The 258658-nt window shown below is 55.2% G+C and overlaps 2 protein-coding genes across 2 annotated transcripts; one reads left to right on the plus strand and one right to left on the minus strand.

Moving 5' to 3' along the window:
* Nucleotides 1–16578: 16578 nt before the first annotated feature.
* SND1 (staphylococcal nuclease and tudor domain containing 1) lies at nucleotides 16579–236651 on the minus strand. Its single transcript, XM_081926896.1, has 24 exons — nucleotides 236491–236651; nucleotides 230376–230525; nucleotides 228851–228971; nucleotides 225351–225429; nucleotides 222566–222726; nucleotides 221131–221222; nucleotides 219688–219846; nucleotides 218513–218619; nucleotides 217420–217510; nucleotides 204729–204842; nucleotides 154446–154535; nucleotides 131067–131167; nucleotides 122533–122643; nucleotides 117417–117489; nucleotides 109798–109939; nucleotides 77696–77805; nucleotides 24096–24284; nucleotides 21408–21549; nucleotides 20852–20975; nucleotides 20417–20486; nucleotides 18877–18990; nucleotides 17201–17404; nucleotides 17046–17090; nucleotides 16579–16927 (listed from the first exon to the last, which is right to left on the minus strand). The coding sequence occupies exons 1-24, from the start codon at nucleotides 236578–236580 to the stop codon at nucleotides 16862–16864; spliced, it is 2745 nt and encodes a 914-aa protein (XP_081783022.1). The 5' UTR covers nucleotides 236581–236651; the 3' UTR covers nucleotides 16579–16861.
* On the plus strand, nucleotides 41373–44040 carry LRRC4 (leucine rich repeat containing 4). Its single transcript, XM_081928801.1, has one exon. The coding sequence runs from the start codon at nucleotides 41531–41533 to the stop codon at nucleotides 43487–43489; it is 1959 nt and encodes a 652-aa protein (XP_081784927.1). The 5' UTR covers nucleotides 41373–41530; the 3' UTR covers nucleotides 43490–44040.
* Nucleotides 236652–258658: the final 22007 nt, after the last annotated feature.

Below are 258658 nucleotides of genomic sequence, written 5' to 3' on the forward strand. Positions count from 1 at the left end.
TATACCCCTTCCTTTTCACCAGGAGCTCAACGCCTGCTTCTCCCTCCCCAGTTTATCCTCACAACAACCCTGTGAGGTAGATTAGGCTGAGATGAAATGATTGGCCGCCAAGGTCTTCCAAGGAGCTTCATGGCCACCAAGGGGGGATTTGAACTCGGGTCCAAAATTCTGGCCATTACACCACATTGATGCGGAGAGCCAGCAGCAGCAGCAGCAGCGACCATTTAAGAGAAGCAGAAGTCTTTGCCGCCTCTGGGCGCCACCCTGCTGAGCGCTCGGCTCACTTGACACCGTGACACAAGCGCGGGGAAGGTTGACTTCATGCTGTTTCTGAGATTTGTCCTCCGTCTGCAGCAGCGGTCCCTTCCCACATCCAGCTGTGCTGCAGAGGGTCACACACACAAATGCACACCTGCAATGGCCTTCTGCCTGGGCCTCGATTGCCCAAGTGAGATCCCCTCCTTGCGAGCGCACAGCTCCCCAACCCACTGGAGGGTCTGGTGCAGCCGGCTAATGCAGCCAATGGCAGGCGGGCGCAGCAGCCCCCAGGTAAGATCACCGGCAGCGAGGAAAGAAATTGCTCACCAAAATGTGATTTCCAAGTTGCCCGGGGCCTGATTGCCCAGACCTCTGCGCTTTGCTGCTGCCTCTCGTAAATCCACATATTTATTTTTGAGCATAAATCTCCTGCTCTGGGCTTGTTTGGGAAACCGGTGCACTTTTGTGCTGAAGCGCCATGCAGATGCCAGCCAAAGGAGAAGACGCGGCCGGGGTCTCTCTCTCTCACTCCTTCCTCGAGTTTCTCTCTGGGTTTCAAGACCCCTGCAAGGGTGAGTGAGGAGGGAGCAGCAGCCAGGAAGAAAGGTGAGAGAGGCGGGAGAAAGGAGAGTCTTTTCCCAACCCTGTGACTCACAAGGAGAGCGGACAGCTTCCCTGCCAGGAGAAATCTGGGCTCGTCGTTCAGAGCTTGTGGGCCTGGTCAGTGGGGCAGGAGGCTGGGCTGGGTGAATCCATGAGGGTGGCTAGCTGCCCAGGCTTCCTGATTCCTGGGGGTTGGGCAGCCTCCAAAGAACAGGCAGAGAACAAAAACTTCATGGAGGAGGGGGCTACGGAAGGCCACAGGGGGCCCCTGAAATGCTTCTCAAGTCCAAAAACGTGCAGGGGTAAGCAAGGAAATAATAAACGAATCAACTGAATAATTATTAAAATACCATATGTTTTGCTCTATAAGACTCACGTTTTCCCTCCTAAAAAGTAAGGGGAAATGTGTGCGCGCCTTATTGAGTGAATGCAGGCTGCACAGCTATCCCAGAAGCCAGAACAGCAAGAGGGATTGCTGTTTTCACTGCGCAGCGATTCCTCTTGTTGTTCTGGCTTCTGAGATTCAGAATATTTTTTTTTCTTGTTTTCCTCCTCCAAAAACTAGGTGCGTCTTGTGGTCTGGTGCGTCTTATAGAGTGAACAATATGGTACAACAACACAAGATGGAAGAGGTTTTTTCAAAAATTGAGATCACAAATGGGTGGAGGGGAGTGGGGGGTATAGGGGAATTTATAAAAATTTCTAATATAACATTTCTAATTGCATTGCATTTATATATAGCAGAGGGAAGTCTATAGCAATTAGGTATCTTTTAATCTAGTCAACTATGTAATAGGCTTATGGTACAAAACGAATATGAATTTTGAATTTGATGTTTGCAATTCTTTTTCGGTTTTGGAATAAAGGTTTTTTTTGGGGGGGGGGAATAAATGCTTCTTAAATCCAGCTGCCGGCTCCTCTGTTGCCAGGGATTCTTGAGCTGAGATTCTGACATTGGAGTGTTTCTTTCCCTCCCTCCCTGCACCTGACAAACTCAACCCACCAGTGAGAGTGGGGGCACCTCATGGGGGAAGGCCGCCCCACCCACTTGGGCTGCTTCCTTGCTGCTCTGAGCTGGGGAGGGGGGGGCAAAGGGAAAAGGAGCTCTGCCTCTGCAGTGCCTGTGGAGAAGAGGGGCATCCCTCTAGGGCTACACCTGCCCCCTCCAGGGATGAGCGAGGGGGGCCTGGCTGCTGCCCCCCTTCCTCCAACATGGCCAGTCCTGTGGCCTACCTTCTCCAGCCCCCCCTCCCCTCGCCTCTCCATGCAATGCCTGACATCACCAGGTAAGGTTTGTGGGGATGTTTAGAAAGGCAGGAGATATTAATTAAATATGATCCCTCCTCACTCCCGCTAGTGAGCAAACAGCAGGGTGCATTCCCTTGCAGCTTCTAGTCAAGCCATTGATGACTCGTTAAGAGCCTTTTAATTAAGCAATCCAGTCTGCCTTGTGCAAGGGGTAAATTCCCCCCTTTATTTCCCTCTTAAAGTAAGAATATAACACAACGCAGTCCTCTTGAAAATAAGAATGAAGTTTGACTCACGTTCAGTTCACAGCAGTAAACTGAAGGCAGGCTTTATCTTGTGGTTACCGGTACATTGGCAGAGAGAAGGAAATCTGGGCTAAATCTCAGACTTGCTACTTGTAGCCCCAATCCTCCGCAAAGGATGAGCCGTGTGCTGCCAAGAGTCAGGAGCAGTAGAGTGTCTCAGAAGAGAGGATCCAAAAGAGGAAGATGTTTGTGTGGCCTTTGGTCAGCTAGGGTCACGCCCATCTACCTGGCCACACTCAGGGGGAGGGGGCTCCCAACAGGTGAGACAGGAAGTCCTCCCTGTCTGGAGCCACTTCCCCCTGCGTGTCCATTCTAGGAAACTGTTGTACTTGACTGCTCTAGCAAAACATCCCACAAGGTTGGGAGAGACACCTGTCCTGAAACAGTGGAGGGCTGCTGCTGCCAACCAGTGCAGACAACGTTGAGCTACATGGACCAAAGGCTGGCTCTGCATCAGGCAGGAATTTCCTATTGATATAAGAATGTTAAGGTGATATATATATATATATATATATATATATATAGAGAGAGAGAGAGAGAGAGAGAGAGAGAGAGAGAGAGAGAGAGAGAGAATAATATAAATGTATAAACCACATGCCTGAAACCCCACAGAAAAAAGTGCCGAAACCATTTTGTCTCTCCCAAATGACCTCAAATATTTCTCTGCAAGGTCGAAGGAAATGGGGAGGCTCCCCATTGCCTCTTTGCTCACAAATCCTGCCTCGAGGGCACATTTAAGATATGAATAGAGTGAGCCTGTGACCTGGATTCAAGAACTGAGTAGTTATCATAACAAAAGAGTAGCCAGGATGCCCAGGTAATCCAATCAGGTAACCTGGCAGGAGAAAAACAACACTCAGGTTTCTGTTGTAGTCTGCCTCTTCTCTGATGTAGGTATGTATTGGGGCGTGGTCTTAGGCTCCAGGGTGGGTGTTCAAAAGTCTATATAAGGGCTTGCACACCTTTGTCCTGGGTCCTCTTCCTGCCTCCTGGGGGGGGGGGAGAGCACCCTGTTGCAACAGTTAATAAAGATCAGGCTTACTAGATGCTTTGCTTCTCAATATTCTCTGATTTGTCTCTGTTATTTTCTCCTACCAATAGGGAACTTACAAAAGGACTCTATATGGGCTCTTGGGTACCCCATAAGGGAAAAGTTTTTTTTCTCCTTATAACACTATGTAAGTTCCTCTTTCATGCAACTATCACACTTGCAAGATCCCAGGATTCCCGCCCCCTCCACTTGATCTCTGGCATCCAGCCACTGATGATAAGAGTGAAAGGAGCCAAAAGGTCACTGAGTCCAACTCCCTTTTGAACCTTTCCAATTCTGAGATTCCATGAATGCAGCAATCACAGCTAAAGAGTCTCTGGCGGATGCCCAGCCAGCCTTGACCCTTGCAAGTGTGTCCAGAGCAGCCTTTCTCAACCTTGGGTCCCCAGATGTTTTTGGCCTACAACTCCCATCATCCCTGACCACTGGTCCTGTGAGCTAGGGATCATGGGAGTTGTAGGCCAAAAACATCTGGGGACCCAAGGTTGAGAAAGGCTGGTCTAGAGCATGGGTCAGCAAACTAAGGCCCGGGGGCAGGATCCGGCCCAATTGCCTTCTGGATCTGGCCTGCAGATAGTCTGGGAATCGCCGTGGGGATTCTGATCATTTGGGCTGCACCATTCCCCCCTCCCTCTCACACACAGCGCCGCCTCCTCCCTCCCTCCCTCCTCCTGGCTTCTCCCTGCCCTGCCTAGAGGAGGAAGGGGGCTGGGCTTTGTTGAGCCACTGTTGGCCATTTTGCGCCGCTCACCGTCCCTCTGCCGCCAGCCCCTGCCGCTCGCAAGGCACAGGTAAGCAGCCACCGGGGCTCGTCCAGTGCTGTGAAGGGAGGGGAGAGTCATGGGGGGGTTGCTCCCCAAAAAACCATAGTCTGGCCCCCCAGGAGGTCTGAGGGGCAGTGGACCGGCCCCCTGCAGAAAAAGTTTGCTGTCCCCTGGTCTAGAGGGAGCCTGTGGCTAAAGGCACTCTGCACATCCTCAGAAGCTTTTGCTGGAATTGCTACTGCAAGCATTAAAACGAAGGTTCCCTGGCTCAGCTCTTGCAAATACCAAGCCCTGGGGAAAGGGGAGGCCAGGCTCTCAGAGCGAGGGGAGGGGGTCCTTCGCACCCGAGGCCTGGGCAGCTGATGAGGAGGGTTGCTTGCTTCCCTTCATCCTCCAATTCTGGTCTTCTGAGCGCTGTGTTGGGGGGCGGAGGCCTCTCACATCTGTTCTGCAGGCATCAGGTTTGATGCTCCGTCTCCCCATTTGCATTTTGAAGGAGTCGCTGACCCTTTCCGAGTCTCAGTCCTTTTGTCTTTTCAATTTCTGCCGCTTTCTCCCAGATGATTATTGAAATCCCTTTTAATTGTGATTAGAGCTGCTGGAGGGCGTTCACCCCCCTCCTTCACCCGCGACACCATTCGCTCCTTGTTACCAAAGAGATCAGAAGCAGGTTCCCCTCCCCGAATCTGTAAAAGGTTATCGTCTGAGACAATGGAAAAGTGAGCTGCGGGGGGGGGGGGGATCTTGCCACACCCTCAGTGCATGCTCCCCAACCCTCCCCAAGGGAGGCAGGATGAGCTCCATCCTGCAGCCTCCTCTTAAGTGTCAAATCCCAAGGTCAGCACCCTCTCTCTCTCTCTCTCTCTCTCTCTCTCTCTCACACACACACACACACACATACACACCAACCTCAGAGCTGGCCCTAATGTGAGACTGAGGGAGGCGTCCGCCTCAGGTGGCAAATGTGCTGAGCAGTACTGTGTGAGCCACATGGACTGACCTGTGCCCAGCTCCTCTGAGGCAGCAGAGGGCAGTGCCAATGTCGGAGAGTCAACTGCTAAGCCGGTTGGCTTTTCTGCATGAAGGGAGGGGGGGCACCTTGCCCAAGCCAGCCCTGCCCCCCACCTGCCCTGGCACCTTTTGTGGCACTTGGTTGGGCTCTGCGCCTGTAGAAGCCCCCCCTGGACAGGAGAGGGAGCAGAGAAGAGGCCGGAGCTCAGGGGGAGGGAAGCAGGCAGAAGGTCCCCAGGCTGATCGCAGGGCAGATGGTCTCAGGCGGCAGCAGCTGAGTGGGAGAGACTCTGCTGTGGCTGCCGGTCAGAGCTGAACCTGACCGCTGCCAAAAGGCAGCTTCTTGCAGAGACCCTGAGCAGGGAGTGTTTCTCTCTCCCTCCCTTTCTTGACCAAGGATTCCTCAGAAGGCTTGCGAAAGCTGTGCAATGGATCAAGGAGTGGCCAAAAGGAGACCCCAGAGCTGCCTGGAACGCAGTTCCCTAAACCCGCCCCTCAGTCTCCTTCTCCTTCCGTGGAGGTCTTTAAGCAGAGGTTGGATGGCCCTCTGTCACGGATGCTTTAGCTGAGATTCCTGCATTGCAGGAGGTTGGAAACCAATGTCCCCACCGTGGAAGGACGTGTGGATCAAGAATTGGCCTCCACAGTCACCTGTGTTCATGGAAGACAATCTTACTTGGCTTCGAGGAATCGCCCAAAAAAGAAGGGGGTTGGACTAGAGGACCTTTGGGGGTCTCTTCCAACTCTAAGATTCTGTAAGCAGGAGGCGTCTGTGCCTTTTCTCCAGCCCAGGACCCACCTGGCAGGCCCTAACCTGCAGCTACAGCTCTCTCTTCTCAGAAAACAGCTGAGAGAGACCCAGTTTCCTTTCAGGGAGTGGAGGAGAAAAGTCAGGAGGCGGAGGAGGTGCCTGGAGGAGCAGCGCAATCCATCCAAGTCTCTCCTCACGCGGCCGCTCTTTTCCCAAGGGAGAAGTTCCGCAGGAGGGAAGGCGAGAGCCGGAGTGGATTAGCCAGGCTTAAGATGCCAGAAATGAGTTCTGGAGCTTCCTTAGGCAGGAGGAGACTTGATGGCTCTGCTCTGCCTCCACAGTCCATTCTGAAGGCCACGTGCCAGAAACCGCAGGAGGGGCGGGGAGGGGGCTCGGATCCAGCTTGCAGGTTCCCCACCAAGACCGGGATGCTGGACCAGGTGGGTCCCCTCTGGCCTGATGCAGTCTCTCCTGAGGTTCTTCTGTTGAGCATCAGCAATGACCCTGGGATGCAGAGGGCCTCAGGTCTTGCTTGGCTTCCGGCCTTTGGGCCCAGCCAATGGGAGGCAGGGGGGGATGGGATCTCCAGAAAGAGCTCTTCTACCCCCTTCCCTCTCATTGGGAGTCAGCAAGGAGTGAGGGGAGCTTTGCTCCTTCCTTGGAGGGTCTTGAGTGGCACAAGTCTTCTGCCCCCATCAACGCATTTCTCAGGCATCTATGGCTCATCCCCAACGTCCTTTGCCAGGTGAACCAGAGACAAGCTGGTCCTTGCAGGATGCCAGCCCAAGGAGAGGGCAAGGACTGCCCACCCTGTTGTGCCCCAGTCCCTGAGGGCAGGAGAGTTTTAACCCACCTTCATGACCCCACGAGGCTTCAGCCCTTCACTCAGGAGGCACAGCCAACTTTTTCGGAAGGGGGGCAAAGAGACAATGATGTGCAGTGGTTAAGGTATCAGAAAAGGACTAGGGGTCAAATGCCCCACTGGGCCATTAAGCTCACTGGGCCGGTCACTTTTTCACAACTTAACCTGCCTCACAGCATTCTTGCGGGATTAAACTGAGGAGGGGGGATAACCTTGTATGCTACCTTCAGGAGAAAAAGGCAATATGTAAATGCAATCAATCAATCAATCGCAGCAACTGACCCAAAGGCCTCATTGAGATTATTGCATTCCAGGCTGGGCTGATATGTGTCAGGTGGGAGTTCAAGGGCACCTTAAATGTTGGCAAACTCTTTACCTGGCCGTCCAAAGGACACTGGCCCCATTGTTGCGTTGCAAAGCGGTCGGACTAGATGAGCCTTGAGGTTCCTTTCAACTCCACGATTCCATGCTGCAGTGCGCCTCCTTAGCTAGGCCCGAATCTCTGCATAGAAGGCTCCGCAATTATTGGCAATCTATTGATCAAATATGGGACATGCTGTATTTGGTGTCTCCTGAGTTTTGGTCTGACCATGACATGCAGTGATGGATGAGGCCATCGAACCCTTTTCATGTCTGAACATTGGTAAAACACTCAGGGACTCTCCATACGGCTACCTCTCCCCCCCCCCACTTCTTTCAAAATTCAGTGTTGAAATTTCACATTCAAAAGGGGAAGGGGAGACGGTTGAATATTGGCGACTTTCCATTTCGGCTCAAGGCCAAACCAGTGTGTGTGTGTGTGTGTGTGTAAGGATCCGGGTTCTAGGACAATTGCCGGTGTGGGAACATGTGGGGTTTTGAGAAAGGGGCGTGTGGGCACCAGTAACAAAATGGCTGCGGTGCGCACGTGTATTTTGTGACAAGACGCAAAATGACTGCCACATCTAACTGAGAGAGGAAAAGGCAGGACCACCCAATGGGGCAGGCCTCCCCACCCCCCAATCAATTGGAAGAAACACTTACATCAGCCGTGCCCACTCACAGAGAGACGCTCTTGGCATCTTTCCTGGCTTCGGAAAGGGAGGGAGTGTGTGTGTCCAGTCTTGGCATCCGAAGAAATGTGTTCAGTGTAGCGGAGGCTGAGTCAGCTCAAACAGAAAGAGCAAGCAGCCTCTCCATGCTTTGCGGAGAGATTTACAGAGACCTTTTGTGGGCACCATGCGAGGTGGGGGTGGGCACAGCGGTGCCCCTGGGCGCAACCTGGTCATCCCTGATCCAGCCTATACTTCCGCCTCCAGAATTGTAGCTGGACAGATCTATGCTTCTGGGAACCTCAAAGGGAAGCCCTCCTCCCTTTCCCTAATTCTCAGCAGCCTGGAGGCCACAATCCTGGATAGACTTTCCTCCTTCTCCCACCTTTTGCACTGTCCACCTTTGAAGGCCCTCTTGCTGTCCCACCTGGGTCTCACTGATGCCCACAGAGGTATTGGATGGAAGCCGAAATACAAGGCAGTGCAGGATAGGTGGGGGAAGGCGGCAAAGGTTGGGGCTGGCTGCCCTGTCACCGCTGCCCCATTGCAGTGGTGGGGAGATGCCCCTCTCAGGCAAAAGAGAACTAGGTTTGGCAAAACCCAGAGGCAGGCCAAGGAGGAAGGGGCAGGGGAGGAACAGGGCCTGGTCCTCTGCAAGGAAACACAGAGGGGAAAGAAAGCAGTCAGGTGCCCATCAAGGGGGAAGCAGGAGAGGAGCTGTGATGGCTTTATATCCCACAGGCCACCTCTGCGGGGAGGAAGGCGCAACGGATGCTCTCCTGAAGCAGATTGCGAGAAGAGAAATCACAGAGAGTCAGAGCAGGAATGGGGGATTTCAATTATCCTGGCATCTGCTGGAAGTCGAACCCCGCATAAAAGAGGAAGTCCAATAAATCCCCAGCTTGCCTTGGAGACAACTTCATCTCTCAGGAGGCGGAGGGAGGAACCAGGTGTGTGTGGGGGGGGGTCCTGCTCTCCTTGGCCTGACCCTGACACACGGGGCGAGAAAGAAAGGGGGCAGGGAGGGGAGGGGCCATCTCCTCTTGGAACTGGTGACAGAGAGGGATGCAAACCCCGAAGGGAGTCAGATGTGCACCTTGCATTTCAGGAAAGACGATTTAAACTGCAAGTGTAAAAGCTGGGTAGGGCCCCCCAGGGGGAGAAATCCTTCTCCAAGAGTCTGAAGAGTGGGATGTTGAAGATGCAACTGCAGACTGTTCCAAGGAGAAGGGAAAACGGGGGGGGGGCTGCAGGAGGAGCATGCCCAGGACACGGGAGGAGGGCGACATCGCTGAGGATCAGGACCACAGAGGAGTCTCATCTTGTAAGGTTGATGCCAGAAAGGCTGAAGGCCAGAATGGGGTGGAACTTGGAGGGGATGCGAAAGAGAGGGGCAACTTCGGCTGTGACTGACGCAAGGAGGACAAGGAAGGGCCTGATAACGGGGTGGAGGCTGAACCGTGAGCTGGAGACCATGAGAAGGGGAAAACCACTCACAATCCAGCCTCTTGCGATGCTCCCTGATCTGCCCCCCCCCACCTTCTCCGGCAAGGGGAATTGTTTTCCGCAAGGGAAAAGGCAAACGAACGATTTAAGGACAGGTAAGGAAATGGTGGGAGAACATCTTGGCTCCTTTGAATCAGCCGAGCTCTCTGGGGCCAGCTGAATCGCATCCAGGTGTGTTAAAGGAGCTTCTGGGCGTTTAGTTCAGAGCCACTGGCCTGCAACCTTGTGAGCTGCCAGGTGACTGGAGGCCTTCCAAAAGGTTGGAGGGAAATGTATCCAGAAACGACCGACCGGTGAACGCAAGACGGATTCTGCAACAGTTGATTAAGCTGTCCGTCTGTGGTTGTCAAGAAAAGGACAACCTTTTCTTGTCCTTTCTTGTCCAGGATGGGCTCGTGCAAGAAGAATCTTATCTCACTCTTCGAAAGAGTTAATGTTGGGCAGATCATGAGAATGCTGCGGACACAGGACCCCTTTTGAGAGGGGGGGGTATTCAAGTAAGTTTTACTCAGACTAGACCCACTGAAATTACTGGATTGAACTTGGTCATGTTCATTAAAATGAATGGGTCTACTGGGAGTAAAACTGAAGGTCTCCCGTGACATCCTTGTTGACAAGCTGATCCAGTGTGGGCTGGGCAATGCTGTTCTCCAGCAACGTTGCAGTTGGTTGACCAACCCCAGCCAGCGGGCAAGGGCTGAGTCACGGCTCTGCCTCGAGGTCCCCAGAAGAATGGCAAAGGAAGCCCTGAGCTGCTCGGCATTTTCATAAATGACTTGGGTGGAGCAGAGGACGCTTCATCACAGTTGCTGACGACACCAAGCTGGGAGGGAGAGCGATTGGCTGGAGCCAGATGCAAAAGGACAGTGATAGGCTGGAACGCTGGACTGAAACCAAGAAGATGCAATTCCGCAGAGATCAGTGGACAGTCCTGCATTTAGACTCAGAGAACCAGAGGCACAGAAATAGGCTAGGGGAGACCTGGCTTGGCAACCGAACGCGTAAGAAAGATCTAGGCAATTTAATTTATCATAAACTGGACATGAACCAGCAGTGTGATGCAGTTGCTAAAAAGCTGGGGTCATGGTGGACGGCTTGATGAAGACGTCAGCCGAGTGTGCGGCAGCTGTGGAAAAGAGGCAGATTCCACGCTAGGCGTCCTTAGGAAAGGAAGCGAAACTAAAACTGCTGACATCAGAATGTCATAATACAAATCTATGGAGCGACCGCATTTGGAATATTGTAGAGTTGGAGAAAGTTCAGGAAAGGGGAACCAAAATCATCAAGGGGATAGAGCGGTTCCACAGGAATCCACAGGGGACTTGTTAGTTTAGAGAAAAGGTGGGGAAGAGGCGAGATGATAGCAGCTCATAAGATCATGGAAAACGTGGATGCAGAGAAGTTTTTCTCTTCTCCGAACACTAGAATTTGTGGACACCCAAGGAAGCTGAACGGCGGAAGATTCAGGACAGAGAAAAGGAAGTCCTTTGCCACAGAGCCCAGAGTGGAACAATGGAAGTGGCTCCCGCAAGGGCCACCAACTTGGATTAAATTCATGGTGGAGAAGAGAGCTATTGAAGGCCACTATAGGACTTGCCGATCAGAAGGTTGGCGGTTCAAATCCCCATGACGGGGTGAGCTCCTGTTGCTCAGTCCCTGCTCCTGCCAACCTAGCAGTTCAAAAGCACCTCAAAGTGCAAGTAGATAAATAGGTACCGCTCCGGCGGGAAGGTAAACGGCGTTTCCGTCTGCTGCTCTGGTTCTCCAGAAGCAGCTTAGTCATGCTGGCCACATGACCCGGAAGCTGTACGCTGGCTCCCTTGGCCAATAAAGCGAGATCAGCACTGCAACCCCAGAGTCATCCGTGACTGGACCTAATGGTCAGGGGTCCTTTTACCTTTACCTTATCCAAAGCAGTTAGGCTCTGCCTCTGCAGTTGAAGGAAGCAATGCTTCTGAATCCATTACTGGAAACCAGAGGGGGAGGGGGCCGCTTTTGGGGTTCCCGTGGGGGCATCTGAGAGAACAGGATGTTCGACTAGATGGGCCACTGGCCTCATCCAGAAGGCTCTGCTTATGTTCCTAAGCGAATGCTCCATTCACAGGAACAAAGTGTCCAAACCACAAATCGCATCCCACTCTCTTCTGCCCTGGGCAGGCGGCATCTGGCGTCCTGTGTAAAGCTCTGGGCATGTTTTAAAGGAGGGCGTTGACGGAATGGCGCACGTCCAGAAGAGGGTGCCCATGATGTGGGTGGGGGGCTTTGGAAACAGAACCCCGAGAGGAATGGTTGAACAAGCTGAGCACGTGTAGCCTGGAGAAGAGAAGCGTCCGCAGGAACAGGAGAGGGGTCTTCCAACGTCCGAAGGGGGCACCATACATGAAGAAGACGGACCAGGCCTGCTCTCTCTTGCTGGACTAGTCTGGCCAGCAAGTGGAAGCTGAAAGCTCCTCTTAAATCTTGCCACAATTCAGCTGCTTTTGCAGAAACTCCCCTTGAAACAATTCCCCCTCCCTTGCTTTCAATGCCTCATGTTCTCACTGAGGGAGCAATTAATGCGAGGAAGGATCAGGAAGGCCAGCGCCTCCGGAGAAACAGCGCACCGTGCTAATCCGGGGCCTTTTGCCCACGCCAGTTTCCAGGTCGGGGCCAGCTCCTTCTGAGCCTCTGACCTTCACAAATCCAGCCTGGAGAAAGCAGAGCAGAGCAGGACTTGAGGACGTGCTGGTCACCTTCCTGGGGGTGGCAAGCAGGTGCCAGCAGCGTCAGCGCCGGACTAGGACCTGGGAGACCGGGGTTCGAATTCCCCACGCAACCGTGAAACTCACTTGACCTTGGGAGCCAGCCACTGCCACTCTCAGCCTGGCCTACCTCCCAGGGTTGTTGTGGGGATTAAATGAGGAGCGGGAGAAAACCATGTATGCAACCTTGAGCACCTTTGGAGAAAAAGTTAGGATATAAACGCAATAAACAAGCGATGAGAAGCATCACACTGAGGGACACCCGCTTACCCCTCAGATGCATCTCACGTGTGGCCACGGTGCAAGACGTGGGGCTTTGCTGGACCAGGGGGCTCTCAAGCTCCCCATTCCCTCTCAGCCCCACCTGCTTGGAGCACAGGAGGGGGCAGCTGGCCGCCCAGACCCTTCCCCAGCCCCTGCTTCACTGGGGGCGATGGCTCCGGTCACGGGCAAGACTGGGGAGAGAGGGAGCCAACTTCTGGTGGCAACTCCCTCCATGTGTCCAATCTCAGGTCCCAGCACAGGAGAGGCTACTGCTGGCACGGCCTGCCGTTATTGATGTGCTAATTATAGGGCTGTGCTAATTCAATTTGCACATAATTACAGGATAGTGCACTGGGTGGCATGTTTCAATAATTAATGTGATAAAATAAATGTAATTGGAATAATATTTACAAAACCCTCTGAAGAGTCGCCGGCAAGGTGGATGCGGAGCTGTGGGGTGGGGAGACCGAGCCTAGCGAGCGCAGGAAGAGCCTGCCGGATCAGGCCCATGGAGCCCCATCCAGCCCCACAACCTCTTCTGGCCGCCCAGGAGCCGCAATGGGAAGAGGCCCACAAGCAGCACCTGAGGGCAACAGCCCAGCTCTGCCCACCTGGGCGAAAGCAAGCCCACTTCCCCATAGTTTTGGTGATGCAGGCTCCTCCCCAGATGGCTGTGGGGAGCAGGGCACTTTGGTGTTGCAGACTCCTGTCCCTTCTGCCCCTTTAAACGGGCAAGCAGCAAGGAGATGGCTGGCAGGCATTTTTAGACACAGGCGCCTTCTTCCACGGAAGCAGCAAAGATGGACCAAAGGGCACACGATCTTCACAGCTGCTAGGTCAGGCAGTGCCCCCCCAAAAAAAACCCGTAAGGGAGGTTGGAGCATTAGGGCCACCAGGGTCAGGCAAGACCGGGAGCCTCCATTCCTGGTGCACTGTGACCTGGGCTGGAATAAGGAAGGCACTTCCGGGAGGAGGGAAGGAGCTGAAGGGGCTTTTGCAGTCCCAGGCTGCCACGCCCTCATCCCAGGAAAAGGAAAGAGCCTTCCCCTCAGCAAGGCTGCCCGGCATGTCTGCCCCCCTTGCACTCTCCAAAGGAGGCTCAAAAGGGCTGGCCCGGTAAGGAGGGATCCATCAGATCAGCACCAAGGACAGCAGCCCAGAGGAAAACTCAGCTCCCCCAACTCCCACCTGGCCCTTAAATAGTAGCTGCAGGGACAGGCTGGATCACATTCCAGCTGCACTGGCTCCCGGTGGAGTACAGGATCAGGTTTAAGGTGCTGGTTTTAACCTTTAAAGCCCTATACGGCCTAGGACCCTCGTACCTACGGGACCCCTTAGGGTCTTCAAACTAAAACATCTTGGAGATCCCGGGCCACAGGGAGGTTAGGCTGGCCTCAACCAAAGCCAGGGCTTTTTCAGCTGTGGCGCTGATCTGGTGGAGCGCTCTGTCACAAGAGACTAGGGCCCTGCGGGATTTGACATCTGTCCGCAGGGCCTGCAAGACAGAGCTGTTCCACCAGGCCTTTGGCCAAGGCACAGTCTGACCCCCTCTCTCCTTCTGTAATCCTCATAGAACTCTAGCCCGATGGTTGCCATTAATTTGATTCTGAATTGATTTTAGAATGAATTGATTTTAGAATCAGATAGGTAGCCGTGTTGGTCTGCCATAGTCAAAAAAAAAAAATGTGTATCTGAAGAAGTGTGCATGCACACGAAAGCTCATACCAAGAACTAACTTAGTTGGTCTTTTAGGTGCTACTGGAAGGAATTTTTTTTGTTTTGATTTTAGAATGCATTTCAATTCACTGATTGTGATTTTATGTAAACTGTGTTACTTTTATTGTTGTTAGCTGCTCTGATCCCAGCTTCGGCTGGGGAAGGCGGGATAGAAATAAATTATTATTATTATTATTATTATTATTATTATTATTATTATTATTATTATTATTATTATTCACCCTTCCTGCCCCCTTCAACTTGTGAGCTGCTTGGACGCCCTCTGCCCACCTGCTCCCTGTCCTTCACCCCAAGGTCCCAGAGCAGGTTACAACATGAAAACAGTTGGAAACAATTAGCTGCTGTTCTTTTCCAGGCGAGGCAGGGCCCCCCCCTCCCCATTTTAATGACTTCCCATGGAATAATGCTTCACATCTGCCCAGACTGAATTTGCCAAGTACCGAAGGCAACCTGGAACTTCATCTCATCCTCCGAAGGGGCCGCGACTCCCCCCCCCACCGGTTTCGCGCCAGCTGTGAGTCTGATGAGCCGCCTTCCCACGTCATCGACACGACGCCACGCTAAGGGACAGGAGCCCATTGCGCGTCACCCAACCTCACGCCCATTGATCCACGGAGGATCGTTTTGGGAGTACAATTTCCGCCGAGCTCTGCTTCTGCCTGCCTGCGCTCCTGCAGCTCAGGGCAAAGGCTGCAGCGACGTTGGAGTAAGCGAGGAGCCCCCCCACCGCCCAGGGGCTAAAGGCACCTGCCCTCCCGCTGTTGTAACACGACTGCTTCCATCATCAAAAAGGCTGGGGGGTTGTGGCCTCGCAAGGTGCAACATAAACAGGATTTAAATCACTGCTTTTCTTCCAGGGCGGTTTGGGGCCTTTGCTCTCCGCACCGGCTCCCGCGGAGCACGCCTGCCGCCTCCACCCACTCAGCCATTCCTGAGCAAACCCTGACCGCTTAGCCGAGTCTACATGGGTCCTTGGGGACCACGGAGCGCCGGCAGGAAGAGGCTCAAGCTTTGCAGAGGGCTGAGGCGCATCCCGGCCTCTGATAAATAATCCGAAGGCTGCCGGGGCAAGAGGGGGCGGCAGGAGGAGTCCCAGATGAGAGAGCTTTGCTCCAGCTCAGAGAGCAGGGAGACAATGCATGACAGATTGACCCACGGCGAGACACTGCAAGCAGTCAATTAAAGGCAAGGGCTGCATTGTGTAACGAGAGCCGGACGGATTCTGCTTTGTAGCCAGTATTGGATTTCTCCCTCCTTCGCTCGCCACCAGAGCAGCCTCCTTCCTTTTCGCTTCAGCCACTATTTGCTTTGAAAGGGAGGGCCGGGCACAGAGGATTATCGCATCAGAAGGAGGAGGGCAGGGCAGCCGTCCGCTGCGGGACCAGAGATCAGGGGCAGAGCACCCCCTTGGCCTCACCCTGATAACAGCGTGCACTTCTGGCGGCCTCAAAAAGGACGGTGTAGAGTCGGCTGCCCAAGTGATCAAGGGGGAAGAGCAAGGAAGAAAGGCAGCAGCGTTTGGAACCAGAAAAGAGAGGTGATATGATAGAAGTTTTTCAAACTCTGCACGGCATCAGAAGACACGGAGCTTCCATGAAGCTGAATGTTGGGAGATTCAGGACGGGTAAAAGAACGCAGCACAGTGTTAACCTGTGGAACTCCCTGCTGCAGGAGGCAGCGAAGGCCAGTGACCCAGATGGTTTTACAAGAGGCAAACCCACAGAGGAGGAAGAGGGGGGGTATCAGTGGCTTCCAGGCAGGATGGCCAAGCTCTGCCTCCCGTCATGGGGGAACAGGACGCTGGACTAGGTGGGCCACGGGCCTGATCCACGACGCACTTCTCATGCTCTCAGGAAGGAAAGGAGGACAAGGGCAGGAGAGGGCCTTGTCCAGGCCAAGGGAGAGCCAGCCCCTCTGCCCCCCCGGTGGCTCTTTCCTCTGCCCCCCAACCTGTGGCTCTTCCAAACTTCCATCCATCTGGTCTGCGGAGTCAAAGCAGGCTTGGCCTTCTGGTAAAATTTGTTAATGTCTGCATTCTGAATCCCTAACCATTGGACAAGCTGATCACTAACAAGGAATGGATGCCAAGCCCATACACAACATTGGGCAAACCTGACAGTCTCAAAGCTGTAATTTGTGTGTTCTTTGGATTTTTGTGTTGTGAAATGGCCCGAGATCTAGGGATGGTGTACAAATTTAAATAACGGCAGCAGCAACAGTAACTCTTAACCCCACCCCCACCCCATGGAGCAAAAAGAAAGCAGCCCCCCCCCATGACCCCCCGTGTCCTTGAGCAGAGGTGCCCCCCTGCCCTAGTGTACTTGCTTGACATGCCTCCCCCCCTCCAGAAACAAGAGCAGAATTCAGTGTGAGCGTCTGGGGGGGGGGGTGAAGGGTGTTCCCCTCCCCTCCGTCTCTCCCACCCCCAAAAAGACACGGCCTCGGCCAGCTTCTCACTACTTTTATTGGCTTCCAAAGCGTCACGCAGACACCCCCCCTGCTGCTGCTGGAGGAGGAGGGGGAGGGGCAGGCTTGGCTGGGGGGGGGGAGACCCCAGGACTCCCTCCCTCCGCAGGCCGGCACTGCCAAGTCTGTCTGCTCCTGGAGTCGGATGAAGCCCTCCCCCTCTCGCCCGCCGGGTGGGCACTGGGCTCCAGAGGCAGGGCGGCGCTTGGGGTTCAGGAAGGGGGGGCATGGCGGGGGCCGCGAGGGGCCAGCAGGATTGTCGCTTAGCGGCTGTAGCCAAACTCGTCGGCGTCGTCGGCGCGGAAGTCTCCGTAGCGCCACAAGTTCAGCTGCGGAGAGGGCAGAGAGGGGAGGGTGAGATCTGAGTGGCAGCCAGGGACCCCTCCCAGGACCCCCTCCGTGGGGACTGCTTGCCCCCCGGCTCTCCAGCCCCCTTTGTTGACTTACCCGGGCACTTTTGGCTGCCTCCTGGGCATTCAGGTACTCTGTGATCTGGAGGGAAGAGGCGGAATCAGAGCAGGCCCTCTCTGCCCTTTCCCCTGCCCCCGTGCTCAGCCCCCCACCTGCCCCACTTCCCAGGCAGACCTGTCGCCACCGCTCACCACTTTCTGGAACTGCTTCTCCTTGCGCGGCTCCACCATCACCAGCCCCTCCTTCACCAGCCCCAGCCCCACGTCCCCCTTGGAGTCGGCAAACTGCAGGGTGACGTGGGGGCAGCTGGGCCCGGCGTGCTCCACGTTCAGCAGGCACTGCGTGTTCTGGATGTCGCGCACCACGCTGTCCACGGCGTCTGCCCTGGCCTCCTCCTGCGGGGAGAGGAAGGGGGGACACACTCAGTCCCTCCAGAGCGGGACAGAACCAACTGGCGGCGGCAGCTCCTGAGCACCCCCATCGCTCAGCCCAGACACCGGGGTCCAGCTCCGAGGGTCTTCTGGTGGTTCCCTCCCTGAGAGAAGTGAGGTTACAGGGAACCAGGCAGAGGGCCTTCTCGGTGGTGGCACCCGCCCTGTGGAACGCTCTACCTTCAGATGTCAAGGAGATAAACAACTACAGTCATATCTCGGGTTACAGCCACTTCAGGTTGCATTTTTTTGGGTTGCGGGCTGCTGAAATCCAGAAGTACCAGAACGGGTTACTTCCGGGTTTCGGCGGTCGTGCATGCGCAGCAGCACCGAATTGCAACCCGCATGTGCGCAGACGTGGGTTGCGCATGTGCATCCCACACGGATCACGTTCACAACCCGAGCATCCACTGTATCTGACTTTTAGGAGACATCTGAAGGCAGCCCTGTTTAGGGAAGCTTTTAATGTTTGATCTTTTATTGTGTTTTTAATGTTCTGTTGGGAAACCCAGCCAGATGGGTGGGGTATAAATAATAAAAGGAGAAGGAGGAGGGCAGCCTCTCAACATGGGGGAGAGGCTAACAGGCGTCCACCGGGCCCCTCTTCTCCGCGTAAATGAGCCCATTCCTTCTCCAAAGCCCCCAGTGCTGGCTGCCACCACCATATTCTGAATCACTTCCTTTCTGGGGGAAGACAGAACACATTTCGTCTCTCCTGCGCTTACAGCCCAAGCACCGCGCTGGGGGCACCTGCATTTCCTGTTTGAGGAGTTTGAGAAGCAAGCAGAGAACCAGCCTTTCTGCAGCACTGAGCAGCCACCGCCCTTGGGCTTCCTCCCCCAGACCCTCCAGCTGCCCCTTCCGGTCCGCCTCTTCCAGGTGGCAAACGAGGGGCAGCTTGTTAGAATTCCTGCTCCCTGGTTGCAGTCGTGGGATTGTTGTCTTTCACATGACGGTGTATGTTTTGACTCCATGGAGTGGGAAGTGACAGAGACAGGATGTTGGTGTTCCTGTGTTCCATGAAGTGGGACTATTGTCCTTTGTTCTCTTTCTCTTTGCTGTCTGATGCTAGAGAGAGAGGGAGCCATGTTGCAGTGCTCCGTGTGTGTTTATATGTAAATAAAGCCGATTAGCCAAAATGCTGAGTTGCTGAAGTCAGTTACACAACTGCGCAAACTCTGTGGATCCCTCAGTGTGCTGATGTCTGTTGGCATCGGTCGCTGTGATGTTCGGGCAGAAGGAAGATTGTGAAGCTCCCGAACGATTGACCAGGAGGGAGGGAACATGCCAGTCGGGCATGCGTCTCTGCCAGGATCCTACTCGAGTGTAGGCTGAGCTTCTGACACAGCTCAGGGGCAGGAGGGTACAACTCAACCCACAACCTCCCCCTAACATGCCTTCTGCCCCCCAGGCCCCCACCCCCGGCCGGGACTCACATCTTGGGGCACTTGGATGAAAGCAAACTTGTACTCGGCGGCCTGAGCAGGGAGGATGCGGGTGCTGAAGGCGGCTGGCAGGGTGGCCAGGCGGGTGGAGGGAAGAGTCTCCTTCTGCAGAGGGGGGAGAAAAGGCAGCTCGGTCACCCCCTGGCGCGGTTCCTATCCCGCCCAGGGTCCGAAGATCTCGGGACAGCGGGGAAAGGAAGTTTGTTTTTCACAGCAGACACACAAAATGCAGCAATGGAATATGAAAACCAGTCAAAACCATCAGTTCCCTTTGCCCTGCGGACCAGGCACACCGCCCACCAAAGGTCTGGCAAAGGACACTCCTTGTCTCTTGGCGACGGGAAGTCAGGGAAGCTGGCGCCTGCCACATTTCCAGGCGGGAGGGCTGGGAAGGGAACCCCATCACCAGCACATGCTATCCCTGAAAAGGTCCCCCCAGCAGCCTCCTCCGTACATCTCATGCAGGCAGGCCTCCTAAGTCCTCCCTCCGTTACCTGTCCTAAGTCCTCTCCCCCCCAAGTTTTTATTTATACTTTTCATGGTTATACATTTCATTAGTTTTACAGTCATTTCAACATTTCAAAGTTGGACTTTCTTCCTCCTCTTTCCGCAGTTCCTTAAATTTATTTTTAAATATCTTTTGCGTATCCAAATCCATTTACCGTAGTTTTCTGTCTATAGGACGCCCCCATGTATAGGACGAACCCTATTTCTGGGGACTCTGATTTAAGAAAATGGGGGGGAGATGGCACAGAGTTGCTGAGCTTTTTAGGGGCTGGAATTGCCCAAAAATCCCTCACCCGCCACTGATGATCACGTGCGTCGCCGAAGACACCAACCAACTGCACTATTGCCACAGAGGCAGCCAATCGCAAACAGCCCTTCACCCGGCCACCAATCACCCGCCCTGTCGCCACAGAAAATCTCCTGCTCACGGCTGCAACCAATCGCCCACTCTGCACTACCCATGTGTAAGATGGGGGCATATTTTAAAGATATTTAAAAAATAAAAAACCCTAGTCTTATACACAGAAAAACGTGGTGATTTGCTAACTCAATTATCAACTTTAAATATATACTTGCAAACAGATAAAAACATTGGCAGGGTTATGGTAAAAACCTGCCATTTCATAAGAGGTCCTGTTCTAAGTCCTATAGGGCTGAACATGTTGAACCCTTGAACTCGGGCGCAATGCAAATGCTTCAGAATTGAAGCCACCCAGCCCCTGGGGGCACCTCCCAGTCTCCAAGGGCAGCCCCACGTACAGCGCATTGTAGCAGTCCGGATGGGAAGTGGCTGCAGTGGGGCCAAGCTGCCCAGGAACAGCCGCAGGGAAGTCCTTGCCGCAGAAGACACTTAGGGCTCCCACAACAAGGTGGGGATCAGAAGCCCCCACAGATTACGGACCAGGCCTTTCGGTGGGAGGGCCCCCCAGTCTAGGGTAGGTCTTGTCCACCCCAAAGCAGCTCTGGGGCTGCTGAGGCCCCCAGGGCCCCCAGGGAATCTTCCCCCAAAGACCCCCCCACTCACATTTCCATAGTCGATGTAGAAGACATGCACTTTGGCTGAAGATTCCACCTTTTCCACCCGGGCGCGGTACCTGTAAGGGAGGGGGAGGGGGGAATAAGCTTGAGACCCCACACTTTTCAGCCAGTGCCACCCCCCGCCACTTGTTGCAAGGCGGGTGGGGCGGGCTGCCCCTGAAAATGAGAAATTTGCTATGAGGTTCTCCCTTGCCAAAATCTCCATCTTTACAGGCAGCCTCCCTGCCTGCTTGCACCTCCTGGAATGGCCAAGGGTCATGGCCAAGCACCCCCCTGCCCCAGCTGGCACCCCGGGAGGCTGCCTTGCAAATCTTAGGGGCTAAGCTGGAGGGACCCTGAGTCCCGAGGGTGGCATCCCACACAAGGCAGCTCCCGAGGGTCCCCCGCCCGTGCCCCTCCCTCAACACAGCTCCCCCCTCACCACTCTCCGTCGACAAACTTGGCGATGCAGTAGTCTCCGCGGCGGGGGGTGTAGGAGCCCTCCACGGGGGGGTGGGCAGCAATCTCGCTCCGCATGGTCTCCATCAGCTTCTCTAGCTGGGTCCCTAAAACAAAGAGGCGGGGGTGTAAATGAGAGACCCAGGGCCTGCAGGAAGATATCAGCAGCTGCTCTAGGGCGCCCCTTCTCCCCAAACGCCATGGGGCAGAATAGGGCAGGCATAGCTTTGCTTGGCTCAGCTGCACTGAGCTCATCTTTGGTGAACGCGCAACCAAGGCAGGCCTCCACCCTGAGAGCTTAGGGGCACCCAAGGACCCCACCTCCCCCAGCTCTGTATCCCCCATTCAGGGAGGGGGGAGGGTATGGGGGCTGCCGAGGTGAGGCCTGAACATCAGAAGGAGCAGCAGGAGAACAGCCCCTCTTTCTTGCTTAGCGCATACAAGCCCTCTGGATCAGGTCCCTGGGTCTGTCCTGCAAACATTCTGGCAGAGCGTCAATCAAACCGAATAGCTCCACCCCCCCGGCCTTGCCCCCTTACCTGTCTCCACATCCTGCACGTAGAAGTGGAGGTCATCTGTGATCTCCGTGACAAAGACGGGCTTGTAGTTGGCCGTGCGCTCCTTCTCCTCGGGGACCAGGACCACGTCCTCCACGGGGGCCTCTTCGTAGTGCGACCACACCTGGGGGGCGGGGGGGGGGGTGACGAGGAGGATGGAGCCAGAGGTCACAGGAGCCAGAGAGGTCCGGTGCGCAAGGAGGAGGACCGGGGAAAACCTCAGCCTAGTAATGATCTCACTGGCCGGGAAGGGGAGTGGGCGACTGCAGAGGACCAGGAGGGGCACCGGGCAGAAAAGGCTCTGCAGGCGCTACTTTGGAGGCAGGGAAGCAGCCACAGCCCCTCTAGTAAGGCCACGCTCCATTTCCTGGGAGCGCAAAAACCCGCATCTCTTAGGGTGAGGGGAGGCAGACAGCGGAGAAGGAGCCCCTGGCCCCCCGACCAGCACCCTGTGCCAAGGAGAGCCCCACACAGAAAGCTTTCTGGGCAGGCTCAGAGCTCCCAGCCCTGGCTGCCTGAAGAGGAGGAGGAGGAGACAGGCAGGCACACCCCACCGGCCCCCCTGTGCCAGGTGGCAGCCTCACCCGGGCCCCTGCGCAACAGGAGCACAGCACGGCTGCGCTGATGCAAAGAGACAGGCTGTCAAGTCCGATCGAGTCGCCGGGTGGGCGGCCGAGCAGGGGGAGCTGTGACAGGCAAGGCAGCCGGGCTGCGTCTCCCTCCCTCTCTGCCGCTCAATTTACACCTCCACACACCAGAGAGAGGAGCAGGAGGAGGTCAGCAGCAGGAGACAGCTTGGCTCTGGGGCTGACACCACGGGAATCCTCTCTCTCGGCCCCAAATGCAGATCTCAGCCTCCTGCCAAAGGCACAGACGCCCAGCCTGACCCACTCAAGCACCCTGGCAGAGAAGGTGGCGCAGGGATGGTGCTGGGAGTGCAGAAGGACTGCTCTTCGAACCCAAGGAGCTCAAGCACCACGGCCACAAAACGCTGACCAGCCAGGGATGCCACGGAAAGAGAAATGGAACCAGCCAAAAATGGGCACCCAGGCCAGGGAGGAAGGAAGCAGGACCCCTAGCCAGAGCAGCCCAAGCCAGGTCCCCTCGGCCCAAGGTGGGCTGAGGATGGAGAGAGCCCTGGGACTGGAATGCCAATGTCAGGGGCTCCAGAACAGCCTGTCCAGGAGGGACTATGGTGTCCGGCCCTGGCCGATGACACAGCGCTGAGCCCCTGCATGCTCTCTAGCTGCAAGGGAAGGACCAGGGCGCGGGCACAAGGGAGCTGAGATCTACCTGGGGGGGGCGAGAAGAGTCCAGTCGACAGCTGGGTGTGAAGAAGCGCAGGCAAGGGCCAGGCTGATTGGAGGGGAGGGGCCGTGGAAGGAGGGGGCGGGCAAAGGCAGCCGCCTCTTCCAATCCCGCGGCTCAGTCTGGCCATGCTGTGTGGGCCCCCCCTCGCAAGGAGCAGGCCCACACCTTCGCACACGATTTCCGTGCCAGCGACACAAATCACGCAGGACGTGGCTGCTTCCCTGGAGGCGTCCAAACAGCCTCTGATTTAATTAATGGAAGAGTGAAGTCAAACGGTGCTGGGAGCCCTCCGGGGGTCGGTGCTTCTGGGGCGACACTCTCCCGCCGGAACGGGCTCCATTAAGGCAGGGGGAGCAAGTGCCTGCCCCCCCGGCTCCCAGGAGGCTTGCGTGCCTGATTAGGTTCTCCCCAAACTGCTTGGCAGTTCACGAGGCAGGACTTAGAAGAGACAAGCAGTGACAGGATGGGCCCGTCCTCCCCCCAGAAGCTCCTTTGCTGAGCCTCCTCCTGCCCTTGGGGCAGAAGAGAGCAAGCCCGTCCTGGAAGTGGGGCTGCCCCAGAGGAGTGCGGACGCTTCACATCCTCTGCTCCCGAGGACTGACAAGGGGCCTTTGCAGGCATTTGTCAGTGCCAGGCTGGAGCCATTTGCATACGCGGAAGGCCCCCAAAGGCTGCTCGGCCGTCCAGCACGCTGGCAGAGTCCCGGGGAGGCTGGTGGGAAGCAGCCCCTCCTCACAGGCTCAGGCACGGCTCCCCAAGGGGCAAGGAAATCTGCCGCAGACATTCTGGATTGGCGGCTGACGAACCAAAGTGGGGAGGAGGGAGTAGAGACGGAGGAAGCTCAAGAGGTCTCCTCTCCTAAGTCGTCAGGATGCCATCCCTGCAGGTGAATCAGGGATGGAGAGGACCACCTTCTCCCCCCTTCCCTCCAGCTCCTCGGATCGGGAAAAGGCCTTGTGCCCCCAGGAGGGGAGGGCAGGGGCTCCCATTCTCCCCCCTTCTGGGGCGGCGGCAAGACAGGAGAAAGAGCAAGGCAAGTTGTTAATTGGCAATTAAAAACTGAGGGCAGACAGCCCTGGCTCAGGTGGGGATTCCTCCGCGCTGGCTGGCGGGGCTGAGGCTGGCAGGAGTGGGCCTGGCAACGGGGCAAAGGGCACCTGGCCTGCATCTGGCCAACGGCAACCCAAACCTGGTCAGCTGGCAGGGAGAGGGGAAGGGGCCCGGCTGAGAGGGGAGCGATGCACCAAGCGATGTTGGGGAGCCACCGAACCTTGGGAGCACACCCAGGCGTGCCCCTTCGGGAACCAGAAAGAGGACCCCCCCCCCCGCCTCCCGCCCTCCTTCCCAGCTGGCGGGTACCTTCTCCTTCTTCTGCTTGGCGGCCTCCTCTGCGGCCACCAGGGGCTTGTAGTAGTTGCTGCGTTCCGCCGTGAAGTGCACCTTGGACAGCGCTTGCTCCACCAAGGCCACCGACAGGTTGACGCCGTCAATGTGCAGCCAGCCGATGAAGTTCCCGGCTTTGTCCATGCTCTCCACCTCCACCTCCACCTGCAGGAGACACAAAGTGGGCAGAAAACCGTCAGGGGGCACGTGGAAGGGCGTCCGGCGGGTGAGAGGGGACTGCAAACTCAGACCTTTCCAGTCTGGGGTCACCCCAAGATTCGGCCATCTGCACCCCCAGAGATTGAGGTGCCGCAAAGTGCCATCCTGCTAAACACACTTTGCTAGGCGGCTCGCTCCGACACCGAAAACCACCTCCCCAGCGATATCCTCCACCCTGCGTGGGACCCAGGGGCGTGGGGAGACTTGGGTGGTGAAAATAAAGCTCTCTCTCACACACTCACAGTCTCTCTCTCACAAGCTGCCTGGGGCAACGGCACTTGAACAAATTCAAAATCAATCTGCTCTCCGATCCCGGGGATCAAGCAGCACATGACTTTGCTCCAGGGACTGCCCTTGTCAGGCGCACAGCACAGAAATCAATCCTCGCTCAGGACACAATGAGCGACAGTCAAACGCCAGGGACGCGGGGCCTCAACGTCACCGCAGCGTCACCCACCCCTGCCCCCCTCCAGCGCACGGCTTGTTGGCAAGAGGGCCACAAACCCCGGTGGTGGCAGCAGCAGAGCCACAGAGCTCAGACCGCCCAGGGACAGCTCCGGGGGGCTTCTCCCAGCAGCCCACACCTCCAAATCTCCCTGGCATCCGGGCTGCCGTGATACTCCTGGGCTCAGTTTGGGAACGGAGCTTACATGACCTCCTGCCATTCGAGTGAGGTGGGAGCTGGACCATAACCTTCTGGGGTGACCTTTGGCCAACCGTGCCTCTTGGCCCAGCCTGCCCCACAGGAGAAAGCCGGTGGGGGGGAGATACAGCCCCCCAAATCAGCCTGGAGGGGAGGTGCGGTAAAAATGAAATGATTGTACACATTTCTTGGCTAAACTGTAGGTCTGCAGACCTCTCCCATTCAAAAAGCATGCCAAGATATAGACGCATTTTCCCAAAGCGGATGGGGCTCTTCCGGCACCAGTCGAGGGCAGCTCCGTGGCGCCTGAGGAAGGAGCCCAGGGTGGCAGTGCCCAGCTTCCCCTGCTCCCTCCCCAATCCCTCTGGCCGTGCTGCCTTTCCATGCCAGCCCCCCCCCCAGCCGCAGAGCCAAGGGGGCCTTTGCCTTGGAGGCGGCTGCCCTAGGATGAAGCTGGCCCCTGCTCCAAAGCCATAAAACTCCGCCCTCACGACTACAAACACTTGTATTCATTTAAGCTGCTTCAAGCTCGATTAAGCAATAAAATGGATGTCTAAATATCCAGGAATTTGATGAGGTTTGCAGACAAGGGCGCAAGTGCAGCGCCGGCCAGGGGAGAAGGCAAGCCGGCTCCTCTGCCCCACTGGGAGCCGGGGGCAAGGGGGAAGCTCCAGGACCCTCCCCAAGGCGCACCGGGCAGGCCCCGCAGGAAGCCACGGGGGCGCAATGGCGCAGGGGCCCCCATCTCTCTCTGCACCTGCCGGGGCAGTACCTCTCTCCAGGTATGCAGGGGCCACTGCAGAAGGGCAGGTTGGAGATGGCATGGAAGGGGTCAGGTGGCGCTGTCACCCCCTGGCCAGCACACCAGGAAGGGGGTCTCCTAGGCCTCCCACATCAGGGTGTGGGTGAGAGGGAAGGAGCCAGCAAGAGACACTTGGAAATGTTGGCTGCTGGCTTCTCTCTCGCTCTCTCTGCACCCCCCCAACCCCACCAGCAATTGCTTTCCTTGCAAACATTCTGCAGCCCCGCTGGGGAGTAGGAGAAGAGCCAAGCCATTACATTAGTTCCTTGCTTTTTCCACAGGAAAGGTCTCAAAGTGACTTTGCAAGAGAAAATACTACCAGTCACAGCGGCTGTCTATTGCTGCCGTCTCCTGAACCAGAGGCAGAAGACCGGTCGCTGCTGAAGATGAGTGGCCTGCGATGGAGACTCTCCTGTGATGCTTCCACCTGGATGAGACCAAGGTCTCTAGTCTGATCCAGCAGCAGCAGCAGCAGGGTTCTGGGCAAGTTTCTTGAGCCCCAGCCTTTCCTGGCCCTCATGCAGGAAGAGGGTCTCCCCAGGAGCTTCCTTCTCCCCAGAGCTGAACAGGTAGCCTGCTCTGAACTGGGTCCCCCCCCATTAAGTCCTGCCTAGGAGATTCAGCAAGTGCTTCTGCAATACGGGGAGACAAAGCACATGAATGAAACATGCACAGGAAAACCTCAGACACTTTCCGAGCAGATTAGCATTTGCCCGCCATTCATAATGGATCTGTCCATAATTAGCAAGAAGCAAATGGTGCGAGAGGAACAGGCAGCTCTGCGCGATGGGAGAAGGAGAGGCAGAGGCAGCCTGCCCAGCCCCAATGCCCCCACATGCAGCCTGGGCAGAGGGGCACCTCTGGAAGCCTCCTGGGCACCTGGGAGGCTGGCGCTGCCAGGTTGAGCAGGGAGAGGGGGAGGCTGGGGGGGGGGCCTCCCAGGCGACCGTCTTCTCATCCAGGTGGCAAAAGAGTGGATGATTCTGCTCGCCTGCAGTCAGGGGGCAGCCCCAGCATCCTCACCTCTGTTGGGCCGGCAGCACTTGCCCAGGAGGCATGTGCCCTGCAGGGCTGGCCTGGCCATTTGCCAAGATCCAATCTGGGGGAGGCAACTACAGTAGAAGGATTCCTCACCCCACCCCAAGACAAGAGGCAGAACAGATCACTCCAGGTGAGCCCTGCCAGCGAGCCATCATGCCTGGCACCGCCAAAGGGGCAAGCCAAGAGGAAACCAAAGCCAAATAAATATCAGGGTGAAAAATTCCCTCTCTTCCTTTTGGCAGGAGGAGAAGAGGTGTCTGTTTGGGGGGAGCCCAGCTGCTGAGCAGAGAGAACCCAGCAAGCAAAACCTGGGCCTGCTTCCCCTGTCAGCCTGAATAAAAGCAGCTCAGTACTGGAACCCTGCCCTGGGTGTCTGGCCAAGGGCGGCCAGGGCCAAGGGAAGGTGCCCCCCGGGGGTGAGGCGAAGACAAGGAGCTGCCTGGTCAGCTGGCCTGGAGAGGAAAGCAGCAGACCAAGTCCTGGGGCTCCAAACCATGAGCGCAACCTGCCTAAAGGCTGGGCAGGATGCTCTCATGTCCTCTGCGGGAAACACCCAGAGGCAACCGGCCCAAGTCAGCTGGGCCTTCTGGGAGGCCTGGAGGAGTCCCACAGAAGGTTGCCCCAAGCCCCCAGTGAACAGGCTCCAAGCCCAGGAGGTGCTGCTGGGGATAAGAGGATCTCAGGCCCTTCTCTTCCCCCCCCCAGCTGCTACACACAGAGGAGGACGAAGGCCAATGGGCAAGGAAGCCTGTGGCTCGCCCTGGCCTGTGGGCACTTTCCACCCAGCCCCACGGATCCTGGATGCCCACGGCTGCAGCTGCCTCCCCGCCTTCCAGCTCCTCTCGCCGTTTAGGCTTTACTCAGTTGTGAAAAGGCTTTTGATGCATAAAGCAAAGCACTTAGCAGAGAAGCAGGTTTTTAAACTGCTGCACGGGGAGGAGGCGGGAGGGGGAAAGAGCGGCAACGGCAGGAGGCAGCCTGGAGGGGCTTCAAAGCCCACCCTCTCCAAGGAACACCCCCCACCGGGATCTCCTGCCTCTCTCTTTGCACCCAGAGGGGAAGCTGCCCACTGGGTGGCCTCCCCTTGCCATGAGTGGGGAGGGAATAGGGGCTGGATGCTCCAGAGGCTTTGAGTGGCCTCTTGAAAAATTCAAGTGTTCTCCGCTTCCCGAAGGCAAGCCGGGGGAGATCCACTGTGGCGCAGTGCAAGCAGATCATCGTTTTGCAACATGAACCACTCAAGTCCGGGCTCACCCAAAGGAATCTCTTGAGTTCATGAGAAGTTCTGCCTCGGCAACAACAAACAAATGTTCAAAGCACGAGGCTCCAAAGAGAAATCAGGACCACACACAAGTCATACAGTAAGATCTCTGGCAGGGAGACTGTCGACAGGTGACTTTGCCCATAACTGAACTTCCATGCTAGAAAAGGTTTACTCTGTTTCCTTTGCACCGGCCGTAATCTGGAGGCCGGCTCTGCTCTCCTGCCGCCTGGGGCAAGGCGGGGGCCCCTGCAGGTGGCTCTGGGCTCCCCCCTTGTTCTGAAAATGCTTCTGCTGGTCCTCCGCAGGCCCTGAGGGACCATGCCTCTCCCATCAAGCCCTCTCTGGCTCTCCTCCTCTTTTTCCGTCAGTCGCTGCAGCTTTGGGCTTCTTAAAAAACAGCCGTAACCCACCTCGGATGTCCATGAGACATGCAAGGCAGGAATGCTTAGGAACAGAATAAGCTCCCTGGGTAGCCTCGGCGCCTGCCCCCTTGCCGTGGGTCCAAGGGCTTCCTTGGAGCCAAGGGACACCCTGAAAGCTCTGCGTGCAAAAACAGGTTGAGGGAGAGCTAGGAGGGTCGCCTGGGGCGGTCATCCGGTAATTTTGGGGGCCACCCCAACCCTTCTCCCGCAGACTTTGATTCCAAACTTTGCAACTGAAAAGACATGATTTGTCACCGTAAGGTTGCGGAAATTTAAAAGCCATAACCATCACACAGGCCAATAGATTAGGAGGCGGAACAGCATGATTAGAATAACTATGTGCTCCAGATATCCATCTTATTAAACTTAACGGTTAAAAAAGCACTCTCCCCTTGCCCCCACCCCCCCGGAGACTCGGCTTATGGCTTCCGCTCTCCTCCCAAGGCCCATCCATCACCCTCTTTCCCCCCCCCCCCAGGAACCAGGCCTGGAATTACGAACCGCTGAGCAAGAGGTAGAAGTTTTAAATTAAGTATTCAAAGGCGGAGGTGAGCCGTGAAAATGATAACAGGGGTTGTAAGGCAGAGAGGAGAGATTTACAATCCCCTGCGTGGGGGGAAGCCGTGACGGATCAGCACGGGGGTGGGGTGGGGAGCCAAATGAGGAGGGGGCAATGAATTTTAAAAGGCAGATAGGTCAGAAGTCCTGCCAGTTGGAGTGATAAAAGCGAAGTCGCCGAGAATCCGGTGCTGCCATTAACGTCAGCCGTCTTGTATATCTTATATTTACAGTATACACACGCAGAGCGCGACAGGCTCGCCTTTCAGTCTGGATCCTGCAGCCTCACCAAAGAAGTTGCAGAAGAAGTCCAGCGGCAGGCGGAGGAGGTGCGGCTGAGATGGTCCCCTTTCCGAAACCTCTGGCGACCCCCAGCTGCCCATCAGTGTCCGCAGTGCTGAGCTAGGTCAGCCAAGGGTCTGACTCTGCAGAAGGCAGCTGCTGAACCCACCTCTTCCCCAGCCTCTCAAGCCCCTGGCAGATGGAGAGAAGCTTCTATGGGACCCCTTTGGGAGGGAACTCCCACCTTCCTCTCCACAGAAAGCCAGGACCCCTTGTCTTTTGCCCCAGGCAGTTCCCCTTGGGGAAAGCGCTCAGCCCAAGAGGGACCTTCAGCCAGCACATGGCACCCCAGAGCTCGAAACCTCCCAGACCCTCGGGCAGGGGGACCTACTGTTGCAAATCCTCACTGCTGACCCCGCCAAGAACAGGGCTGGAATGGCAAGTTCCAACCAGAGAGAGGTGGTGGGTGAATATGATGGATTACGCCGAAATGGCGAAATTACCTGGGGAAATCAGAGACCAGGAAGAGAAGAAATTGAAGGGGGAATGGGAAAAATTATAATGTATTTAAGAGAACATTGTAACCAACTAAAAAAACCACACCTTGGCAGGATTAGAGTAATGCTTGTAAAATACAATGGGAAAATGGTTAATAATATTTCTCACAAATTAGAGAAAATAGGATAAGCTGAAGGAAAAAGGGATGGACCACGGAAGGAAAAAGGGATGGACCACAGAAACCAGGGGAGGGCGGTGGGAAGTCAAGGGATTCTGATAATCCTAAGGTGAATGATATGTTTAAATTGAAATTTGTTATGTAAAATCTAATAAAATATATATATATATATATATATATATATATATATAAAAGAATGGTAAGTCCAGCAGCCCTGAAGAGAAAGGGACGACGATGAAGCAGGGAGGGGAAGGAGCCGGCCTCTGCAGCCTTCTCTGGGGCAGGCATGGGCTGCCATGGGGCTCTCAGCCCAGGGATCCAGCCCGCCCACGCACCTCCGTCGCCCACCCAGAGGGAGGCTCGCCTCCAGCCGTGGGGCTGGCTGTCAAGGCGGCCGAGCGGAGGAGCCTTCAAGCCCACCGAGTGATTGACAGGGCTCGCTAGGTAAAGGCGCCAGCACTTGCCTGTCACGCTCAAGCCTCATCCTCTGACAAGTATCTATTAGTACCAGAGTTTATACACATCTCATGTCAACCCCCCCTGCTGGCGAGACGGCCCCGGACGCAGCATGGGCACGGCGGGAGGAGGAACGACTGGGGAGCCAGGACTTGTCTAAACCTCTCCCTCCGCTTCCCAGAAACTGCCTGCTTGGGGGGCTCCTCCCGCAGCATCAGATTCATGGGGGGGTGTGTGTGGAGCTTTTGATGCCTTGCAGCCCAAGAACCTGGCAGGGTGTGTGGCAGATGAAGGACCAGGATGGAGAAGAGTCGAATCTGACAGCTGGCCTGGCTCCTGCGCTCGGTCCGGGGTCGGAGAGCGACAGGGCACAGCCGGGAGCCGGTGAATTCTGCAACCCGAAATGCCGCATGCAAGGAGAGAGAGACCCCCCCCCCGCCACATGTGCAGCTTATCATTCTGCCTGCGCACCTGGCCTCCCTTTGTGTCTGTTTTGGGGAATGCTTGTAGCTGCGTGGATTCAAAGGCTGCCCCTCTCCCAGGAGAATTCTGCTGGCGTTTGTAAAGTGATAAGCATTGCAGATTCTTCCCAACACAATCTGGTTTCTCCTTCCCGGCCCCCAGCTGGGGAGCAACTCCACATGCCTACTACCTGCCCAGGGGGATTGTCGCAGATCCAAGGCAGAGATCGAGAGGGGCAGGCGCAGCCTGCTGAGGAATCCTGGGGGCTGTGTGTGTGTGGCATGACCCCCCTGCCCAATTTGCAGGGACAGAACGGCTCCTGGAACCCAAGCCTCAGGCCCAGAAAGGTTGGCGACAGCCCCACAAACCAGCCACTGGTCCACAGGCTCTCTTTGCCCAGGTCATCTCTTTCCTTCCTTCCTCTGAAGCACCAATCCTTTGCTTAACGAAGTTGCCCCTGTAGATCTACCCCGTTCCTAGAAGGAAGACCTTGTCTCTTGTGTGAAATGAAGGAACAACAAAGAAGGAGGAAAGAGAGTCCCCAGATGTTGTTTGACTACAACTCCCATCATTCCTAGCCAGCATGACCAGTGGTCAGGGGTGATGGGAGTTGTAGTCCAACAACGTCTGGGGACCCACAGGTTGAGAACCACACAAGTCTCTCAAGGGATGGGGAACCCTGACTCCCTCAAGGAAGGCCAGAGTCAGCATCGGGAGTGCCAAGAACACCCACCTGGGCTGCCCTGGACCAGGAGAGGAGCAGGTGACCAGGGAGCACCTTGAGAGCCCTGCAGAGCCTGTGGGGCCAAGGGCAGGAGAGGGCAGGCAAGGGAGGAAGGAGCTCAAGAAGCAGGGCTCCCCCCCAAAAAAGTCCAGAGGCCTTGGAGGTCACCTGAGGAACGTGGGCTGACTGGGCTGCACCATACTCAGGAACGCAGGGAGCAACCTGGCTGCACCTGCACAACCAACTGGCCGGCCTCAGCATCCCAACGGTCCAAAGTAAAACCCTGTGATGCTCACAGATCCACCCCTCCAGTGGAAGGGAAGCAGCACTTGGGAGTGAGGCAACAGCCCCTCCTCAGCAACCCATAAAGCCCTGCTTCCAAACTGGGTGCCTAAATTATGTCCCACGTCTGCACACGAGGAAAGCCCATTGTCCTCCTCCTCCTCCTCCATGCAACAATGGGGGGATGCCCAAGAGCAGGCTGGCTTCCCAGACAGAAGTTGAGGGCTTCAGGAAAAACCCCAAGACCCCCAACCCCACTCCTGTCTCTCTTGACTACCTGCTATGGGAAGGGGGGTCCTGCCTTAGTGGTTGGGTCCAGGCCAAGGCCCACCTCTGATCACTCACACCAGCAGATTCCATGTGTGATGGAGCCACAGCAGAAGCAGGCTAGTGGTTTGGCCAAGCTCTGGCTCCCAAGGGCCCCAGCTCCTCGAGAAGCTCCAGCAGGGCGTCCCACCCCCCAGCCAGCCCCAACCGAGAGGGAGGGACAGAGAAACGGAGCCAGCAGCAGCAGCAGACCTGGGCAGCCCCGAACATCTGAGGGATCTTGCTCATGGAAAGCCCATAAACAGTCACAGGGAAGCTTCAAAAACACTGTCCACCACCATCTCCCAGGACCATCATAAACTCACTTCCTAAAGAGAAGCCCCACCCCCAATAATCTCCACTAACCCAAATGCCACTGGCTGCAGCAGCACATTTCCACTTGCTGAGTGGGGTGTGTGGGGTGTGTGTGTGGCATCTCCCCCCCCCCCCGGAGGTTCTCAAATCCAACCCCAAACGCAGCAGAAAGCCCTTGCAGGGAGAAGTGCTGCATCGGCAGCAGGTAAGCAGCGTTCAAGGAGACACACAAAGCGCCTTTCGTTAAGCAAACTAAGCAAGCCTGCGAGATCCTGGAGGGGCTCAGGGCAAGGCTGCTTAATGCAGCAAGTTCGAATGCACTGGAGAGAGACGGAGCAGAGAGGCGAGGGAAGGGGGAGAGAGAGAGCTCAGGGAGAGCCAGCCCACCCAGCCAGCCAGCCATGGACCGCTGCAGCGCACAAGGCGAGCCCCATCACAGCTGGGGGGTGGGGTGGGGGGAGGACAGAAAGGGTCTTGTCTTTGGGTTGCCGTTTGGCTACTAAGAAGGAAGAGCCAGGCAAGCCGTCATCACGAGGCATCAAACCACAGGCTTGAGATAAACACACAAGCGCCAGCCTGCAGGAGACAGCAAAGGGGGGGGGCCTGTGCCCCTCCCTCCTGAGGCTCAGAGAGCACCTCCCTGAGGTCCCAGGCGTGGAAAGAGCGAGCCAGAGGCCTCCCAGGGCCGCGATTCGGCTGCCCTTGGCAAATGGAGGAGCACAACACAACATGGCCCAGCGCGACCTCGGAGTGTGCGAGAGCAGCAGGCATCAATTATAAATAAAGAGCCGGCATAGATCCCAGACCAGCGGGGAAAGGAGCCGTCCTTGCGGGGCCCACAGAACCAGCCGCCTCCAGGGGGCTGCTCTGGGAGCCCCTGCCTTCCCGAGGCCACAGACCAGCACACCCAGAACCCCCGCCTACGTCTTGAGGCAGCCCCCCAGTGCCAGGAGGCCACCCCCCCACTGCTGATCGGTACCGATTCCCTACACATCGCATTGATCCGCTCTGTCCTCAGCTTTAAATAAAACATTCCGGCTCTGATTGTCAAGGGATCAACAATCCTTTTCCGCTGGGGGCTCCTAAGGCATCGCTTCCAAATGGGATACACCAAGGGCTGGGGGGGGGAGGAGGGCACAGAGAGCCCTAGCAGGGCAGGAGCCACAGGGCTGGGCTTTGGGCTCCTTCTCCAGACCCCCACATGGCAGCTGCCACACTGACCCACCTCGCAGGGTTGCTGTGAGAACGGACTTCGTGAAGCACACGCAGTGCTCTCCAGGGACTCTGCAAGTGCCAAGGACTCGTCTAAATTAAAGGGAAATGCAAACCCTGTTGGAAGGGCTGGGGTGAAACTCAGCTTGCGCTGAAGGCTGGCGCATTTGCATGGGGAGAAGGCTGTTTCCTCGACTGCCTTCCTGACCTGACCTGCCTCTCTCTCTCTCCTCAGACACGGAGCAGTGAGCACGGCTCTTGGGAGCTCCACTTTAGTTAGCTGGAACTAGGATCTTTCCTGTCCAACCGTTTATTTCCTACAGTAATCTCGGCTTTCTCGTTTTACATACTCCGAGTCTCAGTGCGGTTACATCAAGGGTGAAACATGCTCCTCCAGGCAAGCGTTTCAGTGCGCTGTTCAGACTTCTGCTGATGCATTTAAACTCCAAATGCCATCAGGTGATGCGGCTCAGCTGGGCGTGCAGAGACAAGAAACACAAAACCCACCTGAAGACATTGTGGGCTGGACTGGACTAAGGCAGCCGCCAAAGGGCTCCAGCCAGCGCAATGGGGCTTCCTTCCCTCCTGCCCCAAATCCACTGGGGGGGGGGAGAGCAGGAGAATCCCCAGAGCAGCAGACAAGGAGCGGGGGTGTCTTTATGGCAAGCAGAACTGCTTGTGCTGATGGACAGTCATATTAGCACAAGGCTCTCTCTCTCCCACCCCCCTAGTTCCCCTGCCCCATCTTCGAGCGACAGCCAGATCCATCAAGGGGCCTGAGCCCTTCTGCTTAGAGGTCCAAGGACACCTGAGGTGGGAGGTGTAGCAGAGCTTGAAGGATGCTGCCCATGGCCACACCTGAAGGGATGCTGGTGGCCTGACGCTACCTGGGGCTCCCAAAGGCTGCCAGAGAAAGATGCTTTAGGCCGGTGTGCTCTCGCCTCCCCCCACCTGCCTCCTTTACAAAAAGGAAAAGACACAGGCCTGAGGTCAGAGCTTGAGAGGGGGACACACCAAGAAAAGCCTCTGGGGGCAGCTAGGTCAGCACAGGCTGAGAACGGGGAGCCAGTTCTGGAAAACGGCACCTGAAGACCAGCCCCCACATTTCCCAACACAGCTAGATCTGTGTGTCAGCTTGCACTTCCGGCCGTGCAAAGACGCCTCTGTGTTCTCCCCCCAAATCTACCTGCTCTGCAACCAAGGAGAGAAAGCAGCTTAATCCCTGGTCCATTTCCACAACTGCTCCCCCCCCCCCCCCGGCCAGGACACAAGACTAGGGCATCTCTTTCTGCTCACGCATGCAAGCACACCATGGCCATTCCCCCCTTCTCCTCAGGAGCAAAAAGGGAGGCAGGTGAGGCGCATGGAACGGCATGCTCAGCCTATCACGTTAGCTGGTGGGAAGCCAAAAGCTCCTCCACACGCAAGATGTGCATGGCATGTCAGAGGCAAAGCACAGAGTCGCCCCCAAAAAGGCTGGCAACTGCAGGGCGAAGCAGGGAGCTCTTCTCCGCAAGAGGACAACCCTCGTGGGAGGCGGGCGAGAGTGTGCCTGTGCCAGGGACGAGTGATTGATTATTCCTGCCACTTTCTGCACTCGACCCTCGCCTATCACACCCTTATCTTATCAGGACAGGCCTGATAGCCTGCCTGGAAGCTGGAGAGACCTTCAAGGTTGCTGATCAGGATCAAACAAGCGAGCAAGCAAGGAGACAGTGACAGAGCAGAAAACTTATGGGCGGGGGGGGAGAGAGAGGCAGGCTCCAGCTCCCCCTGGGAGGGCAAGAGAATCCCCTGGGGGAACAACACCCACCCAGGGGAGGGGGGGCCTTGGACAGTCCCCTGGGGGCAGGATTGCCAATCGCAAGCCACGGATGGGGAGGTGGCATCCCTCGTCCCCCTAGAAGCAAATGAAAAGTAAATGTTAAGCTGAAGGCAACATGCCACGAGGAGGTGGGTCAAATCCTGCTGGCCTCCTTGTGCTGGGCCTCCAGCCCAGCGGCAGGAAAAGGTCAGAGGTGGTCTCTCGGGATGGGGGTCCCAACCCACTCCCAGATAAAAAAACATGGCCGCGAGGTGCGTTGTGGGTGGGGAGGAGGGAGAGATTCAATATGAAACTGTGACGGAGGGAGACAGAGGAGCGTCTCACCTGGACAGAGGCAGGGCCCTTTGCGGTGGACATTTCGGCTGGGCTTACGAAGTGCAGGGATGCTGCCTTCCGTGTGAACAACATATTTGTGGGGAAAGCCAGCCAGGAGCCATCCGGCCACGCCTCTCGCCCCCAGGAGAGGCAGCCGTGAGTTTTCCTGCCTTGGGACCCTCGGTGGCTCGGCTGCTCTCGCCCATCACTGCTTTGCTAAATGGCGGAGGAACTGAGGCCTGCCAGGAGGCGGGAACTGTGCCCCCCCACCCGGAAAGCAGCCGCCTTCCCCCCATGGCTCGCACAAAGGCCCCTTTGAAAGCCGTCCCCAGAGCGGCAGTGGCAGCCGTCCAAGCGCACAGGCACGCAGGTGGCATGCAAACCAGCTCCAGCTGACCAGCCCTGGCCCAGGAGAGGAGGAAGCCAGCTGGCGAGGGCAAGGTGCCTGGGCAGAGGTGGTGGGTGACTCCTCCCTCCGCCTCACCCACCAGGAGGGCTTGGCTCTGCCAGGCTGGTGGAAAATCACAGGAGGGAGGGAGGGAGAGAGAGAGAGAGAGAGAGAGAGAGAGAGAGAGAGAGAGAGAGAGAGAGGGAGAGAGAGAGAGAGAGAGAAGGCTTTGGTCCAGTCCACTCCCCCCTCCAAAACAAAAAAACCCAGAAGGAAGCACAGGGACTCAGTTGTCCAAGAACAGAGCCGGCAGGGGGAGGGGGAAGAGGAGTGAGTTCACTGCTAGGAACCCCCCCCCATTTGCATCTTGCCCTCCCCAAGGTCTGTCTGGGGGTGGGGAGAGAGAGAAGGGCAGCCGTTTTGACTTCTCTTCTCCACTGAGCGCATCCAGGCCACAAAGCAGCCAGAGACAAGCATCCTTGTCAAGCCTTCAAGCGCTAGCTGGGTTGCAGCAGAGTCCTTCCCGCCCCATCAATGCCTCTGTTGTCCTGGAAAAACCCAATTCTTCCGCTGCTCTTGGGCCTCCCTTTGGGAAGACGGATGCTGGATCCCAGAGGGCTCCAACTGCTGCTGCGGTTTCCCAGGAGAAAGGGCACCTCTGGGCACGCGCAGAGTATGGCCCCACCGTGATCCCCGAGTCTCCCCCCTCCCCACCAAGGACAGCGGCAGGACAAGAGGAATGGCATTGAACTGGCTTGAAACCTGACACCACATCGCAGGGACCAGTGGGAGAAGAGGCGGCAGCAGCGCAGGCTCCCTTGGAAGAAGCGTCTTCCCATCCCAAGAGGAGAGCCGGCTTTCTGGGACGTCCCCCCTCGGCTGCTGCCTCCCTCCCTCTCAACTGCTGGCTGGGGATGATTTACTTGCATCTTCAGGAACAAGTCACCTGCCCACCGAAGGGCTGCTCACCGTCGCCACATGCCGGGGAGGCGCTGGGCCAGCTGAGTTACGGCACCCAGGCGGGGAGCGGTATTTATAGCAGACCATAAATTTCCTTGACTCCTAATAAGTTGAGGTAATGGCTCATACTTTAGTGCTTTTTGCTGTGATTTCCGAAATGCCTTTTAATTAGGAGGAAATGGCAGGCTGGGCTCTGCAGAGACGCTTGATCTGCCACACCCACCCTGCACCCAGTCCCTCACCACTGATCTCCACATACACCCCCCGAACGACAACCAGGCCAGGAGGGACACATGGTGCTCGGAAGGCACTTGCTGAGCACTCCCAGCCCAGGCAGGCAGCAGCAGGGACAGCCAACTGGCTTCTCCTAAGTGCCTCAATGGGTTTGTGTGTGTGTGTGTTTGCTTGCTGCTGCCTCCAGGGAGGAGCTTGCTCTCCACGCCTCTCCTTGGCTCACAAAACATCTGGACCAACATCCCTGCCCACTTTCTGCAGGACAAAGGGAAGGGCCCATACTTGACAAGCAGGAAGCCCCAGACTCAGCCCCCGGGCAGCTCCAGGCAAAAGGGACCTTGGAAGTCCAGGGCTGGGAAAGACCCTGGAGATCGCTGTCAGTCAGAGGAGACCAAGCGGGGCTCAATGGAGCATAAGGCAGATTCCTGAGACAACCGCTGCTCAGCTGGAAGGTGGCACTGGGCAGGTGCGCAGCAAACGACAGCTAAGCTGAACTGCCAGAGAACTTCAGGAGGAGCAGGTGAAACACCCCTGGGAAGGGACTCAGAGCCTTGAGCCCAGGTGGCAGCAGCCAACACCCATTCAGGTGAGGGTCACCCTCCTGCCAACGCCAGCCCTTAGGAGGAGCATCAAAGAAGCGCTGCTGGAAGAGGCCAAAAGGGGACCAGCATCCTGCCTTTCAAGGGACCACTCACAGGCTCTAATGCCAAGCCCACAAGCAACTCATCTCAAGGCAACGGGTCTCTCCTACAAATGGTATTCAGTGGTTACTAGGAGCACAGAGCCTTGGTGACTGGGAGCCACGGATGCCTCATGCCCTAGCAGGGCTGCTCTTAAGGTGCCCTGAGATTCCCACACAGTGGTTTGACAGGCTCAGTTCTCCATCTGAAAAATGGGAATAAAACAGCAGGCTTCCTGGCAACAGGTTTGTTGCAAAAGACTAGCAAACACACTGCAGAGATGCGCTTTGTAAATGCAGACTGAAAGTGAGCATTTCAAGGGTAGCTGGGCTGTAGCTGACCTGCCAGGAACCGGATGGGACCCCCCAGGAAAGCCACTGCAAGCTCAGGAAGGACCCAAGAGCAGAACCCCCTCCCTCCGTTTGGGAGGGCAGCTGAGCCCCTCAACTTTGCAAGAGGGGAGGCCTTGCAAGGAAGCCCTGGAGCCCCCGGCCAGGGTCTGCCTGGAGAAGCAGCCGATACAATGCAATAATAACCAGGCAGAGAGCCAGCGGAGGAAGAGGAAATTTTAATTTCAGAAATCAGTTTGGATTAGCCACACTCTGGTGCAGCTGTGGCACGAGAGGCATCCAAGAGACCTTGTCAGGGAGAAGGCGGCAGCATCAAGGGCAGCAGAGAGGGGCCCAGGCTCTGGTGATCACAGCAAAGTCTGGCCTAATTGAGACAGATGAAATGTTGGGCTGCCTCTGGGCTCTGGCCCACTTCCTCTCCCCACCTGACTCCCCTAAGTGGGAAGGGCCACTGTAGATTAATAGCAGAGCACCTGCCTTGCGTGCAGAAGGCCCATGGCTTCCCAGCTGGGACTGAGAAGGTCCCCTGACCTTTGCCCCAAACCCCGCAACCCTACAGACGTCTCTTTGGTGTGATCCAGCAGAGATCTTTTGCGTTTAGTTTTGCTGTCAAAACAGGACTAAGACCAAGGTTTTGTCTGTATCTTCCACTTGGCTGCAAGAGAAGACAGACTTCTCTTGCTCACACAACAGAACTTTGCTCATGTTCAGAGGGGGCATGCTCTTCTCTGCCCGCTGATGCCCCAGGGCTTTGCTCTGCCTGGGGTACCTGCCTGCCCAGCCCCCAAGCAAAGCCAGGGACCCGTCAATATTTCCTGGAGAATCCAGACGCAAGGCAGACAGCCCTGTCCACAAAACTGTGTGTGGCTGAAGGTTCAGTGATGGAAGGCGGGTGCCTGCCTAGAGGGGAGCAGGCACGGGGGGGGGGGGGGGGATTTAATGCCAGACAACGTTGGTCAGTTCTCCGAACCTTCACTCACCTGCAAGCACTGTGCTAAGGCCATGGGGTGGGGGAAGACCAGAAGAAGGCAAACCCACCCACTCAGCCTCAGTTCACTGGAGAAACCCCCCTCTCCTTGCCCACCCCCTTTGCCTTTCCCCCTCCCTCCCCCACCCCACCAAGGCAGAGGGGAATATAGGCCACTGGGCACCAAAGGCAGGGGGCAGCCCCAGGAGCAGAAGTTGTGCCCTGAAGAGATGAGGGGGCTCCCAGCTTCAAGTCCTCCCCCCCTCCAGGGCCAGCTCCACCCAACCACCCTCCCCAGGGAGGAGCCCGCAAGGGATTCAGCCCCAGAGGCCCATGGGCCACCAGTACCCCCAGATGGGGCAAAGGGGCGCCTCAAGGTCATGGCACAAACTCCAGGGCCACCCCAGCCCAGCTGTGCCCCAGCTGCGGCTGGATGATGAGGACTCAGTGCCACTTGAAACAGACAGGGGAAAGGGTGCAGCCCACCCAAAGGAGCAGATCCGATAGGAGCCCCCTCCCCCTCAGCCTCACTTCCCAGGAGGGTTAGAGGAGGGCACTGAACAAGCCTGGGCACAGCAGAGCCCCAAGGGGACCCTTCCCCAGCACAAAACTCTGATTTTCTCCCCGCCACCTGGTCCTGCGCAGCCACCTCCTGGGATGTGCCCCCCACCCGAATCCTGCGTGCCCCACCGGGCGAGCGAGACCCCCAGCAGCCTCTCCCAGCCCCCTTCTCCCCCAGTCCCGGGGCGGGGGCTCCTGCCTGCTCCCTTGCCCGCCCCGGCCTCGAGCGGCAGCTGAGCTCAGCAAAGCGCTGCTCCGCTGGCCGCGTTCCCCGTTAACCCCTGGAGGGAAGCGGCGCAGGAGGGAAGCGGGGCGGCGGCGGCGTTAAGACCAGCGAGCGAAGCCTCCTGCATCACGCTAATGCTCTGCCCGAGAACACGATGCGTCAGCAGCAGCGGCGGCGGCGGCGGCGGCCCATTCCCGAGCTGACTGAAGGACAAAAGGATGCGCGAGCAGCCCCGGCTGCTGCTGCCGCTGCTTCCTCCGCCGCTGCCTCCGCCGGCCCCGGGAGGCGAGAGGGGCGCCGCCGCCGCCGCCGCTAGAAGATGGTCCCGGGCTGCTCGGCTCCTGCCGCCGCCGCCGCCCCCGCGCGCCCTCCCCCGCCTCCGCCTCCTCCCGCCGCCGCCGCCGCAGTCGACGGGCGAGCGAGGCGCTGAAGGCAGCAGCAGCAGCAGCAGCAGCAGCAGCCGGCGCGGCGGCGAGCGGGTGCCGCAGCTCTCGTCGACCTCGCCGCGCCGCCGGGGGGGCGCCCGCCTGGCCGCCAGCCCCACCGAGCCCCGCTAGGGCCAGCGCCCCGCCCGCGCACCGGGCTCCCCGCAGGGCGGGCGGACGGACGGACGGAGGGGCCGGGGCCGGCGGCGGAGGCGCAGCAGGAGGACGGCCGGCCGGCGCGGGAGCAGCTCGCTCGGGAGCCCATGGAGCAGCCGCCCCCCGGGCAGCCCGCCGCGGCCAGCGCTGCTCCGCCTCGTCCCGCTGCCGCTGCGCCCGGCGCCCAAGGACGAGGCGCCTGCCCGCGCCTGGCCAGGCTCTCCCGGGCACCGGGCATCTGCCATGGACCTGCATAGCTGGCCGGGCCGCTCCGGCGGGCGCGCGCCCCTCTAGGAGGAACCATTTTGCCTGCCTGCCGCCCCCCCCCCTTCGCTGAATCGCCCGGTCCGGCCGAGACGGGATGGCGCACCCGGGCTGAGCGCCTCGAGGGGACGCACGGACGGACGGAGCCTGCCAGCGCGGAAGGAGCCCCCTCGCCGGATCGCACCCCGCGGCCCTCTCCCTCCCTCCCTCCCCCTCCTCTTCCCCTCTTCTTCCTCCTTCTCCCCCCTCCCTCTCTCTCTCTCCCCCCCCCATCTCCCCTTCCGATGGAGAGCGGCGCGGGCAGCCGCGCGCTCCAGCCGGGCTAAGCGGGTGGGGGGGCACTTCTCCGTTCGATGCCGAATCCCCCACGATGGTGAAGTATGAACGTGCCACACCATGAAGCTCTTGTGGCAGGCAACTGCGCACCACGCCTGGAATGCCGCCCCGCTTGCCGTAGTCTACCTCGTGGCGCAAACGTGGCTGGCGTGCGCAGTGGCGGCCGTGGCCGGGCCGCAGAGCTGCCCCTCGGTGTGCTCCTGCAGTAACCAGTTCAGCAAGGTGGTGTGCACGCGGCGAGGCCTCTCCGAGGTGCCCCAGGGCATCCCCTCCAACACGCGCTACCTGAACCTCATGGAGAACAACATCAAGATGATCCAGGCCGACACCTTCCGCCACCTGCACCACCTGGAGGTGCTGCAGCTGGGCAGGAACGCCATCCGCCAGGTGGAGGTGGGGGCCTTCAACGGCCTGGCCAGCCTCAACACCCTGGAGCTCTTCGACAACTGGCTGACGGTGGTGCCCAGCGGGGCCTTCGAGTACCTCTCCAAGCTGCGAGAGCTCTGGCTGCGCAACAACCCCATCGAGAGCATCTCCTCCTACGCCTTCAACCGCGTCCCCTCCCTCATGCGCCTGGACCTGGGCGAGCTCAAGAAGCTCAAGTACATCTCGGAGGGGGCGTTCGAGGGATTGTACAACTTGAAGTACCTGAACCTGGGGATGTGCAACATTAAGGATATGCCCAACCTCACCCCGCTGGTGGGCCTGGAGGAGCTGGAGATGTCGGGCAACAACTTCCCCGCCATCCAGCCGGGCTCCTTCTATGGCTTGAAGTCGCTCAAAAAGCTGTGGATTATGAGCTCCCAGATCAGCCTGATTGAGCGGAACGCCTTCGACGACCTGACGGCGCTGGTGGAGCTCAACCTGGCCCACAACAACCTCTCCTCTCTGCCCCACGACCTTTTTGCCCCCCTGAGGTACCTGGTGGAGCTGCACTTGCACCACAACCCCTGGAGTTGCAACTGCGACATCCTGTGGCTCTCCTGGTGGCTGCGGGAGTACATCCCCACCAACTCCACCTGCTGCGGGCGCTGCCATGCGCCCATGCACATGCGCGGGAAGTTCCTGGTGGAGGTGGACCAGACGGCTTTCCAGTGCTCGGCCCCCTTCATCATGGATGCCCCCCGGGATCTAAACATCTCCGAAGGGAGGGTGGCCGAGCTCAAGTGCCGCACGCCTTCCATGTCCTCCGTCAGGTGGTTGCTGCCCAACGGGACCGTGCTGAGCCACGCGTCCAACCACCCCAGGATCTCCGTCCTCAACGACGGCACCTTGAACTTCTCCCAGGTTTTCCTGACGGACACGGGGGTCTACACTTGCATGGTCACCAACGTGGCGGGGAACTCCAACGCCTCGGCCTACCTCAATGTGAGCACGGCCGAGCTCAACACTTCCAACTACAGCTTCTTCACCACCGTGACGGTGGAGACCACAGAGACTTCGCCCGAGAACATCTTCCCCAAGTTCACCAAGCCGGTGCCGACCACGTCCACGGGCTACCAGCCGGCGTACACCACCACCACCACTGTGCTCATCCAGACCACCAAGGCGCCCAAGACGGACCCCGCCTCGGACAACCACAACGACAAGATGCAGACCAGCCTGGACGAGGTGATGAGAACCACCAAGATCATCATTGGCTGCTTTGTGGCCGTGACGCTGCTGGCGGCGGCCATGTTGATTGTCTTTTACAAACTTCGCAAAAGGCACCAGCAGCGCAGCACCGTGGCAGCCGCCAGGACTGTGGAAATAATACAGGTGGACGAGGACATGCCGGCCTCCTCGGCCTCGGCGGCGGCGGCTGCCCCCACTGCTACGTCGGGGGTTTCAGGTGAGGGGGCAGTTGTACTGCCGGCTATTCATGACCACATTAACTACAACACTTACAAACCTTCACACGGGGCCCACTGGACAGAAAACTGCTTGGGGAACTCTCTCCACCCCACGGTCACTACTATTGCCGAACCTTATATAATTCAGACCCACCCCAAGGAGAAAGTGCAGGAAACGCAAATCTGACTCCTCCCCCCTCCTCAAGAAATTATTATTAAAAAAAATGCAATAGAATGCACAAACAGAAACAGACATCAACTTTTGTACAGAGAGGTGGGGGCGGGGGGACAGTTTTTTTTTCTCCTCTTGTATATGCTTATATATTAAGTCTATGGGCTGAGATAAGAGAAGCAGATTATATTAAAAAAAAATGTAAAGACCCCCCCCTATTTTCTAACTTGTAAGTTCTATTTAAAGGGAAGCAGCAACTACAACCCCCCCCCCCGCCCCGTGCGCCCAATCCCCCAAACAGCAGCAACAAAAAGGAGAGTCAGAAATTGCCATTGTGACATCCTGGAATAAGATCTATTTAAAGCGAAAGAAAGAAGGAAAAGGCAACAGTGAAGATAAAAAAGAAAACCACAGAACCAGGGACTGGCAGGGGGTGGGATTTGCCCTTTTTAGAAGATGTTACTTAGAATGCAGTAAAAACAAACCCGTTTCTATAGAGACACTCTTTTCTTAAAGCCCTGGAAAAAGAAAACTCCCCGTATTTACAGAGCTATCTTACTTACGGGGGGGGGGAAAGGGGGGGGCGCACCAAGAGTTTGTACTGTGCCAAAATGTTACAAATGCAATAAAAAAGGTCATTTTTTAAAAAGAAAAAAACAGCAGCAGCAACAGAAGGACAATTATCATAAGGGAACGAAATACTTGTATTATCAAACTGCAAAAAAATCTAAACCAGCGAGAGCCTGCCCCTCCTCCTCCCAGCGAGGGTGTGGTGGACGTGGGGCCGACCACGCGGGGGGTGGGGGGCGACCCCCGAGGAAGTGATGGGCCGAGGGTGGGGGGGGTCCCCTTGGCGTGCCGCCCCCTCCTCACCCGCGGCTGGGAGGAGGAAGAGCTGCTTTGCGCCCAAGCAGGCCGCTTGGTGCCTTGCCACTGCACCACATTCCTGCGGTGGTTCTGTTTAACCCTCTGTGCGCAGGGTCCAGTGCGCAAAAACAGCTTTTTCGGGGGTGGGGGCGGGCGGGGGGGGGGCGGCGAGGGGAAGAGAAGAGCAGGAGGACGTCTTGTGCGGCCGCCTGGAGGACAACCTCGCATCAGCCTCGTGCGCCGCGATGGGTGCTTGCGCGTCGGCTACCCTGTGGGCAATTTGACATATGATTGTAGAACCATGAACCAATTTTGTGCTTTTCGTTCCTTTCCCCCCTTAAGGTGGAAGTGAGGGGCGGGCGGGGGGGGGGCGAGGGCTGCTCCTCCCTCCTCCGTGTGGGGCTGGGCTCTGGCTGCGAGGGAGCGAGTGAAGGGCACATTCCTCAGCCCTCGTCCTCCTCGCCCGCTTCTCAAAAGGCAAGCAGAATAATGCCACAGGAGGGAACTGGCAAAACTGGCACCCTCCGGGCAAGGAGTGCGGTTTGGAGAATGGTGCTGCCCCCCACGTCCCCCCACCCTGCCTGCCCTCCGCCAAAAAATAATAATCCCCCTCTCCTTTAGGAGGGGAGAGGAATGTGCAAAGGGGTCCGGGCACCATCGGATTCTTCTCTGTGCCCAGGATCCCACCAGGGGCTTCCCATGACTTTGGTTGCTCATTTCTGCTGGAGATTTGATCAAAGAGGTTGCAATCTACGGGGGGGGGTGTTGGGGGGGCAGCAGAGAGGGCAACAACAACCCAAAAGCCAGAATTATCTGACTGTAACTCTGAGACAAGTGTATTTTTGTATTTTAATAAATATTGTTAACGTTTTTAATAATGCAATGTCCCTAAAGGGTTATGCTGAATGCCAAGACCAGGGGAGGGGGGGAGGGGAGGGGGGAGAGGGAGAATTAAAACCACAACCGTATTTCCAAAGGTTTTGGGGACCCAAAAACTGGCCTGCAAAGCTGGAATCAAGGTGGGCAATTTGGGGATGGGGCAAAATGGGAAGCCTAAAAGGTTCATTTCAAAAAGGAAAAAAAAAAGTATTTAATATTTTTTAAACTGTCAAGTAACCTTTCCTGGAATTAAATAAAACCACTTCAAGTGCTAGAACCAGCCACTCGCGTCCCGTCTATTACTAGAGCAGCGGCTGGGAGGGGGGGCACAGGGCCCCCTGCAGGTGTTATTGTGTCCCCTTTTGAGGGGAGATGGGGCAGGACCCCAAATTAAGGACATCAGCCCCTCCCCTGGCAACTGAAGCCCCTCTGTGTTACTGTGGGGGTGGGGGGGGGTGTATTGTGCAGCAGCAGCACGGACTGCCTTGGTTCAGCTAGGAGCTTGTGGGGAGTCTAGACGGGAGATGGGGAGAGGGGCTCTTGCTGAGGTCAGGAGAAGCCATGGCTGCCCAGGCCCCCCAATTCTATGAAGGGGGTTCAGTGGCCCAGCAGTGAGGACCCAAACCCAACCAGCAGCCCATTGTGAAGGCATCCCTGCTCGCCTCTTAGGCCAAAGCCTGCTCTCCAGCCACCTCCACAACAAAAGGGATGGGGGGCTGCACTGGAGCACCCCCCCATCCCTGCTAATGCAGGGCGCCATCATGGCAGGGACTGGGAAGGGGGCTTTGCAGAGCTGGCAAAGAGCAGCAATGGCAGGAGGAGGAGGAAGGAGGGGTGGCTTTGGCCCGGGGTGTGAGGCAAGGACAGGGTGCCCTAGAAGGTGACCCAGGGACAGGTGTGGAAGGGGGGCTGGGCGCTCTGCTCTTCAGAGAGCCCTGGGGGCAGAGGCCCCTCTGAAAGGGCACTGCAAATGTCTCCCTTTTCTGAACGACGCCCATTCAAAGATTCTGCTCCTTCCGCTGGGACTCCATAGAAACCCTCCCCGTTTAAGAGCGGGGAGCAAGCAACCCCGAAAACGAAGAGGTTCTGTCATGAGGCCACCTGATTTACAGGCTTCCCGGTTTAAAATCTCAGTCTGCCATTCAGCAGGAAAGTGGGTGGGCAGGGCAGCCTCCGGAGAAGAAAGCAGTGCCAGGAAAAATGCCCTTCAGAGAAGAAAAGGCTTTGCTAGCGGAAGGGGCACAGCTCCCCTCGCCTGGCTCTGCTGGCCGGGCCACAGCTGAAGGCCACCCCAGGCTCCATCAGGGACAGCGGCAGCCCTGTGCCTCGGGGTCTGCTTTCGTGATGCAGCTGGAGGGGGTGGGGGTTATATATATACTCAACCCAGCAGCTCTCCCCCTGCTCAGACCCCTCTGGAGGTGGCACACAGGCAGGGTCCGCTGCCGCCCCTGCCCTTCTCTTTGCAGTGCCATGGAATAATTAAGCGCTGCGCCAGTTGTTTGCCCCCCCTCCCCGCCTGCCAAACGGGGTCACTCGTGGGAGCACCAGGCGCAGCTGCCGGGGCCTCCACCCCTTCCACCCCCAGGAGCTGAACCGAGCTCCTTTGTGGGGCTTGCTCTCTGGCGCACCCCCTTTCCTGCCAGCCAAGGTGCGAGGCAACTCAACCGGACTCCGGAGAGCTGGGAGCCTTTCTATGAAAACATATGTCTGATTTTATCTGTAGTGCCGGCTTTTATCGCTGGCAACCATCGGCTAATGAAACCCGGCTCGGTGCTTGCTGTGATCCGGCTGCAGCTCAGCCACAAACCTCGGGGCTCCGTGCTCCCCATCCATCCCTCCCCCTCCGCCACGTGCCACCCCCTCCCCTTAATCTCCTGGAACCATTTAATATGCATGGCAAGAGAAAAAGGACAAGGCCACAATGGTAGCAGCGGCGGCAGCAGCAGCAGCAATTGGACTGCAGTGCTTAGATTTTAATTTTGCCTTCATATTAAAAGCAAATAACGCAGCCAATTGTAGGACTAAAAGGGGGGGGGGAGGTGGTGAAACACACAAAGCCAAGGTCTTTTTTTCTGCCTTTTCAAAGTTGACTCTGCGGCTGACAAGCAGTGCTTGAGTTAGGAAGGGGGGGGGGAGAGCCCGTTGGCTGCCCAGAAAGTGTTGCTCCCTGGCCGGCTGGCACTCCGGCCGGAAGGGGAGGGAGAAGGAGACCAAGGAGGCCTGACCCCTGCCAGCTGGGAGCAGGAAGGCAAGATATGGGGCAGGGGGAAGCAAGGGGAGCCCTTGGCAGGGGGCATCTTGAGACGTGGGCTCACAGAGCTTCCTGCCCACAGCGGAGAGGCAAGTCAGGTGGGTCATAGGCCTTTGCCCAGGAGGGGTCACGTGAGCCATGCTGGGCCCCAAAGGCCTTCTGTCTGACCCAGAGGAGGACTGTGAGGGTAAGGGCGAGAGGAAGCCCAGTGGAGATGGGTGGCAGAGGTGGGAAGATGGATGCAGGAATGTGGGCAACCTTACAGGTACCACTCCTTTTGCTGGAGGGCCGCCTTCCTAGGGGAGCCCCTTCCTCGCCTATCCCAACTGACCACGACCAAGCCGAGTGGTTCGCGATTTCCAAAGCAAAACACACCGATAAAAATCGCAAAAACCGCACACCGAAATCGCTAGTAATTATTATAATCCGCATTCCTAAAGCAGTAAAACAAACGAGGCCAGGGCAAAACTAGCTGCGCTCCGGATTAACACCTGAAACGTTCAAACAGGCAATTAGTTCAGAGCAGAAACGGCAGGAGCACCGTTCATCCAGGGTAGGGGGTGTCCCTCCTACGCAATCTGCTCCCCATCCCTGGCAAAGCCTGATCCACAGCCCCCCAAGGGAATCCCTCCAGACCCAGCTCTAGATTGGGGGAGACAGGGTGGGCACAAGCGCCCCAACCCCTAAGGGCTGCTCAGGGCGGCCACACAAAGTGTGGGGACAAGGAGAAGGCAGCATTTTACCCCCTTGCCCCCTTCTCTGTGAAGTGCTCGACCGCAGAACATGCTTCCCCTTCTTTCCCCCTTGAAATCATCATTCTCCGCCCAAGAGGGAGGCCTCCCCTCTACATCTTCCCATCTCTCTCTATACCTCTGCTGGGTACCTGCATCTTTTAGGCACCGGGCAAACTCCCTTCTATCCACACGTGTAATGTACCTAGAAGCTTATACCTGATGTTTCATGGCACTGTTTGGGTTGGGTTTCATATGGAAATTTAAAATGCCCAAACGCCCACCTGTCCTCCTGCCAAAAGAGTCAAGTGCCTGTTTTGGAACAGAGTGAGTGGATTGGAGAAAAGGACTATAGCGGGCCTGGCTCCCCCTCCCTCCTTTTAAAATAATGTGAGTTTCAGGGCACCCATGCGCTGAGTGGTCCCCCCCCCCATACCACATTGCTTCCCAGCAACTGAGCAGCTATGCCAATCTCCAAGCACTCACAAACTACAAGATCCCCAGGGACTGCCAGCCTACCTATCAGGGATGCTTGAGCTGAGATTCCCGCATTTCAGGGGGTTGGACTAGATGACCCTCAGGGTCCCTTCCACCTGCAAAATTCTGTGATTCCATCTGGTAGGCTTCTAGGTTGCCCAGTCTCTGAAGCGAGCATCTCTTGTCAAGGGGTGGGGATGGCAGAGGGAGGGAGCCTCCTGCGACCATTTCTGACAAAGGTTGTAACAGGCACAGCTTACAGCCCCCACTGCCGACCCCCATCCACATTGGCAGATGCAGCAATCAGGCGACTTTATCATGGCCAAGCCATTTGCAGCCTCTCCCCCTGGGCTTCTGGTCCCCGTGGAAAGAAAGGTCATGCGAGGTCAAGGCCAATGTTCCCAGCAGTTGTTGGTCAGTCAGATGGCCTGGCCATCCCTTGCTGGCCTACCTGGAGCGTCTCCATCCCCATCGTTCAGCCCGGACACTGAGGTCCAGCGCCGAGGGCCTTCTGGCGGTTCCCTCCTTGTGAGAAGTGAGGTTACAGGGAAACAGCCAGAGGGCCTTCTCGGTAGTGGCGCCCGCCCTGTGGAATGCCTTCCTGTCAGATGTCAAAGAGAACAGCAACTACCAGACTTTTAGAAGACATCTGAAGGCAGCCCTGTTTAGGGAAGCTTTTAATGTTTAATAGAATATTTTATTTTAATATTTTGTTGGAAGCCGCCCAGAGTGGCTGGGGAAGCCCAGCCAGATGGAAGGGGTACAAATATTAATAATTAATAATAATAATAATAATAAAAGCCCTGATAGATCTGGCCCATCGCCCAGGTAGTCCACTATCCCAAATGGCCATGGGAAGGCCACAAGCAGAACTTGAGAACAAGAACCATCTCCCCTCTTGAAGTTTCCAGCAGCTGGTATTGAAAAGTGTACTACTACTGCTACTAATTTTATTATCTATACCAGGGGTCAGCAAACTTTCAGCCATGGGCTGGTCCACCATCCCTCTGAGTATGTAGTGGGCCGGACTATATTTTAGAAAAAAATATATGAACGAATTCCTATACCCCCACAAATAACCCAGAGATGCATTTTAAATAAAAAAGGACACATTCTACTCCTGTAAAAAGACGCTGATTCCCGGACCGTCCGCGGGCCAGATTGAGAAGGCGATTGGGCCGCATCCGGCCCCCGGGCCTTAGTTTGCCTATCCATGTTCTATACACTGCCCATCGGGGTATACTTCTGACTACGGAGGCAGAGCAGAGCCCTCCTGGCTAGTAGCCACTGATAGCCCTCCATGAATTTGTCCCATCATCTCTCAGAGCCACTCAAGTTGGTGACCCCCCTGCCTCCTCAGGGAGTGAGTTCCCTAGTTCAACTCTGCGCTGTGCGAAGGGGTCCTTCCTCCTGCCTTTCCTGCGTCTTCCAACATTCAGCTTCACGCCCAAACGTTCTAGTGCATTGAGAAAGGAAGGGCAGCTTCTCTGTCCCCTTTCGCCACACTGGGGCAACGTCGGCATCAAGCGACCGGCTGCAACCCCAAGTTCTCGCTCCTGGTCTGTCCCTGCCAGCTCAGATGCCAGGGAAGGACATGGGAAGTTCAGATTCACTCGGTTTGGAGAGGTCCTCAGGCTCTCTTGTTGTATTAACAGCTCTGCGCACTCCTAACCCTGGATCAGGTGTGAGCAAGTTTAAAAGCCCAGGTTCCCCACACTCCTCCCTTTGGAGAAATGTCCTTTTATTCCTCCTCGTGGGGCTCTGTTCCTTTTCCCTTATTGAAGGCGGCTGGGCTCTTGGCCAGCAGGCCACCTTGCTGCAAAAGATTTTCTGGGTTTGCTTGCTGTTATTCAGGGAGCAACATCAATAGGCCTTCAGAGCACAGGAAAAGAGGCAAAGAGAGAGAGGCAGATTTATCAGCCACCTCAGGAGCTGATAGAAAGGATGTGGAAGCAAAACGGGGAGGAGGAACGGGCGCGGTGAGCAGCCGAGAGCAGAAATGGGCTTGAAGCGAAGGCAGGGTAATGAGAATGGTGGGTCTGGAGAGGGATCTAAAGGGAGCAGGAGAGGCAGAAAGATCCCGAGAAGATCAGTTACGGATGGAGAGAAGGAAGGAAGGGGGGAGCAGTGGTGGCATTGCTGTGGAGAGCCCTGGAAGTCCGTGTGCTTCACATGCAGAGACATTTCTCTGCACCTGACCCAGCAGCCTGGCTGTGCCTTTTGTGCAGAGAACAGGAGCCTCTTCTCCTGGTGCTCTTCACATGGTTCTACCCTCTCCTCTCCCCACTACACTTCCTTCTTCTCAACTAATGCTTTGGGAGACAGACAGCGAGAGAGTCGATGGGCTGGGAGGTGAAGGCATGGGCCCTGGCAGATGAAGGAGAGGGCGACCCGTAAGGCTGGACTCAGACAAAATGACTAGCGGAGGGGAAGGAGGTTCAGCAAGGCAGGACAGCCACCTGCAACTATCTGAAGAGTTTAATAAGATGGAGCCAAGGTGTTTTCTCTTCCTGCAGACTGCAGGAGGACCTGAACCCAATTTCGGGGAAAAGGGATTTAGAATAAACAATGGTAAGGGTGCCTTGGTGGTAGAAGCCCTCTCCTCTCAACTCGTCTAAAAGAAATATGGCAAGGGGAGGCCAGAGAGCGAGGGAGTGGGTAAGGGAGTTGGCGGAGGGAGGGAGGGAAGGAATGTACCTTTTTGCACACAGTTAAGTAATTTATTTATGCGCCATTCTGCTGCCCATAGGGCACTTGGAGCAGTTTCACAACATAAAGAAAGAAAATGTACACGCTGGAAACCCTCCCATAAATAAACTAAAAAGCAGCAACTTAAAATGTTACACAAACGCTGGTGGTGGCGAAGCTTTAAATGTTAGAGGACGGTTGGAAGATAAAAGTGGTCAGCTGAGAGTGGGGAAAGGCCAGAGAGGGAACCTAAAGGATCTCTACAGAGAAGGGCATAGGGAGACACCACTAAAAAGGCCCTGTCCTTCACACTGATGCGCCTGCCCGCCTGAGAGGATGGCACAGAGAGCAAGACCTCTGGAGCTGATCTGAAGGCACAGGCAAGTCCATATGGGGAGAGATCCGTCTTTAAAGGACGCAGGCCCTGGGCCACTGAAGGCAGGGGTCCCCACTTGGTCCCCAGTGCCGTTCCGCACAAGCCCTACCCGCCCACACGGCTACTAAGGAACCATCAAGAGATTAGAGAGCACTAAATAGCTTCATTGAGCAGTGGCTTCAGCGCAAAGCCTTTCATGCTCCTGGAGCAAGGTGCACTGCCACTGGCCACCAGCTCTTAGGAAAGCTGTTTTCGCAGCCCACCTCTTAGCCATCAGGTGCCAGGTTTTCCCACCCACCTGTCAGAGGTGGCCTGAGGGCGCAGGGAAGAGATCAAGACCTGTCCCTCTGGGGCAAAGTGGCTTTCCACCCATGGCTTGGGGCTTTGAAGCAGGAGGCCAGCCGTTTAAACTGAGCCGGGGGGGGGGGGGGAGAGGCAGCCAGAGCCAGAACTACATGCTCTGATTGAGGGGTGCAGATAAAAGTCTGGCTGCTGCATTGGGGGGGATTCCAAACTGTTTTTAAAGCCCCACCTAGAGAGCATGGCAATAGCCTAGCCCAGAAGGACTGAAAACAGAGATGAATTTAGGCAGAGGCCTTGACTGTCTTCTCTGGCGTAGGGTCTCTTGACCACCTCCTAGGCACCTAGGGGGACAGCGATGAGTTGATGAGGAGGCCCCCTACCTCCTTCTTCAGGGAGAAGGAAACCCCACCTCCTTCAGGCTGCCAGGGTTCCTGACCCACACCACCTCCACCCCCTCTGAGGTTCTCCAGCCCCATCTGCTCTTGCACTGACCCAGACGAAACGTTTATGCTGCTCCCCTGGGATCAGAAGGGCTGAGGTGAGGATGTCCACATGCAGACGACCCCTTAGTGCAGACTCCCGAGGGGTCTCACGCAGGGCTTTCAAAAGCACAGGAGGCAACATGGAGGCTTGTGGCCCTCGCCTGGCCTTGGAGCGGAGCTCCAGCCTCTCAGCAAAACCGCCGGGCAAGTTGCACGGAGGCAGCGAGCCTGATGGGCAAGGGAGACCCAGGGGAACCTGGGCAGGAGCAGGAGCTGTGGGCTTGCCAAAGCACCAGGAGGCGGGCTGGGGCAGCGCCATGACTAGAAGATGACGTCCCTGCTGGGGCTTGCCATTTGTCCACCTGTGCATCACCTGCAGCCTCCTTTGCAGGCTAGGCTTTTGGGGGAGATGGAGGTGGGCTCTCTGCTCCTTCACTCACAGTGGGGTTTCTTTTTTGGGGGGGGAAGTGTAGCCCGCTGTTCTTACGACTGCCCGCCCTTTGCCAGAAAGTCCCAGGGCGGGTTCTGCTGATGTAAAAGACAGCATGGAAAACAGTTTAAAGCAGCTTGCAATTAAAGTGGGTCATCTATATGCTGGCTGGCAGGGGTGGGGTGGGAAGAGAGGGGGCTCACCTTCCCTCAAAACTCCCCCCACGATGGCAGTGAGAGAAGGGGCCTTGTCAAAGCAGGAGTCAATGCCTGAAGCCGGGACCCAAGGAGAGCAGCTTTGTTGCTCCTTCTCCAGTCCAGGCTTTCTGATGCAGGGACAAAAACCAGCCAGGCCTCTGTGCTTCCGGATCTGCCTGAGCCACAGAGGGCTGGATTCTTCCTCCAACGAGAGAGAAGAGCTAGAGGAGGCCTAGGGAGGTGATGGACTCTCCATCCTTGGAGGCTTTTAAGCAGATGTTGGAGGGCCCTCTGTCGTGGATGCCTGAGCTGAGAGTCCTGTGTTGCAGAGGGTTGGAGTAGAGGACCCTTGGAGCCCCTCCTCTGCTTCGATGGCAGGGGGCTCAGAAGGGCTGGTGGGGAAAGAGAGACTTCTCAGCTTCCCCAAGGTGGTCTTCAGCCTGAGCCATTCCTGCCTGGCCTGGGGACATGGCTAGGAGGCAGCTGTTTTGGGGGGGCAGAGGACCCTGGGGCAGGTGCTGCCCTCCCCTTGTATGGCTAAGGAGAAACGGACAGGCTCTGCTTGCCTGGGGCTTCCAGCCCTCAAGGGAGCCCAAAGCAGGGCCCTCTCTTTCCCCTGCGGCAAGACTCACTCCGAGCCAAAAACCGGACCTTCTCAGATTTTGACTTGGAAGCAAAGAATGGCGCTGCAGCCTGAGTGAGACCAAGGGGCCTGGAGAACAAGCGTTCCCCCCTTCTAACAACTCTCTTTTTGAACTTCTTAATTTTGTTGCCATGGTACCAACCCAGAGAGCAGCCTTTGGAAACAAAAGCTTCTCAGTTCAAGGGGTCCAAGTGACACGAGTCGCACTGGATGGAGCCATTCACACAACTGCGCCGCAGGCCACAAAAACCGCCGGCCTCTGCCTCCTCTTCCTCCTCCTCCTGGAGGCCGCAGCTTCTTGGGCACAAGGTGGAGGAAAGTAGAAAGGCCTCCGAAACAGCCTGGCATCATGGCAAGTGGGGTCTCCCAGGGATCGGGGCCTGTGCCTTTTAACTCCTTCCTAAACCCTCTGGAGTTCAGGGTGAGCACTGAGGCAGCCAAGAGAGCGGATTATATCAAATTGTTCAGGGTAGTTAAAACAAAAAGGGATTTCCAGGAGCTCCGAAAGGATCCCTCCAGACTGGAACAAATGCACTGCCTGGACAGAGAAGGCCAAAGGCAGCCGAGGTCCAACGAGGAAGATGTGTTGGTGGGATCTGGTAAATCCTGCAGAGACAGGCGTATGCAAAGTAAGGGCTATTGGGGCCAAATTCAATTGTTCTCCTGCAGGGACACAAAATGGCAACCCCCGGTCTACTCAAACGAAGGGGATGCGCCAAGCTCAGGGTCCAACCACAGGCTCCCTTGCGCCCACCTGGGCGGATCTGAACATTTCTCCCTCCCCAAGCAGCAACTAGAAAGGGCGAGGATGAAGGAGCATGCAGGGAGGCAAAAGAGGACTCTCCTTCCTTGGAGGTTCTTAGGCCACCTGTCAGGGATGGTTCAGCTGAGAGTCCAGCATTGCACCGGGCTGGACTAGAAGAGGACCTTTGGGGTCCCTTCCAAGGGAGAAACTCCATGAAAGAGGAGAAAAATGGAGGGGAAAGGCTAGACCAAGGAAGCTGAACGTTGGGAGGCTCAACTATGAAATCCAGGAGGCAGGGATGGTCACCAACTTGGGTGGCTTCAAAAGAGGATTGGACCAATTCATGGAGGAGGAGAGGGCTCTGGAGGGCTTCCTGGCTGGAGGTCGCCTGCTTCTGCAGGGAACGAGCAGAGGGGAGAGGGCTGCTTGGGGGCTCCCCGGGGGCCTCTGGGTGACTACTGACCAGATGAGCCATTGGGCTGATCCAGCTGGAGGGCTTTTCTGATAGTCATGGTCTCAGGCTAGCAATTCCCTGTATCTGCAAAATCCCAAACAATTCCTGGGTGCTCATTTGCAGCCAGGAGAAGACCCGTGTGTGACCCGGAACGCCACCCACTCCCACGGTATCGTTCCAAGAGGGCGAGCAATAAACCCACCCTATTCATTACTTCCATAGCCCTGTCGACGTAACACGGCACTTTAATTAGTAGCAATATAAATATTAATACGCGGATGCTAACCAACTCACTGTTTCACATGCTAGCTGCTAAAAGACCAAGCCTCTAAGTAATGAGCTTGCACATTTCTCTTTCAAAACAGAGTACAGTGCTAATGAGTTACTAATTAGCGCCAGGCCCCCTTCGCTCCCCAGAACGCTGCAAGGGCTCCTTTGCCCGACTCCTTTGCCACAGAGCTGGCCCAGGACGGGAGGGAGCCAGGGCCCCTGGAAATGGGGTCCACAGACTCACAGAACGGTCACGTTAGAAGGGACCCAAGCGGTCATTTAGTCCAGCCCCTGCAATGCAGGAATTGCAGCTGAGTGGGAGGAGTCCTGCCCATAGGAGTGCCAGCAGGTTGGCAAAGGCGGGCAGGATGCAGGAGCGCAGCAGAACTAGGACAGCAGAGACGGACAAGAGAGGCCAGACTCCCCCCCACCTAATTTAAAACAAAAACCAGGCCCGTTTGTTTTCAAGCCAGCCTTCCTTCAGGTTTTGCAGGCGGTGTGGGAGAGGCAGAGGAAGCTGGCAAGAGCTTCCCCCCCGCAGCTGGTATACCTGCCGTTTGCCATCCTGGCCTCTCCCTGGATCCCACTCTCTGCCACAGAACATCTGCTGCAAAACAGGCTCGACTCAGTCCTGGGTCTAAGAACATCCTCAAACCTCGGCTTCCGAGAATGTGTGGGGTGGCAAATGAATGGCAGCTGCTGGGCCATCTTGCTGAAGCCACAGCAGGGCTGGGGGGGGGGCAGGGAAATGCCAGGGCCGGACGGTGGTGGTTCAGCGGCTTCCGCCCCCCCACCAGCTGAAGGATGCCAAGTCAGCATCTACCGGCATTTGCATAATAGACACCAGAGGCAGAGCCTGACATTTCTTGGCATGGGATGAAAATTGGGAGGGGAGGCTCTGAACAGATCTCCAGAGATCCCGGTGGAGCCAGAGGTGGGCTCCCTCCCAGGGACTCCCAGCCGCGTCTCCCCCTGGCTCAGACCAACGAGTGCAGCAGGACCCAAGCAGGACCGGGCAGGTGGGGAGCTGCCACCCCCAATATCCTAGCAGACCAGCAGCAGCCGCTCTCCAGGGAAGAGATGGAGAGAGAGAGAGAGAGAGAGAGAGAGAGAGAGAGAGAGAGAGAGAGAGAGGGGCTGTAACTCCGGAGATGTAAGGATCTCTTCTCCAGCAATGCAGGTTTCTTCTTAGCTCACAGTCACCCTCTGAGCTTTTTTAAGGGGTCGCATAGCCCTTGTGTAGCCCCAATATCTATCCAGTGACCGCTCCGGCTCACAAGAGCTCCAAAGCGCACCCGTCTCTGCCTGTGATAAAACTGGAAGTCAGGACCCTTTGCATTCCAAGGAAGGGCTCAGCCCCAGAGTTACAGCCTCTGTGGGGCAGGGAGGGCTGGCCACCGCTGCTCGGCTTCAGCGGAGCGCAGAGGAAAGGCATTCTGGCAGTCCAGGGGGCGCATGTGTGCATGGGCAAAGGCTGCTCCTTTCTGCAAGCAGCTTCCTGGAAAGGCGCATGTGCCGGCCCCGAGGCAGGGCCCTGCTCCAGCTGCCTTCCCTGCTGCGGCAGACCCCCCTGCCGTGCCCCCTTCCTGGGCTTGGGCCCTCTGGAAAGAAAGGAACGACAAGCTGTGTCTCCATTCCTCTTGTCTGCAGCTGGAAGACCCTTCAGGCCCCAGGAGCTTCTTTGTGGGGCCACACGGCAGGACAGCGGCCCCCAGTGCCATGCACGGTGCCCATCTCAGTTCCCTCCAGGCTGCCAAGGGGGGCTTCTGAGAGCAGGCGGGGGGCGGGGCGGGGTGCTGAGGGATCCCGGTGGGCAGAGAGGCTTCAGGAAAAGGCTGAGCAGTTCTCTCCGTGACTGGCAGAAGCAGAGGACATTATGCAAAATAAGCAATATGTGAAAATCTGCCCCATTTGCATAAACTATACAGGTCAAAAATTCCAGCTTGAGTTAGCAGAGAAACTGGGCTATTGCTTGAGGAGGCACTTTTCAGAGGCCGAAGGCAGAGCCAAATTGGCCTTGTCCTTTTTTACCTTTTCAAATGGACAATGGGGGTGGGGCGGGGGGCAGAGGTGCAGCCCCACAAGACACGTTAAGGGGGCACTCGGCAAACAAGCGCCGGACGGAGGAAAGCAGGCCCCAAATTTGCAGGGTCTGCGCAGCCATGGAGCCTGTACAGCTGTGGTCTCACAGCTGCCTTTATGAGGAGCCAGGGCTCAGGAGGGAGAGCAACACCCATCTCCCCTCGGTTCCTGATCCGATTTCGGCAGAGGGTGCTGAGCCTGTCCCCCCCCTTCCTGCCCCCCCCCACCAGCGCTTGTGCTGAGTTAGTCACAGGCATGCCTGTCGTTTTACCTGCTGAGTGAGTCAGCTGCCAGAGCCGGGAGAAAATGTTTTCAAAGTAAAATTCCAGCGCCTCCCCCCAGGCTAAGGAAATGAGAAGAAGCTCTGGGGCTCCAAGCGAGCTCCCCATCTCCTCTCAGCACCCATTGCCTGTCCGGAGGGGTGGGCGGACGAACGGGCGGCTCAGCAGCATAAACCAGGTGGCACCAGAAAATGTGGGTGAGGAATCCAAGTATGAGGCAGGGGAGCTCCCCACACCTTAAGCCCACCAGAAATTGGCCCCTCTTGCTTCTGCAGGCAGGACTTGGTTTTAGCCTTCATCCTGCTGTGCCAGTTTTGGTGGCCAGAGTCTCCTTGCGCATGGCAAGACTTGCCACGCTGTGGTCTCACTTCAGCCCGGGTGGCAGAGAGAGGAGGGGAGGAGGAACCAGAAGGAAGGCAGTTTTTTTGGGGGGGGGGGACATTGCCTCTGCATCCCCTACCGGATGCCCACTGCCCCACTGCTCTCCCCCCCCCCAAAGGTGCTGCACAGCCGCCCTTGGAGGTTTTGACTGGGTGGTGGAGAGGCAAGAGGAGAGGGGAGCCTTCTGGGCTCCCCAGGGCGAAAGCGCAGCATGTGGGGCCCTTGGCTAGCTGGGCTCAGAGAAGCACAAGGAAAACTTCATTAGTGCTCGCTGCTTGCATTCCCTCTCCCCACAACGGCAGCAGCAGCTGGACTCAAACGTGTGTGTGTGTTGTTATATATATTTATATATATATATAATCTCACCACCACCACCTCCTAAGGCACAGAGCTGCCACAGATGCTGATGAAAGGGGAAGGGTCAGGAGGCAGGAAACGCTCAGAGGGCACACACACCCCCAGTGCTCGGGGCGTGGGGAGGGCTCTCCTTTGCTCTTGAAAAGTCCAACCAGAGAGAGAGAACTCACCCCCCAGTGGAGAACGGGGGAGGCATAGGGCCTTGGGGGCGGCAGGGGGCAGAGCAACGAAAACAACGCGAAATGAAGCAAGCCCCCCCCCCCCCCCGCAGCTGAACTGACTGCTGCTTTTTGCTGATGAGGACTTAGCTGAGCTCCGGCTCCATTGATGGGTGAAACGTCAGGAGATGTTGGGATCAAAACAAGGCAGAGATTCCCTGGGAGGAAAGAGGCAGCCGGGAGATGGGAGAGTGGCAGCCGGGAGCTGCTCTGGCAGCGGGTCCCAGCGCTGACCTTCAGGGCTCAGGCACAACGCCCTCCCCACCCCCCACAGATACTGGGGTCCGGGTCGCGCCCCACTGCGGTCCTGCTTCCCCAAGGCTGAGTGGCCAGCCGGGCGCCCCACGCGAGGAAAGGGGGCCGCTCCCTGGAGGCGCGCAGGGAAGAGAGAACAGGAAGGGCAAATAACAGAGTGGGCCGAAGGCTTCCAGGCCAGCAAGAGACCTCCTAGGCCACTGAAGCAGAAGATCCTGGCGATCTGGGCCCTCCTGCTCTAGTGGATCACAAGTGGAACATCAGCTGGCCGTGCAATTCAGAGGCAAAAAGGAGCCAAGACGGCCTGCAGCTGCTTTAGTGGGAGCCCAGTGCCCAGGGCAGCAATGGTGCCACTCTCCTCTGCGCAGGCCATGGCATTTTAGGAAGGGTCATGTGGTGCGTTATCCAGAGCAGGTGGGCCAGGAGGGTGGCGAGGGGTCCTATGAGGCCTGGCTGAAAGAGGTGGGCAAGTTTAGAGAAGGGTCAGGAGGAACGCGAGAGGCCTCTTCAAACATCTCCAGGGCTGGCAGTCGGTCTGTCTGTTTTGCAGGGGGTGGACCAGGCTGGTGGCCAGGGAGCAGGGCTGCAGCTAAACAGGAGGGGGGAGTTTCCAGGGCCCAGAGCTGCCAGAAAGTGGGTCAGACTGAGTTGGGGACAGCAGAAGAGGCCTCCTCTTCTTCCCTGGGGCTGGACAGACACCTGACAGAGACCCAGCAGTCACATCCTGCACTGCAGATTCTGCCTGGAGACGGGGGGACTGGGTGAGCTCCCAGATCCCTTCCAATTCCATGGATATCTGTCAGGCCCTGCAACCTGGACAAAGAGGGACCCTGTCCCTCGACCCTGCCTTCCCCTGCATCAGGTTTGGTCCAGCTGAATTACAGGTGGAGCACAATGGAATGGCACTCACATCGCCAAAATTGAACGTGAAAAAGTTCTTGGCCTCCCCTTTCTCATTCAATACACCCGGGCAGCGTGTGTGTGTGCAAGCTGTGCTTTCCTGCCCATGACTAGAACAGTGACTATATGCTGCCCCCACTGACAGAGGCAGGGTGCCCCCCGGCGCCAGTTGCAGAGTGGGCAGAGCACTGCTGGGCCCCTGGATATCTGAGGTCTCCCCCTGCCCTCAACCTTCTCAACAGAGGCCAAGTTCTGCCTGGAGAATTGCTCCTGCCGAGACCACAGAAAGCCCCCCTAGGTCCATTTCAGGACCCCCTCCACTTCCCAAATGTTGCCACTGGCACCCCAATTGGGGAAACCGGAGAAAATGCAGAAAGCCAAGGCTTGGGACTGGGAGTCGCAGGGTCAGAAGGCAGTGTTGGGACCCTTCAACCAGGGCTTGTAGTTTCAAAATGTAAGGGCATGAGAAGAGCCTGGCTGGATCAGGCCCACCCAGTCCAGCATCCTGTTCTCATAGGGGCCAACCGGATGCCCCAAATGGGAAACTGGCAAGCAAGACCTGAGCACGATAACAACTCTCCCCTCCTTTTAGAAGACGTCTGAAGGCAGCCCTCCTTAGGGACGCTTTTAATGTTTGACAGACTACTGTATTTTAATACTTTGTTGGAAGCCGCCGAGTGGCTGGGGAAACCCAGCCAGATGGGTGGGGTATAAATTATTATTATTATTATTATTATTATTATTATTATTATTATTATTATTCCTGCGGTTTCCAGCAACTGGGATTCAGAAACCTCTCCGCTTCCGGCTGCAGAGACAGAGCCTTTCCAACATGGTTAGTAGCCATAGCAGAGTCCTCTCCACTCCTTCAGTTATGCTCCTTGCACTGCTACAGTGAGGAGCCGCGATTCTGCCCCAAGCCCCCCTCTGCCAGCGCAGGGAGATTTGCGGGGAGAGGCCGGCCCCCGCGAGCACAGGCGAGGCACTGGTCCCGGCTGCAGAGGGAGCACCCTGAGAAGCGCTCAAGGGTGGCCCAAGAGCCACGCAAGGAGTCTCCTCCTGCTCCTCCTCCTTCTCAGCACCACCTCTGCTCGCCCACGCGGATGAATCATCCCCTGCGATGCCAGCACCACAAACAGCAAGGAGGCTGGAAACAAAGGCTGCTGCTGCTGCTGCTGCCTCCTCCTCCTGCTGCTGCTGCGGCAGGACCCCAGCGGAAGGCAGGCAGGACGGCTGGGCCTGGGCCGAGAGTTGGTCAGCTGTGGATAAGTGATTATGTAAGAGGGAGAATGAATATCCCAAGTGCCAAAGCGCCCGCCTTCCTCCTCCTCCTCCTCCTGTTCCCCCCAGCGCTGATCCGCGAGTGGCAGCTCCGCCAGCGAGGGAACAGAGAGAGGGGAGGAGGTCTCCCTGGCTTCCCGAGGAAAGAGCCGGAGGGAACTTTCCTTCCTGGGACACAGGCCTGGGGGGGGGGCGAGAAGGGGACACCCTCCTCTGAAATCTACCAGGCTCAATGGCAGCAACCAACAAAAAAGGAGCAATGCAGGCCAGGTAAGGCAGTGAGTCCATCACCGCCATGGTCCAGGGAACTTGGGGCCTGGCAGGCTCAGCAAGGAAGCTGCCAGGTGGGCAGCAGGTGGAGCGGAAAGCCTGGGTCCAGCTCCGTCAGGTGTGACTTCTAGTCCAGCATCCTATTATCACACAGGCAGCAGGCATTAAAATCTGGCCACCCAGGTGTGAAGTCACCTGCCTGGGAATGGCACAAGCAGGGTGGGCCAGAAGGTTTTGGGTCCTTCGTGGGGATTTGCAGTGGCTGCTGAGTGATGGAGCCCAACTCCACAAGCTGAAACTGTGTGTGTGTGTGTGTGTGTGAGAGAGAGAGTGAATAAGCTACCCAGATGACATTTACACACACAAACACACACTTTTCGTATTAATCCTTCTCTGCGTGCGCACACACGCAGCCAGCGAGAGAGAGAAGGAAGAGAGACAGACAGACAGGAATGCTGAGCTCCAGCCACTAGGAGTCATTCTCAGCAAGCTGCTCTCGAAATGGCTCACACGGTAAAGATGCACTGGTGGGTGGCAGGTACTAGGAACACGCCCTGCTTGTGGGCTTCTGGTTGGCCTTGTGAGAACAGGATACTGGACTAGATGGGCTGCTTGAGGCCTGATCCAGAAGCCAGGCTCTTCTTGCGCTCTAAACGTATGGCTCTTATGGACTGCGATGGAACATGGCTGGGTGTCACCAACTCCTCCTGTTCCCCACCACCACCCTGCAAACCCCTCTGGACAGGCAGCAACAGACCCTAGGAAAACTCCATGCCAAGTACTTCTGCCCACCCGGCATGCCCCTCCTGCCAATCAGTGGACCAAAGAGCCTACCTTCTACCCCAAATCAGTAGCAGGAAAAGCCGCCTAGTTTCCCCCTCAAGCCCCCCACCCCCAAACTCAGCGAAGCCCCCCCAAAATACTAGGAGGTGAGGTTAGCTGAAAGAGTGCTTTGCGCAATGCAGAGCCAAGCGGTGCCCAATCCACCCTGGTTTGGGGAGGGAGCTCCTCCGCTTCCCCCTCTTCAATTAACACAGAGCATCCCTTAAACTGCGCCTCAGCCAATCGCAATATCGCAAGCGGAAAATCGACATTCCATGGACACTCAGCTGGAGGAAATTGAGGGTGGTTCCGTCTCTGCACGGTCTCCACGTGTGGGGCAGGGCCTCACTGAAGAAACGGGGAGGTTGGGGGGGGGCTGGCATTCAGCCTGGAGAAAAGGAGCCAGGTAGACTTGGAAGGGCAGGGCAGAGAAGAGCAGCTGGGCATCTCGAAGGCTGCCCCCCCACGGAAGATGGGGCAAGCCAGTTTCCAAATCAACGGCTTCAAGTTACAAGGAAGGAGAGTTTGACTAAACATCTGGAGCAGGCTCCCTCGGAAGGCGGTGAGCTCTCGTTCATTGGAGGTTCTCAAGCAGAGGCTGGATGGCCATCTGTCAGGGATGCTTGAGCTGAGATTCCTGCATTGCAGGGGGCTGGACTAGAGGACCCTCGGGTGAACCACCCAACGCTACAGCTCTACGATTCGATGACCTAGTTCCACGACAACGAGAAAGCGAAGTTGCCTCCGTGCTGAAGAGCCTGGTGTGGAAAGGCTCCTTCCTTTCTTCTCTCTGCATGGGGCACAAGTTTGGGGCCAGGAGGGAGGACAGCAGCCTCTGCTCAGCTGCTAAGGGCTCCTGCTGGCTGTGTGGAAAGAATTTCAGAGACAGGAACCTTTTATCCTATGTGGTGCAAGGTGGTAAAAGAATTCTGGGAAATGATATATAATGCTTTTCTAAAATGTTCAAAATAACCTTTGTTAAAAAAACAACCAGAAGCTTTTCTATTAGGAATTCTAGGTGCAAAAATACCAAGAGCTGCAGGGATGCTTTTAGCCCAAAGATGAAGGAAGACAAGGTCCTGACCAGAGAAGAATGGCAGACGAAGCTGATGGATTATGCCGAAATGGCAAAAATGACTGGAAAGGTCAGAAAGCAGGAAGATCAAAATTTCCATAAGGAATGGGAGAAATTTATAGTTTACCTTGGAGAGCACTGTAAGCAGCTCAAATCGTTAGCGGGGCTTAAATAACACTTGTAACAAGAACTATGGATACAACGGAGAACTAAATAATAATAATGGATTATTATAAAAGATGCAGCAGAAAAGGACCAACAATCAAAGTCCAAAGATTGGTGGGAATCTACTGTTTTTGTGATTAGGATGTGTGGCAGAGTGTAAATTTTAATCTGTAAAATCAAATAAGCACTTTAAAAAAAAAAGGTATTTCAGAGACAACCCCAAAGCTGATGATGTTGAAGCAGCAGAAGCAGCTGAACTGAAGAAAGAAGAGGCCCCTCACCTCACCTTCCCAAATCCAGCTGTTCTACTGAAGAGGAAGGGACCTTTCTTAAGGGTAAGGAAAGGGCACAGAGCCAACGCAGAGAAGGGCAAATTACGGAGACCCGGATGCTGCTGCTGTTACTTTCTGGCCTCGCAGAGATCCCCTCCTCTTCACCCAAGCCTTGAGCAAACTCAGGGTGAAGGATGCTGCGCTTGGGGCTTTCCTCCTCAAGGATACGGAGCCCCTCCCTCGCTGCCCAGGAGTGGGGCTGGGGAGGGTGCTTGGTCTCTGCCCAGCTGACCACGTCATCTCAGCCCAGCCAGGCCACCTCGCCTGCCTTTTTGCTGGGTGGCAAAAGGATCTAATTCAGATGGCCGCTTGGATAATCCCCTTAGCAACTGGGTTTTATTTGGGGCGGGGGGAGTTGGCAGGTTATGATACGGCAGCGGAGCCAGCACACTCTCAAGGAGATGACAAACCTATTAATGCACCGTGATAGCTGGCGAGTGTCACGCCCCCCCCCCCCCCCGTTCAAGGGAGAGAGAAGAGAGCTGATGGGAGTGATCCATGCCAGATCTCCTGTGCAATTTCTCACCTGAGGGATGCCCGGGACACGGAAGCCCCATGGCATTGGGGCAGCCCCCGCTGAGGGCTTCCTCTGTGCTCTCTAGTGGAAGGAGAAAGGAGGGCCTCTATCGCATCTCTGTGAGCTGACTCAGACTAGACCAGGGGTCAGCAGGGGGCTGGTCCACTGTCCCTCAGACCTTCTGGGGGGCTGGACTATATTTTGGGGAAAAAATGAACAAATTCCTACGCCCCACAAATAACCCAGAGATGCATTTTAAACAAAAGCACACATTCTGCTCACGTAAAAACAAACTGATTCCTGGACCGTCCGCAGGCCGGATTGAGAAGGCGATTGGGCCACATTCGGCCCCCCGGGCCTTAGGTTGCCTACTCATGGTCTAGAGCAGCGTTTCTCAACTTTGGGCCTCCAGCTGTTTTGGGACTACAACTCCCATCATCCTTAGCTAGCAAGACCAGTGGCCGGGGATGATGGGAGTTGTAGTACAAAAACACCGGGGGGGGGGCGCAAGGTTGAGAAACACTGGTCTAGAGGCTCCTACCCAGCAGGGAAGCTTTGGGAGACGATGGCCACCAACGGAGAAGGCTATAAACAAACTCACAAAGGCTGTTGATGGATACAAGCCCTGAGAGCTGTCCTCTGCCTCCATGGCTGGAGGAAGCAAGGAGGGGAGGGGGCTCAGGTCTTGCATCCCGGCTTCCCGCTGGGGCATCCGGTTGGTCCCTGTGAGAACAGGATGCTGGACCAGGTGGGCCGCAGGGGCCTGATCCAGCTGAAGGCTCTTCTCATGTTCCTACGAAAGGTGGACCGTCCACAGCCCGACAATTCTTGGAGACTGCTTGCGGGGGCCGGGCGGTGGAGGAGGAAGAAGGAGCCCGACTTGCAGGCTTTCCATGAAAGTGTCAGCCATCACACAACAGCCTGCCTGCGCCAGACGGATCTGTGCCTCCTCCACACCAGCCACCACCATCAACGTGTCTCTAAGGCAGAGGGGGGGAGGGGGGAGAAAGGCCAAGCCAGCATCTGTCTGCCCCCCTCCCGCTTGTCCGGACTGTCCTAACGCACTTCCCAGGGAAGTTGGCCACCCCCTCCTTGCATATCGCCCCCCCCCCCAGCAGCTGCCTCCCCAAGAACAGCTCCTGGGTTTGGCTGGAGCCAGAGGACCTTGCCTTCCCCAGTTACCTGAGCCAAGCAATTGGTGCAAGAAGCCAAACCAATTCTGGGGTGTGTGTGGGGGGGGTGTTATCCAGGCCTATGCCCTACAAAGCATCAGTTCCAAAAGCCACCCCCCCACCCTGGGGTAGCGCCAGCCCTCGTTGTTCCCAAGCGACATCTAGGATGGAAGCCTCCTGCGAGTCCCTAAGAGAGGCAATTAATTTATGGAAAATACGAATGGCGTTTTTGCTAAAAGCTCTTAACTTCCACGGCCCTGAGTGCCTCCATGCTTTTGAATTCTGGTGCTGGAGGAGACTCTTGAGAGTCCCATGGACTGCAACAAGATCAAACCTCTCCATTCTGAAGGAAATCAGCCCTGAGTGCTCACTGGAAGGACAGATCCTGAAGCTGAGGCTCCAAGACTTTGGCCACCTCATGAGAAGAGAAGACTCCCTGGAAAAGACCCTGATGTTGGGAAAGATGGAGGGCCCAAGGAGAAGGGGACGACAGAGGATGAGATGGTTGGACAGTGTTCTTGAAGCTACTAACTTGAGTTTGACCAAACTGTGGGAGGCAGTGGAAGACAGGAGTGCCTGGCGTGCTCTGGTCCAGGGGTCACGAAGAGTCAGACACGACTAAACGACTAAACAACAACAAAGTGTCTCCAGTATCTCTGCTGCTTGAGACCTCCGGGTATAGGGCAGTTTATAAATTCAATAAAATAATAATAATAATAATAATAATAATAATAATAATAATAATAATAATAATGCTCTGGTTATCTCCCGCTCGGACTACTGCAATGCACTCTACGTGGGGCTACCTTTGAAGGTGACTCGGAAACTACAACTAATCCAGAATGCAGCAGCTAGACTGGTGACTGGGAGCGGCCGCAGAGACCACATAACACCGGTCTTGAAAGACCTACATTGGCTCCCAGTACGTTTCCGAGCACAATTCAAAGTGTTGGTGCTGACCTTTAAAGCCCTAAATGGCCTCGGTCCAGTATACCTGAAGGAGCGTCTCCACTCCCATCGTTCTGCCCGGACACTGAGGTCCAGCTCTGAGGGCCTTCTGGCGGTTCCCTCATTGCGAGAAGCAAAGCTACAGGGAACCAGGCAGACGGCCTTCTCGGTAGTGGCGCCCGCCCTGTGGAACGCCCTTCCAGCAGATGTCAAAGCGATAAACAACTACCTGACATTCAGAAGACATCTTAAGGCAGCCCTGTTCAGGGAAGTTTTTAACGTGTGATATTTTACTGTATTTTTGGTTTCTATGGAAGCCGCCCAGAGTGGCTGGGGAGGCCCAGCCAGATGGGCGGGGTATAAATAATAATAATAATAATAATAATAATAATAATAATAATAATGATGATGATGATGATGATGATGACCAGGACAGGGGCCTAATAGGCTTCCCACAATGCCAAGACTTCGGGGGGGGTTGCCCTGACTGGACACTTGACCACTTGCAAAGAAGCACCTGATCCATTGGTCCCTTGCAATTGACTATCGCCTTTTGGGCTTTGTAGCTGGCAAATAGCATGGCATCCAAGGCTGCCTCTGGAAGAGTAGGGGGTACTGCAGAGGCCCCCCCCCCCGCCTTTGTGCTGCTCCTTTCTAGCCAAACTGTTGCCAAATTGGCTGGAGCTCTCATTACAGCCGTCAGCCGAAGCCCAGACTGCTGGTTTCTGTCAAAGAGACATGCAAGGCGGTACTTTTTCCCCTCGCCCACCTCATTAGCAGCTTGCCTTCCCAATCCTAAATCTTCCCTGAGGTTTCTCCCCAACACCCTTATCCGCTGGCCCTTTCTACATGGGGCAGGACAAAAACGGGGGCCCCACCCAGGACTTAGCCTAGTGCCGCATTCCCCATAGCAGCCCCACGAAGCTCTCCCCGGGGCAAAAGCCGCAAGAGGGCAGCTTATTACCATGCCATCTGCTTGACACTTTCACAGATTTTATTTTTCATTTGGGCACTCAGCACTTTGGTGCAAAAACAAAATGCAATTAAAGTTTTACTTTAGAAAGGTTTGCTGTTGGAAAGTCATGGGAGAAAAGTTCCACACTCAGCGATGGTGGTCCATTGGCCCTTGCAGGACAACGGGAGGCAGGGAGGTCAACAGCAGGTGGCGCCAGAGGCAATTAGCTGACTAATGCTGGTTTCTCCCTGCTGAGTTTCACTGAGGCTAAGGCGTAGGGATGCGGGTGGCGCTGTGGGTTAAACCACAGAGCCTAGGACTTGCCGATCAGAAGATCGACGGTTCGAATCCCTGTGATGGGGTGAGCTCCCGTTGCTCGGTCCCTGCTCCTGCCAACCTAGTAGTTCGAAAGCACATCAAAGTGCAAGTAGATCAATAGGTACTGCTCCGGCGGGAAGGTAAACGGCGTTTCCGTGCGCTGCTCTGGTTCGCCAGAAGCGGCTTAGTCCTGCTGGCCACATGACCCGGAAGCTGTACGCCGGCTCCCTCGGCCAATAAAGCCAAATGAGCGCCGCAACCCCAGAGTCGGCCACGACTGGACCTAATGGTCAGGGGTCCCTTTACCTTTGCCATTAAGGCGCAGGCAGGCAGGGTTGCCAATCCCTGAGCATGAGAGAAGGCAGGGAGCTGGCTGGAAGGAAACTGAGGTTGGCAGGGCAGTGCCCGCTCTGCCCGCAAAAGTCAGCCCCCCACGCACACACCGCAGGGTGCTAAGGGCACAAGATGTGCCTACTCAATCCTGGCAATGTCATCCCTTTGGAAACAGGGTCCAGGAAGGGGGTGGTGCAGCCAGCCAAGGAGACCAGGCTGCCCGCAACCGACTCCCAAAACTGCCCACCAGCCGCATGGCAGAAGAGATCAAAGACCAGGAAGCCACCGTCGGGGGACAACACCCTTTGGCTCCTCACCCCGTGGACCGGGGAGGACCTTTCCAGTGTCTAATATGGAAGTTCCCTTTGGGGCAAACGGGGGCCTCACCCGGCCCCCAGTCCCAGGGAAGGGCCCGCTCCCCTTCTCAAGCACAAGAACCGCCCAATATTTTATGACAAACGACCAGGCACTGCCCATTATTTTTCTCCCAGTCACTTTGATCGATAAAGGGAAAAGGGTGAATTGCTATTGATCGGCCCGACACCTCCCAACGCCGCTTTACAAATTGCAGGCAAGCAAGGGGGGGCAACGTGGGGGAGCCTTTTGCCCTACGGGAGGGGGGAGATGCTGCTGGGGGGGCAGACATGCCCCTAACGGGGAAGCAGGATTTCTGGCCTGGCTCTCCGGGGCCTGGAAGGCCTGCGTTCCTGGCCAGACCTTGGCCTCTCTAGTCCAGCAGAAGCTGGCCAGGGAGGAGACCGACTTGTGGTCCCTGCCCCCTCGCCCCCACATGGGCAACAGTCCAGCAGGGCTCCAAAAGATACCAGGCATGAACTCGCCAAAAGAATGGCTCCTCAAAACAGCTCAGGAGCGCAATTCCTCAAGGACCGCCTCTCTCCCTATGAACCTACCCGGACCCAGAGATCATCCTCTGAGGCCCTTCTTTATGTACCTCCTCCTTGAGAGGTCCAGAGGGTGGCAGCCCAAGAACGGGGCCTTCTCTGCAGTGGCTCCTCGTCTGTGGAATGCTCTCCCCAGGGAGGCTCACCTGGCGCCTTCATTATGCACTTTTAGCTGCCAGGCAAAAACATCCCCCTTTAGCCAGGCCTTTGAATGTCCTTTTTGAAATGTGTTTGAGGGGGGTGTTATTGGGTTGTTTTTATTTCGTATTTTGTGTTTTTTATATCGTGAGTTTATACTGTGAACCGCCCTGAGACCTGTGGGTATAGGTAATAAATTAATAATAATAAATAATAATACATTAATAATAATAATAATAATAATAATAATAATAATAATAATAATGGGAAAACTTCTTCAGGCAGCACCTAGTTAAACTATGGAACTCACTGCCACAGGAGGCAGAGTTGGCCACCAACTTGGATGGCTCTAAAAGAGGGTTGGACAAATTCATGGAGGAGGAAATGGCTATTGATAGCTCCTAGCCAGGATAGCAAAGCTTTGCCTCCACAGTTGGGAGCAGGGGTGATTCTGAGTCCCAGTTGCTGGAAACTGCAGGAGAGGTGAGTGGCTCTTGTGTCCGGATCCTGCTTGCTGATTTCACAGATGCATCTCATTGGCCACAGGGAGAACAAGACGCTGGACCAGATGAGCCATCGGCCAGATCCAGCAGACCCTTTTAACATTCTTTTCTCCAGCCAACTCAAAGCTCACAAGCTCCCTCTTTCTGCCTGGCATCCCATAGTCCCTCTAACTGCAGAGAGACAGAACCTTGTCCTTGGAACACGAAAGGAACCCCATCTCACTCCTCTCCTGCAAGGCATCTCATCCGCTAAGCCCATCCCAAGATGGTCTAGAAGCCGATTCAGGTCCCCAAAACTATGAAAAACACCTTTTGCCCCACACCCCTCGTCTGGAGCATCAGCGACTGGAGCACAGGGAACAGGCCCGGCAGGAGGCCACCCAAAGGCCACGCGCCTGGGTGGCTCTCCACGTACGAGAGGGGGTCCCTTTGGGGTCCACTGCAGTCTTCTCTGCCCCCCTCCCTGGTTGGCACCAGGAAGCAAGCCGTAATGCCTCCTTGGCGCCCCCACTGCTTCTCCCGGCCTGTCTCTTTCGTGGGCTCTTGACCGCGGGGCTCCAGGGCCGGGCAGGACTCCGCGGCTGCCGCAAAGCGTTCGAATTCTCTCCCCGGGGGAACCCGGTGCTGGAAACTAATTCTGGTGGATTTCTGCTGTTTTTACAAACCGCCTTCATTCTGGCTTTAGTGATTCACCTGCTATATTTCCAAGACGCATATTCTTTTATGTACGCGTAAGCCATTCTCCCTGCCTTGGTAAACGCATTACGGCGATAGGGGAAGAATGGAGAGCCAGCCGAACGTCACGTGGGGCAGCCTGGCCCTAAATTTAACTCCGACAATAAATAATCAAAAGGAAAAACAGCCCTTCTCCCCGATTCCTGGAGGACCCAGCAGTTAGCAAAAGAGTTGCAAAGCTGCTGACCTGGCAGGGGCTGAAGTGCTGAGATTATTACAAGAAAACGTTTAAATGTGCCCTGGGCGCCGGAGGAAAAGAGGCAGGGGTGAACTCTGCAGTGCTTTAAGCTGCTGAAGGATTAAAGCCCCGGCCTTGGAGCTCCGTCGCCTTGGCCCCCGGGCGGGTGGGAGGGGGGCGCGGAGAGGGAGGAGGGAAGCAGGAAAAGTGTGCACTAAGCACTTGGCCCCCGCCTCCAGCTCAGACTAAAAATACAGAGATGACCCTGTTCTAAAAATTACCATTTAGCACCAGGAGCTGGCGTGGCCGCCAAGCCAAAAATCCATATCCCATCAGCTGTAATGGACTGCTAGTCACATTTCCTTCTTGGAAGCGGCTGCCCTGCTCCGGAGGCAGCGCTCTGAAGACTTGCGCAGCAAGGTGGCAGCTGCGGATGGAAATTCATTAGGGACAGCTCCTGGGAAGCCAGTGCATTCATCACAATTAAAGGCGCAGCCAGGAGGCTTTGCTGGCAGGGATGGAGAGCAGGAACGGACTGCAGCGGGCATCGCTGCCCTGCCCTGCCCTGCCCTGCCCAGGGGGCGAGTTGAGCCTCTGGCCAGGTGTCCCAAGCAAGGTACCAGGCTGCTGCCGAAGGAGCTGGGCAGGCGCTACCCACGGGCGGCTGTGGCACAAGCACAGGCAATGAGCCACCTGCAAAAGTGGCCTTGGTGGGGAAGAGAGCTGGAGCAAGGTTCCCCCAGGAAGGAGCTGCCGCATGGATTCCCAAGAGAGCCTTTCAAGACCCCCCAGGTGCTGCTGGTGAGGAGAGGCGACCTGACAGGTAAGGAGGGGCAGAGGATCGGCAGGTGGGGCTCGTTCTCATCACGTCACAGCTCTGCCTGGGTGGGACTCAATCACCCCCTTCTGACAAATGGGCAGGACCTCCCAACCTCCATTGAGTGCCTGGAGGCGGTGGGAGGATGGATGGCGGCTAATGGATTGAGGTTGAATCCTGACAAGATAGAAGTACTGTTCTGTTTTGGGGGGACAGGGGGCAGGATGGTGTGGAGGACTCCCTGGTCCTGAATGGGGTAACTGTGCCCCTAAAGGACCAGGTGCGCAGCCTGGGAGTCATTTTGGACTCACAGCTGTCCATGGAGGCGCAGGTCAGTTCTGTGTCCAGGGCGGCTTTCTGCCAGCTTCATCTGGGATGCAGGATGAGACCCTCCCTGCCCACAGACTGTCTCTCCAGCGTGGTGCATGCTCTAGTTATCTCTTGCTTGGACTACTGCAATGTGCTCTACATGGGGCTACCTTTGAAGGTGACCTGGAAACTGAAATTAATCCAGAATGCGGCAGCCAGACAGGTGACTGGGAGCGGCCGCCAAGACCACATAACACTGATCCTGAGATATCTGCATTGGCTCCCAGTACATTTCTGAACACAATTCAAAGTGTTGGTGCTGACCTTGAAAGCTCTAAACGGCCTCAGCCCAGTATACCTGAAGGAGCGTCTCCACCCCCATCGTTCACCCGGACACTGAGGTCCAGCTCCGAGGGCCTTCTGCCGGTTCCCTCATTGCGAGAAGTGAGGTTACAGGGAACCAGGCAGAAGGCCTTCTTGGTGGTGGCGCCCGCCCTGTGGAATGCCCTCCCACCAGATGTCAAAGAGAAGAACAACTATCCTACTTTTAAAAGACATCTCAAGGCAGCCCTGTTTAGGGAAGTTTTTTTATATATTTTATGCTGTATTGTTTTTAGCACTCAATTGGGAGCTGTCCACAGTGGCTGGGGAAACTCAGCCAGATGGGCAGGGTATAAATATTATTATTATTATTATTATTATTATTATTGAAGGCAGGCTCCCCTTCCCTTTCCCTCCAGGCCTGACAGAGCTTTTTCTGCATCTGCCGCTACCCTGAGTGGGTCACGGAAGCCTTAGCACAGAGCTGGATCCAGAGGGAAAAGAGGCCATTAATTAAGGGAGCCACCCGAGAGAGGCTGTGTTTGGCAGGCAGGCTGGCAGCAGAGAGGGAGGAACCGGCAGGCTCTGCTGAGCTCAGGAGAAGAGCGGAGATGGGGCCTGCGAGATGGACAGACAGAAGCGGGGGAAGGAGGACGGGGAAGGGCATTTCGCACAGCAGGCGCGGAGGAGAGAACGGCACCACCCCTGTGCTGCCACCACGGGACCCTCCTGCCAAGCATCTAGACCAGGGGTGGCCAAACTTGGCCCTCCAGCTCTTTTGGGATCACAATTCCCAGTTGTAGTCCAAAAACAGCCGGAGGGCCAAATGTGGCCACCCCTGATCTGGACGCTTGGATCGCTTCGGCTGTTCTCTCCCCCAACCCCAAACCCCAGCAGATCTCTCAGCTGCACTCAGCCCAGGAGGCATTCCTGAGCATGCCAAGGGGCAGACAAGAGGCTCCAATATGGGGCGCAAGGTCAGCCCACAAAGGGAGCTCCCATAAGAATGGCAGCGGCCTGCCGCCCTCAGCCAAGGCAGGAGGAGTCCTGGTGCAAAGCTGGCTTTCTGGGCAAACGCCCCTGCCGCGCTGGCATCCCTCCAGTGCCCTCTCTGGAAATCCCTTGACCCCAAACCTCCCCTGAGAGGCTGCAGACCTGGCTCCCTCTCCTGCCCCCTTACACTGCGTGGCCCAAAGATGCCCCCCTTCCCTGTAGGGCACAGGCTGAGTTCGCACCCACACAACACCCACAAGTAAATAAGTGTGTCTGTGTGTATTGGAGTGGGGAGGGAGGGAGGTCCCTCTCCAGCCCCACAGGGAGCATCTTGGTCCATCATTCATGTTGGTAGTTTTCAGCAGCATAGGCTGGGCCTGGGAAAAGGCCTCCAGCCAGCTGCTCCTCCGCCTGTGGAGGAGAAGAGCCTCCCTGGGCTAAGAACAGGCCTTGCTCTTGCTCCTCTCCTGTCACCCCAATCCCCACGTGTGGGTCTACAGTGCTTGGATTCCATCAGTGGGGTGGCCCATAGAGGCTGTGCACAAGCAGGCGATGTTAGAATTCCTGCTCCGTGCTTGCAGTCATGGGATTGTTGTTTATCACATGACGGTGTATGTTTCGACTCCAGAGTGGGAAGTGACGGAGACAGGATATTTGTGTTCCTGTGTTCCCTGAAGTGGGTCTATTGTCCTTTGTTCTTTCTCTTTGCTGTCTGATGCTAGAGAGAGAGAGGGAGCCATGTTGCAGTGCTCCGGGTGTGTTTATATGTAAATAAAGTAGATTAGCCAAAATGCTGAGTTGCTGAGGTCTGTTACGCAAGCTGCGCAGACTCTGCGGATCCCTAAGTGTGCCGATGTCTGTTGGCATCGGTCGCTGTGATGTTCGGGCAGAAGAAAACTTTTGAAGCTCCTGAACGAATGACCAGGAGGGAGGGAACATGCCAGTCGGGCAGGTGTCTCTGCCAGGGTCCTACTTGAGTGTAGGCTGAACTCCTGTCAGACGGCCCCCGGCCCCGTGGCAGCAGATGGTCCCAGGAGCCTCTCTCCCCCCGGAGTGGATCCAGGCTGCGCTTGCTTTTCTCTGGTTGGCAGAAGGTGTCCAGGAGTCTCCCAAGATGCTTGGAAGCCCCAGAGGACCTCTCGCTGGCCACGAATTCGAGAGAGGCACCTCCTTGGCCAGGACCCCTCTCCTCAGACACTCTGGAGAGCAGCCCTTGCTGCTGTTGCTGCTGCTGCCACCATCTAAGCTGCCACCGCCACCACCGAGCCAGCAGGGTGAGATCTCTCCAAGCAGGACCTCTGCACCCACCTCCTCCGCTTTCTCACCCAGGACAGGCCTCGCCAGTCTCGGGCGCCTGCACACACCTCTCCTGAGGGTGTTCACAATCCCATTTCATGCCCCATCGCGCTCCAGAGTAAGCCGCCGCCTGTTTCATCCATCAAAGGCGATGGAGGAGCCACCGGATCTGCAAGCACGCTCTTTGTGGCAAGGCTGGGCAGCCCCCTGGAGCCCCAAAGCGGGGGGTGGGGGTGGGGGGGCACTCCATCTGCGTCTGCAGAGAAGGGCCTGCTTCTGCGCCTACTCCTGCCTTCCTTCTGCGAGGAGTCTCTGCCCGCTTTCTAGGCTGGGGTGACACCTCCCAATGGCCCTCCACGAGCTGCTATTGCTTTTATTTATTATTTATTTTTCTACAAATATTTTTTATAGGTTTTTACAAAATAATAATAATAATCCAAAATAATAAAAAAGGGGGGGACGACTTCTACCATATCCATATATGAGATTCTCTGCATCTCGTGACACCCCACCCCCGTCCCCTGCACGGGTCCCTAAAACAATTCTTCTGAAGCTACATCTCATTACATTCTCCACATTTTCCATTTCTCTAAGCTGTCCATGTTTTCCGTTTCTTTATAGCGCATTTTCACAGTCCTGCTAAACTGTATTTTTATTTGTGTACAATGGTCCCCTAAGTAAATTATAATCCCTCCCCCAATTCTTTTAAAAAGTTGCTATTGCTTTTAGAGCTCCAGGCCGTGAGTAAACCAGCACACCGGGGAGCTCGGGTTCTTCTCCCATCTCCCATTCCCACAGTCTGAAGTGACAAACTCTGGGCAGGTCTTACAACAGAGGAGGAATATTGGCAGGCAGGAGGGCGAGCCCCTCCCATCTCCAAATCTCCACACTGACAGATTAGTCTGGCGGCCGAAGGAGGGCTTTGTTGGGGGCTATCGGCCGGGAACTTCCGGGCCAAGACCAAGGGGGAATCTGGGGGCAGCTGCTGGATCAGTGCAAACAGGGCAGGGACACTGAATCCTGCTTTCCCTGACTGGTTGCTCCAAGAGGAAGCCCAGGGAGACGGACCTGAGCGCAGCAGCAGCAGCAGCAGCGATCTCCTCACTTGCGATTCCCAGCCAGTGCCGTTTAGAGGAGAGCAGTGCAATCTTTGCCGGAGCCTGGAAACGGTGCACGCCGTAATCAGAGCCCTTTTCAATCAGGCAACTGCCTCCCCTTCCGAAGGTTATTTGCTACATCAGCCTCCCCACAAGCTGACACCCCCTCCAGGGGGGGGCCTTGTGAACACCTGGAGACGGAGAGCAACACCCGCCGACTCCTCAAGCAGGCGCAGGCACCACCCACAGTCTGCTCAGGGCCCCCGCAGCCGCCAGAACCCCCCACCCCACGGTGCTTCTGTCTTCTTGCCAAACTTGGGACACAAATGGCCAAAGGCCTGAAAGGATGTTGAGCGCCGCTTGCACCTCTCTGTGCCCACACACGAGAAGGTTCCTGTGGCTGCCTTTGTCCCAGCGGCCGGGAGAAATGTCTTCCCTTACCCACAAGCTGCCCATGGGGGCCGACTATCTGCCAACTACAGCTGGGCCTTCCTTCCACTTTGCTGGGCCAGAGGAAGAGGCAGCCTGCAAAGTGCGCTGCGTCCTTCCGACAAGCAAAGTGCACGAGATTCGTGCCACGCCAGCTCAGAAGCCGCCGTGTCCTTGCCAAGGTAAGGACGCCTTGCGGGAAGAGATTAGCAGCGACCCAAGAAGCAGGAAAGTGGCTGGGGAGGGGGCGAAAGGAGATGCATTTCTGCAGCGGGCCTGCGTCTGAATTTGCGGACCAAGACCCCAACTCACTCACACCCCCAACATTTACCTAGACCCTCCACTTGAGAAGAACCTTCCCCAAGTCGCCTGCCCTCAACACTGCCAGCCCCTTCCCATTACTACAAGAAGGCGCAGCAGGAGACGTCTGGAGTCTTCCCAAAATCTGAGAGGCGCTTACAGACTTGCTTCACTCATTTTTTAAAAGCATGCTCAGGTGTCCTAACCAGGGAGAAGCCTCTGTCATCACAAGTGGCATCTGAAGCCCTGGCATGACGGGAGAGGGGTGCAAAGAAGAGTGCCTCTAAGCACGTACAGACTACTTGTCGTGCACACCTTGAGAACCGAGTCCTTCAGCCACGGTCACAACCATCTCTGAAGGTCCGTCCAGTGGAGCAACTGCTAAAAGACAGGGACTGGGGCTTGAACCCGCCTGCTGGGAGCCCCCGTCTGGTGTAAGGGGGGGGGCAGTGGCAGCCCAGCCCAACTCCTGGCGGAGCAGAACCACCCTCTGGGGCTGTGCCAGTCCAGAGCACCCAGGCCCCGGCACAAGCAGAGCGAGGTGAGCGTGGGAAGGCCCTGGGAGAGACCTTTCCGCTGGCAAGGCAAAGCTGTCGGAGTGACTGACGGCTGAGAAAGGTCAGCCTGTCCGAGGCTGGCAGCTTTGGGTGGCACAGAGTTTCGACAAGGCGCTCCAGTGGTTCCAACTAGCCCTTGTCCAAAGCCAATTTCAGGCTAATCGTTAAGAGGGGCAACGAAGGTCAACAACGCAAAAACGATCCATAAATATTCTCCTGCTTGGAGCCGGGAGAAGAACGTTCCAGGGTCATGAAACCAAGGCGGGCATTTTGTCGGGAAGGGTGGCATGTGGCTATGGTGTTTGGTGGGGTGGGGGGCAGAAGGGGCAGGCATCAGGGAGGGAGGGAGGGAGGGACCCTGGCCTTCCTCTGCCCAAGGACAACCACACACAAATCCATCCACTCTCATCCAGGCTCAATTCCTCGGCTTCCCCCTGCCTGGAAGAGGCCACCTCTTCTGAGTCCAGGCCCCCCACCCTGAAAGAATACCTTGGCCGATTTGGGGAGGGGGCCTCTGGCAACCTCAAATACTCATTTCAGCACATGAAGATGAAGGCGGCTCACACCACAAAGGACAATAATTTTCTGGTGCGGAAGAAGCACACACAAAACCACATTTTGCGCAGTCCTGGGAAGGGAGGAGGCTTTGGGGTCCCTGGGACCACCAGCCCCCCTCCAAAGTGACCCAGAGGCAGCCTCATGGGCTCAAATGTGAGGAGGCTTCCTCCCCCCCCCCCAAATGAAGCCCAAGGCCCAGCAAAACCCGGCTGGGCCAAGTCGTGGGGCTGCTCCTGTGCCGCCTCCCCCTGGCACCCGAGTTCGTGGCCCTGTAAGCCCCATAAGCCCAAGTCCCTCTGCCCACGAAGCCAGCTGGACCCCCGCGGAGCCACATCCTTAAGCTGAGCCCAGTCTGCGCAGCCGCAACTCGCCGTTTGCCAAGCCCGAGCCAGAAAAGACAATTCTCCGCGCCATCCCACCTGGCAGCCTCTCTCTCTCGAGCAAACCTTTGCCCGCCTGCACAGATCCTGGCCCAGAAGGAGGGCAAGAGCTCTTTGCAAGGGACCAGCCAGACTCCTCCCAGCCTGGGCAGCCAGAGCCTCTGGCCAAGCCGGCCGCTGCTCCACAGAAAGACCGGAGGAAGGAGACGACCGGAAGACAACGCCCCCCCCCCCTGCAGCCCTGGCCCCCTACCTCTCGCTGCAGCACCAGCTCCTTTGTGAAGAGAGTGGCCTCCTCGCTGAAGGGCTCCCCCTCCTGGACCAGGCCGGGCAGGTTTCGTGCACCTCGGGGACATTCGATACCTGAGGAAGGAAGCAGAGGGGCAGGGAGAGAGAGATTTTCAGTGAGCTTCCTTTTCCTTCCTGACTTTATCAAGTTCCTTCCATGCTAGGATGGATGGCCGCCCATCAAGGATTCTCTCACCGCAACCTGGGTGGAACAGATGACTCTTTGGGTTCCTTCCAACAAGACCTTTGGAACAAGGATGTTTGCTCAGCATCACCCAACCTGGTCTGCCCCGCGGAGGACCTCAAGGTCCACAAATGACAACACTCTGGAGGTCCCAAGTCGCAAGGTGGTCAGACTGGTCTCAACTAGGGCCAGGGCCTTTTCAGTACTGGCCCCGACTTGGTAGAGCGCTCTGTCCCAAGAGACTAGGGCCTTGCAAGACTTGACATCTTTCCGCAGGGCCTGTAAGACAGAGCTGTTCCGCCAGGCCTTTGGGTGTTATCCGCCCTGAGCCCGGCTCTGCCTGGGGAATATATATATTTTTTAAATTATCATCATCATCACCATTGAGAGCGGGAAAAGGAGCTCCCCACAAAAGGAGCAGACCCCCAACAGGACCTGCCTTGGAGGGGAGGCTTGCCTGGACCGCCTAGCCAGGCCTGGGGTCCCCTTGCGACCGCCCCCCCTCAAGAACTGCCCTCCTCATCCTCCCAGGGCAGAAGGCTCTCCTCTGCAAGGGGCCCTGGACAGACCTTGCTGCACCCATCCCTGAGCCGGGGGGGAGGAGGACTCCAAGTGCCAGAGGCTCCTGGGGAAGATCTGGGCCAGCCGACAGGCCCCCCAGGAGACAGAGCAGCTGGAAAGGCCAGCACCCAAGGGCCTTTCTGTGGGTGCAGATTGTAAGAATAATTTATTATGTCTACCCCAACCATCTGGCTGGGTTTTCCCAGCCACTCTGGGCAACTCCCAACAGAGTATTAAAAACACAATAAAACATCAAACATTAAAAACTTCCCTAAGCAGGGCTGCCTTCAGATGTCTTCTAAAAGTCAGATAGTGGTTTATTTCCTTGGCATCTGATGGGAGGGCGTTCCACAGGGCGGGCGCCACCACTGAGAAGGCCCTCTGCCTGGTTCTCTGTAACTTGGCTTCTTGCAGGGAGGGAACCGCCAGAAGGCCCTCTGAGCTGGACCTCAGTGTCCGGGCAGAATGATGGGGGTGGAGACGCCCCTTCAGGTATACTAGACCAAGGCAGTTTAGGGCTTTCAAGGTCAGCACCAACACTTTGAATTGTGCTCGGAAACGTACTGAGAGCCAATGTAGGTCTTTCAGGACCGGTGTTATGTGGCCCGGCGGCCGCTCCCAGTCCCCAGTCTAGCTGCCGTATTCTGGATTAATTGCAGTTGCTGAGTCAGCTTCAATGGTAGCCCCACATAGAGCGCATTGCAGTAGTCCAAGCGGGAGATAATCAGAGCATGCACCACTCTGGCGAGACAGTCTGCGGGCAGGGAGGGTCTCAGCCTGTGTACTAGATGGAGCTGGTAGACAGCTGCCCTGGACACAGAATTGACCTGTGCCTCCATGGACAGCTGTGAGTCCAAAATGCCCCCAGGCTGCGGACTTGTCCTTCAGGGGCACAGTTACCCCATTCAGAACCAGGGAGTACCCCCCCACTCCTGCCCCCTGTCCCCCCCAAAACAGTACTTCTGTCTTATCAGGATTAAACCTCAATCTATTAGCCGCCATCCATCCTCCCACTGCCCAAAGGTGCTGGCACTGCTTATCTCAGTTCACACATGCCCTTATCAGTGCTCTCCAGGACAGAGCTTGCAATGGGAGGCAGAGGGGGCAGGGGGTACTGGGAACCCCCACAATTGCCGGAAGTGGCGCCAGTGGGGAGGGGAGGAAAGTCGCACGACAAGGATGCAAGGCTTCAGGTGAGACAAGTCTCCAGTGCCAGCTTCTGCCTGTCAGGGGCTGCCCCCTCCACCCCCAGCCTCACAAGAGCAGCCACCGCCGCAGCCGCCCTCCTGCCCCACAGTGGCGGAAGCGCAGCCCCAATCCACTTCCATGCTCCGGTGCCTTGTCAGGAGGAGGAAGGCTGGAAGGGAGCCAACGCCAGCCACTTTGGGCGGCTCCTTGGCGCAAGGCAAAGGCGCCCGGCCAGCCTTCCCCTGCCAGGCTGCTCAAAATAGCCCTGCGATTCCCTCCAAGGCAGCGAGAGATGCATTTCGCCTGTGGCTCCGCAGGCTCAGCCCTGCGCATGATGATCAGCCGAGGCTGAAGCTGGCTGCCGAGCCGAGGCTTCCGGACGGGAAGCCATTTTTTCCTGGAATAATTTAAGGAGCAATAAAGCCGGGAAAGCAACCGCTGGGACATAACCTGAAATAAAGGTTTAGTGAGGCGGATGCGCCGCTGCCACAGAGAACAAGGAGGACGGGGGTCCATAAAGGAGCTTTATAGCAGCTGCGGCAGCATCTGTCAAGAGCATCAACCACTTGATGCGCAAAATGTCCCCGCTGGGGAGTTTGGCTTCCTCCCGGGGGGAGCGAGGTGGGGCGGTTCGAGGCAGGAGAAAGATGTGGCCCCAGAGACACTACGGGCGCAAAGGGCCGAGGGAGGGAATAAGCAGTAGGGGGGGAGGAGGGGGTGGCCCTGCAATACCCCCAGAGCCTAAATTCAGGCTGGGGTGGCACAGAGTCCAGGGCAGAAGAGAACCCGACTGGGAGCAGAGAAGGAAGCTCCCTTCCTCTCCTCCACAGCCTGGACATCCTCCTTTCACATCATGGCTTGGAGGCACCCAGTCGACAAAGGTTCAAAAGGGAGCTTCTGGCTGCGCTTGCAGGGCCTGCATTGTGGAGGCCGGACTCAATGGCCCCTTCCCACTCCACAGTTTGAGGATTCCTGCCCCAGGAGGCAAGACTCGCCTGCTTTGCTAGATCTCTTGGGGCTCAGGGCTCTTCCCTACATGGGGTTCCTTAGGGGAAGACCCAACACCTGTGGATCAGCAAAGTCTTGGGGCTCCAAACCTCCCCCTTCCAAGAGCCCAAACCAGGTTTCCCGGAGGGATCCCCCAAGGCGCAAGGTGCTGCCTGCGCTTCTCCACAGGCTGCGGGCAGCAACTCTTCGTGACCCCCTGGACCAGAGCACGCCAGGCACTCCTGTCTTCCACTGCCTCCCTCATGCTGGTAGCTTCAAGAACACTGTCCCACCATCTCATCCTCTGCTGTCCCCTTCTCCTTGTGCCCTCCATCTTTCCCAACATCAGGGTCTTTTCCAGGGAGTCTTCTCTTCTCATGAGGTGGCCAAAGTCTTGGAGCCTCAGCTTCAGGATCTGTCCTTCCAGGGAGCACTCAGGGCTGATTTCCTTCAGAATGGAGAGGTTGGATCTTCTTGCAGTCCATGGGACTCTCAAGAGTCTCCTCCAGCACCAGAATTCAAAAGCATCCATTCTTCGGCGATCAGCCTTCTTTATGGTCCAGCCCTCACTTCCATACATCACTACTGGGAAAACCAGAGCTTTGACTATACGGACCTTTCCTGGCAAGGTGATCTCTCTGCTTAGAAACCTCCAATCTGGCTGTTTATGTGAAAGCGTTCTGCTTTTGCATCAGGCTCCCCACCTGGCAGGAGGGCTCATGAGATGGAGAAGGCGAAGGCGCAGAGGCCCAAGCGATGCCAGCTTATTACCTGTAATAGCTGTCTCTGCCAAGTGCTGGCCGGGCGCAGCCTGAGAAGCAGGGATTGTTTCTGCTACATGATTAGAGCCGCAGAGGCAGGTCAAGTGCCGATCCTGGGGAAGATTTGCGGGGAAGGAGGCGGAACCCCAAGAGGGAGCCCAGGCAGGGGAGCCTCTCTCGTTTCAGCTTCGCCAACGCCGGGTCCCAGCCAGATTCCTAGCAACTGGGAGGAACGACTTGTCCCCCCGCCTGCACCATCCACCTTGCCTCTTCCAGGCCCCCAGGTTCAGCACCGGCCCCCCGGAAAGATGGAGGGCGGAAGAAAGGGCCACGGGCTCCGGTGGCTCACAGCCCAGCCATGGCCAGGGGCCCCATCACCAGCAGGTAACATACTCCTGCCTGGCCCCACACACCTGGGGCAGCCAAACTGCCCTGCCTGGCCAGTGGGGGAGACCCACAGGAGACCCCTGCCTTGGGGGCACGCTCTCTCCTTCCGCTCACACCCAGTGGCTCTGCACTCCTCCTTGCAAAAAGGGGGACCAAGGAGTTTGCTAAGAGGAGCCCAGGACCCCGGCTCAGGCTGTCTGTCTTGTTTGCTGGTTTGCCGCCCCAAGGTCCAAGGCCGGAACGGAGCATCAAAACACAATATTAAGAACGCTTTAAAACAACTCCCAGCCGTAAAAGGAGATGGGTCCTGAGAACGTGCGCCTCCAAAGGAAGTCGGGGGGCAAAGAGACAGGCCTTTTGCATCCTCCGGAAGCTGTGCAATGAAGGCACCGGCTGCACCTCTGTGGGGAAGGCGCCCCAGAGTTCTGGGGCTGCCACGGAGAAGGCCCCTTCCCCCTGGGCCGCCACACAAACCCCTGAGCCTCTGAGGGGGGATGGACCCCCAAGAGGGCCCTCGGGGAAGGAGGCGGCCATTCAGGTATGTGGGGCAGGAGTCGTCTAGGGCTTTCAGCACCAATGGAAGCGCCTGGAAAGGAACCAGTGCAGAGGATTTAATGCAGAATTTTCCTGCGAGTCCGTAGTGCAGGGGCCCCCCAGATCCAGGCCGGCTCCTGCCAGCCCAGGCGGCCATCAGCCCAAACCTCACTCCGTGCTCAGAAGACGGGGCTCTGGTTTCTCCCTCTGCCGCACGTCCGGAAGAATGACAGTGGCGGAAGTGGCAAGGTTAAGAATCTCTCTGCACAGGTGACAAAAGGATTTAGAAGCAGGCTCCTGCCAGAGACGCACGCCGGGCAAAGCCAGGGAACAGCTAGGCGACGCCACTGCCGCCAGCCAGAGAACCTCCCAGGTGGGCAGCAGGGCAAGGAGGGTGGAAAGGTGCTCTCCAGGGGCACGGCAAAAGCTCCTGAAAGAGAAGGGAGGCGCTGCCATGGCAGGTCGGGGCAGCCACCCCCCCAAGTGCGGGCACAGGGATGCACCTTTGTGCGAGCGAGTATTTTGCAGGTGCCCCTTGGGGGAAACCCACAAGCTGAGCCCTAGAGCCCTCTTCTTCCCTCCTACGATTCCTCTGACTACAGAGGCAGAGCCTAGTCCTCGTGGCCGGTAGCATCCACCAGCCGCCTCCTCCTCCTCCAGGAACTGCTCCCTGTGGCAGGGAGTTCCGCAGTTCAGCTGTACGTTGACTGACGAAGGGCTTTCTTCGCCAGCCTGACCTTGCAGACTCTGCTGGCCTCGCAGGCCCTGTGCCAGGGACGGCTGCGGCACCTGCCGAAACCAGCACAGCCTTGGGCACCAACCGCCTGGCGGACCTCCCGGCTCCCCACTCCCGGCTCAGGCAAGGCGGCTCAGCACCCTTGGCTCCTCAGCAGCCCCTCTCTCCCAAAGCACCACCTTGCAAACTGGAAGCCGGGCCGGGCCTGGCGGAGGGGTCAGGGGGAGCTGGGTGCTCTCTCCCCAGCACCCACCACAAAGCCCCCAGTCCAGACAGCCGCAGGCCTTGCTCCTGCCAGAGAGAGAGAGAGGCTGCTTTGCTGCTCCTGAGAGAGATAAATATAGCACAGGAGTTTTCTTGGACTGGATCGAGGGAGAGAAAAGCATTGGAAAGAAATAGGTGAATAAATCAGAGGGAAAAGTGCTTTGTGCAGCAAAATCACTGCACCCAGAGTTGCCACATATTAATGACCCCGGGGAAAGCTGGCTCAGGCTGCCTTTCACATGCAATGTTCCCCAGCATACTGACAAGCAAGTGCTGGGGCCGGGGAAGGACGCCGCTGGCGGTGAGGGGAGCCCTGCCTGACCCCTGCCAGGACCCAGCAAGGAAGAGCGTGGCAGAGGCAGGGAGGGGGGTCTGCCTGCATTCTACAGGGTGGGGGCAGAAAAGTCCTGGGGAGCAGCCTCAAAGCAAACCAAGCACAGCTGTAGGAGCACAGAGAACAAGTGGCCTGGCCTCATTGACTGCCTGCCTCCCCCCCAAAAAAACCACAGACAGCCCAGAGTGGAGACAAAATGACAGGATTCTAGAGCTGGAAGGGACCCAAAGGCTCATCTAGTCCAACTCCCTGCAATGCAGAAATCACAGCTTTCAGGGAACAAGTTCCCTTATGGCCAAGGTGGCTGATTCGGGGAAGGGGAGAGGCAGGCGAGGCCTCAAGGCACATGACAGAGCTCCAGAGGTCTCTCCCGGGAAGAGGCTCCCTGGGCAAGAGAGAGGTGGAGCCAGTCTTTCAAAGAGAACAACCATTCCTCAGGTGAGGAACCGCTCCTTCTCCTGCATTTCAGGCTCCAGGAAGCTGGACATTTGCCAACTGGGGACACAGAAAGATGGGCTTGCAATGGGGGCGACACGGCGACTCGCCTGCCAGGTGCAAAGGCTGTGGGCAGGACATCGGAACAGCCTCCTGGATCAGGCCAAAGCAGGCAGTCCATCTGGGTCCAGCCTCCTGTTCTCACAGTCGCCTGTGGGAAACCAGCAAGCAGGATTGGGGCCCAAGAGCAGCTCTCCCCTCCTGTGAATTATTGTATCTTAATATTATTACTGTATTTTAATATTTTGCTGGAAGCCGCCCAGAGTGGCTGGGGAAACCCAGCCAGATGTGCTGGGTACAAATAATGATAATAATGATAATAATGATAATTCCAGCCACTGGCATTCAGGAGCATTGCGGAGCTACCGGTCCTCTTTTAAAGCCACCCAGGTGTGTGGCCCTTCCCGTCTCCTCCTGAGGAAGCAAGTTCCACTGTTTGCCTCTGCGCTGCGTGAAGGACTTTCTTGTTTCTCTCCTAAATCTTCACCTTCCATTTCATCGGACGTTGATGAGTTCCAGCGTCATGAGGGAGGGAGGAAAACTTCCCTCTGCCCCCAAACCGCCTAGAGAGGACAGCCGTTAGATCGGTGAAGGTGGTGCATGCCAGTGCGCTTGGAAACATACTTGCATAAAGTGCCGGCGGGGGCCGAATACCGGAGCACCTTCTCTGCCATGACACCTGCTCCTTGCGCAGGGCCTGCTGGGCAGGGAGAGCTCAGGAGCCTGGAAGGGCCGGGGTGGCCAGGAGAGGGCTCCAGAGTGGCGAGGCACTGGGGGGCAGCTGAGCCCCCGCGCAAGGGCTGGCGCCACTTGAAGACGCGCCATGGAGCGCAATGGAGATGGCAAGGGACGCCGGGCCGTTCTTCAACAGACTTCTGGGGAGCGTGGGACTTGTGACAACTCCATTCCTAAAGGATGCTGCTGCTGCAAACGGCTCCAGATAAAGGGGGATTGGGAAGATTTGAAAGCTCCAGCCTTGGAGAACATGACAGCAATTTAAAAGAGATGAAGGGGCCGCAGAGGAGGAGGAGGCGGCGCTTGGGGAGAGACACAACGCCTAGGTGTTTATATGCTAATTCCGGGAGCCTCTCAGCCCAAAGAGGGAGCAGAAGGCCCTTCGCTAAACGCGGAGAGAGATGTGGGGAGCATATCAGACACAAGGGGGGGCAGGGAGAGAGGCTTGGCTGCTGGCAGATAACTCAATGAAAGAATCAACTCAGCATGCCGCAACAGTGGGGGGAAAGGTAAATTCCGTGGCGGAGATTGGGGGGGGGCACAGAATTGAAAATAAAACTGCCTGCCAGCCTTCTCAGGCCTTTTATACAGACCTAGGAAGCAGCCACATTTGGAATCCCCAACCAGGTTCCGGTGGCTGCAGAGCACAAAGGATTCCGCAGAGCTAAAGAAAGGGGCTCGGGAAAGAGCCATCAAAACCATCGAGGGGCTGGAGGAACTCCCTTGTGATGGAAGGATATCATGATTTGGGGAGGGGGGTATTTAGAAAATAAAATAGAAGGGTGGGAGAAACAATACAAGCATGGAGAAAGGGGATGGAGACATATTCTTCTCCCTCCTAAGGCCAGAAGGTGGGGACGACCCAATTAAACGGGCAGGCGATTCAGAATAATAATAATAACCTATTTTTTTTATATCCCACCCATCTGCCTGGGCTGCCCAGCGAGAAGGCAAAGGCCGGAGGTTAGCCTGGAAGGGAAGACTCTCTCAGGTTGCCCCACAGCCTGCCATAAGAGGGGTCTGAGTCCAGGCGGGCAACCGGCTGGACACCACACTCAGCCTGCAGGTGGCAAGGAACATGCCGGCCAGCAGACGGGTGAGAGATGGACAGAGATGAGCAATTTTGTTCCCTGCAGAAATCTGAGCAACGAGGAAATGTCTCACAGACCCTTTCCAAGGCCAGCCTATGCCTGCGCCATGCGGAGAGAGGGAGATCTCCAGGACGCGAAGAGCATGAGGCTGCCTGGGAAACCTCGAGGGGGTGGGAGGGTGGGGGGGTCTGGTGCCCTGCAAAGCCCAGAACTTGCAAAATCTGCAAGTGGGGAAAGTCCTCCGAGCCTCATCAAAACCCAGAGCAGAGCTCCCGTTGTTTGGCCACTCGTGGCACCTTTGGCTTATTTACCCAGAAATTGCAAAGCCCCCAGAGCGGCGCAGCGCACAAAAGGGGGAGACCGTTCCGCCAAGACCCACGTTAACTTCCTGCGCTCCCTCCTGCAGCAACGGTGAAATTGTTCTGCTCTTAAGTGGTTCTCACAATGGAGAGCCTGCAGAAGGAAGGAAAAGAAAAAATCATCTCCAGAAGCTGCTGCAAGCAAGTCCTTCCGGAGGGGGAAATAAAATTAAAAGGCAAGGCATTTCTCCATCCCGCTCGTGCCTCCTGGGCCCTGGGCAGTCTGGCCGGGGGTGGGCAGGGAGGGGGGGAGGGAGTCTCCACAAGAGGCTTCTACAAGCATCTTCTGCTGCCTGCGGGGCTGTGCAAAACAGCCTGCATTGCAATCGGGGAAATGGCTCCACAGCCGCCCCCCTCCAGCTCAGATGTCTGCTAAAATTGCAAAAATGCTCTTTGCTTTAAGGTCGGGGGGGGGGGTGGAGATGCCAGAGCGAAAGATTTGATATAAAAGCATGAACTGAACATGATCTCCAACTCAGGAATATGCCGGTTGATGTACGGGGAGGGGGGGGGGCGCCTCAGCAGCCATCAAAACCCACATGCGTCCCATCAGCGTTGCACTGCAAATTGAGAAGAGTTGGGGGGGGGCATCTCTGCTCCCTTTTCCTCCCTGCTCTGCCCAGGAATCAGCAAATGTATTAATCTGAGCCGCGAGATGAGAGATGCAGTTTAAAAGACTGCAGCACTTGGCTGCCACCGCTCCTCTCCCTGGGGTCTCAAAATAACTCCGCCACAAATCAGTTTTCCTAAACCCTCCCAGCCTGGCTGCCAGGAATACGACAATAAAGGCAAGACAGCGGGACTTATGTAACCAGGAAGGCCCAGGATCTATGTGCAGGGAGGGGGCAGGCTGAAGCCCAGTCCCCTCTCACTGGGGGGGGGGGCAAGTCCTGGCCACAGCACCTGGGCTGCCCCAAACGGGGGTCCTGTGCCCTCGCTGCCACCCCAGAGGAGGACGCAAGCATGCGGGGACTTCATTGCACACCTCCCATCGCTGGGCTGCCTTGGAGAGCCATGGGCAAGGGCCAACTGACTTTGCCTCGAATGCATCTGCAGCCATATTCGATGCTGGGGGGGGGGCGCCCTGGGGAGCCCCCAGGCAGGAGGGGAGCAACTGCGCAGGGAGAGGCCAGGGCAGGTCCAGCTGGCCAGAGGGAAGGAGGTTTGGGGAATGTCAGCTTCTCTAAGTGGGACAAGAAGCTACAGTTGGAACTGGATATGGAACAACGGATTGGTTCAAAATTGGGAAAGGAGTACGGCAAGGCTGCATATTGTCTCCCTGCTTATTTAACTTATATGCAGAATTCATCATGGGAAAGGCTGGGCTGGATGAATCCCTAGCCAGAATTAAGATTGCCGGAAGAAATATCAACAACCTCAGATATGCAGATGACACAACCTTGATGGCAGAAAGTGAGGAGGAATTAAAGAACCTTTTAATGCGGGTGAAAGAGGTGAGCGCAAAATATGGTCTGAAGCTCAACATCAAAAAAACGAAGATCATGGCCACTGGGCCCATCACCTCCTGGCAAATAGAAGGGGAAGAAATGGAGGTAGTGAGAGATTTTACTTTCTTGGGCTCCATGATCACTGCAGATGGTGACAGCAGTCACGAAATTAAAAGACGCCTGCTTCTTGGGAGAAGGACAATGACAGGCCTAGACAGCATCTTGAGAAGTAGAGACATCACCTTGCCAACAAAGGTTCGTATAGTTAAAGCTATGGTGTTCCCAGTAGTGATGTATGGAAGTGAGAGTTGGACCATAAAGAAGGCTGATCGCCGAAGAATTGATGCTTTTGAATTATGGTGCTGGAGGAGACTCTTGAGAGTCCCATGGACTGCAAGAAGATCAAACCTCTCCATTCTGAAGGAAATCAACCCTGAGTGCACACTGGAAGGACAGATTGTGAAGCTGAGACTCCAATACTTTGGCCACCTCATGAGAAGAGAAGACTCCCTGGAAAAGACCCTGATGTTGGGAAAGATGGAGGGCCCAAGGAGAAGGGGACGACAGAGGACAAGATGGTTGGATAGTGTTTTTGAGGTTACCAGCATGAGTTTGACCAAACTGTGGGAGGCAGTGGAAGACAGGAGTGCCTGGCGTGCTCTGGTCCAGGGGGTCAAGAAGAGTCGGACACAACTAAACGACTAAACAACAACAACAACAACAACAGCTTCTCAGGCAAAGGGCACACTCTGCACAGAAAGAGGCCAGTTGTTTGGGGAGGGGGTTAGAGGGAATTCCTGGTGGGCTCCTCCTACCCCCTCCAACCACCCTGCTTACAGATGGACAACACACAGGCACCTTTCCTGGGCAAATTCTTTAGCAGTGATTCCCACATCGAAGGGGTTGGACTAGATGCCTCTGGGGCTCCCTACAAATCCTTTGATTCTGGGGGGCTCAGGGTGGTCACACCCCAAGCCCAGTTCTCTCTGGGCCAGCTCAAAGCATGGTGGGGCCTGAAACTGGGAAAACCAAACAGCCTCTGCCCAAAACTAGGTCAGCTGACCCTCTGCCAGCCTTTCATGGTGCCCCGACCTCAGGACCTTCAGCCACAGAGGCCGACTAGGTGCCCATCGTGGGAATCCCACAGGCAAGATTCCCACGCTCTCTTCTAAGGTTCTTGTAGGAAGGGAGGAGGGGGCTCTGGACCCCCTTTCCCGGGCATCTCCATGGAAAACTGGGGGAAGTTTAGGTCTGCCAGCAAACCACTGGCGTACTGAGCCTGTCCAGAGCGTTGAATCCAGGCCGTTTTCTGCCCCCCCCAGCATCTCCTGGCACTGCTGCCTGGCAGATCCCTGGCACTGGCAACCCCCCAGGCAGAAATTCGCATGCAGCCCATGCCCTGACTGGCGGGACAGAAAGGAGTTTGCAGCCTGACAAGCCAGCAGGCTTTCCTCCCCCTGACTCCTGAGAAGCCCCATCAACCGCTTTGCATCGACTTCCTTTCAGAGTAATATTTTTTTTGGTGGGGGGTGCCCGCTTCAGAGAAAGGCCAGGTGCCAAACAATGACAGCCATGGGGGGGGGGGAGGAGAATACATTGCTGCGCCGTAACCTTCAGAGGCTGGTGCTGCTGCTTGGTGGTCAGTTGCAAAAAAAACCCAACAACCCATCTTTATGAACGGCCTTCAGGAGGACTCCCAAGCGGAAATAAATATGGACAGTAATGTTTGCCAGCTGTCCCTCCCCAAAGGGTCAGGGCAAGGTGTGGGGCAGGGGGCGAGAGCAGCAGAGGCAGGGTGCAGCTTACCCAGAGGGGAAGGAGGCAGAGGCCCCCCAAAAAGAAGGCTGGCCAGCGACGCTGGGGGCTGCGCAAGGGCCACTTAGTGGCACAGAGGCCTGGAAGAACTGGACGCTGTTTTATTAGCGCCCACAAACCAGCTGCACACAAATTACCGTAGATGCCGGCATATTAGGCAACTGGGCATATTAGACAACCCCCCAAATTGGCAGCTGCAATTTGGGGGTTCGTCTTATAAGCCCAGTCGCCTAATACGCTGGGCAGCTCTGCGCCGGGAGAAACCCTGGCGGGCTCCTCCGCTCTCTCCCGGCGCAGAGCGGAGCCTGCCGCTACCGCTGCTGCTTCGGAGCCGCCACAGCAGCAGCAGCAGGGGGCAGGCTCTGCTCCATGCCACGCCGCCCATACCCGGCGTATAAGACGACCCCTGACTTTTTAACCTCTTTTCCAGGGTTAAAAAGTCGTCTTATATGCTGGAATCTATGGTATACGTCCCCATAAAAACACCTGCCATTTTTACTGGGTGAAGCCTGCAAAATTTTGAAAATGGAAGCCATTGTTCACCCAAGGAGGAGGAGAAGGGGAAGGGGAAGAAGGAAGATGATGATTCCACCCAGGAACTCTTTCACTCCCTCAGCCCAATTGGGTATAAAGGCCCCCGAGGCAGCTAAATGCAAGAACTGACTTCAAGAGCTGGGTGGTGGGCCTGGATGGGGACAGAGGCTCCCCCAGGCAGGCCATACAAGACCCCCCCTCCTGCTCTGCCTCCTGCTAAGGACCAGTCAGGCCATGGGAGAGGACTGTGCATCTGCTGCCCCTCTCTCTCTCTCCGTCGCTCACCCCCACCCCCAGGAGGACCCCACATGACAGGCAGATCTTGCAGAGGCCCCACTGGACTCCGGAGATAGGGAGTCCCACCCCCTGAGCGTCTGGCACGGCCAGCAGGGGAGTCCAGGAAGGAGCAGAGCCAGGTGACAAGAGCCCTGTCCCAAGGCAGGGTACCAGGGAGGGGGCACCCCACGTGACTCCTGGGGAGCTGGCCAGACCCTGCCTCCAAGCTTGGGCTTGTTTGGTGAGCCATTGCGGGGAAAGGGCTTCCACAATGAAGCAGCAGCAGCAGTTCCTGGCAGCCCCACACCAGGGCGGGGGGGGGGGGGGAGAGCAGGGTCAGGCCGCAGGGCCCCCACGGGCTGCGCTCCAGCGCCACGAGAGCCAGCAGAGGGGGCCGGGCGGCGGCAGCTGCCAGCCCTCCGAGATGACGCGAAGCGGCAACGTGGCTCAGAGCATCCGGGGCTCATCGACTTTGACAATTGCCAATTAGCTTTAACGAGGAGCCGTAATGTACCAATAAACAGAATATGGTGCGCGAGAAATAAAGCAACGGTAACGCGAGGCCCTGCTGCGCCTGGTGAGCACGGCTTCCAAGACGCCCTGGAAAGGAACAGGGCTGGCAGAGAGAGGAGGAAACAAAAGCCGCCAGCCCCCCCCCCCCGGTGCATAGAGAGGGGGCCACCTGCAGCCTCCATGTGCCCCCTCTGCCCTCTGCACACAGCTGCCAGCATCTTCCCAGGTGGAGGCCATGACTGGGTCAACCTGGCAAAACCTGATAGTCCAGGAGGCGGGGGCCCAAGGTGTGAAAGCAGCCTGGTGGGCCTCCTCCGCCCCCAAGGATCTGGACCCACAAGGAATGGGTGTGGGGAGCAGCCCTGCTCAGAGGAAGGTCACTGCGTTTGTCATAAACATCTGGCTCAGCCTCCTAGACCCCTCCTCACCCGTCGCTGGTCAAGTGAAGGATCCGATTCCCCGTCCCCACGCTTGAGGAGGCAGCCGGCCGAAAGAGCAGCATAAATATTGCCGGCAAGCAGGTTGATGAGTGGGCAGAGGGAGCCCAGGAAAGGCAGGGCGGACATTGCTGCCACCTCCTCCTCCGCCTTCTGCGAAGACCGACTTCACCTGGCTGCACAGCAAGAGCCTCTCATTACAGAGGCCATTATTTCGGAGCAGCAGGATGGAGCCGCAGCCAGAAAGGAGGGGGGAAGCTCCCCCCAGCCCTCTGCCCCACAGGAACTTCTCTCCTCGCATCTCCGTCTTCTCTCGCTCACATGCACACAGGGAGAGAGAAATTGGGGGCACCCCACAGCTACAACAGGGACCATCATGGCTGGGAGTTCCTCACCTGGCCTGGGAGGGCGGAGCCGGGACTGACTCCAGCTGCAAAAGCCGAAGCTGCTGAACAAACTCTGGGGCTGGAATAGGGGGGCTGCTGTGGGGTTTTTGTATCCTTATTTTAGATCTTGTGATTTACATAGAAATTGTTTGGTTTGGTTGTGTATTTTAAAATGCTTTAGCTATTCTTTATGGCCACATTTGTCATGTTGTAGCTATGTATTTTTGCAAGCGGCCTTGAGCGTGATTTGAACCGTGGAATGGTGGCAGGAAAATAGAATTACGTACAGTGGTGCCATGCTTTTCGAACGTCCCTGCTGACAAACGTTTCGGTTTTCAAACGCCGTGAACCCGGAAGTAAACACTTCGGTTTTTGGACACACCTCAGAAGTCCAACATGAAATGTGGCTTCCGTATTGAGTTTTCTGTATTGAGTTTTTGGTTTTCAAATGTTTTGGAACTCAAATGGTCTTCAGAAACAGATTACGTTCGAAAACCGAGGTACCACTGTACATTGGTACCTCTGGACATGCACACCTCTGGTTGCGTATCCTTCAGGACGTGAACGCAGCAAACCCGGAAAAGGCACCTCCGGTTGCAAATTCTGCATGATCCGACCGGAGCTCCGGAATGGATCCTGAGTAGAACCGGAGGTACCACTGTATTTGTACAAGAGAGCTGGGGCTGCTCCTGCCCCCCAGATCTCAGCAGCCCCACTGCTGCCTCCCTTGCAGCCGGGCGACTCTTCTGTCAGGAGCAGGAAACAAGCGAAGTCCCGGCCAGGAGTGGCAGGCACTTAACGCAGGGAGAGCTCCACTTGTGCCAAGGTGCCCTGGGCACCCACAGCAATCCGACTGTGCCCCATCTTTGGAGATAAGTATCTGTTCACACTCACACAAAGCCCGATGAGCATTGGTGCCTGTGTGTCTGCAACCAGACAGACCCGCTGTTCCGAAATGCCCTTCTCCTCCAAAATGCCACTGCCAAACCAAAGAGCCCCCCCCGGGGGTGGGCAGACGAGGAGAGGGGCCCCATGCTCCACTTGCAACCGCAGCCCCGGACACAGAAGGTGTGACTCTGGCACTCTGTGTATGGACAGTCGCACTGCGCTGGGTCTGCTTGCCCCCCCCCGCCTATCTACAACAAAACCACCAGGCCAGGCAAACACCTTCCAGTTGTGCAAAGACTGGAGCAGCGAAGGACCAGGCACAGGCAGCTGCCTCTCTTGCATCAGTGCAGCACATGGCCACCCTAAAGCCGGCCAGGCCAGCGCCTCCGGAAGCTGCCCGGAAAACACCACACCAGAGCATGGCGAGCGAGGAGGCCTGGCAAGCTGCCCCACGAATGCCTGCTGTCGCCTCTCCCTCAGCTGGGGGGCAGGAGAACTCAGCCCAACCCCAGCCACGCCTCAGGCAGCATCTGGGGCACGACAGATCCAGAAGCCAGGCTGCACAGGGAGCGGCAGCCATGCCATGCTCCTGGATTGCGGGGGTCAGACTAGATGGCCCTTAGGGGTCCCTTCCCACTCTACAATTGTACTCTGCTGGCACTTCAGAGCCTGGAGGGGCCCCGATCCCCTGCCTGGGCCAAGACGCAGGGCTGGCTCGAACCTCCTTCCACAGAGAGCCTGGCTGGCTTGAATAATGGCTTTCCCTGTCGCTCCGCAGATAAGTTACAGACCCAGGCAAGATATACGTGCGCAGAGATACATCAGCTTCTCAGAGCGCAGATGAATGCTGCAACGACGGCGGGGCAGCAGTGAAGCCCCCTGTCCAGCCCAGGAGCTGCTGGATCTCCGGGAGCCCTTTTGGGAGGAGGAGGAGGAGGAGGACGACAAGGCCTCTGTCTCCTCACACCAAACTGGGACCCGCGCAAGCAAAACCAGATGCAAACAGACCCATAGAGGCTGCACACAGGGAAATCTCCCAGCAGAAGCAGGGAGGAGAGTCTTTCTAAGGACAAAGGAGATAAGGAGGCTCTTAAAGGAGCATCTCCACCCCCATCGTCCATCCCGGACAGGGAGGTCCAGCTCCGAGGGCCTTCTGGCAGTTCCCTCCCTGCGAGAAGCCAAGTTTCAGGGAACCAGGCAGAGGGCCTTCTCGGTGGTGGTGCCCGCCCTGTGGAACGCCCTCCTGTCAAGGAAATAAACAACTACCAGACTTTTAGAAGACATCTGAAGACAGCCCTGTTTAGAGAAGCTTTTAATGTTTGATGCATTACCGTATTTTAATATTTTGTTGGAAGCCGCCCAGAGTGGCTCAGCCAGCCAGATGGGTGGGGTATAAATAATATATTATTATTATTATTATTATTATTATTATTATTATTATTATTATTCAGAGGCAAGATAGCCATCGCTCAGAGATGCTTAAGCTGCAATCCCTGCTAGGGGACCTCTGGGGTCCCTTCAAACTCTGCCATTCCACGATTCTCTAGGCTTCTGTGCAAGGTGGGCCTCACCTGTGGCCAGCAATGGGGCAAGAAGGGGCAGAGAGTGGCACTCTGGCCTCGGGGAGCTCCAGGCCACTGCCGGCACACAGACACCCCCGGTCAGGCAGAGATTCTCCCCATCACTCTGGCTGGCCTCCCCCAATCAATGCAGCCCCAGAAGCTCCCACAGGACCGTTTAATAGCACAAAAAACCCACAAATCCACACATTACTTTCTGTGATGAAATGATTGGAGTGATTCATCAATTGGCCAATTACCAGCGACTGCTGGCCAGACAAAAATCGTCTTCAGGCGGAGCAGCACAGGAGCCACGCGGGGTCCTCGCATGGCCACCTAGGAGACCTGCAACAGGGGGGGCACCTTGCAGGTGTCCCAGAAGAGGCACCTGGTTGGCCGCCGAACCAGGTGGGTCCCTTTGTCCGGATCCAGCCTCTGGCTCTTCTCCTGCTCCTCCTTGGGCAGCATCCGTCACGCGAGTCCCAGCCGCCTTCCTGCCCTCTCCAAACTGCTCCTGCTATTCCTGCCGGCTGGCACTCTGCCAGGCAGACGCTGCGGCTGCTTCTATTTGGGGTGCATGTGGGCTGCAAAGAGGGCGCCCGGAGGGAGGGAGACTCTCACCTCAAGCACCTGGGAAATGAGGAGGAGGAGGCGAGTCTGTCAGGGAGAAAGGAGGACCCACGTGGCCAGCAGGAATCCCCACAGAGGCCAAAGGAAGGAGTCAGGGGCCGCTCAGCCAGCTCTGGGCACGGCAGAGTCGCCCAACCCAGCAGGCAGCATCGCCCTCCAGCAGCCCCTCCTTCTCCCTGCCACCCCATTCCTCCTCCTCCGGGGCAACCCTGAGCCTCCAGCACCATCGCTGCCTCCACTTCCCCTCCGGCTCTGGGCAACAACCGCGGGTGAGGAGTCACAGGGCCCCCAAGAGTAGAAATTCACGGCATTCTCCTCCATCCCATCCTCTTTTGAAGCCCTCCAAGTTGTGCATCTTCCTTTCAGATGCCTGCTAAATACAGGAAAGAGTCGCCTGGCAGCTCTCGGCTGGGGAGGGAGCAACTGCACCCCCCAGGAGACTTCCGAGCCCAGTCCAGCCCCTGGTCCCTCTGGCCGGAAGCTGGTTCTACTGTTCCCCAGGGGGGCGCCCTGCTGAAGTTGGACACATCCATACCCCAAGAACGTGAGAAAAGGCTCCTGGATCCGGCCCACGGCCATCGAGCCCAGGGTCCAAGCAGGTGCCCCAAAGGGAAACCCGCAAGCAGGATCCGAGCCCCAGAGCTCTCTCCCCTCTTGGGGTGTCCAGCAACTGGGATTTGGAGCCACACCATGAGTTTGTCTGTTGTTGTTGTTGTTGAGTCATTTAGTCACGTCCGCCTCTTTGTGACCCCCTGGACCAGAGCACGCCAGGCACTCCTGTCTTCCACTGCCTCCTGCAGTTTGGTCAAACTCATGCTGGTAGCTTCGAGAACACTGTCCCACCATCTCATCCTCTGTCGTCCCCTTCTCCTTGTGCCCTCCATCTTTCCCCACATCAGGGTCTTCTCCAGTGAGTCTTCTCTTCTCATGAGGTGGCCAAAGTCTTGGAGCCTCAGCTTCAGGATCTGTCCTTCCAGTGAGCACTCAGGGTTGATTTCCTTCAGAATGGAGAGGTTTGATCTTCTTGCAGTCCATGGGACTCTCAAGAGTCTCCTCCAGCACCAGAATTCAAAAGCATCCATTCTTTGGCGATCAGCCTTCTTTATGGTCCAGCTCTCACTTCCAAACATCACTACTGGGAAAACCAGAGCTTGAACTATACAGACCTTTGTTGGCAAGGTGATGTATCTGCTTTTTAAGATGCTGATGAGTTTGTCTAACCCCCCTTTAAACCATCCAAGTTGGATGGCCTCCAGTGGGAGGGAGTTCCGCAGATTAACCACATGCTTTGTGAAGAAGGCCTCTCTTTCATCACTCCTTTTGCCGCCTCTCCCATAGGCACCTCACCGGACCCTCTTCTCTTCCTACTAGGCGGGGGCCACCAGCACCCCACGCTCCCACTCCGGGGAGGGGGCCACCACCCAAAGCCCCTGACGAAGAAGCAGCCCCACACCCTGTTCCCTTCTGCCGTGGCCCAGAGGGGGGAAAGACACCCCTTTTTGGCCCAGCCAGGCTAGCATCGCCCCCCCCCCCCACTCCATGCACCGGCTGCCATTCACAGGCGGCACAAATATAGCTGCAGCGGTGAGTGGCAATTTAAAATGCAAATGCTAACGAGGGAGCGGGGAACAAGACGCGTTCTGGTTGCAAAGGGGCTGCACCTCCGGCAAGGGGAGCCCACAGGCACCCTGCTCCAATTTAGGAATTACAAGGAGGGGGGCGAGGGTCAAATTGCCTCCAGGAAGAAAAAAGCCAGAAGAGGCAGCCTGGAGGGGGGGGGAGTGCCATCTTCCCTTCTCATCCCCCACCACCACCTGCCCAGACTAACTGGCACGCTACCTGCTCGATACATGCTAATTAACATGCACAGCTTGATTAGGAAGCCTCAAGTGGAGGGAGGCAGAGAAGGAACTGCAGGGCGCTGGCGGTGCTGGGGCTGGTTTCTCCTGAGGCGGCTGGATAGGATCAGGGAAGCGCAGAATCATTAGAAGAGGCACCCGTGTGCCATCTAGTCTGACCCTCTTGCAAGGCAGGGATCATGGCCAAAGCTTCTCTGACACCCAACCTCTGCTCCAACCAAGGCGAGCGCCCCCCCCAGCTCTTGTGGGAGTCTGTTCCGCTGTCAGACGGCTCTCCCCGTCACAAAGTCCTTCCTGATGTCGAGTGGGAATCTCCCAAGTCGAGACGGCTGTGGGCATCTTTGCTAAAGTGGCACGTTCAGTTTGTGATTCTTCCCTAAGCGCACCTGGTCTCTTTCTCCCTAGGCGGGTGGGATTTGAGGGCCGGGGAGGGGGGCTCCCTCCTGCAGGCCCAGCTGAACTCGAGAAAAAGGCACAAAAACACAAAAAAGGTCAAAGGGAAGGAACTGCCCCAAGAGTCTTTCTCCCACGTAGGAGAGGGAGGCGTTCTCAAAAAAAATGCCCCCATATTTCCCATCCCATCTGTCGGCGGGGTGCTTTGCAATTCTACGATTCACTGCAGGGTTTTGAACGGAGGCTGCGTGGCCATCTGACAGGAAATTCTTTCGCTGTGACTCCTGCACTGCGGGGGGCTGGACTGGATGGCCTCGGGGGACCCCTTCCACCTCTAGATGATTCCTTGGAGTCAGCTGGGTGCTACCCACAGAGCCTTGGTCCAGTATACCTGAAGGAGCATCTCCACCCCCATCGTTCTGCCCGGACACTGAGGTCCAGCTCCGAGGGCCTTCTGGCGGTTCCCTCCCTGCGAGAAGCAAAGCTACAGGGAACCAGGCAGAGGGCCTTCTCGGTGGTGGCGCCCGCCCTGTGGAACGCCCTCCTGTCAGATGTCAAAGAGAAGAACAACTACCTGACTTTTAGAAGACATCTGAAGGCAGCCCTGATTAGGGAAGCTTTTAATGTTTGTTTATACCCCAGATGACGGTTGGACAGTGTTCTCGAAGCGACCAGCATGAGTTTGACCAAACTGTGGGAGGCAGTGGAAGACAGGAGTGCCTGGCATTCTCTGGTCCAGGGGGTCACGAAGAGGCGGACGCAACTAAATGACTAAACAACAACAACAAATACCCCAGATGGGTGGGGTATAAATAAATTATTATTATTATTATTATTATTATTATTATTATTAAGGACAGGCCGTGCAGCAGGGGCACTCTGGAGGTTTCCAAAGGCCACGCCAGCAAGGAGACCAGCTAGCCCCTTGCCCAGTGGAGCCATGCCCTGGACTCCCCCGCAGCCTGGACAAAATTCCCTCTGAGCGCTGCTGCCAGGCTCAGTGGCCCGCCCAGTGCCCCCGAGAGGAAGGGAGGGCATACTGGCCGCCCAGCTGCCCACGCCGTGCCCCTGCCCACCCCTCCCAGCCACCGCCAAGGTGCAGAGGGGAGCGCCTGGGAAGCAGGCGGCAAGGTGAAGGCAGCCCCGCGCCAGAGTCGGTTCCCATAGCAACAGAACTTAAAATACAACTCCCGGCAAGGCCTGCTCACCCCGGCGCTGCCTTCTCCCGGGGGCTCGGTGCATCCCCCTTCATCATTCCTCCGCGTCCAAAATTAGCTCCGCGGCGCAAAAGGCGACAACTGCAACCCCTCGGCCCCCACACCGCCTGCTGCATGACACAGAGCTGGGGGGGGGGGGAGAAAGGGAAGGGAAATATTTAGCAGCAGCAGCGGCGGCGGCGGCTGCTCCTCACCTCCCCAAACAGCAACACAGCCAGCAGAAACTCCATTAACCTTGGGGAGGGACAGATTCAGGAAACGCGTTCGCCATGAGCGGGCGGGGGGGGGGGAGAGGGACTCCCCTGCTGGGAAGAGATTCTCCTGAGCAGAAGGGTGGGGGCCATGGGACTGGCCCCAGAGCAGAGCCAGACTGGCCTCCCATCGCCAGCAGGGATTGGGGCCAAAGGGAGCAGGGTCCTGCTGAAAGGGGGCTGAGGAGAGAGGCCTGGGAGCCCCCCTCAAGTTCCCCCCCTTGCCCTGAGCAGGCGAGAGGGTCCTCTAGAGGCTCACAGCCTGGCACCGCTCACAGGTGTCCCTCTGCGAACCCCCCAAGCCAAAGGGAAGGAGGAGAAGGAAGGGCGGAGAGAGGCAGAGTTGGAAGGGACCCGGAGGGTCATCTAGTCCAACCCCCCGAAACGGAGGAATCTTTTGCCCAAGGTGGGGCTCGGATCCAGGACCCTGAGAGTCAGAGCCCCGTGTTCTCCCGACTGAGCTCTGAAAGAGGACCGGGCAAAGTCAAGTTGCTGCAAAAAGCAGCCTGGAGAGTTGCTCTTGTGTTCGGATCCTGCTTGCAGAATTCCCTGGGCAAAAATGTTCCTCTTCCACATTGGTGTGCTTCACATGCAATGTTCTTTTAAACCTAGGACCCTCGTACCTACGGGACCGCCTCTCCTGGTATGCCCCGTGGAGGACCTTAAGGTCCACAAATAACAACACTCTGGAGGTCCCAGGTCGCAAGGAAGTTAGATTGGTCTCAACTAGGGCCAGGGCCTTTTCAGTACTGGCCCCGACTTGGTGGAACGCTCTGTCCCAAGAGACCAGGGCCCTGCGGGACTTGACATCTTTCTGCAGGGCCTGCAAGACACAGCTGTTCCGCCTGGCCTTTGGTTTGGACTCAGTCTGACCCTTCTGTTTCCCTCCCCTTATGGTCTTGATTTATCGGCTACTTTAAAATGAGGCTGCATTTTAAATTGCATTTTAACTTGGGGTTTTTCTCTCTCCTATTACGTTTTACTGTGATTTTATTGGTGTTAGCCACCCTGAGCCCAGCTCTGGCCAGGGAGTGTGGAGTATAAATAATAATAATAATAATAATAATAATAATAATAATAATAATAATAATAATTATTATTATTATTATTATTATTATTATTATTAAACCTGGGGAGGCAGTTCTGCGTTTCCTCTGTTTTTGCTCCAGTTTCCATTATGTATTTTGTGTTTTGCCTTTTGTATTTTTATGCTGTGAACCGACCTGAGATCTCTGGACAAAGGGCAGAATACAAATTTAATTAATAAGCACAAATAAATGACCACAAAAACGAAGCACCTCTGGCTGGCCCTGTGACAACAGAAGGCTGGACTTGATGCCCCCCCCCTTGGGCAAGATCCAGCAGGCTCTTCTCCTGTTCTTGGCCCTTGTAAGTCAGAAAACGGAAAGGGGCCCCGCTGGGCCTTGGCCCCGATCCTCACCCAGAGCCCTGGACCTTGGGAGCCCAGCCCTTTCTCCACCAAGCCAGGGCAGCTGCCGACACCACCGTGGGGTGACGAGAGCAGGGGCACCCAAGGTCCCAGCTGCGGCCCCCTCTCCCCGCCTGGCCCGCCCCCTTCTGGGCTCCCCAAAGGACGATCCGCGGAGGGAGCAGGAAGGGGGACCCCTCCCCGGATTTCCATAAAACTGCAATTCAATTACAGGAGCCGGGCGAATTCATAAGTCTCTACAGCCCCGCTAATTGCATAATTAAGGACTGGGACGCCAGGAACGCAATTACACTTGCAGGCTGAGTCATTAAGGCCCCTGCGATCCGGCAGTGGGATTTCCACTTGGGGACTGGGGGGCCTTAATTGTATCGCTTTGCTTCGCGCGGGGGGGGGGGGGAGAGACGCATTCGGCAGAGGCTCCCGGTTCCTCTCGCCTTTGTGGTTCAGAGGAACCAAGGAACCTCCTGCAAACCCCACAGCTCCCGCCTTGAGCAAGGGGCCCAGGCAGCAGCTGAGCCAAACCTCTGCCTGTGCCCCCCCCGCTCTCTCGCACACCCTTCTGCAGCTGCCTTGCCCTGCAGGGGAGCTGCAAAATGTGCAGAACCGAACGAAGGGCGGCGAGGGAGAACAAACACACCAAACCCCTCCAGAAACCAGAGAGAGAAGCAGCAGCAGAGCTCCCTCTCCCAGGCAAGGCATGAGCGCACAAAAGCCCCCGTGCGCAGCAGCAGCAGTAGCGTCCCCACGCCTGCCTGCACACCGGCCGCATGCTCACGCGCACGCAGGGAGGCAGCGGCAGCCCTCCCATGTCAGGCGCTTGCCCTTCTGCGGTGGCATCCCTTATTTATTTCCCCGCGTAAGTGGGTGTTTTAGCACTTATTAAAATTTTAAAATATCAGAGGCTCCGGAACGAGCCGTCTCATTTTCTTGTCTTGCGCAGCTGACTTTAGGACTGGTTAATTATAAATAAGATTCCGGGATGATTTCTCCGCATTACACGCTCGCCTTGCCAGAGCCCGTGGGCACGCAAGATGCCTGCCCACAGACGCCCGGCGGGGAAATCTCAGCAGCGCCACAGGTCTCTGCCCGCCCGGCCTCCTCGCAAGACTCTTTTTTGGGGGGACGGGACAGACGGACGGACACCAGGAATCAGGGCCAGAAGCGCAGAGGTCTCCATGCACCGGGTCCCAGGTCCCAGCCCCACAACCATCTCCAAAGAAGCTTCTGAATCCCAGTTGCTGGAAGCAGCAGGAAGGGTCTTGAGTTCAGGTCCTGCTTGTGCCTTGCCACAGGACACCCGCTTGGCATGCAGAAGGACCCAGCACCCCCCCCCTTGGGGGCATCAGATTGGAGCAGAGAGCTCTTCTCTTTGCCGGCTCCACTAGTTTGAATTACATCCCTTCTCTGTGGCTCCATTTTTGCTAATCCTGCCTCTCACTCCCTGCTGGGGTTTTTTCCACTCGCAGTCAGCTAAAAAAACAAAGACGAAAGGTCTCTCTATCTTTCCCCTCAGCCGCAGCTTTCTGGCTTCCTCCTGCCCCACATGCCCCTTGGAAGAGGCAACACCTTCTGGCCCCGGAGGCACGGGGGGGGGCACCTGCATTGAAGCAAAAATGCCACTACACTAAGGGGCAGCGCTTAGGGGCGGCCATGGTTGTGCCCCCAGAGGAAGGGGAAACAGCTGCACTTGGCATTCTGCTGCTTGGGCAGAAGCTCCTGAGCCAAGCCAGGGAGAAGGAAGAAAAGAGTGATCGTAGAATCATAAGGGTTGCAGAGTCAGAAGGGACACCCGAGGGTCATCTAGTCCAACCCCCTGCAATGCAGGAATCTCAACTGAAGCATCCGTGACAGATGGCCACCCAACGGCTCCTTAAAAGTCCACCACTTCCCGGAGGAGCAAGTTCTAACTATTGAACGGCTCTTACTGCCAGAAAGGTCTTCCTGGTATTTAGTCGGAATCTCCTTTCTTGTAACTTGAAGCCATGGGTTCGAGTCCTACCATCCAGAGCAGGAGAAAACAAGCTTGTTCCCTCTTCCATGTGAAAACCCTTGAAGATGGCTCTCATATCTCCTCTCGGTCTCCTCTTTCCCAGGCTAAACATACCCAGCTCCTTCAACCATTCCTCATCAGGCTTGGTTTCCAGGCCCTTCATCCTCTTGGCTGCCCTCCTCTGCACACCTTCCAGCTTGTCAACATCCTTCTTAAATTGTGGTGCCCAGAACTGGACACAGTATTCCAGGCGGGATCTGACCAAGGCAGAATAGGGCAGTACTATGACTTCCCTGTTTTAAGACAGCATCTTAAAAAGCAGAGACATCACCTTGCCAACAAAGGTCCGTATAGTTAAAGACATGGTTTTCCCAGTAGTGATGTATGGAAGTGAGAGCTGGACCATAAAGAAGGCTGATCGCCGAAGAATGGATGCTTTTGAATTCTGGTGCTGGAGGAGACTCTTGAGAGTCCCACGGACTGCAAGAAGATCAAACCTCTCCATTCCGAAGGAAATCAGCCCTGAGTGCTCCCTGGAAGGACAGATCCTGAAGCTGAGGCTCCAAGACTTTGGCCACCTCATGAGAAGAGAAGACTCCCTGGAGAAGACCCTGATGTTGGGAAAAATGGAGGGCGCAAGGAGCAGGGGACGGCAGAGGACGAGATGGTGGGACAGTGTTCTCGAAGCTACAAACATGAGTTTGACCAAACTGCGGGAGGCAGTGGAAGACAGGAGTGCCTGGCGTGCTCTGGTCCAGGGGGTCACCAAGAGGTGGACACAACTAAACAACAACAAATGACTTCCCTTGATCCGGACACTAGACTTCTGGGGATGCAGCCTAGAATAGCATTGGCCTTTTTCGCTGCTGCATCACACAGTTGACTCATGTTCAGCTTGTGGTCCACCAAGACCCCCAGATCTTTTTCACATGTCCAGCTAGTAAACCAGGCGTCCCCCATCCTATATTTGCACATCTGGTTCTTCCTGCCTAAGTGCAGATCCTGACGTTGCTCCCTACATTTGCCCTCTTCTCCCAGCTACGCTGACGTAGTGCCCTCCCCAACCTCCTTTGCAGGAGGAAAGAGCCAGCCCCCTTGCTGCCCCTCTCCTCCTCTAAGCGCTGCCCTGGTCCCAGAGGCAGGAGGCCCCACAGACAGGCTGCTCGGTGGTGAGGATGCAGCTGGAACGGGAAGTGTGCTGTTCCTGGAGACATGAGCGGCCAGGAAATGAGGGGGAAGGCAGAGCCCTGGAACACCAGAAGGACGTGGGCACCAGGGGGATCGCCAAGACGTCGGTATCCTTCCTTGTGTACAGGAAAGCAAAGGGTGCAATTGGGATATCGAAAGCAAGTGAAACCCCAAAGAGCAGGAACTCCAGCCCTAGAAGACCACCCAAAGGGGGTCCTCTGCTCCAGCCTCCTGTTCTCACGGTGGTCAAGAGGTGCCCACTAGGGGAACCCCACAAGCAGCACCTGAGCACCAGAAGCCCCTCCCTTCCATTTCTGCCTCTCGCCGTGAAGGGCAGAGCAGAGCCGGTCATCACCCTCTCCTCCTCCTCCATGAATTTGCCCAGTCCAAAGCCACCCAAGTTGGTGGCCATGACTGCCTCCTGTGGGAGGGAGTTCCGCAGGTTAACATTGATCTTTCTTTCTTTGTTGTGGGGGAGGAAGGGAAAGGAGATTGTGAGCCACTTTGAGACTCCTTACTGTAGTGATAAAGTGGGATATCAAATCCAAACTACTACTCCTCCTCTTCTTCTTCTTCTTCTTCTTCTTCTTCTTCTTCGATCTGTCTGGAATCCTCCAACACTCACTGAATAGCCACAAGTTCCAGCGTTATAACGGAGGGAGCAAAAGTTTTCTCTAGCCTGTTTCTTAGGCCACTTTACGGACTTTGATCATGCTGTTCCTTACTCGGCTTTTCTCTGCATTGAGAATTTACAAATTGCCGGAAGCTTTCCTCAAACAGAGAAAAGATATGATAGCCGTCTTCAAGAATCTGAGTGTTGGTCTGACCTTTAAAGCCCTAAATGGCTCCTTATGCCTCGGTCCAGTATCCCTGAAGAAGCATCTCCACCCCCATCGTTCTTCCCGGACACTGAGGTCCAGCTCCAAGGGCCTTCTGGCGGTTCCCTCCCTGTGGGAAGTGAGGTTACAGAGAACCAGGCAGAGGACCTTCTCAGTGGCAGCGCCCGCCCTGTGGAACGCCCTCCTGTCAGATGCCAAGGAAATAAACAACTACCTGACTTTTAGAAGACATCTGAAAGCAGCCCTGCTTAGGGAAGTTTTTAATGACTGATGTTTTAATGTATTTTTAATCTTTTGTTGGAAGCTGCCCAGAGTGGCTGGGGAAACCCAGCGAGATGGGCGGGCTATAAATAATAAATTATTATTATTTATTATTATTATTATTATTATTATTATTATTATTATTATTATTATTACAACACGTTGGATGAAGCAGGCTTGTTTTCTCCTGCTCTGGGGGGCAGGACTCGAACCCATGGCTTCAAGCTACAAGAAAGGAGATACTGACTAAACATCAGGAAGAACTTTCTGAGCCGTTTTGACAGTGGAAAGGTCCTCCTCCGGAGGTTGTGGGCTCTTCTTCCTTGGAGGTTTTTAAGCAGAGGTTGGAGGGCCACCTGCCAGGAATGCATTAGCTGAGATACCCGCCGTGCGGGGGCTTGACCGTTAATGCCCCCCCCAACCCTACCATTCTCAGATTCTATGAAACAGGGATGTCTTGGACAGACCTCTGAGGTGGCAGGCCAGGAGCAGCCAGGCAGGGCCTCCCCTAGAGTGTCACAGAATCATACCATTGCAGGGTCGGAAGGGGCCCCAGGGTCATCTAGTCCAACCCCCCAGGAATGGAGGAATCAGAGCTGAGAATCAGAGTGCAAGTTGCTGGTGAGTGTCACACCAAGCGTGGCAAACAAGGGGGGAACTCTTTCGCCGCCAGGAGCACAGAGTTCAAGGAGAGAGATGCAGATATGGGAAATCAGCTGGAGGGAGAAGAGACCTCGGTGCCCTTCCTCCTCCTCCTCCTCCTCCTCCTCCTCCTCCTCCTCCTCTTCCGCTGCCCTTGTTTTGGGGAGCAGCCGCAGGCCGAAGGAACTCAGCGTTCCCCCAACAATTAACTGGAACCCGATCGATGTTCAGGGCCGTCTTTTCTCCCACGGAGATTGCCATGGCAACAGAGGCAGGAGTGGGCTGGCGGCCCCAAACCGGGAGGCACCTGAGAACGGGGCTCGGGGCAGGGAGACGCCCGGGGCACACGGAATAGGGGAGGAGGAGGAGGAAGAGGAGGCCAGCCGCGGCCAGATCAGGTCCCAGGAGGCCCACGGAGCCCCGATACCGGTTCTCACTGCGGGCAGCCAGGTGCCCCCAAGAGAAGCCCCCCAGGAGGACCCAAAAGCAAGAGCAACAGAGCACCCCCCCCCCCGTTTCCAGCCGGTGGCATTCAGAGCGCAGGGAGCCAGTTGGCCAGGAGCCCCAGAAATCCTTGTTCTTCTCCATCTAAGTCTCATTAAGTGTGCTGGACCCTGGGGGTAACCCGAGCAATGCGGTCCAGGTCTGGTCCCAAATCCAAGGGCCACGAGGAGTCAGTCCGACAGGGCCAAGGCAGGAAACCAGGCAAGGAGAGGTACAGGATCTGAGGCAGGTTCTGGCAAACAGCAATGTTGCTCCCACAACCTGGGGCAGGATCCAGCAGACTTTTATCTTTGTCGGGGTAACGGCCGGTCCTGATCCCTCGGCGACTCACCTCCCTGTCTCGCCCGAAGACGAGCACTCCTCCTGTGAGTACTCAGGTCTCTCCTTCTCTCAGACCTGAGTCTCTGCAGCTCGGGAGATGTCCGTGGGTTACTAGACCCAGAGGCTGCCTCAACCTCTCCTGACCCAACTGGTAGTGGAGCAGCTGTAAGTGATGGCCCAGCTGGAGGCAACGAGGTCATCCCCGCATCTGGAGCCAGGGCAGGCTCAGGCCCTGGACTCGGCCCAGCTGGTGCTTGTTGCAGGGGAACCTGTGCAAACTGGGGCTCTTCAGGATCAGGCCCCAGATTTGGTTCAGATGCCGCCTGAGGCAAAGGATCCGGTGCAGACTGAGACTCCTCTGGTTCCGAGTCCGAGCCCAAGTCCCAGGCCATCACATTAAAGGTGTTCAATGTCTCTGGGCAGCAAATTCCATGGGGTTATGTTCTCCCCCCCCCAGGGGGGGTCACAAAGAGCAGCCCCAAAAGCGCCCAGGCCAGAGAGGAGGAGGAGGAGGACAGTTTCAGGTGCTCCATCTAACGCAAACAAGCCCCCTTCGCCCGCCCACCTGGCAGCATCTCAGCTCGGGGGCCCCCACTCTCTCTGGACTGGTCCCTGCAGAGTCTCCCCTGCGCCACAACCTGGCCACTCGCTCCCCTTCCTAACCTGCCTCGTCCCGTCCCAAGAGAGACAGATCCTGCACGGAAGAAGGAGCAAGACTAGTTTCAAGAGCAGGCAGGTACCGAGGGAAGGTGGCAGCAGCGGCAGCAAGCGCAGAGGGGCAAAAAAGAGGTGTTAATCAAACAGAGAGGAAGCTGCTGTGTCGCCAGATGTTTCTCTCCATGCAGCATCGTGACTCAAGCACTCGGCTCCCTATGCCAGGTGGGGCATCCCTGGAGAGGAGCCTCAGCCGCCCGGCGGGTCCGTTGCCGGAGAGGAGTGTCCGCAGCTGGGCACGACTGTGGCTGGGAGGGTGGCAGAGCCACTCCTCGGACCCTGCCTGGCTGCAAGGGGCCCCTGCCCGGCACACCCACATCCGTGGGCATTGGCCAGGGTGAAGACCTGGGAGAGGGGGTGGCGCCAGACCCCTTCCTAAGAGTGCCTGACACACAGACACTAGCGCAAGCCTTTGCCCTTATCAGACGGGAGCCCTGCCAGGGAGTGGGTGAGAGAGGGGCCGCTTTTGCCCTGGCCGTGCTCCACACCACAGGACGTGCCCTTGCCAAGGAGCGCAGGAAGACCCAGAAGGGATTGTGCCTCAGCCAGGAGCAAGGGCACTGGACCCACAGACCTGGGGGCCAGAGGCAAGGCTGGCAAGGGGGTGGCAGCTGCTCTCGGGCACTCAATTCCACTTTGCACGCCACACGACACCAACTTACAACTTTCAGACAGCAAGGGAGAGAGAAAAGAACTACAGCCGCACCTTGGAAGTCAGATGGAATCCGTTCCAGAGGTCCGTTCAACTTCCAAAACATTCAGAAACCAAAGCGCAGCTTCTGAATGGCTGCAGGAAGCTCCTGCAGCCAATTGGAAGCCACACCGGATACAGTGGTGCCTCGCAAGACGAAATTAATTCGTTCCGCAAGTCTCTTCGTCTTGCGGTTTTTTCGTCTTGCGATGCACGGTTTCCCATAGGAATGCATTGAAAATCAATTAATGCGTTCCTAGGGAAACCGCCTTCAGACCAGGTCCGGGGACAGTCTGTCCCCCGACCTCTTCTGAAGGCTGGGGGGGGGGGACAAGGGCTTTTCTTCCCACTGCCAGCCTTCAGAAGGCTGTTCTGAAGGCTGGCGGTGGGAAGAAAAGCCCTTCTTCCCACCTCCCGCCCCGCAAGCTCCGGGGACAGGAGGGCTTTGCTGCCGACCGCCAGCATTTTAAAAGCCCCTGCTGTCCCGGGGCGATTTTAAAATGCTGGCGGGCGGGAGCGAAGTCTCCGCTGCCCCGAGGAGATTTTAAAATGCTGGGGGTCGGCAGCGAACGCTTCGCTCCCGCCCGCCAGCATTTTAAGATCGCCTGGGGCAGCGGAGAAGTCTCCGCTGTCCCGGGAAGGCAGGCGGGGGGAGCAAAGACTTTTGCCCCCGCCTGCCTTCAGAAGAGGTCCAGGACCTCGTTCCGATGCCCGGCGGCAGGGTGCGAGGTTCCCGCCCCACCGCCCGGCATCGGGGCATCGTTCCGATGCCGGGCGGCGGGGGGAGAGGTTCCCGCCCCACCGCCCGGCATCGGGGCATCGTTCCGATGCCCGGCGGCGGGGGGAGAGGTTCCCGCCCCACCGCCCGGCATCGGGGCATCGTTCCGATGCCCGGCGGCGGGGGGAGAGGTTCCCGCCCCACCGCCCGGCATCGGGGCATCGTTCCGATGCCGGGCGGCGGGGGGAGAGGTTCCCGCCCCACCGCCCGGCATCGGGGCATCGTTCCGATGCCGGGCGGCGGGGGGAGAGTTCCCGCCCCACCGCCCGGCATCGGGGCATCGTTCCGATGCCCGGCGGCGGGGGGAGAGGTTCCCGCCCCACCGCCCGGCATCGGGGCATCGTTCCGATGCCCGGCGGCGGGGGGAGAGGTTCCCGCCCCACCGCCCGGCATCGGGGCATCGTTCCGATGCCCGGCGGCGGGGGGAGAGGTTCCCGCCCCACCGCCCGGCATCGGGGCATCGTTCCGATGCCCGGCGGCGGGGGGAGAGGTTCCCGCCCCACCGCCCGGCATCGGGGCATCGTTCCGATGCCCGGCGGCGGGGGGAGAGGTTCCCGCCCCACCGCCCGGCATCGGGGCATCGTTCCGATGCCTGGCGGCGGGGGGAGAGGTTCCCGCCCCACCGCCCGGCATCGGGGCATCGTTCCGATGCCCGGCGGCGGGGTGCGAGGTTCCCGCCCCCCCCGCCCCGCTTCGGAGCAGCGTTCCGAAGCGGGGCGGCTGGGGCAGGTGTTCCCGCCCCCCCGCCCCGCTTCGGAGCAGCGTTCCGAAGCCGGGCGGTGGGGGCAGGTGTTCCCTCCCCCCCGCCCGGCTTCGGAGCACCGGGAGAAGCGATCTCCCCGCAGCCCCTTGCTTCAAAAGAGGTCCGGGGGCAGCGGGGAAGAATCACGGAACAGTGGAGTCGGAAGAAGACCCCAAAGTGCAACGGCAGCCCCCTCAACATACCCCAGACCCCAAGAGCAAAAGGAGCTTTCCACAAGGAGAATGAAGAGCGCAGATCTGCAAAAGGCCTCCCGTTTTACACAATTGCTTTATTTATTTGCAGGGTTTATTCTGCAAATCTGAAGGCAGCTCTCTTTAGGGAAGCTTCTAACGAATTATTGTATTTTAACTTATTGCACTGACCGTGGCAAAGTTTCTTTTGGAGATCGCAAGGAACAAAGACCATCACGCTCTAGACATAGCAAAATGACTACCTCGGTCTCTTTTATCTGTTGTTTGGTTGCTTTAACTGTTCTGTCATACCTCATGTTACATCCACTTCATGCTACGTTATTTCAGGTTACGTCCCACAGTGACCTGGAAGTACCGGAAAGGGTTACTTCCGGTTTCGCCACTCACGCATGCGCAGAAGCACAAAACGACGTCGCGCGCATGCACAAAAGCCGCAAATCGCAACCCGCACGTGTGCAGATGCGCCGCTGTGGGTTGTGTTCTTTTCATGTTGCAAACGGGCCTCCGGAACGGATCCCGTTCACAACCAGGGGTACCACTGTATCTTGTTTTGAAACTGTTTTGCGGGTCTATGGACCGCAATAAAGATATCTGATTTGCATTTGCATTTTAATATTTTGCTGGAAGCTGCCCAGAGTGGCTGGGGAAACCCAGCCAGATGGGCGGGGTATACATCATCATCATCATCTGCTCTGGCCTGGTGCACGAAGGACGCTGAACCCCTAGGACCAAACCCACGACACCCACCCATCCCGGCTGAGTCTGACACTGCAACCTGACACTGACAAACGCACCGAACACACATTCCTGCACCAACACCCCCCCCTTGCCCCCAGAGTAATTTGCCGAGAGCAGGCCTGCAGGAGAGAGAGGGACGCCCCCCCAACACACACCCCAGCGACGAGGGTCTCACCTGCGAGCAGAAAGGTGATAAGGCAAGTTTCCTTGGGCATGTAGAGCTTGAGGCGGGAGCCGCTGAACACGTACTCCACCACGGCCTCCGAGCGGCCGGCCCGCTGCAGGAAGGGCAGAAACTGCTTGGCCTTCTGGGTGTCCTGCAGGGAGAGAGAAGAAGAGGGGGGCTCTCAGTGGACGTCCGGCACAGGCCCCCCACAGGGCCAAGACCCCCAGCCCTGTGCCCCTGCTCTGCCAGAAGCATGGCAGATGACAGGCTCTGGCGTGCCCAGTCGCCCGGGGGCACTGGATCCCTGGGTACTGGCTCAGCACCAGACGGGATCCCTTTGGAGCATACCAGGGGCAGCAGACCAAGGGGGTCTCCCGGCTCTGCCGACCCCCCACAGGAGAGCCCAGCCAACCGGGCTGTTTAGATCAGCTTGGCCTGCGCCAGTGGCTCTCCAGGGCTTCCAGAGACGCTTCTGCATGCAAAGCAGCTGTTCCCCCGCTGTTTGGAAGCCACGGCTCTTCCTGAGCAAGGCTCAGCTTTCTTGGGGGGCACGGGGATCCATGGAAACCTCTACCCCCTCCCCACACAAATAGGCATGCCTCCTTGCAGTCAGAGGGCCAGGTTTTAACTGCTTCCGCAGCTTCTAGCAACAAGTTCCCAAGGCTGTAAGGAGCTGCCCTCAAGGGAGGGAACAGAGAGTTTGACGAAGGAACGTAGAAGCAGAGAATCGTAGGGCTAGGGGGGACCCCAGGGGTTCTCTAGTCCAACCCTTCAAGGCAGGAAGCACAGCTGAATCACAGCGCACCAGCCCCCCGCTCCAGGGCCTGGCGAGGCCTGATTGGCTGTGGCACCGAGGGAGGCTGCCTTTGCTAGTCCCACCCAGGCGCCCAAGCAGGAGAAGAGGGGCAAAGAGGCAGAGGGAACGTTCTATCCTATGTGGCGGACTTGTAAAAGGGTAAAAGAGTACTGGGAAATAATCCATAACGAAATGAAAAAAGTGTTTAAAAGTGAGATATTGGATTTGTATAGCCCGATCCGAGATGGAGGGAAGTCAATTAGTGTTTTAAAGTAGACCTGTTTGTTTAATTGCTATGTGTGTTGTTTTTGGTTTTTTCTTTTTGTCTGTATTTTGTTATGTTTTGTTTCTTAATGTTTTTATGTTTTCTGTAGTGAATAACTTAATAAAAAGATAATTTTTTAAAAAAAGTGTTTAAAAGTACTTTCCCAAACAAACAAGAGTCCCTTTTGGTGGGGATAATTCAGACAGAAATTCCCAGGTGTCAGAAAAGGTTATTTATGTATGCCACTACTGCGGCCCGTGTTTTGTTAGCCCCCCAAATGGAAGAAGAATGGCAACTTAAACTGATGGAATAGGCGCAGTTTGCAGACTTAACATATAGAATAAGAGAACAAGAACATATGTTTAAAGAAGATTGGAAAACTTTTATTGAAATATATGGGAAATAATTGCCTACACCTGAAAACGTTGGCAGCCTAAAGATAAATTCAACAGTGCAAGTAAGTTTTGATGGATATAATAATGGAATACTGAATGGTATAGTTTGTGTAAAATATGCAGGGATTTATGATACGTAAAATGAACCATGGAAAGAGAAGAAGTCATTGATATTTTAAGGATGTTTAAACGAGTATTTTAAATTGTAAAACAAAAAATTCTATAATAAACGCACACACACACACACAGTATGAGTAGGAAAACAAGAGCACCCCAAAATCGGGGCCACTGCGTCTGGGTCTGGGCTGGGACTTGGAAAGGCCTCATCCAGCCTGGCTCTGCGCACTGGCTGGCTTAGGGACTTAAGGATGAACTGGACCTCAAACTCTGCAGCCTGGACTGTTTCCCCACAAAGATGGAGAGTCACCAGCGGCTGATTTATCCCCCCCCCCAATGTGTGTGTATGTGTGAGAGAGAGAGCGATGGGGGGGGGGGGCAGAGCGCCTCAGCTCCACAGCCAGCCAGGTGGCCTTTTCTTTTGCTCTCGCCGTAATTGAGAAAAATGAACTGCACAGGGGAAGCCAAGGAGGAGAAACTTGCTGCAGCCAAAGAAACTTTGCTGAGCGCCTGCCTCCCGCTCACCCCAGAGCTGCCTGACTAGACTAGCAAAGCACATGGGGGGGGGCAGGCGGCAAAGCCATCGATTGCCCGCCTCTCTCCAGCAGCTGAGGCCGGGCACTGAAGAGGAGCAGCAAAAGGAGGAGGAGGCGGCAGCCGCTGGGCTGGCCGGCAGGGAGGCCAGGATTAGATGGGGAGGGAGGAGGAGGAGGAACCATGGGGGAGCCTGCAGGATCAGGCCCATGGCCCATCTAGTCCAGCATTCTGGCAGCAGCCAGCCAGATGCCCCCAAGGGAAAGCTGCAAGCAGGATCTGAGTGCCAGAGCAAAGGTCCCCTCCTGTGGTTTCCAGCAACTGGCCTCCAACTGGGGAGGCAGGGCAGAGCCCTCCTGGAAAGGAAGAGGAGGAGGAGGAGGAAGAAGGCAAGACTGGAGGGTGGGATGATCTTTCTTAAGGGGACATTTCTTGAGATCCAGGGAGGGGCCGGACTATTTTGGGGGGGGGGGTTATTTGCCCCACAAATAACCCAGAGATGCATTTTTCGCTCCATTTTCCTCTCAAAATCTAAGGGGAAATGTCCTTGCATCTTATGGAGCGAATGTGTGGTCCCTGGGGCTGGGGGGGGGGGAACCCGGGCTTCCCCCGCCAGCCCCGACCTGCTCTTTGGGGCTATGGCTGGGGGGTGGAGGAAAGCCAGGCTTCCCCCCACTGCCAGCCCCACAAGCTCGGGGAGCAGCGGGAAGGCTGCTCCTTTCGCTGAAGCCTTTCCTTACGCCTCTCCTTTCGCTGAAGCCAGGAGAGTCCTGCGGGAACTCCCACCGCGCTCTGGAGGCTTCGGGTTGCCTTCACTGAAGGCGAAGGCAATGTGGGAGAGGGAGAGCTCCGCAGCCCCCCTTCAGCGAAGCGGGAGGAGAAATGGAAGGGGCTCCGTTTCTCCTGCTGCTTCGCGGAAGGGGCGTTACGCAGAGAGGGGGAGAATTATTTTTTTCTTGTTCTCCCCCTCTAAAACAAGGTGCGTCCTAAGATTGGGTGTGTACTATAGAGCGAACAATACGGTAAATAAAAACACACATTCTACTCATGTCAAAACACGCTGATTCCCAGACTACCTGCAGGCTGGATTTAGAAGGCGATTGGGCCGGATCCAGCCCCCGGGCCTTAGGTTGCCTACCCATGGACTATATTAAGGGTCACCAATCTAAGGCCCATGGCTTGCGGAGGTCATTTGACCGGCCCAAGAGCCCCTCCTGAACCGAGCTGCCTGCACACACTAAACCGGCGCAGTGCGGTGCAGGGACTCACTTCTGAGGTGCCAAAAATCGTGTCTGCGCATACACAGGCACCGAAAATCATGGGCACACATGCACAGAAGCTGAAAATTGTGGGGGTGGGCGCGATTCGGCCCATGGAGGGATCTCCGCGGGACTGATACGGCCCAGGCAAGATAAACCTTGCCAACCCCTGGGCTATATGGAGAAGCTGGGAGGTGGGCAGAGGAGGGCAAACCAGAGGATGCAAGGTCAGGAAACCAGGCCTGATGAGGAACGGTTGAAGGAGCTGGGCTTGTTTAGCCTGGATAAGGAGAGGCTAATAAGAGCTCTGATACCATCACCAGATAGCTCAAGGGCTGCCACGTGGAAAATGGAGCACATTTATTTTTTCCTGCTCTGGAGGGCAGGGCCTGAACCTGTGGATTCAAATGGCAAGGAAGGAGATTCAGACTAAACATCAGGAAGAACTTTCTGACGGTTTATATCTGATTGACAGTAGAATGGAGCTGGCAGACTCTCCTTTTTTGCAGGTTTTCAAGCAGAGGTTGGGTGGCCGTCCGCCATGGATGCTGTAGGTGAGATTCCTGCATTGTGGGGGTTGGACTCGATGACCCCTGGGGTACCAGCCCTATGATTCTTCGATTCAGATTCCCGGCCGAGAAAGAGAGAGCAAGACGGAGAAAAGCCGGGGACAGCTGCTATTATTTCAAAACCTCCCCAGCGTTAATTATCTCTGAATGGAAAGGAAATTATGCATAAATAGAATGGAGAAAAATAGAATCATAACTCTACTTTTATGTGAAGCGTTGCCAATTATGCAAAATTATGCAAGGACTTTGTGGAAGGACAGCCAGGCGGGTGCGGAGAACGAGCTCCCCCCCCCCCAACCCCGTCACTCCGCGATTGTGGCTCTCGCAAGCTCCATAATGGGACGCAGCGCTGGAAGCGGGAAGGGAAGCGGACGCAGATTTGTCTTACATGACTTAAATTATTTAGTAAATTACTCCCAAGCAGGATTACATGCCTTGGAGGGGAGAGGGATCAGCCAAGACAGGCAGCGGAAGGAGAAGGCAAAGGATAGCAGTCCAGAGTTTCTCTTGCAAGCCTCGGGGGCTCGACCCCTGATTTGGGGGGGGCAGCGGCATTGATAGGGCTCAGAGGCCCCCCCTCTCTTTCTCTCTTCCTGGCAGGCGGCGCAAACGTGCTCAGCTGCAAGTCGGCGTCAGGTGACAACGCGGCGCATTTAATCAGATGCCTCCAGGCACCGGCCGGAATTAGATCACTTGCCCGCCGCGCAGGTTTCGAACCGCTTAGCCGCAGCCGCCTCATCTGCACAGCCAAGCTGCTCAAATGCAATCAAGGTGCCTTAATGAGGAGGCGCAGGAGACCAGGAGGGGGGTGGGGGGGCCAGAGGCAGCTTCCGCAGCTCCATCGCCAGCTCTGCGGCCTGGCAGGCTCCGCTCAGAGAATGCTATTGGCAGAGGGCACGGGGCCCAGAGAGGGAGGTCGCTCCAGTCACCTGCCCGCCGGTCACCTTCCCCAAGGGTCTGGGAGGAAGTGGGGATGCCAGGGCTGAGCCAGGACTGCCAGGGATCCTGCCTGGCAAAGGCTCAGAGCCACTGAGGGAACCAGCGGCAGAGGCAGGAGCGTCTTGGCCCGGGCGGCACCATCTGCGGCTGCAAGCGAGGGCACAGAAAGCGAAAGGCGAAACGAATCCAGCTCTGCATGCCGCTGAGAAGGAGATAAGGCAGGGCTGCTGAATCAGGCTCAGGGCCCGACTCGTCCACCATCCTGTTCTCACAGTCGCCAGCCAGGTGCCCGTTCTGCCCACCTGAGATTCTCAGCCGCTGGGATTGAGAGGAATAATCTCTCTAGCAACCCTGGCTGGCAGCCTTCGATGGCCCTCTCCTTCTCCATGAAATTGTCTGATTCTCTTTTAGAGCCATCCAAGCTGGTCGCCGTCCCTGCCTCTTGTGGGAAGGAGTTCCACAGGTTAACTCTGCACTGCACAAAGAAGTTCTTTCTTTTCTCTGTCTTGAATTCAGCTTTGCTGGACGTCTATGAGTCCCAGGGTTATGAGAGAGGACGGAAACCCTTTTTCTCTCCACTTTCTCCAGGCCAGGCAGTTTCTATCACGTTGCCCCTTCCTTGCCTCTTCTCTAAACTACAAAGTCCCAAACTCTGGGACCTTTCTTCACAGGGCAGTCCCACCCCCACCCCGATCAATTTGGATGTCCTTTCGTGAATCTTTTCCAACTCAGCAATAGTCCTTTCAAGGCGAGTCAACCGGCATGGGATTCCAGAGCCTTTTCTAACGGTGCCATGATATTGGCGGTTTTATTTTCAATTCTCTTCCTGATGCTCCCCAGCGTGGAATTTGCCTTTTCCCAACTGCAGCACCTTCACGGAGCTATCTGCTGCAATCGCCAGGTGTCGTCCCTGGTGTGTCAGTGCCACCGAGCGTATATGTGAAATTAAGATATATATTTTTGCTCCAACACGCATCACTTCGCAAGGATTTACTGGCCATCCACTCTGTTTGGAAAGGTCCTCTTGGCAGCTCTTGGCAATCTCTTTTTGTTCCAACCACCTGGAACGATCCGCTGTCATCAGCAAACCTGGTCACCTCCCTGCTCCTCACTCTAGATCCTGCAGGAACAAAGCTCAGGGCCCAGCAGCTGTCCTTGGGGGACCCCACTTCCTACTCCTCTCCCTTTGGAGAACCGTCCAGTTATTCCCGCCGTCTCCTCCCGGAAGCTTTGCCCATTCCTTTTCCTTTCTAAAATGATTTTAATTTGATTTTAGAAAATATAAACTTACAACAAAGTCAATTAAAAATCTGTATGAAGAGACTGCTCTGAATCACAAGACTCCCCCCCCATCCAGGGTTCCTCATGTCAATAATTACAACTGCATCTCAATCCTTTATCCCCATTTCTTATCCATCTAAATTGTCCATAGTTTTTGTCACTTTACAAGTGTGATTAAAATCCTATTGACAATTGTCTCCTAATTATATTTTCCCCCCATTCTCTTTTTAATGTTCTTGTCTTCTTGAGCTTCCTGGTGGATTTGGCCATTTCGGCAGAGTCCATCAACTTGGTTTGCCATTCTTCCCTGGTCGGGAGTGTTTCTTCCAAGAACGCTGTGGCAACCAGACTCCCCTATCGCCAGGGCGTCCAGCTCCCCCCAAGGATGCTGATATCTGCTGCCCAAGTCCAGAAGCAGCACAAATGTCCCCACGGAGCCCTGGCTGGATATGGAAGGGCAGTTTTACTCCTGAGGGCCTGAATTTGCAGCTGCCTGGAGAACGTCTCCTGTCCTCTCAGACGGGGGGGGGGGGGGAGACAATGGCTGCTGAGAAGGCTTCCCTCTTGGCGGCGTCAGGTCGATGGCTGATGAAAAGCCTATCGCTTTCCCAGCATGCATCTCTCTCCACCACGGGTAGGCAACCTAAAGCCCGGGGGCCGGATGCGGCCCAATCGCCTTCTAAATCTGGCCTGTGGATAGTCCTGGAATCAGCGTGTTTTTACACGAGTAGAATGTGTCCTTTTATTTAAAATGCATCTCTGGGTTATTTGTGTGACATAGGAATTCTTCCCGCCCTCCTCCAAAATATAGTCCAGCCCCCCACAAGGTCTGAGGGACGGTGGACTGGCCCCCGGCTGAAAAAGTTTGCTGACCCCTGCTCTACACACACACACACACACCACCCTTTCCATTTCTCTTTCAGAACCAAGCAGGGCTGCAGAGTTTCACTTTGGGGGGGGTCTTTGTTTGGAGGGGGGAATGGGCCTGGGAAACGGCCTGACCCCTCGGGAGATTCTGGAGACAGGCGCTCCAGGAGACAGGTGGGGAGAAGGGGAGAGAGAGAACGAAAACAAACACCTCCCAGTGGCGACCGTCAGCCTTGCCTTTGGCCAAGCTGGATCCATGAAGCTCCGTGGAAGCTGCCGGCCTGGGAAGGAAGGGAGGGAGGGAGGGGGGCAGACCCCCACTTCCAGGTCAAGCGCCTTTCCAAAGCTTTCACTTGGAGGGCTGAGAACGGGACTCTGGAGATCCCAGAGGAAAACCTAGGCCTCTCCCTCCTCCCCACTCAGGCCGAGTTTCTGAGAGAGAGCTCAGTCAGGAGAGCAGGAGACTCTGACTCTCAGGGTCATGGGCAAAAAGATTCCTGCATTGCAGCGGGATGGACTAGATGGCCTCTGTGGTCCCTTCCAACTCTACAATTCTACACAAGCACGCAAGGACACTGATGGGCTCTGCTTCTCTGCCTTCCTTACCCCAGAGATGTCGGCCACCCGGTGGATCGGGACCTCCTTCTTGCTGTGCAGTCCTTTCCCGTTCTTTATCGCCCTGTTTTTTGGGGGGAAGCAATCAGACGGTCAAAGGAGCCTGCGGGGCAGGCCAGGAGGAGCCCCGTCTGCTTCTGAGGGGCTTGTCGACCCCGAGAAGCAGCCCTGGGCTCAGAAGCCTGGATCTTTCCCTCCGTCCCCGGAGCAGGGAGACTCACAAGCAGCCAGAAATTCCGCCTGGCCTTAAGGCACCAAAGACTGAAATGCAAAACGTGCCACGAGCAGCTCAGTTCTCAGGGAAACCAGGTTTCTCCCCAGCTCTGGGCAGCAGAGCCCAACCTCTTGCCCCCAGCCAGGAGGGTTTTGAAAAGCCTTCCTTGGAGGTTTTTAAGCAGCGGTCGGATGGCCACCTGGAAGCGATGCTTTGCCTGCGATTCCTGCATTCAGAGGCCCAGCTAGTCCACCATCCTGCTCTCAAGAATTGCCTCTGCAAGACCAGCGAGGAGGATCTGAGCCCAAGAGCAGCCCCCTCCCCTCCTGTGGTTTCCAGAAAATGACTGGGGGGGGGCGCAGAGCTCAGCAACCCTGACTATAATAAATAATAATAATAATTTTTTATTTATACCCCACCATTCCCGGTTCAGGAAGCCGGGCTCAGGGCAGCTTACAACAAATTTAAAACACTTAATTGATGCTACAATAAAATTCAAAAATCATTTTAGGGGAAATAAGCATTAGATAATCCCCAGGGCTAGCTGGCTGAATTGGTCCTACTTGGGCCAGCGAGGAGGCCAGGGGAGAATTAGCTGTGGGATCCCAGAGTGGGGAATCTTCATAAAAAGGGGAGGGGGAGGAAGGGGAATAAAAGATCAGGCTAAGTTCAAATTGAAAGCCAGGTGGAATAGCTCTGTCTTACGGGCCCTGTGGAAAGAGGTTAAATCCTGAAGGGCCCTGGTCTCCTGGGACAGAGCATTCCACCAGGTCGGAGCCATCACTGAGAAGGCCCTGGCCCTGGGGGAGGATAGTCTGACTTCCTTAGGGCCCGGAACCTCTAGTGGCCCCCAAGAGCCCTCTCCTCCTCTCTGAATTTGCCTCCTCCTCTTTCAAAGCCACCCAAGTCCGTGGCCATCCCTGCCTCTGCGGTTTAACTCTGCGCCTCCTTTGACCTGCCCCAAACGGTCCCACGTTCGGCTTCCTCAGACGTCCACAAGTCCTGGTGTGACGAGGCAGGCAGAAAAACTTTGCGCCCCCTCCCTGCCTTGATGCACCTTCCTCCTGTAGCTCCCCTGCCCCACAGGGACTCCCCACTTCTCCTATAAGAGGCTCGCCAAGAGCTCTCCCCTCTCTTGCAGGAACACCATCTCAGGAATCTTGAGGTGGGGGAGAGAGCAGAGGGATTTCCAATTTGCAGGCAGGCTGTTCCTCCCACAGCTTCTCCACAATCACGGCCAGCTGCTAACCTTTTCCTTTTAATTGCATTTCCCTCTTCCTATCAAGCCTCCCTGAAGCAGAGGAGCTGCTGCCGCCACTGCCGCCTTCTTGCAATCTGAAAGGCGCCATCAGGCTCTGAGACAAGCAGGGCCCCCCTCTTCCCACCCCCGAAACAGACACACACACAATCCCCTCTGTCCTCCTTGCTTCCTGCTGCACCTTGGGGTCCTCCAAAAGGAAGACCGTTCCGGTGGGAAGAGCTGTTTGGACAAAAGGACTCCCTTGCAGGGCGAACGACTCTCCATCCTTGGAGGGCTTTAAGCAGAGGACAGGGGGCCCTCTCTTGCAAATTCTTCTGCTGCGATTCCTGCATTGCGGAGGTCGGAATGGATGACCTTTGGGGGTCCCTTCGAAGCATACAATTCTATGCTGCTATGGCCTCAGAAGGTGCTGGGCTCTCCTTCACTGGCCGTTCTTCAGCAAAGGTCAAGCGGCCCTCTGCCAAGGGATTCTTCCGCTCCGATTCCCGCCTTGCAGGGGGCTGGACTAGATGACCCCTGTGTCCCCTTCCAGCTCTGCAATTCTCCGAGCCCGGCTCTCCCTCGGCTCCCGCTGGGCCCGCTCAATGGCTGCTCCCGTGCCGGGGCCTGCCGTTTGTTCAGCCGAGCCGAGGCGCACAAAACACTCCGGCGGGAGTGCCAGGGATCCCGCCGGGCCTTTGTGGAGAAGTCATTGAGCAGGCTGCTCTGTTGCGAAGGGCTGGCCGGCCGGCCTGCTGAATCCGGCCGCGGTTCAATGGGGCACCGGCAGCCGGCTGCTCGCAGGAAGCCGGCCGGCACAATGCTGGGTTTGGGGAGGGAGGGCACTCGTGCTGGCCGGCCTTCCCGTCTTTAGGAATATTGGACAAGAAAACGCACTTAAGAAGGGGCAGCAGAGGACATTATCTCAGTTGAAGGGGGAGAGAGAGGAAAGGTGACAGTTAAGGGCATCCAGCTGCAGCAGGATGAGGCCCGAGGGGCCCTCTTCTCACAGCGGCCAGCCAGGAGCCCCGATGGAAGAAGCCTGCATGCAGGATCCAAGCACAGGAGCAGCTCCCTCCCTCCTCTGCCCAGAAGTCCAGCAGAGGTCGGCCTCATCCAATGCTGTGCTCATTTGGGCAGCTTTCGTGCCAATCGCATTGCTCGCATCCTGGGCTGCTTTGCTCTGTGGTCGTCTTCCTCTGCTAGGAGGAAGGGACGGCGCACGAGGTCTGTGGGGGCAGCAGGACAGAGCCCTGGGGTGGGGCGCAGAGAGCAGGCGGCTGAGCGACCAGTGCAAACCTTCCACCAACCTTCCCGGTTGCCCAAGACCCCTGCACTCTTCGCACTGGCTGGGGTCCAAAAACTTGCTCATCTGCTATGCTCATGTGCAAAGCGAGGCTCTCAGGATTCGGTGCTGAAAACGGCAGGAGGGGAGAGCTGCTCTTGTGTTCGGATCCTGCTTGTAGGTTTCCCATAATGTAGGCATGTCCAAAGTCCATTTCAGGGGCCTAATCCGGTCTGCCGGTGGATTCAATCCGGCCCCCGTGGCAGTAAATGTCCTTGGTCAGCCCTCGTGCATGTTCACTTCATCAAATTTGGCCCTCTTTTGAAAAAGTTTGGGCACCCCTGCCATAATGGGAAGATGGTTGCACACTGGGAGAACAGGAGGCTGGACTAGACGGGCATCATGTTGGCACCAGGAGACCCTGACGCCGCTCTGGCCACGGGAAGGCCATGCTCCAAAATGCTGAGCAAGTGCTTTTGCCTTCCTGCATCAGGCCAAGGGGGCCTGATCCTGCACCTCACCTGGCTGCTCAGCAGCTGGGTTCCTCCTCCCACCCCTCGCGGCTGGCTGGCTGGCAAGGGGGCTCCGCTCTCTCCTGCTCCCCTTCCCTCCCCCTGCCGGAGGAACATCCGTCAGGGCTGGGCCCACGCTGCGTGGTGCCGGCCTGGTAATTGGCTTCGCTGTCCCACCCGCTCCCCGGCGCCAGCCGTGCCGCTTTGCCGCCTTTGCTCTTTTCCGCTTCTCTGCTGCAGGCTTGCAAGTTTTCAGCCCAGCTGTCAACGAAAAGGCTCGGCTAATTGGTGGCCGACAGACTCTTAATAAGGGCTGGGGGGGGGAGAGGCGGGGAGAGATTCACGCCCCCCCCCCCCCGCATCACTTGACAAGGACTTGCCCTGCTGCTGGCTGCAAGAAGGGGCTCTCCGGAAGAGGCGGGCAAGGGGCTACGGAGGGTCCGATTTCTCTCTGCTCCCCCCTAAAGAGCAAAAGACAAGACACAGCAGCCACACCTGAGAGAGACCTTGCCAGGCTGGTCTGAGGGGCCCCAGAGAACCCTGACGCCCACCCCACTCGCCCCTAGTCCAGTCTGCGATGCCACCCACCCACCCAGCCCTCTCCCAGGAGAAGCCAAGGGGTCCTTCTCCTGCTGCCCCACAGGAGAGGGCTCTGCTCTGCCCTCCACAGTTGCAGCCAGTCAATCCTCCTGCCCCATGGGACAGGAGAGGGCTCTTGAGTTCAAGTCCTGCTTGTGGGTTTCTTCCATAATGAGCTGCTGGCCTGATCCTGCAGCCTCTCTCCTTCTGTGTCCATGTGCCGTGAGCGGCCAGCAAGGAGTGCTTGGTTCAAGGAGGCCCCCTCTACGGACACCCGCCATTCTGGGCGGACAACTCCCAGGAGCCGGCAGGCAGAGGGGGGGCTCAGCATGGCAGCAGGGGCCCCCGGCAGAGGATTCCCATTGCCTTGTATTAGAGAATCATAGAATCCAAGGATTGTAGTGCTGGAAGGGACCCTGGGGGTCATCCAGCCTGACCCCTTGCAATTCAGGAATCTCAGCTGAAGCGTCCAGGACAGACGGCCATCCAGGCTTCGCTTAAAAACCTCCAAGGCAGGGCAGTCGACCCCCTTCTGAGGGAGACGGCTAGAATCTCCTTTCCCATGAAGCCATGGGAACAAGCTTGTTCCCTCTTTCACGGGGCAGCCTTTGAAATATTGGAAGATAGCTATCCTGTCTCCTCTTCGCCAGGCTAAGAAGAGACTGAGTGACCAACAGGTGGCATAAAAATAAATGCTCATGCAGCGGAACAGGTTTCCTGGCGCTGGGCTGCACCACACTCCCACACCCACAGCTCGGGGCCTCCTCTGGCACAGCCGCTGGCCTCCCCAGCTGGCCTGCCCCAAGGAGCAAAGTGGGGAGCCTCTGCAAAGGGGACCATTGCTCCTCGGCTTCCCAAGAGTGGCAGAATTCGCCCTCGGCTCTCCGAGGGACCTGCAGCACAGCTGGTGGCCGGAACAGCCTGCCTCTGGGCAGCAGGGAGGTGTGGCCCCTCACCAGCAGCTGGCAGTCACCTGGGCATGGATCAGAGCCCAAAGAGGCTCCCTGCCACCTCCGCTGCCTCCCTGGGAAGCGGGTGGAAGACCCCCTGACTCCCGGGCCAGGCGGGGCTGCCCCTCCCTCCACATTCCTTGTCCCATCTTCCCCCCACCCCCTGCCACGGAAGAGGTCCGGTGAGCATAGCTCCATTGCCCAGCAGTCCTGAAAGGGCAGCGAAAGATGATTCGCCCTCTCTTTCGTGCCCCCCCAGCCCTTTCCAGGCACTGCTTTGCCCCCCCATCACTCCTCAGCCCCCTTCTCTCCTGCCCCCCCACTCACCGAGCCTCAGCCGCCAGCAGCTCGTCGTAGTGCGAGGACCGCTGGTCATCGTCCTGTCGGTAGCGGATGACGGAGGCCAGGCCCTTGCTGACCAAGGCTTCGGCGATGTTGCTGCAAGAGAGAAATAGGAGGAAAAGGTGTGAGTGGCGGGAGCTGGAATCACAGAATTGGAGGGGACACCCAGCAGCCAACTAGCCCAACCCGTTGCAACGCAGGAATGATAGATCAAGAATCCATGACAGATGGACACCCCACCTCTGATTAAAAACCTCCGACAAAACAGAGTCCCCCTTCTTTGAAGGACAGCCATTTCACTGTTCTTCCTAATGTTTAGTCCTTACAATTTGGACCCACTGGTACAGGATCTCCCCTCTGGAGCGGTTGAAAACCCCTCGGCCCGAACCCAATCTCTACCATGCCAGCTGATTCACCCTGCAGAGACCAGGCCTGGCCACCCCTCCCTCCCTCCCTGTGAGGTGGGCCTTGGGGTGCTGAGCTTATGGAGGGGCTCTGGGCTCTGTAGCCATTCTTGAGCTCCTATACCAATGATTTAGGAACTTTCACCACATTGAAATCATCATCATCATCTTTTATTTGTATCCCGCCCTCCCCGGCCAAGACTGGGCTCAGGGCGGCTGACACCAAATATATAACATTGGTATAAAATCAAACAATAATTAAATTACCTCCTAAAAACAAGCCAGGATCAAACTAAGTCAAGTCTTACTGCCCCTGCAATTTTTTTTCTAAATGCTGAATGGAATAACACATGAATCTGACCTTTGGTGAATTTGTAAGTAAACCCTTTTTTAAAAAACAAAAACAAAAAACAACTTGCTAAATGCATAATCTTTTTCTATCCAAGGGAAGAGGGGAACTTTCGAAGGAACTCAAATTATGTATTTTAAAGGTCTAACAGCCTCTGCTTCCATCCCTGCCTGCTGTGGGAAGGAGTTCCGTAGTTTAACTATGAGCTGCATGAAGGAGGACTTCCTTTCATCCATGTCACTATTCCCCTAGAAGCAGGGGGACCCCAAAGAGGGGGGAGACCTGTGGCTGAAAGACCCCAGGATTTCTGTTCATTCTGCAGAGCCCCCCCCCTCCGGCATTCCCTGCATGCAGGACAGGGAGGGGGGAAGCAGAGGGTCCTGGGGCTTCCCTCTTTTTTTGCTGCTGTTTCCCCCCTGGGAGGTGGGGCACAGAAAAAGCCCCACCTGCTCATTTTAATTTATGTATTCCCCCCCATAAAATTTATACATGGTGTGATTATTATTTTAAAAACAAACTCAAAGCAGTTTACAAAATGAAAAAGCAATAAAATTACTAAGAAAAAAATAACAACAAAGCACGGGGAAAGTCACAAGACTGAAACAGGTTTAAACTCCCGTCAACTTTGCATGCATCTGGGTCAGGAATGCTTTGCAGAGGACAGGAAAGGCGTTTGCCTCACGTCAAGAGGCAGGGAGTTCCACAGGGCAGGCACTTGCCAGGCTGAAAGGTAGATTTCCTTTGAACTATTTGAAAAGCGATTGTATCCAACAAATTACGCAAGTAGGACTCCAAGAAGTTTTGTAAGGAGGAATATATGAAGTGCTACAAAGCAGATAAAGAATAGAGATACTGGTTATGAGTTTTAAATGTAACAGGGAAAATAAGAAATGTATACTAAGAGATTAGATTGGAAAATTTTCAGACAGGACTGATGGAAGTCAAAAAAATTGAATAAGATATAAAAATATGTTGAATTACTGTTGAAAATGGTATATTAATATATATATATGAGAGAGAAAGAAAAAAAGGAAGATGGATTTCCTACACTGAACGGGGATTAGCTGGCAGTGCCAGTCCTGCCAAGCGCAGCGGCCAAACAGGCGTATGTGGAGCAAGGCGATTTATTTCCCTCCACGTGGGGATGGCTTCAAAGCGAAGAATGCCAAGTGCTCCAGTGCGTTTGAAGCCAGCGGCCAGGCATCAGGCTTGGGGGGCTCCCAGAGATGTGGGCGCCCCTCCTGGGAGGCGCAGGAAGGGCTTGGCACTGTGGGCTCAGCTGCCAAACTCCCACAGCCCCGGAAAGGGCCTCAACCCTCCGGCTCCTCTGCCGGGAGCCTCTCTGCCTCTGCTGCGATTGGCACGAGTCCAGCGCCAGCCACATCCCAGCGCATGAAGGAGCCCCTCACGGCCGGCCTGGAGCTGCTGCTGCTGCTGCCGCCGCCTGAAGGGGGTGGGCGGGCAAGAGAAGAGCCAGAAATAGGCCGGGCAGAGATGGGGGAGACGAGCGGGGAAGATCTGCAAAGGAGGAATCGGCTGCCAAGCGAAGCGGCAGCTGCAGAGGCACCGCGCGAAATGCCAGGCAGCCAGGAATAAGCCACTGCTGCCGCACCTCCTATTTCAGGCAGGCAGTTGCTGGGCACCCGCGGCACGCGCAGCCCACCTTCCCTGGCAGCTGCCTCCCACCCGGCGCGGAAGAATCACGAGCGGCTCCAAGGACGTGAACGGGGTGCCCTCCCCCCACATGGCAGCTGCAAGCAGCAGCCCCCCAGAGAGGAAAGGAAGCACCCCCAAGGCTGCTCTGCTTTGGGAAGCTGTGCCCCCCTCTCTCCTTGCCTCCTGCCGCCCCACCCAAAGCCACCCACTGAAGTTTGGCACCTCTCGCCTTCGCCAGGCAAGGTTGTCGGTTGGTGTTTGTGCTGATGCTCAGAGCCAAAGCTTGGAGGGGAAGAGGGGGAGAAGGGCAGCCGTGGGGGGGGGCGCGAGGCAGCGCAGGCTGGCAAGGTTTCCCCATTCAGCATCTGAGCCCCGCAGGCAGCATCCGGAAGCAGCGAGGCACATCCCTGGCAGGCAGCCAGCTCTCCACGGAAGCCATGCCAGCCAGGGGAGCCACCAGGGGCTCTGCGCCCACGAAAGGGGCTACGCCGCGCCAAGGCCAGCCGGGCACAAGCGCCAGGGAGGCAGAGGAGCCTTCCGCGTCCAATTCCCAGGTGCGGGGCAGCCTGCCTGCCCAGGAAGGGAGGGCCCAGCGCCCTCGGGGTGGGCGCACCTCCAAGCAAGCCTATCTCAGCTGCAGACCAGGAGCAGAGGCGCAGTTTGGGGGCTGCAAAGAGCACTGCCTGGGGGTCCCAGGGCACGGAGGAGGGTGAGGAGAGGAGAAAGCGCTTCTCACTGCTTTCTAATCTCACAGGGAGGAATGCCACCCAGTTTTACTCAAGAGAAGACCTATTCCTGGAATCACAGAATGGTGGAGCTGGGAGGGACCCCTGAGGATCACCGAGCCCAGACACCCCCAAACTCAGACCTCCAGATGTTTTGGGACTATGATTCCCATCAGCCCTGACCACTGGTCCTGTTAGCTAGGGATGATGGGAGTTGTAGTCCCAAAACAGCTGGAGGGTCAAGTTTGGGGGGGCGATCTAGCCCAGCCCCCTAAGCTAGCCATGTCCATTAATTTCAGTGGGTCTGCTCTGTGCAAAACTGAGCTCAAATGCCACCGGGGGGGGTCCTACCCCCTGGTGGGCTCTGCTTGGCCCTCAGAACTCTCCCCTCGCACCCCCCCACCCCGCCCTGCATCCCTTCCTCATATGACCTCTTGCTTTCGGGCAGAGAGGCTTACATGACGCTCTGCAGAAACGCTCCTGCTGCATAGAGGGGGAAATGGATGCTCCTGGCCCCGCCCCTTTCTGCCTCTGGCCCCGCCTCCCCCTGCCCCGCTGCTCCAAGGGGGCTCTGTCCCTGGGTGCTGCCATTCAGCATCTGGCAGGCTCTTCCCCAGAGGCAGCCGCATCTTTGCCAGATGCCAGCCAAGCGAGGCATCTAATAGGAAGAGATTTGCAGAAGAGGAGCAGCAAGGGGGCGGCTGCCTGGATGGGGTGGGGGGGGGGGGAGGAGCCCAGCCAAGGCAACACCCAGGCGCTTCCAGGCTTGCCTTCCTGCCTTCTTCATGCAGCAGTTAACCTATGGAACTCCCTCCCACAGGAGGCAATGATGGCCGCCAACTGGGATGGCTTTAAAAGAGGACTGGACAGAGTCCTGGAAGAGGCTAGTAGCCAGGGCGGCTCTGCTCTGCCCTCCACAAACAGCAGAAATTAGACTTCTGCTGGTTTTTATTTATTCCATAAAATTTACACACTGCTTGATTGTTTTAGAAAACCCTCAAAGGGTTTTACAAAAAGATAAAACCGTAAAACTGAGGGGGGTGGAATCGCAACCCTACTTTAAAACAGACCAACATTAAAATACTAAAAGAGACTTACAATACTTTCTAAGCAATTGGGTAAAGGTAAAGGGACCCCTGACCATTAGGTCCAGTCGTGGACGACTCTGGGGTTGTGGCACTCATCTCGCTTTACTGGCCGAGGGAGCCGGCGTACAGCTTCCGGGTCATGTGACCAGCAGGACTAAGCCACTTCTGGCGAACCAGAGCAGCACACGGAAACACCGTTTACCTTTTATCTACTTGCACTTTGACGTGCTTTCCAACTGCTAGGTTGGCAGGAGCAGGGACCGAGCAACGGGAGCTCACCCCGTGGTGGGGATTCGAACCGCGGACCTTCTGATCGGCAAGTCCTAGGCTCTGTGATTTAACTCACAGCGCCACCCGCGTCCCCCAAGCAACTGGGTAGGCTAGTCTAAATGTTTTCATCAGCTGCTGGAAAGAGTGCAGGAAAGGCTCCTGCTTGATCTCAACCGATTCCTCAGTTTCCGGAAGCGCCAGGAGGGATCCTATGCTCAAACGCAGCAGACTTTGGATGTTCCCATCTTCCTTCCTCCCACAGATGCGCCTGACTCCTCCCCGCATCTCAGCAAAAAAAGGACAGCGCTTGGAGGGGGGGTCTGCCCAAAGAGCAGCTGGGGCTCCAAATCCCTTGGCAGAGACTGGCACCTTCCCTCTGCACCCCTCTGCCCAGGAAGCGGCCAGCTCCCTCTGGCACCAAGAGAGAGCAAAGGCAGAGCTGCCCCTTCAAGACGCAGAGGGCAAGGGGACCCTGGTCTCTGCCCACCTCCATTCCCATGACGATCACTCTGCCCCAATTTGCCACTGCCAGACCGGCATGGGAGGAGCTGCGACCACATTGCATGGCTCCCACGCCCCGGGAACTGCAGGTATCAGTGTGGCGAGGGACCCAGAAAGGCCTTCCACTCTCAGCACCGTAGAGGCGTCCTGCCACTCCCATCTTGAGGAGTGGCTGGGGGCTCTTGGGGGTCCCTTGCAGATCTGCGATGCCCTGACTTTCTGATCTGACATCAACCTTGAGGGGCACACAGGGGCAGGGCACTGCCAGGACTCTCAGGCCCCCTCTGCTCTCTGCAAACAGCTGTGCCCACCCCTCCCTCGGAAGCCCCCCTTGCACCACCTACCCATCGGCCGATCTGACCTTTTGCGGCTGAGGTTGGGGGTGGCAGTCGGAGGGAGAGCAGAGCGGGGGGAAGGAGACACAAATGCAACACCCCCCCCCCGAGGGACTCTTGCCACAACCAGCATGTCGAATGTACATGCAATGGTTGGCTCCATCATTTGTCGTTGTCAGGGGGCAGCAAGCGCCTGGCCCCACGCTGCCAAGATTAATGGCAGAATCATCACGCATGGCGTATCCAAGGCCTCTGCGGCCCCACAAGCTGCCAGGGGGCTGGGGAGGGGGAGGCGGGTCCTAGTGGAGGGAAGCAGAGAGGCTACAGCCACAGATGCCGCCCAGAACGGCCTGCTTGGGGGTCTCTGGGGGTCTCCAAGCCTTCCTTGCCATCCCATGAAGGGAAGAGCATGCAGTCAGGGGATCCGAGAACCGTAGAATTGGAAATGACCCCAAAGGGGAAATCTAGTCCCATCCCCTGCAATGCAGGAATGTCCACAAAAGCCCCCGAGCTCTGCTGAAAAAGCTCCCAGGAAGGACTCGGAGGGAGTCCGCTCCTCTGCCAAACAGCTCTCACTGTCCTTCATCATGTTTAGTCAGCAGCCACTTTCTTCCCGTTTTAACCCAATCCAAAGTGTTGGTACTGACAGCCTCACCCTGCATCCCTGAAGGAGCGTCTCCACCCCCATCGTCCTGCCCGGACACGGAGGTCCAGCTCCGAGGGCCTTCTGACGGTTCCCTCCCTGCGAGAAGCGAGGCCGCAGGGAACCAGGCAGAGGGCCTTCTTGGAGTTGGCACCCGCCCTGTGGAACACCCTCCCATCAGATGTTAAGGAGATGAGCAATTACAGCGGTACCTTGGTTCCCGAAAGGTTTAGTTGTCGGACAAATAGGCCCCCGAACGCCACAAACCCGGAAGTAAGGGTTCCAGTTTACAAAGGTTTTCCGGAAGCCGAACATCTGACGTGGCTTCCACGGCTTCCGATTGAGTGCTGGAAGCTCCTGCAGCCAATCGGAAGCCTTGTCTTGGTCTTCAAACAGTTTTGGGAGTCAAACAGACTCCCAGAACTGATTAAATTCAAGAACCAAGGTACCGCTGTATATATCATCTGAAGGCAGCCCTGTGCCAGGAAGCTTTTTAATGTTTTATTGTGTTTTTATATATGTTGGAACACAATTTCACACCCATTTCCAGGGGCATTTGCATACGCCACCCAGCTGTTTCCCCCTGGCCTTTGCAAAGCCAAAGCCTCCGCCGGGGTCCAGGGCAGGCTAGCTGAAGATCAAGGATGGGAGCTTGGGGCAAAGGTTGCGATCCGCAATTCCCTCCTCGCGGGATCCCAAGGCGAGCCCACCCTCACCCACCCACCCAGCCACCTTCGGGGCTCATAAGGCCCGGCAGCAGCTCTGGCATTTGGGGGGGGCGCGCGCGAAGGGGCCGGCACAGGAGACTCTCTCACGAAAGACCCACATGAAAGAATGGGGCTGGGTGAGTGTGGATGAAAGCTGGAGAGGGAATCGTGTTAAGCTGTGAAAGAGCAGCGTTGCCCCTCAAAGGGAAGCTGAGCGAGAATCAGCCGCAGAGAGCTCTCTGCTCTCCCACAGACGCGGAACGCAGACCCCAATTTCCTCTGGAAAATCGAGCCGGGAGGCTTTCAAAGGCAGCCTCTCTCCTCGGCTGCGCAGAATCCTCTGCCTTAAACGCGCTTTTGACAGATCAGACGCCGGGCAAATGCCCCGCAGGCAGCAAGAGGCAGGCACGTCATGGGGCATCCTGGCACAGAAAGCTCTGGGGCAGGGATGGAGAGGCCCAAACCCCACAGGGCAGGAAGGCAGGCCCAGCCCCCATCTCCAAAGCTCAGCAGGGCTTGGCCACAGGGAAGTTGCCTTACACATTGCTCCACCTGGCTCTGTGCTGCCTACACTGGCTGGCAGCAGCAGCAGCAGCTCTGCTGGGTTTCAGGCAAAGTCTCTCTCGCACTCAGACCCGGAGAAGCCGCTGGGGACTGAAGCAGGCGCCCTCAAAGGCAGGGCTCGGCCCCTGAGCTCTGGTCTTGGGCACAGATGAGGTCTTCTGCCTCTTCCCCGTGAGTCCTGAGCTACAGCGCCAGCCGAGAAAGGGAGGAGATGGGCTCCACTTGCCCAGGGAAGAAGCCATGAGGGCAGGGGAGGAGAAGCAGGGGAACCTGGCTGGCCAGGAAAAGGCCTCGGGGGGGGGGGAGGGCAGAGAAAGCGCTCAATGGATGAGTCAACAGGAGTCACAGAATCCCGGAACTGCAGAGCTGGAAGGGACCCTGAAGGGCATCTTCAGGACTCTTCTGCCCAAGGCGAGGATCAAACCCACGACCCCGAGAGGAAGAATCTCCTGCTTGACCAACTGAGCTGTCCCAGAAGGTGAAGTTGCAAGAAGGGAGATTCCAGCGAAGCATTCGGACAAACATTCTGACGGTAAGAGCCGTTTGGCAGTGGAAGAGACAGTGGACTCTCCTTCCTTGGGGGCTTTTAAGCAGAAGCTGGATGGCCATCGGTCATGGATTCGTGAGCAGTGATTCCTGCATTGCGGAGGAGTGGGATGGATGTCCCTCGGGGTCCCTTCTAATTCTATGACGCCTCAGCATCCACCACCAGCTGCTGGGCACCACAAGTGGCCTTCTTCCCCCCTGGAGCCCCTGAGTGGCCCCCTGAGAAGACCTTGTGGGGCTGGGTGGGCCACCCGGGGCTCTTCTAGCGTTCTTCACAGGCCCTCCCCCCTCTGTACCCAGTGCCGGATTTACGTATAAGCTAGACCAAGTTATAACTTAGGGCCCCACTCTCATGGGCCCCCCCAAATATACTCCTTCTTAATTGTATTTCACTATTAATATACTTCTTAATTATATTTCAGTTCAACAATTACTTTGATAAAATTCGTATTTTGTGACGTGCAAATGGATTGAGATACCTATTAGGTTCATAAATAGGTATCTCAATCCATTTGCACATATTCAACACAAAAAACAGTGACCATTTGTTGTTGACAAAGGACAGTTGGACATAGAAAGGGCCCCATTACCTTCAGTAGCTTAAAGAAGAAGTGTTTGGATTTGATATTCCGCTTTATCACTACCTGAAGGAGTCTCAAAGCGGCTAACATTCTCCTTTCCCTTCCTCCACATCAAACCTAAATCCAGCCCTGCCCATACCCCATACTCACATGCCGCCAATGGTGACGGTGGCACAGGTGCGCTCCGAGAAGGCGGGGGCTGTGTCCGTGGCGCTGCTGGCTGGCCGGATGTAGTCCACCGTGACGTTGACCTGGAAGGAGAGGCAGGGCAGAGGCTCAAGGAGGGGAGGAGACCTCATGGCAGAGAGAAGGAGGCGCCTGTTGCCATGGACAGGCAGAAAGGCGCCCGTCTGCCCGGAGGAAGCCATCCCAGCTCAGTACCAGCTGGGCAGTTCCGCTGCTTCTGGGGCAACTGTGGACTTGGATGGGCAAGGCCAGGGAGCTGGGCAGGAGGTGGGCACCGCAGGGCTGACTCCACTTGCCAAGCCAAAGAAACAAGAAAGAAAGGGCCAGGGAGCCTGGCAGGAAGCAAACTGTGAGAACAGGTCCCAAAAATATGAGCTTAGTTATTTCGCAAATAAAGTTGAGAAAAGACGGTATAGATGAAGTATAATATGTAGCGGCAAAAAATAGCTATGGGAAAACCATGGACAGGTGGAAGGGAAGTCAATTATCTTAGCAGAATGCACACTGGAAAATGTTTAATTCAACTTTTTTCTGAAAATTGATAAATAGAATCTTAAAAAAATGTGTGAAGTTTGTTTGGGGTGAGGCCGCAGGAGGGATCTGAAAACCTCCCCACCAGAATGGCACATCAAGTTGATGGACTACACCGAAGTGGCAAAACTAACTGGGCAGCTCAGGAATCAAGAAGAGAAGAATTTTTTTAAAAGAACGGGAAATGTTTATAATGTATATACAAAATAATTGTAAACAGGTTAAAGCAATAGCAGGATTTTAAACACACTTGTAATGTAGCAGAAAGTATAGATAATCTGGGGAAATGAAAAAAGGGAGAAGTATTGATATGCCGTTGAAATAGAATCAATAGGACGGGAGGAAGTCAGGAGATTCAGAGTAATCTTGGTAATTAGATTTGGACATGGTTTTGTTGTATGTTTATATTTTGGACAATCAAATAAAGAATTGTTTCACACACACACACACAGAAAAACCTCCCCACCTTTTTAGTCTGCAATCCATCGCATGGAAGTGCATGCAGGGACTCCCTCGCCCTGCAAGCATCCATACCATCTCCTCCCCCCGCTGCCTCCCTGCTCACTCCTCTGCCTTCAGGCTGGGGGTGGGAAGCAGAGGCCCCTTGGGCCCCCAGGCAGGCAGGCAGAGCAAGAGCAGAGGGCAGCCGGGAGGAGCCTTGCCCCTGGCGGACACTTCCCTGCCTGCCGCCAGCAAGGAGGGCTTTGCTGCTGCGAAGGGAGCATCTGATGCGCCAGCAGGAGGCCCATCAAGGCAGCACATGCTGCAGCAGCGAGAGCCTGCCAGGTTGTGCACAGACAAGGCGCTCGGAGGCTCAGGCAGGCAGGCAGGCAGGAGAAGGTGGGCGCTGGCCCAGGAAGGGGCAAGAAGCACCAGCACCCAGGAGGAGGAGGAGCGGCAGGCCTAGAGGCAGAAGCGCCCGAGGCTTCCAGCTTCCGCTTGATGGATTGCAAGAGCATCTGAATGCAAGAAAAGCTTGCTGGATCGGGCCCAAGGCCTGATCAGGTGCCTCAATGGCCACGGAGGCAGGGCAGAGCTCGGTGGTGCCATTTGTGTTCAGAAGCATCTGCAGGAGTGTGAAATATTCACCGAAATGAGGTTTTGCTGGGTTACCCGACCCCTTTCACCACCACCACCACCACTCATGGTCAATGTGAGCAGGGAGGGTGCGGGCAGCAGCTCTCCCCCAGGAACACCCTGCCTGAGCCTTTCACAACTATCAGAACCTGCAAGAGCTGTGTGGTTCTCCCCCCCTTTCCAGAAAGACACATCTGGAGGATTAGTCAAACAAAGAGCTCGACACACACATGCGCTAACTCTTTGGGAAATGGTGCGATGCAGCCAAGTGCAGGCGCTCGGCTTCTCTGTGCAGATCAGGAACAGTTCTTGGCGCATTTCATGCAAATGATCTGCATCTCGCCTCTTGATAGAAGCATTTGAAACAGCTACATGCACAAGTTAAAGGCAAGGCAACAGATACCAGCCCTGAAAGCGTCAGAGACGAACTCAATCACTGACCCATTCATGGAAAGGCCACTAAAACGCCCAGAATAAACTGACGGAGCTTCAGAAGGACGAACGGCCCCGAGAATTAAGAGCTGGTTGAATAGGCAGAGGGGTCAAGCCTGGCAAATGAGGTGCAAGGAGGGCAGGAGGCCTCCTTCCCTGGGACGCAGGACCTCCGCAGCCAGCGAGCTGCTCAGAGGGGTGGGACCCAGGCTGCGAGAGCCCCCCTTGATGCCTCCTGAAAGCACCCCATTCTCCCACCTTATTGGAAATCCCTCCTTCCCGTTTGTTTATAGCAGGCTTCCTCAATCTCAGCCCTCCAGATGTTTTTGATCCCTAGCTAGCAGGACCAGTGGCCGGGGATGATGCGACTTGCAGTCTCAAAACATCTGGAGGGCCGAGGTTGAGGAAGCCTGGCTCATAGAATCAGAGAGCTAGGAGGGACTCCCAAGGTTCATCTAGCCCACCCCCCACCCCCCGGCAATGCAGGAATCTCTGCTGAAGCATCCATGACAGATGGCCACCCAAGCTCTGATTAAAAACCAACAAGGAATGAGAACCCACCACCTCCCGAGGAAGCCCATTCCGCTGCCAAACAGCTCTAGCTATCGGAAGGTTCTTCCCGAAGTCTCCAGGAAAGGGGGGGGGGTTCTCTTCTGAAGCCCTGCCCGGTCAATGTAGACAGTACTGAGTTTGATTGACCAACTCGCTGTATCACAGGTTCTGAGGTTTCTCTTATTGCTCCTAGTTTTCAAAAGTGCTCCTCGCCACCACTACCCTTTCCATATAGTTTCAGAAGAACTGGAAGGGGCAGAATTTACACCTCCCCAGGTAGATTGAGGGTACAGCATGGGTGATTCTTCTTCCAAAGGGACGCGGGTAGCACTGTCCAAACCACTGAGCCTCTTGGGCTTGCTGATCGGAAGGTCGGCAGTTCAAATCCCCATGACGGGATGAGCTCCCATTGCTCTGTCCCAGCTCCTGCCAACCTAGCAGTTCAAAAGCACACCAGTGCAAGTAGATAAATAGGTACCACTATGGAGGGAAGGTAAACAGCATTTCTGTGCGCTCTGGCTTCCATCACAGTGTCCCGTTGCACCAGAAGCGGTTTAGTCCTGCTGGCCACACTGTCTGCCGACAAACGCTGGCTCCCTCGGCCTGAAAGCGAGATGAACGCCGCAACCCCAGAGTCGCCTTTGACTGGACTTTACCGTCCAGGGGTCCTTTACCTTTTAAACATCTTCTTCTAAACTCTTTTCCCTGGTTGCATGGCTTGGGGGGGGGCTGTATCCCACAGCTGCCAGAGAACAAACTGGCAGTCTTAGCTGAACTGCAGTAAGAAAGGGAGCGAGGAGCCAGGAGGTCTTTGTTCAAGACACTTTCTCCAGGAAAGACCCCCAACGGGGAGACCGGCCATAGCAGTTTCAAGGCTGTCATGTGCAGGGTGATATCTCAAAGAGGGGTCACCCATGTGAGCCCCCATCGCATGCCGTGTCTGCAGGCACCTTTGTAATGCGGAGCTGGTCTGCCAAAGGGCCTGGTGCCCGAAGCCAGCTCCCCACAGATCACCCGTTCTTCTGGTAGAATTCAACTAACGTCTAATGAAATTGCTGGGACGCGTCGTGTGCAAACGGACTTTCCGTGTTGGGGGGCAGAGAAGCCAGCCCACAAGGTGGTCCCACGGGAAGGAAAGAACTTGGCCCTGCGAAGAAAGCGCCCACAAGCTGCTATGGCCTCGGGCCTCAAGGAGCTTGGAAGCCGCCACTCCAGGCAGGTGGGTCACAGGTGTTTACAAGCAAACAAGGACTCTTCAAGCGAATGCTGGGAGGTGGAGGGTTTCAAGAGCAACTCATGCGCTGCCAAGAGGAACACCGGCTACTGATGCATCATCACATGCATACATGCATGCACACACACAGTGCCTCCCTCTCTCTCTCTCTCAGCGCCTTCCGGGTTCATCCCTCCAGCTCCACAGGCTCCCTGCCACCGCCGAGGGGAGGCAGAGACTGGCAGCCTGCAAGCCCATCAAGGCCACAAGAGCGCCTTTAAAGCCTTTTCAAAGTGTCTGGTCTCTTACAAGCCCCGCTTTGCGATGAGCATAACAATGCAAAAAGGTGATGCCGACTCAAGCAGATCACACTCTCACTCTCACTCTCTCTCTCATGCGCGCGGCAACCTCATCATATTCTGCTAGCTGCGCAGAAAGGAGCTTCTGCCAGGAGAAAGCCAATTAAGGGTAAGGGGTTAAAGCAATTCCTGGCATGACAAACGGGCAGGGGAAAGAGGCGGCCCTGATTCCACAAGGCGGGTTTGGGAATCAAAATGGCCATGGGGCCATCCAGCTCCTCAGCAAGGACAGAGATGGTCAGGGCAGCCGCCCAGGGGAGCCGCCCCCTTTCTTCACCTCCCCGAAAGAGAAGGAAGTCTGGTGGCATCTCCACTGAACTCCCCGGCTGAGGCTCACCTTCCAGGAGCAAGCACCAGCTAAGAGGGGCCAGCTCACCAAACCCATCAGAAGATCTAGATGGATGAGGCATGTGGCCTCTCCAGTCCAGCATTCTGTACTAACACTGGCCAGCCAGATTCCCCAAAGGGAAACAAGCAGGATTCGAACACAAGAACAACACTCTTCCCTCCTGCAGTTTCCAGAAACTGGGGTGCAGAAACGTTGCTGCCTAAGGTAAGGTAAAGGACCCCTGGATGGTTAAATCCAGTCAAAGGCGACTATGGGGTTGTGATGCTCATCTCGCTTTCAGGCCAAGGGAGCCGGCGTTTGTCCACAGACAGCTTTCCGGGTCATGTGGCCAGCAGAACTAAACTGCTTCTGGAGCAACGGGACACTCTGATGGAAGCCAGAGCGCACAGAAATGCTGTTTTCCTTTCCGCCACAGCGGTACCTATTTATCTACTTGCGCTGGTGTGCTTTTGAACTGCTAAGTTGGCAGGAGCAGAGACAGAGCAACGGGAGCTCACCCCTTCGTGGGTATTCAAACAGCCGGCCTTTTCATTGGCAAGCCCAAGAAGCTCAGTGGTTTAGACCACTGCATCCCTGTTGCTGCCAAAGCGCTCCTCTCACTGGGCACCTTCTTCCACATGTGGTGGAAGTGGCCATTAGGCATGGGGTTCCCAAGACGTCTCAGCACCAGCCCGGCTTGCCCAGTTCCTTCCCAAAGACATGCTTGAGGGAGGAGGCAAGGCCAGGGAAACACAGACCTCCACACCTGCCCCCCACCCCCACTGCTGGAGGCCCCCTGCAGCAGGACAGCCGTACCCTATCCTTTATCAAAAACTTTCAATTAGAGGTTGCACCAAGCACATTACGAAAGAAATCAATAAAACACTAAAATCCTGTGACAAGAGTAACTGAATAAGAGAATAAGACCCGCAGGTTCCTTGATAAGACGCTTGATCCCTGAGGAAGGAACTGAGGCTAAAAGCAAGACAAGCCACGGGACCCCACCCAAAGCGATTTGAAATCTAGGGGGGGTGCAGGGCTGGGTTCTCGGCTCAATGCTCACTCCCCTAACCACCATGCAAAACCAGCGCACAGTCTCCACTCCCTCCGGCCCGTGCCCAAATGACTGTGATTGAGGAAAAGGATGTGAATAATTGCATGTATTGCGCTGGGGGGGGGGAATAACCTTTTTTGCACAGAGAATGTCCTCTTTCCTTCCCTGAGAGGAGAAGGCTTCCCTCAGCTCTGTCTGTGAAATGGCATTTCCATTTTGGATGGTCTTCCTCGCCAAGCCCAAGCGTTCCCTCCCACCCCAATAACACATTGGCAAATTCTCTTAACTTCCACTCCTTTGAAAGAGCTGAGCGACGTTCAGGAAACAGAGGGAAAACAGCATGAAATTTGCATAATTTTGCCTTAATTTCCATTGCGAGACTCATTATCCATCTTTCTCGGTGCAGAACGTAGCCAGCTTCCTCCAAGGAGCTCCAGAAGAAGAAGAAGAGGCAGGCAGGCAGCTCTCCCCGCAGACCCAACATTTCAGAAACTGCAAACAATCACTGATTGGGGTCTCTGACTCTCTCACACCCCCGTTTGCAGGCTGGTTCAGTCACTGGGCTCTCCCCTGCACCCTCCGCTGAGAGAAGAGGTGCAAAGGACTCATTCTGCTTCTCCACAATCTCCTTATCTCCCTTTACAACTCCTTTGACTCTTGTGTCATCCAAGGAGTCAACCGTTTCCCTAGACGGTTTCCTGAGACAAATGTATTTCAAGAACGTCTCGCTGGTGGTCCTCATACTCGCAGCAATGTGTTTCTCAAGATGTTTCTTTTAAGCATCCTTTACCGTCTTCTTAGGACGCAGGTGGCGCTGTGGGTTAAAGCCTCAGCGCCTAGGACTTGCCAATTGAAAGGTCGGCGGTTCGAATCCCTGCGGCGGGGTGCGCTCCCGTTGCTCGGTCCCAGCGCCTGCCAACCTAGCAGTTCGAAAGAACCTCCGGGTGCAAGTAGATAAATAGGGACCGCTTACTAGCGGGAAGGTAAATGGTGTTTCCGTGTGCGGCTCTGGCTCGCCAGAGCAGCGATGTCACGCTGGCCACGTGACCCGGAAGTGTCTCCGGACAGCGCTGGCCCCTGGCCTCTTAAGTGAGATGGGCGCACAACCCCAGAGTCTGTCAAGACTGGCCCGTACGGGCAGGGGTACCTTTACCTTTACTTTACCGTCTTCTTGCCTTCTCTCCCCACCTGTGTTTGTGATCCCTTTGTTCTCTTTCTTTGGCAAAGACCTCCTCCCCCCCCCCAGGAAACCTTCTTGCCTCTAATTCCTTCCTTGACTGTTCGCATTAACGCACGGGCATCCCCTGGGCCTCCATGGTTACTTTCCAGATCTGTGCTCTACACTCCAGCGGAGTCTCTAATACTGTCTTTTTAAAGAACTCCCAAGCATTTGGGACCAATTTCCCCCTCTCGACTTTGCCTTTCGGCTTCCTCTTCACCAGCCTCCTCATTTGGGGAAGTTGCCTCCTCCAAAATCAAGTGTGACGATGTCAATTGGCCATTGAAACATTTATTTAATTTAATGGCACGATGGTCATGGCTCCCAATAGGCTTGACAACACTGACATCTCGCACCAGGCCACCCATTCAAATTGATTCAGGGTCGCTGTCTATCTGGTCGGTCCCACGACTAACTGCTACGCAGCACAGTCATTGAGGGAATCCAGAAATTTTAGCTCTTTGACCCCATAATCTCACCCATACACCGAGACGCCCCAAGCTGTGCCTGTCTATTATTAAAAATAAATTTATTTATTTAGTTTTTCATATTAAAAATTTACAGTCACATATCCAACATAAAAGGGACGCGGGTGGCGCTGTGGGTTAAACCACAGGGCCTACGACTTGCCGATCAGAAGGTCGGCGGTTCGAATCCCCGTGATGGGGTGAACTCCTTTTACTCGGTCCCTGCTCTTCCCAACCTAGCAGTTTGAAAGCATGTCAAAGTGCATAGAATCATAGAATCATAGAGTTGGAAGAGACCACCAGGGCCATCAAGTCCAACCCCCTGCCAAGCAGGAAACACCATCAGAGCACTCCTGACATATGGTTGTCAAGCCTCTGCTTAAAGACCTCCAAAGAAGGAGACTCCACCACACTCCTTGGCAGCAAATTCCACTGTCGAACAGCTCTTACTGTCAGGAAGTTCTTCCTAATGTTTAGGTGGAATCTTCTTTCTTGTAGTTAGGATCCATTGCTCCGTGTCCGCTTCTCTGGAGCAGCAGAAAACAACCTTTCTCCCTCCTCTATGGGACATCCTTTTATATATTTGAACACGGCTATCATATCACCCCTTAACCTCCTCTTCTCCAGGCTAAACATGCCCAGCTCCCTTAGCCGTTCCTCATAAGGCATCGTTTCCAGGCCTTTGACCATTTTGGTTGCCCTCCTCTGGACACGTTCCAGTTTGTCAGTGTCCTTCTTGAACTGTGGTGCCCAGAACTGGACACAGTACTCCAGGTGAGGTCTGACCAGAGCAGAATACAGTGGCACTATTACTTCCCTTGATCTAGATGCAATACTCCTATTGATGCAGCCCAGAATTGCATTGGCTTTTTTAGCTGCCGCGTCACACTGTTGGCTCATGTCAAGTTTGTGGTCAACCAAGACTCCTAGATCCTTTTCACATGTACTGCTCTCAAGCCAGGTGTCACCCATCTTGTATTTGTGCCTCTCATTTTTTTTGCGTAAGTGCAATACTTTACATTTCTCCCTGTTAAAATTCATCTTGTTTGTTTTGGCCCAGTTCTCTAATCTGTCAAGGTCGTTTTGAAGTGTGATCCTGTCCTCTGGGGTGTTAGCCACCCCTCCCAGTTTGGTGTCATCTGCAAATTTGATCAGGATGCCCTTGAGTCCATCATCCAAGTCGTTGATAAAGATGTTGAATAAGACCGGGCCCAAGACAGAACCCTGTAGCACCCCACTAGTCACTCTTCTCCAGGATGAAGAGGAACCATTGATGAGCACCCTTTGGGTTCGGTCAGTTAGCCAGTTACAAATCCACTGAGTGGTAGCATAGTCAAGACCGCATTTTACCAGCTTCTTTACAAGAATATCAAGTAGATAAATAGGTGCCGCTCTGGCGGGAAGGTAAATGGCATTTCCATGCACTGCTCTGGTTCACCAGAAGCAGCTTAGTCCTGCTGGCCACATGACCCGGAAGCTGTATACTGGCCCCCTTGGCCAGTAAAGTGAGATGAGCGCCACAACCCCACAGTCGGCCATGACTAGACCTAACGGACACGAGTCCCTTTACCTTTACCTTTACCTTTACCTTATCCAACATACAACATAGACACAAGATTCCAAAGAATCTCCTGGACTTTCCTCCCCGCCCCCCTTTTGTGGGTCCTACTGTTAATCATTTCCTCCTGCATCTTTTAATCCAAATCCTTTACCTCTCTGTTGTGTCCAAAATTCACCACTAAACTACCGGTGTTATTCCAAGCTGTGCCCGTCTAGCTGGCCTTGGAATTGGCAGCATTTTGGAGTATGCCACCTTGCAACTCCTGGCTTTCTGTCTCCTTCCGCAGCAACCCAAATCTGGCCCCCAGGACTAAATTTGTAGAGCCACGAAAGCAGCTGCTCTCCAAAGCCGGCAGGAGAAAACATCCGAGGGACAGATGGGCCCATCGAGAGGCAGCTCACCCGACTGTGTACCTGCTCAGACCCCAGGCGTCAAATACATCCTGAGTGTTCACAGAATGCCCCCCCCCCGAACATCCCTGGGCACAGAGCCCAGAAACTGGGAGAGGTTTTCTCCTGAGCAAAAGTTTCCTGGAAGGGCACGTTCTGGGGAGGTGGGAAGAGCAGGGCGGGCACAGAGCTCAGGCGCCCAGAAGCAGCAGCTCCTGCCCCGGGACCCCCAAGAGGCAAAGTGATTGCAGCCCCCATCCCCTTTCCTTCTCTTTAAAAAAAATTGATTTACCGTATTTTTCGCCCTATAGGACGCACTTTTTCCCCTCCAAAAATGAAGGGGAAATGTGTGTGCGTCCTATGGGGCGAATGCAGGCTTTTGCTGAAGCCTGGAGAGCGAGAGGGGGCAGTGCGCACCCCTCTTCAGGAAGCTCTGCGCAGCCCTCGGGAGCACGGCGCAAAGTCGCGCTGGGCTCCCGGCGGCTGCGTGGAGCTGCCTGCATTCCGAAGCCTGGGACGTGCTGAAGAGCGCGCCCGGGCTTCGCGCACCTCTCCGCAAGCCTGGGGAGACCAGCGCGACTTCGGCCGGGCTTCCTAGGCTTGCAGATAGCAAGCTGTTCTGGGGGCTGGGGTTGGGGGAAGCTCGGACTTCCCCCACGCCTGGGGGGGGATTTTTTTCTTTATTTCGCCCCCCCCCCAAAAAAAACCCCTAGGTGTGTCCTATGGGGCGGTGCGCCCTATGGGGCGAAAAATACGGTAATCATTTTTTCGATACAAACAACAACCGCAAAAGACAGAAACCTTTCTTCCGAGATCCGGTGCTTCCTTACGATTCCAGGGAGCTGCCATTTCCCACTGCCATAAAAAATGGAATGCATTCATAAAAATTATAACGACCTGTTAAGAACCGCATACTTCTTGGATTAATAGCATCACTTCTACACCTATAGGTCCGATTGTATTACGGTTTCAAGCACCTTTCCCAAGGGCCCGTGGAACGGCTTTCTGGGGGTTATTGTCCTAGAAGGCAGCTCCTAAATAACAAATGAAGGCCTGGCCTGGGAGCTGGTGCTGGTCTGGTCGTATTGCATTTATACCTCACCTTTTCCTCTCAAGGAGTTCAAGGCAGGGTCCATGGTTCTTGCCCCCCTCCTTGTTTAATCCCCACAGCAACCCTGTGAGGTAGGTCAGACTGAGAAAGGGCCTGGCCCCCAAAGCCCTGCCCGGGGAGCTTCATCACTGAGTGGGAATTCGAACCCGGGTCTCTGCCAGGTCCTAGTCTGGCACGCTAACCACTACACCATACGACCCATACCCCCCGCCCCAAGGGGAGGGACCCAGCACTGCCTCCCCGATCCGAACGGACTGGCAGGAATCCACAGCGTCCACACAGATAGAGAGGGGCGGATTTTCCCAAACGGGGGAGAGCGGAATCAGAGGAAGAAGGCGCTCTCATTATTAAGTTACGAGAGCAACGGCGCATCGCCTTGCCGACTGTCAGTAAGTTTGCAGACTGTCAGTAACAAACAGAAAATTGCCTGTCAGTAAAAACAAAAGCTGTGGGCGCACAGACACACACAAAGCGGAAACTGTGCCCAGCCAGGAGAGCTATTCTAGGGAGATGGCAGAAGGTGCTTGCTTCACAGAACCAGAGGATGGTGGAGCGGGAAGGGACACCCGGGGTCATCTAGTCCAACCCCCTGCAAGGCAGGAATCTCAGCTGCAGCAGACATGGCAGGTGGCCGCCCAACCTCTGCTCAGAAACCTCCAGGGAAGGAGAGGCCACCACCTCCCCAGGGAGACCAGCCCACCCTGAAACGGCTCTTAGCGCCAGAAAGTTCTTCCGGGTGTTCAGCTGGAATCTCCTTTCTTATAACTTGAAGCCATGGGTTTGAGTCCTGCCCTCCAGAGCAGGAGAAAGCAAGATGGAGCAAGAATGTTTTCTGCTGTAGGATTCCAACAGATGCAATGGATTCAAAAGACAAGGGAGGAGATTCTGATGAAACATTTCATGACTGTCTCGCCAGAGTGGTGCATGCTCTGGTTATCTCCTGCTTGGACCACTGCAATGCGCTCTACTTGGGGCTACCTTGGAAGGTGACCCGGAAACTACAACTAATCCAGAATGCGGCAGCTAGACTGGTGACTGGGAGCGGCCGCCGAGACCATATAACACCAGTCTTGAAAGACCTATGTTGGTTCCCAGCACGTTTCCGAGCACAATTCAAAGTGTTGGTGCTGACCTTGAAAGCCCTAAACGGCCTCGGCCCAGTATACCTGAAGGAGCGTCTCCACCCCCATCGTTCTGCCCGGACATTGAGATCCAGTGTCGAGGGCCTTCTGGCAATTCCCTCTCTGCGAGAGGCCAAGTTACAGGGAACCAGGCAGAGGGCCTTCTCGGTAGTGGCACCTGCTCTGTGGAACGCTCTCCCAGCAGAGGTCAAGGAAATAAACAACTATATGACATTTGGAAGACATCTGATGACAGCCCTGAATTTAATGTTTGATGTTTAATTGTGTTTTTAATATTTTGTGGGAAGCTGCCCAGAGTGGCTGGAGAAACCCAGCAAGATGGGCGGAGTATTATTATTATTATTGAAGGACCTTCTGCTGGTGAGAACCGTTTTAACAGTGGAACGGACCCCCTTGGGTGGACTCTCAGTCACTGGAGGTTTTTGAGCAGGGGCTGGGTGGCCAATTGCCAGGAATTCCGTACCTGACATCCCTGCCTTGCTGGGGGTTGGGATGAATGACCTTTGGGGAGCCATTCAGATTATATACTACCATAAATTCTGTAATTCTATAAGGGCTTGCAACTCGGATTCCCGATTGTCTGCATCCCAGCAGAGCCTGGCAGGGTCACACAGCCTACTGGCCAGGGGCACGTCCTTATCCTTGACCCGGCCACGGGGCCAATCATTGGGAGAGAAAGCCAGGCATGAAAGGACCCCCCTCCCTTTCCTCCCTCCTGTGCTGAATGGTTTTCCTGGAGGAATGTCGTGCAGAGACCCAACACAGACACCAGTTTGGGGTCCTGGCTAAGCAGGCTCCCTTTATGAAGCAGCCGCCAAAGACCTCCAGGGGAGGGGGCCGTGCCAGGCTGCAGGAGGGGCTGCTGAGGGGTGGGCACTGCCCAGGCTGCTTGTTCCTAGGCAGCCCCATCCCAGCCCCCTCACCCTGCGCTGCCAACGTGCAGAAAACGTGCCACGCAGGCCCCAGATCCTCTCCTGACCCCGGGAGTTGCAGGTGCTCATTAGTCGGCAAGTCACGTCCCCGGCAAGCGGCAGAAGGACGGCTCTCTGCCCCACGCCGGGCCGCCGCTCGCCTGCCCACCCCCAGCCCGGCCCTTGGGCTCCCCTCCTTGCCACGGCCTGGAGGGTCCCAGAGGCTGTGCTTTATGGACCAGCAGCAACGGCGGCCAAGACCGTCGGAGGAAACAAATGAGGCCTGTTTAGAGGCCGCCCGGCGCGCTATAAAACCGGCGCTCCATAAAACTCCACGCTGCTGTGACGGAAGGGCAGGGGGAGCATCCATCACGCTCCCCCTGCCTCCGTGGCCTGGTGGGGGCTTCCGATCTGTTTGACGGCAGCAGAGGCAGATAACCAAGTTGCCTCCCCGTGATGGCTTTCCTTTGGGGGTGCGCCCGGGGGCCGGCCAAGAATGCCTCCCCAAGGCCCTGCAGAGCCAACGGGGAAGGGCTGCTTCCCTCTTCTCCCTGCACCCAGCGAGGAAGGAGAAGCTCCCCAAAGAGGCAGGCAAGAGGGGGCAAGGCCCCTCTTTTGGGGCAGCCTGGAAATCCCCAGTCTGGGTGGGAAACTCATGAGAGCAGGAAGGGAAGACCTTTGGGCGAAGATCCCAAGGGGCAAGTCCTGGGCTGCAGGGGATGGAGTCCCTTCTGACTCTGCCATTATATGGTGCCCCCCTAACATGAAACGGGAGGCTGGAGGGGGTGCCTGCTCCCCCACCCGCTTGCAGCTGCTGTCACAGGACAGCGGAAGCTTGAGGCCAGTCCCTTCTGCTCCAACGGCCTCAAGAACCTCCATTTCCCTCTGCAGGAAAGCCAACTCTCTCCATCGGAGCTGCGCTTGGCAGGGCTGCTTGTGGCATCAGAAGGCACTCGATCGACTGGGAAGGCAGCAATTGGGCACTAAGGTGGGAGATCTCAGCCTTCCCTGGACCCAACGTGCTGGAGCCGCTTGGGAGGCCCAGGAATAATAATATAATAATAGTAATTTATTATTTATACCCCGCCCATCTAGCGGGGTTTCCCCAGCCTCTCTCTGGGAACGGACAGGGCGGTGCCTGGGCTGCCAAGGGAGGCCATTCATGAATGGCTGTGGGGAGGTCTGTGATTCTCACCCACCCACCTCCCCTGGACACAGGAGGAGGAGGATGCTCTCCCTGCACCGAGAAAGGCAGGTGAGCCAACACCGAGGGAGGGCAAGCTCTGCCGGAAGGCGGCCAGCCAACCCCTCCCTGCTGGGGCTGAGGGATGTTGCAGAACATCGGGCAGGGACAGGAGCATGGCCTCTGACCCCCAGAAACACAAGTCCTCCTGGCTCAGGACTTGGAAAAGGCAGCGAGGCCTCCTGAAGCTTGGGCGTCCCAGCTGAGCCTACAAGGAATGCACGCACACACCCTCCTGTTTAGGAGCATTGCTGAGTTGCAAGGGCCCCTTCCAGGTCATCTAGTCCAACCCCTGCTCTGTAAAGGATCCCTGCCCTCCTGTGATGTCTTCTGCAGGAGAGCACACACCCACACCCCGTGTGCCCTGGCATCGCTTCTGGGGCGCTCCTGGGCTTGGAAAGCCACCAGGCAAGGCAGCTGGCTCAGCGGAGGGGAGGCACATTCTTGAAGGCCTGCCAAGCGCATGGCTCAGATGAGAAGCCCCCCCCCCACTCCCATCAGCTGAGACATTCATCAAGCTGCTGAGTGATTATCCAATGGCTGGCTCCCTGTTCCCCTTGGAGGGAGGGGAAATGGCTGGCTGCGCAGGGAGATCTGTCTTCCCTTGTGTGACAGGAGAGTCTTGGGGGGGGGATCACCCCACATGTGCCAGCCTGCCAGTGCTGCCACCCCAACACACACACACACACAGAAGAGCAGAGCAGGCTGCAGAGCAACCGTGCTCAAGCCCCAGCAGCAATGGAGTTGGGGGAACTTATCAGCCACACCAACAGATCACAACTGTGCAAACCGACCATAGGAAGCTAACAAGAACCTGCTGGATCAGGCCCCGGGGGGCCCACCTAGCCCTGCACCCTGTCCTCACAGGGGCTGAACTCTGGGAAACCCAAAATCAGGATCCGAGCACAAGAGCCTTCTCCCCTCTTGTGGGTCCGAGCAACTGGGACTCAGGCACATAACTGCCTCCGACCACAGAGACTGAGCACATCCGCCCTGGCTGGCCACCCCTGCCTCCTGCAGCAGGGAGTTCCACAGTTTAAATCTGCACCGCGATGTTCAGCCATCATCAGAACCGGCGGGGGAGAGCCGCTCTGAAGACAGGAGACCGTTCTGCGTAAAGCAAAGGCAGGTGCGGACGAAAGAGCATCGAATCACAGAGCTGGGAGGTGTGGGAATGTTCAGGGATGCAGGAGAGGATACTTTGTCTGATTATAGCCTTTCCAACTTGTATAAACAAGTTCACAATTTAGCAGAGTAACATTCCCCTTTTTAAACTTGGCAGATGCGTTTGCTCAGGCTCGCTAAAGCCTCTATAATAACTCTTCTGGTATTTCCCCCTTATTCCCTCATAAAAGATAAGACACAACAGTGTCTTCTATAAAAGTATAAAAAGGTTTACTCACACATCATTCTGTTCACAATAGGATCCCAGAAGGCAGACTTAGCTTAGAAAAGTAACATACACCTGGAAACTATCTCATAAGGAGACAGTCCCTTTGGAAGCCAAGAGAGCATCTTTGGCTAAGCAGATGTTGCTTCTTCGACGAAAATAGTCACAGAGAGAGAGATGGCTGCCCTGCCCTGTGCTTTTGTAATTACCTGCACAGGTGAGGCCACGCCCACCTCTAGTCACATGCAGAGGAAGTCTGTCCCAGCCCAGAAGGAAACAGGAAGTTGACCTGCTGGCTGGACAAACATTCCTCCCCATGTGTAAGCATGTTCACTCTAGGAATGTTGTCCTTGACTGCTCTTGTGTTTCACATCCCACAGAAGGGACCCCAAGGGTCATCCGTTCCAACCCCCTGCAATGCAGCTCTGTTCCAAGGCGGGGCATGCGGGGGGGGTGTCTGAAGGTGCCTCCAAGTGTAAAGGTGTAAGGCAAGGAAGCCACTCCTCATGGCAGGCAGGGAGGCTGCACCTCCAAGTTCTCCCCATTTCAACCAACCTTTTGCATCCCAAGACTCTGCCCAGTTTCTGGCATCTGTTTTTAGATCAGGGGTGGGAGGGGGGCAGAAGGGGGAAATGAAAACTGGAAGATGGGTCTACAGGCACAGACACACAGAGACACACAGACACACACCCCGCCCTGCAAGCTGCAGCCCCAAGAGACCCTCTGCTCCACCTCTGCAACTGCTTCACTGCCTCCTTCGCCCACAAAGGCACCAGCAGGAGAACCAAAGCAGGGCACCTTTGGGTGCCAGAGAAGATGGCAGACGCCCCCCCCATGAGCACACAGGCCAGTTCCGCAGCAACCTTGCAGGGCAGACCCAGCACCCTGTCTTTGCAGCAGCAGCAGCGACTGTTGAAAGCCTCTTTCCTTTCCTGCAGCAGTAAAAAAAAAAACTATTCTAGGCTGCATCAGTGGAAGAATTGTGTCCCAATAAAGGGAGGTCAGAGTACTGCTCTATTCTGCCTTAGGCCTGGAGAATTGGGTCCAATTCTGGGCACCACAATTTAAGACGGATGTTGCCAAGCTGGGAGGTGGGCAGAGGACAAAGACCAAAGTGATCAAGGGTTTGGAAACCAAGCCTGATGAGGAACAGTTGAAGGAGCTGGGTATGTTTCGCCTGGGAAAGGGGAGACCGAGAGGAGACAGGAAAGACATCTTCAAGGGCTGTCACAAGCTGGTTTTCTCCTGCTCTGGAGGGTAGGACTCGAACCCATGGCTTCAAGGGACAAGAAAGGAGATTCCGACTAAACATCAGGAAGAACTTTCTGGCAGTAAGAGCTGTTTGGCAGTAGAACGGTCTCCCTCGGGAAGCTGTGGGCTCTCCTCCCTTGGAGGTTTTTAAGCAGAGGGGGGATGGTCATCTGTCAGAGATGCTTTAGCTGAAATTCCTGCATTTCCGGGGGCTGGGCTGGATGACCCTTGGGATCCCTTCCAGCTCCGCATGGGTCTCTGATTCGAAGAATCCTCCTGGCAGAGAGAGCCACGATGGCACTCTCTCCTGGGGCCGGTGTGGCAGCTGCCTCTGGCCTGGGCCAGGTTCGGCAGCCTTGCCCAAGCGTGCCACGGGGCGCACGGCAGCAGGGAGCGCTCCCCTGCCAACTGGAACAAGGAGGCCGGAACAATTACCCCACTGGGAGCCGGGCCAGGAGGCCAGAATTAGCAGCCGGGCCACCATGCTGTCAATCAAGCCTACGGGTCCCGCCTCTGGCCTCTGGCTCCCTCCTGCAGCAGAGCAGCGCCCCCTAGTGCCAAACGGCAGAAGGGCCCCCAGCTGGCACCCTGCCTAGGCAGCAGGACTGGAGGGGGGGCTGTGCTGGGGGGACATCTTCCTCAGCCACCCACCAGGATCCCAGGGGCCGCCTCTCTGCACCCCCTTGGCCTGGCCAGGAGGGAAGCTCAGCCACTAGGGCCCAAGAAGCTCAGAAGACCCACGGAGCCCATCCTGCCTGGCCGACCGGGAGGCCTGGAAGCAGGAGCCGGGGACAAGGGCATTTCCTCTGCTGCTCTTTCCAGCAGCAGACATCCAGAGAAACCTTCTGCCCATGAATGTGGAGGCAGAGCAGAGCCATCCTGGCTAGGAGCCCTCAATAGCCCTTCTCCTTTCCTTCCCCTCCTTCTCTTTTTCCTTCTTCTCCTCCTTCTCCCCCTTCTCCTTCCTTTCCTCCTCCTCCTCCTCCTTTTCCTCCTCCATGAACTTGTCCAATCCATTTTTAAAGCCACCCAAATGCCTGCCTCCAGTGGGAGGGAGTTCCACTGTTTAACTCTGCACTGCTTGAAGGAGGACTTTTTTTATTCAATTTTCTGTTTTGCAATTTAAAACACTCCTTTTTACATCCTTAAAATATCAATGGCTTCCCTTCTCCTCTTCCCATGCTTTATTTTACGTACCACAAATCCCTGCATATTTTACAAAAACTATACGATTCAGTCTTCCATTATTGCATCCATCAAAGCTTATTTACACTGCTGAATTTCTCTTAATGCTGCCAGCGTTTTCAGCCGTGCACAATTATTTCCCAGGTATTCAATAAACGTTTTCCAATCTTCTCTAAAGGTATGTTCTTCCAGTTCTCTTATTCTATATGTTAAGTCTATGAGTTGTGAATGTTCTGTCAACTTACGTTGCCATTCTCCTTTGGTTGGGACCTCACTCGTTTTCTATTTTTGGGCTAACAAAACACGAGTCGCACTGGTGGCCAGACATAAATAACCTTTTTGACACCTGGGAATTTCAGTCTGAATTATCCCCAACAGAAAGGACTCGGGGGCGGGGGGTTGGGGGGGGAGAGACTTTTTACATCTGTCCTGAATCTTCCTTCACTAGCAGCAACAACCACCAATGCTAACAAAGGGAACCCCTCCGGGTGCGGGACGTGTAGTTCCATGGCAGAGCCCCCCCCCCCCCCCGTGCAAAAGATCCCAGCTGCCATTTCCCACTGAAATGTTCTCTGAGCTGAGAGAGACCCCGGCGAGGCAAACCCACCCCTCAGTCAGCAGACACACACAAACACAAATTCCTGTGCTCCTCTTCCTTCCACACTCCCCCCATGTCATTTCTACAAAGCCATCCAAATGCACAGGGAAACAAAACCCACAAATAGGTCTCTGCCCTGGCGAGCATACAGTCAGCCTGAGAGGCAAGCGAGGGAGGGAGGCAATGGAGAGCACAGGTCCAGAGGTGGAGGAGGGGGGGCTAAGAGGTTTAACCAAAAACTTTGCAGATGCGGAGGGGAGAGGAAAGGGGTCGCAGTGGGAGGGGGGACCTAAGGGGGTGGGAAAGAGAGCAAAGTCAAGGCAGAGGCTGGGGGACGCTTAGAGATATTTTAATATACAGTCATACCTTGTGTTGCGTTTGCTTCAGCTTGAGCATTTTCAGGTAGCGTCCCACAGTGATCCGGAAGTATCGGAAAGAGTTACCTCCGGGTTTCGCCGCTTGTGCATGCGCAGGTGCTGAAAATGACATCACACGCATGCGCAGAAGCGGCAAATCGCGACCCACGCACGCACAGACGTGGGTTGCGTTCTGCTCAGGTTGTGAACGGGGCTCCGGAATGGATCCCGTTTGCAACCAGAGGTACCACTGTATTAAGAAATGAAATAATACAGAAACAATGCATTGAAATGAACTCACTTGCAGGATTTGAGTAATACACTTACAATGGACAAATATAAACACAAATATGAGGTGAAAATGTTAAGAACAGATTAAGAACACAAGTTTAATTTTAGTAGATAAGGTTTATAAAATTATACCCAGAACAGACAAATATGTAATAAATAGGAAAGGGAAGTAGCTGGGGGGGTTAATTCAAATTGTAAAATGCAATTTGAATTTTTGAATATGTTAAAATTTGTTGGAAAATCTTAATAAAAATAATTTCAAAAAGAAAAGAAATGAAATAATCAGGGGAGAGGGTCTCACGCAGACCACTCTGCGCATGTCAAGGAGGAGACTTTGCTCTGCTTTCTCTCCCACGGACTCAGGCTTGAGAGACGCACCTATCGACCGCCAGACTCTGCATGAGCCATCAGGGTTGCTCCAGGCAAGCTGCATGCCCTCATTTATTTATTGTGCTGCTTGCAGGTTTCTCCGACTGCTTGACACCTTATTTAAGCCATGCGGAGACACGCAAATGCTCTTCAGAGAGTTGAGGGAGGCAGATTTGTGGTCCCCTGCCCCAGCCGCCCGGCTTCTGCCCCACACGGAAGAGCCCCTTCCCCCCAGCTCCGTCCTGGGGAGGGGCGGGCGGGCGATGCGTCTGCCACATGCCAGCCAAGCGCATAAGGGGCTCCCCTGCTCACAGGAGAAGCATTTGGGCACAAGCTCAGCAAAATGGGGCAACCTTCCTCAGATCTGCCTCGGGAGCCTGGCTGGTGCTGGCAGAGGAGGCTCCTCATCTGAAAAGGGGGGGCGCTTATTTGGGAACCATCAGTGAAGGAGTTTGGTCCATGGTGGGAATTCTAAGGAATGGGGATGAACAGGATTGGGGAATTCCCCTCTGCAAACCGATGACGCAGCCGCGTTTGGGGTGCTGCCCCTTGAAAAGGATATTGTGGGGATAGGAAAGGAGATTGAGGGGGCAGAGGGGCTCTCCGAGGAAGAAAGGGGGAGGAATTTGGTTCGTTTCAGGTCAGAGAAAAGGAGGCTAAGGGGCAAAAGGATTCAGGATGGATAAAAGCAAGCATATTTAGAAGAGATCTGAAGGGAAGTTTTCAACAATTCAACAGTTGATGTTTTATGGAGTTTTTAATGTTTTGTGGGAGCCACCCAGTTAGATGGGCGGCATATAAATAAACAAATTTCTTATTCTTATTAAGCACATGTTCACCTGTGGAACTCACTCCCACAGGAGACAGTGAGGGCCACCAACCTGTTTGGCTTTGAAGGGGGATGAGAGTTTTAGTCACAAGGACCAGGTGGATCTTCCAGGTTCTGGGGCAAACCCCCCCCCCCCGATCTCCAGTCACGGCAGAGCAGCCCTTCCCTTCTTGCTTGCGGGCTTCTGAGGCCAGTGTGGGAAAGAGGAGGCTGGTCTAGATGGGCCCAGAAGGGCCCCCAAGGGAAGGATGGCAGTTTTGGCGGGTCTCTGGGGTACCGGCAGAAAGGTGAGATTTGCCACAAAGGAACCCCCCTCCCGAGTTTCCATCTAAATGGAGGCACATAGTGTGTGTTTGCAGGCAAGGTGAGCACAGGTGTGCAGGTGCGCCAGCAAGCCCAGACACACACCTGCACATACAGAGACGGGGATTTGGAGGGGGGAGGAGGCTGCAAGGACCAAGAAGGAGCCACCCCCCCCCCCACTGCACACAAGCACACACTGGTTCCAGCGGCAAGTCCAGGGAGCCCTCAGCACCCCCCAAAAGTGCTCTCTGGCCGAAAGCGCTGATCCCGTGCCGCCTGCCCTTGCCAGCAGGGTGAGAGCAGGTCGCTCAGCTGCCCGGCCTCAGAATGCCAGGGCCGCGCTCATAAAGCCTACCTCGCAGGCAGAGCGGAGGAGCGGGGGGGGGTGCCTGCCCCTCGGGAGACGAACGGCCTTCAGAGGCCCCTGGACCCGCTCAACCGAACCCCGTGGGAGCCGAATTTGCATCCTTTTGGGGAGCGGGAAAGGGGGGGGAAGCCGGCAGCCCCAGCCGATCGATCCCAGCAGGCGGCCGGCGGGGCAGAGGCAAAGACGGGCAGCCTTGGCTGGGCCTGTCGCTTCCAATCAGGCGGCAGCGCCAACCTCGGGGGACTGTTTTGATCATTAGCGCAGAGGACTTTTTCATCGCTTAGCTCCATCAAATTAATCCGAAGTGAAAAACGAGGTGCTGACAAAGGAACTGCGCATAAAGGCAGCCCTGCAACAGCAGAGGAGAGCAGAATGGGGGCTCCCAAAGCAGCCCCCCTCGCAGCCAGCGCCAAGCGGATGCCAGCCCAAGAGCCAGAGCCACCAAGGTCATGGGGAAGAGGAGAGAGGAGGGGGCCCTTGCCCACCCCCTCCAGCCCCCAGAAGAAGCCATGCTCAGAGCCCTGCGCATGGAAGGAAGCACTCTCAAGCAGCCCTGAACACCATCAAATCTATGCTTCCAGGTGCCATAAGCTGAAGAGATAGCGTAGGATATTGCGCACCCCAGAAATGATCTCTTTCAGCTTCTGCCTTCTGGAAGAAGGTCCATGGTTATAAAGACCAGGACTAGCACCTGAGAAACAGTTTCTATCCGAATGTGATTTTGGTTTTAAACACAGTGTAAGGTAGTCTTTATGTGAGTATATTGTATTTAAAAATGGGGTATCAGAGTTTTTAGGGGCTAACCAGGTTGGGATAGCTGGGATAGCAGGCTTGTTAGTTTTTGAATGTCTTATGTAGATTTTTCAATTTCATTGTTCTGTATGGGACAATGACAATAACGACTATTTTATTGTATCGTGCACGTGCAAAGTCACCGGCAGAAAATGCAACAAAGGAGCCGCAAGAGGCTTTATTTGGGGAGAGCTGGCAGGCCGCCACAGCCCCCTGGAATGTGAGAAGGAAGGGAAAAAGGAAGATCATAGTGGAGAGAAAACGGACCTCTGGGTGGTTGCTCAGGCTACCGTCGCCCCCTCCTTGCCCCGGTGTAATAGCAGATCTGGATATGGGTCAAGAAGTCCTCCGTGGGTGTCCAGGGTGCCCACCCACAAGAGCAGGAGGGGATGAGGCAGAGGAAACACACCAGGAGCTGGGCACAACCCAAAGCTCCCCCCCCCAAATTCCCCACCAGAGGGTCTGTCGTCATGCCTGGGATGACGCCTGGGAGGTGCAGCCCAGCTGTCAAGGGGCGGCCAGAGGTCCCCTCCCACAAAGGAGGCTGGGAACACCCCACGCCAAACCCCACAGAGCCTGCTGCCCAGGCAACCCTGATTCTGTGATCCAAAACAACAATCCCCATTCATCCCCTGCGTGTGATTCATGCTGCTAGTTCTGTGTGAGGAGGCGCAATTCTCCAAGCCACCTTCCAGCTGCCCCTCCTCCAGATTGGAGCCCCTGGCACCCACCAGGGTGAGGGCTGAGCCAAGGAGAGTGGGCCGGGACCCTCCCCACAATACAACTTCCTCACTGCTGCCGCCAGCCTTCTGCTGGGGCCAGGCTCATTCAGGCCCCGCTGAGCAAGCCAGGAAAGGCCCGCTTTGCCCCTGCCTCAGACCAAAAGGGATGCGGGCCCAGCAGGGGCTGCCAGAGAAGATTAGGGGCGCAGCCGCCCGTCAAGGGCAGACCAGGCAAAGCCAGGAGGAAGAGGCCGGTTTGCGGTTTGCGAGCGGCACACTCAACTGCGCCAGGGAGCCCCTGGCACCCGGATCTTTATCCCTAACAGTCTTCTCACAGGTTGTTGATGAGGGGAGACAGGAGTGGGTCCAAGGAAGACCCCAGGAGCCACAAAAAACCTTCCCTCCCTCCCCACTCGCGTGCAAAGGTCCCCTTGCCACCCCCAAACTGCCTCTTGACGCAAACATGGCTGCAGGGAGACACCCTCCAGTTGCCCCCCATGGGGGGCTGAAAACAAGAGCAGCTCAGCCTGAACCTCCGGCCTCAAGTCAGGCCAAATCGCCACCTTCAAAGCCTTCCTCCATCATCATCACCATCATTTTATTTATAAGATTTATCTACTGCCCTTCATTTAAAGATCTCAGGGCATTCATACATTTATACATTTATTAAGAAACCAGAAGCATTTTTACTTGGCATCGTAGGAGATGATATAAACACAAAGGATTGTAAGTTGTTTTTATATGCAAGAATATTATTGGCACAAAAATGGAAGCAAGAAGAATTACTGACAAAAGAAGAATGGAGGATGAAATTCGTGGACTATGCAGAATTGGATAAACTAATCGGAAGAATTCGAAACCTGCGGGACCAGAGATTCACAGAAGACTGGTGTAAATTTACGGACTATTCGAAAAGTAATTGTGACGACCAGATTACGTTTGTAGGTTTGCAAGAAGTTTTGTGAGGTAAGTTATTTGAATTATTGCAAAAATGGTTAAAGGGATGGATTGTGAGTTAAGATAAAGGCAATAGGAATTTAAGAAATGCAGAAGAAATGATAAAAATGGTGGATCATCAGAGGTGCTGATGGAAGTCCAAAAAGATTGTATAAAATGTGAAGTTCTGTGGAATGTATAATAATTGGTATGTTGAAATTAATAAAAATTATATATTAAAAAAAATATAAAGATCTCAGGGCGGTTCACAAAATAAAAAGAGGGTCCCTGGCGCCCAGCCGTTCTTTGCAGGCTCTGCCCCGGCCCCCGCCAGCCCATCTGCCTCGGCCCCCTTCCGGGCTTACCTTCTTCCCAATCAGCTTCTTGCGCAGAAACTCCCGGGCCTCAAACATGTAGGGGATGTCGTAGAGGGGGCGCAGCTTCCGGTTCTTGTCCTGCGGAGGGAAAGCAACAGCAGTCAGGGCAGTGATTAAGGAGATGAAGATAAAATATCAAAAGTTATTCATGTATGCCACAGCTGTGGAAAGGACTTTGCTGGCGCCAAATTGGAAATCACAAGATGTTCCTACTATTGCGGAGGGGCAGTCGAAAATGACAGACTATGCCAAACTGACTGGAAGGATTCAGGATCAGGACGACTAGAGATTCAAGGACAATTGGAGTGAATTTGCTGAATATTTGAAGGCCAGTTGTAAAAACTTAAAAACAGTAGCAGGACTGAAGTAGCTCCTACAATGCAAAATAGATAGGGTGGGAAATGATAAAATATGCAATGGACTTGATAAAGGATACCAACTGAAGGGAGGGAGGGAAGCCACGAGCTCGGCAGAGCCAGAAAGTTATGTGTTGAAGAATGTATGGTAAGAAATAATATGTAAAGAAAATAATAAAAATTTATGGGGGGGGGGACAGAAGTCAGGGCAGTGGCAGAGTCCCCAGGAGGGGCGGCGATGGGAGCAGCAGCTCTTCACGGCTCAAACGGGACATGTCTCCCTTTTTTTTGAAATCCTTTTTTATTTGATTTTACAGATGTAAGTTAGTTACAATACCAAATACATATCCCCCCCCCCATCCCCTCCATGGGCTCTATTGCCAACTTTTCCAAATGCATATTCTTTCATAATCTGTATTTCAATATTGTCCATAGCATTTGGTGAGATTAAAAGCCTGCTAATGTTTTCATCTGCTTACAGTGGTCTCCTAAATAAATTATAAACTTTCCCCATTCTTTCTTGAATTTATTGTCTTCAGGTCACTTCAAGAAGAGAACCAGCCCAGTCCCCTGGTCATTTCATTTATTTATTTTTAAAAAAATAATTGAGGACCGTGAAATCATTAAAAAGAAAAATCAAAGCAGTATACAACTGTATATTAAACAACTACTGAAAAGTTAAAAACAGACATCAGTTAGCCATTGCGGAAAGATGAGTTACCCACTGCCTGCGTAGGGTTCTGGCAGAATAGGAGTTTTCATATGGCACCTACTGGATTTCCAGTGGCAGGGAGTTCCACAGGACTAGGCCAATGACATTAAAGGCTCAGCTCCTTGTCCTTGTCAAGGGAGCCTCACCAACTTGGGAAACGACCAGCGCCGTTCCTGCAGGTGATCTGAGTGACTCAGCCGGGATATAAGGGGGGGGGCAAGCTGTCAGGGCTTTGTAAATTAAGGCAAGGCCCTTAAACCTGGCTGGGGAACTGATGGGCACCCAGTGCAGGGGCTTTAACACGGAGGTCTCCACCTGTTTCGCCACTGCCTGCCCCCCTCCCCGGCCCCTGCCTCCAAGGCAAGCTGCTTTGCTGCGACACCCCCCCCCCAACTTCTCCTGGCACATGCCAGCACAGAGGCCGAGCGAGTCATCCCTGGAAAAGCAGGTCGCTTCTCCCACTCGGAGCCCATTGGCGCCGCCAGCCAGCCCATCACAGCTGAACGTCTCTGACAGCTGCCGAGGGGAAGCCCCAGGGCACAGCCAGGGCTCAAAGGCCGGAGTCGGGGGCAGCCGCTGGCCGTGGCAACGTCTGGCACAGAGCCAGGCTGGACGGAGCCGGCTGGAGGAAGCCTGTTTCAATCTGGGCACAGGCCTGGGTATGGCGCCAAAGCAGCAGGGCACCATCTTGCCCCAAATGCCGCTTGGCATCTCTATGAAGCCCCTGGGAGAGGCTATGGGGAGATTGGGGGCAAGGGATCATCCAGACAGGGATTATATGTTTCTGGACCAGCCTCCCCCCCCCCCCCGGTCATCCATGCGCAGGCAACTTCTGGGCTTGAACACCGCAATGTGCTCTAGGCAGGGCTGCCCTGGTGCAAACCACCCAACTGCTCGCTAGGGCAGGATCTCGCCAACATTTTAACTTGCTGCTGGAAAAACTGCACTGGCTGCCCGCTGGAGAGCAGGGAAAGTTGAAGCTGCTCGTTTTTGGTGTGCAAAAAGCCCAGGCAGCTTGGGACCAGGAGACCCGAAAGATGCTTGATCACCCCTTCTCTCTGTCCAATTGAACACAGAGCTCTGCAAGGGAGGTTATCCTGCAGAGACTCTCTTACTGGGAGGCCTGTGCCACCCAACTCAGCTCCTGGGCTGGCGTGTGGCGGCTCCTCTGCCCTTTTAGGATTGCCCCCTCGAATATGAGGCAGGTGCAGACTCTGCTCCTTTTGGCGGCCGCTAAAGACCTTCCCCTCCCAAGGAGGCGTTTAAGAGGAGACCTTTCCCAGGCTGTGTCTGTTTTGGAATTGTTTCTAAGCCGCTTCCTCGGCGCTTGTTTGCTGCCCTGGGCTCCTTGGGGAGGCAGGGCCAGATATAAACGGAATGAGTAAATAAGAAAGCAAATAAAGCCTTTGGAGCAGAAGCTACTCAAATCCAACAGCAACAGTCAGCTGAGCCAGGAAACTCCCTCAAGCTCTGGGCCGGCAACCTTTTGCTCAAACACTCAGCCAGGGAGGGGGAAGAAAGCCCTCCCTTCTGGGGGCCACAGGCGAGATCTGGAGGGGCCACATATCCAGCCTGCAGATCAAGATCTCTACCCACAAATGCCCCACACAAAGCTGGCACCAAGAGCTGCCAGCTGATTGGAACAGGTGCCCACAAGCAGCCCCAGGGAGGGCACACACCTGGGAGAAAACCTCCTTCTGGGCTGGTGGCGCTATCAGTCATAGAATCGGGACCACGGGGGTCATCTAGGCCAACCCCCTGCAATGCAGGAATCTTTTGCCCAACGCAAGGCTCGAAAACACAACCCTGAAGAATCTCACGCTCTACCAACTGAGATCTCCGTCCCTGCAAAAGAATCCACGGAAAAACCTCCTCGGGCGACAAAGACCTTTGCCGAACATGCCCTCAGGGGGGGGGGGTGTTGGAGCATGAGGGAAAGAACCAGGCCACAATCTGCGCCCAGCATTTGGGAAACGCCACCCCCTCCCCCTGTGGATACTTGGGAGTTTGCTCAGCTCTCCTCCGCAGCCTCACGGCATTGCCTAACCTTTATTTATTATAAATGCCTCTGTCCTCCTCCAAGTATTGCAAAGGTCTGCAGAGTTGCCAGCGCAGGACCCTCCTCCCTGCATCCTCCACGGGGGAAGAGGCTGCAGGCAAACAGGCCAATAAATTATTACATATCTGCGTGTGTGCGACAGAGCAGCTTCCCAGGTAGGAGGAGCGCAGAGCTCAAGGTGCTGCAAATTAACCCTCACTTAAATCCAAGCTTAGCAAGTCCATTAGCTATGCAAACACCGCTCAGCCTGGCACCTACGCAACCCCCACGGTGCCCGCTCGCCCAGGGGCATACACCAGCCAGCTCCTATACTCAGCCTCCCAGAAAGCGGGTCAGCAGCAGATCAGAGAGAAGGACGGCCTGGACAACTCAGCTGGCTAGAGCGTGATTCCGCTAACACGAAGGTTGCAGGTCCATTCCCCTTACGGGACAGCAGCATATTCTTGCATTTCAGGCGGCTGGACTAGGACACAGGTAGGCAAACTAAGCCCCGGGGGCTGGATCCGGCCCAGTTGCCTTCTAAATCCGGCTCACAGACAGTCCAGGAATCAGCGTGTTTTTACATGAGTAGAATGTGTCCTTTTATTTAAAGTGCATCTCTGAGTTATTTATGGGGCATAGGAATTCGTTCATCCCCCCACCCCCCCAAAAAATAGTCCGGCCCCCTGCAAGGTCTGAGGGACAGTGGACCGGCCCCCTGCTGAAAAAGGTTGCTGACCCCTAGACTAGGATGATCCTCGCGTTCCTTTCAGACTCTACAATTCTCTGGATGCTCCAGGCCAGGCCTAGGCAAACTCGGCCCTCCAGATGTTTGGGGACTACAACTCCAATCATCCCTGACCACTGGTCCTATTAGCTAGGGATGATGGGAGTGGCAGTCCCAAAACATCTGGAGGGCCGAGTTTGCCTGAGCCTGCTCCAAGCAGCTGGTTGGGGAGCTCCAACCCAAAGGTCCCCCCCCCCAGCCACCCCCTCTCCGGGTCTCGCTCAGATGGCCAACGTTTGGGGCAGGAGACACCAGACTGCAGGGGCCAAAGCCCCCCAAGCTAACAAGCGCCCCCAGTTTTGAGCACAGTCCCCTTTTCCCTCCGCAGGACAAAGAGTCCTTAGACAAGGCCCCCCTGGGAGAGAGGAAGGGCTCCAGACGCCACCGGCTGATTGTGGGGCAGCAAATCAGTGGGGACGTGGAGGCCAGGAGGGCTCCATGGACTTGTTGTCTTATCATTATTGTCCCGACCTGGAGGCAGCGCCGACGCGAGACTCGTTTCGCCACGGAGATGATTCCGATATTTGTGTTAATTGAGTTGTTGGCCATTTGCCACTTTGGGCCTCCCTCGGGATGGAGGAGGGGCGGAGGCAATAAATGAAATGTCACAATTAAAGGAGGCTTTGCCTTGGAAGCAAACCACCACCCCCCCCCCAGACAGCAGCCTCCTTCTGCTCCCCCCAAGCACAGCAGCTGATGCAGCACCCAAAGGTCTCTCCCCAAGGGCCCCCAGACTCCCAGAAGGGAGGGGGCAGCACTGGGCACCGTCTTCACTCCTCTGAAGGTGCCATCAAGGGACGGAGGGGGGGTTGGCTAGAGAAGGAGGCCGGTGCAGGGGGGGGGCGCATCTCTCTTTGCCTTCTTCTCTCCCACCCCACAGAAGACAGGCCGGAAGTCCTGAGCTGGCCAAGAAGACCCCACAACCCCATCCCAGACCAGCCAAACCAAAGGACATATGCGTGTGTCTGCTTGTGTGTGCGTGAAACTCGACCGGAGGGAGGGGCAGGCAAGGAGGATGCACAGGATCTGTCCTTGAGACCCAGGCTGCATTGCGGGGGGTTGGACTAGATCAGGGGTAGGCAATCTAAGGCCCATGGGTCACAAGCGGCCCATGGGGGTCGTTCATCCGGCCCATGAGCCACCCCCAAACTGAGTCACCCGCTTGGCAAGTCCCCCACACGCTGCGCTAAACCAGAGTGGTGAAGCAAGGGGACTTGTTTCTGCGGCGCCGGATATCGGATCTGCGCAGATGCCAGAAATCGTGGGTGTGCCCATGGAGGGGTCTCCGCTGGAGTGAACTGGCCCAGGCGAGGTAAGCCTTGCCGACCCCTGGACAAGATCCCTTCCACCTCCACGGTTCTCTTCCAGGATTCTCAAACCTCCCCTCCCATGCCATGCCTGTCTGCCTCTGCCTCTCCCTCCTGAGCGCTCAGGGCCAAGGATGCTCTACCCCAGAGTTCCTGAAGCCTCCCACCCCAAGGGGGGCAGCCATGCACCCCCCCCCCCCCGCATTCAGAGCATGAAAGTCAAAGCGAGGCTTCCCCTCCTGCTCTGTTCCTTGCTGGCCAGCAGCCTAGGAAGTCCTGCCATCTCTAGCCTAAATGAGCAGCCTAGACTGCAGCTTGCCTCCCGACCTCCCCTAGTGGCATGTGGGGTGGAAGGGAGGAAAGCAGGAGCCCCACAGAGGCCCCCAGGATGGGGAGGGGGCGCAGAGGCTGCTGTGGAAAGCTGCCTGCCGAGTGAGACCTTGAGGCTGCCTCCTGGACGCCCCATGGGGAGGGGAGGGGGGGCTGCAGAGGCCTTTGCTGTGGAGAGGCTTGGCTCTGCAGATACGGAGCCCGTGCCCCATTTGCTTCGAGGCAGACACTTAATGTGCAGCTCCAACGAACAAACGAACCCGAGGAGGAGAAAAATAATTAGCATTACTGCAGAGAAGGCTCCTTTCATCCCTCCTGGCCTCTTCCAGACCTCTGCAAGTAGGCAGGCAGAAAGGCAGGGAGGGCCTTCATTTGGAGAGGCTCTGGCATCCCAAAGTATTGGGGGGGGGGCAATGGCAGCAGCAGCCAAGGAGGCCAGCGGCCGTGCAGCATTCCCTCTCTGGGTGCCCGCCGGTGCCTTCTGAAACTGGATCCAGGTCAGCTGGGCAGAAGACGCTGCCAAGCCAGAGCCAAGCTTTCTAGCAACGATCTAAGAAACCTCCCCTCGCGCATTCAAGTGGATGTGGATCCCCAGCCGGGTCAGGGGGAAAGTCTTGCACCTCAGAAAGGGCTGCTCAGGGAGTGGGGGGTGCATTTGGAAAAGGGGGCTTCTCCCCTCCTCCTCCTCTGCCGTCAGGACAGGCTGGCAGGGGAAAGGGGCCTGGAGGATGGAAGCGCTTCTATTATTTAGCTGGTGCCAGAATAATTTACAGCCGGACATCAGAGCTTGCGCTGAAGAAAGCCAGCCATAAATACAACGCGGATCTGAGTTATGTCGTCGCAAGGCAACCCGGCTTCGCCCCTGGAAGCGTCTCCTGGGCTCGCGAGTCAGAGAGCCCAAGGCTTAAATCTCAGCAAACAGCACATATCTCATCCCCCCAACACAGGAGATGTTGCAGGACACACTTAAGAACCAACTAAATTCCCCCTTCCCTGGAGGCGGCAGCACAGATCTGGCTTTTGCCCTGAGGAGAGGAAAGGGCTCCTTTCCCCCAAAGCTAGCGCCTGACTCAGAAGCAGCAGCAGCAGCAACCTCCACACCCCAGGCAGACTCTGGGCAAGAAGCAGAGCGCCAGCGAACCTGGCCAGGCCACCCCAGCAGGTTTCCAACATTGCGCTATATCACCCAGCTAAACATCACAATATATTGATATATCTCAATGTCTGAAATAAGGATGGAGCTATGGAGCACCGGCTGGCTTCACGGTTTCCCCCACATTGTGATTTTTGCATAGCACACACACAAACACAATTTGCAGTATGTTGCCAGGTCAAAAAATTATGAAACTGATATCACGATATGGACTTCAAACCAGTTTCGGAGGATGTATCGCCCAGCCCCTAACACACATCATGATTCACAATATATTGCTAGCTAAAGAATTATGAAAGTGATAACACAATACTGATATACTGCCCAGCCCTATCAAAACAAAATAAAAAAATTCCTTCCAGTAGCACCTTTGAGACCAGCTAAGTTTGTTATTGGTATGAGCTTTAGTGTGCATGCACACTTCTTCAGATACCTGAAGAAGAAGTGTGCATGTACACGTATCTGGAAGCTCATACCAAGAACAAACTTAGTTGGTCTCAAAGGTGCTACTGGAAGGAATTTTTTTATTTTGTTTCGACTACGCAGACCAACACAGCTCCCTACCATGTAACTAGCCCTGGTGGAGACATCCCTATAGAATCACAGAATTGTAGAGCTGGACAGGACCCCCAGAGGTTCTCTAATCCACCCCCTGAATTGAAGGAATCTCAACTAAAGCATCCAGGACAGATGGGCATCCAGCCTCTGCTGAAAAACTTCCAGGGAAGGAGAGTCCACCACCTTCCACCCCACAGGAGGACAGTTCTTCCTGCCAGTACATTTCTCCTAAGGTTCAGTCGGAATCTCCTTTCTGGTCCTCTAAATCCACTGGTTGGGGTTCTCCCCTCTGGAGCGGCAGGAGACAAGCCTGCTCCACCTTCGATAGGAAGACCCTTCAAGTATTGGAATGGGGCTGTGTGACTGCCTGTTCTGCTCAGCATCCCCAGGCTCCGTCTCAGCCCAGGCCTGCAGGAGTCAGCAGCACCACGGACAGCTCCGCGCTGAGCCCAGGCTGTTGCTTCAGCACCAGCCGCCCTTGAAGAGCTCGCTCTGCCTTGGGGAGAGAAGCCAAGGGTCCGGCTTGCTTGGAGGGATCTGGGGGAAGACTGGGGCTCCGCAAACTGTGACCTGGACCCCTGGAAGTCAGAGGACGGCCACACTATCTGGGGATGGAGCGACTCCCCTTTGAGGAAAGGTGGCAATCCAAGGGAGACGGGAATGCACAAGGGGTGGAAAAGGGCCGCCTTGCCTGGCACTTCCAGGGTCCCTCCTCCTAACCCTCCTCGGTTTTGGCTCCTAAGAGTCCTGCCGAGTGAGCTTGCAAAGGCCAATTAACGGGTCGCTGCCTGAAAGGCAGGCAAAGGGCAATAAAGAGTCAGGTCCAGGGACGCCAGAGCCTTTCCGGAGGCTTCTCAAAAGCCAGCCTTTTGTAGCCCCGAGAACACGGCAAAATTCAATGATCTGCGCCAGGAGAGACATAATAGAAACGTTTAAGTGCCCGATACAGATTGCCCTTAAACATGTCCCTGTCAGCCGCCATTAAATGCTGCGCGGCCGGCCGGTAAAAATGGTATTTCATATTGGGGGACAGCACACTGCGAGGCGGCTTTCTGGGAAGCTGTTCAAGAACCTGGACATGTGTTTGGAGGTTTTGCAAATAAACATTAAAAATCAATATAACAGCACGGAGGCTAACTAAACTCAGCCGCGATCCAACGCTGGGCTATTATGTCACGCTGCCTATAAGCTGCTTTCGGCACCAAAAGTTGCTACGGCAACTTTTACCCAGAAGGGGAGGGGAAGGGCGGCACTCCCTCTTCCTCTCCCTCCCCCCAAAAGCCATTCCAACAGCGCCAACTCTCCCCCAAGTAGCTAGCCCTCAGCGAGGAATCAACAAAGAAATGGCTGCGGCAGCTGGTGCCCTGCACTGGCCAAGGAGCGCCAACTCGATGGTGAAGTTGGCGAATGCACGCACACACACACACACACACCGCATTTATTAATATTACTAATATGCCGCCAATCTGACCGGGTTGCCCCAGTCACTCTGGGCGGCTCCCAACAAAATACAGTAAAAGCACAATACGACATCACACACTTTAAAAGTCCCTGAAGGGGGCTGCCGTGATGGGCCCAAAGCAAGGAGGGCAGGAGCCCCAGCTCTGAGCAAGGCGCCTGGAAGCTGAGCTGGCTGGAGAAGCCCTCTGCCCAGGAAGATGCCAGCCAGAGAGGGAGGCAGCCATGCTCCTGAATGCCAGTTGCTGGGAACGGCAGGACGGGAGAGTTGCTCTTGGGCTCAGATCCTGTTTGCAGCAAGCTCTTCTGAGGTTCTTAAGCAGTGCTAGAAACTCAGGTATATAAGTGAATCGCCAAATGGCACCTTGAACGTAGGTTTCGGCTGTTGTCTCATCGGAATGTCTAGGCACCTTTTTTGCAATGGGAATTATCATCAGCACCATCCATTTCATTTCTAAAGGTAAAAGTAAAGGGACCCCTGACCATTAGGTCCAGTTGTGGCCGACTCTGGGGTTGAGGCGCTCATCTCGCTTTATTGGCCGAGGGAGCCGGTGTTTGTCCACAGACAGCTTCCGGGTCATGTGGCCAGCATGACTAAGCCACTTCTGGCGAACCAGAGCAGCGCACGGAAACGCCGTTTACCTTCCCGCCAAAGCGGTACCTATTTATCTACTTGCACTTTGACATGCTTTTGAACTGCTAGGTTGGCAGGAGCAGGGACCGAGCAACAGGAGCTCACCCTGTCCTGGGATTCGAACCGCCAACCTTCTGATCGGCAAGTCCTAGGCTCTGTGGTATAACCCACAGCGCCAACCACGTCCCTATTTCATTTCTAGACTGCTTTATATTTTAAAGAAAAAGCTCATCACAGTTTACAACACATGAAAACATCAAACAAATTCAAGCTTCCAGGAAAACCTTTCAGAACCTGTGAGCCAGTGGGGTGGGGTGGTGAGAGTGTTGGACTAGGACCTGGGAGATCAGGGTTCAAATCCCCCTGAGTCGTGACGCTCACAGGGTGACCTTGGAGCCAGTCGCAGCATCTGAACCTTCCTCACAGGGTCGTTGTGCGGATTAAGCAAGGAGCGAGTGAACCATGGACTCCTTGGAGAAAAAGCTGGGAGGCAGATGCAACAAATATGCTCTTCCGCTTCCCGGCTCAAGGAAACCAGAGGAGCTAGCCTGGGGGAGATGTCAGGCGCCAACCTGGTACCCAGAGATCTCCGTGTGGGAGCAACTGGACCCGTCCCAGTCGCAAAATGCACTTGGGGATTTCAAGCACTGTGCTGAAGAGCGCGAGTGGGCATGGGGGCGCCTTACTGGGTTGTTTTGAATAACTTGCTGGAAGGTGTCAGAAGCAGCCTTGGTACAAAGACCTGCCAAGCAGTAGAGGGGGGAGGCAGACCCCCCCAAAGCCCCCTTAGGCCGCAGGCAGCCGTGACCTGCACAGCGTGCCAGTTGACCTCCCTAAGTGATGACACCGCATGAAAAGGTGGGGAAATCTGGTTGAGTGCCTGAATATAAGAGGATCTTCAAAGTCACTCTCAGGGACGGGCGACAGGCTCTTTTCATCCCTTCTTAAGCACATGCGGCTCACATGCCTTCGTGTGTTCTCACTCGACAAGCTCCCAGCCCACAGCACTGGCTGGGAAAAGACGGCCGTGGCTGGGAAATTCAGGGTGCTCCTTTGAAAACGAGGTGGGCTGGAGGAAGCTGGGAGGGGGGGAAACTCTAGAACAGCAAGGCAGGCAAACGCCCTCCCTGAAATGCAGCCGATTGCTTTGTCAACACAATTAGACTGCTATTCTCACAGCCCATTCATAATCCGCATTATCTCCTAAGTAGCACTGCCTTTCGTTGCACTTTTCCTGAATGCCTCTTCCCCCCTTTAAATTTATACGCACACATCCAGGCACATAATTATGCACCCATTCCAATTATACATGTAATCAAGGAGAACAATAATTCAGTTAATCCATACATCATATTACAAAAAAGGACAGAGCCTAATTATACAATCAGCTCCAGTCAATTATTTTTCCATACGGAGATAATATTGTGCCGCAACTGTGAACCCACAAACCAACTTATTACTTTCAACACTGGCTATGCTTCATACACGCCCCCCCCCCGGAGGGAGGGGGTCAGGGGCAAGAAGCAGACTGAACCCAGATTAGACTGCAAAACGCACAGCTGCCCGGCGGCCACAGAGGCATTTTGCAGCTTCTGACGGGTCTCCTGGAACATGTGCCTGATGCCTCCCCACATTCAAGGACAGCCCCCTCCCCAAAAAAAGGATTGAAAACAGGCTCCAGGACAGAGTCTGGTTTGCCCCAGCCTCAACTCCGCTGGGCAAAGGCAGGAGGCCCCAGCGGGGCAAGAAGGGGGAGATCGCAAATACCCCACTTGCCCACCCAGCCTTCTGAGGAGCGGTTCAAGGAGCTGGGTACGTTTAGCCTGGAAAATAGGAGACTGAGAGGAGATAGGAGAGCCCTCTTTGAATATCTCAAGTGCAGTCACACGGAAGAAGGGACAAACCTGTTTTCTCCTGCTCTGGAGGGCAGGACTCGAACCCAGGGCTTCAAGTCGTAGGTTCCTGACTAAATATCAGGAAGAACTTTCTGGCAGTAAGAGCTGTTGGGCAGTGGAATGGTCTCCCTTGGAAGGTGGTCAACTGCCCTTCCTTGGAGGTTTTCAAGCGGAGGTTGGATGGCCATCTGTCATGGAGGCTTCAGCTGAGATCCCTGCATTGCAAGGGGTCAGGCTGGATGACCCTGGGGGTCCCTTACAACTCTACAATCTCGTGATTCTATGGACGCAAATGAGAAGGGAGACAGTGTTCTGGGTTTGGGGAGGCTGAGGAGCACAGACGCTGCAGAGCAGCCCAGAGAAAAAGAGGCATCTCCTAAGGGGGCTTCCTTCTCCCATATGAAAAGGAGTTCTTGGCCACTTCATCTCTTTGTCTACATGAGAATAGCCGTGCTTCCAGAGGCAAGGAAGGCGCTGCCCATTTCCTGGGAGTGCAAAGGTGGGACCCCGCCTTGCAAAGGAACTCCCAGCTGGGGAGAACAGAGGACTCCAGAGATCTGCCTGGTTTGGTGGGGGGAGAGACTGGAGAGGGCCAGAGAGGTTGGAGACCCCCACAGCACAAAGCAGGAAGAAAATATAATAATAATAATAATAATAATAATAATAATAATAATAATAATAATAATAATAATAATTTATTATTTATACCCCGCCCATCTGGCTGAGTTTCCCCAGCCACTCTGGGCGGCTCCCAATCAGTGTTAAAAACAGTACAGCATTACATATTAAAAACTTCCCTGAACAGGGCTGCCTTAAGATGTTTTCTGAATGTCAGGTAATTCTTTATCTCTTTGACATCTGATGGGAGGGCGTTCCACAGGGCGGGCGCCACTACCGAGAAGGCCCTCTGTCTGGTTCCCTGTAGCCTCACTTCTCGCAATGGCGGAACCGCCAGAAGGCCCTCGGCGCTGGATCTCAGTGTCCGGGCTGAACAATGGGGGTGGAGACGCTCCTTCAGGTATACAGGACCGAGGCCGAAAAGACCCCAAAGCTCCTTGTTCCCTTTTTATCCCTCTTTTTCTGAGTGCTGCAGATAATAATAGAAGAACAGCACCTCTCCTCTTCATCTTTAATCAAACCGATAAAAGGATGAAAAGCTCCATCCATGGAGAAGGTGACTTCTACCCACCTAGACAGCCAACGGAAGGAGGGCGAGCCGGGAGAGATTTTGTGTTTGATATTTAAGTGGAAGGAATCGCTTCCCCGCCAGCCAGTCCCCTCCAAGGGGTCCTGTGCCCGAGGCATTAAGGGAGGGGTGGAAGAGGCTACGCCAAGGAGGGGAAGCGGGTCTCGCCTGAAGGCCTTGCAAATGTGCCCCAAAGCTTTGAGGCAGTTTGTGTGCCATTTCTGAGCCTTTGCAGTTGACATTTGGGCCTCCCCAAATAAAATCCGGTTCTGGGGTTCCTGCAGTTGGCAGCAAGGGAGCCAAGCATCCCCTTGAAACAAAGTAGGAACCCCCCCCCCATCTTCTCTCCTTTTGGAAACCAGCATTTAATGCCAACAATGTTGATCATTTCATATTGGGACCCTCCCCTCATAATAAGAAAGCATTGCTATTTTTGTGTTGCAAGCCACATGATTTGGGGGGGCAAAAGAAAATTCCAGCGACTGAGGAAAGCTGGCTGATGGGGCCAGGATGCCTGTGCTGTGATTCTCCGACAGGAAAAGATCCTTCTCAGCTGGAAGAAACCCCCAGGGCCTCCTCCCCAGCTTGGCTGCCCCCCCCCCGACTTTGCAGGAAGGTGAGCTTCCATCAAATCTTGGAAAATTAAGACACCTCAAGTTCACTGGCCAGCAAGGAAGAAGATGTCAGTGAGGGGGCACATGTTCTACGTGTAGAAAACATCTGCCACTGCCAAAGCATCCCAGTTTGAAGAACAAACATGTCTCTGGCCTGGTGCAGAACATGGGTGCCTTTGAACAATGGCTTCAAGTTCCAAGAAAGGAGATTCTAGCTAAACATCCGGAAACACCTTCTCACAGGAAGAGCTGTGGGGCAGTGGAACAGTCCTCCCGCGGGAGGTGGCCGACTCTCCTTCCTTGGAGGTTTTTGAGCAGAGGATGGAGGGCCAACTGTCAGGGATGCTTCAGCAGAGATTCCTGCATTGCAGGGGGTTGGACTAGATGAACCTCAGGGGTCCCTTCCAACCCTACCACTCTCTGGTTCTCTGAGTCCTGCGCGAGGCGTGTCCTGGAGAGGGGCCGGCTACCAGTCTGGCCGCCCTCTGAGGCCTTTCCAGGGAGGAGGTGGACTGCGTCTGTTCCCTCTGAAGCACTCTCTCTCTCTCTCTCTCTCTCTCTCTTGCGCACCCTCTCTCTTGCTCTTGCTCTCTCTCTCTTTCTCTTTCTCTCCTCTCTCTCTCTCTCTCTCTCTCTTGCTCTCTCTCTCTCTCTTGCTCTCTCTGGCTCCATTTGCTGACAGATGCTCTTCCAGCAAACCTTTTTTTTCTCATCACTGTCATCTGAGCAGCTTGGCACTCCTCCTGGCCAGGATTGCTGGACCCACATGCTGGGACCCAGTGGGGCTCAGAGAAAGACTCGCTGGTGCTCTGCCCTCCTGTTTTACACACATACCCCGGGCTGCTCAGACCCACAGACAGCAGCAAGGAAGGGGGCACAAGCTGAGATTGAGGACTGTGGACGAGGAGAGAAGCCCCCAGTCCCCTTTCCTCCTATTTTCCCCTCTTGGCTCCTGGGCTCAGTTTGGAAACTGGCACCTGGGAACACTTTTCATGCCCCACACAGAGAGAGGCCTCCAAGAGGCCCAACCCCCCCCCCCCCCCGCCGCCCTGGGATTTCTCAAGAAGGAACAGCCACAGGGCCAGACACTGGGGGGGGGGGGCTAGAACTGAATGACTCCCATACTGGTGGGTCAAGGCAGGTTCCTATCGGTAAAATGGGCCACTGCTCAAAAAACAAGGCTGTGGGGCGCAGGAGAACGTGGCCTGCCACCCCCCGCACCCCACCCCCAGGGGGCTGGCCTGTTCTATTTCTGCCTTTGTTGTCCCCCCCCCCACTGCCACCCACCTTGGATGAAATCCCCAGGCACCTCACAGAGGTGGCGTCTCAGGCTGTCAAGGCTGGCACGCAGGTGGGCAATCCCCCCCCTTCACACATGAGCTAATTACAAAGCCCATTAGCTGTTAAGTAATTAACATAACAAATCAACTCAAAGTGACATAGGAGGCTAGGCTGCTTGAGATTAAGAGGTAGAATTACGGGAGTCACTTCCTGTGGCAGAATAAAAAACGTGGGAAATGGAGGAAACTTTCGCAGGGTGACAGAGAAGATCTGGCTGTGCTTGGGGGGCTTCTCCTTCCCACCAAAAACGGGAGACGCAGAAGGCCAGGCAGCCCCACAGAGAGGAACCTCCAAGCCTCTTCTTTTTGGGGTGGGGGTCGTGGGCCTCAACTCCCCTGCAGGAAGCAACCAGGCCCCAGGAGGCAGCCGTGGGGGGCTCCTGGCATCTTGGCAAACGGGCTCCGCCAGCGATGCCAACGTGGTGAATGTTTTTTCTCTCTCCAATCAATCAAAAGTTTATTGTATTAACCAAAGGCCATAACGATTTCAACCATTACAATTTGCCACACGACAAACCATGACATACAGCGTGCAGCAATTACATAAAGAAAGGGAGTCAGAATTCATAAATATCATCTCTTTGTGCATACTTAGCTTAACTTCCATTAGACCTCCGGCACAACTTGTTGCAATACTGTCTAGCTCTTTCTTTCTTTCAGATCATTTTTATTGATTTTCCAATAAAAAGCGTCCAATTAAATCCAATCACAATGCTTCGTTTAAAAATATAAAACTAAAAAAAATTATAGACCAAATTGTATTTATTAATTTCTTGGGGCTCCCCACAGTCTGGATCTCTGGAGCAGATCTCCGTACCTTGATCCTGCTTCTCCTTCTCCAACGTGGTGAATGTTGAACATTAGCACCTAGGAAGAGCCCATGGCCCTTGGACCAGGCCAGGGACCCATCTAGCCCAGCCTTCTGTTCTTGCAGCGGCCAAACAGATGCCCATTGTGGGGAGCCAGGAAGCACAAGAGCAACTAGGAAGCAGGATCGGAGCACAAGAGCAACTCTCCTGTGGCTTCCAGAAACTGGCACCCAGAAATGTGGCTGCCATTCTGGTGAGCAGCCATGGGCAGCCCTCTCCCTCCATGGCTCCTCTTTTAAAGTCATCTCTGCCTCCCCCCCTCTGACTCTGCCCTGCATGGAGAAGTCAGTTCCTTTAGGGTTCAAAACTCCCCAGGCGCATCTTGCTACTGGTGCGGGTCCAACCCTGACTCTGTGGAGAGTTCTGGGCACCAGGTTGGCGACTGGCACCTCCACAACTGACTCATGCGCATGAATCCTGGCCCCTTAGTCCTCCATCTCCCCATCAAGGAAAGTGACGGCCAAGTACAGACACACCTTGGAAGTCAAACGGAATCCGTTCCAGAAGTCCGTTCGAATTCCAAAACGTGTGGCTTCCGACTGGCTGAAAGAGCATCCTGCAGCCAATTCTGGAAGCTGCGCCGGATGTTTGGCTTCCGAAAATCATCCAGGGGCAATTACCGTATTTTTTGCTCTATACAACACTATAAGTACTCCCTCCGCGCTCCAGAGGCTACGCGTTGCTTTCGCTGAAGCCTGGAGAATGAGAGGGGTCGGTGCGCACCGACCCCTCTTGCTCTCCTGGCTTGGCTTCGCTGGAGAGGCGCTGCGCAGTTTTCCCTCTCTGCGCAGCACCCCTTCAGCCAAGCGGGAAGAGAAATGGAAGGGGCTCCATTTCTTCTGCTGCTTCGCTGAAGGGGCGCTGCGAAGAGAGGGAGAGAATTTTTTTCCCTTGTTCTCCCCCTCTAAAACAAGGTGTGTCCTATGGTCAGGTGCGTCCTATGGAACAAAAAATACAGTACTTCTGAATCGTTCAGGAGCCGAAACATTCAAGTTCGCAGGCGTTCGGCTTCCGAGGTTCCACTGTGCAGATATCTCTGACTGCACAGCAGCCTTTCCACGCGCCACTCAAACGGATCTCACAGGCCACCGTTTAAAAACCTCCGCCTTAGTCTGTTTCCATTTTCATTTCCTGTGTCTCTCCTTCTTGCATCCCAGGAAAAATGAATGGTTGCAAGCAACAGTCAAGCAATGTAGTTGAGATCGCAAAACTGTGGTGCTGGAAGGGACCCCGTGAGCCATCTAGTCCAACCCTCTGGCATGCAGGCATTCCATTGTGGTGTCTGCAACCCGGGTTTAAGGTGCCATTTGGCGCTTAGCTAATTTATCCGAGTTTCTCTGTCCTGACTCTCCCGACCTCTGGCTTCATCTGTCGCCACGAAATGCCTTCACTGTGTCCAAGAAGGGCTCATCCCCTGGGAGGTGGGACAGGACACCCCCTCCCCAAATGAAAATCTCTGCCTGGGAGGCAGCAGGTCCTCCCTCCCTTCCAAGGCACAGCCTCCTCCTCCCTCCCTCCCTCCCTCTCCTTGCTCCAGGCATCCTTGGGCGGATTGAGGTTGCTTTTGACACCTCTGGCCCCCTGGGACTCATCCTTCCTCCCGGCGCAGCCTGTGCCATCAGCCTTTTCCAGGTTACTGGAGATGCCATCTGTCCTCGGCTCCTTTCAGATCGCTTCCCCACCCGTCACATTCCTGCCCCCCTCAGCTCCGCTGCCTCAGCCATTAACCGCTAATGGGCAACCTCGTCAAATGTTCCCTCGAAAACCCAAGCGCACCACATCTCCCCAGTGCCTGCCTGATCTCTCCTGGCACCCATCTCCTCCTCCGAGGGCTCCAGGCACTTAGCGGAGCCTGGCAGAGCCTCTCCTCCTCCTCAGCTGGAATCCAAGCTGGCTCCCCTGCAGGCAATCTGCAACCCCCCCCCCCCAATCATAGCCTTCAGCTGCTCAGCTTCCTTGTAAGACACCCATCTCCACACATCAGCGAAGCTCCATCAAGGTCCCTCTGCCAGCCACAGCCACAAATTCCCTCCTCCTCCTCCTGTGATTTCCCAAGCCCTTGCCAGGCCTCCCACAACAAGACTCGTTGGCTCAGCAGCCCCTTACCAGAGAATCACAGAATTGGGAGGGACCCCAAGAACCACCTAGTCCAACCCCTTGGAGGCAAGAATCACACTGTGCACAGGAGAGCCATGTCTCCACCCCCCACTGCCCCCACCAGCTCACCATCTGGACCCCACTACCACCACCAAGAGGGGTCCTGCAAGAGTCCTGAGTGCGAAGGAGAGGGGGCCTCAGCCGTCCCCTCATCTTCCAGGGGGCGGAGGCAGCAGTAGGATGAACAGGATTCCTCCATCGCCTCACAGACAATTTCATTTCCCAGAAGGTGGGAGAGCCAACAAGGGGATCTTCTATCTTGGACCTGGTCCTCATCAACAAGGAGGAACTGACTGACAAAGTGGAAGTACCAGAAAACCCGGGAGGAAGTGATCATGTCTTCCTGAGTTTCAGGATACAGAGGCAAGGGAAAGCTGAGTGCAGTCAGACACACACTCTGGACTTTAAGAAGGCCAGTTTCAAAAAGCTGAAGGAGCTCCTGGGTGAGATCCCAGGGTCAGAAATACTCAGAGAGAAGGGAGTCCAAGAAGGATGGGAGTTTCTAAAAGGATAAATATTGAGGGCCCAAATGCAGACAGTACCAACAAGAAAGAAAAGTGGGAGGCATCTAAGGAAACCGGTGGGGCAGCGTAAGGAGCTTGCAGATGAGCTGAGAGTTTAGAAGGGTGTGCGTAAGAAAGGGAAGAATGGGGAAATCACAAAGGAGGAGTAGACACAAGTAGCCAACAGTTGCAGGGGGAAAGTCAGGCGGGCAAGAGAGGTTAAAAAGAATAAAAGAGGTTTCTTCAGCTATTTCCTAAGTTAGTGGAAGAACAAGCAAGTGGAAGGTCCCCTGTGTGGGGAAGATGGAGAAATGCTATTGAGTGACGGAGAGAAGGCGGAACTGCTCAACCCCTACTTTGCCTCTGTCTTCCCCCCAAAGGAAAGCGATGCCCAACCTGGTGATAAGAGAATAAATTGTGCAAGGAGGGAGCTGCAGGCCAAGATAGGAAAAGAGGTGGTAAGCGAACACCTGGATACTTTAAATGAATTCAGATCTCCAGGGCCTGGTGAGCTGCATCCAAGGAGCTTGTAGATGCAATTTCAGAGCCTTTGTCTTTGGCCAGGACAGACTGGAGAACTGGACGCAAGCTAACAAAATGAATTTCCATGGGGACAAATGTCAGGTTCTTCGCTTAGGCAGGAAGAACCAGATGCACAAATATAGGTGGGGAGATGCCTGGCTTACCAGCTGTACATGTGAAAAGGGTCTAGGGATCCTTAATATGAGTTAACAGTGTGATGCAGCAGCAAAAAAAGCTAACGCTATTCTAGGCTGCGTCAACAGAAGTCTAATGTTCGAATCGTTCTGCCCGGACACTGAGGTCCAGCTCCGAGGGCCTTCTGGCGGTTCCCTCACTGCGAGAGGCCAAGTTACAGGGAACCAGGCAGAGGGCCTTCTCGGTAGTGGCGCCCACCCCGTGGAACGCCCTCCCATCAGATGTCAAAGCGATAAACAGCTACCTGACAGTCAGAAGACATCTGAAGGCAGCCCTGTTCAGGGAAGTTTTTAATATGTGGCATTTTAGTGTATTTTTCATCTTTGTTGGAAGCCGCCCAGAGTGGCTGGGGAAACCCAGCCAGATGGGCGGGGTACAAATAATTTATTATTATCATCATCATCATCATCATGGGAATGGTACCACTCTCTTCTGCCTTGGTCAGACCATACGTGGAGTCCTGTGTCCAGTTCTGGGTACCACAATTGAAGGAGGATGCTGACAAATTGGCAGGTGGGCAAGGGAGGGCGACCACGATGATCAAGGGCCTCATGTGAGGCGCTGCAGGTAGCTGGGGAGGCTTAGCCTGGATAAGAGGAGACTGAGAGGAGATCTGATAGCTATGCTGTTTCTCCTGCTCTGGAGGAGAAGACTCGAACCCATGGCTTCAGGTTACAAGAAAGGAGATTCCGACTACACATTCGGAAAAAACTTTCTGACAGTACGTAAGAGCTGTTCAGCAGTGGAACAGACTCCCATGAGAGGTGGTTTCCAATCAGAGGTCGGCTGGCCATCTCTCATGGATGCTCTAGCTGAGATTCCTGCATTATGTGAGGTTAGACTGGATGACCCTCAGGGTCCCTTCCAACTCTGCCATTCTATGTTTTGAAGAGCAGCCCCACGATGGCCCCACAGAACTGGAGGCTACTGGCCGCCACAGCCTCTCAACACAGAAACAACCAGTTTGCTCAGTTCCCATCCCCCTAGGAGTGCTGGGACCGTGAGACTCCAGCGCTAGGCAGAAGGCAGGATGACATGTGGCAGACACACACACTCAGCTCCCTCCCGACTCTGAAACACTTCTTTCTGAACCCCGACAAGACCCCAAGAAGTGCGAAGAGCCGTCTCTGCAGAGAGCTACCTTCAGAAGCTGGAAGATGCCTTACAGGGGGAAATAATTACTATTCACAGATTAGGCATCTGAATGTAAGAGGATCATTTTGCTGGCGAGTGATGCTGCTCTAAAATGGATTTCTTGATTTAGTGCAGCCTGTTAAATAAGATTAGAGAGGTGAGGAGCTGGGCTGCTTTGATTGCCATCCCAAGAAGGCAACCGGACGGCAGGCAGGCCCCGTCCCCGTCATCGGCCAGAGATGGGGAACCAGGACCCCCCCCCCAAGAGACGGAGCCTGCCACATCAACACACAAGCTTCCCAGGGAATTTTACCGACTTTTCTTTCTTGCTAGCCCTGATCTTTCGTTACCCTCCTAATTGCTGGCTTCCTTTTATGCTTTAAATAGTTTCATTCATTCCTCCCAGAGATTCTCTGCTCCTGTGAAAGACTCTCATCTCAGCCTTCCTCTGTTCCTCAACTAGAAAGGCTGCAGATTCTCAGAGCACCTTTGTGCTCAACCGGGGGGGGGGGGGGCAAAACCCTCCACGTGTCGGAGTCGGACATCTGAACGCATCCGCATGCATGCAAAGCAGGGGCTTTCAGCAACCGACCTCAGCCAGTCTCCCTGACCCAAGAGTGGTAATGTCTCCCCAGATTGCTGGCAAACAGCTTCAGTGCCCACCTGAAGCAGGGTGCCCAGAATCATAGAGGTGGGAGGGACCTTGAAAGCAATCTATTCTCACCCACACCCCAGGCAGCGAATGCAATGCAAGCCCCCCCCCCTCCGGCAGATGGCCGACCAGCCTCTGCTTCAATGCCTCTCCAACTCCTTGAAAGGTTTCATCAATGGGGTCTCCGAAAATTTTTACACATCACTCGGGAAGACAGGTGAACTAATACCAGTGTACTGGAAGAAGCAAATATCACCAGTGTGGAAGCAATAATTCTTCAACATCAACTTAATTGGACTGGTCATGTTGTGCGGATGCCTGATTATTGTCTTCCAAAGCAACTACTCTATTTCGAACTTAAAAATGGGAAGAGTAATGCTGGTGGTCAACAAAAGAGGTTTAAAGACTGTCTCAAGGCAAATCTTTAAAAATGTAGTATAAACACCGACAACTGGGAAGCGCTGGTCTGCGAGCGCCCCAGTTGGAGAACAGCCTTGACCAAAGGTGTCATGGGCTTTGAAGACACTCAAACTCAGGACGCAAGGGAGAAACGTGCTAAGAGGAAGGCAAATTCACACTGTGATCAACTCCCACCCAGAAACCAATGTCCCCACTGTGGAAGGATGTGTGGATCCAGAATTGGCCTCCACAGTCACTTACGGACTCACTGTTAAGACCGTGTTTATGGAAGACAATCTTACTCAGCTCCGAGGGATCGCCAGAGGAGAAGAAGCCTCAATGCCTCCCAGCCAAGGAGAGGGAGAGCGCCCTGTTCCACCATCCCATGGCTTATTGGGAAACAACCGGCAGCCAAAGGAAACCCCTCTTCCCGCACTCCCCCCACTCTGTCTGGGCAACACAGGGCAAGCCCAAAGCCCTTCAAATATTTCCAGAGCACAATCCATTCTCCCCTCCACCTTCTCTCCTCCAAGGTAAACATGAAGCGCTCTGAATTATCCGGCTCAATTGGAAGTGACCGGCATGCAAGGTCTGCCAACAAAATGCAGCTGTTAGCCAGAAGCTAAATGTTTCAGACCAGTCTGGCACTCCTGCCTTGGCTCAGCGGCAGGGGACCTGCCCGACTTGCAGGAGATCTCAGAGTCAAAGCCCAGCCGCCCCTGAGCTACAGAGGCTGAGAAAGGGGCCTCCGTCTGAGATACGGAAGAGCCGCAGAGAGTTCTCAGCAATGGGCAAATGGCCCAATTCAGCCAAAGGCAGGATCCAACCTCTCTGCAGAGGGCTGGGCAGCACAAGGAAGAGGCAGTCAAGGGATGTGGTGGGTGGCCTGTCTCATCCCAGCCTCAACCAACTGGGGCTCCCGCGGAGCAGGCCTTCAAGCCAAGTTACACAAATTATCCGGCTCCTTCTAAACTGACATAATTACCTGTAACGATTAAAGTATAGATTGCCCTGTAGGCATCTTAAGAGGGGATAAAGCAGGCCAGACGGGATCCATAGCGATCAATGAGGACAGATGCAAAACAGCAAACCGCCAGCTCCCCGGAGGGGCTGTCCAGGGAGCCGGTTATTAGCAGTGCAACCTGGAAGGAGGCAGAGGACTCTGACGGGCAGCCGCCGCCAGCCTCACCCCTCCCTCTCCATAGCAGCGGAAGCACAGGCACACAGCCCACTCCTCAGGGGCAAGGGGTCACCCCCCACCAGCAAAAGGACGGGGGGAAGGGCAGAAGGGGAGGACCCCAGAACGAGGAATCTAGACATCAGCCAGCCTCTCTCCGCAGGGGATGGCAGAGGCATGCCAAGATGGCCTCAGGTGGAAGGCACTAGGTGCGCAGAGCCTGTCAGGTGCTGTGGGGGACTGAGACAGCCCCCACTCACCTGGGGAGGGAGCCACAGGCCTCCGCAGAGCGCAGCCAGGAGCAGAAAAGCCTGGAGCGATGGAGGGCCCAGGGAAGACTTTGCCGAAGGAACGGCTTTCCACAGGGAGGTTATGCAAATCATTTTTGCATGCATTTGCATCCTTTGTCCTAGTTACCCGATCTCAAGTTCCTCGCCAAGTGGAAATTGGGGCACTTACAGCTTCCATCAGGTGAAGCCAAACCGGACGGTAGCCAGTCAGATGTTTCTGTCATGTGGCCGGCGATTAAGAGAGGGAACAGGAGAATCGCTTGAGGCAGGAGAGGCCTGAGAAGCCGGAGGGCAGGAGGAAGGAAAGGGAGGCAGGGGGCTCACCTGGCCCTCCCTGGGGCAAGGCATGGAGGAGGCTGGGGGAAATCCCTGAAGCTTCCGGCTGGGAGCTGGCACTCACCTTCCTCTCGCAAACCACCTTCACACACCTGCCGGTCCCAAAGGCACCTGAGCCCCCTCCTGGTGGCAGGCAGTGTGCTCCTCAATCTTCCCACCTGGCCAGTGCTAACCCAGGAGAAACAACCCTGGTGGGAAGTCTCCTCCCCTACAGACCCCAACCCATTGCTGCATTCTTCAGGACAAGGGAGCCTGCAGACTCTATCCTACCCAGGAGGCCCACTCCTCACAACGTGGAAATCCGCAGCGGGCCCTGCCCTTTGGAACTCCCTCCCACTGTATATCGGGGGCAGGGGCCTTTGTTATGGTCTTTTCCAACAGCCTTCCCAAATCTTTATCCCGGCTGGCGTCCGCTGTGGACTCGAACTAGCTCTGCATAGGTGATCCTGTTGTTTTGAGCCGTTTCTGTATTCATAGCTGCGATTATATATGTTGACACACCGTCAATTGCTTGAGGGTGCCTTGTGGGAAGAGAGTCACAAATGAAATCAAGGCAGCCACCGGGGCAGTTTCCCCCTTTCCCTCGCTCCTGCTATTTAAAGGGGAGGCCTGCCTGGCCGGGGCACACAGGATGAAGGCAGACACTGCAAGAAGGAGGAGGAGGAGGAGGAGGAGGAGGAGGAGGAGGAGGAGGAGGAGGTGACCCTTGCGCATCCCAGATGCAAAGCTCTGTCTGTAAAGACAGGCTGGAAGGTAGGAGAAGAAATAGATGATTTACCAGAGGAAAAAATGGGGGGGCTAAAATTTTGGGGTGACTTCACAAGCCAGCTAGAATGACGGTCTCCCTAACTCAGCCAGAAGGCCCCTTCCTGCAGGGCTTGGCCAAAGTCGCTGCCTGGGCCTGACCTCCTCCAGGGACTCGGAAGATGGATGGTGGCTCCACCTCCAGCCCCGAGAGGAGGGGAGAAGCCAAGAAATCTCCCAGCCCAGGGCAGGCGCAGGAAGCCTCCCTTGCTTGTCCTTGGATAGGAGGAAGGAGGCGGTGAGGCACGGCTAACCTCTGGAACTCTCTGCCACAGGAGGCAGCGATGGCCACCAACCCAGGTGGCTTGAAAAGAGGACGGGGCAAAGGCAGCAGCGCTCCTGAATCCCCATTGCTGGGAGCCACAGGAGCGGCTCTGGAGCTCAAATTCAGCTTCCGGGTTTCCCACAATGGGCATCTGGTTGGCCACTGTGAGAACAGGAGGCTGGACTAGCTGGGTCCCTGGGCCTGATCCGACAAGCTCCTTTGTGTTCTTATGAGGAGAAGCAGGACCCCCTGGAGCCCACTGGGTGGCCTCCCTGACATCCAGGGGAGGGGAAGCACCCTAAACTCCTTCGCAGGGCTGTGCAAAGGCCAAGCCCCCCTCCAAGGGCTGCCCCAGAGCAGAGGGCAGACATGGGGGCCCCATTCAGCAGCCTCTCCTGCCCTGCTTTACAAGGGGGCTCTTAAAACATGCATCCAATCACGCCCCCCCCAACTGCAATGAGACCCCTGAGTATCCTGCAAAGCTCTGCACCGCTCTGGGCCCAATTCTGCCCTGATCATCAAAAGGGAGGCAGCTGGACATATTCCAGGGGGCCTCATTGGCACAGGTGAGATTTCGTTTTATGACTCTGCCCCCCAGTGTTTATTTCCCCCCCAAAAAAATGTTATTAGTTTTCACAATATTATAAACAAACAAACACAGAAGACAAACAAACATAAATCATAGCCTTATTGAAAATTACAGTTATTAACTTTGTTAAGTGACGCCCTCGCTCCCCTTTGGTTGAATTTCATTGCATGTCCTTTTAACGGTTTTCCAAATCCCAATTTTTATAAAATTTAGCTTAAGCATTAACATCCTTAGATCTTCACCTTATGGAATTAAACATATTAATTCATCACTTAACATAAATAAAATCCTTAGGCCATTAAGTATCTGCAAGCTATTTTCAGCTGAAAATAGCTCCCCCCCCCCCCGTGTTTAGGCCCCCATCAGAAAGGGCAAGTCGAATCCTCCAGAGTCTTGGGTGACTCAGGGCTGTGGGAGAAGCGCCAGCGTATGGAACTCAGGAAAGAAAGGGGACTGAAGTGGGAAGCGAGGAGAGAAAATGACAATTTTATACGTGGGGTGGAGAAAGGAGACGTAGATCATTTCCTCTCTCCCGCGTGCCTAATTCTGCGCTGAACTGAGAGGCGTCCAGTGAAATCAATCAGCAGGAAATTTGGATCGGGCAAAAGGAAATCCTTCTTCATGGAAGACGTAATTGATTTACGGCCTCAGCGAAACATGAGGAATGCGAGGGGCCTGACACAAAATGAGGCACAGTGGCGTTCTGCAGCCATGGCTGGCCGGCACTCTGCCTTCTCCAGAAGACTCCATTCCGCCCCTGCTCTGGCCTTCCATGGCTCCCGCCACCCGCTCCATTCAACGGGTCACCATTTTGTGGTCGCCAGACACACCCAGGCCCTCCCAGCCCAGCCCCACCAAAGGCCTTCTCCTACAAGCTTCATGGCCGCACCTGCAAACTTTGGGGATACCTCTAAGAACCACCCTGCAGGATGAGGCCGCTGGCCCACCTGGTCCAGCACCTCCCAGGGGCCAACCAAAGGGAAACCTGCCAGCAGGATCCGAGCACAAAAGCAACTCTCCCCTCCAGAGGTTTGCAGGAACTGGGATTCAGAAGCACGGCCATTGTGGGCAGCAGCCACCAGATCTGTCTCACAGGTATGCGGATGCGGCCATGTTGGCGGCAGGAGGACCAGCAGCTGGAGAACGGAGGTGGTCGCTAGGAGACAGCAGGGATGGGAAGCCTGTATCCCTGAAGGAACGTCTCCACCCCCATCGTTCTGCCCGGACACGGAGGTCCAGCTCCGAGGGCCTTCTGGTGGTTCCCTCATTGCGAGAAGTGAAGTTACAGGGAAGCAGGCAGAGGGCCTTCTCGGTGGTGGCCCCCGCCCTGTGGAACGCCCTCCCATCGGATGTCAAAGAGAAAACAACTACCAGACTTTTAGAAGAGATCTGAAGGCAGCCCTGTTTAGGGAAGTTTTTAATGATTGACCTTTTATTGTGCTTTTAATATTTAGTTGGGAGCTGCCCAGAGTGGCTGGGGAAACCCAGGGGCGTCTCAAGGGGGGTGCGGTCCGGCCCAGATGTCATGCCTGGAGTGTGTGTGTGACAAAATCCCCCCCCCCCCCGGGCAGATCGGCGTGGTGGTGCTCACACCCCCAGTGGGCGAATTATTGTGATTGGCGCAATCATTGTTGTGAAAATACACCCGCTGGGGGTGCAAGTGCCGCCCGCGCAAACACCTTCCCTTAAAAAAGCTCAGCAACTTTGGGCAACGTTCCCAAAAATTTCCATGGGGGGGGGGTTGACAACAATTTTTCACACCCGGGTACCACCTGACCTTGCTACGCCTCTGGGGAAGCCCAGAAAGGTGGGCAGGGTATAAATAATACAATTATTATTACAGTCGGGTTAAAGTTGCTTCAGGTTGAGTATTTCGGCTTGTGCTCTGTGGCGACCTGGAAGCAACGGAACATGTTACTTTTGGGTTTCACCGCTTGTGCATGCGCAGGCGCTCAAAATGATGTCACGTGCATGCGAAGAAGTGGTGAAGCGTGACCCACGCACGCGCAGACGCGAGTTGCGTTCGATATCATCATTATTATTGTTGTTGTTGTTGTTATGGCTCCCCAGGTGTGGCTTGGCAAAGTTACCCATCCTTGCGCTCCCTGACCTTTGGGGCCACATCCTGGCTGGAGACGAGGGGAGCTGGAGCCCCAGAACATCTGGAGAACCACCAGCATCCCGCCCCCCCCCCATGCCTGGTCTATAGGACTCCAGCGATGTTCTGGGGCTCCAGCTACACGAGATAGTTCAGGAGAAGCGTGCCTTCAGGTGTCTCTATCACCTGGACTCCATGGTCCCCTCTCCCCCCTCGGCCGGACCCAGCCGGACTCTCCTTGACAGCGGCTGAGCCAGTTCCTGCAGGCGCTTACGAAAGGGAAACCAAAGCATGATTTTTTGGCTTTTCCACGCTTTCAATCCCAAGGCAGCCTTGTTCTCTCTCTCTTTCTGGAGAGATCTCCCCAGCCGCCTCCTCCTCCTGCCGCCCCTCTCCTTGTTTGGGGAGGATCATCTCCTTTCCAGCCACGGTCACCGCAGCGTCCGGCAAACTAATAGATTTCTTCAGACACAGAGACTTATTAGAAGCTCATTAGCAAAGTCCAATTAAAAGGAGAAAACCGGCTGCTTGAGCCGAGCCAAAAAAAGAACCTCCATCTTAATCACTTTCATTATCAAAACAGGCTCCCTGCTGGAGCCCAGTAATTGCAAGCCAACCATTTTAACAAGATTTGCTTGTTATCGGGCTGTATTGACGATGGGAATACAAGGCGGCTCTGCTCTCGGGGACCCCTCCCCAAAATAAGGAGGCGGGCGGGCCAGGGGGGTGGAGACCCACCCACATGCCCACCCCCGGGAGGCTCTGGCACCCAGCCCTCCCAGCTTTCACAGGCGTCATAAAAACATGAGTGCTAGCTGGATCAGGCCAAAGGAGGCCCATCTAGGCCAGCTTCCTCTCCCAGGGGCCAACCAGGGGCCCCAACGAGAAGCTCCCAGGCAGGACCTGAGCACAGGAGCAACGCTCTCCCCTCCCCTTCAACACTTCTGCACATGTGTGTGACGTCATTTTGCGCGTCTGCGCATGCACAAGCATCAAAACCCTTTCCAGTACTTCCGGGTCACCGCGGGATGTAACCTGAAAACGTAACATGAAGCAGACGTAACATGAGGTATGTCTGTAGTAGTAGTAGTAATAATAGTAATAATAATAATAATAATTTTATAAACCACCCATCTGGCTGGGTTCCCCAGCTACTCTGGGAGGCTCCCAACATATTAAAAACACGATGTTCAATTTGGTTGTGTACACCTTGATGCTTTGTTTGCTGTTTATAACTTGCTATATTTGCAGCTATGCAGTTTTTTAACAAGTCGAAAGCCACCTTGAGCGCGGTTTTAACTTTGGAAATGAAATGGTTGGTTATCCCCTCCTTTTAATCTAATCTCCTTTTAAAGCCATCTAGATTGATGGGTGTCCCTGCCTCCTGTGGCAGTGAGTTCCACAGGCACATGGGAACAGCATCTGCTGGGGGGTCAGGCCATTGCCCCCCCAGCCCAGCCTCCTGTTCTCACAGGGGTGAAGCAGAGGCCCCAAAGGGCATTTCAGACTTCCATTTGAACTTCTCCATCTTCTGTTCTCCGGCCAATCAGATCTCGGCACCACTCGGCCAATCCTAATCCAGCTACGGCAAAGAGGTCCCTCCATATGTCTGTTCAGAGGGCTTGAAATGCAGCCGTCCTCCTCCATCTCTCGCTACGCTATGTGAACCTGCATGGAGAGAGGCTGCTTCTCTTTATTCTGACAGAATATGCAGAATTAGATGGTCTATCAGAAAAAATAAAGAATAAATCAAAACAGGAATTTGTTTCAAAATGGGAGGTTCTCAAAGAATATTTGAAATATAAATATAGTAGTTTAAACTCGGCTGCAGCATTCGAGGAACTTCAGTAATAGTTGCAAGGCAGATATAAGAATTAGGATATATTAAGAAAAAGTTTAATAATGATAAAAGTGTGTACTGGCGATGTCATATAAAATCAAAATATGGAATAGACGGGAGGCTGGTCTTTAGTGTTAAGACCAATTTATGTCTTATTGTTTGTTGAGAAAATTCAGTATCTATTGTTCTTCTGGTGTGTAATTTGGAATTTGTGTTTTCTCTTTTTTCTTTCCTTGCTGTATCAAATTAAAAGAGAGAGAGAGAGAGAAAGGCTGCTTCGTGTTGCCCTTCTCCATTCACCATTACGGAGTTTGCATCTATTCCACTTTTCCTCCAGGGAGCTCACGGAGCCACCAGGGATTTCCTTTTCCCCATGCTATCCACTCCACAACCCTGCGCAGTAGGCTGGGAGACAACGACCAGCCCAAGGCCACAAAGTGGGGATTTCAACCCCGATCTCCCAGGTCCACCTCATGTCTGGAAGGCAGAGGTGGAACTGCATGGTCTGGGGGAGGGGGGTGTCCTTTCCCAAGAGGCCTGGAAATTTGCAGGGTCCCTTGTCAGCAGTCCTGGAGGCTAAGACACTGCCCAGACACGGAGGTCCAGCACTGAGGGCCTTCTGGCAGTTCCCTCACTGCGAGAAGCCAGGTTACAGCGAACCCGGCAGAGGGCCTTCTCGGTGGTGGTGCCCGCCCTGTGGAATGCCCTCCCATCAAGGAAATAAACAACCACTAGACTTTTAGAAGACATCTGAAGGCAGCCCTGTTTAGGGAAGCTTTTAATGTTTATTAATGATTGGAACAAATTTATGACTTATATTGAAGGGAACTATAAGAACATAAAAACTACAGCAGGACTGATACAGATCTTACGATGTGTAAATCATTATAATTATTAACTGCAAGAGAAATAAACTACTCATATTAAGAAGCCTGAAACCGGGAGGGATGGAAGTCAATAGGTGTATAAAGGAACGATTTAAGTATTTAAAGATATAAAGAGATAAATGAGAAGACAAAGAATTGTAATGGGAAATGGTCGCTATTTTTCTGTTATGCTCAGATATTTATTTAATTTTTTGTGGTTTTGGGGTTTTATGTAATGGTTGTAACTGTTTATTCATTTTTCTTTTTGGTTATTTAAGTGAAAATTAATAAAAATAATTTGAAAAATAATAATAATAATAATAAAAAGATTATTGTATTTTAGTGTTCTGTTGGAAGCCGCCCAGAGTGGCTGGGGAAACCCAGCCAGATGGGCGGGGTATAAATAATAAATTATTATTATTATTATTATTATTATTATTATTATTATTATTATTATTAGACTCAGGCTGCAACCCTGTGCACGCTTCTCAGGTAGCAATCCCCATGGAATCCCTCTCTCCTTCTTTTTTGCAAAATTTCAATCCAAATTTGAGTCTTAGATCATCACCAAAATCTACACCGCCAACACGGGCTTCCATGCACCCGAAATTTCCCAGACATTCCGGACGCACGCCAACATTCCCGACGCGTGGCAACGCAGGAGGTGTTGACAGCAGCAGGGACCCCACCTGAACCAAGGAAAGACACTTCTCTCTGGCTGTTAAGAAAACTGCAATGTTTAAGAGTCGGCTGTTTCTTTGCAAAGGCGGAGAAGGAGAAGGAGCAGAGCAGCCAAGGTGGGGGGGTGATAAACTTTACTTCCAGCAGGGAAGCCACTGTGTTGACAGCAGCAGCAGCAGCAGGGTCCCCTCCTGAACCCAAGGCCAGAAGACACTTTGAGTTAGAATCACACAATGGTGGGGTTGGAAGGGACCCCATGGGTCATCTAGGCCAACCCCCGCCAACACAGGAATCGCAGCTAGGTATCTGGGCACCTCTGGTGCTTGACTGGCTGCAGGGAGGAGGAGGAGGATGGGCAGAAAACCAGACCAGCTTGGCCACCCACCCACACCACCCCCCAAAAGGCCTCCAAGTCCCATGGGCCCTGGCTGGCCCTGCCGCCCCCAAACAGGCATTCAGCGTGCCAGTGGAATGGACTCCCTCCTTCCCTGGAGGTTTTTAAGCAGAGCTGGGATGGCCTTCTGTCCTGGATGCTTGAGCTGAGATCTGGGCATCGCAGGGGGTTAGACTAAAGGACCAGTGGGTGCAGAATGCCGCTGTGAGACTCCTTCCGGGGTCCTTGCCACGGGATCTCATTCACCCAGTGCTATACCAGCTGCACTGGCTCCCGGTGGAGTACAGGATCAGGTTTAAGGTGCTGGTTTTAACCTTTAAAGCCCTATACAGCCTAGGACCCTCGTCCCTACGGGACCGCCTCTCCTGGTATGTCCAATGGAGGACCTTACGGTCTTCGAATCTTGGAGGTCCCAGGCCACAGGGAGGTTAGGCTGGCCTCAAAAAGAGCCAGGGTTTTTCAGCAGTGGCCCCGAGTTGGTGGAACGCTCTGTCACAAGAGACTAGGGCCCTGCGGGACTTGACATCTTTCTGCAGGGCCTGCAAGACAGAGCTGTTCCACCAGGCCTTTGGCCAAGGCACAGACTGTAAACCTCATAGAACTCTAGCCCAATGGTTGCCATGAATTTGATTTTAGAATGAATTATTTTAGAATGCTGCGTTGCTTTTATTGTTGTTAGCTGCTCTGAGCCCGGCTTTGACTGGGGAGGGTGGGATATAAATAAAATTTTATTACTATTATTATTATTATTCCCTTCCAACCCTATGATTCTGTGGCCGTGTGGCTTCCAGCCACCAGCAGCTTCCTGCTCTTCTACAAATTTGCCTCCGTCCCTCAAAGGCAATTTTCATGGGGCAGCCAGCCTGGGATGGGGAGGGTCCAGAATTCTCTTCTCCACTGCGAAGGGGCCCTGGGGGAGGGTGTCTGCCTTGGTTTTTGCTTCTTGGGGCAGAGGAGGAGGGAAGGGCTCAACCCTGAGCTGCTCTGTTCTACACGAAAGGCCCCCCCCCCCGCTCTCCACAGGCCACTGATCTCAACCGTTTCTGCAGCAGCCAATTAGGAACAGAAAGCGCAAGACCCCTAATTTCGACGCCAGCTGCCCAAGGAAGGGCCTTTTGATCACTAAGCTGGAAATCACCTTTAATCATCCAATTTAACGTGTTTTAAGACGTGAAAGGCCCACCAAAGCGCCCCGCTGCGCCCTTGATGCCACTCCAGCTCACGCCGGGATGAAAGCAACCAGTCTGCCGTTTAAGGCTCTGCCCTCCCAGCACACAACACGCCCCCAACCTCGATCTGGGCACTCCATGGACTCCTCCGGGGCGCCTGTGATGCTCTCCGCTGGGTAGCTGGTCCAACAAGGGCTCCCGCCAGAGACTCCTGGGCAAGGCAGCCACACGCACAGAAACAGGTGCCCTTGGCAGCCCAAGAGAGTCGATGAAAAGAAGCACCATCAGCACCATGGAATTTAAGGACAGCTCCACATTACAGCACTGAAACCCAAAAGGAATCATGAATTCCTTTTATTCTTGTTATTGTGACTGCCCCAGAGCTCCTGCAAAGAGCAGAGAGGCTTTCGGGGGGGGCAGGACCTGCTCACCCACCATTGTCGTCATCGTTTTATTATTTATACCCCACCCATGCCGAGAGCTGAGTCAAGAGCAGCCCCCACCCAGCCGAGGAGGAAGCTGCTCAAGGAAAACATCAGCAGAGCCCGGCATGGTCAGGCCAGAGGCTCACCTGGCCAAGTCTACAGTCCCGACAGCGGTCAGCCAGCTGCCCCCCAAGGGAAACCCACAAGCGCAAGAGCAACTGGGATTCAAAAGCAACACTGACCCTCCCAAGGCCAGGGCTGCCCGTTCCTCTAAAGCAGACACGGCTCATCCTAGCCAGAGTAGGAGGCCGCTGCCAGCCTGGCAGAGAGGAGGTCCCCAGCCCCCCAAGCCGTATCTACACTTGCAGGGTCCCTACGGACGCCTCCCCCCACCACTGCCTGAGTGGCAGCCGCCTCAAATTAATGGAGTTGTTTGTCTTGTCAGCTTGCGTTACACGTCGTAGGGACTTGTTAGATAATCAGCCCAGGCAGGGCAATCGTTATTCCCAGGGGAGCCCGGCCAGAGAACCAGATACATCCACCTCCCACGGAGGGGTCCACGGCGGCGGAAGACAATTAGCCAGTCGGCCAAGCTGGTCGGGGTCTCCGCAAGGCCAGAACAGGCACTCGGGGACAGTGGCCACGTCTTCGTCAGCAGAACTGGCACGGATGCAGCTGAAAGAGGGAGGCAACAGCCTCAGGAGAACCAGTAGAAAGGTGTGAATTTGGGGGGGGGACACCCGTCGGATCCAGCCTCTCGCTGCTTCTGGCCAGACCCAGCAGGATCCATGGGTGCTAGAGAGCCATGGTTTGGTCCCTGGTCCATCCACGGAGCAGGCTGACTCGAGGGGAGCAGCGCGGCGGTCAGGTTTGCTGGGGCTGCCCACTATTCTGCACGGTGAAGCGGTAAGCTATGGAACTCACGGCCACAGGAGACAACTTTCAAAGAGGACTGGCCAAATCCAGGGAGGGCTCTGGGCGGCTCCTCGCCACGACGGCTGCGACCTGCCCTCCACAGCGGGAGGCAGGCAGGCTTCTGAATCCCAGCTGCTGGGAAACGGAGGAGGGGAGATTTGCTCTGCTTCTCGGGTACCCATGAGGGCATCTGGTTGGGTACTGGGAGGAGGCTAGACTAGATGGGCCCCCTTTGGCCTGATGGAGCAGAGAAATCCTTATGTTCCTGTCTCTGCCTACAGAAGGGCCAGCAAGCTTTTTCAGCAGGGGGCCGGTCCACTGTCCCTCAGACCTTGGGGGGGGCGGATTATATTTTTTGTGGGGGAATGAATGAATGAATTCCTATGCCCCACAAATAACCCAGAGATGCATTTTAAATAAAAGGACACATTCTACTCATGTAAAAAAAACACTGATTCCCGGACCATCCGTGGGCCTGATTGAGAAGGCGATTGGGCCGGATCCGGCCCCCGGGCCTTAGGTTGCCTACCCATGGCCTACAGCCTCTGAGAGGCCAATTCCTCATAGCAGGGAAGACCCCCCCCCCAGGTGCACAGAGACCCACACCAGGACCCTGAGCCTCTCAGTGCCCAGAAAGGAGAGGGTGGCACCCTCTCCCCACGGGCCTGGGGCCATGGCTGTGAGTTTGAGGAGCCGGGGGGAGGGGGGCGCTGAAGGTCATTGGTTTGCGAGAAGCGTGCATTCCTGCGGCAGCTCAGAGCTCAGCGCCACATTTCTGGAAAGTGCCTGATCTGGCTCAATGGAGCCCAGGAATGAGAGGGGGTTCAGAGAGAGAGAAAGAGGCGGCAGGGGGATGCTGCCCCCCCAGCCCCACAGAAACAGCTGGCTCCAGGGGCCATTGCGCTTCCTGATGAGCCAAATCCCTCCCAAGCCGTGAGGCGCCCCTCCTCGCTCGCAGGGAGCCTCCCAGCTCCCCCGGCAGATGCCTCCCATCCGATACCCTCCCAGCCGGGAAATTGATTCCTCCTCCCTTCCCCTTTGCCGCTTTGTGCTCCAGAACGATGGAGAAGGGACCCATTGCAGGCAGGCCGGCAGGAAGGCAATGAAGAGCTTCTGGAGGAGAATTCAATTTATCGGATGCCAGCGCGCAGCTCCCAGCGGTGAGCCCCTCGCTCTCTCCCTCTCCCCACCCCCAGCTCCCCCTTCTCCCCAGTGCCAGCACAGGGGCTGGAGAGGCAAGGAAGGGGCTGCCGGACCCACGGCACAGCCGGGAGAAGGGGGCTCCTGCGAACCTGCACACCACCCCCACGGCCGAGCGAAGGAGGCCTCCAGCACCCAGCACTATGGGGGAAAGCGGAGCCCCCACCTCCCTCTCCTGGCTTGCCTCAGCCAAGGAGACCCAGACAGCCATGGGGCGGGGGGTCAGCGCTTGGAAGCCTGCTAGAACTGGGGTGCCCAGGCAGGGGGCCAAATCCAGACAGAGAGACTTCAGGGCAGGGGCCTCCCTGGTTGATGACCAGGACTTAAAAGGCTTTGCAAGGGATCAGAGTGAACAAATCGTACACGTAGCAGCAATTCAATACGAACCAGCATTTTATTAACCGACGCGTCAACATTTCAATAACCATATTGAACCTTTCACTCCAGAACTCCAGAGACCAGCTGGCCAAAGGAGCAGCTCAGTTTTGAAAGAGCATCTGGTCTGGCGGAAACATCAAGGGCAGTGCGTGGAACATGAGGGAAAAGCAAGTAACAAGGAGACAAGCCCACAAGTCAGAACAGAAGCCCCCGGAAAATTTTAAAAGAACTGAGAACCGCTTTGCATGAAGAGGGAGGGGCACCTGGCATGGTGCATGGCGCACAATGCCCCCCATGGGAAGGCCTTGTCCCGTGATGGGCAGGGACGCTTCAGCCGAGATTCCTGCATCGCAAGGGGGTGGGCTGGATGACCCTCGGGGTCCCTTCCACCTCAACAGTTCTAGGACTCTAGGATTCTTGACCAGCTCATATCCGCAGCAAAGCAAAAAGCCCCCCCCCCCATCACGTCCCAACCTGCAGCAGGCCTGCCCCCAAAGAAGCCTCCTCTCCCCCCCCATGCCCATCGAACAGGAAGGGTATCTGTCATATGTTGCCATACGTGTGTCATACGTGTGGAGGAAAACCTTAAACACATTGCAGAGTTCCCAGAAATAGACAATAGGCAATAATACCTCATTCAGCAGAGCTCTCCTTGTGCTGAAAGCAAATGTAGCGTAATGGTTCTCAAACCCAATACAATCAGGATTGGCTCATTCCATACAAAATCCAGTTGCAGCATTTATAAACGTAACTCATAACAAGACTAAACCTTAGCACTAAGCATCCTGTGTACAGAAACAGATACACCACACCAGAAGGAAGAGAGAGAAGAGAAGAGCATAATCCAGGCTCCTTTGGCCTATACAGCGGTACCTCCGGTTGCGGGAGGGATCCGTTCCGGAGGTCCGGTCGGATCTTGAGGTTTTCGTAACCTGAGGACCGCTTCTGCGCATGCACCGAAACACTTCTGGGTTCGCTGCTTTCGGAACCCGAAGTTTACGTTACCCGAGGAGCTACTGTAGTCAGCATGACCTTACTTGGAAGAGAACTAATTCAAAGCAGCTGCACTCAGCTTCTCTGAAGGTATAACCCAAACAATCATTAACCGTTCTGCCTCTGCTTCTCTCACACAGAGAAGCTTCTAGAATTAATAGGAAAGAACAGGAAAGATATCTATGCATGAGATCAATACTTTCGGCACTAAGAGATGAAAACTGGCACAGTGCCCCCTGGAGGGCTGCACAGAAGCTCCCCCCACAGTCGCTGCCTTCACCACTCTGCAAAAAAATGGGGCGATGGGGGGCACTGCCAGAGCAACACACACGCAAACGGAGTCAGCCGGCCCAGAGCTATCTGCCAAGCTGCGTGTACGAGTCTGCAGCAGGCGGCCACTCCCCAAGACAGGCTGGCAGGGCCTGAACTGGCTTGAGCAACTGTTGCCAGCTCAGCTGGGCAGCTCCTCCTCTGAAAGAAGGGAGACTCAGACAAACACCCCCCCCCCAAGAGTGAAGGGCACCTGCCTTGGCCAATGTGGCATGTGGGCAGGAGCAGCTGGGCCAGCCAATGACAGCGGCACCTGCCCACCCGTCAGATCCTCTGCCAGCCCTGGCATCGGGGGACAGCGGCACCTGGCAGGCTTGGCCACCAGATGGGTCCGGGGTGCGTGTGTGTGACAAGCTTCGCCAGGCATGGCAGCAGCGGCAGGACTTGGGAGGCTGCCCAGCGCGGGAGGGGCGAGGCTTCGCAGGAAGAGGATGGAAGGTTTTAGGGGGGGGACTTGGGCTCTCCTCAAGGAGTGGGAGAAGGGGGACACCGGGGGGGGGGGACCAGGCCCTGGCAGGCAGCCCTTCTGAGGCAGCAGCAGTGGTGGAGGGGGAGCAAGGGCAGCCCCCCACAGTGGTCTCAGGGCCATCTTGTGAAACACAGGAAATAATTCCTGCCATGGCACCAGGTGTTCCTAAGCCAGAGGGGGCTCCCCGGAAGCCCACCAAAGCAGCGCTCTCTCTGGGGGATGTTTGACCAGCTGTCTGCAACAGACGCACCGGCCTTGCCGTGCTGCAAAACAACAGAATCCCAAAGCTGCAGAGTTGCAAGGGACCCCCAGTGGTCATCTAGTCCAACCCGCTGCAAGGCAGGAATCACGCCTGAGCTAATTCAAGGGCGCCCCATCCTCTCCGCCCCACTTTGGCCAGCACCTCCCCACCTAACCTGGCTGTGGCGGTACAGAGAGGGAGATCTGCCCCGTTTAAGTACGGCTTTCCCTGGAAGTGCCCTCTCCGTTTTCGTGAGTCCACAATGGAACCGAGAGCTTCAGGGGGCATTCAGAGGCTCCTTTCCCGAGGCGGAGCCGTGCGGTTAAGCCACCTCGGCCCAATTCCCCCTTCGAAAGGGAAGCCTTCTCTTGCCTCCGGGTCCTCAGATCCTCTGACAGCCCCTTAACTGACCAGGCTCATTAGCAGAGGGAGAGAGGCAGAGACAGGGAGGGTTCAGGGCACGTCAAGACAGAAGCGCATTTAATTTGCTGGAAATTAAGGCGAACTGCAGATCCTCAAGTTCTGACGTGCTGGTTAACACTGACACCCCCAGCGCTAATTAGGATGCCATTTAAACAACTGGGTTTATTATCATCACTTTTTATTATTAAAAAAAAGTAAGCCTGCTTGCAAAATCTGGAAAGTATGATGTGCACATCCTTGATTTAGGCCTGGGAGGTCCATTCCCCTGAAAAGTTCACAGAGAAGGAGGGCATCAGCGGCTACGAGGAACGATTGTGCCCTCCTGGGCTGGCCCAAATGGGGGGGCACTCCCTTACACACAGAACTGAGTGCAGAGAGTTGGGAAAGTGCTCTTCAGCCCCTCGGCAGTGACATTATGGGGTGCCGCGGGGCACAATTCTATCCCCGGTGCTATTCATTATCTATATGAAGCCACTGGGAGTGGTTGTTAAGGATATGTGAGGTGCCCTCCGTGCGCTGCTGACACTGGGCTCTGCTTCACCCACAGCATGAGCTCGAATCCTGGCACAGCAGTGGCACCGTGGGCCTGTCCAGGAAACCGGTCAGCTGCCTCCCCTGGAAAGCATCGAAGGAGCAGGAGTGCGGTCTGGGTCAGGCTCTGCCCCTCCAGCAGCAGCTGGTGGGAGCTGCAACCGAAACATCTGGCGGGTGGCCGGTTGGCAAAAGGTGGCCAGGGGCAATGCCAGCCAAAGCCAGCGAGAGAGCGGCATCCAGCCAGGCACATGGCTGGCATCCTCAAGGTGAAACGCCAAGCAGCTCACGTCCAAAGGAGGCCTCTCCTCCCAGCAGGGAGTCCGGTGCCAGCGTGGCACACGCAGAGAAACTGCAAACTCCTCGGCAAATAAGTCCAGGGAGGAGGCTATCGAGGGCCAGCTGGCGACTGCAGAAGCCTCTCCACAAGCCAGCCTGTGACTCCACGGGCCGACACTGTGTGGGCCTCACTCTGGGGCAGCCACAAACCCTTCTCCTCTCCCCCACACTGCTGGCTTTGCCCTAACCCTCCTGCCCCCTGGCACACAGCCCGGCCCCTTCTGCTCCAAAAGTGGGCAGGCAGCCGCAGGACACCGGCAGGCAGCTTATCGGGCAGCGAGATCCTGAGCATGTGCTCAAGGGCCACCATCCAGAGAGTCGGGGCTGGTGCTGCGCTCCTCCGCAAAGGATGCTTTGCTTCCCAGCGACAGGTCCCTTCGGTTGCTATGGCGATGGTGCTCCCCTCACCCATCCCTCCCTGCCTTGAAGGAGCATTCTGCCACTCTTTCCTGGAGGAGGGGGCTTACTCTGTTCCCAGGGTGCTAAAAGGTCACCAGCCTTCGTTAGCAGTGGCGCCGGCACAGTGGCTTCCGAGTGCGAATTCTCAGGTAGGCAGCAGTGCCCCCTGGACATGACCCAGAATAGATTCCTCCCGGATTATCTGCCTGCCTTTCGCCACTTTGGGGCTGGCAGTGCCTGCCCGCACCAAGGGCGGCCTGCGTGGCACCTGCCTGGCACGGCAAAAGAGCAGGAGCCTTGAAGGGCCTGGCCTCGCGCTCTGAACGGCAGACTCTGCAGCGGCGGCTGCTCCTCCTGCGCTGCAGAGGCCCTCTTTTCCTTCCAGCGCCTTCGCAGAACCTGGCTCGTCTCATCCCCTCCTTCGCCTTAAAATAGGTCAGGACTTGGGCTGCCCAATGGCAGATCTCGCTATTAATTCACTCGGAGAGAGACAAGGCCCCCGGCTTGCTCATCTCGAAAGCGGAGAGGCTTTTAGCTATCTGGAGGACGAAACTGGCCTGCAGCCAGAAATCCCGGCCTGAAGCAAAAATCAGATGCTCAGATTTGGACGCCCCGGACGGACAGGGAGCCTGCAAGGCCCACAAACAGCTCCCAGCCGCACCCTGCAGCCCCACGCAGCATCCAGGCTCCCAGCCCATGGCTCGTAGGGGAGGGGGTGAGGAAATGAGGCAGCAACAGCAGCGTCCCTCCTCCCTCGGCAAAGCCAGGCCGCTCGGCGAAGGCTGCTTCAGGTCCAGACTCTGTGCCAGGACTGCCAGGAACGCCCATCTGCCAAGCAATGATCCCACATTCACCCCCACCCCAAACTCAACAGACACTGCCTGGAACCAGAGGCGAAAGCTGGAAGGGGGGCAGAGGAGGAGGACCGCCCAGGTGGAGGGTCTGTTGAGCCTGGAAAAGAGGAGATGTGATAGCTGTCTTCAAATATCTTAAGGGCTTTCACACGGAGGATGGAGCAAGCTCCGGAGGGTAGGACTCGAACCCATGGCTTCAAGTGACAAGAAAGGAAGAACTGTCTGGTGTTAAAAGCCGTTCAGCAGTGGAACGGTCTCCCACAGAAGGTGGTGGACTCAGCTTCCTTTTAAAGAGATACTGGGTGGCCCTCAGTCAGGGGCCCTTTAGCTGTGACTCCTGCAACGCAGAGGGCTGGACTGGATGACCCTCGGGGTCCCTTCCAACTCTGCAATGCTGTTTTTGTTGTTTAGTCGTTTAGTCGTGTCCGCCTCTTCGTGACCCCCTGGACCAGAGCACACCAGGCCCTCCTGTCTTCCACTGCCTCCCGCAGTTTGGTCAAACTCATGCTGGTAGCTTCGAGAACACTGTCCCACCATCTCGTCCTCCGTCATCCCCTTCTTGTGCCCTCCATCTTTCCCAACATCAGGGTCTTTTCCAGGGAGTCTTCTCTTCTCATGAGGTGGCCAAAGTCTTGGAGTCTCGGCTTCAGGATCTGTCCTTCCAGTGAGCACTCAGGGCTGATTTCCTTCAGAATGGAGAGGTTGGATCTTCTTGCAGTCCATGGGACTCTCAAGAGTCTCCTCCAGCACCATAATACGATTCTGCAAATTCCTCCTCTTCAGGGATACTCCAGTCTCTAACCAGCAGGTGCCCCCTTCGTGCTGTGACTTCCTCCATCCTCGAAATGGCTCCAGGTGCAGCACGAGAAAACCCAAAGTGAACCAGGAGTAGGACGGGCGGCCCCAACCCTGCATAACCAGAAGCCCCCAAAACAGGAAGGGTCCACCTCTTAGCAGCGGAACGGCAAGGAGCCCCCCAAAGCCCCCGCTTGGCAGAGCCTCTCCCCCTCTCTTGCAGATGACAAAGAGGCTGCCTAAAATGCAGCTCGCATCCCTGCCCCCACCCCCACCCCCCGGTTGCACACAGAGACCGAGAAACCGGGGAGAGAAAATGCAGAGGGGACAGGGGAGAGTTGTGCAAACTAATCACTTTTCCACTAGAGAGAGCAATTCCGCCTCGGGGGCACAAGGAGGTTCGTGTGCAGCAGCTTCCTGGAAAGCGACTCGGCCTCCCGTTAAATATTGACGAGGCTGCCGCCGCTTGGGAGGATTCGCACCCTGCCTCCCCGCCACCCTCCGTGCCCCCAAACACCCGGCACTCAGGCGCAGGCGGAGTGAGCGCTTCTCCCGGGGAGCCACAGTGGCAGATGAGAGGCAGCCGCCATCAGCTCCTTTACATGAGTAGCTTCCCCTGATCCTTGCCACGCAATTTCACGGAGGCGAGAAGCCGGTCTGGTTAATCTTTCAGGATGCCGCTTTGTGGCAAACACTCCCAAATCCAGGGCCTGACGGAACAGGGCAACGGGCAGCAGAGTCCATCAGAGGGATCTCGTGGCCGAAGACTGGCAGCGGCAATTGCCTGGCTCCACCCACCAGCAGAGCTTGCCCAGCAGGAAGAGGCAGCGCCTAGGGAACCTGTGGAACTCCCTCCCACAGGAGCAGCTATGCTTCTGAATCTGCTGGGAGAGCGGCTCTTGGGCAGGTTCCCCACTGGGGCCAAGGGTCGGCCACTGTGAGAACAGAAGGCTGGACTAGAAGGGCCATGGGCCGGATCCAGCGGGCTCTTTTTAGGTTCTCAAGCAAAAGGCCCAGCTGGAATCTCTCTTTCCGCAGACGCAGTGGGAAACAGCTGCTTGCTAGTAGCAAAGAGAGGTTGCAAGCCCCCCCTCCTGCCCCATAGACACCCCCCCTTGAAGGTACCTTCAGGAGCCCCCCTGAAAAGGACCGCAGAGTGTGACTAACGGCAAGTGAGAAGCTTCCAGGTTAATTAATTTGCAGCAAGCGTGAGCGTCGCGAGCAGAAGAGAACGATCCTCTTTTCAGCGCTGGGGGCAGAAGGCGGCTTCTACCGTTGCTGCAAGCCAAAGATTCTTGCACCAAATAACCAAGGAGTGGGGGGGGCAGCATAGTACCCCCACCCACCCCTTGTTTCCTGGGAGGGCTGCCCCTCCTCCTCCTCCTCCGTGGGGCTCGGAGGAGAGCAAAGAGGCTGTTAGCAGGAGCTGGTTGTAGGCGCAGCGATTGCAAGCTGCCCTCTTTGCTGCAGGGAAAGCGGTGGCTTCCCAAGTAAACGCCGGCAATTCTTAAAGCGCTGTGTGATTTGAGACCTTCGGAATTGCTATTTTTAAACCGGCCAGGAGAATAAGCCACCCCTCCAGAAGAGGCAGCCTGAAGCGACGGCAGGTAGCCTGCTCAGATGACTGCCAGCTGCCTCCAAAGGCTCTGAAGGGAGGACGGCCCCCACCTCAGCCCCCCTCTCCCTGCAGCCGGGGCCCCTCCGTCTCCCCCGTGGGCGCCAGGCCAGGGCCCCCGGCTGAGCAAGGGCACAGCCCTGAGAGCGCTAGAGGGGTCCTCCTCTCCGCCCGCCCAGCCCTCGGGCTCTGGAGCCTGGCATCACCCCACTGCCCCCTCCCCAGGAAGGAGCCCCTTGGCTGGCGCTGGAGGAAGGAGAGGGGAAGCCATCCTCCGCTCGCTTATTTAAAAGAGGGCTCCCAGCGCCACATAAATATCTTCATAATCAGCAAATGACAGGGCAGGGAAGAGACGGCAATGACGGCTGTTTAATGGAGTTTGGATAAAATACGGCTCTTCCCCAGACTTGCCGGAGCGCAGCCGCCTCCGGTCGGAGCAGGCGGAAGAGAGGGGCAGAAGAATCCGGTGTTTAAGTCAGACGCGCTGCCCCATCCAGCCCAGGGCTTCCCGCACGGACTGGCAGCACCAGCCCGCCCCAGTTGCAAGCAGGGAGCACCCCCAGCTCTGCCCTACAGATGCCACCAGCGGGGATCGACCCTGGCGCCTTCTGCAGGCCAAGCAGGTGTCCTGGGTGCCCTGTTTGAGCGCACACCCTGCGGAGCCGGGAAAAGGCAACGCTGGCCTGGCGCAAGGCTTTCCCAGGGAACAGAGGCCCAGCAATGCACCACTTGGGCACAGGCTGCCAGGCCACATCGCCTGGGCGCCAACTGCAGGGGGGGGAGCGCCTGAGGGCTCCTAGGGAGAGGGGCACTGGAAGTCAGTCCACTCCTCCCAGCCACCTGCTGCCTCCAAACTCTGCCAGAGAAGTGGGCATCTGGGGAGGGGGGCGTGGGGGCTGGGGACCCACCTCCAGGCGCCCGCCATGGGAGATCTCAGCCGCTCTGACTGACTCCTGCACTCAGATTTCATTTGGCGCAGGGTGACGCAGGCAGGCAGATGAAAGGCGGCAGGAGTTTATTACACCGAATTTTCAGTTTGTCAGTTTCCATCTATGATACCAGAAGCCACTTGCCCTCCCAGGAGCTCAAGACGCTGCAGCAGTGGCAGCACAGAGTCAGACCAGGCCAGCGCTTGCCCGCTTGGCCAGACAGGGCAGGCCACGGGGGGCAATGGACAGGGACCCCACGCCAAGGTGGCAAAGCCCCCTCTTTGCCTTGCACTGGGCTACCCCCGCTGCCCCCCCACAGCCCCCTCCCCAACACTGCCCAGAGTCCCCAGCATCCCCTCAATTCCTTCATCCAACTTGTTTACAAAGACGTTGAATGACAACCGGCCCAGGCAGAACCCTGTGCCCCCCCCCACTGGCCACTTTTCCCCCAGGATGACAAGGAAAGGAGCACTCTTTGGGTTCAGTCAGTCAACCACCTAACTGTGACCTCGTTCCACCCACATTTTACCATATATCATGGGGGGTTCTGTCAAAAGCCTTGCTGAAATCAAGATATACCGTGTCCACAGCGTTCCCCTAATCCACCAAGTTTGTAATTCCATCAAATAAAGCAATCAGATTGGTCTGGCTTCATTTTGAGAAACCCACGCTGGGTCTTAATAATCACAGCGTCCTTTCCTAAGTCCACACAGACCAACTGTTGAATTCTCTGCTCTAGGACCTTCCCTGGTACCGATGTCAAGCTCACCGGAGTTACCTGGGTCTTCCTCCCCCCCCCCTTTTTGAAGAGGGGGACAACCGTTGCCCATCTCCCATCTTCAGGGACCTCATAGACAAAGGCTCTGAAATGATGTCCGCAAGCTCCTTTAGTCCCCTGGGTGGCAGCTCCTCAGGCCCTGGAGGTGAGAGTCCTGGCCGGATGAGCAGCAGCATTGTAGTAAGGTAAAGGGTAAAGGGACCCCTGACCATTAGGTTCACTCGTGGCCGACTCTGGGGTTGCGGCGCTCATCTCTCTTTACTGGCCAAGGGAGCCAGCATACAGCTTCCGGGTCATGTGGCCAGCATGACTAAGCCGCTTCTGGCGAAGCAGAGCAGCACATGGAAACACCGTTTACCTTGCCGCCGGAGTGGTACCTATTTATCTACTTGCACTTTGACGTGCTTTTGAACTGCTAGGTTGGCAGGAGCAGGAACAGAGCGACAGGAGCTCACCCCGTGGCGGGGATTCGAACTCCCGACCTTCTGAACGGCTAGTCCTAGGCTCTGTGGTTTAACCCACAGCACCACCCACGTCCCAGCATTACAGTACATCGCATCAAAAGTAATTTATATGTTGCATTTCAGCAGATCAGTTTCTTATCTCTTACCCCAATCACAGACTCAAAGAGGTGTAGAGTCGGAAGGGACCCCAAAGGTCATTCAGTCCAACACCCTGCAGTTCAGAAATCCCCGCTAGAGCATCCCTGATGATGGCCATCCAGACTCTGCTTAAAACCCTCCCTAATAATAATAATAATAATAATAATTTATTATTTATACCCCGCCCATCTGGCTGGGCTTCCCCAGCCACTCTGGGCAGCTTCCAACAAAATATTAAAATACGGTAATGCATCAAACATTAAAAGCTTCCCTAAAGAGGGCTGCCTTCAGATGTCTTCTAAAAGTCTGGTAGTTGTTGTTTTCTTTGACATCTGATGGGAGGGTGTTGCACAGGGCGGGCGCCACCACCGAGAAGGCCCTCTGCCTGGTTCCCTGTAACTTGGCTTCTTGCAGCGAGGGAATCGCCAGAAGGCTCTTGGAGCTGGACCTCAGGGTCTGGGCAGAACGATGGGGGTGGAGGCGCTCCCATGAATGAGAGGCCCCCCCCCCACTTTCTGAATAGACCCACCCTGCAAGGGGCGTCAGGGGCCTCTTCTGACTGAGGCCAAAGGCCAAAGAGATTATGGACGTGAGGTCCTCCTGGCCGCAGTTCCCACTCTGAACTGCTTCTCTCCAGACACCTGGCAGCTTTCCTTGTTTCTTGTGCAGAAAATCCAGGGGAGTTTCTCATGGCTGGGAAAGCGCTGGCCTGACCCATTCACACCCCCAGTGGATACGGACAGGATTGCCTTAATGACCGCCTGCATGACTTGGCCCCTGGTCTAAGATGAACGTCCCACTGGTGTGTCCAGCAGGGGGGTCGATTAGGCTGGCAAACAGGCTGGGCGGGGCCTTCTCAGTGGTGGCCCCGAAGGAGGCGCCTGATCTTGTTCACTCTCCAAATTATCCCTCGGCACCTCTCAACTCTTCTTTTGCCAACCCAATGCCTTGCCCCCACCTTCCAGTATGGCGAGGAAGCAGGGCCCAATCCCTTCCCTTTGGTGGTTCACAGCTGGACTCCTGACTGTCTCCCTCTGCATTCACAACCCTCTTCTGCCAGCTACCTGTGTCTCCCTGCCCCAGAAATCCCCCCCCCCCGCCCACCCGCTATTCCTGCCGCTCTCTTTGCAGGGCTCTTCACCTTCGCCCCCCCTAATCCCTGCCTCCCGCCTGATCTCCACCATCTCTGGCATCAGCCTTGCCCGGACTTAACCGCCTCCCGCCTCCTGCAGCCCAGCCAGCACCGTTCCTTATCTCCATCTCTTAAACCTTTTGTCTCTTCACATATGAGCTTCATAATCTCTTTCAATATATGCACAGCAACATTTCAAAGCTTTCTCCCTTTAGGGAAAAACCTGCTAAAAATCCATTGTCTTTAGAGCGGATGAGCTCACCGGGTGCTGAGGCACTTCCAAGGCTCCCGGCTGCGCTCCCCCAACGCCCCACGGTTTGGGGGCTTAGCCCCACACCAGCCCCCAGCGCAAGGGGGCCTCTGGTGTGGAATGACTCTCCTCCATGATTTCGCCACACACACACACAGCCTTTCCAAACATTGCTTTTCCCACTCTTCGTCCCACTCTTGGGAGCATCAAAAGCTGCCTTGCACTGCATGGGGCCATGCTTACCTACACTGACCGGCAGCAGCAGCAAGAGAAGAACCTGGTTGTGGCAGGATCAGGCCAAGGGGTGCCCCTCTAGTCCAGCATGGGGCCAAGCAGAAGCCTCCTCCGTCACCCTCTGCTGCAAGCAGCCTGGCTCCCTGGGCGGCCCCACACGGCGTGTGTTACAGCAGCCAAGGAAAGGCAAGAAAATACTGCAAGGCATGCAGAAGCAGAGGGGAGAGACATTCGCCTCCACCTCTACTAATAGGAAAACTTGAGGCCTTCCCACGGAGCTGAAGGCCGGAAGAGTCAGGGCAAATAAAAGCTCGGCTGAAACTGCGGAACTCCTTGGCACAAGAGGCAGCGACGGCCTCCAAGCTCTCCTTCTGATGGGCTCTCCTTCCTTGGAAGCTTTTCAGCAGAGGCTGGGTGGCCACCTGTCAGGGATGACTCTGTGGACATTCCTGGCGGGAGGGGGTGGGACTAGATGACAATTTGACAAAATCATGGAGGAGGGGGCTGTCGATGGCTGCATCATTATCTGTATTTTAGGCTCCAGGAGAAAACAACCCGCTTCCGCCAAGCCTTTGGCTGACTGATATTCCACATCCTTTTAAACGTGGTGGGGTTTTATTTGGGAGGGGTGTTACTGTTCTGTTGCTTCTGTTCTGACTATTTACTTGTGCTTTTATCTTGCGCTTTATCTCGTGAACCACCCTGAGACCTTTTGATGAAGGGCGGTACATCAACCTAACAAAGAAAACAAAATTTAAAAATACGCCAGCCGCCTTGGCTCTGCTCTGCATGCAGGTCAGAGGCAGCAATGTTCAGGATACCTGGAAACGGCGCTTGGATCCTGCCTGCATCTGCTGGGTCAAAACATCAAAGCAGCTGCCTTGGCAAAACCAGCAAGGGGGATTCAAGCCCCATCCCAGCCCCTGAGTGCCCTGCTTGCAGGTTTCCATGATAACTTTGCCAGGCAAGGCCTTCTTCCACCCTCCAGCCCCTGCTTCTCAATTTGTACTGTATTATTTTATGTTCTGCGGCTTGCCGTAGTTTTATTGATTGCAGTTTAGAAATTATTTATTGCAATTCTTAAGAGTGGATTTCTGTTTAATTTTTATATGCTGATATTATTATTCTATACTATTCTGATGATTGCTGAATGTTACTTTATTTGACGTAGGTTGCTTATTTTAAAGTTATGTTTTATCACACTTTTGTACGGTCATACCTCGGGATAAATGTGCTTCAAGTTCAGTATTTTCGGGTTGTACCAGAGTGCGTTACTTCTGGGTTTCGCCGCTCGCGCATGCACAGACGGTCAAAATGCCGTCACGTGCATGCGCAGAAGTGGCGAATCGCAACCCGCGCACATGCAGACTCGTGGACGCAGGTTGTGTTCGCATCAGGATGCGAACGGGGCTCCGGAATGGATCCCATTCGCATCCAGAGGTACCACTGTATTAGATTAGATCCATTCCTATAAGGCAGGGGTCAGCAAGGTTTACCTTGCCTGAGCCGGTTCACTCCAGTGGAGATCCCTCTGTGGGCCAAACTGCGCATGTGCGTGAGCGCCCGTGATTTCTGGTGTCTGCACAGATGCATTTTCCGGCATCTGCAATTTCCGGTGCCGCAGAAGCAAGTCCCTGTGCTGCGCTGTGCCGGTTTAGCGCAGCACGCAGGGACTCACCAAGCAGGCAGCTTGGTTCAGGGGCAGCTCGTGGGCTGGTTAAACGACCCCCGTGAGCCGCTTGTGCCCCATGGGCCTTAGATTGCCGAACCCTGTTATAAGGTGTACATTCTTTGTTTCCTCAGCTTGTAAACCGCCTTGAGTATAGAAAGAGAGTATACAAATTAAGTGTGATGATGACGAATTGGAGAACAGGACGATGGCCCCCTTTGGCCTGATACAAAAGGCGATTCATGTTCTTATGGAGAAACTCTGGGCGCACCGACTGAGGTCTAGAAGACCCTCCCCCCAGAAGCCGCCACAGGTCCAGTTCCCCACCCGCAAAATCCCCCTTCCAGCCCTCCTTCCACTCCTGCAGGAATTAATGTCTCGTTACGTTCCAGGCCAAAACACAAGCGAGCACCAGACACGCTCAAATAGCTCCTGCCCTCCAATTATCCTCGTCCTCCTCTCACGACCGCGGGGGCTGCTCCTCGCTGCGCCTTCTTCGCCCACCCTCCCAAGCCACAAAAGCGGGTGAAGGAACCTCAGCGCAGCGCCCGGCGCCGAATTTCCATGGAAGCCTCGTGGCAGTGGGATGAGCGGGTGCTGATGAGAAACCTCCCGGTTCCTAATCCAAGCGGGACGGAGACAGAGAGCTCCTTCCAAAAAGCAGCCGCTGATCTGCATGTGCAAAACTCACTTGCTCCGGTGAGATTTGCACACTGGAATGATTTGTACGCCTGGGGCACTGTGAGGTCAGGGAGAGGCAATGGCAAAGGCCAAAGGCTGTTTCGGCAGGAGAGCCCAGTGGTGGCAGCGATGCGGCTGCTATGAGAGATCCAGCAGGGCCCACACCCTGCAAGGGGCCTCAGGCTCCCGCTGAAAAACTGCTATATTTTATTTATTTTAAAAGGGGTAATTTGCTTCGAGAACCCCCCAGCTTTGGCCACTAGGCAAGAGAACAATGGAACGTAATTGCACAAATTAGATCATCTGCTCCTGGCCAGGGAACAGGGAGGGATAGAGGACCTTTCCTAGCACAAGGCTCCATCTCCTTGCGGCGAGGGAGTCTTGGGGGTGGCACACAATGCGCGCCCCTCCCTCATCCCACCCCACCCTCCTTTTCCGCCCCCACTGTACTCCCCACAACCAGACTCCCCCCCCCACTCAGCCCATCCTCACATTAAATGGGGCTTTAAAAAAGGTCCCCCTGTGAACAACGGAGCTTTTAAAAATGAAATTGTGGGTCGCGTGCAGCCCCGAGGGGGAGGCTGCGAGGACCAGAAGTATCTGTCCATGTTGGGTAATATTCAAAGCAGCTCTCGATAAACACCCAGCGGCAGCCAAGGACACGGAAAGCAATAAACGAATCGAGAAGAAACCATTCCAAAGGGCCTGAAAAGACAAGGGGCGAAACAGGCTTCCACTCTCGCCTTCTCCTCCCGCCTCCACGTGCCCCCCCCCCGTTGAACCTTCAAAATCCGCTCCGGAGGGCAGGAGCACATCTGGGTGGGGGGCACACGGAGGCAGGAGAGGAAGGGGAAGCCCCCTGGGGGGAGCAGAGCTCCGCAGCCCAATAAAGGCAGCCTTTATGAAGAAAATTTATCTCCCAATATAACCAAATCTCGACTTGTGATGGAGCCTCCAGGAACAGCGAAGGCCTGCAGTGGAGGGGGGAGGCAGCGCGGAGAGGAGCCTCTGCCAAGGAAGACCCCACCCCCAGCCCCTCTCTCCCGCTGGAGGCAGGCGGGGCAGCTCACCAGGCAAGCATTGGGGATCCCAACATTCGCAGACTTATTTCCAAGGCTTTTCGTGGTTCTCTATCCTTTACTGTTTTCCAGTTTAAACGGCACGGGGTGCTTTTCAGGCAGAAGAACGCAAATAAACTCATGAATCAGAAAACCTAGGGACCAAAAGCAGGCGAGGACCCCGAAGCCATCGCCTGCGGCAACAGACAAAAACCCAAATCCAACTAACTCAGTGCCAGAGTAACAGAATCATTTCTCCCACAATTTCTAGGTCTCTTACGTTGAAACCCAGCCAAGGTGAGATGCAACCTTAAATCAATGACTTCCCTTCTTCTTTTTCCGTGGTTCATTCTGTGTACCATCCATATTTTACCTGAACTAAACCACTCAGTAATCCATTGTTACAACCATCAGAACTTACTTCCACTCAATGCTACCGGCGCTTTTAAACGAACACAATTCTTCTTTGGTTGGGACCTCGCTTGTTTTCCATTTGGGGGCTAACAAAACACGGGTCGCCGTAGTGGCAGACATAAATAGTCTTTTCTGAATATCCCTCTGAATTATCCCCAACAAAAAGGACTCCGGTTATTTTTGGAACGGTACTTTTAAACACTTTTTCCCAATGCATTATACAGTGGACTCTTGGGTTACGTTACCATTGGGTAACGCAATCCTCGGGTTGCGAACGCGGCAAACCCAGAAGTGTATACTTCCGGGCTTTGCCATGCGCACATGCACAAAAGCGCTCAGTTGCGCAGTGCGCATGCGCAGAAGGGAGACTCCGGCTACAAATTTTTTGGGATACAGCCAGGCCTCCGGAACGGATCCTGTTCGTAACCAGAGGTACCACTGTACAGTCATACCTCATGTTACATTTGCTTCAGGTTGTGTGTTTTCAGGTGTTTTCAGGTTGCATCCCGCGGCGACCCGGAAGTAACAAACCACCACATATGATAAAACGTACCCTCAACCTCATTACATCTCATTAAGTGGCTTTGCTGAGATTCCTGCACTGCTGGGTTCGAATGGATAATCCTTGCTCTACCTTCAAACTCTACCAATCTCTGATTCTATGGTTTTATGGCCTTCCTCTCCAGGCCAGGCATGCGCAGTCTGTTTCGAGGCCCCCAGCCAACCATCCCTCTGCCTTTTCTCAGCCCAACGGGGTGGGGAGACGGAGGACCCAAGCTTCGTTCTCAGGAGGAAAAGGAGGCTGCCCTCCCCCCCCAAGCCAAGCGGAAGACCACCCTCGAGAATTCCCAGGGCTCACAAGCCACGGCTGCCACTGGTGATGGCCAGAGAAAGCCGCCCTGAGCCCCTCGCCAGAGCAGCAGGAGAGCAACCAGCACAAAAAGCTCGACAAAACTGTAGGGTCCCCACAGCAATAATCCAGAAAGACTCGGCAGAGACTCCACTGCCAGCCACACATCCCTTCCCAAAGCCGAGCTCTGGGGTCACTTGGAACAAACGTCTACGGTTCTTAGGCCCACTTGTGGCAGTGGGGAGACTGGGGCATCGGGGGGGGGCAGGAAGCAATGGGGCAAACAGTGGGCAGTCCCTCCTCTCCCCAAAACTGCCCCTCTGCAGACAGAGGCTCTCCTGGATAGGGGACGACACACAAGAAAGTGGGTTTTGAGCCAGCCGACGCAGGCACTCTCCTCCCCTCGCCCAACAGACGCAGCCTCCCCCCTGCAGGAGCCCTTCCCCAGGCGCAGCCTACCTGGGTGCCTTCGCCTTCCAGCCGAGGGGGTCGGATGCTGGAGAGGTGGACCGTTTTGTAGTCGCCCGAGTTGAGCTTCACCACGATGGCGTCTGCGTTCAGCACCTGCATCACCTGCAGGAGGAGAGGAGCAAAGCCAGAGGTCAGAACCGGCCGGCAGCCATGGCTTGGGAGAGGAGGGGTTCAGGGGTTCATTTTGCCATTGCTCTTGTTTTTATTACGCACTGTGTGTTTTCATTTTCTGAACCACCCTGAGATCCATGGATGGGCAGCACATCTTGGAGGTCCCAGGTCTCGAGGAGGTTAGGCTGGCCTCGACCAGAGCCAGGGCCTTTTTGGCTGTGGCCCCAGCCTGGTGGAACGCTCTGTCACAAGAGACTAGGGCCCTGCGGGACTTGACATCTTTCCGCAGGGCCTGCAAGACGGAGCTGTTCCCCCAGGCCTTTGGTCAGGGCTCAGTCTGACCCCTCTCCTTTTACAAGACCCTGCATATAAGTGGCCTAACTCTTCTCACCAACTCATACAAATAGCTGAGCCTGGTGAGGTTCCCAACCGTTATAGTTATAATCTGCGGGTAGCCATCTGATCTTATTTTAATTTTAATCCGATTTTAAGCTGTATTTCAGTTGATTGCTGAATTTTATGTCTTAATGTATTTTGATTACAGGTAGGTAGCCATGTTGGTCTGCTGTAGTCGAAACAAAATTAAAAAAATCCAGTAGCACCTTAGAGACCAACTAAGTTTGTTCTTGGTATGAGCTTTCGTGTGCATGCACACTTCTTCAGATACACTGAAACAGAAATCACCAGAGCTTTATATATTGTGGGAGGGCGCGTTGGGTTTTTTCTCAGAGGGGTACTCCTACTACCATCTCACCCCTCGCTTTTTTCTGTAAGGCCAAGAGGTTGACCACACCTATCCGCCAATCACCCATTCCCACCCCCCTTCTGAGTAATACCCCTCCCCACCCTCCTACTATATATAAGGGTCTGGTGAATTCTGCATACACACGGAAGCTCATGTATTTTGATGTTAGCCGCCCTGAGCCTGGTTCTGGCCAGGGAGGGTGGCATGTAAATCATTTTCTTCTTCCTCCTCTTCTTCTTCTTCCAATGCAATGCAACGCAACACAACACAGCCTTGTGGTCCACAGCCAGACGCAATGCCCTGTTGCCCCGCACAGATTCGCACTCAGCTCGTTCCCTGAATGGTGAAACCCTCTTTTGGAGCAGCCGCGTCCAGACAGGGCGGGGAACCGAGGTGCTTTGCCTCTGCTGGAGCTTCTCCTGGGGTCTCCTCATGAGGAGCGGCACCTGGAGCCCCAACCGCGGAGCCCCAGAGCCGCCACGTGATCTCCGCTGGGGCTGAGAGCATTGGTTTCAAAGGAGCCTCTCAACGCTCCTCTTTCCGCATTCTCGTGTTATCACTCCGTTTTTTAAATGCTTGTGAAATGCTTTCCAAAAGCTTTCCAAATGACTTTGTTTTACAGTAAATTACTACCGTAAATTACTACTTCAAAGCGCTGCACTGCTCAAAGCACAGGCAGCTATTTCCATATTCCTGACGGGAGGAAAGGAGGAGAACGGGAGCAGAGAGACAGGACAGGCCGACACGGAGGCTGCGCTCTGTGGCCCTCGGCTCTGGCGCCTGCACCCGCTGGCCAGGAGGGGCCCACCAGCCCCCCCCCAGCCCCTCTGAGGGCACCCAAGGGAGAAGAGATGCAGGACCAAGCCCAGCAGACCCAAGCCACACTCCCCAGCATTCTGGTATTCTACAGCTGCAGCTTTAAAGGCAGGATTGGAACCCGTGGCCCACCAGATGCAGCAGCAGAACAACAGCATCCCTGCCAAAGTAGTCGAGATTCCTAACACTGCAAGGGGCTGGACCAGATGACCCCCGGGACCCCCACAAATCTCACATGGCTTCCCCATCTCTGGGCTTTGGAATTAGAGTTGAATTACTGATAGGGGGTTTTCATTTTTAAAAAATGATGCATTGCTAGTCCCCATGAAGGATTTGCCCTGGAATAGTGTGCCGGCAAGCATGTGCTCCACCCCCCACCTCAAACCTCCCCTGCCCCCCCCCTCACGCCAAGCCAGCCCCCTCCGGCCACAAGGGAGACCATAAGAGCCAGCAGAGATGGGCTCCACGCTCCTCTACAGGCCAGAGGAGCAAACTGCTCCCCTCCCGCTGCGCCAATGATTCTGTGTGCCTCCTCAAGAGGCCAAAAGGGACTCCCCTGTTAGAATTCCTGCTCTGTGATTGCAGTCATGGGATTGTTGTCTATCACATGATGGTGTATGTTTCAACTCCACAGTGGGAAGAGACTGGAGACAGGATATTTGTGTTCCTGTGTTCCCTGAAGTGGGTCTATTGTCCTTTGTTCTTTCTCTTTGCTGTCTGATGCTAGAGAGAGAGAGGGAGACATGTTGCAGTGCTCCGTGTGTGTTTTGATGTAAATAAAGTAGATTAGCCAAAATGCTGAGTTGCTGAGCTCTGTTACGCAAGCTGCGCAGACTCTGCGGATCCCTAAGTGTGCCGGTGTCGGTTGGCATCAGTCGCTGTGATGTTCGGGCAGAAGAAATCTTTGGAAGCTCCCGAACGAACGACCAGGAGGGAGGGAACATGCCAGTCGGGCATGTGTCTCTGCCAGGGTCCTACTCGGGTGTAGACTGAACTCCTGACATCCGCACCCCTCGCACCTTCTGGGGCTGGGAGTCTCATTTCTGGCATGTCGAAGTCCCTCCCCAAAGATGCTCCTAAGATCGCAACATTCAGAGGAGTCTGCCTGGATCAGGCCCACCGAGTCCAGCTTCCTCTTCTGCCCATGAAAGGAAACCCGCAAGCAGGATCGGAGCACAAGAGCCCTTTCCGCTCTTGCCGTTTCCAGAAACTCATATCTAGAGAGACATCGGAGGGCAGAGCAGAGCCGTCTGGGCTAGGAGCCATCAACAGCCCTCTCTGCCTCTTTCAGAGCCACCCACTTGGGCGGCACCCACTGCTTCCAGTGGGAGGGAGTTCCACAGTTTAACGACGGCCTGGGTGAGAAAGGAGGAGGATGCTGTCCAGCCAAAGTTAGCAGAAGGTACCCATAAGCTGAGAAGACCCAAAATGTAGCTGCGGCCTCCAATCACCTGCCCAGTGGCATTGGGGGCTCACCGTGCCCGCTGCCCACTCCCCGCTACCCACCACAGACCTTGGGGGTCTCTCCCCGCCTCTTTCCCCCAGGACGCCCCTGAAGCCACCTGCCTCCCCCCCCACCCCCGGGGCCTGCCAGCTCCCATCATCCAGCCACCAAGACTCCCCCGGCTCCCAGCAGCTGCCCTCCAGCCAGTCGCAAGCAGAAGAAGGGGGGCCATTAGGGGAGCAGATCCTGCCCCACCTTCCCCCCCGCCAACCTGGCGGAGAGCAGCAAGTGCCTCTAATGTGCCTCTCAAGAGCATCATGAAGATTGATTTGCGCTGGGGGGCCGCGGCTGGGGCCGCCCGCTCGCACTCAGAGCTCTCCGGCATCTGTCCTGATTTTCCTTGTCACTCGTAATTCGCAGAGAGGCGGAGAGGGACCCAAAACTGACACTCCAGGATTGGGTGGCCCAGGGGGCTTTGCGCCGCGCCTTCCTCTGCCGCCAAATTAAGTGGCTTTTAGAGGCAGCAGGAGGAACAGAACACACACAAACCACACAGAAGAGCAGAGGAAGGAGAGATTGCAGGATCAGGCCGACGGCCCTTCTCTCTCACACAATGGGGAGCAGAGGCCTGGAAGTGAGGGGGGGTCTAGAAGCAATCGTGGGGTGGGAGGGACCCCCAGAGTCATCTAGTCCAACCCCCTGCAACGCAGGAATCCCAGCTGGAGAATCGCTAGGCAAATTCCTTAATCCGAGGCGCAAAGGAGGCGAAAGGGCCACGGAGAAGCAGAGCTGGAGCCAGCGGAGACTGGCAAAGGACCAGCTCCCTCCTGCCCACTTGCAGGCAGAAATGGGCACCTGGGGCAACAAAAGCTAATGCCCAAACAAAGGAAGATGTCTTCCAGGTGCCACAGAGCTCTGCCGAGTCTTTCTTGAGAGGACAGCACTTGGAAGACCAGCCGATGCCTCGTGCCACTGACCGCCTTCTTGATGCCAGCGCTGAGTTTTCCTCCGTATCCTCCTTCTTCTTTGGCAATCCCTTGTAGTCGAGTAAGACTGTCTTCCATAAACACGGTTTTAACACTGGGTCCGTAAGTGACTGTGGAGGCCAATTCTGGATCCACACGTCCTTCCTCAGTGGGGACATTGGTTTCCGGGAGGGAGATGATCACGGTGTGGATTTGCCAAGTGTGCTTTCCTCTTAGCACATTTCTCCCTTGCGTTCTGAGTTTGAGTGTCTTCAAAGCCCTTGACACCTTTGGTCAAGGCTGTTCTCCAACTGGAGCGCTCGCAGGCCAGTGTTTCTTTGTCAGTGTTTATAAGACATTCTTAAAAATTTGCCTTGAGACAGTCTTTAAACCTCTTTTGTTGACCACCAACATTATGCTTCCCATGTTCAAGTTCAGAATAGAGTAGTTGGCTTGGAAGATGATAATCAGGCAATAATCACTACATTTTTTAAGACTTGCCTTGAGACAGTCTTTCCTTAAACCTCTTTCGTTGACCACCATGCCAACCTCTGCCACAAACAGCTGGCTGCAATTCCAGCAGTGCAGGGGCTGGAGTAGATGACCCCTGGGGTCCCTTCGAACTGTACTAGCAGGCGCACGTGAGCAGACAGGCGAGCGACTCGGCTGAGGCAGGCAAGGGGGGTACCTCACAAGCCCCCCACTCCGCCGGCTGCCCCCTCAGCGTCCACCACGGCTCAGCAGCCCAGAGCAGCCCAGGGGCTCATGGCAGAACGGAGCCAACCTGGAGATCCCGGGGTTCGCTCCTTGCATGAGAACCCCGCAGAGCCCTGCCAGCCAGTGCAGGCGGCCCGGCGGCCCGACTCTGCACACAGCAGCTCCCCCTGCTCCTGCTCCCCCCCCTTACTTGGCAGCCTTCATGGCAAAAGAGCGTTTTCGCCCGGCGGCAAAAGCCAGACACCTTCCGACAAGCTCAGCGGCCGAGCGCTTGGTGGGCACCTCTCCTCCAGGGACCATATGGTGGGAAAGAGCTGCCCTCAGCAGAAAGGAGGGCGAGGGGGGGCTGGCAGGGGGGGCGGTGTGGCAGCCGCGAAGGCAGGCCGCCTAATCGTTCTGAAGGGAACAGGCTGCTGAGTTGAGCGGAGGAGACAAGGAGACTCTCCGGCCGTGGAGAGAGGCTGCCAAGGATGCTGGCTCAGCAGGGAGGCAGGCGGGGGGCCCTCACCCACCCGCAGGCTCCAGGTAGGAGCTGGGGAAGGTGCAGCCAGAGGCCCCCACCGCTTCCCTGGGTGCAGGAGGAGGGGGTGAAGGAGACCCCCCCCGATCAACCACCCAAGGATGCGCTGCTGCAAGAAACTTCAGACTCTCTTCCCTTCCGTTTTTAAGCAGCGGTTGGGTGGCCACCCATCACAGGTGCTTTGGCCGAGATTCCTGGCATTGGAGGGGGCTGGACTGGATGGCCTTTGGGGGTCCCTTCCAACTCTGTAATTCCATGATTCTGTGTTGCTGAGCTACAGAGAAAGGTTTCTGGGGAAGCCCAGCCAGATGGGTGGGGTATAAAGAATAAATTATTAGCTATTATTATTATTATTATTTCACTGTTTCGGACTTCCTGACTTTGAAACAAAGTGGGCATCTCAGAAAGGTATAAATTGATGTGTGCTGTGGAGAAAGGGACGTTTTCCTCCCAGAACGAGAAGCGGGGGCCGTCCAAGGAAGATTCAGGGCAGCCGAAATAAAGTCCTTCTTCGCGCAGCAGAGAATTAAAGCTACAGGATTTGTGGCTGGACCCTCAAATTTAAGAGGGGATTAGGCAAATCTTACCTAGGCAAATCGAGGAGGCGGGGGGTGGGGGCTTTCTCCACGGCCACGGCTGGGGGGGTCTCTGTCCTACCGACAATGTTGGAGGACTTTAGGAGGCCAAAATGGCTATGGGCGATGATGGCTATTCTCTGCCTCCACAGCCGAAAGCGGAAAATGTTCCTGTTTGCCAAATGCTGAGAAGCGCAGGAGGGGAGAGCTGCTCTTGTGCTTGGGTTCCGCTTGTGGGCTTCCCATCGTGGGCATCCTGGGCCTCATCCTGCAGGCTCCGCTTAGGTGGCTGCAGGAGTGTGGCTCCTGCACTCATGTCTGGATACGAAGGGACCAGGACGCTTCCAGGAGATGTTTTCAAAGAGGGCAGAATTTGACTCGCAAGGGGAGTTCCTGCACCCGTTCCTTGAGACGTGGGATTTGGCCAAAGTTCACCCGCCTTGGCTGCCTCCTGCCTGGACTAACGTGCTCTCTGTTTGGCTGCCTCTTAAAAGGGCCCAGAAACGTCAGCTGGCTCTTCGAGCTGCAGCCGGACAGTCGACCAGGGCTGGAGAGAGGGAGCAAACCTCCCCCTTGTCAAAACAGCTCCACTGGGCCGCCAGTCTCCTCCCAGGCACAATGCAGTCTTGGTTATGGTCAAAAGCCCTTCACAGCTCAGATCCAGCCCATCTGAAAGACCCTCTCCTCCCAGATGAACCTGCCGGGCTCTGAGATCTTTATGGGGGGGGCTTCTCTCAGGCCGACCCCCCTCACAATCCCGCTGGGTGGGGACGCAGGAGAGGGCCTTCTCGGTGGTGGCTTCTCTCAGGCATCTTTGGAACTCCCTGCCAAGGGAAGTCAGACTGACTCCCTCCTTGCTCTCCTTCTTCCAGCAGGGGAAGACTTTCTTGTTCCAAGAGGCCTTTCAGAACCGACTGCTTTTAACAAAAGGGCTGGTGCTGCGATGGTTTTATTGTAATTATCTGTATGTTTTAATACCTCTTACACACACACACACACACATATATACAGACATACATTCCATTAGTGTTTAATAGTTCTTAATTGCTGCTTTTTATACTATGTTTTTGGTGCTGTGGGTTAAACCACAGAGCCTAGGACTTGCCGATCAGAAGGTCGGTGGTTCGAGTCCCCACAACGGGGTGAGCTCCCGTTCCTCGGTACCTGCTCCTGCCAACCTAGCAGTTCGAAAGCAGCTCAGAGTGCAAGTAGATAAATAGGTACCGCTCTGGCGGGAAGGTAAACGGCGTTTCTGTGCGCTGCTCTGGTTCTCCAGAAGCAGCTCAGTCCTGCTGGCCACTTGACCCGGAAGCTGTACGCCGGCTCCCTTGGCCAATAAAGCAAGATGAGCGCCGCAACCCCAGAGTCGGCCACGACTGGACCTAATGGTCAGGTGTCCCTTTACCTTTACCTTTACTTTAGCTGCAAGCCATGTTGAGTCCCGGTCATGGAAAAACTCAACATTTATTTTTATTTTTATTTTTATTTTTATTTTTATTTTTATTATTATTACTACTACTACTACTACTTACTACTACTACTATTCCTTGTGAGCATAGAGGATGAGGAGCCAGAGGAAGACATGCTTTTCACGAAGTCTGAGTCCCCATTTCCATCCTGGATACTGGACCAAGGAGCGAGGCTTGTTCCTGCGCTCAGCCAGATGGGCCAAGGGCACCACCTAGCGGCCGTTCCCAAAACCTTACTTCAGGACGGCTTCATGGCGATCTGAGCCCGGCCCCTTCTACTTCTGGAGCACCCAAGGAGGAGCTGGCGGGTGGGCACCCAGATGCATCAAACAGAAGTAGCAAGACTGGGGGGCGCGGCTGGAGATATTCCTGTACACACACAAACCTGTCACACAACAAGAGGTGTGCGGGCAGGGGCGCAAATGATCTCCCTGCACAGTTTGTCTGGGAGAAAACCTCTGGGAGAGGAGGAGTGTAAGGCAGGAGGTTCCTGTGTAATGACAATAAAGAATCTATCTATCTATCTATCTATCTATCTATCTATCTATCTATCTATCTCGAGCCTCAGCTACTGATGCCCCAAACGCTTCCAGGATGGCTAAAATGCCCTGGGCATGGTGCAGCCCCTGAAGACAGAACAGGAAATAAATAAATAAATTTTATTTATGCGCTGCCCTCCCCAGCCAAGACTGGGCTCAGGGTGGCTAACAACCAAAATCAAAACAAATTGATTGATATGCAACTTAAAAACAAGATTAAAATACAACATTAAAACATTAAAATGCAGCCTCATTTCAATGGAAACTCAAATCGAAAACTTTTTTGGGGGGATGACGTCATGTCATCACCAAGGCTAACTATCCAGACTGGTCCTACGTGGGCCAGAAAAAAGCCAGGGAAGTCCCCAAATAGGAGCTCCATCACAGGAGGAGACAGAGCGTTCCACCAGGCCGGAGCCATCACTGAAAAGGCCCTGGCCCTGGTTGAGGCTAATCTGACTTCCTTAGGGCCTGGGACCTCTAAGGTGTTGCCATTTATGGACCTTAAGGTCCTCTGTGGGGCAGACCAGGAGAGGCGGTCCCATAGGTACAAGGGTCCTAGGCCGTGAAGGGCTTGAAAGGTCAAAGGTAAAGGTAAAGGGACCCCTGACCATTAGGTCCAGTCATGGACGACTCTGGGGCTGCAGCGCTGATCTTGCTTTATTGGCCAAGGGAGCTGGTGTACAGCTTCCGGGTCATGTGGCCAGCAGGACTAAGCCGCTTCTGGCAAACCAGAGCAGCGCATGGAAACACCGTTTACCTTCCCACCGGAGCGGTACCTGTTTATCTACTTGCACTCTGAGCTGCTTTCGAACTGATAGATTGGCAGGAGCAGGGACCGAGCAACGGGAGCTCACCCCGTTGCAGGGATTCGAACCGCCAACCTTCTGTTCGGCAAGTCCTAGGCTCTGTGGTTTAACCCACAGCACCACCCACGTCCCTGAAAGGTCAAAACCAGCACCTTAAATCTGACCCTGTACTACACCGGGAGCCAGTGCAGCTGGAAAACAGGAATCAGGAACAGGCTCAGAATGCTTTTGCCTGCTACATGCAGGTCATGTGAGGACAGGCTCCCGGTTTGCTCCCAGGCACATCCCCAGGGGCTGCCGCCTTCCGCCTTTCCATGCCTCCATGCCTCTGACCCTGCAGGGAAACCTGCCATCAGCTTCGAAGGCCCCTCGCCCTGCCTCCCCCCACCCCTGAACGGGGTCACGAGACCCTTCCCCCCGGGTTAGTCACAGCCTGGAGCTGCGATGGGCTCAGACTGCTCTTCTTCCGCCCACTGCCAGATTCTTAGCACGCCGCCTCTGAATATTGTTTGTTGACTTCTCTCCGCATTTGGTGAGGATTCATCGCAGGAAGAGGAGGCGGAAACGCGGAAGTAACGGAATAATCCTTGCGAGGCGCAGGGAGGCTCAGGGTCACGCAGGGCAGCGTGCAGGCAACGGGGGGAGGCTGGGGCCTGGAAGGGGGAAAGCCCATTGCAGTGCAGAAGGTGGGTCTCTGATGCTGCTGCTAGAGGGGGGCTCAGCCCCACCTTCTGCCTTGCTCTACGTCTCTTTTCAATCGGAACCAGTGAGGGCAGTGAAGGTCCTGTGTGAGTGGCTGGAGGCGGCTGGAGGATGGATTGGGGCTAACGGATTGAGGTTGAATCCCGACAAGACAGAAGTACTATTTTGGGGGGACACAGGGTGGGCGGGTGTGGGGGACTCCCTGGTCCTGAATGGGGCAACTGTGCCCATGAAGGACCAGGAGTGCAGCCTGGGAGTCATTTAGGACTCACAGCTGTCCATGGAGGCGCAGGTCAATTCTGTGTCCAGGGCAGCTGTCTACCAGCTCCATCTGGTACGCAGGATGAGACCCAACCTGCCCGCAGACTGTCTTGCCAGAGTGGTGCATGCTCTGGTTATCTCCCGCTTGGACTACTGCAATGCACTCTACGTGGGGCTACCTTTGAAGGTGACCCAGAAACCACAACTAATCCAGAATGCGGCAGCTAGACTGGTGACTGGGAGCGGCCGCCGAGACCATATAACACCGGTCTTGAAAGACCTACATTGGCTCCCAGTACGTTTCCGAGCACAATTCAAAGTGTTGGTGCTGACCTTTAAAGCCCTAAACGGCCTCAAAGGCCCAGTAGACCTGAAGGAGCGTCTCCACCCCCATCATTCTGCCGCGACACTGAGGTCCAGCTCCGAGGGCCTTCTGGCGGTTCCCTTATTGCGAGAAGCCAAGTTACAGGCAGAGGGCTTTTTCGGTAGTGACGCCCACCCTGTGGAACGCTCTCCCACCAGATGTCAAGGAAATAAACAGCTACCTGACTTTTAAAAGACATCTGATTTGAGTTCTTACCAATGCGACACAGGTATTTTGTGTCCCCCATGGGAGCACCAGTTCCATCTGAAGGCAACCCCGCTTAGGGAAGTTTTTAATGTTCAATGCTGTATTGTGTTTTTAATATTTAGTTGGAAGCCGCCCAGAGTGGCTGGGGATACCCAGCCAGATAAGCAGGGTATAAATAAATTATTATTATTATTATTATTAATTTCATTATTGCTGGACCCACTTCAGAGCTCTGCGTTCCCTGCAGGGCAGCCTGAGTGGCACAAGACACAGCAGCCACAGCCCCACCTCAGCAAGCCAACTGGGGCCTTCAGCAAGGGCAGAGCTTAGCAGAGCAGGGGCTGGCCCCGCTTTCCAAGTCCCGCTTTTGCTCTCTGGCCAGGCACCACGGCCACTGGGCAGTCCTTGCCTGAAGGGCACACGATCCTACCAGGGTCCCCGAGGGAGAGGAAGACTCTCACCAACCTGCAGCCACTTCAGAGAATCTTATGAGACCCCAAGGGTCATCTAGCCCCATCTCAGCTCAAACACAAAAGATGCGCACACATGCAAAGACAAGGCTGCAGGGTCCCCCTGCCCAGCCCAGCCGCCGCGGCTGATTTTCCAACTCCTCCAGTGAAATCAGAGAGACCTTTCTCTCTCCCGCTGCCTTGGCCTGCTCCCTGGAGGCGCCACCTGGAACCGAAGCTCCAGAGGCCCCTTCCCATTCCCTGCCCCACAGCTGCTACAGAAGCGAAGTGCCTGGGAGGAAGACCCCCACGGAAACTGGGAACAGCGCCAGCCAGGGCAGAGCAGGCGCCTGCAGCACCCAGTGGGGCGGGCGTGGAAATCCTATTTATTGGATCGCTTTCTTAAGAAGAGTTAACGTCAGCCACACAAACGCACATCACGTCGCAGGTGCTGGTGTGATTTTCCAGGCAGCAACACACACTTTACAGACGTTGCATCTGCGTAGAAGCTGGCCTATCCATTGCTATTCCGGTAAACAGACAAAACCAAGAGGATCTGGGCCTTAGCAAAGCAGCCCAGTGCCAGAAACTCAGATATATAAGCTAATTGCCAAATGGAGCCTTGAACCCTTGTTACGGCCCCAACGGAAGGTCCAGGCCCCATTCTCCCCCAAGGGGGAGATTCATTATTGTTAGTGTTATTCATTTCATTTATATTTTATATTTTAAAGAAAAAACCTCAGAGCGGTTTAGAACACATGAGAACATCAAACCAAACCATCCAAGGTAAAACAAATTCAGGCTTCAAGGAAAACATTTCAGGTCCTACTCTACGTGACATTTTTCTTCCCCCTATTTACCTACGTAATTTACAGAGCTGCCCCATAGCAGAGGGACTCTAGGGAGCCAGTGAGGTGGGGTGGTGAGAGTGTCAGACTAGGACCTTGGGAGATCAGGGTTCGAATCTCCTCTCAGCCAGGAATCTCACCGGGTGATCTGGAGGTCAATCACAGCCTCCTAACCTACCTCACAGGGTCGTTGTAGGGAGGGTGAACCATGGGAGGAAAAGACAGGATATAAATAATAATAATAATAATAATAATGATGATGATAAATTATTTATATCCCGCCCTCCCCAGCCGAAGCCGGGCTCAGAGCGGCTAACAACAATAAAAGTAACACAGCATTCTAAAATCAATTCATTCTAAAATCAAATCAGAACCCAATTAATGGCCAACACTGGGTCAGAGTTCTACGAGGATCGCCCAAGAAAGGGGTCAAACTCCGCCTTGGCCAAAGGCCTGGTGGAACTGCTCTGTCTTGCAGGCCCTGTGGAAAGATGTCAAGTCCCACAGGGCCCTGGTCTCTTGGGACAGAGCGTTCCACCAGATCGGGCCCACGGCCAAAAAAGCCCTGGCTCTGGTTGAGGCCAGCCTAACCTCCCTGTAGCCCGGGATCTCCAAAATGTTTTTGTTTGAAGACCATAAGGGGACATACCAGGAGAAGGGGTCCCGTAGGTACGAGGGTCCTAGGCCATAGAGGGCAACAAATAAGCTCTTCCGCTTCCCTGCTTCAGGAGGCCAGAGGGACCAGCCAGGTGGAGATGCCAGGCGCCAACCTGGCGCCCAGAGATCTCCACGTGGGCACAACTGGACCCATGCCAGTCACAAAACCTGCCTGGCACCTGGGGAATTTCAGACACTGACCAGACTACGCGCCATTCCCCTGGAGCGCCACCAGCTCTCTCCTGAGCAGGTGAGAAGAGACGCTCTGGCATTGGGGGACTCAGCCCTGGCCAAGAGTGGGCAACACCCAGATATGGCAGCCTGGGCAAGGGGCAGGCAAGGGCACTTGAGGCTCCAGGCCCGTTCCTGGCTGCCCAAGCCTGCGGCTCCGCTGCCCTCCATCACCGAGATAGAGTGGCCGTTTCTCCAGGCACCCCTGCCCCATATCAGCCTAACAAAGGCCACACACACCCTTGCCTACCTTGGCCACAAACTGCTTGTCCTTCTGGTCCAGGTTGGCCGTGGGCGCCACATAGTCCCTCCAGATCCTCAGCTTGCGCTCTTTGGCATACCTGGAACACAGAGAAGAATCGGAGTCCAAAGCGGACCAGAGAAACCCCCTCGGAGGAGGAGGAAGAGGGCCCCGCCCCCCACCCTCCTTCCCACCTGCAAGGCAGAACATTGAGCTGGGCAAGAACCCCGTCACCTGCTGAAAGTATTTTTAAAAGACTGGAATGACCACTGTGAACAGTTAAAACCACTGGCAGGGATATAATGACACTTGCAATGTGAAATGAACTTGGGAAACTATGAATATATGATAAGTAATGATAATAATGATGATGATAATAATAGTAATAATAATAATAATAATTTATTTATACTCCACCCATCTGGCTGGGTTTCCCCAGCCACTCTGGGCGGCTTCCAACAAAACACTAAAATGCAATAACCTATTAAACATCAAAAGCTTCCCTAAACAGGGCTGCCTTCAGATGTCTTCTAAAAGTTTGGTAGTTATTTTTCTCTTTGACATCTGGTAGGAGGACAGTAAAAGACAAAGGAAAAAGGAAAAAGAATGTATTTTCTTTGGAAATGAAACCCATGGAGGGAGGGGAGGAGGTCCAAAGATTTGAAAGAGCCTCTTTAATGTTTTTGAAATGGTGAAAGTTAAAATATATAAATGTATGTATAAGCAATAAAAAATTATTTTAAAAAAGTACCCCATCGCCTAAAGCTCCCCTTAGCACCTATCCCCTTTTAAGAGGCAGCCCAATTAGCAAGGTGCCCTCTGGGTATTGGGGCTGCTTCTGGCCTGTGAAATGTTCTGCAAGGCCTGCAAGCGCCAAGATAAGCCCCCAAATCATGTGAAGCTGCTGCCAGGATGAGCCCGTATCTGTCTGGATTCACTTGCTCTGTTATCACTGCACCCAGCCCCTCCCACAAGCCCACCTTGGGGCCGGGGGATCTGGACACCCTCCTGGCCTTCTCAAGGAGCCCTCGCCTCCCCAAGCCCCCTCTGTGAAACAGAACGGAGCCCCACGGCCCAAGGAGGGCAGGCTGGGCAGGGCTACCTCTCAGCCGCTCGCAGCTTCTCTGCTCCTCGGGTGTAAACGGCGATGGACCAGTCGACGCAGCGAGCAAAGCCTTCCTTCAGGAGCAGCTCTGTGATGTTCCCATTCTGCAGCCGGGCAAGTAGAGAAAGAGAGAGAGAGAGAGAGAGAGAGAGAGAGAGAGAGAGAGAGAGAGAGAGGGAGCTAAAAACTCCAGCTTCATGGCCAAACACACACACACAACCCCTGAACCCCCCCCCCAAGAGCCTCGACAGATTACGTTTGCTCAGGGCAAACCTATATATATCTTCGTTATTATCATTATTGCCTTTATTGGTGCATCAATTCATTCATTCGTTAGATTTCTATCCCGCCTTGCCTCATAAAGCAGCCCAAGGTGGTAAAATAGGACAATTAAAAATAAAATAAAATGCATTTAAAATGACAGAACACATATGAAAGCATTGTTATGCTTGCTGATCCAGTTCTGTGGATCCCTAAGTGTGCCAGTGTCTGTTGGCATCGGTCGCTGTGATGTTCAGGCAGAAGAAAGCTTTTGAAGCTCCCGAACGAACGACCAGGAGGGAGGGAACATGCCAGTCGGGCAGGTGTCTCTGCCAGGGTCCTACTCGAGAGTAGGACGAGCTCCTGGCAAAGATGAGGGAAGGCCAGCGAGGAAGACCAAGAGGCCTGGGGCAGAAGTTCAGAAGGGGGTGAGACTCAGCTGGGCCCAGTCTGGAGGGCAATGTGGGGAGATGTGGGGTGCCCAGGGCCCCAGGTCTTCTGGAACGGAGCCCCCCCAACCACAGCTGTCAACTATTTAAAAAGGTAAACGTTGACATCTATGCCCCCAATCTCTCTTCCCCTGAGAAAGCCCCACCCCTGTCGAAAAGGCCAGGCCCTGCGGAAGGGGGGTGTCTTCTGCTCTTCCGTCTCTCGGCCCCCCAGTCTCTTCTCCTGTTGCCCCCCGCCTGCCCCTCAGGTCCCCAGCACACCCACCCCTGCAAGCCCCTTGAGACCCACCCAGCCCCACGAGTGTAGCCAAGCCCAGACTGGCCTGGACTGACCCCCCCCCAAGAGTCTCCCTCTGGCTCTTGCCCAGGACGCTAAGGGAGGAGGGCACCCCAAGGAGCTCTCCGGACACCTCACAGCCGTCCCAGGGGCCCCCCGCCTGCCCCCCCCCGCTCTGCACTTGCCGGGTGAAGGATGGTGCCCAGAATGTTCTGGTTGTGACAGCTCTCCAGGACAATCTGCACGTCCCTCTGGAGCAGACGAGACTCCGTGAAGAACTTGGCTTCCGCTGCAAAGGGCTCGGGGGTCTCTGTGCCGTCCGCTTCCCGCTTGAAGGTGGGGCACTGGTTGGGGGGGGGGACAAGACAAGTCAGGGCAGGAAGAAGAGCGCCTGCCCAGCCTCTCAGCAGAACCGGGACCAAGGGGCTTGGCACCCCCATGAGAGAGACACAGCCGTTAGAGATCCCCAGTTGACTTGGCCCCAGAGCCATGCCTGAGGCCTCCAGACGGACAGGGGGGTCCCCTCAGCCTTCTTTGGGGAGCGCCTGCCTCCGTGGGTCACCCGCTGCGGGGCACAAGGGCCATTCCCTCAGGGCCAAGGTGGCAGCTGGGCCAGGATCCCCAGTAGGAAAAAAGACAGCCACGGAACCCAAAAATTACACAAAACAAATGAAATACCGTGAAAATCCCTGAAACGAGAAGTAATCAACTAGAAATATTATCTTATAGAAATAAACTAAATCATAAAAATCAAAAAGCTTAAGGAAAAAATTAGAAAGACCTAGAATTGAAGAAAGCTTTAATGGGATGCCAGCTACAAGGATCGTTTCACTGAACTATTCAGATTCCTCAGAAGGAAATAGAGAAATCATAAACCTCAAATGACCAAATCGTAAACCTTAAATGATCCCCAGGCCCAACACAAACACCCAGGCCCACCCACCCTAGCCAGCAAGACCCGCAGCCAGGCCAGAGGGGGCTCCGAGGGAAACCCCCCAGGGAGGCAAAGCTCCTTCCTGCCTCCCCCTCCCCAGCCTCAATACCGGACGGAAAGGGGTCGCTCCGTGAAGAGGAGTCAAGGGGGGCGGGAATCCCAGGAATCTCAGAACTAGGGAATTGGAAGGGACCCCCAAGGATCATCTAGTCCAACCCCCTGCAATCGCAGATAAGAATCGCTATGCTTATAAACCTCCAAGGAAGGAGAGCCCACGGCTTTCATAAAGGACCTGCCTGGCCTCACAGCCTTGCAGGTGAAACGCAGGACAGGTAGACTCAGCCCTGGCCTTGGGCTCGCTTATTGGCTCAAACGACAGCGGAGCCAATTGTTCCATTTGTGACCCACGAAGGCACGAGGCAAACTCAAGGGGGTGGGAGACCAGGGCAGGGGGTGAATTCACACACGGAGCCACTACCTGGGCCCCCAAATCTTCCTGCCCGCTCAGAGAGGGGCCTCGGGTGGTAGCCAGTCCTTCCTCTGGCCAGGCGCTCCCAGAACTCCCTTCCTCCCCCTCCGTCGATTCACTCAGCAGAACTCGCACTCGCCACCCCTCAGCCCCACACACGTCACAGAGGAGAGGGCAGGAGTCGCACTGGGCGCCGTGAGGGGACAGGGCCTCCAGGCTGCTCACCTTGATGCCAGAGAGCATGACTGTCACCAAGTAGTTGTCGGGAAGGAGCAGAGCCCGCACCACGCTGCCGTCCCGGACGTGCTCGATGATGGCTGCGGGAGAGAAAGAGTTTCCACTAGTGCTGAGCGCTTGGAGGCAGGAGCAGCAGCCCAGGAATCGGCCTCCTTCCGAGTCAGACCATTGAGCTCAGTGCTGCCTACACCACAGGAAGGCAACCTAAGGCCCGGGGGCCGGATGCGGCCCAATCGCCTTCTCAATCCAGCCTGCAGACGGTCCAGGAATCAGCGTGTTTTTACATGAATAGAATGTGTCCTTTTATTTAAAATGCATCTCTGGGTTATTTGTGGGGCACAGGAATTTGTTCAATTTTTAAAAAATTTTCCAAAATATAGTCTGGCCCACCACAACGTCTGAGGGACGGTGGACCGGCCCCCGGCTGAAAAAGGTTGCTGACCCCTGGCCTCCACGGACGGGCAGAGGAGGCTCTCCGGAGCCCACGCTGGAGAAACCGGGGACTGAAGCTGGGACCTTCGCAGCAAGCGTAATCCTAGCCTGCTGGATCAGGCCCATGGCCCTTGGAGACCTGCCTCCCGGTCTCATGGAAGCCAAACAGATGCCCCAAAGGGAAACCCCAGGGCCAGATTCATGCGCAAGAGCAGCTCTGTCCAGCTGTGGCCGCAGGCAGCTTGCACCCAGATGCCTCCCCAAACCGGGTCCTGAAAGGTCTACCTGCTGACCGAGGGCATTTGAATACTTTGAACACAGAGTTGAACTGTGGAACTCCCTCCCACTGGAGGTGGTGCTGGCAACCAACTTGCGGAGGACTTTTTAAAAAGGATTGTGCGAGTTCATGGAGGAGGAGGAGATTATTAATATTTGATGAATTACTGTATTTTAATATTTTGCTGGAAGCCGCCCAGAGTGGCTGGGGAAACCCAGCCAGATGGTCGGGCTACAAATAATAAATTATTATTATTATTAATGGCTGCCAGCGACAACAGCTCTCCCTCAGCTGGAGGCAGCAGGGCACCTGAATGCCCGTGGCTGGGAGGGGGGGTGCTTGGATCCTGCTAGTAGGTTTCCCATAATGAGCACCTCAGTCAGCCACTGTGAGCACCTGACCCAGACTTCTCTTCTTCCTTCCCCTGGGTATAGTAAGGTTTGTTTAACCCTCATCTCTATTCCACAAAGCGCTCCGCTCACTGCCTTCCACACGCTCACTTGCAGTTTTATTTTACGCCTGTCTCATTCGAGGGCGATCGGTGGACTACCATTGGGTGCTGTTTGGCAAGACAGGATTCTGCAGAAACTTCTTTGGGGGGGGGGGGATAGTAAAATCTCTCTTTTTTAGACCAAGGAAGGTCTGCAGACACACCGGGCCCTGGCACTGCCCCCCCCCCCAGCAGCAGCCCTCCCTCCTTTGCCCGCGACTCACCATTGACGGGCTTCTGGTGCATGGAGTCCACAAAGTGGCGGGGGTTCTCGATGGTGTACTTCAGGTCCCGGACGGTGTGGGATCCGGTGCCGTCGCTCCACATGCCCTTCTTGGCAATCCTGGCCTGCTCCTCCAGCTCAGCCAGCCGGTTCTGCTCTGGACTGGGAACAGAGAAAGGCCGGCCGTCAGACAAACCACCCAACCCTGCGGTCATCACCCGAGGCCAGCAGAGATTTCCCAGGGAGGGAATGCAGAGGATCTGCACTGTTAACAATGCCAAAAATAATCAGAGCGGAGGGAAATTAGGGGGCCTTTCTGCTGTCAGCTTTACACACCTTCGTTTCGCTAAGCACTAAGACTGGTCCTTGCTGCCTTAGCTACCGGAAGTTTTACAGGCGGGCTGGATTTTCACGAGGCATTATTCTGTTTCCCAACACTGTCAAACTGACAGTTACATAAATTCAACTAACTAATATACCCACAACGTAACTGGCTGTGTTTAACTAACGTATTTTTCGCTCTGTAAGACGCACCAGACCATAAGACGCACTTAGCTTTTGGAGGAGGAAAACAAGGGGGAAAATATTGCTGTGCAGCAATCCCTCTTGCTGTTCTGGCTTCTGGGGTAGCTGCGCAGCCTGCATTTGCTCCATAAGACGCACACACATTTCCCCTTACTTGTTACGAGAGAAAAATTGAGTCTTATAGAGCAAAAAATACGGTATATAAGTTCTTTATACATATTAACATTAACTCTTTTCACATTATCTAATTGAGAATAAGCACTTAAAGACCAACGTTTAGAACAGGAAATACAAATAGATCAATTCTTATATAAGTAATGTCCAAATAAAAGCTTTGGACTCCAAAGCTTAGCAAATACAACTGTCAAAAATAGCAAAATATAGTTGCTGTATGCCGATGTCACTCGTTCCATGTCTCTGATACAAAAAACATGAGTGTGCACGGCTGACGAAGACCGGCACAGAGAAACAAGGTATTATTCCGGGAATCCTTGTCATGTTCAAGTTCTTTCGTCTGACACCGGCATACAGCAACTGTATTTTGCAAAGGCACAAGTTATGATCTTTCGTATCCTTCGTCTGATACCTGCACACAGCAGCTGCATACAACAACCACACTTTGTCAAGGCAGATGTGGAACATTACAAAGAAAAGTTCATCTTCTGCAAGTACTGCCCCTTAAAGTTGTCACGTTTGACACTTGTATTCGCTACGACATACGTGGAAGACCATCTTACTCGGCTACGAGGGATCACCAAAGAAAGAAGGAAATAATTCCAGCCGCTCAGTCAAGTACAACGCAAAGGTGGGATGTCAGAGTTTTATCCTGCAACAGACCCTCGTGTATCTGTGGCAAGAGGTGGTCCCCAATTCAGCCCACGCCCCTTCTGCCTTACCCTGTCGCTGGGCATATAAGGAAACAGGGCTCCCGTGACAGTCTCTGGCTCAAAGCCTGAGCAGGCCACAGAGGCCAGGGGCTCAGGGAGACCCCTTCACACCCAGAGTGAGCAACCAAGCCTTGGGTAGACCAGAGCCATCACTTTTGCCCTCTGGCCTTGCGGCAAATTGTTGCCACCTTCGCCAGCCGGCACAGTGCTACGCATCAGAAAGGATACTGCTATTAGGAACATAGGAGCCTGCAGGATCCGGCCAACGGCTCGTCTAATTCTGCACCTTCTTCTCAGCGGCTGAACGTTTGCCTCCAGGAAGCAGGATCTGACACAAGAGCAGCACTCCCCCCTCCCGTGGCTTCAAGCAACTGGTTAAACTAATCCACTGGAGTTTCAGCCCTGGGCTGCTATCAAAGGGCAGCTCCGCCTGCTAGGCTGCGCCACCCTCGCAACCTCCCGACACACACACTCTGCCTGCATTCCAGGGACAAGCGCTGGTGCCACCTCGCCAGCTCCTTGGGGGCCCCGGCAGCTGCCCGCCCTGCGGTGCAGGGATTCCCGCTGACCCGGCCTGCCCTGGCAAGAGCGTCGCCTTCTCAGTGTTTGCTTCCCGTTCAAGCGGAACATGAGCAAAGTGAGCCGAGGCCCCGGTGGAGATGGCATGGCAGCCGGCCCAGCCAGCCAGGCTCCGCGGCCTCAGCCGCCTCCGCCGACCTCCGGAGAATACTCTGGGGCTCTTCCAAAGCCGTGAACACATCAGCAGAGCCATCAGGCCCCCTTGGCACTCCCCGCTCTCTCACGCGCACACAGGCAGGCACACTGGCTCTCGCTCTTTCCTGGCACAAGGCAGAGCTCAGACCTGAAGCGGGGCTGCCCCCTGCCGCGGCACAGCCAACCTGCCAGGAGCTGCCTGGATTCCCAGCAAAGTCAACGTGGCAAAACGCACCCTGGGGGATGCTGGGGCCACGAGGAAGCGCTGTCTCCCCCACAGAGACACCCTGCTCTCCCTGGGGCTTCCAATTCAGCACACAACCCCCCGATCCTCACCCAAGCTCAACGATGGGCAGTCGAGGTCTCGGGCACAAGGGGATTTGGAAGAAGGCACAGGGCTGTTCTGCCAGCAAAACGAAGCACAGGGAAGCTGCAGAGGCCTCTGGAAGAGACCTCACCTTCGAGACTAACTACCCAGACTCTCATCTATGAGAAGCTTCGGCCACATCTTGGAGGGGACAAGAGGCTGGCTGTGGGCGGCTGGTTTTGTAAAGAGATGAGACTCTGTCTTGGAAGCCTCGCTCCCCAGCCACCCTCAGCCCAGAGTTTGCCAGGGAGAACCGTCCAAAGGGGAGCCCGGCTCCTCAGGAGTAGACCTACTTGTTGCCACGCAAGCCTTCCCGGCGGCTGGCCAGCCCTTCGGACACGAGCGACTCTGCGATGTTCTCCCCAGTTGTGTCTGCCAAGGAAAGACAGCCAGGTTAGTGAGGCAGCACAGCGCCCAAGAACGGAAGAATTGGCCGGCAGGATCAGGCCCTAGGGGGCCAAACCGCAGGCAGGATGCGAGCGCAAGAGCCCTCTCTTCTGCAAAACTGGGATTCAGAAGCAGCCGCAGAGACAGGGCAGAGCCACTGTGGGCGGAGATGCTTTTAATAAAATAAAAACCTTAACTAAAAGAAATGCTTTCAAGGAGGCGGCTGGTGCCCTGCTGGTTTTGTCTGCGTGTTTTAAACAGATTTAATACATTTGTGAATAGTTTGAATTGATTGTTAATGACTGTGGGAGTTTTCCCCATATTTTTAGCTGCTGTTCTTTTATTTGTACGTCAACCCAGTTGCCTGCCAGGGGGAAAGGTGGGATATAAATAAATATATCATAATAATAGAAGTAGCCACCGGTAGCCTGCCTGGAGGGCGGGAAGTGAGGTGCGCACAGAGCCCACGGCAAGTCGGCCTGGCTTGGCCCACAGAGACTGCCCCCCCCCCACATGGCCAGGCCACTTGCAGTGGGCAAAGGGGGGCAGAAATAAAGGAGGAGATCACAAGAAAGCGCCCAAGAGGGATTTCACCACTGTGCACAAGGAGGAATCCTGCCACTGCTGGGCGGGGGGGGGGGTGTTTCCTCACCTTGCTCTGCCAAGGATCAGGGCCTCCCCAGGCGCTCTTAAGAAGGATCTCCACCCAAAAAGCCCTCCCTCCTCAAAAAGGCTTCCAGGGGACCCACACAAAGAGGCTGCCATGGAAGGAAAGAGTTATGTAGAGGACTCCCTGGTCCTGAATGGGGTAACTGTGGCCCTGAAGGACCAGGTGCGCAGGCTGGGGATCATTCTGGACTCACAGCTGTCCGTGGAGGCACAGGTCAATTCTGTGTCCAGGGCAGCTGGTAGACAGCTCCATCTGGTACGCAGGATGGGACCCTCCCTGCCCACAGACTGTCTTGCCAGAGTGGTGCATGCTCTAGTTATCTCCCGCTTGGATTACTGCAATGCGCTCTATGTGGGGCTACCCTTGAAGGTGACCCGGAAACTACAACTAATCCAGAATGCGGCAGCCAGACTGGGGACTGGGAGCAGCCGCTGAGACCATATAACACTGGTCTTGAAAGACCTACACCAGCTCCCAGTACGTTTCCGAGCACAACTCAAAGTGTTGGTGCTGACCTTTAAAGCCTTAAACGGCCTCAGTGCAGTATACCTGAAGGAGCGTCTCCACCCCCATCGTTCAGCCCAGACACTGAGGTCCAGCTCTGAGGGTCTTCTGGAGGTTCCCTTCTTACGAGAAGCCAAGTTACAGGGAACCAGGCAGAGGGCCTTCTCATTGGTGGCGCCTTCCCTGTGGAACACCCTCCCACCAGATGTCCAAGAGAACAACAACTACCAGGCTTTTAGAAGACATCTGAAGGCAGCCCTGTTTAGGGAAGCTTTTAATGTTTGATGGACTATTGTATTTTAATATTTTCTTGGAAGCCGTCCGGAGTGGCTGGAGAAACCCAGCCAGATGGGTGGGTATAAATAAATTATTATTATTATTATTATTAACTGTAGAGGTCATGAAAAAGCTTCCATGGGCGTTGGAAGGCAGAGGGCGAGGAAGCACCCGGAGGGAGGGGGGCACCCGCTGCGGGGGGGGGAGCAGAGGGACCCTGGGCAGCCCCAAGAAGGAGCATTCCAGGAGGCAGCCCTGCAGGCAGAGCCAAAGGCGCTCAAGTTCAGCCCAAGGCCAGGAACCCAGAGGCTCCGTCAAGGGGGGGGGCTGCCAGGAACCCCCTCCAGCATCACCCAACCTGAGACCCACCCACACCCCCTTGGCAAATGCACTACCAGTCCCAGGCCTGCCTCTCGCGCCCAAACCAGCCCAGAGAGTTGGGGAGGGGGAGCAGCTGCCAAGACCTGCCCAGCCAGCAATTTCAACATGGATCTCTCCAAAAGCTGAAGAAGTTAATTAGGAAACATCCACCTCTTCCGCTAAATCCTGGGCTGTCAGGCGGCAGCAAGACGAGGCCAGCGTGGCAGAAAAATCCTTCACATGGCAGCAAACAAGCGGGAGAGATACCGGCATCGCTTCCCACCTCTGAAGATTTATGCCCGGCACGTGGCCCAGAGAGAGATGTACAAACCAGTGGGTGGGAAGCAGAGCCCCACCCCGGCCCCCCAAAGCACTAGAGAGACACAGGCAAAGGACAGGTGGGAAAGGAGGGCAGGAAGGAGATGACCCACAGCCGGGGGCAGGAGACGGGCATGGGAAGGGGAGAGGGGCTAGCCTCAACTTGCGCAGCCAGCAGGTGACCCAAGCTTGTCTGCTATCTGGGCAAACACTGCAGGCAAGGGGCAGGGCGAAGGGGTGAGCACCCCTGGAACTCAGGGCACCGTCCTGGTCACTGGCTGGGCCCCTGAAGGACCCCCCCCCCGGCTTGGCTTCAAAATGCCACCAGTGGATTTGCACGTCACGGCTGGCGTGAGGCTCAAATTCTTGCCCTGAATGTGTCTTTTCTGCCTGTGAAACTGGACCGTAGAGGAATAGGGAAACACGGCTCCCACAACCCTTTATGGTATTATACAGAACTTCCCAAAGTTGTATACTTTTGGAGATTCTGAACGAAGGAATATTTGGACGCAACTTTGGCTTTGAGACACTTGGATATGATTCTGGTATTGCACACATTATGTAAAAGACATATTTAAAGAAAGGAACACTTGGTGGAATTTAAATGTCCTATTTTTATATTGGGTCTTTTAGAAAGTTCAACATAACTTAGGAAGCTCCAAGACTTTGGCCACCTCATGAGAAGAGAAGACTCCCTGGAAAAGACCCTGATGTTGGGAAAGATGGAGGGCACAAGGAGAAGGGGACGGCAGAGGACAAGATGGTGGGACAGTGTTCTCATAGAAACCAGCATGAGGGAGGCAGTGGAAGACAGGAGGGCCTGGCGTGCTCTGGTCCAGGGGGTCACGAAGAGGCGGACACCACTAAACGCCTAAACAACAACAACAACGCATAACTGCATAGAGAGTTGTGTGAGCTGGGTTTAACTGGACCACCACCTTGGCCAACCCAATAGTCTCCTTGCCTGCCACGTTCCAGATTTCCAGCTGTGTTTCCCCTTCGCCAATTTCCCCTGGGAGAACAGTTCCCTCGTTTCCCAAGGAGGTCTCCTTTTTGCCCCCAGACCTGCCAGTGCCCACACATGACTACAGAGCTCTTTTTTTGATGGTTTTGGGAGCTGAAGAACTCAGAATAGGCTCAGGCTCTGCTCACCCCCCACTTGGCTGATGAACCTCAGAGCTCACAGGAGAACAGCCGGCTCAGGGAGGAAGGAGGGGCAGACTGGGCTGTGGGGATTTGCCCTCCAAGTGTGGGGCAACCCTGCGCAGGACCTCTCACCTTTCCCCAGGTACACCATCCCATACTCCCGGCCTTGGGGCGTCTTGTATTCCACCGTGAAGCAAACCTCTTTCCCGATGAGCTTCTTCCGCAGGAATTCCCGGGCTGGGAACCCCCAGGGCTGAGGAAGAAGGAGGTCGCTGGTCAGGAACAGGAGCCGCTCAGCCCCACATCCCCCCCCAACACCCACTCCCAGACCCCTTGTTATTGCAAGGTCGACTCGTCGCTTTCAGAAACTCAGCCGTCAGCTTGCAAAAAGAACAATTAAGAACCACCCATGTAATGCAGAATTTTTAAAAACCTCCACGGCCAGAAACAAGTCTTAAAAGGGCTTCATATAAGCTCCTTAGGAAATTTGCATATTAAGCGGTATATAGCTACGGTTGACGATAAATGATGGATAAAACATCCAATGCGTGGGAGAATGGAAACCCTTTGGGGCCAGATGAACTTCTCTAGAGAGGGGATTTTCATATTATTATTATTATTATTATTATTATTATTATTATTATTATTATTATTATTATTATTACTATTTCATCCTTAGATCTCAGGGTGGTTCACAACATAAAAATACAAGGTAAGAGACAAATTCCTCTAGGAGGGATGCTCCCACAGGTGAGGCCACCCCCATCTTTCCCCACACACACCCCACCCCATGAAGGGTCAAGCTCAGGCCTGGACCTCAGAAGATGGGCAACTAAGGGGGGAGTGATGGAGGGTGGGGGGGCAACTCACACCCAGGCTATTTCCTGCCAAACTTCGCCCCCTGGTGGCAAGAAGTGGAATAGCAACCAATAGCATGACTGAAAGGACCAGGAACCTACAGACAGAAAAATCTGACCCGAAGGGCCATTGGCAAGGTCACAATGTGCAGCAAAAGCACATAATCTGGCTGCCACACAAGTCCTGGCTGAGCGTAGGGTGCAAACCTGGCCACTGATGTAGGGGAGAGAGGGAATGTATAAACCACCCGTCCCATCTTATATTCTGTTTTTAAAACAGAGGTGGGGGGGGCATCTCTGGTGAGCTGTTCCTGAAGATCTGCAAGTGCCATCTTGGCAGTCCAGATAACCCTAGAATTAATTGGCAGCTGATGCAGCAATGAGCTCGTTTATTAGCTTAGATGTAAGCTAATTGGCTGGCTTCGATATGCCCTCCTTATCTGTGGGGTGCTGGGCTCTGAGCCCAGAGAGGGGAGCTTCTCTGTAGGATTTGGGCATTTGCCACTTCTGCCCTCACCTGGGCAGGTGAGGCCATCTGAGGCCCTGGCCAAAGGATCCTGCTTTGTGTATAAAGAATGAATCCCCATTTGCTTGGGGGCAGACAGGCCATCTCCTTGCTACCCACCCCTCCCTTCGATTATGTGGGTCGCACCCTGTGCCCACAGCCTCCCCCTCTTGGGCACCTCCACAGCAGGTCCTGGCAGCAGAGGCAACATTCAGCCCCCTGACACACACACACTCCAGGCCCTCAGTTACCTCCGTGACCGGCATATCCCCCCATCTCCCCTCCCAAGACCTACCTCGTCTGGTGTGTCCTTGCCATCTGGCTGCCCCGCAGCTGCCCGGCGTGCCAGGTTCCCGGCCCGGATGTTGCTGAGGTTGATCTGCTTCTCGGGAGGAGGTCCTCCACGAGGCTGGCCACGAACTATGATAGCACAGCCAGAGAGAACCTGGGGGGGAGGGAGGCAGGGGCATCAGTAGCAGCATCTAACAGAGTGAGCAGCATCAGAATAGGACCCAGGAGTAAAGGGAAAGGGACCCCTGACCATTAGGTCCAGTCGTGGCCGACCTTGGGGTTGCAGTGCTCATCTCGCTTTACTGGCCAAGGGAGCCGGTGTACAGCTTCCAGGGTCATGTGGCCAGCAGGACTAAGGCACTTCTGGCGAACCAGAGCAGCGCACGGAAACACCGTTTACCTTCCCGCCGGAGCGGTACCTATTTATCTACTTGCACTGGTGTGTTTTCGAACTGCTAGGTTGGCAGGAGCAGGGACTGAGCAACGGGAGCTCACCCCATCACGGGGATTAGAACCGCCGACCTTCTGATCGGCAAGCCCTAGGCTCTGTGGTTTAATCCACAGCGCCACCCGCGTCCCGGGATCAAATGCCCACTCGGCCAGGAAACTGACTGGGGGACCTTGGGCCGACCAACCTCGCAGGTGAGTTTTGGGGATTATATGGGAAGGCCCAGGTAAGCCACACTGAGGGACCGGGAGGTAAGGCAAGTGGAATTCATAATAACAGGGTCCTTGGCTGAGCAGGCAGGTGTGAGCGTCAGAGGAGCAATGCTTCACACAGGTGTGCCCAGGTAGCCTGAAGGTAAGGGACCGTTCTCCTCCTCCTCAGCTGTTGCCACCCTCAATGGCACCCTGCCAGCACCTAGACGCTGCCCCTGAATGCGCAAGATCCCAGTTTACTCACAGGGCGTTCGTCTGGGGCTCCTTCCTGCCCATGAATTTTGCCCGGCTGCCAGCCACTGCCCAAGCCAGCCAATAGCAAGGTACGTTGAGGATGGGCTATGTGAATTTTCTATGCTGCCTTTCTGCCTTTCCCTAACACCAGTCAGGTCAGAAAAGAGTAAGGCCATTGACACAAGGGAGCAAAATCGCATCCTAAAGAGGAAGTCCAAGCGCTTGCAGCCGCTCATGAACTGCAGGGCCACAATCCGTCCAAAGGTAAATCGGAGCAGCAAAAAGTAATGCTGCGCTGCCCTGGTTGCCAAAGCCCTAGACAGCTCCAGCCCCAGATATCCGAATGGCTACCTTCTTCCCCGAAGACCCTCTTGGCAGTCCCTCCACCTTCAGAGGCTCAAGGGGGTGGCACCCCAGGCGGACGGGGCCTTTTCCGTGGCAGCCCCTCCCCCACAGAGGTGCATCTGGTGCCTTAACTGCACAGCTGCCAGACATCTCTTTGCCCCCTGACTTCTTTTGCAATTGAAGGTCTATGTTCTTAGGACCCACCTCATTTGTTGGGAGTTGTTTTAAAGTGCTCTTAATATCGTGGTTTAATGTTCTATCCTGCCCTGGGACCTTGGGGCGAAGGATTGGTAACAAATTATTATTACCATTATCATTACTACTACTACTACACCTTGGATCCCAAACGCCTTAGTACTCGGATGTTTTGGCTCCTGAACGCTGCAAACCCGGAAGTGACTGTTCTGGTTTACGAACTATTTTTGGAAGCCGAATGTCCAACGGGGCTTCCAATTGGCTGCTGGAGCTTCCTGCAGCCAATCAGAAGCCGCGTTTTGGTTTCTGAACGTTTTGGAATGGATTTCTGTTTGGCTTCCAAGGTACGACTGTACTACTATGAAGCTTTTTTTAAAAAAATCCACTGAAAGCTTTCCTTGTGATTCCTTACAACTTCAGACAACCATTGGCAAAGCAGCAGCCAATCAATGTTACCCCCAAGCCCCAGAGGCGGGACTTCCCTTGGTTCAGCCACAGCAGCGTCCAAGAGCTCCCCCCTTCCCTGGGACCCAGCAGGTCAAGCCCTCCCACTGCCTGCCCCACAGGGGAGGTTTCCCCTCTGCCCAGGTGCGAGAGAGGCAAGGCCATGCCCAGGCGATTCCTCCTGCCAAGGTTCAGGGTCCAGGCAGATCACTGGACCACAGGTCAGGCCTCCTCTCGGCCGGCTGGGCAGCAACGGAAGCTACAGCCAAGCTGACCCTGCAAGCCTCCGAGGTCCTGGCTAAAACCAGCAAATAAAAAGTTGCGCACTAGAAATTATGGACACACACACGCACCCCCGGGCTCCTCGACACGTGGCCCATGGTCACCGCCTGTGGCTGCCTTTCTTCGAAGTAGCAAATGGAGATAAGGAAGATCTGTTTCCTGGCTGCAGCTAGCCATGGAAGCCCAGAGAAGAGCTACCAGGGGACAAATATCCTCCGGCTTGTGATGCTCTCTGTGGTGCCCGCCTGGCAAGATGCAAAGATGCACAAATCCAGATCTCCAGGCGTCCCTCTGGCCCCTCCACCAGCCAAGACAGGCAAGGACACTGGGGCTCTGATGGTGCACAGCCTGGTATGATCAGGAGGGAGGGGGAACAGGCGATAGTCACCTGCAGGCGGCCTCTCCGGCCTCCTTCTCAAGGCAACGATTTCGAGCACCCAGGCTCAGGACCAGCGGTGAGAATTGGGACCCTGGCTTGCCTCCCTGTTCCGAGCACCTTCTTCCCCCACCCGTCCCAAGGGCCAAGGGGGGTTTCCTTGGGGGCTGGATCCTCTTCTCGACTCCTTTCACCCAAATCGCCAGCCCTCAAACGTAGCAGTCGATGCCCCAGTCTATTAAAGCACTCTGTGCAAACGCCAAAGCATTAAACTCCAACCGGAGAAGCAAATTGACAAAATAATCAATTGGAGAGAGATTCTTTCAACGGAGCTTGTTCCACGGCTGTGGCACTCGATACACCCAGGACCGGAGCTGTAATTACTCTTAATCTAGTTCCCAGGACAGGCTCAAGGACCACCCCGCTCTTGGCTGCTTGCCGGAAAAAGCCAGGGGCGAGATCCGTGGGAGCGCCAACCTGCACAAAGGGCACCGCGCAGGCCCCCTTCCCTGCACCCCTTTGACTCCCAAGGCTGCCTCAGCCAAGCTGACCACCTTCCCAAATCCCCAAGAGGCTCCGTGTCACCCCAACAGACCGGCAATTGTCGGGGCTTCACAGCACAGGACCAGCCCCCTTGTACCCAGGCAGAAACCAGCCGGCTGACTCTACTGTGGGCATCAGGTAATTGGCAGGCAGGCAGCCCTGCTTACCTGTCCGACTTGGGCCACAGAGGGCGGGGGAGAAAAAGCTTTCCCCCATAACTGGAACTACACTCAAATGCAGCTGCCAGTCAGAAGATGCTGCGACCTCCAAAATCCTCTGCTACCCCCCCAGTCAACGCTCCTTCGTCTTTCCTCCACCCCAGATTTGTCACCCCTTCTCAAGTTTAGCAAGATGATGCCACCTCTGTGAAAAATCACCACCAGAGAGCAGAGTTCCTACCTCACAACACCCCCCCCCCACTGAGACGCTGGGTTATATGCCTCTGGTTTAAAAGGCTGCCTGCCAGAGCCCAGGCTTTCCCCACAGAAAGGACCTGAGGCTGATTCCACCAGTGGGGCCCATTCTCCCAGGAAGAAGGTGCTGCTCTCAGACAAAACGGAGGCTGAGGATCACTTCCTCCTCGTGGCACAGGAACTCCACCTCGCTTAGAGAGATGCAGTGCAGCTCACTGGTTAAAGTACGGCTGTATACCCCAGGGCGAGAGGCTGAAGACGGAAGCGCCTATGGGGAACCATCCTTCCCAGGGGGCAGCCCCCCTCACGCCAGCCCCAGGGACAGCAAGTGCCTCCCTGCTTCTCTAAGACCCTCTGGGACACGGGGTGCTGCGTTTTGCCACTAAAGCCCTGTTGCAAAAAAATTATAAATGAGAGCTGAATGAAATAAGAACAATGCCGGAACGGTTGCAGGCTGTGATCTGGAGAAAGTGGCCAGAGCACCACAGGCACCCCGGCCACCCTTTGCGGAAGTGACGACAGGAGAGCATTGCCCCCTTCTCTCCTCACAAGGCTACTGCAGGGCAGATCAGAATCTGCAGAGCTGAGCTGCACCCCGCCCCTCGGGCAGCGGTCCTGGGGCACACTGCAGACCACCCACCGTGGACGGGTGCCCTCACGCCAGGGCGCACCCCCTGCTTGCGCTGCTGGGGGGAATTCTCTCTAGCTGCCCCAGGACCTTGGCCCACCAGCCCCACTGATCTTCTCGCTGTGGGGCAGAGATGCACCGGTGCAGGATGCCCAGAAGACTCCGAAAACCAAACTAAACTGGTTCCCAAAGCTACTGGGCGAGCGCTTCCGTCCCTGCCTGCTCCAAGGGAAGCATCTAAATTGCAGAACTCTTTCATGTGGCGTGGCTCACACATCGCAGTGGGGTGGAGTGACGTTTGTGACCCACAGGGCACTTGTTTCGGGATAGGGAAGGGAACCAGCTGCTCTCAGGCTCCAGAGCCCTGTGATTTAGAGGCACCTGAACATCCTCTGCTCAACGGGTAAGGCCACTTCCTGCCCCCAGGTTGCAACGTTACTCCCTAGCATGCCTGGGGTTTATTACAAGCAACTTCTGGTGCTGAATTTCTAGCGGCATTTGGAAATACTGGCCGAGACCTGGCACAGCCAGCACTTGTCCTGTGTCACCGTAGATCTGCAGCAAAAAGCAGCCCCCAGGACAGGGGAGGACACACACACACCTGATGCCAGAGCACCAAGCGGCAGCATGGCAGGCTGGACGAAGAACCCACAACACACGCTCAAGCTGCCACATGCGCTGACAGCACCAGTCCCAGACAATGTGGGTTCCCAGAAGCAAGTCTGCGGAAGATGGCCTGAGAGAGCTGCCAGGGGGAAGCCCACAACCCACCCCATGAGACTGCCCTTCCAGCCTTGCCCCACCGCACAACTTTGTCAAGTTTGCGTCTTGCCCTTCTCCAAAAAGATACAACTGACACACAAACACACTCCTTCCAGAAAGCAAGTGTGAGCCTGCGTGTCCTTTGCAATGCAAAGGCTCCCCTAAGTTATCCTGGGGGCGTTTTCTGAAGGTCACCGGAAGCCAGACCACTGGGCCACCTAGGGCAACGCTCTCCAGATGTTACTAGAGCCCAAATGCCAACAGGCTCCACCAGCATGGCCAACAGTCCAGGCCCAGAGCTGCAGTCCAGCAACATATGGAGGGGGCTACATGGGGTGCCCCCTGCCCAGAGACCAGGCTCTTTCCCCACCTCTAGGGCAGAGGTTCCGGCCTGGACCCGAGGCCTCCTGCCTGCAACGCGTAGGCGCTGAGACTCAGCCGGGCCCTTCCTGGCTGCATCACGTGCAGCAAAACAAGAGGCTCCTCTTCTTCCTTATCTTCAAAGGGAAGGAATGGGATGGCCTCTCCTTGCAGGAAGGTGCCCCCCTCCCTCCCCAAAGCCCCAAGCGAAGGAGGAGCTCAGGAGGCTGCAATTGCACCCGGGAGAGAAAAGGGTGGTCCCGGGGCTCCCAGTCCTGGGGGCCACACGCCCACCTCCCACAGGGGAGTCTCTGGGGGAGCCGAGGGCCTTCCCACAGGGGCACCTGGCTGGCGTCCTGGGGCACAGGGGGGTGGGATCCCTCTCACCCACCCCAACACCCACGTGGTCCCAATCCAGCTGCTGCTGCTCCTCAGGGGCTGCTGGGCGGGGTTTTGAGCGGGTTGGTCTGGGCGACCCCTGGGGGTCCCCCTCCCAAGGCTTCGGTTCTGCGACCCCTCCCGCCCTCCCTGCCCCGGGGAAAGGGCTGGGGAGGAGGGTCCTGGGCTGGACCCTCCTCCGGGCAGCCGGGGCAAGGGGAGAGCGGAGGGCGAGCTAGCGGAGGGGGGCACGTGGCGGGGAGCCGAAGGGGTCCGGCCCCTGAGAGGCCGCCCGGAAAGGGGCCTAGGCGCTCTGCCCATGCTCAGAGGCGCCCTTGGCGGCGCCCTTTCCCCCCAGCCCCCGCCCCGGGGAAGGGGTCCTGGGCTGGATCCCCCTCCGGGCAGCCGGGCAAGGGGAGAGCGGAGGGCGAGCTGGCGGAGGGGGCCCCTCCCTCCTCCCGGCCTCTGCACTCTGCCCATGCTCCGAGGCGCCCTTTACCATCTTGACGATGCCTCTCTGCAGGGCGGGGCTGGGGGCGCCCGAGGCGGCGGCGGCGGCGGCGCTGCTGCTTCCGGAGGAGGAGGCCATCCCGAGGGGTCTCTCGCGGGGGTCTCTAGCGGGGGTCTCTCTCGCTCTCTCGCTCTGCGAGGGACGCGGCGCGGACGGAGCGGCGGAAGGGGCGGGGCCAGGGGCGGGGCGCCAGCTTTATACCCCTCCCCCGGGCCCGCCCCCTCGCGCAGGCGCAGGATCCGGCCCCGCCCAGTCCTGGAGAGGAGGGCCAATGGGCGGACGCCCCCGCGGCCCCGGACCCGCCCCCTCGCCGCCGGCCTGGCCAATGGGCGCGGCGAGCGGCGGCCAGGGAGGGAAAGGGGAGCGGATTCAAACCCGCGACGTCGCGGAAGGAGGGAGGGGGGAGGGGGGAGGAGGCGGGACTTCCGGGTCAGGCGGGCAGAAGGACACGTCGGCAAGAGCTGCCCGCGCGGCAGGACCGCCCACGTGGGGGGAGGGAGGGGCCGACGCCAAGGACGCGCCTGCGCATTAGAGGGGGATCCCGGGGAAGCCCGCGGGCGGGCACGTGACCCAGGAGGGAATTCCCGGCCGATGCGTCTCCGGCGGCGGCGCCTAGTGCTGCCTGTGGTCGACATTTCCAACTGCATATTATTTCATCATCTGAATGTTATATATCTGTATTGTTCATAGTGTTTGTTACATTACAAGTTGTTACGGAAATTTCAGGGTGGGGGGGCACATCTTTAGAGTTGTTAAATGTTACAAATATTATGCCTGAATGTATCCTTTCAGCTTGACAGCTCAGGGAAGTCACCTAGCTTTAACAATCATATAAAATCAACTCCTTTGCCCGTTTCCTCCATTCCAAGGCTATTTTGCCCTTGGAAAAGCAACTCCAGGATGTGCCCAGAGGTGACAATTGCTGAGCTGATTGTTGGCCAAAGAAAGCCTAATCCCATCACCGGACTTGCCAAGGGGCCAGGCATGCCAAGGAAGTTCTATTGTACTTTGGATGGTGGGACTTCAGAGGTCTTTGCCTATGCTAATCTTATACCTGGATCTTGCCCTTATGATAATCTTGTACCAAGGACTTGTCTGGACATGTTTGCCAAGGTTAAACTAGTGTGTAACCCCTGTCTACCCCTCCCCTTTTGTGACATGTCAGAGATGTAGCAATGATGCTGTACGAACTGTATTCTGGGATATGGTGGAAAAGTTTTAAAAGTCTTTGTCACCCCATCCTCAGGGTTCAAAATTCCTCTTTGAACCTGTTGCACAATAAAGTTTAGTCTACAGCTATTTGCTCCGGTTGGCTGGACTCCTTCCTTTATTCCGCAGGGACCCGCGGGCTCTGACAGATGAGCTGGGGGACAGAGCAGCCTCACACCCAGATTTTTTCATAACAAACTGTAGCAGGAACCCCCCCACCCCAATCATTCTGTTTGTATAAACTACACACTCACACACTATATACACCACATTTCTGTTATAAATTCATAGAAAATCAACCATACATTGGATTTGCACTGTTCCATTTTATTTTACTCCATATGACAAGAACTGACAAAGGGGGGTGACAGTCCTGGTCAGCCATAATCCCTTCACTGTCTCAGCACATACACTGGAGCCCTGCCCATGCCAACCCTGATGATCCCAGACAGAAGACAATCAAGATCACAAAGAACCTGCATATGGGAGTGGATTCAAACAAAGGACACTGATCAGATCTTCCCTCAGGGGGCAGGAAACTGCAAAATCCCCTTTGTCTCCTAGAAATTCCTGGAAGGGGAGGGGGAAAGGAGGAATCAGCCAGGTGACAAGACACTCAGGTTACCACCACAACTCCTCCCCCAACCCCTCCTTTCTGTAATGTATGCCTCCCTCAACCCCTCCTTTCTGTAATGTATGCATGATGTTTCTGGGGGTGGGCTAGACCTAGAGGGGGGGAAATTCAAAAGTTTTTATAAGACCTTGCACACTATTCTTCTGGGTCTTTCCTCTCTCCTGCACGTGAGGGGAACACCCTGTTGCAACAGTTCAATAAAGGCCAAGCCTACAGGCTGCTGTTTTGCTCCAAGTTATCCTGGTTGGTGTCTTTGTTTTGTCCAAGGGAGCCCTCGGATTTTCCTGTAACAAAAGTGAAATTAAAATTGTTACGGAAGGGGGGGGCATGTCTTCTTCACCTTCTTCTTCGCTACAATATATCAATTTATTTCCAATTGTCAATGTCAAAAGGGACTAAAATCTATAAAATTCATAGAAAATCAACGTGCCAGTTTGCTCTGATCAGCCTTTCCTCCAGGCAATGTCAGGTGCCAGACTATGCATATTTGAGACCATTGTTTTCTCATCCCCAGGAAGTGTTTATCTGTGCATATCTCCAGCTCTGCATATTCCCCCCTCCCTCCTCCTTATGTTATTCCGGTGTAGCTCTGCATATTCCCCCCTCCCTCCTCCTTATGTTAATCCGGTGTAGCTCTGCATATTCCCCCCTCCCTCCTCCATATGTTAATCTGTGTAACCCAACCTCCCTTTAATATATTCATGATGTAATCTGTGTAACCAAACCTCTCTTTAATGTATTCATGACGTGTTTTGCACTGTATTCTGGGACATGGAGGGAAGTTTCAAAAACTCATGTCACCCCTTTCTCACGGTTCAATCTCGTCTTGAACCTGTTGGCCAATAAACTTGGATCTTCTGCAGTTTGCTCCTGTCTCCGGCTGAGCTCATTTTCCTCCGCAGGGACCCACGGACTGAGTCCGATGAGCTGGGTGGCAGAGCAGCCTCGCACCCAGATTTTTGCCGTAACAAAAATAAATAATAATAATAATAATAATTTATTACTTATACCCCACCCATCTGGCCAGGCCTCCCCAGCCACTCTGGGAGGCTTCCAACCAAAGATTAAAAATACATTAAAACATCAGTCAATAAAAACGTCCGTAACAGGGCTGCCTTCAGATTCTTTCTTCAAGTTTTTGTCTTCTTGGTTCCTGAGTTTTCCCGTCAGTTTTGCCATTTCGGCATAGTCCAGGCCTAGGCAAACTCGGCCCTCCAGATGTTTTGGGACTACCACTCCCATCATCCCTGACCACTGGTCCTGTTGGCTAGGAAAGATGGGAATTGTATTCCCAAAACATCTGGAGGGCTGAGTTTGCCTATGGCTGGCATAGTCTTAACAGCTTGGTTTGCCATCCCTCTCTGGCAGGGACTGAAATGCCGAGATGTAAGGGACCCCAATGGCCATCTAGTCCAGCCCCTCACCAGGAGGCAGGACCTTCTCAGGCGACCCTCTCGCTTGCTCAGGAGGTGATCTTGGGGGCATTTTTTTGAGTGAGACCAGGCGCTCGACATGCAGGAGACTCGTTCCTTCCCTCACTGCGCCTCCCCGTCACTGGTCCCTTCCTTCCCTGAAAGCGATTGGCACTGCTCAGAGCCCCCCAGCCAGGCTGGCGGCAATTCCCCAGGCATCTGGCGCACCCGCCTGGAGACTCTAAGATCCAGGATGGGGCTGAGCTGCTGCTGCTATGCGGGCACCCCTTGGAGACTGGCAGCTCCCGTCCTCTGCGCATTTTGGACGGAATCAGAGAGGTGGGGGGGCTGAGCTGGGGTGCTCGTCTGTGCCCCCTACTGGCTGAGTAGGGTTTCTTTTGGGGCCACCCCCAAGGAGACCCTGCTACATGTTAGATTTCTGTTATGCCACTGTGCAGTTTTTGGAGTCACAAGACTCTGTTGACATTCCAGACTGTTGGAAGTCTCATGGGAGATGGATGTTGATGTTACTAGTTTCCTGTTTCTTTGTTCCAGTTGTTCACTGACTCTCACAGAGAGCAGATGCATATTCCTTTCTGTCCTGCGTAGTTAGAAATAAATGTAGCGATGTAGCACATATTTCCAGCTCCTTCTGCTTTTTGGATCCCCTGCGGAATGGGAACGTGCCTAAAGCCTCATCAAAGGCTTAGGTCGTTAATTAGGTCATTGAAGGAGGAGAGCCTGATGGATTCCAAAGTACGAAGAGGAGGAGAGCTATTTCAGCTTGGCCATACGGAACCTCCGACACTACATTCAGCCCTTCTTCCTGGGGGTGAAGGGAAGAGGGTCAGACGTCTCTCTGGCTTCTGCCTGCGGGCCCAGCCCCCTTTTGCTACCAATAGCCAAACCCAGCCAGGAAGCCTGAGGTGACTGTCTCAGTCAGCAGGATCCCCCAGGGCAGCAGATCCCAACATTGATCTTTCCTCCACCCTTGTTCCTTATGTAAATCTTCCATCACCACTTCTTCCCTGCCAGGGAGAACACCACCATTTTGGGGTCCACCTCTAGTGCCAAAATGCACTTGGTATCAGGTGAACTTGGAATGTGAGAAAGTCCATTGGTTCCAACACCTGTATTTTGCATTGTTTTACTGTGAATAAGTTGAGTTTCCAAGAATCGCAATGGGGGGGGGAGGTTTTAAAACCATAGAATCATGGAATTGTAGTGTTGGATGGGACCCCAATGGTCATCTAGTCCAACCCCCTGCAATGCAGGAATCTCAGCTAAAGCATCATTGACAGACGACCATCCAACCTATGCTTTAAAACTTCCAAGGAAGGAGAGTCCATAATCTCCCCACCTTTCCATCATCAAACAGCTCTTGGTGTCCTGATGTTTGGTCAGAATTTCCTTTCTTGTAACTTGAAGCCATGGGTTCGAGTCCTACCCTCCAGAGCAGAAGAAAAGCTTGTTCCCTCTTCCATATGACAGCCCTTGAGATATTTGAAGATGGCTCTCATATCTCCTCTCAGTCTCCTCTTCTCCAGCCTAAACATCCCCAGCTCCTTCAACCATTCCTCATCAGGCTTGGTTTCCAGACCCTGGACCATCTTGGTTGCCCTCCTCTGCGCATGTTCCAGCTTCTCAGCATCCTTCTTAAATTGTAGTGCCCTGAATTGGACACAGTATCCCACGTGTGGTCTGACCGAGACAGACTAGAGCGGTACTATGATTTCCCTTGATCTGGACGCTAGCCTTCTGCTGAACACTAGACATCAGCCTATGATCTGGACACTAACCTTTTTTTTTTATTCAAAATTATAACAGGACATATTATCCAAAAACATATCATCCTTGTTCCCCCCCCCCATTTTTCCTCCCTCCCCCCCCCCAAACCCCACCCCCACCCCGACTTTCCTCAGTTCCAGTCTTTGGTTTCTCTGAGACTGCTGTTACAAAGTTGTATAGATCCTCAAACTATTTAGTTGATTATTATCAATAAAAAGTTTGTGAATGTTTATTCAAAGCCAGCCAAGGAGTCCAGTTCGCTTTGTTGCGTGTTCAGATACACAGTTATCATTGTCCCGTAGCTTATATGTCAGTTTTGCCAGTTCTGCATAGTCCATCAATTTTTCTTGCCATGATTCTTTAGTTGGGGTTTCATCAGTCTTCCATCCTTGTGCTACCAGAACTCACGCGGCTGTTGTCGCATACATGAAGATGTTTTTCAACTTTTTTGGGCAGGTCTTTCCCTACAATCCCCAACAAAAATGCCTCGGGTTTTTAACAAATGTTAAATGGAACATTTTCTTCAATTCGTTGTAAAAATTTCCCAAATTTTTTAAATTACCTTACAATCCCACCACATATGATAAAATGTCCCCTCCTTTTCCTTACACTTCCAACATATATTTGAACTAGTTTTGTACATTTCCCCTAACTGCACTGGTGTTGTATAGCATCTGTACATCATCTTCATGTACTTCTCCTTCAATAGGGAACAATCTGTAAATTTTAAGTCAGTTTTCCATAATTTAACCCAATCTTGCATCATAATGTTGTGACTGTTACCAAAAAGGACCAATGCAGCAGCGAGCAGAAGCTTCAGCAGCTGCAGATTGTTGGAAACAGGATGTTGATGTTTGTGACTGTTACCATGGGAACAAGGGGGCAGTCCATTCAGTGTACTGAGCACCGGAAGTTAGCTCAGTGTGTGTCATATGACCTGTACTGGAAGTACATGGGTGGAGTATATTCTCTCTGCTGTTGAGTGCAGACACGTTTCTCTGTACTGCTGCAAAAGACAGGAATAAAGCATGTAAACATATTTCTGTCTGTCTCTTTCCCCTCCCTGGGGATAGCAGGGAAGGAGGGGGAAAGGAATGGTGTGTTCTTCTTACGTCTGAGAAGGATCGCCGATAAGAGACCTCGCCTGTTTTCCTGCCGGGAGTCGCAGCGGGGAGGTCTACAAGGAAATCCAGCCGGTGCCTTACGAAGTGGCACATTCCTCTGACAAGGCTAGATTCCAACAGTGACCTACATCTTGTGCCCATTTAATCATAACTGATTTTACCTCTTCATCTTTCGTGGACACTAAACTTCAGCCTAGAATAGCATTAGCTTTTTTTGCTGCTACAAAACACTGTTTATACTGCAGAACAGAGGGTGGAAATGCATAAACATCAAGAGGACAGGGTTGAGCCCATTAATTTGCTGGCAGCAACAAAACCTCACCTGCCCACCCTCAGCAAGGGAGGTGCTGAGTTCTTGGGGTCCTGCCAGAGGCTTCTTGGTGGCCAGGGGATCTCGGCCTTCCACTCCCCAGAATCCCAGGCAGGGGGGACCAGCGCTGGTGAGCTAGAGGGGCAGATGGAGAAGGAAAAGGCATCAGCTTCCAGTGCCCCAGAGAGAGATTTGGGGAGATGGGAGATTTGGGTCTCTGAAGTGCCCCAGCTGGTCTCAGAGCCCAAAAGTCTTCCAAGTCCCTAATGGGAAGACCAGCCCAAGGCACTGATCATTCATGGCCCTGCGGTGTGGAAATCCCAACGGGTGCTGAGACAGGAGCAGCCCCTGGAAAGAGCTCAGAGGAAAGGGCTCTTCTTATTTCCTCTTCTAGGTGGCGAGAGCAGATTTAGGTTGCTTCCTTAACAAAAGGAAAAAGGAGTTGGGAGGTTAATGTAAGCTTTATATTAAGTCTCCCTCCCAAAGTGTTGAAACAAAATAAAAAAATTCCTTCCAGTAGCACCTTAGAGACCAACTAAGTTTGTTATTGGTATGAGCTTTCATGTGCATGCACACTTCTTCAGATACACAGATAGTCTGCATGCACACAAAAACTCACACCAAGAACAAACTTAGTTGGTCTCTAAGGTGCTACTTATGCGGGTGGCACTGTGGGTTAAACCACAGAGCCTAGGACTTGCCGATCAGAAGGTCGGCGGTTCGAATCCCCGTGACGGGGTAAGCTTCCGTTGCTCATTCCCTGCACCTGCCAACTTAGCAGTTCGAAAGCACGTCAAAGTGCAAGTAGATAAATAGGTACCACTCCGGCGGGAAGGTAAACGGTTTCCGTGCGCTGCTCTGGTTTGCCAGAAGTGGTTTAGTCATGCTGGCCACATGACCCAGAAGCTGTACGCTGGCTCCCTCAACCAGTAAAGCAAGATGAGTGCTGCAATCCCAGAGTCGACCACAACTGGACCTAACAGTCAGGGGTCCCTTTACCTTTAAGGTGCTACTTGAAGGATTTTTTTTATTTTGTTTCGACTACAGCAGCCAACATGGCTACCTACCTGTAACTAGAACCTAAGTGTTGAGATGGCTGAAGGGTCCATCTGATGCAATGCTTGGCTGCCAGCACTGGCTGAAGAGACACAGGTGCTGTTTTAAAGCAGAGAGCCCTCCCTTCCCTCCATGGTTGGATATAGGCTGCTGCTGAAGGTGGAGGCTCCATCTCGCTATCCTGATTTTCAGATCTACTGCTCAGTCCTCTGGCGGTGCATGTTTGCTCTGAAAAGCCCTTCTCCACTCATGTGTGGCAGAATCCAGTGCCGCAGGAAAAGAAAAGGTCATCAACACAGCCCCCAGAGTTACCAGCACGGCACCCAAGGGTGCCACTGCACCCAACAGGACCCCCCCATGGTGCCCAGAACAGGCCTCAGTAAATGTCTCTTCAAAACCCCACAAAGCATGAAAGATGGCTTGCTTTCCCTGCTCAGTTCCTGTTTCCACTCACTTAGCCTGACCTACATTGAATTTTGTTTTGTTGTTTACAGTAGTTGTTTAGTCTTCTCCGCCTCTTCATGACCCCCTGGACCAGAGCACGCCAGGCACTCCTGTCTTCCACTGCCTCCCGCAGTTTGGTCAAACTCATGCTGGCAGCTTCGAGAACACTGACCCATCATCTCGTCCTCTGTCGTCCCCTTCTCCTTGTGCCCTCCATCTTTCCCAACATCAGGGTCTTTTCCAGGGAGTCTTCTCTTCTCATGAGGTGGCCAAAGTCTTGGAGCCTCAGCTTCAGGATCTGTCCTTCCAGTGAGCACTCAGGGCTGATTTCCTGAAGAATGGATACTGTCACGGCCACCCAGGACTGGTCCCAGCTCACAAGAGACCTCACTCCGTTGCAGCTTATTTACAGGAAAAGTTTATTGAAGATTTCTGCTTCTCATACAGTTCAGCATTGTGGCCGTACGTCTGCCACGTTAGACCGCTGAAGTCCCCTCTGACTCCTCCCCTCTTCCGCACCAACTTAATAGCCTGGCTCTAGACCACCTCTTCCTCTCCTTTCTTTTCCGCAGGGTCTTCCTGCCCCCCTGGGTTCCCTCTCTCCGTGACTCGCCTGAGGCTGAATCCTCTGCCGCCTCTTCCCCCCTCTTTCTGGCTTTAGGGCCGGGCTCCTCCCCTGAGCTCTCTCCACTTCCGCGCGCCTCTACGTTTGAACTTGGCGCGCGTACGTTGCTGCTGACCTTTCTTTCGACCGCTACACCACCCCCTGCTCTGCTCTCCACCCTTTCCGGCTGAACACCCTGCTCCAACCCCCTCTCTCTGTTCTCTCCTAATCCTGCTCCCTCCGAGAGGCTGACGACTCCACCCCCTTTACTCCGTTCCGGCTGAGACGTCTCTTGCTTCCTCTGTCTTCCACTGGGCTCCTCTCCGCTTCTCCCTTCTCCTCCCCTTTGCTTGATTAAGGTAACCCCCTTTTGAGAATCCTCTGACTCGCTGCTCAGACTCGTGGATTCCCTCAGAATTCCGTCATCTTCTTCCTCATCCTTCTGCCCCTCCTCCCACTCGCTCTCCGTCTCCTCTGTCATCTCCTCCTCTCTCCCAGAAACCCTGACATCCATCCCCCCCTCGAAGCCCCCCCTTCCCCCCTCCCGCTCGCCGGGGACCGGTTGTGGAAACTGCGGCTCTTCGGGGGTAGGCTCAGGATACAGGTCGTCTACGTCAATGTTCTCCGCTGGCAGTTCTGTGTAAGTGTATTCGAAGTCGGGTTCTTCCCCCAAATGCTTCTCAGTCTCTGCTTCCATCGCTACTTCCTCCGGTGCTGCCCGCCAAGGACCTATCAGCCACCTCTTACGCCATTCCTCCTCTGGCTGCTCCTCCCACCAATAAGGGGTTTCCGTGTCCACCCCCGAGCACGATCCCCTGGGCGGGCTTGATTCTGGTGTTCTTTCCTCGGGGGAAGAGAAACCCCTGAACGTGCTATCAGACAATGTGGGTGTGAAAAGCCAGTCATCAAAGTACTCAGCTGGCATGGGTCTATGTGGGAAAAGTGCATGGAACTCTTCTTTCAAAAGGGGTTCGTCTAACTCGTAGCCTGGCACCCAACTATTAGCAGCGGCTGGTGTGCCCTCCCTGGCGAGAAAATATTCAACTCCCTCCTCCCCCCATCTCGAGTCCAGTATCTCTGTGACCTCGTTAAGAGGTTCTGGTCTTGGCGATTCCCCCCTCTCAGGCGCCCTCCTACGTGGCTCTGGGGGTGCTCCTGACTCTTGAAACCTGTGTGGGGTTTTGTAGGGAGTGAGCACCGACCTATGAAAGACCGGGTGCACCCTGGAACCTTCCGGAAGGGCTAGACGAAAAGCCACCGGATTGATCTTAGCCTCAACTTGATATGGCCCTAGCTGCCTGTGTCCTAACTTCTTCTTGGCCAATGACCTGGCCGGCATCGCGTGGGCTGCTAACCACACCCAGTCCCCAACCTGGATGTCCTCTCCCGCCCTCCTGTGCTTATCGGCCTGCACCTTATACGCCTGTTTTGCCAGCTCCAAATGTCTCCGCAGCTCCTCGTGCACCTCTTGCAACTCCGCTGCAAACTGGTCGGCATCTTGAGGCCCCCCCCCTCCTGGTGCCGCAAATCTCGGGAAGGTTCTGGGATGACGGCCATTGTTCGCGAAGAAAGGCGTCACCCCGGTGGAAGCGTGTTTCGTGTTGTTGTAGGCGAATTCAGCCATCGGCAGATAGTCCACCCACGCCGCAGGTCGCTGGTTTGCGTAGCACCGCAGGTACTGCTGCATGATCGCGTTGACCCTCTCCGCTTGACCGTTGGTTTGTGGATGCCTCGCCGATGTCAGGTTGATTTTGACGTGCAAGATGCCCAGAAGCTTTCGCCAGAAAGTGGAAACAAACTGGCGCCCCCTGTCGGACAAGACGGACTGCGGAAGTCCATGCACTCTGAAGACGTGATCGATGAAGAGCTTTGCGGTCTGTTCTGCCGTCGCCACCTTGGCACAAGGGATGAAGTGCGCCATCTTGGTGAACAAGTCCACCACCACTAACACCGCCGTCTTACCTCTGGAGCTGGGCAGGTCTGTAACAAAGTCCAACGCTACCCTCTCCCACGGTTGCTGCGGTGTCTCCAGCGGTTCTAGCAATCCCGCCTGCTTCTGGTGCACTGGTTTGGACCTCTGGCAGATATCACACCTGGCGACGTAGTCCGCCACCTCTCCTCTCATCTGGGGCCACCAAAAGTCTCTAGCCACCAACTCCATCGTCTTCTCTTTGCCGAAATGGCCTGCACTAGGGGCGTCATGCAACTGTTGCAAAACCTTGGCTCGAAGATCGTCGGTGGGCACGTAAAGGGCACCCTTACGAGTCAAAAGTCCATCTTGTAATTGAAACTCATCGTTGTGTCGCGACCCTCCGCGTAGCTCCTCCATCTTAGACTGTGCAAACTGATCCCTTTGCAACGCGCGTCGCACCGCGTCCAGGTCGACTGCGATGGTAGCGCACGTCCACGCCTGCGGTGCGAAAATGTGCTTTGCTGCGATTGGAGCTGCTTCCTCCAAGTATTGCGGCTTTCGGGACAGCGCGTCTGCAATAACATTGGAGTCTCCTGGGATGTATTCTATTTTGAAGTCGAAGTCCGCAAAGAACTCCGCCCAGCGCATGTGTCGCTGGGTCTGCAACTTAGCCGTCCGCCAATACTCTAAGTTCTTGTGATCCGTGCGGACCTGCACCGTGTGCTTGGCTCCTATTAAGAAGTGTCGCCACGCTTTGAAAGCTGCATGAATGGCCAACAACTCCCTGTCCCATATGGTATAATTGCGCTCCGTCTTGCTGAGCTTCCGGGAGTAGAACGCACCCGGTCGCCAGTTGCCTTGTGAATCCTCTTGCAAAAGAACGGCCCCAACCGCTCTATCTGACGCATCGGTCTCTACCCGCATGGGTCTGCCGGGATTCACGTGGAGCAGCTGCTCTTCGGAGGCGAAAAGACCTTTAAGCGTCCGGAAGGACCGCTCCGCTTGTTCGGTCCAGACGAACTTCTTCTTCTTGGAACTGAGGGTGTCAGTGATCGCCGCCGTCGCGTTCGCAAAACCTTTAATAAACTTGCGGTAAAAATTGGCAAAGCCGATGAACCTCTGGACCTCTTTCCGATTTCGAGGGCTTTTCCAGTCCAACAGCGCTTGAACCTTAGCCCTGTCCATGGCCAGTCCCTCGTCGGACAACTTGTAGCCAAGGAAATCAACCTCTCTGACATCAAACTGGCACTTTTCCAACTTGGCGTACAGCCTGTGTTCCTTCAGCCTCTGCAGGACCTCCCTCACGTCCTTATCGTGATCCTCCGGCGATTCCGAGAAAATCAGGATATCGTCGAGAAAGCAGACACACTTTTTGTAGAGGAGACCTGCTAGCACGTGGTGCATAAATGCTTGAAAAACGTGGCTGCCATTTTGGAGGCCGAAAGGCATGACTCTGTATTCGTATGTGCCCAGAGGGGTGAACATGGCGGTCTTCCACTCATCTCCTTTCCGGATGCGGATGAGATTGTAAGCTCCACGTAGGTCCAGCTTGGTGAAAATCTTGCCCCTCCTGACGGTCGCTAAAAGGTCGTCAATTTTGGGCATGGGGAAAGCTTTGGGCTTAGTCAAGCTGTTGATGAACCTGTAATCCACTATAAGCCTTTTTTGGGGCGTGTCCTTCTTCTTCACAAAGAAAACAGGGCTGCCTCCCGCTGCTTTAGATTCCTGGATGAAACCTCGCTTGAGGTTATGGTCTATGAACTCCCGAAGCTCTTGCATTTCGTCCTCCGACATGGAGTACAGCTTGGCAGCAGGCAATTGCGCCCCTGGCACTAAATCAATCGCGCAGTCGTAAGGTCTATGAGGCGGCAACTTGTCAGCTTCCTTCTCACAGAAAACCTCCAAGAATTCCTGGTACTTGTGAGGCACTGTTTGCACCATACCCAGATGCAATGGCTGCTCAGCTTCTCCTCCCTGATCGGTCTGAAAGCAATGCTGAGCACAATACGATGAACAAAAGTTGATCTGCCTCTGGTACCACGCAACCGCGGGACTGTGCCTCTCCAGCCAACTCATGCCTAACACGATGGGTGTGTCCGATAAGTGGGTGACATTGAAACTAATAAGTTCTCGATGGTTGCCAATCTGCATCAGCATGGGAGGGGTTTGCTGCACCACTTGCCCCCCCAGCAACTTCCTGCCGTCCACCGTGACCACGTTCAGAGGCGTCGTTGCAGGCAGGAGCGCCATGTTGTGCTGCTTAACGAACTGCAGTCCCATGAAGTCGGCGTTGCTTCCCGAATCGATCGTTATTGGAACCTCGAGGAGTCTCCCATCAGGCAACTGGAGTGTTGCTGTGAGCAGAACTGCCGGTTTGGGAGGCAAAGGGTCCACGCTCTGCAGTGATGCTGGGGGCTTGTCTACAGATCCGCCTGGCTGAGCCCCAGTAGCTCTGCTTCCAGCCAGGCACTGTCGTTTCCCTGAAGCTGCTCCCCTGGTTGCACCTCTGCTGTTACAGTTGCCAGCGCTGCAGTGTGCTTCTGGAGCCTCTGGGGGCACTCTTTCGCCATATGGTGCGCACTGTCACAGATGTAACACTTCCTGGTTCCTCTAGGAGGCTTCGCTTTGGCTGCACCAGGGACAGGGCTCTGGGATGGCTTCTGAGCCCTAGCACCACCAATCTCCATTGGCTCCTCTCTGTCCTTCCCCATTGGCGAGGGGTGCGCACGGCTGAAGTCCCTGTGCACAAAAGGGAGAGTCCTTGCTTGCGCACGCGCTTGGGGCCCGTCCTCCTCGTGCCACGGACGCCCCTCATGTCGAATTCCAATAGCTAAAGCCCGGTGCACCACGTCTTCTAGGGTCTGGGGTCTGTCCCCCCTAGCGATCTCATCCTTGATGGGGGGGCTCAATCCCTCCCAAAAAAGATCTCTGACCGGCTTACTGTCCTTTGGCCAATCTAAGGCGGTGAGCAATGCAAAAAACTTAGAGTGGTATTGGCGCACAGTCGCTTTCCCCTGCCTCAGCCCGTGCATTTGACGGCGCGCAATGTCCACATCCACAGAGGAATGAAAACAAGAATCCATCGCTTTGATGAACGCAGTTGAATCGCGACGGGCGGGTCCATCTTCGCGCCACAAATTGCGTAGCCAAGCCCTGGCCTCCCCATGCAGGTGCGAAACAATGAACCCCACTTTCTCCTCCTCATCTTTAAAATCTTGACGGAGTAAGTGCAGTGCATATACAACGTCCGCTCTGAAATTGGGATAGTCTTGCAAGTTGCCATTAAAATGCGGAACTAGGGCACCCCCCCTCCGTCCAAGCGCAATGCCCTCCGCTCTGGATCCTGGGGCCCCCGCCTTGTCCGCGCGCTCCCACCTTGCCTGCAAATCCTGGCACGTCTTCTCCAAGTCGTCATTCTTCTTCTGCGAAGCAATGACTGCCGATGTGAGAGCGGTAACCTGATTCCGCAATGCAACCAGCTGCTCCTCAGCGCTCATGGCTGCTCCCGTTCGTGAGCTTCGCAAAAAAAAATTTTTGCTTTCTGAGAGGGGACTTACTGTCACGGCCACCCAGGACTGGTCCCAGCTCACAAGAGACCTCACTCCGTTGCAGCTTATTTACAGGAAAAGTTTATTGAAGATTTCTGCTTCTCATACAGTTCAGCATTGTGGCCGTACGTCTGCCACGTTAGACCGCTGAAGTCCCCTCTGACTCCTCCCCTCTTCCGCACCAACTTAATAGCCTGGCTCTAGACCACCTCTTCCTCTCCTTTCTTTTCCGCAGGGTCTTCCTGCCCCCCTGGGTTCCCTCTCTCCGTGACTCGCCTGAGGCTGAATCCTCTGCCGCCTCTTCCCCCCTCTTTCTGGCTTTAGGGCCGGGCTCCTCCCCTGAGCTCTCTCCACTTCCGCGCGCCTCTACGTTTGAACTTGGCGCGCGTACGTTGCTGCTGACCTTTCTTTCGACCGCTACACCACCCCCTGCTCTGCTCTCCACCCTTTCCGGCTGAACACCCTGCTCCAACCCCCTCTCTCTGTTCTCTCCTAATCCTGCTCCCTCCGAGAGGCTGACGACTCCACCCCCTTTACTCCGTTCCGGCTGAGACGTCTCTTGCTTCCTCTGTCTTCCACTGGGCTCCTCTCCGCTTCTCCCTTCTCCTCCCCTTTGCTTGATTAAGGTAACCCCCTTTTGAGAATCCTCTGACTCGCTGCTCAGACTCGTGGATTCCCTCAGAATTCCGTCATCTTCTTCCTCATCCTTCTGCCCCTCCTCCCACTCGCTCTCCGTCTCCTCTGTCATCTCCTCCTCTCTCCCAGAAACCCTGACAGATACGTTTGATCTTCTTGCAGTCCATGGGACTCTCAAGAGTCTCCTCCAGCACCAGAATTCAAAAGCATCAATTCTTCGGCGATCAGCCTTCTTTAAGGTCCAGCTCTCACTTCCATACATCACTACTGGGGAAACCATAGCTTGAACTATACGGACCTTTGTTGGCAAGGTGATGTCTCTGCTTTTTAAGATGCTGTCTAGGTTTGTCATTGCTTTTCTCCCAAGAAGCAGGCGTCTTTTAATTTCGTGACTACATTGAGTATTCCCCCTTAAATATGGCCTCATTTCCTTGGATGCGGGGACTGGACACCCACCTTGTCTCTCTGATTACCAGGCGTCCCTGTTCCCGGGGACAGTCCCCAGATTTACAAATCAGTTCCCATACAAAACCCATTGAAGTTGAAAAGTGTCCCTGGATTCATTGGGGGGGGGGAATCTGGTAACCTTCCTCTGATGGAGAGATGCAAAGAGTTTTCTCTCTCTCGGCAAGAGTGGCAGTGGCTCAGATTTCCAAATGCTATCCTGATTCCAGAAATGTTGGAAATCCCCATTCTGGCTGAATACATGGCTTGTGGTGAGAACCAACAGCTCCTGCTTACTGACGACAAGATGCCCTCCATCCTTGAAGAAAGAGATCCCTTTCTCCGAAGCCTTATTAATTTGCCATTAATTTGCTTTTGAATTGATTTTAGAATGAATTGATTTTAGAATGTATTTCAATTAATTGATTGTGATTTTATGTAAACTGTGTTATTTTTACTGTTGTTAGCCGCTCTGAGCCCGGCTTTGGCTGGGGATGGCGGGATATAAATAAATTATTATTATTATTATTATTATTATTATTATTATTATTATTATTCAAGTAAGGCAGAACACTGCTGTTTTGATGGTAGCTGCCATCCTGAACTCAAGCTGGAAGGTGACATGTCAACGACCATCCAGGCTGTGAGCCTTGGAAAACCCTTCCCCTGCCCTGCAGTCCTTTTCCCACCTGGCCTGGGAGGGTGGAGCCCGGACTGACTCCAGCTACAGAGGTTTAGGCTATGAAAGAGGCCAGAGACCATCTTGCCTGTCTTTTAGTGCACAGCCAGGTCACAGAGCCTGAGATTCCAACCGCCCACCACGAACCACGCTTGGCAAGACTGGCAGCGACAGCAGCAGATACTGTCCATGCTTGAGATGATGTTTTTAGTCTCTTGCTCATTATGCTGTTTTAAATGTGCATTTTATAATTGACTTCCTTTAGTCATGTTTAAGATAATATTTTAGTTTCCTTTTAATAATGCTGCTTTGAATGAATACTTTATATTGACTTTGTTCAGCGATGTTCAGTGCTGGGTTGTTTTATTTGATGTTTTAATGTGCTGTAAACAGATTTGAGATTCTTTTTTTCTTAAAAATAATAAGAAATGAAATGAATCATCATGATCACCATCTCCCCTCAGTCGCCATTTGCTGCAGAGAGAAGCCAGCCCTGGGGTTCTGGAGATGGGCTGTAGGGGAAGGGCTGGGCTCTGGTTGAAATGATGCCTCTGCTAGATAGGCCTTGGGAAACACTCATCAGAGTTCTGTTCAATTGGGAGGCCCCCAAAGGCCATCTAGTCCAACCTGCACCAATGCAGAAAACCCGGCGCTGGAACCATGAGCGTGGCTTTTTGGTGGTCACTCAGGCTCTGTTCCAAGGCCACCAGCACCTTCCAAGCTGTTCCTCTGCGAACATCTCATTCCGACAGGAAGTTCCTCCAAATGTTGAGTTGAGAATACCTTTTCCTGTCATTGGAAGCCCTTGGTTCAAGTCCTACCCCCCGAAGCACAACAGAGAATACATTCGCTCCATCATCTATGCAACAGCTGTTCAAATATTTGAAGATGGTTATCGTGTTGCCACTTGATTTTCTCTTCTCCAGGCTGAATCTACCCAACTCCCTCAATTTTTCCTCATAGGATGTGGTCTCAAAAGCTCTCTCCATCTCTGCCAACCTTTTCTGGCCACATTCCAGATTGTTGATATCCTTTATCCAGTATCCCTGAAGGAGCATCTCCAGCCCCATCGCTCTGCCCGGACACTGAGGTCCAGCTCCAAGGGCCTTCTGGCGGTTCCCTCCCTGAGAGAAGTGAGGTTGCAGGGAACCAGGCAGAGGGCCTTCTCGGTGGTGGCGCCTGCCCTGTGGAACACGCCCTCATCAGATGTCAAGGAAATAAACAGCTATCTGACTTTTATAAGATATATGAAGACAACCCTGTTTAGGGAAGTTTTTAATGTTTGAAGTTTTATCGTGTTTTTAATATTCTGTTGGGAGCAGCCCAGAGTGGCTGGGGAAACCCAGCCAGATGGGTGGGGTACAAATAAAAAAATATTGTTATTATTTTTATTATTACTACTACTACTACTTAACCAACTGTGGCCACTGTTACCAAAATGTATGGTAAACTGCTGTACTAGAAATGTTAACCAAAAAACTCAAACTAGCACAGGGACAAGCTACGGAGGACACCTTCGCCCCAGTGTGATTCCCCTTCATCACGTACGCAACACAACAGGTCAATGACCTCCCCCTTCTAAGAGCATATGAATCAATATGGCTCACCTGACCCAACAGCCTAGCCCACCTCCCTCACACAAATAAGCCACGCCGCAATCAACAAAACAAAAGCAACCAAGCTTGGGAACCCCTAATCTGTTGCATCATCAATAAAAATAAATAAATACACAAATAAATACGCAAATAAAGGGCGTACCTGTGTCATGCTGACGCAAACCACCTACATTAATGATGGGCAATAGAACAAAATAAGTTTACCATCTATGGCCGCTGATGATGATGACAAGGTCCAGTTATTCAAGATCACGAGATTCTCGTAATCAGAGGAAGAGTTCCCAGGACCAGACTCAGGAAGGGCAGGGGTGGCACAGCAGGGCCACTGGCTGAGGCAGGGAGTGGGGGTCAGTTGTGGAGGAGCTTCTTCTCGGAGACAAGGTCATCACAAGCCACTTGTGTTTCCTTCTCTGCAGACAGAGGGTCCCCAGGCTCTTGTAGGAATGCAGGTTGGAAGTGAAATAAAAATGTTAAGGTCTTACATATATATATATATATATATATATATATATATATATATATATATATATATATATGGAGGTTTTGGTGTCCTCGGGTGTCTTCCCGTGTAAAAGTTGGGGTGTCTAGGCGACGTTTCGACGAGGTCTCACTCGTCATCTTCAGGCTGGTGCTTTCGGCTTCTTGTTACTGGAACAGAGCAGGATCTCAGTGTTTGAGTTCCTATAAATACTGTTGAGGGGGTGTGGTGTATAGCCTCCAATGTTCTGGGCAGAGAGGAAGTTCCCAGGCTAGTGTGCCTTTTCTTCTTTTGTTCCTTAATTACTTGAGGGATATCTTGAGTGATTTCTTGAGTGATATCCTGAGTACCACTTAGGTGGGTCATTAGGTGTGGATTAGTTGCTAAAGTCTTTGTGTCTTGACCTCTTGAACTTTGTGAAGAGTTTTTCTGAGAAGATGGCTGTACTGCACTTAGTTGTGCTCTGGCTTGGCTTCGTGTATAGGGGCGAGCTGTGGTTTTGTGGCCTGTGTCAGCCAGATCTGTGTAGGGATTGCAGGGGGGTGCAGCATCCGGAGGTGCCACCATGGTTTGGCTACTGGATGGTGTCTGTAATTTATCTGTGGAGAGGGTCTGGGTTTGGGTCTGGTGTGGTTGATTGGTGATGGCGTTCTGTGTGCCTCTGGATCTGGTGTCAGTTTTTGTGGGGAGGGCTAATTTCCAGATGTCTGGCAAGCGGGATGTGTCGTCACGCTTGTTCATGTTGTGAGGGTGTTTCTCTATCTCGATGGCTTCCATGATTATTCTCTTGTGGTGATGTTCCACAGATAAATTACAGACACCATCCAGTAGCCAAACCATGGTGGCACCTCCGGATGCTGCACCCCCCTGCAATCCCTACACAGATCTGGCTGACACAGGCCACAAAACCACAACTCGCCCCTATACACGAAGCCAAGCCAGAGCACAACTAAGTGCAGTACAGCCATCTTCTCAGAAAAACTCTTCACAAAGTTCAAGAGGTCAAGACACAAAGACTTTAGCAACTAATCCACACCTAATGACCCACCTAAGTGGTACTCAGGATATCACTCAAGAAATCACTCAAGATATCCCTCAAGTAATTAAGGAACAAAAGAAGAAAAGGCACACTAGCCTGGGAACTTCCTCTCTGCCCAGAACATTGGAGGCTATACACCACACCCCCTCAACAGTATTTATAGGAACTCAAACACTGAGATCCTGCTCTGTTCCAGTAACAAGAAGCCGAAAGCACCAGCCTGAAGATGACGAGTGAGACCTCGTCGAAACGTCGCCTAGACACCCCAACTTTTACACGGGAAGACACCCGAGGACACCAAAACCTGCATTCCTGTACCCGTGAAAATCTACGAAAGCATATATATATATATATATATATATAATGTTCATAACTGAATATATAAACCACATGTCTAAAACCCCACAGAAAAAGTCCTGAGACCATTTTGTCCCTCCCAAATTCACCTCAAATATTTCTCTGCAAGGTCGCAGGAAAATGGAAAAGCCTCCCCATTGTCTTTCCCTTCACAAATCCTGTCTTAAGGGTATGTCTGTGTATGAATAGGGTGAGCCTGTGACGTGGCTCAGGAACTAATTATTTATCATTACAAAAGACTGGCCAGGCTCCCCAGGCAATCCAATCAAGTGACTGTTAACAGGTAACCTACCAGACAGGAGATAAACAACGCACTCAGATTTCTGTTGTAGACTGCCTCTTCTGTGACCTATAAATGAAAGTCTTTCTTCAAGCAACGCAGAGTTAAATTGTGGAACTCGCTCCCCCAAGGAAGCAGGAATGGTCACCCACTTGGATGGCTTTAGAAGAGGATTGGACCAATTCATGGAGGAGGAGAGGGCTATGGAGGGCTCCTAGCTCTGCTCTATCCTTCACAGTTGGAGTCAGCCATGCTTCTGAATCTCAGGTGCTGAGTATCGCAAGTGGGGAGGCTGCTGTTGTGCTCAGGTCCTGCTTAGAGAGATGAAAGCCCTGCGAAAAGGCAGGTGGATGGGGAAATCTTTCACGGCAAAGGCCTTAAAAGGGGGGGGGACCCAACAGAAATTTTGAGGAAAGCTGGGGGGGAACCCTATGGACTATTTTTATTTTGAAAAGCGTTGAATGCTTTTGAAGAGTTTCTTTAAACTGTAAGACCATATAAAACATTAGAGAATGATGGATTCACCTCAGCCCACATAGACCTGCCCAAATATTAATATCAGGGGGTGGGGCAGGGGGTAGTTGGTCCAAGGAGCAGGGGCACCTGGGAGGACTTCCCCTGTGGTCTCCCCACCACAAGCACACACGGTTCTGCAGCTCCCTCTCCTTGGAGGTGCCTGTGCCCCCATCTCAGGTGCCTCTGGGAGCTGGTGCGTCATTTCAGATCAGATCCTCTCTCCTGCATCTGATCAGCACCACAACTGCACCGTAGGGCTTCCTCTGCTGTTTTAATCGATGCTTTGATGATGCTTTAATTTTTCATTGGGTGGGCTTTTCCCTGGGAGCTTGTGGGGAAGGGCAGGTGGCAGATTCAAATATATAAAATACACAATGCAGAGATCCAAGATGCAGGAAGAGGAGCGTGCAGATCCTTTGTTGCTTCTGAATTGCTGCTTTCCGTCTTCTGGCGCCCTTTGGACACTGGAAGCAACGGTGATGCTGCTGTCCATTTGAGCTGCTCCCTCCCATGTGGCCAGCCTTGCCACTTCTCCACTCAAACAACTCTGACCCTCTGACCCGAACCCTGCTATGGGCTGGATGGGATGGGAACCCTCAGGCTTCCTTCTCTTGGTGGCAGCAGAGGAGGAACAAAGGGGAGACCCTCTATCTTCCCTTTGGGGTGGTCTCAGTGCTGCCACCAAGAAGAAGAAGAAGAAGAAGAGTTTGGATTTGATATCCCGCTTTATCACTACCTAAAGGAGTCTCAAAGCAGCTAACATTCTCCTTTCCCTTCCTCCCCCACAACAAACACTCTGTGAGGTGAGTGGGGCTGAGAGACTTCAGAGAAGTGTGACTGGCCCAAGGTCACCCAGCAGCTGCAGGTGGAGGAGCGGAGACGCGAACCCGGTTCCCCAGATTAGGAGACTACCGCTCTTAACCACTACACCACACTGGCTCTCTCTCTCAAGGGAAGGAAGCCTGTTTGGGACATGAAAGGGAGAAAGACTTTACTCCCCACCCCATGCAGACTTCTTTCTCTCGGTGGTGGCAGCAGTGAAGACTTTTTCCTCCTGGAAAAAGTGCCAGTTCTACACAAAATGTGTAGAACTGGCACTGGCTGGGTGTCCTGCCTCCAAGGAGAAGGTGGTGGTGCAGGATCTGGCTCAGTGGCCTCCAGCCACTCAGGAACAACCCCTAGAACAGGCATAGGCAACCTGAGTCCTCCAGATGTTTTGGGACTACAACTCCCATGATCCCTAGCTAACAGGACCAGCTGTCAGGGAGGATGGGAATTGTAGTCTCCAAACATCTGGAGGGCTGAGGTTGCCTATGCCTGCCCTAGAACAACAGCTGAGAAGAAGGGAGCAGCCTTGGGAGGGACTGGCAGTGCTCTCCCCGCCCACAGAAAGTGAGCTGGGCATCAGACACAGAGGCAGAACAGCCCCCAGGAGCAACAATGCCACAAGAGGAGGAGGAGGAGTTTGGATTTGATATCCTGCTTTATCACTACCCGAAGGAGTCTCAAAGCGGCTAACATTCTCCTTTCCCTTCCTCCCCCACAACAAACACTCTGTGAGGTGAGTGGGGCTGAGAGACTTCACAGAAGCATGACTGACCCAGCAGCTGCATGTGGAGGAGCAGGGAAGCGAACCCGGTTCACCAGATTACGAGTCCACCACTTTTAACCACCACACCACACTGGCTCTGCAAGAGGCTGGCTAAGATCCTCCCAGGCAAGAGTGCTCCAGGGCAGAAGAGGAGGACTGCCTGCAGAAACTTCCCAGAGGCCGCATCTGGCCCAGAGTGGGGGTTGGGGAGCCCCCCCTTTGGGCTTTGGGGCCTCCATGCCTCTGAGAGCTGCAGGAGCAATGTCTTCTGCCTGACCCCCTGCTCACCTGGGGCTGCTCCCTGACGAGCTGCTGGCCTGAAACTGTGTACACACCACATGTAGCTCCACGCATCTAAAAGCACATTATCCCCCCCCCAAAGAATCCTAGGAACTGCAGTTTACCCTCACACAGCTATAATCCCCGGCACCCTTAACGAACTACAATTCCCAGGGTTCTTCTGGGGAAGTCACGTGCTT

The sequence above is a fragment of the Podarcis melisellensis genome (assembly GCF_964234715.1).
Source record: "Podarcis melisellensis genome assembly, chromosome: 10".
NCBI classification, from domain to species: domain Eukaryota; kingdom Metazoa; phylum Chordata; class Lepidosauria; order Squamata; family Lacertidae; genus Podarcis; species Podarcis melisellensis.

What these genes read in the sequence shown, in the direction of transcription:
- LRRC4 (XM_081928801.1), top strand. Translation starts at nt 41,531, where the DNA reads ATGAAGCTCTTGTGGCAGGCAACTGCGCACCACGCCTGGAATGCCGCC.
- SND1 (XM_081926896.1), bottom strand. Translation starts at nt 236,580, where the DNA reads ATGGCCTCCTCCTCCGGAAGCAGCAGCGCCGCCGCCGCCGCCGCCTCG. An exon ending in TGGGCACCATCCTTCACCCG is followed by an intron (nt 218,620 to 219,687) that starts GCAAGTGCAGAG and finishes GCCCGGCTGCAG; the next exon opens with AATGGGAACATCACAGAGCT. An exon ending in AAGTTTGTCGACGGAGAGTG is followed by an intron (nt 20,487 to 20,851) that starts GTGAGGGGGGAG and finishes CCTCCCTTACAG; the next exon opens with GTACCGCGCCCGGGTGGAAA.